General features: G+C 37.5%; 5 protein-coding genes and 1 long non-coding RNA gene across 9 annotated transcripts; 3 read left to right on the top strand and 3 right to left on the bottom strand.

Annotated features, from left to right (window-relative positions):
- Positions 1-1,835: 1,835 nt before the first annotated feature.
- On the bottom strand, positions 1,836-14,479 carry ppp2cab (protein phosphatase 2 catalytic subunit alpha b). Of its 4 annotated transcripts, none has more exons than XM_038307252.1 (8): positions 14,358-14,479; positions 14,159-14,267; positions 4,629-4,838; positions 4,362-4,535; positions 4,145-4,234; positions 3,903-4,064; positions 2,715-2,833; positions 1,836-2,597 (listed from the first exon to the last, which is right to left on the bottom strand). In XM_038307252.1, the coding sequence occupies exons 2-8, from the start codon at positions 14,258-14,260 to the stop codon at positions 2,525-2,527; spliced, it is 930 nt and encodes a 309-aa protein (XP_038163180.1). In that variant the 5' UTR covers positions 14,261-14,267; positions 14,358-14,479; the 3' UTR covers positions 1,836-2,524. The 4 variants fall into 4 exon arrangements, with proteins under 4 accessions (XP_038163180.1, XP_038163181.1, XP_038163182.1 ...); XM_038307253.1 differs by having other exon boundaries at positions 14,159-14,262; positions 14,358-14,465; XM_038307254.1 differs by having other exon boundaries at positions 14,378-14,425.
- Positions 11,205-22,663, top strand: LOC119797964. The gene is made up of 3 exons (XR_005282644.1): positions 11,205-11,362; positions 20,847-20,879; positions 22,527-22,663. It is a non-coding gene; the product is annotated as an uncharacterized LOC119797964 (long non-coding RNA).
- Positions 22,664-32,801: 10,138 nt separating this feature from the next.
- Positions 32,802-47,550, top strand: ube2b (ubiquitin-conjugating enzyme E2B (RAD6 homolog)). Its single transcript, XM_038307250.1, has 6 exons — positions 32,802-32,973; positions 42,407-42,487; positions 43,735-43,760; positions 45,379-45,468; positions 45,588-45,676; positions 46,071-47,550. The coding sequence occupies exons 1-6, from the start codon at positions 32,930-32,932 to the stop codon at positions 46,197-46,199; spliced, it is 459 nt and encodes a 152-aa protein (XP_038163178.1). The 5' UTR covers positions 32,802-32,929; the 3' UTR covers positions 46,200-47,550.
- A 3,452-nt stretch (positions 47,551-51,002) lies between these two features.
- Positions 51,003-52,379, bottom strand: cdkn2aipnl (CDKN2A interacting protein N-terminal like). The gene is made up of 3 exons (XM_038307233.1): positions 52,125-52,379; positions 51,367-51,472; positions 51,003-51,280 (listed from the first exon to the last, which is right to left on the bottom strand). The coding sequence occupies exons 1-3, from the start codon at positions 52,334-52,336 to the stop codon at positions 51,272-51,274; spliced, it is 327 nt and encodes a 108-aa protein (XP_038163161.1). The 5' UTR covers positions 52,337-52,379; the 3' UTR covers positions 51,003-51,271.
- Positions 52,380-66,390: 14,011 nt separating this feature from the next.
- Positions 66,391-216,339, top strand: LOC119797957 (E3 ubiquitin-protein ligase Jade-2-like). Its single transcript, XM_038307247.1, has 7 exons — positions 66,391-67,328; positions 99,695-99,758; positions 105,357-105,442; positions 141,113-141,270; positions 205,528-205,682; positions 214,447-214,658; positions 216,103-216,339. The coding sequence occupies exons 2-7, from the start codon at positions 99,695-99,697 to the stop codon at positions 216,322-216,324; spliced, it is 897 nt and encodes a 298-aa protein (XP_038163175.1). The 5' UTR covers positions 66,391-67,328; the 3' UTR covers positions 216,325-216,339.
- LOC119797956 lies at positions 178,329-185,233 on the bottom strand. The gene is made up of 3 exons (XM_038307246.1): positions 185,000-185,233; positions 178,535-184,823; positions 178,329-178,358 (listed from the first exon to the last, which is right to left on the bottom strand). Exon 2 carries the CDS (start codon positions 184,617-184,619, stop codon positions 178,866-178,868), a length of 5,754 nt encoding a protein of 1,917 aa, XP_038163174.1. The 5' UTR covers positions 184,620-184,823; positions 185,000-185,233; the 3' UTR covers positions 178,329-178,358; positions 178,535-178,865.
- Positions 216,340-219,211: the final 2,872 nt, after the last annotated feature.

Here is a 219,211-nt window from a genome sequence, read left to right as displayed (position 1 = left end):
TTTTTAACTTTTTAAGTTTTTAAGTTTCATTACTTTTGGCATATACGTAAACACCTCATTGGACGCTGTCGGCAGCAACCTGACGTGCCTAGCGTTCATCTTCTCTGTTCGGACCACATTTCAGACAGCTGATGTCAGAATGAATAGGTGCCTTTTAATCAAATGAAAGACGAGTCAGAGATAATATTACAATAATCTCTTACATATCAGAAACCCCTTAAAAGACCATAAAAAATTTTTAAATTACTTCTCAGTTAGATTACACATATTTATTCAGATTAAAAACTATTTAATCTTTAAAAATACTGAATGATAATATATCATATTAATATATATTTGAAAAACATAATCTTATATTAACATAAAACTTTCCGGTCACCAGAACCTTACAACACTGGGCTGAGTATGTCCCAACTAAAACTGAAGGGAAAAAACAGAAACACATCAAAGATGCTCTCCAAGCCTGTGGTTACCCAAACTGGGCCTGTGTCAGCAATCAGGAAATCCAAAAGACACAAAGCAGAACATAACAGCGAGAAGATTAAACGCAAAAAATCCCCATCCCATATGTTGCTGGAGTCTCTGAAAAACTTAACAGGATTTTCTCCAAACACAAAATCCCAGAACAAGACCCTTAGACAGAGGCTAGTGCATCCTAAAGACAAAACCCCCAAACTTAAGATGTGCAGTGTATGCAGTTCAATGCTGTAAGGAATGCTCTGATCTTTATATTGGAGAAAGCAAACAACCTCTCCACAGACACATAACTCCACACAGAAGAGCTACCTCCGGACAAAACTCTGCGGTATATCTACATCTTATGGACAAAGGATATTAATTTGAGGACCAGAATGTTCACATTTTGGACAAAGAAGACAGGTGGTTTGAAAGGGGTGTGAAGGAAGCAATTTATGTTAAGAGAGAAAAACCAACCTTAAACAGAGGGGGTGGACTCAGGTTCCAGTTCGCCAAAACCTACAACACAGCAGTAGAGTTGATTCATTCCCACTGTCATCTCAACCCAGGGGACCAAAACATCTCGCCCGGTCAGCCAGGCCGACAATGACCCGAACGACTCCCTTTTCAGAGGCATGGGCCAGTATCGGTTATTGCAGGCCAACAATGACCTCAACGGCTCCCCATTACTAAGGGGGGCACCTGTTCTTTTGGCTCAATTTGCATGTTTTCTAAGCCATAAAAAGTCTTTGTTGGGCTACTTTATAAAGCTTGGAACTCAACGCTAATCCAGACATTTTGAATTAAAAAAAGCTTCCTGGATGGGAAGCAAAACATCTTCAAACTTGTTTAATTTTTTTGGAATGACTATAACCTGGATGACTGAGAATCTTCACCAGCATGCCAGTTTTTCCTGCTGAGTGACACATTTGATAATGACACTCTTAAAACTCTCTGAAGACAACTGATTTTGATTAAAGAAGCAATTAGGAAAAAAGTCAGCAACTGCTGCTAAGCTCAAGGCATTAGATCCATTTGTGCAGGAGATATAAGGTCTACCTAGAGTTATATTAACCCTGTGGCTCCGGAATTGATTGCAAAAACATCTAACCTGATAAGGTCCAGTGAGTCTAATCAGAGTTCTCAGCTAAACAAAAATGACCACATCATTGTAGAGATGCCAGAATATGAATATAGAACTTGTTCTGCATGTCCACCATCTGAGGTGTCATACCTTAAGAAACCACTGGGTGTCACCAAGTACCTTCTGCAAATCCTTAATTCAAGTCTAAGAATTGCTCATTTTGAACTGAGCTACTGCATTTTTTCTATTTCACCCACACACAAAAAATAAATAAATAAAATAAAAAACACTGAAATCAAGAAGTCATCTTTATTATTGTAATTGCTTGGTTAAAATACAGTTTTAAAGTTGAAAGGGAGTAAGTGAGTGGATGTTCAACACTCCATAAACCAAACTGTGTTACTGTACAAGAAGGAATCTTATAACTTAAAGTAGACAATTAACTCCAAAGCTTTTCTAAGTTAGGCCTTTTCCAAAAAACAAAACAAAAGGTTAAAAAAAAGTCATAAAACATGTATAATGTGAAGCCTTTCATTTTTAACATATGATACAAATTTCTTAAATTTATCTAAATGTACAAAAGTGCAAACCTATTTTCAGATCTTATTAACTGAAGCCATGACCAGTGGGACTCATACAGCTGCATGTTTACCTCAGACTAGATCAGCCCAGCTACATGTTTATAGAATGAGGAATTTTAATTAGTATTTTTTTTACATAGTCTGGGAAGAGGGTTTTAAATATAAGTCCTCAGCGATGAACACTGCAGTGATTATGGCACACAACATTTGGTCCATCCTTAGACAAACTCCTTTTAGAAAAAGCTTTAATCGGTCATTGTGTGGAGATACAATGTTCACTGCTGCTCCCTCACATCCTAGTCTCCCAGTTGTGTGTTCCTCATTCGTGTTGATATTGGTTCAAAGTCATATAATGAAGATACTGGAACTTGATAATACACGAGTCGATAGAAGAGGTCAGGATTTACAGGAAGTAGTCCGGGGTGCGACGAGTTACATGTGGCTCTCCTCTGCGTGGCGCAGGATCGAACTGCAAGCTAAAGGAACAGGAAAGATGATTCTGTATAATTTACACAACACCTGAGCTCATTTGTCTTATTATTACAGCTTTAACTCAACAGTTATCAAATGATACAATCTTTATATTTACTTACAAGGAATATTTAAGAGTGTCGTCTAATTCCATAATGGCTGCCTGGTTACCACAGCGGTAGCAGTAGTTGGGAGCACTAAAAATCGTTACCACATTCCTCTCATGGCACCAGTTATATCCCTAAGGGAAAGCAGAGGCATTAGTTTTGCATCCTGACAGGTTAAAACTGCAAACAGTGAATTTATTGGGCTTTTATGTCAGCAGCAAACACAAAGCAGTGAGTAGCTGTCAAGTGGAAGGAAACCTCAACTTAAAAGGTGTGTGTGGGCCTTTTATATTAACCTAGGCCTGAATTGAATAAATAAAAATAAAAAAATAAAATAAAAAGATTCTATGAATTTATTTAAAGTTTTTGTTGTGGGCGATTTTAAATAAAAGAAATAGATTTTTTTATTTTTTTTTATAATGGTGCAGTTTCAGCAGTATTACTCTCATGTTGCAGTCTGGCAAGCAACAGCATCACACAAAACAGCAATAACAGTTGGGGATTTTTTTTTTCTTTCAGGAGGAGAAAATAAACTTGAGTAATAACGCGACTTTCATAGCAATACTAGCGATAACTCTGACTGCTATGATGACGTGTCTTTTAACACTTATCAGAAAAACATTACTACCCAAACAAAAGCTTAGTAGGAGGCGCTGTAAGCTAGCCGTTAACAGAAGCACAGCTGCCAATAGCGCAGCACCGTAGTAAAAACGCAGGTCTATACAGGATGAACAAACCCGCACTAACTAACAAACAGCTAAAAAACCACTAACTGTAGCTGAATCTTTTGCAAACAGCACTGCATATGATAGGAAAGGAGCAGGGTCGCTTTGCGCATAGCCAAAGAGATGGTGCCCCGTTTTTACCCTATTGCTTTCTTTAATTCGGGGGGGCTTGGAACGAAATTGTAAATTGTATTAAAACTACAAAAATCTGAGATTTTATTTTTAGCACTATATCAACTCTACATGAATATACTCTGATCCTAATGGTTCTATTGTAGCTTTAACTGTATGTTTCTAGAAAGTGAACTCATTCTCCAACACGTTTTCCTCTTGCATTGACCTGTGTCTGGGCAATGCAATAATATAATCCCTGCTTGTGGACATAATGTCAAATAAATAAAAGCAGGATGTAGTAGTACATCCTGTAGTAGGACACATAGATGAAGTAGAAAAAATATCGCGGCAAAACCCAACACACCTCCATGACCAGCTGGTGGGCTCGGGACACCAATGTGAGGCGGTTGGCGTGGTTGAAAGTCTCTGAGATGTCCTGACCGAACGTGTAGCCGGCTCCTCGAGGAGAGATGCCCCAGCCGCCGCGATCATCAGGATCCGACCACAGCAGGTCACACATGGGACCCTGCAAATGGAGATTTCAAATTCAATGATATACTCTCTGTGTGGCGTTCTTAAACACGAGGAAACAGACGTGATCTTTACCTCATGTGGTACTTCCTGTAAACGATCCAGAGCCCTAATATGATCCAGTGTATCTATAGATGGTGATAGTCCCCCATGAAGACAGAAAATCTAAGAGAAATACAACATTTTGTTACTGCAACTTCTGATCTATGGCTTGCCTTAGCTATGAGCTAATTCTGCCATCCAGTTGCTTCTTCTCACACATTTGAGGAATACCACAGCTTTTTTTTCTCACCTGAGAGTCTACCAAGGCGGTGAGGGGGAGGTAATCGAACAGGTCAGTGAAGTATTTCCAAACGTTGGCGTTTCCGTATTTCCTCAAGCACTCGTCATAGAAACCATAGACTTGTGTGATCTGTCTGCTCTCATGGTTTCCTCTGAGGATCGTTATGCGCTCCCGGAAACGTACCTGAAACACAGAGAGCAGAAAATAGTTGAAAATTATTCATTTTTTTAAAACAATTATAGAAGAAAAAAACTGATTCAGAGTTGATTGAAATACCTTTAGTGCTACAAGCAGAGTGACTGTTTCTACAGAGTAGTACCCTCTGTCTACATAGTCCCCCATGAACAAATAGTTTGTGTCTGGAGATTTCCCTCCGATCTTGAACAGCTCCATAAGATCGTGGAACTGACCGTGAACGTCGCCGCACACGGTCACCGGGCATCTCACCTCTTGGACGTTTGACTCCTTTGTCAGGATCTCCTTTGCCTGCAGAGAGCAAGCAGACGACAAACCAGAGGGGCAGTTAATGGTGTCACAAAACCAACAAACATCTAAAACAATAAAAAAAAAGAAGAGTGGAGAAAGTGTTTCTCAATGTCCGAAACAAATTCACGGCAACTTTTCCAACAGGTTTCCCACAATCGAAATGTCCTGTTAAACTGTGACTTAGTATGTGTGAAATGTTCAGAGGCGGAGATTTTACTGTCTCTAACCCTGCAGTATGTGATACGGAGCTAGGAAAGAAACGCAAGCGTGATCTTCCTAAATCCCAAACTAGACTTAAGATATCAAAACTGAAATCTAAGTAACTAAATATTTCTTAAAATAAGTTCATTTTTTCTTGAATTAAGAAGGTAAGTAAGTCACCTTGCCAATGGAATAAGACAATATACACTGAAAATAAGAAAAAGCAATTGCATTGTCTTATTTCAAATGCATAATATCGAATTTTCTTATTTTAAGAGTAAAAATAGTAATTTCTTTGGAGGATCATCTAATTTACCTACTCAAATTAATGGTAAACACACTTATTTTTAGATAGTTTTTGCACTGTACTTAATTCAGTGCATTGTTATTCATATCAGAAAGGACTTTGTAGTGCAATAATTTGTGCCCAACGATTTATATTCCCTGTTTTATCAGGTTGCATTTTACATGTTAATGTAACATTTAGTTTGATGGGCAGCGTCTCATTATAGCATATGCTCACACTGGACAATTAGACCCATAACAAAAGCCTACGTTGTTGTATTATCTGCATTTTATTCTTCCCACGTTTCAGCTTTAAGGTCTGCTGCTGCAATGCATGACTCAGCATGTGGCTTACAGCTAATGCTTTCAGAGTCCATTAGTTAGCGCTGCCTCACTGAGTGCAAGCAGAGAAAATTACACTGAAGAGACACTTTAAATACACAGAACACTGTATCATTTGGTTACATCCACACAGCTGCATGTTAGGGTTGCAAAAAACACTTTCAATTTCCCTACTTCTTGTTTTTCCTAATCTCTAAACAGTATAAACATTATTGCAAAACATATTTGAAATACAGAGATAGCATCCCTCCATTTCAAACGGCATATACTGGCACAGTGCTAGCAGCACCATCTGCGTGGAACCTTTCAAACAACAGGGTGTGAGACAGAGAGGCTGGATGCTGATGGAGAGCTTTCCCTGGGCTGCAGCCAGCCGATCGGATCGAGACAGGCTTGCCCGGAGAGGCCGGGAGTCAGGACAGCACCGCAGCGTCGCACAAACTTGACCTACATTTCACTGCTGCGGATGGGAGCATTTCAGTCTCTGGCTTTGAGAGCAGCAGACCTCCAGAGTCACTAAGCCTGGGAGAATATTCTAGATGTCTGGATCAAAGTGGGACAACGCCGGGCAAAGCTGTTCCTCTATATATAAGGACGATTAAAGGAAAGAAAGAAGTGGGCCATGTGGATCTGTTTTCATTGAACACTGTGTTTCACTTATTGTAAAATGAGAGCTTTGAGTTCAGAACCTTTCAAGTAAAGAAAGATCTAAAAAAATTAATACTGGTAAACCCACAGAGATATATAGTTCTAATTAAGTAACCGATCTTTGCGTGTTTTGATCATCAACAGTCGAAAACAACAGTTATATAGACAACGAGTTTATTTCAAATCATCCAAACGGCAGCACCTATCAACAGCCCCCAACTGGTAACAGAGCTAGGCGATTCGGCCATAAAGTCTTATGATATTTGTTAGGGCTGAAACAATTAATCTGATTTAACGTGATTAATCGATTATTGAAATGATCGACAACTAATTTAGTAATCAATTTATCGTTAACTGGAGTATAGAGACTGTAAAACAGGCCTTTAGCTGACAGAGCAACACACTTAGAGCAATAATTATACAAAGATTGTACAAAAAAAATACACATTTTGCATTTAAGATTGAAGAAAATGTTTTCATCAAAATGCTCTATCCAGAACAAGTGGAAAAGTTTTAGTTTCACCTGGTTTGATTCCGTAAAAAGTTTTTAAGGAACCTTTGGTTATCTGATTATTAATCGATTATTCAAAAAAAATAAAAAAATAAATCAACAGATTAATCGATTAGCAATATAATCTTTAGTTGGAGCCCTAAGATTTTTGTTGTACTATTGTCATGACAATAAAAAAAAAAACTGTTAATTAGTTAATTAGAGCCCCACAATCACATACAGTAATCTAAAAAAATACACAAATTTGAAATAATCTTCTTTAGGACACCAAATGACACAATTCACCCATTATTTCAGCTTTTTAATCATCACTAACTCTAATTTATTGTTAAGACAATAAATCAATTAGTTATCATTAATAGAAATTTATCATGACAGCCATAAACGATACAATAAATACCCATTCCTATTTTTATGTCTTGAAAATCTTTCATCAGATCTCCCATTAGAGCTGATTATTATCTACGGTTTAGGATCAAAATCCTCACGTTGGGCTCCCTGCCTACATGGTGGCAAAAACCAGGTGGCATCCATCTCCAGATTTAATTCAATGATGACATAACCTGTGAATCCAGTAATAGCAAATCATAACAATCAACCACCTAGAGGGGATTACCGCCCGATTACATAAACCTGAACACTGTGACCTGCTGCTTTTCAGAATCTCCCAGTCTGAGCCCAGAATCACTGTTGTAAGATCACAAAACATATGGTAGGTGTTATTCCACCACAGGTTAAAAAAAGACTCTACAAATCAGCCAGAACCTGAGAGACAAAAAAAAAAAAAAAAAGGAACTGCTTAGTCAAAATCTTGGAACCAAAGTCAGCATCTTCCCATCTGCCGCAATATAATCTTATAGGTGAGTTAAAGACAGCTCAGGGCAAATTAAGGGTGCTAACAAGGCAGAAATTACCCCCACAAAGGCTGATATGATGACCTATGGTCACTCCAACTGTAGATTCAGCAACGCAAGGGATGCTTGTGTCAGCAATTGGCGATGCTTTTATTTTTTAACAAAGTACAACATCCACTCCCCAGTTATAAAGCCAGTGTTAAACTAGACCAAAATAAAACTGGGGAGTGTGTGCTCCACTAATGGACTCATTCTTCTGAGGGAAACAATGAGCACAGGGGCAAACCGGGCTCAGCTGCCTCAGACCGGTTTAAAACATAAACAAGTGGTCATGCAGAAAGAAGCTCGCTGCTCCACAAGGTGGGGCGGCCATCATTACATTACATCACTCACACACGCTCTAGGTGAGCTCGGGCGTTTATAGTCCTAAAAGAAAGAGACTAGAATTTTCCTTTCCATAGGCTCCGCTTTGCAAAAGTATCTCCTGATGCTTTTACATTCTAAAATATAAAACAGAAAATGTTGATGTATTTTATAAAATTGCATTCAAGAAAGATGGTTATGAAAATAGGAAGAAAACTGTCTTAGTTTTAACTTTCTACCTTAGTATGTTAAATAACATGCTGCTCTCATTTTGAACATCTCTGATGTTGCTGCAATTTTCATTCCTGCAAAAATGTCCATAGATTTATATTGGTTACTTATTCTCCAGGTGCACTGTATTTGTATTGTTAACTTTCCAGTACAGTATTCTATTTGTTTATTTTTTAATTCTTCACTATTATGTTATTTTTGTACATTTTCCTAAGGTCCACATTTGTGTGACCTTTTTTTTTCTATAATCTTTTTGCTGCTCTAAACACCAGAATTTCTCTATTCTACGACAATAAGGGGATTTTCTCTTCTATTCTAAAATGATGCACAGTTTTATAACTATGTAACGACTAAAAATCTGAGTGTGGCAGCTTCAGATGTTTCCGGATCTTTCGATCAGCTTTACAAATTTACAGACCAAATATTTTTTTACATTCCTCAAAAAAACAAAAGACACCAAAGAGTCTCTGCTATATTCTAACCAGTTTGTTTTTTTTGTTAATGATGGAATCTCTATTAGTGCGAAAAAACTGTTGCTGTTCTTCCTGGGATCCGAATAAACACAAACAAAAACATGTGATAAAGCCTCATTTACATTCTTGCACAAGTCATATTTGACTCTAAGATTGTTTACTTACGCAAAGTTAATCAGACCAAACACACAGGATTTATAAACTGGCTTCACAACAAGTTCAATACAATTAACTTTATTAATCCCTAAAGGAAATTAAATGTTGCAGTAACACTTTTTTAAACAAAAACAAAAAAAGAATGATGAGATGTAAACAAAACAGCAAAAAAACAAACACAAATTGCTTAATTCAATTGGGTTAAATCGGACATGGAGGACTCTAAGAGGTCACAAGCAGGATGGAGTATATATTCTGCACTAAATTACATTTTCTATAACTGAGAAGAACACAAATCTAATTTACAGCCAGCAGAGATTTACATTATTAAAAAAAAGGGAAAAAAATGTATCTTTCTTGAGCTCCTTGTTCTGCAGATAAACTTTTTTTTTTTTTTTTTTTTAAACACACTTGCAAGGCATTTGGGAGAACTGGAATAACTGGAAAAATGGAGCCATTAGTTGCTGAGATTTTAAACATTCCTTCCGGCCGGCATCCTAAACAAACCGGGGAAGAAGACTCAGATGGAATGCAGAGGGAACATATTACGCAGCACATCCCATTTCTCCACACCCCCACACATCCCAAAACAGAGGCGGCCTGCTCACTGAGTCACAATGAGCTGCGCTGTCCTCAGTCACACCCTCCCATCCCCTTAGCAACAAAGGCTGCCACGGTGATGCTGATGCAACAGACAATCAATTATATCTTGGGTTATTTTTGAAACAGAGGAGGAAGCTCTGTGGGCGTGTTGAGCTGAAAATATTAACCGTGTGCACAAGAGAAAGGGTGCATTAAAAAAAATCTCAGCAGGGGTTCTTTTACAGCTATTGGAAGATATTCCAATAAGCTACTTATTTAGAAATAAGTAATCTCCATGTGCTTCTAACCATGCAGCAGCAGGAGGACAAACATGTTTCAAATCAAATGTGAGAAACAGTTGTTTTAAGATGCATGAAAACTTTGATCCTGAGCAGAAAATAAAATGTCAGGATTAATGAGCCCCTTGACATTATTGCACTTTTAACCTTCGGCGCACAGCAGTCCAAACATGGCAATGATCTGGTTCCTACATCCTTTAATGAACCAATGAAAAGCTGCGCAATGAAGGAAAACAGATCTGCTGAGAAAGAATCATCCCTAATTTAAACCTCAATGCAATGTGAATATTTATACAAAGAGGAGTCAGGGGAGGACGCCGTCCATCAGAAACTGGTAGATTTGGGTTGAAATTGTGACCTCACCTCCAGAAAAAAAGATTTTCACTTTACAATCATCAGACATACAGTAAGGGGGAGTATTGGCTTGGGTTTTCGATACGATACGCGTCATAATACTTGGGTCCTGACACGATATTGTCATGATATTGCAATAACACTATATATTGCGATCTTTTTCCCAGCTATCAAAATAAAATGTTAAAAGAGAAAGTGCTGTATATGTTCATCAGAAGGAATCGATAATTTAGTTAGTTTGGTTATGTTTGGGGTTTGAATCAGTCCACGTGTTCCACTGTGATTGCCTCAACCACAGATATGGCGCTGCGCCGCACAGCAAAATGGCTCCATAGCAATATCCGCCAGAGAGGTGCTGCAGAGGTAGCTCATTTTCTGCCATTGTTTTGGGTAATAATATTTTTTTTCAAATCCATACTAGAATTGAAAGATTGATATTATATCAGGCCAACGAAAATCCCAATCTATCGTCAAAAAACAATTTTTTCCCACCCCCTTTGTTAGACATCCACTTGGATTAACAAAAACTACATGACCTGGATGTTTTAGAAAGCCAGTTTGAGTTTCACTTAGAGACTGATCAGTACCAGATTCCCCTGGAAACCTAAACCTTTTTTCTGATTTTTTTCTGGATAAATGCAGAATTTTTTTTTCCTATTCACTAGAGCAATCAACAATCAGTTTTGAATTCAATACATTTTTTAGCTCTGTGACTGAGCTTCCTGTAAACAACCCACCTCTGCATATTTAAGCCTCAGTAGCATTGATTATATTAGGGCCCTTTAAAACCATCTCTACTTTACTTTATTTTAGCTGAAGATTATTTTAGCAGGGAATTATTTCATTTTCATAATTATAAATATAAATATCATATGGGCACAGTTTATTATACTTTTTATTTCACTGTCGAAGTGACAGGATTTTCTGCCCTCTGTAGCACTTTGGTTAACTATTGTTTTGTTTTTTCTATAGAAATTAAGTTAAAGCAACACTAATGTTTAGCCACTAGGGGCTCTAGACTTGCATCTTCCACATTGAGCTCCCCTTAGATAAGCTGGCAACTCTGCAACGTCACGTGAATTGTCTCCTAGTGTGTTTTGGAATGTGATAGCGACCACTTTGGACCAGCAGATCTTGAAGTGGTAGAGTTATTCCTAAAGACGAGGCCATGTTTAACCTTTCAGATTAAATCACCTATCAGAGAACCAAAACTTTGTCTGATCAGGTAGGTTTCATATCTTTTTACTGGCAACTTCACAACTTTTAGCTTAGTTAGCTGTTGCAATTAAGGGAAGCTCAGACAGATGTTGAATGGCGGTCTGTGATGGTCCCACATCACCCAATCAGCAACGGATCAAGTTCCATAGAAGCTTTTGAGAAGGTCAGCCTGCACACAACGTCAATACAGGACAAGTGATACTGACCTGAAAAATTATTTAATATCGCTCAAATTAAGCCAATAATTAGGTCCTAAGTTACACAGTGCTGCTTTAAGCTTGACTGAACTGCAATTTATCTATTTTATGGTGAAAACAACCACCTCTCTAAAGGAAGGGATAGCTTTGATGGGTTATAAAAACAGAAAAAAGAACCTTAAATTGGTTGGACAGGAATTAGCAGATGGGTCATTTAATTCAATAACGAAAAAAAATATTGAATTTGAACAATTCATTCAACAATTCAACCACGGGCTGAAGGGAGGGATGGATAAAGTTTGGCAGCAAAGGGAAGTTATTATCCATTTTTCATTACATACTGGAAACATACTAGGAAAAACCTGGAATCAAATTCATCTCTTCCAGCTCATATAGAAACTGTGGATTTGGGTTAAGCTGCAGCTCAGACCATTGAAGTGTGCAGAGTTGGCTGGATAACAGCAAAAAGCAGTAACATATGGACATGCTGCTAGTCCAGCTTACAGCTTAGAGAAGCAGCCGGAACAGCTAGTAAGTATGCCAAACGTCACACCTAACTCATGCCTTTTTATACATATATATATATATATATTTGGTCAGTTCTTGATCATAGAAAAGAAATGCAATTTCATGATAGAATAAAATTTGTCACAGAAAGTCTACTTCAATGAAAAAATTCTTCACCATGAGGCTTTTTGGGGTCGGTAACCATTTCCAGCTTTCTTCAGTCCATTTTTACCGCTTAAAAACCATACAAGATTTTCTTTCTTTTTTTTTCTATAACAGCTTCAAAGATTATTTGATATAAGGTATCAGTTTTTAATCAAACAGAAACTGTAGGAAGTTAAAGTTTGAAAGCATCTGCCCCTAAACTATAATTAAAGGCAATTTATCACTATAGGGGACCAATTTCCCCCATGAGCGGCTCTGATCAACAGATTAATTGCTACTTTTCATTTTTTCCCCCCATGTATTCATTTATCTTCTTTAAATATATCAAAATAGGCATTCTGATAATTTTGTAATAAATCTATTTTGATGCACCAGTGTTGCAGTTCATTTGCAGATTACGTTTTAGTACCTTGTAAAGAAAAATTTATTTAGGTCAAAATGATATCAGCAGCTAAGATGTAAAATAAATCTGAAAATCAGTATTGGGCAAGATGGGACTGATCAGTGCACCCAAAAAATAAATGATTTAATGTTGATTTAAAAAAAATACTAGAAAATAAGAGTTACCATTTTAACACCCTGAGAGAAACATCACATGAAGATAATTCTAAATTTCAATGACAACCATAAACAGCAAACCATTTTTGCTGGGCATGATTGTTGAATGATGGAGACATAATGCTGTGAAACACCCTCCCCAAATTAACCAAACATTTGTTCCTATAAACAAGTAGAAATAACAATTAAAGCTAAAGTTTTTTTTTTTTTTTTATATATTCCTAAAACACTGTTCCCAGTGAGATAAAACATTGAAAAGGAAAACAGTGGTTTTACAGCTGTAGCACATACAGAAGAGGATTAGGGCCACTGAAAAAGTTTTTTTTTAAAGTTTTTTAGAGATTTTTAAAAAAAATTCAGTATGAGAAAAAAAAGTCAGAATTCTGACTATTTTCTCAGAATTCTGAATGAATTTTGACAGCTAACAAACACTCTTCAATTAATGAAACAGCATTACCCCCTCACATATGTAAAAATTTGCCTATTCTATCATTTTCCACCAAACTGTTACTGACCCTCCAAAACAACTCACATCTTTGTCAGTGAAATTGAGTGCTCCCATATATCTTCCTTAATGGTGCCCATCTACATTAACATCCAAAATTCTGAGGAAAAAATTAAGAATTATTCTGAGATTAAAGTCAGAATTATTCTGAGGAAAAAAGTCAGAATTCTGAGATTAAAGTCAGAATAAAGTCGGAATTCTGGGATTAAAATCAGAATTCTCAGATTAAGGTCAGAATTCTGAGAAAAAAGTCAGACTTCTGAGATTAAAGTCAGACTTCTGAGATTAAAGTCAGACTTCTGAGATTAAAGTCAGACTTCTGAGATTAAAGTCAGACTTCTGAGATTAAAGTCAGAATTCTGAGATTAAGGTCGGAATTCTAAAATTAAAGTCAGAATTCTAAAATTAAAGTCAGAATTCTAAAATTAAAGTCAGAATTCTCAGATTAAAGTCAGAATTTTTAGATTAAAGTCAGAATTCTGGCTTTTTTCCATATTAAACTGAAATAATATTTAAAAGGTAATTTATCAGTTACCTTTTTTAATTTTCTGGCCGTAAACCTCTTCAGTAAGCATAGATGCTGAATGTTTTGAATGAACACTTATTTACCCCTCTGGTTTCCAGGTTAAGCTGCGTTAGCTCTGACATTAACTGATTCTTATTGTTTTAACTCATTGGTGCACAATTAGCTTAACGGTCTGAAGCCACAGTTACTAATGAGCAAATAAACAGACGCACCGCGCAAAGAAAACTACTCTATAGACGCCATTTTAAGAATGTCTGGAAGGCAACAGGGTAGAAATAACAGACAAGGCAGTGAAATTAAATTTCATATTAATAGGGAAAACAAAAATGAGGTTCAGCATCTTACCTTCTCGCATAGTGTCTTCACTTGTCCCTCGGACAGCTGCCTACATTCGTTGAGCTGCTCAATCCACTGATCAAGCTCTTTGGTAAATGCTTTTTCGTCCATTTCTGTGCTTTAAGAAAAAAAAAATAACAGCAACAGTTACTATTTTTTTCTACGGAAACGGTGATAATTTTAGTTGACGAATCGGTTTGTTGTTTACTTCTTCACTGCGGATCCTACCCGCTGTCCAGTAAACGCACCTCCAGCTGTCAGAGATCACTGTATGATTTGACGGAGGAGTGGAAACTGAAGAAGGGGAGGGAAAGGCGTCAACCGGGGAGTTTGTAAACACACACCGTGATACGCCCGCTACTTCCGGAAAATACCGTCAAAATAAAAGCTTTGCTGCTGAGCGAAGGAAACGTTTGTTGAGAAGAGAAGCAAATCAGTTCAGTTTACACCGTGTTTCGTGGGGGCACACAAAACCATAAAACAAAAAATAAAGATGATAATTTAAAATATATTAAGAGAGCCAAAGAGCTACAGGTGGCTCTGCACTGAATCAATTTAGTTTCATTAAAATTTGATTTTGTTCTAGTAATAAATTAGGGTTTTTGGCTTGAAAATTTAAATTTTACTTTACCTAAAATAGCAATACCTTAAAATTAGAAAAAGGTAACTGAAATAATTTGGCGCTATATAAATATCTACTAAAACATCAATTTAAAGTTATGCTTTGGATTATTAGATCAATCTACATTCAGAACCCAGAAATATGACATGTTTTTAGTAATATGTAAATAATACTCTTGATGTAATCACAGTAAATGTGAAAAACTAAGAAAACATGGATATAAATACTATAAAAGAATTGATTCAGAGTTCCTTAAAATGAATTATCAAATATCATAAGGTTGTTTGTCTTTCTGCTTCAATTTTGCATATGTACTTTCTTGAAATTTAGAGAAAATAATTATTGAATTATTTAAAAGAAAATTATAAAAGTAAAACCAATACATTTAACTGTAACAAATTGTGACGGTATCTCAATACAACTGAAGCTATATCCTTATTGACAATTAAGCCTTAAATCATAGTTCAAACAAAATTGACAAGAAGAAATATTTTATATATATATATATATATATATATATATATATTTGAGGTGGAGCGGTTCACAAAATCCACGGTTCGGTTCGATTCACGGTTTCTGGTCACGGTTTTCGGTTCGATACATGTTGATTGTATGAATGTGTTGATTTTATGAAATCCCATAAAAATGTACAGAATTAATGAAAGATATATATATATATATATATATATATATATATATATATATATATATATATATATATATATATATATATATATATATATATATATATATAGACAAGAAGAAATATATATATATATATAATATATATATATAATATATATTAAAAAAAATATATATATATAATATATATATATATTATATATATATAAAAAAAATATATATAAAAAAAAAAAAAAAATATATATATATATATATATTTTTTTTTTTTTTTTTTTTTTTTGACGTTAAATCATTGAAATAAAATCCCTGCTCTATGAAATGAACACTTCCGGTCTGTCACATACCTATTTTCTGTAGCTTGACTCATCAGCAGAAAGCGGTTGACACAAATAGAAGATGGGAGGGATAACAGCTGCTCTCTCATTGGCTCACTGCTCTGCTTCCTTCTGTCTGTGATTGGCTCCCAGTTTAACTGAGAGGTTATCAGCCTGCAGGCTGAATACATCACCGCTCCCTGGAACTTTACCTCTGATGCGAATTTTATATTGTAGCGATGATGTCACCAGATGTGAGCCAAGCAAAGTAAACAAAGCAGAAGGCATCGTCTGGGATCTGCATGTTATATAGACAGAGGCCAAGACTCGATTCTTCTTCATCACCCTCTCTGACTCCCATGGACTCTCCTGTTGGCAAAATATGTCTCACCTCATCGCTTCGTAAGAACAATAAGTCAGTCAGATCCCTCTTGCAGAGAGAGGTGGTGTCTGTTCCTGCTGTTCTATCATATTGGAACCGATTTGTGTCTGATGTCTCCTGGAAATACACTTGGCTGTTACCCAATCACTTTCTCCTCACTAACAAGGTGAAAGAAGTCTCATTCAAACTTATTCACAGGATTTATCCTGTAAAAGACTACCTACAAAAGTTTAAACCTGATATTCCTGTGAACTGCACTTTTTGTAATCTTCTCCCAGAAACTGTAACACATTTGTTTTGGTTGTGTCCATACTTTAAGACATTTTGGTTACACTTTTGCAACTATGTGAATTCAAATATTATGAAAAATTTTCAGCTTCATTGGAAAAACATTTTATTTGGCTTTCAACTGCAAAGTAAAATGTTTCCCAAACCTTTTCTTATCAATCTTTTAATTTTGTTGGCCAAATTTCACTTGCATAAATTTAAATTTCTAAAAAAAAAAACGGATTTTAAAGCGTATTTAATAGAAGTCAAACAATATTTTCATACAATTCATCTTTCTTCTCACCAGAAAGCTCAAAAAACCATAACAGTCTGTTCCCAAATAGAAATTCTAGACAATTTAATGTTGTAAAAGATATATTTATTTGTATAATACATACACATATATATATGACACTCCCCAGCGCATATGTTTGTATAATTGCTTGTTTATTTTCTCCTAACTGTACTTGTTTATTGTGACATACCCCCTTGCATATTTATTTGTTTGTTTGATTGTTTGTTTATATATTGTTCTGTGACTTTAAGTGAAAAAAAAAATAATAATAATAATAAAAAATAAAAAAAATAAAAAACAAAGCAGAAGGCATGACCTTGAACCCGTGACCAGAAGCCGTCCTGTTTGAATCACATGAAATCATGAAATCAGCTTCTCTGTTAGACGTGCACAGACGCACGTAAGCACAATCTTCAAGATGTATGAGATTTTGATTTCACTGAATAAGCAAAAAAAAAAAAAAGTACTAATTGTTTTTTATCAAGCACTTTTGCGTCAAAAGCAGGAAAAATTGGAAGCAGATATTACTCTCAGATGCAATTCATTTGAATTCAGGACAAAATTATGCCTAGATTTATCAGTAATCCTCAAGAACCTTGTGAACAATCTGATATAGAATTTGCTCACACACATGAACATATTGTGAAAGCTGGTCAGTCTTGATAAACACGTTCTAGGGGGCCTGGGAGGGCCAAGTGTTTTTATGGGCCACAGAACAAAAGAATAACAAATGCACAGAAAAAAAAAAAAAAACAGATGAAAACTGTGATCCTAAATACAACTATTCCTAAAAGTTGACTGTTATTGCTAAATAATTAAGTGAATAGCAATGGCAAAATATTTGCCCAGGAAATAGTGGTCTTACCCATAAGCCCATGCCATTAAAATACATTGATTTAGTGTTACAATAGAAAAATAATCTAAAAACTATTTCAATTTTATTGAAATAAGTGTAAATCCCTTCATTTAAACAGCCAAATAAGATGATCTACCAAAGGAATTAAGCCCCCCCCCCCCCCCCTTAGAAATAAGATTATTAGATATTATCATTTAAAATAACATCAGGGAGTTGTTTTCTTTTTTAAATGTTAATAATCTTATTCCATTGACATATGGTCTTATCTGCTTAAAACAATGGAAAATACATTTATTTCAAGAAAAAAAAATCCTGAACATAAATCTACATTTTTAGTGTATTTTTTCAGAGTATAGGGCCATGACAGATCCAGGACTAATTAACAGGGGCATCGGCCCCTGTTGGTCCTTACCTAGGATTGCACATGGTACTTGTCATCAATATATGTTCAATTTTAGAAACACAAGAAAGAAAGTTGCTAAAAGGAGACGTTCCTACACAATATTTGGTTGTATCCTGTTCAACAAGATAAAGCTTTTATTTTTCTGCCTTTTATGTTTCTTTGCTATTTCAGCTGCTATCCTTTAGCTTTAGACACAGAGCCTACCTTTAACAGGAGGATTCCCATGCCAGCTTTGCACATCTACAGACTGAAGTCCGCTAGAAATCAAGACCTCTGTGAAAACTAGCTAAGATTGGTAAAAAAATAAAACAAATTTTAAAAAAGCAGGTTTTGCCACATTTTCATAATTTCATTTTGCTCTTGGCTTTACCTGATTTGGTTTTAAAAAATGTAATCATTCGGCTGCATATTTATTTTTTTCCCCTGCTTAATGTTGAACCTTCACCACAGTCTCCAATCTTTTATAGCCTAGCAGGCTTAGGTTTTTCTTTAGTATTCTACTTTAGACCAACCATCCTATAAAATCATGGTGATTCTATGCAAAGGCTTATTATTTGTCTAATTTAAAGAATTTATCTTTATTACTGAAGGTTTTTTTTTACCTTTTATTTGCAGCTTTCAGTGAGTATTTAACAAGAAAGCACATAGCTGCTTTGTGTTTTACAGATAAAGGAAACCGGCTCAACCTTTAAATAATTTCATATATACCTTATGTAAAAAAATATGTAAAAAAAAAAAAAAAAAAAATGACATCAACACTACATGGAAATTTTTCTTCATACGTATCCATTTCAAGGACATTTTCCATGTCCTTTTGCAACATCAGGTTTCCAGTCTCTCACATATAACCTGTATCTATTCTCAGAGAGTGACAAGCATCTTTTAGGTCCTTGTGTTTCGCATTAACAATTCATTAGTTACTTTTTGAAAAGCCCTGTCAAGCAGATCGGCTATGTTTCCAACTTGACACAGTATCTCGGTCCCCAAACGTGAGAACCCTGTTTGTAGTTTATCACCTCTGGAGCGAAGTTACAGGCAGAGCAGAAGTAAAATGGGGCCTTGTTTCTCCTAGGTCCATATTAAACATTTTTAGTGTTTGAAGGTCTGTTTTGCGCAGAAGACAACAACACCAAAATGTTGGAGCGCCAACATAAGAGAGCCCAGAATTGGACAAACCCTCACCATGGCCCTCATTGGAGGCAGAAAACAGGACAGAATTGTTTCACTGCCAAAGAAAAGCCTGTAAAAAAATGTGACAAATGGGAAAGTAGTCTGTTTATCTCCTTAGCAAATTAGTTCACTTTGAGGATAATAAAATGGATCAAAATATTAAGTCCTTTGTTATTACTATTTCCAGTTGTGTTTCTAAATTGTCTATTAGCCATAGAAAGCACAGATATGTTAAGCTCTTTCCTAGATGAATCCATAAAAAGTGATTTAATTGTCATTACTAGTGTTGCACCGATACCGATACCAGTATCGGACGGGGCCCCGATACTGCCCTAAAATGGTGGTATCGGTATCGGTGAGTACCAACAAATAGGGCACCGATACCATTTTGAGAACCATAAGTTTATTCAACTATTGTCACCCACTCCAGGTAGGCAATAAAAAGTTCTACTGGATTCACTTTGTATTCGTCTTTTTTCTGCTTCACAAAGATAGGCAGCAGCTTGACAAACCATGATGGCAATTATTTTACATTATTATGGTATCGGTATCGGCCGATACTGCACAGCCAGGTATCGGGTATCGGTATCGGGGCCAAAAAATGGCATCGGCGCAACACTAGTCATTACTAATGTGAAATTACCTCTTTACCATAAAAAGTCCTGTGTACACCGCCTCACTCCCATAGACTGTCAGAGATAGGCACTGGCCCCACCGCAACTCTGACAAGGACTAAGCAGGAGAAGATGGATGGATGGAGCATTTGCCTATTTTGCCTTTTGGTAATTTCTTCTGATTATTCCATGATTTCAAACTGGCAGCCTTAGGCCCCGTCCACACGAAGTCAAAACGAACACGAAACGCTGATATTTTCCAAAACGTTTGCCGTAAAGACGGAGACGTAAAATAAATGTGAGCGTCCACACGAATGCATGAAAACGCTGCAAAATGTATGCCAGGCCTATAAGTGGCGCTGTGGTGCCAAAGCAAAAATAAGCGACGAAATGTTGGGCATGCGCACTAATATTTATACATGTTTGCCCTGCGGGCCCATTTTCGTGGTTAAGTCAAATTCAGGTGCTGAACTATGTCGTCGATATTGCTCTGTTCTTCCTGGAGATATTTCAGAAGAAGAAGATTCTGTTGTAAGCCCGACAGCAGGGTGAGTAGCATTAGCAGCAACGGCGCCATTGTTGTTGTGATGTGTCGCGCATGCGTGTTTAGAGGCGACGCTATGACGCATGCGTGTAAAAAAAAATATGCGGTTAGAGCGTAAAGATGGAAACGCGAAAACGGCGTTTCAGAATCTTCCCACTCTGAAGGCTGAATAAAAAAAATATCTTTTACAGACCCCCGAAACGCCGGCTTCGTGTGGATGAGAGGCTGGTTTGGTGAAAAATTTGTGCGTTTAGGCCAGGGTTCGTCTTCGTGTGGACGGGGCCTTAAAATACATCCAAATTTGTGCCTATCCTTTATTCTCTGTGCAAGACCTTGTGAAGGCAACAGTTATAAACAACAACTTTAAAGGATTTAATGACACAAGTGAATAAATGACTGATTCTTTTGTGATTAGAGGGGAAATCCAGAATGGCACTGTTCAGGAAAGGTGACGGAAGAAACTATTTGAGTGTTATATGATGAAGATCTTCCCAATGATGTGAGGCGATGAGAATACCCCGAGAAGCTGAGATCAGCAGATGATTTTAAGTGGTGCTTATCAGTAATGGTTTATGATCTTCTTTCCAGGAGAGGCTGGATGAAATGGTGTAGCATTCAATGGTGAGTACTGTACCGTCAGTCATTGGGATGTGTCTTTGGTCAAGACATGTCACCTGTATTGCCTACTGATGGTGGTCAAGGTGCCTTAGTATGGCAGGCTATAGCTTCTGTCCGTCAGTCTGTCCCAGGCTTTGTAGCCCTCCAAAAATCAATGTGGGCATGAGTGGGTGAATGACTGAATGTAGAGAGTTCACTGAGTTAAAAAGGTAGTAGCCAACAGAAACTATTTGTCATCAGAGTATGAGGGGATTCATAAAGGCAGTTTGGTTGTCCAGCAATTGCTGCAAGAAGGCAGAGAACTAGAATCTAGGAAGTAAGGGAGGACTATTAACAGGCATCTTGAAAAAGGGTAAAATAACTACTCAGAGAGCAAAACAATCTTCCATCTACATCTGGGGATTTTTTTTTTTTTTTTTAGCTCCTCCTGATTGGTTTACAGGCTGTGAGAATAGACCCACTGGTCACACCCTGCAGTCGGAGAAGGTAGAAACACAGACACCAACCTCCACACAGCCCTGTGGATATACTGCCTCCATTCAAGCCCAGTATTTTAAGCTACATTAACATTTGATATAAGAAATATTCTCACTCTCTATGTTTTGGAATTAAAAAAGTAAAATTAGCTCTGGCAATCCTAATTGACTTAAACAGGAAAAAAGATTACCTGATATAATTCTAGAAGGTGAGAATAAAGTATTATGTGTTACATGGGTTTCAGCTTATAGTGTATAAACTGTCCTTCAGGATACACAAAAGGAAACAGGGGGATTGCATATGAATGCCAAAGTTGTTACGATTTAGCGTCATGCTTAAATCCAGTGTTGACAAACCGTCCCAAACATTAGTTTTAGGATATAAAGGGAATGACCTGTTGGTCAGCATTACATAAGAGGACAGGAAACATCCCCATGTAATGTAATACAGAAGCTTAATCCAAAGTATTAGGAACTGCATGACATTTTCCAGGAGGATCAAGCTGCAGTTTGTACTGTCATTCAAACCTTTGAGCAGTAAGTTTGACTTTTTTTGCTGCTGCTGCAGCTGGTACAAGGCAAATAGTTAATTAAGTCCAGAAACAAAGGTACATGCTTCTTGCTTGATGCAAAAGCCCAGCTGTCAGAAGGATAAAACTGCTTGTAAACAACAAGCTCACTAACATGGGGCTGGGTGATGCAGCAAGGGACACCGGATGGTGACAATATGATTGCTATGGAAAGTTGGACATGAAACACAAAACAAAACCCAAGGGGATGAGACCTTATGTTTCTTCCAAAAATATCAGCCGGGGGTTGTAACAAATTAGCCTGTTGCGCAACATGAGTAAAAAATTACATCACATGGTGCATTGTGAAATCTTCTGATGACCTGTGCGTGATCAACTGAAAACACGAGGGGCTGCCATAAGTGAGAGATTAATGTCCTTTATCAGTGATTATCATAAGTAAACAGTTATTTGTTTTCAAACTTCCTGCTTAAAAAAAGGTTGATGCATGGGATAAAAAAAAAGGCTGATTAGATCTCTCAAGCCAATCGTCCAATCAGATTCACCCTATGGAGCACTTTTAAGGTCCCTTTTACAGGTTGGATTAAATATAGAAAAATAATGACATGCATCCAAATGTACCCGTTTCTCTTTCTACCAATCAGAATCCACTACTGTGCCCAGAATCCCTGAAACCATGACAACAACAGAATACCTTTTCTACTCTGGATCTCCAGCTCCATCTGGTGTTTGAAAAGAGGAAGTCCAAAGCTGCCTCATTTCAGCTGTTTATAAAAATGCTACAGATTTGAAGTGAATGTTTTGGGTCAACATCTTTCCCTAACTTCTCTACATCAACTGATAAATCAAACTCGCTTAGCATTAGTTGGATAACCCGAGTTAGGGCAAAAGAAAAAGAAATGGGAAGATAAACAGACTTTTAAAGCATCTAAAATGTAAGACATAGAGAGAGCTGGGAGGACAAAATTGCCCTTCCTGATGCAATGTGGGTTTTTCTTTTTAGCAACTCCTATTCTTTACGAGTGCAGAGCTTAGTGATTTCAGTAAATCATATAATGAGGATGTTTCAGGCCTTGTGCCTTTAAGAATCCAAGCACCGCACATTTTAGTGATGAGTCAGACAAACAATGAAATCCATTTCCCCTGAAAACAATAAAAAGCCAATATCTTGTTAGGGGAGATGAGGCCATTTAGACTTGGATGCATTTAGAGTGTGATACAGGTACAGCCTACACAGATTGCTGGAAGATGGCATTTAACATATATATATTATATTATATATTATATAATATAATATATTTTTCCAATGGCTGATTCTAAATACATCAAATTGTGGCTATTCTTGGCTTCTACCCCTTTACCATTAAGGTGTCAGCTAAAAAAGAAGACTAACAAGGGTGGGAAAGGAACTCCTGCTGTTCTGAATGTGGATAGCCTTTGCAGACATTATTACACTACAAACACACACAAGGGTAATGCTTGTTAAATTGAGACTGCAGCATTCCAAAAAAAGAACTATAAAAAACAAAAGTTAAACAAATGTTTCAAAAGGCTGAAACTCTCCACAATAAACATCCCAAAATATCAAGATTCATAATGAGTCACACAGTGCATGTCACAAAATGATGTGTTTTTTTAAATTTGGTGTGGTGGGCTGTACCGATATGCTCTCCCTATGTTAAATCAAATATTGAAGCATCCAGTTTTCTATACCTACTTCTTTTCTTAATGCTAGCACTATTCTGATAGCACTTGCCATGGCAACCACTGACATATTTCAGCTTTTTAAGTGTTCTTACCAATTTGAATTATTTGGAAGCAGGCAGTGTGTCCCAGGGCAGCTGTGGCTACAATGAATGTAGCTTGCCACTATCAGTGTCTGAATGGGTGAAAGACTGAGTGTAGCTTAGAATGGGCCTTTGGCATTTACTTGATCATACTTAGTTACTTTAACGCAATTGTTTTATGTCAAATGAAACAATTGTGTTAAAATATTGAAATATGATTAAGTAAATGCCAAAAACGATTGTATTATTTTTTCTCTTTGGCACTATGCATGTGAACAGTGGGATATTTAAGAAACCTTGCAGTTATTTGCAGCAAAACTGTTTGTTTGTTTGTTTGTCTTGAAAAATTAGGTGTAAATCCTTCTTTCCTTCTTTCACAAATTGATTACCGGTATGTGCTGCTTAAAGTTAGTTTAGCACTGGATTTTAAAATATATATGGTTGTTTTTTTTGTGGTAGAAAATGTATGTCAGATACCATACTTGATTTAAATGGTTTCTTTCAGGCTCAATAAAATTTTATTTTTTTACATTTATCACAATTATTTTCCGACACTTCATCTTAAGAGATAATAAATCTAGAAGTGTTCTACAAAGTAAAAGCAAGAAATAAACTTGAAATTTCAGCCTGCAACATTATAAAAACAGAAAAACACAAAGAGCCTCAATTACACAGTACCTCTGATATAAAATAAATACCTAAAAACAGATTATGCATGTAATAGAGGACCATAAAATATTACTTGACTAAAGCTTGCTTAAATCAAGTGGTATTTCTACATACAGTTAAATACTCACATGATACATAATATCTACTAAAAGAAATTCAGTTATTCCAATGTATTATTATAACAATAATTAACAGGTAATTTGTTTTGTTCATGTGGGAACATTGCATACTAATTCAAACAGCATAACAAAGATATGTATAACAAACCATGAGATCACTGTTGTTAGAGCAGCTCTTTTTAAAATAGTGTAATTTCTGCGCCATCAGTTCTGATATTGCTTATTTCTGGAAATTCAGTTTGTACACAAAAAATGCACTAGATTACAGACTTTATAAAAAGACAGATTTTAACCTGTTTGAATCCCTTCACAGCCTTTGTTGACACCAACTTCAGCGAACTGGGCTAAGAAGCCACAACAGTGACATTGGCTGACCCATCCAGCGCTGTATTTTAATTACTTTAGCCTGTTCAGGTCTAATGTGACAATGCAGCTTTCATGAGACGATCAGCTTTTTTTCACCTTGAAGGTCTGCTCTTCTCCAGTTGCTCCAGTTGCTGCACATGCTGCCTTCTTCATCAGGTCTCCCAGCATTAAGAAATGACCATCAGATCCAGCAATGGCTGGTTTCCATAAAGACATTTTACCCTTCGAGTTAGATTGGTCAGGGAAGAGTATTTAGTTTTTTGAACAGGGAAAATGTTTAATAGAAGAGAATTAATCACAATGGAAAACATAATTTCATTCAGACGTGTTGACTTTGACTTCATGACTTGAGCCAGACTTGAACTGCAGATTTAATGACTTGAATAAACTATTTATCTGTATCGTTTGTTTCCTCACGTTTCAGGGATAGCTCATTTTCACCCGCTAATGATCCAGCTAATGATCTACAATAGAACGGTCCATAAATAAACATATCCAGGTGTTAGAACAGCCAAGTCAAAGGCCAGACCTGAATCTAATCTGTGGAAAGAGCTTAAAACCGCTTTTCACAAATGTTCTCCGTTAAACCTCACTGAGCTTGAGCTGTTTTGCAGGAAAGATGGACCAAAATTTCAGTCTCTAGATGTGCAAAACTGATAGAGACATACCCCAAGCGACTTGTTTTTCAGTATATATATTTTTTTAAGTTTAAAGTTTCCAATAAGTTTCGCAAAATTTCATAATTGTGTCCCACTTGTAGTTGATTCTTCACAAAAAAATTACAATTTTATATCTGTGTTTCAACCCTGAAATGTGGCAAAAGGTTGGAAAGTTCAATGGGGCCGAATACTTTCGCAAAGCAATGCAATGCACAATATTAGCATATTGTGATATGATAAAGTTCATTATTTTCCATAATTTAATGATAAACTTGAACAGTCATATATTTTAGATTCATTGCACACTAACTGAAATATTCCAGGTATTTTATTGTCTTAATACGGAGGATTTTGGCATACAGTTCATGAAAACCCAAAATTCCTATCTCACAAAATTAGCATATTTCATCCGAACAATAAAGAAAAGTGTTCTTAATACAAAAAAAGTTTAAAATTAACAAATTATACAGCCAGATGCTGCTGTTCATAAGAATGAGAAAGGATGGCCAGCATTTCCTTGCTGTCTATTAACAGCATCACAGCTAAGCAGGGATTCTCTCTCCCTGCATAATTTGGCTGGATCAGAGGCTTTTGCCCAGCAGCTGGCAGAAACACACAGGGTCACCTTTTCCTCCACAAAACAACCAGTCACACAATTGGAAAACAAACCCCCTAAATCAGTTCATGATGTTTTAGTCTGTTTCGTGTGATTTATGGTTCTTTAAAGTTAATCAAATACATTCTTTTCTACAGCTTAAATGTAGAAAGAATCTACTAGAAGTAAACCATGGTCTATAAATACAAGATGGATTACTAGCATGCCTTTAGCTGCTGGTTAAAAGGTGAAGTTGTGGGCACTACACTGAAAAAAGTGAAAAGACTTTGTCATTCCTTCAAAGTGCATTCTTAAATTGGTTGAATGAAAAATCGTGGTTTCCGTTTCGAATTTGATATTTCCAGTTTGTTTCAAAGCAAATGACACTCCCCCTGGATAAAATTAAATAAAACAATTCAAAATAAATAATAGTTTCACTTAGGTTTACTTAGGTTTCACTTTAGGTTTTCTTGTCACGTGACAGCGTGACGTCACATCAAACCCCATTTTTCGACTTTGCAGTCAGCCATTAATGCTCCCTCGCATCGAAGTCTTCAACCGGCTGTGAGCTCAGACACACTTTTGATGCGCTGCAGAAAGTCTTCATGGAGATTGAACCAAAGAGAATGACATGCAGAGTGTGCAGTCTGAGTGTCAAGCTCTAAATATGGGGTTGGTCAAAGAAAGACGGTTGGATGCATGTGCAGTTTTATTGCTTGTATTCAAAGGCATTGCAGGTTAATCTAAGGGAAAAATTAGATTTAATTCAAAATATTTAATTTGTGATTTTTATTTTTTGTATTATTGGATTTATTTCTGTTGTAGAAATATTGTGGCATGTATATCACCTTTGAAATGTGAATACTAAATTCAGTAAGTCACATCAGCACTAGCTGTTTTTTTTTTTCTTTCTTTAACTGCGTTTATTGATATTTTAACGCACAGCCCCTTTTTTTCTTAATTTTTTGGGGTCTCCTAATTTTGTAATGGTTCAAAGTTCATTTTCATACTCTTAATGGGTATTTCAAATGTTAGCAATGACAGCAATGTTTATCCTGTTTTAATACTCTCACTTTGGATCTCTGAAGTTTTAAAGAGGTGAAGAAAGTATTTTTTCATGCTGATGTGTAGGTTTATGTTTTTGCAGTTTCATTAGGTCTGAAAATGGGAAAAACCCACATTTAGTTTAATTTTACATGTAATTTCTTTTCCCTAATCTTTGTGTAAAATATGCACTGGCCTTTTGAAAGATGGTATTTTCAGACTCATCAAAAATAAATGGCATTTAAAAGAGACTTTTCTGTTTTTAATTTGTATCTGCAGTGAATCATTTCAGTGAATTTTAGTTTTATATTGTTGGGAATTTGGCTTGTAATGTCGTGACATTTTCACTTATAAAAGGCAAAAAAAAATCTCATTGACCTAAATTAACACTTTAGCTTGGGACTATATAATGTTTTGAGTAAGGTACAAGAGAAAATTGACTTTGTGTTGATTCAGAAATTTAAGTTGAAAAAACTTAAAAAAAATTCATGTAACAAAATTACAGCATTTCAATTAGTTTATTCCAAAGTGAATCTATACTTATTTGTAATGTAAAAAATTAGTTTTTTCCAAATTGAAAAATTAAGTTTTAACGAAGTATAAAACTTGTTTATAGTCTTTGTCATAAATTAAAGTTTTACTTGGTATGAAAGCAATGTCTTTCTTTGGTTTAAGGTAAAAAATCTATTTCTAGTAAATCAAAATGTATAGTTTCAACCACATCAGAAAGTTAATTTGAGATAAAGTAATAAATTTAGGTGTAACAAATTACAGTAATTTTTTTAAGTTCATCCAAAGTATCTTTTTTTTCAGTGTATTTTCTGTAACAACATATATTGTTGCCACAGGGAAAATGACTAAAATGGCTTTATATCTATTGATCCCAGCGACTGGGATCCTAAAGGAAAATTGTGAGAAGATGGATTAGGTGTGATAAATAGCTGATTTTCGTGTGCTGGAGCTTGGCCCAGCATGCAGTGGTGACTCATAGAGTGTGTTTGGATTTGCCATATGATGAATGTCTATTTCTGTACATGGAATCAAATAAGTGTTTTTCTCTAAAAAATGGGATAAACAGTTAAAGCAAAAGTTCATACCATACCAAGTGAATTAAAGCTTAACACGTTAAAATGCGTTTTAGTTGTTTCTGAAGTAATAACTATAATAGGTGGAAGTGTTGGCCTAGTGGTTAGAGCAGCGTGCTTGTGCTCTGAGAAGGTTGCAAGTACCTGGTTCGATCCCCACAGCCTGCCATCTGGGTTCCTGAGCAAAACCCTGAACCCCACTCTGCTCCCAGGGCTCCACACAATGGCAGCCCACTGCTCCCAAAGGGGATGGGTTATAATGCAGAGAGTTAACTTCTGCATTGTGGGACAAAAAAGTTCATTTTTTATCCTTATTTCTACTATTATCTTCCTACATACTCTTAAGCATTAATAATCAAACCTGTATTTATTTATTTTTTGTTAGGGGTTTCTTCATTACACATTAATTAATATTTATTGAAAAGACAATCCATCTTATGTTAATTTTTTACTACTCACTGCTTCCCCAGCCGGAAAATGCACACAGAAGCCATTGGCTTTAGAGAGCCTATGGCGATAATACGTTCAAAAGTTTTTATTGATCCCAAAGAAAAATAAAACGTTGTGGTAATGTTTTTTTTTTTTATTTCAGTTAGTTGTTGCATTTATTAATAGCTGTAGGTGGGAAGGATTTTCTGTTGCATAAAAATGAAGCCACTTAAAAAAAAAAAAAAAAAAAGTGTAGCACTACTGATTGGATTGACTGATGTGCATAATATTATTTTATGCCATTTCTCAGTAGGTCTGAATGTTATAACAGGGAGATAAGAAACTACGTGCATGAATAACATTAATAGTTGACCCTGTTTAACATCACTATGGAAGGACAGGATGTGAACAAGTGAGAAGCCTGCTTCAACATCAGATGAGATGTACAGAAATGACACAAAGTGAATAGAATTGGGAAAAAGCAGAGCTTCTGCTAAAATTGTCCAATATTTCACCTTAAACTTATAATGTAAAATTTGTTTCATTAGGATTATGATCCTGATCAAATAATTGCATATGGTTTTAAATAGTGAAAGCGGTTTCTTATTGAACTTCAGGAATGGCCCAACATGAACATTCTTGGAGTATTTTTTAAACCAAGAGACCAGGAACGGAAATTCTGGTTTATAAAATAAAAAAATAAAAAATGTAGAAGGAAAGCAGTCATATATTTAGCTAGAATAATGCCAAAAGCTTCCTGGTTACCACAAACTTTGTCTAAGATAATTTTGCAGTAGTCTAAATTAGTGCAGTGGTTTACATTTAAATCTATATTTATAATTTTGAACTGTGTTGTTGAGAAAAATCTGAACATGAAAGAGGAATAAGAAACTACAATGCTGTCAACTCTCACCCACTGGGAGTGAGACTCACCCATCTCAGTGTCTTCACACACTCACATTCCATATTCCCAATTTCTCACACTAAAAAATTACAGACATTAAAACTCAACTCAGTCTAGTTTAATAATCTCCTGTTGGAATTTAAGAATAATTAAACCAACACAAATATTTTAATTCTTAAAGCTTTCAGGTTTGCCTCTCAAACCCATAGGAGCTCCACAAAAAAAAAAATAACTTTTGCATTTTATTTTTCAAAAGATCAGCCACCCAAGAAAAGACCAACCACATCCAGAGAGGATGTGCAGAACAACTCAGTGATCCAGGATTCATAGAGGAAAAACCACAGAGATGTTCTTCTTTTATTATTACTTATCATATTCATTTATCTTTATATTGGTCCATTGAATATGTTTAAAAGCTTAATTTCCATCACACCTTCCAAACTGAAACATCGAGAGAAGTGCCGCCTCCTGTCATGGTGAGTTTTTATAAAATCTACAGCCTCCTAGAAAAACCTGAATTGTTTAGCCGTTTTGTCAGTTGTAAGAAAAACATAATGAATAAAGCTTTTAAAACCTTAGCATATTACCAAATATTCATACAGAGTGTAGTTTGCATAGGTTTAGATTGCACTGGTTCCTGTATCACTGCCAGTAATCCACTAAAAGCTAAAATAGTTCCCCATTGTTTAATTTACTTGAACTGAAGAGAATAATTAATGAAAAAAGTTGTGAAATTCTTAGTTTAAAATTTATTTAAGATGCAAATATTTTAGTAGGGCCCATCCTGCTTAACTTCACTTCTCTAAAAAATCACCAGAATATAAAAAAATAATGTATATTGTGTGAAAAATTTTCCACATAACTGCAGACCACTTAATGTTAGTAACTTTTACTGTGCTATAAAAATTCCACATTTTGCCACTTTGTTTCAGTTAAATCCACTGAAAACCTCCAACCTACAGGTGCTGGTCATAAAATTAGAATATCATGAAAAAGTAGATTGATTTCAGTAATTCCATTTAAAAAGTGAAACTTGTATATTATATTCATACATTACATACAAACTCATATATTTCAGATGTTTATTGTGTTTAATTTTGATGATTACAAATGACAACAAATGAAAATCTCAAATTCATCATATCAGAAAATTAGAATATTGTGAAAAGGTTCAAAATTGATGGCCCCTGGTGCCACACTCTAATCAGCTAATTAACTCAAACCACCTGCAAAAGCCTTTAAATGGTCTTTCAGTCTAGTTCTATAGGCTACACAATCATGGGGAAGACTGCTGACTTGACAGTTGTCCAAAAGACGACCATCGACACCTTGCACAAGGAGGGCAAGACACAAAAGGTCATCGCTAAAGAGGCTGGCTGTTCACAGAGCTCAGTGTCCAAGCACATTAATAGAGAGGCGAAGGGAAGGAAAAGATATGGTCGAAAAAAGTGTACAAGCAAGAGAGATAACCGCACCCTGGAGAGGATTGTGAAACAAAACCCATTCAAAAATGTGGGGGAGATTCACAAAGAGTGGACTGCAGCTGGAGTGAGTGCTTCAAGAACCACCACACACAGACGTATGAAAGACATGGGTTTCTGCTGTCGCATTCCTTGTGTCAAGCCACTCTTGAACCACAGACAGCGTCAGAAGCGTCTTGCCTGGGCTAAAGAGAAACAGGACTGGACTGCTGGTGAGTGGTCCAAAGTCATGTTCTCTGATGAAAGTAAATTTTGCATTTCCTTTGGAAATCAAGGTCCCAGAGTCTGGAGGAAAAGAAGAGAGGCACTTCATCCACGTTGCTTGAAGTCCAGTGTAAAGTTTCCACAGTCAGTGATGGTTTGGGGTGCCATGTCATCTGCTGGTGTTGGTCCATTGTGTTTTCTGAGGTCCAGGGTCAACACAGCCACATACCAGGAAGTTTTAGAGCACTTCATGCTTCCTGCAGCTGACCAACTTTTTGGAGATGCAGATTTCATTTTCCAACAGGACTTGGCACCTGCACACAGTGCCAAAGCTACCAGTACCTGGTTGAAGGACCATGGTATCCCTGTTCTTAATTGGCCAGCAAACTCTCCTGACCTTAACCCCATAGAAAATCTATGGGGTATTGTGAAGAAGAAGATGCAATACACCAGACCCAACAATTCAGAAGAGCTAAAAGCCACTATTAGAGCAACCTGGGCTATCATAACACCTGAGCAGTGCCACAGACTGATCGACTCCATGCCACGCCGCATTGCTGCAGTAATACAGGCCAAAGGAGGCCCAACTAAATACTGAGTGCTGTACATGCTCATACTTTTCATGTTCATACTTTTCAGTTGGCCAACATTTCTATAAATCCTTTGTTTTTATTGGTCTTCAGTAATATTCTAATTTTCTGATATGATGAATTTGAGATTTTCATTTGTTGTCATTTGTAATCATCAAAATTAAACAAAATAAACATCTGAAATATATGAGTTTGTATGTAATGTATGAATATAATATACAAGTTTCACTTTTTAAATGGAATTACTGAAATCAATCTACTTTTTCATGATATTCTAATTTTATGACCAGCACCTGTATAGCTGCACCTTTCCTTATCTAACCCTGACAGGGTTTCCTGTCCAAACCATTTCAAAATCTCACCCCAAGGTTTGCTGAAATGTTTACAGAAGAGGATTAGGGCAACTGAAAAAAGAAAAAAAGTTAACTGATTTTTAAATTTTATTTCAGTTTAATATGGGGGAAAAAAGTCAGAGTTCTGACTTTAATCTCAGAATTCTGATTGAGAAAAAAGTTAGAATTCTGAGAAAAAAGTCAGAATTCTGAGATTAAAGTCAGAATTCTGAGAAAAAAGTCTGAATTCTGAGAAAAAGTCAGAATTCTGACTTTTTTCCAATATTAAACTGGAATAAAAATTTAAAATCAGTTAACTTTTTTTTTTCCAGTGGCCCTAATCCTCTTCCGTAAATGTTGGCAGCCCTAAAACTGCAATTGCAGCTGCATTAATTAAGAAAAAAAAAAACTCAGGGTGAATATTAAGCGTTTCTGACTTTAATATTTGGCTTAAAATAATTCGGATGACTTTTCAAATACATTCCAACAAATTGACAGCTGTTCTTCTTCTTCTTGTTTTACTGGCGACTTGCAACCAAATAAATTGACAGCTGTTTTTAAAGCAGACAGGCTTTACAATACCCTGATTTTAAGAAAAACGTTGAAGGGTTCCGCCCCTGTTGGCCTCAGCATCGCAACCAGCCGACCTCAACCATAAATAGCTAGCTAGCCAGTTGTTGTTTTGGGGGAACACGAAAAGAGCTGCAAGCGGAAGAAACACCGGATTTCAGCTTTTTTCTCCGCTAATATAGTTTTTAATTTTTTTTATACACGACTGAAATAATGTCTACACCTGCGAGGAGGCGATTAATGAGAGATTTTAAAAGGTAAAGAATGCGTTTTTTGGAGGCTACCGCCTTGTTTTATGTTTAAGCTAGCGGCGTTAGCTCAATGGCTAGTTAGCTAAGCGTTAGCACCGGTTGAAGACGAAACTGTTCACACCGAAGAGACTTTTGTCTTAAAATCTAGTCCTAAATCATTTCCAAGTCCTTCTTTGACAGCAGTTTCTTTTTACACTGAGCCAAAGTCTAATCTCTGAAATGTTGATAATGTCTGGATCTATTTGCTTGCAGTATTTAGATCTGATGCAGTGTTTTCAGTGTTTCCAATCAGTTTGTGGCGCATAGGGGTCACATTTATTTTGCCTATAATAACGCAGAGAAACGCAATCAGTATGGATGAAAAGGTGCTTCACAATGATTATTGATATATTGGATAAAGCTAGAAGAAATTGGGTGGTTTAGCCGTTGGGGTATTTAAAATGACCAATGTAAAAGGAAGGAAAATCCAGAAAATCTGTTTATTTATTCATATCAGGTCGATTTACTTTCGATTTTTCTTTTCGAGGAAGGATGTTTGGGACTTTTTCTACAGCGCCGTGTTTCCCATGGCTGTATAAATTCCTGCCTCCTCTTTTGAAGCCACTTTAATGTTCTGTATTTGTCTGTAATGGACAGTAAACTTAATTCTCCGTGAAGAAAACATTTAAAAATATAGCTTGTATCGCAATCCATATGTTTGTGTAGTAATATATTATTTTATTTCTGCGATGTGCACTTAAAAAAACGTATCACGATATTGGGCAAAATTATTTTGATAACGAAAAGGGTTACAAAAAAAGGACACTAGTTGCATGAAGTATGATTTATATAATTAACCATCTCTTAACAATTTCATTTAATCATATTCTTCCAAATCTTCAATGCCCCAATATAATAAAACTGAGTGAAAATAAAGCTTTTGAAAATTAACCCATTTTCAAGATTTTTTCATTATTGTTGATCCTTATCATTTAGACCAGGGGTAACTAATTAAAAATCAGTGGGGTCCGAATATAGGAAAATCAACAACCAGTAAAGTCTGGAGACATTTTTAATTATAATCCGTTTCTTTAAACAGAATTCAATACTGAAATAAATTTAGGTGCTTATGCATTGACTTTTTAAATAAAAAAATTGAAAATTTTTGCATTTTAAGATCTAAAGTGTTTTTTGAAGTGGAGAACAACAATTGTTCAGTTTGGTTTATAGACTATTTCATGATTCACATATTTTGTAAAACACCTGAACTGACCATTTGTTTTTTCTTTCTTTTTTATCGCTTAATGAGAGCAGTGGGCTTTAGGCTGACCTGCAAGGCTTTAAACCTGGGTTTGAATGGTGACAAAGCCATTCTCATTCACATATAAAGGTGCTAATTTTGAGCCTGGTTTCATATTTACTTTTTGATTATGTTCATGGTGGAGAATCCTGCTTCACAGCAGCAGGTTAAGCCAAACATACTCAGAATGTGCAGGGTCATCTTTGAGCACAGTTTCACTTTGCTGTCACAAGTTCACTACAGTTCTTTCAGCAGTCCGCACTTTCTTTCACGTTTTCTCATCAGCGTTACCCACTGCCCGGCTTGCCACAGTTTTGCCTGCTGTGTCTAAAAGTAGCTAGTGGCAACAGCCCTGATTGACAGCTCATTGGCTAATATGTATCACGTGTAGCCTGGTCCCGCAGAGCTTTACCATGCAAACAGGAGAAGCGGCGCAAGTGAAGTTAGACATTCGTCGGACAACATGTGGTAATTTGTAAATGTTTTAAATCTGGTTTGGTCTGGATCCTCACTGCGGTCCGCTAATCTGTGACCTCTGATATAGACGATGAATCAAAAGTCTTATCAGGACTTGAAATTTATCATAATAAACAATACAATAAATGACCACCCCTAGTTTTTGTTATTATTCTAAAATTAAACTTGTACTCCTGTGTTAATAACATAAGAATCAGAGTCCCTTTTCTACTAGCTCCAACATGGTTTTATTACCATTGATCTCATCTGTAACCCTTATTTGGTTTAGCATTTTTGTCAGCTCCTCTTAAGTCTGACCCCATAGTTTTTAAACCAGTAGGGGCAAATTATTTTTTTTTTTTTTGTCTTTAGTCCATTTAAAAACCTAAACCAGATATTTTTGGGGGGGCAGGGGGGTTCAGAGTCATTTCTGGATCTACTGTGGAAATAACTGTGTCAAAATGCTATGCTGCAGCTCCTTTTAAGTTCAGATCTTCACCTATAACCAAGACGAATAGCAACCAAACCGAAAGAATGAGGTCCTTGATGCAGGCAGCTGAAAGCAGCTTCCTCTGTATGACAGCTGGACGACATTTGCAGTTTTTTTTCTTGTTTTTTCACCAGAACCTACTTGAGGGACTGTATGTCTGGAATCATCTTGAAAGAGCCAGAGTGGAACACCAGGCAAGATGAATGGGGTTTTATCTTGGGCCTGTTTCCTCCACACAACAAGATTTTATAAAGTGGAAGTAGGATGGATAGATTTTGATACATAGACCCAAGTAAAATTATTTTAAAATTATGGTTAGATATTATAAATTATTAGATAAATCTAAGAGTGTTCTTTTAGTTGGCTGCCTTTCTTTATGTGCAATGCATTTGGAGGATAGTTTTAAAGAAGTTTAAACCATCTGAGGAGAATGAGATAAGATTTCATGGTAGTGAAATTTTAACTTCTTTTTAACAGGAAGCAGTTTGTAAATAATATAATCATAGTGTGAAAATAAAGCTGATGTTTCTGTATCCTGAGAAACTCACCTGTAAAGGTGCATTCAGACCATGCACAGTGTGCGTTGTGATTTTCACAAGCCCCACGAGGAGTTTACTACTCTGCATTTCAGATGTACAATGTTTACACCCTGGACCACATCATCAAATTGGAGAAGCTTCAGCTTTCAAAGAAAGTTGTTTGGGCTGCTCTGTAAAGTTTGGAACTCAATGCTAATTTTGACATTTTGAATTGGAATAAGCTTCCTGGATGGGAAGCGTAATGCCTTCAAACCTGGAAAACAAAGTTTTGTTTTTCTTTTTACTTTTTTTGGAACGACTATGACGTGGATGGCTGAGAATCTTCACCAGCAGTAAAGCAACATATTTTTACTTATTGCCTAACAACAGCTTTTGCCTCCACCTTTAATAACAATATGTTAGTTGGTTGGATTTCTTAATTGCATTATTTGATTATTCAGTTAACTGAATTAAAGCACACCAAGCAGTTTAAGCACTAAGATGGGTCAGGATAAGGGTTTTTTTTTTTTTTTTTTTTTTTTTTTTTTAGAAGGAAGATGTTGGCACATTATGACATTTCCTTACTGCAGCTGCATTGCTTCTGCAAGGTTTAAGTATTCTGAAATGGTTACTCTCTGTTCTGTAGGGTTGATATTGGCTATTTGTTAGTCAGGCTTTCTGCTCAGGAAGTCATCCTGCAGTCAGTTTGTGAAATGCACACTGGTTTCCAATGGTGAAACTCCTTTAGGTTTTGAATTTGGATTAAAATAACATTTTATGAATGACTAATGTATGCATAGCATGCATTGTGTTCTATGAAAGGGCAAATGAGGCTCTCACTAATAAGGATGTAATGCACAAGCTTGTATTGTTTTTATTTGATTTAATTATACCTGCTATAAATCAGACACAATGTGAAAACAATTTTAACCACCAACTACTTTTCTGCTACCCAAGTATGTAGTGTTCTCCACATCTAGGGATGCTGACTTTTCAATAATTTTCTAATGTGCAGTACAACAATGTAACTCGCACCTTCCTAATCGATAAACTGAGTGGTGCACCTTTCACATAGCTGTAAAGGAGCTCGGGTACAGTGGGTTTGTCTGCAGTGCAGCCATTGGAAAAATATCTGGGATTTTACAAGCTAAAAATCCTCTTACAACTTTCAATGACTTAAAGTCCTCATAAAAGCCATAATTTTTCTATAAATGGTGTTAATATATGGGCTTTATATGCTTTAGATTTATTTTTGAAATTTTCTTTTAGCAGACAAAAGCAAGAGTTTGAATGTGACAATAACAGAGGCTTATTTAAGCGAGCTACCTTCATGTATACTGTTGGTGTAATTCTGCTAAAACTATGATCTAAAAACAGGCTAGTGGTGGGAAAATAAATTTAAAACCAGCTCCTTTGATTTGCTCATTTCTTTGTTGCTAGGCAGCTGTTGCTGTGGCATTTTTGCACTGCATGTCACTGAGATCATTTGTCAAACCAATGAGCATAGTTTGAAATTGTGCAAAAACAACTCCCAGTTTGGCAGTGGTAAATTTGTATTGTATTTATTCTAAGCTTAAACACTTGGGTTCTAAACTTATGTGCAGCATAAAACAAAATCTAGAACATGGTAATTAAAATGTTTTTATTTTTTTCATTTGGATAAGTGTAGTAGAAGGCTACTACACAGTCATAGAGTTGTTTGCCAGTTTAGGTTGCCAAATGATATAAATTGATTATTCTTATCAGTGGAATTTAAGAGAAACTTGGATTATTTTCATATATTGTAATCTGTTTGGATGTTATTCGATCAAACCATATGACGTTTCTAAAATGTTTGGCTAACTATTTGCTGCTCTGTTCCCAGCCTAATAGGAAGTGGGTATAAAAAAATAACGGTTTTCTGTGTAGTAGATTAAATATGCAATACAGCAATTTACCTGTGCACAAAGGAATACAAAAAAGCTTATTTTTAAAACAATGAGTTTTAAAGTGTTTTGGGAATTTTTAGACACACAACTATATCATTATTTTCTGCGAATGAAAAAGGCATGTAGGGAAAAAATGGTTAATTGCAACATTTTATTATTCATTTAATTGTATTAAAGCACACCAAGCAGTTTAAGCACTAAAACTGGTCAGGGAGAAGTTTTTTTTTTTTTTTTTTTTTTTTTTTTTTTTTTTTTTTTTTTTTTTTTTTTAAATAGGAAAGATGTTGTTGACAATTCATTTCCTGACTGCAGCTGCGTTGCTTCTGCAAGTTTTAAATGTCGTGGCATGATTACTTTCTGTTCTGCAGAGAGAAACAGAGCCTCATGAAAAGCAGTGTCACCGTTTTAGTAATTTCTTCTAACTCCGAGCGGTCAGATCCTTTGATATTGCAAACATTCCATAACTGAAGTGCTTCATTGTCTTTAAGTTAAAGTAGAGATTATTTGCAAACAAATAATATCTGTTCAGAAGGCTTTTTTATGTGTGTTGTAGTGTTGCCACCATCCACTCGCTGGTATTTGCAAGCATGCCAGAGCAAAAACATAAAATGATCCAAATTCCTGTCTGGGATTGTTTACTCTGTGTTAATGGTGACGAAGATGCATAGAGATACAGTCATATGAAAACTTTTGGGCACCCCTATTAATCTTAATTATTTTTATTTCTAAATATTTGGGTGTTTGCAACAGCTATTTCAGTTTGATATATCTAATAAGTGATGGACACTGTAATATTTCAGTACTGAAACAAGGTTTATTGGACTAACAGTAAATGTGCAATATGCATAAAAAAAAATTTGACTGGTGCAAAAATATGGGCACTTCGGCAATGGAAAAAAAAAACATTAATATTTGGTAGATCTTCCTTTTGCAAAAACAACAGCCTCTAGTACTAGTTGTAATGAGTTCCTGGATTCTGGATGAAGGGATTTCTGACCATTCTTCTTTGCAAAACAATTCCAGTTCAGTTAAGTTTGATGGTCGCCCTGCTTCAAATCCTCCCACAGATCTTCACTGATATTCAGGATGGCCATTCCAGAATATTGTAATTGTTCCTCTGCATGAATGCCTGAGTAGATTTGGATCATTGTCTTGCTGAAATATCCATCCCGGCGTAACTTCAACTTCGTAACTTATTCTTGAACATTATTCTCAAGAATCTGCTGATATTGAGTGGAATCCATGTGACCCTCAACTTGAACAAGAGTCCCAGTGCCAGCATTGGCAACGCAGCCCCAAAGCATGATGGAACCTCCACCAAATTGTACAGTGGGTAGCAAAGTGTTTTTCTTGGAACGCAGTCCATTTTTACCGCCATGCATTACGCCTTTTTTTTATGACCAAACAACTAAATCTTTCATCAGTCCACAGGACGTTATTCCAAAATGAAGCTGGTTTGTCCAAATGTGCTGATTCTGTTGTGGAGTGCTTGCAGAAAAGGCTTCTGTCGCATCACTCTCGCTTACAGCTTCTCTTGGTGTAAAGTGCCCTGAATTGTTGAACGATGCACAGTGACACCATCTGTAGCAAGATGATGCTTCAGGTCTTTGGTGGTTTGTGGGTTGTCCTTTACCTTTCTCACCATTCTTTTTCTCTGCCTCTCTGATATTTTTCTCTGCCTGCCACTTCGGGGCTTAGCAAGAATTGTCCCTATGGTCTTCCATTTCCTTACTTGGTTCCTCACAGTGGAAACTGACAGTTTAAATCTCTGAGACAACTTTTTGTATCCTTCCCCTAAATGACTATGTTAAACAATCTTTGTTTTCCGGTCATTTTAGAGAAGTTTTTATGTGCCCATGATTAATCTTCAGAGGAGATTCAAATAGGAGAAAAACTTGCAACTAGCCTACTTAAATACATTTTCTTATGATTGGATACACCTGGCCATTAGGTTCAAATCTTAATTAAGTTACCAAACCAATTTTGTGTTTCAGTAAGTCAGTGAAAAGTAGTTAAGGGTATTCAAATCAATAAAATGATGAGGTTACCCAAATTTTTGCACCCGTCAAGTTTTGTTTTAATGCATATTGCACATTTACTGTTTGTCCAATAAACCTCAATTCAGTACTGAAATATTTCTGTGCCCATCAGTTATTAGATATATTAAACTGAAATAGCTGTTGCAAACACCCAAATGTTTTGACATAAAGAATAATTATGATTAATACGGGCGCTCAAACTTTTTCATATGACTGTATATTAGAAATACCATCCACTTCCCTGAAACACAGTAGCAAATAGTCTGACAGCATGTTAGAACCACATACCCTGTGCATCTAAACAGTTTACATATTTTATTTTTATGATTATGGTTTCCTAAACATTTACTTTAAGTGTATAGGCAGAAGTTGACTCTCTAAAACACACCCCTCCTCATTTGCATAATGAGGCAGAAATGCATACAGAAATGTAAAACAGCCAGAAATAAATAGCATGGTAGAAATATATAGGGTAAATAATACAAAGAAAAATAAAACAGACAAAAATATTATACCATGCACACAAATACTTTAAAAAATAAGTAATAAAGTTGAAGATTATAACAGACAATAAATAAATATGGTAATTATAACGAAGGCGAATAAGTAAAGAAGCTAATTAAGAGATTCATACATTTATGCATCACCGTATAATTTTATTGCTACCTTCATTTATTTGTTTATTGTATTTTTGTGGGCAATACAGGTGCTGGTCATAAAATTAGAATATCATGAAAAAGTAGATTGATTTCAGTAATTCCATTTAAAAAGTGAAACTTGTATATTATATTCATACATTACATACAAACTCATATATTTCAGATGTTTATTTTGTTTAATTTTGATGATTACAAATGACAACAAATGAAAATCTCAAATTCATCATATCAGAAAATTAGAATATTACTGAAGACCAATAAAAACAAAGGATTTATAGAAATGTTGGCCAACTGAAAAGTATGAACATGAAAAGTATGAGCATGTACAGCACTCAGTATTTAGTTGGGCCTCCTTTGGCCTGTATTACTGCAGCAATGCGGCGTGGCATGGAGTCGATCAGTCTGTGGCACTGCTCAGGTGTTATGATAGCCCAGGTTGCTCTAATAGTGGCTTTTAGCTCTTCTGAATTGTTGGGTCTGGTGTATTGCATCTTCTTCTTCACAATACCCCATAGATTTTCTATGGGGTTAAGGTCAGGAGAGTTTGCTGGCCAATTAAGAACAGGGATACCATGGTCCTTCAACCAGGTACTGGTAGCTTTGGCACTGTGTGCAGGTGCCAAGTCCTGTTGGAAAATGAAATCTGCATCTCCAAAAAGTTGGTCAGCTGCAGGAAGCATGAAGTGCTCTAAAACTTCCTGGTATGTGGCTGTGTTGACCCTGGACCTCAGAAAACACAATGGACCAACACCAGCAGATGACATGGCACCCCAAACCATCACTGACTGTGGAAACTTTACACTGGACTTCAAGCAACGTGGATGAAGTGCCTCTCTTCTTTTCCTCCAGACTCTGGGACCTTGATTTCCAAAGGAAATGCAAAATTTACTTTCATCAGAGAACATGACTTTGGTCCTGTTTCTCTTTAGCCCAGGCAAGACGCTTCTGACGCTGTCTGTGGTTCAAGAGTGGCTTGACACAAGGAATGCGACAGCAGAAACCCATGTCTTTCATACGTCTGTGTGTGGTGGTTCTTGAAGCACTCACTCCAGCTGCAGTCCACTCTTTGTGAATCTCCCCCACATTTTTGAATGGGTTTTGTTTCACAATCCTCTCCAGGGTGCGGTTATCTCTCTTGCTTGTACACTTTTTTCGACCACATCTTTTCCTTCCCTTCGCCTCTCTATTAATGTGCTTGGACACTGAGCTCTGTGAACAGCCAGCCTCTTTAGCGATGACCTTTTGTGTCTTGCCCTCCTTGTGCAAGGTGTCGATGGTCGTCTTTTGGACAACTGTCAAGTCAGCAGTCTTCCCCATGATTGTGTAGCCTATAGAACTAGACTGAAAGACCATTTAAAGGCTTTTGCAGGTGGTTTGAGTTAATTAGCTGATTAGAGTGTGGCACCAGGGGCCATCAATTTTGAACCTTTTCACAATATTCTAATTTTCTGATATGATGAATTTGAGATTTTCATTTGTTGTCATTTGTAATCATCAAAATTAAACAAAATAAACATCTGAAATATATGAGTTTGTATGTAATGTATGAATATAATATACAAGTTTCACTTTTTAAATGGAATTACTGAAATCAATCTACTTTTTCATGATATTCTAATTTTATGACCAGCACCTGTAAATTGTATGCTTATTTATTGAACATTTAATTATTTCTGTGTTTATTTTTAAATATGGCAGTTGGTCCTCCATAGCATCTCTGGTACCGAGGCGTTAACAGGCTTGAAGTTTAAAGCGGGTGGGCTGTACAGCCACAGAACAGCAGAGCCTCTGATGAGCCTTTGGAGTAGCATTATGTTTACTGACGACTTATTATTGGATAGGCGGCATGCTGTTGATCTTTGATCCTCGCACTGTATCATATTTCTGTTTGTTGTTTTGACTGATAATTAGCTGGTTGTCAAGGTGACTTATTAGTTTCCTTAATGCAGAATGCATTCATCAATCCCTCTGGATATGTTTGCTTTTGCCCGCCACCTCCTCCTTAAATGTCAGTTTCTTTTGTCTTTCTCTTTCCTCTCCTCCTTAATGTTCCTTTTCTTTGCTACTCAGACTTCAGGAAGATCCTCCCACTGGTGTGAGCGGAGCTCCGTCAGAGAACAACATCATGCTTTGGAACGCTGTTATTTTTGGGTGAGTCATGTTCTAAATCCTTCTCTCCTCCCGCTGCCTCTGTGATGCACATGTTCTGCAAACTGCTCCAGTCACTGCTCGCCCCTTCCCTCATCCACTTCTTTGCTATGTTAGAAAATCCTAGATGTCCTGCCTGATACATGCGTATCTTGAACCCTCAAATCCATTTTAGATGCATAGATGTACAACAGGATTCAATTCATCTCTTCATAATGCAGTTCAAATTACAGTGAACAAAAAGGCTTTTGTTCTGCAGATGTCAACACCCATTTAGTAACGCGGTTATAAACAGGAACATTTTAAATCTTATATATATAAAACACAAAAACATGACTTTAAGCTTTTAAGCTTTCCTCCTTAACTTCTTTATTTGAAAAAAAAAACTATACTTCTGAAACAAACACAGGTGTTATTCATTAACGTTAACTGTAATAATTTTCTCCTTAAGCTTCTCTGACTCATGGAGGATTTTTATAGAAAAAAAATAATGATGGTTTAACAAAAGAAATTCTGTTGAGGAATTAAAAGCCCTGTCCTTGGTTACGTCATAAGAAAACATAATCTTTAACATTCTTTAAATTAGCATAGGTGGTGGTTATCCTGGAGTTTTGGAAAAAAGTTAGCCCACTAGTTTTGGAAAAACTGAACTATAGGAAAGTAAGAGGCAAACATACATTCACAGCATGTCACTGACTCAATTATGCAATAAGGTAATGTGATGATAATCAGTTGGATTGTGTATGTTTGTTCATCGCCTTTTATCATTTTATACATAGGTACACTGTTTGACGTGTTTTGCAAGTGCAGCAAATATGATTCGTCTCAATTAAAATGCCATCGTTTCACTTTTGCTTTTACCCATTGAGGTGCATCTTTTACATGCATGCCTTTCATTCCATCAGTGTCAGTTCATCTTTACCCTCATGGTGAACTTTATTGAATATCTTGTGGAGCTGCAGCAGGTTAGAACAAAAGAGAGGAAGATGATTAGTTCACAATTACGTAGTAACCAGGTATATGAACCTGATATTAATACTCAATATTAAAGTCATTTGGAATGATTTATGGGGGGTGAAGGAATGATTTTCAAAGCTTAAACACTAAAAGCAATAACAAAGTGTAATGTGTGACTGCAACATTTACTCACTACGAAATGATGCTTTGCTTTTATATATATTTTAGAATCATATTTTTGGGCTCTGCTAATAAGCAATCTGTGTCTCTCTCCTTCCTCTCGCTCTGTACAGGCCTGTTGGAACACCATTTGAAGATGGTAAGGTTTTTTTGTTTTGTTTTTTAAGTATTTATTGTTTTGTTTACCAAAACAACTGAAATTTATTGAATTCAACTACTTAACAATGAATGCAGTGCTGTATTTCTGCTTCAGCATGTAAGCATACTGTGCAAACATTAGGCTATAAGGATTATACAACAAAATACTCAGAGTACACTTCAGTTGATCCACTCATTAGTAAGTTGGCCAAAGGGATATAAATGCATGATTTCACTGCAAATACAGAAAGGAAAAATGTCACTAACACTCAAACTGAAAACGCATGCAATGAAAAAATTCTGCAAAGAAAATAAGCAGATATCAGAGAAAGTGGAGAGCAACAAAGTGGAAGCACACTGCATACAGAAAAAAGCTGAAAATTGATAAGTAATGCTAAAACACAAAACGCATGCAAAGGGAAAAATGCTGAAAAACAAAAATTAGCAGTTAAATTTGCAAACTGGAGGAGTGAGTCCAGACCAGTGGGGGAGGGAGTCCAGACCAGTGGGGGAGAAGATAAGCAACTCACAACGGATCATCTATGGGACTGTTTAAAATATTAAGTATTCATTAATATTTTAACAAAATCCAAAGATTTAGGTAATATTTACATCCTGATTTCTAATCTACGGTGGAAGCTTTGCTCATACTACATAACTCATTTTAGCGAGGAAAAGCGTCGGTCTTCTCTGATAGGCAGTTTACTTAAAGATCAACCTGTCACTTCGTTTTAACAATCTGTGCTTTAATGTTGTTGCCAATTCTTTTTGTTTGAGGGGGTGGGTTTAGGATGTTCTGAAAAGTCGCTAAATGTTACCTTTGTCAACTTCTGCCATCTTTGTTTTGATGAGACTTGTCACATTTTCAATTGACAAAGCAAAACTTGCAGAAAAATGGCATTCCTCCCATTAATAAAAATGAATAAATAAATCAAAAACCACACAAGCTTTGTATTGAAGTAAATAATTTTTAAACACTACAGTTTTAGATGCATTCTGTACAGTAATATTGTCAAGGATAAACTGTTTGGCTTGTTTATGGGAATCCCTTTATTTTTTATTTTTTTTTATTTATGATCTCCAAAAGGTATAGCGCCAAAAATACAGTTTAGCAGAAGAACAAGTTTGCTGATGTAGCTGTGATCATCTGCATTTTTTCAGATTAAGTGAAACTTCTGGGGGGGGTGGGGGACAACATTCTTTGCTCAAAGCCTGCAGGACGGATCAGTTTATATTTCTGCTATTTCAGAATCTTATTCCACTTGCAAAGACTGTTGGTACATTGGATTTGGACTAAGGCTAGTGCCTGTGGGTAAACAGGACTGAGATCTGGAATCTTAGACTATGCATCAGTGCAGCTGTTTTTAGATGGTTTTCTTAATTTCACATTTTTATAAATCTTGGATTAAGGTAATGTTTTCAGTTTAGTATTGCAGAGTATTCAGTTTGCCATTCAATATTTGCTGTCAATCGTTTACTTTTACTCTTATTCTGTACATGCATTGTTATGGTAATTGATATCTAGTCACTCCGTGATGTCTTTTCACCATCTTTGTTTTTAGTTTGTTTTTTTTTGCAAGATAAACATTTGCAGCCAATCTTGATTTCTGTCTCTACAGGAACATTTAAACTGCTGATAGAGTTTTCAGAGGAGTATCCAAACAAGCCTCCCACAGTTCGATTTGTCTCCAAAATGTTTCATCCAAATGGTAGGTGGCGCTACTGCAGAAAGGACCCCAAACCCATGTGGAGCTTAAAACTTTTTTTCATGATATTATATATTTATCCTGATATTTTATCAACAATTTATTTTTTCCCTGTTTCCTAGTTTATGCTGACGGCAGTATATGTTTAGACATTCTTCAGAATCGCTGGAGCCCTACGTATGATGTTTCATCCATACTCACCTCCATCCAGGTTTGTCAGTAACTTCCTTTTGTGTGGCCCAATTGAAAAAATTCTCGCCCGACTGGAAAAACAGCCTTTAAAAGACAAAAAAAATCATACGGTGTATGCCCAGCCTAAAAAGAGGACTAGATAAAGGCAACAGTCTAACTCTTCTTTTTAGACCAGGTTTTTACATTGTTGATGTTTTATCTGCACATTTAATACTAGATGAATCTGAATGTGGTGATTCCTGAAGTAGGGCTTCCAGCTGTTATTCCCTCATTGCCAATGCAGCTCATTCTTCCATACTTCTTCCATCCACCTAACTTTCTTGTAATACTCTGGGATACAGCCCACTGTGACCTGTTTGTTTTTCATAGAAATTGATGTTTGTAAAATCATCTCGTTGTTTCTCTCTCTGCAGTCTTTGCTTGATGAGCCAAACCCCAACAGCCCAGCCAATAGTCAGGCGGCACAGCTCTACCAGGAAAATAAGAGGGAGTACGAAAAAAGGGTAACAGCCATTGTGGAGCAGAGCTGGGTAGACGTCTGAGCATTTTTCCCCCTATACCCTTTATCTTCACACACACCCCTCTTCATCATCCCTCTTATTCAGTCTCTCATCAATAAATAACAGTAACCATATCAAAACTCAAGTGCCACCCTGATTTAAAAAAAAAAGAAGAAAAACACCAAATCTGAACAGACATTAACTTGCTTACCAATACATTATAGGAAATGTGGGATGGTGGGGTTGATCTTATGTTATGTTTTTTGATTTTATTTTTTTATTGCATGGTGTGGAATAAGTTATTGCTAACAAATTTGTAATATATCTTTGGTTGGACTAAAGCGGTTAATGCCCAAGATTTGAAAAACATTTTTTTTTTGTTTTTCTGATGATGTGCTGGTTTGAAAAAGGACATGCTAAATGACCAAATCGGCATATTTTTAAAAAGCTGTGGAAACGAACAAAAAAAACACGGAAATGCCTTTTTAGAGTCCATAGCATCAGTTTTCCTCCGTCCATCTGCAAATGCGGCTGAGGAGGAACAGGTTGTCTGCTCCTGCAGATTTCTGCTTCTTTTTGTTTTTAAAGAATGATTAAGTTGGGATTCAACAAGGGTTACAGGACAACAAGAGCACAGATGAATCACGGCTGGCCATGATGGAGGTTTATTATTAGAGGGAATAATGTTTGTGTTTTGTTCTAAAATGGAGAGCCCCTTATTTTCCCTCCTATGTTCTTGTTGGCACGAAAGGTATGCAGGCATGTTTATTAAAAGCAAGAATGACAGGATTGGAGAAAATATGGTGTTAGGGAGGGAGTTTAAGGCTTCCATATCATGTCTGCTGATCCTCTGTTATTCACACGTTTTTCTTCATAGAAGAAAATCGGAGAAGGGAGTAAAGGAGCTTTTTCTTATTTCTTAATGTATAATTTCCCTCCACATAAAAAATACTTTCTGTTCATTTAAGGCCAGGGGCTTAAGTGTCCATAGCTTGGATGGTTCTATTAAAACCAAGCTGCATATATATTAAAAATAAGGTCAAGAGAAACAGAGATTTAATCATTTGATTTGGAATTTTTACAAAACAAGCTATTATATTGAAAATTTAAGCATTTTTACAGTAACTTTGTCTGCAATGTTTTTTTTTTTGTTTTTTTTTTTGTTTTTTGATGGCGTTTCCTCTAAACATCATTACTACATGACTTGCCCTACCTAGTAGCATCTGCTCAATAATCATTCAAGTCCCCCTTTCTTAAACGAAGATGGTCATATTGTGGCTTGTGACTTATTTCACCTAGTAAACAGAGTATGCTATAAAATTTTGAGAAACAAATGTATACTTAAAATAATATGCTGTATAAAACATAATAAAACACATTTTTCAGACTTTGACGAAAGCTTCTCTTTGTGTTTTTTCTCTTTTGCATATGATCCCCTAATTAAAATTGACTTAGAAAAAGTTATGCATTCCGGAGCTGCATAAAGTTCTCAAACACCTTAAAACTGAAAAGTTATTGGGTTAGAGTCAGAAAATTGTTCACTATAATTGGGGAAAGTAAAGTAGTATTTTTTTTTTTTTTGTATCAAAAGAGGCAAAACAAGCAATGTTTTGTTTTCAATCCCTTTACTTGGATAAAAATAATAATTCTTTAAATGACAAAATTATTCCTGAAACAAAATATATGATCTAAACCCAAAGTCAAGCATATTCAAAGCATTATTCCGTGATAAATGTTTACATTCTAGTAATAATAATTTACTTTCTCAAACACATTTTAAATAATTCCTCTTTTCGTTTTTTTTTTTGTTTTTTTTACTTTTCATTTTAACGTTTTAATCTGAATATTCAAACAATTTGTGGCTCCCCAGCTCCTTCTCTTTGGAACAAACTTTCCTGCAGTGTATTCACCCAGGCAACCTCATAGTGCTCATTGCTGCACAGTGAGTGAACATCTCCAAACTGATCCCTTAATTAGCTTCACCTGGAGTCTATCTCCAGGTTGGGAGACACTCCCCTATTCTCAGTTAGAGGAAGGCGGGGAATGAATTCAGCTCAACAGTGGGACAATAAAGGGATTGACATTACATATATAGTACATACCTATACATTATATACACAGTAGGCTGTATTATAAGGAGGAGGTCTGGAGATGATACGTTTGTGTAGCTCCTAGGTCCTGAATGAGTGAGGGAGAGAAGCAGTGTCATGAGGCATGATCTTTGGTCCTGATGGACTGCAGCCTCCTGCCAGAGCAAAGTGTCTGAAATGGTTTGGCTGGGGTGCAAAGGATCAGCCATGATCTTCCCTGTACGCCTCAAAGTCCTTGAGGCGTACAGATCCTCGAGAGATTGAAGGTTGCAGCCAATCACCTTCTCTGAAGAACGGATGACACGCCGCAGTCTGTCCTTGTCCTTGCCAGTGGCACCAGCTTACCAGATCAAGAGGTAAGAATGGAGGAGTAGAAGTGCACCAGAGTAATATGTAACCTTTCTAGAGAAATATAAAATGAATGTTTCTGTTTTTAAAGAAGTTCATTATTGCCACCAACCAGACCATTAAAAAGCAGTTTGTCTTTCGTTTATATGCCTATTCCAAATCAATGAATCCTTTAATGATAAATTGGTCCAATAATGAAACAAAGTAGTCTTGATTTAAAAGAAAAATGTCTATAAACATCCACAAAATTATTTAAATACTGTAATGATGTACTTAGTTACTAGGCACTGATGTATTGACATGTCTTATGGAGTTGAAATTTAGATCTAAAATTTGCTGTTCAATAGGTAAAGATCACATTCTTAGGAAGTAAAAATCGGCTCATAAATCTGGCATCAGGTGATTTTTCTGAGGCATATACATGGGTTTGACCCCATGAAAATGAGAAAGCGTTGTGTCTGTATAGATTCAGCTGTAAAATGGATCCAAAGCTCTGAAAGATTGGGGGGGGGGGGGCATTGGGTGCTTTAAGCAGCACATTAAAAGCAGCTCCACCACAATCTATAGTCATTTTACTTTAATTGACTCGTAGACCCTCAAGATGTTAAACTGGAGGAGATCTAACAGCAGGAATCTCTCTTCAATGAGTCCTCATCTTTACAGCAGGACAAAGCCTCCCTTTACGTCTTAAAGGGCTGCTTCCAGGAGAATAACAATAACAATGTTCTCTTTTCTAAAAGAGATTTGAAATATTTGGTAAGGGAGGTTAAAAACCTTGGATGAACTTCATTAATCCACCTCCAACAAGTGGAGCAATGCTCCTTCCAATCTCCCAAAAAACACCAAGCATGTGCTACTTAATATTATCCATGGCCCTTTTCAACATTTTCTTTTTCAGAACTGATTATCTTGTTTGAGTTTAAAAAAACTTTCAAGTCTTTGGGGGACTTTTCTTTTGTCTCATGTTAAAGTTCAACGCCAAACTGAGTATTGGTGATGTGATTTTTGTTTTTTGGTGAGGGAGCCATGTTGGGCAGAATTGACATTTAAAGGAGATTTCCAGTGTGTATGCAGCATTTATTTAATTACAAGGATTAGGCAGGTTTGACCTAAATTAAAGCCTGATTTTACTCCTTGGTGTGCATGTATAGTTCTTTTTGGTGAATACAGCAGAAAATCCACATATGAATTTTCATTACTTCTACCAATCTACCCCAATCCTCTGGAATGAGGTAGATTGATGGTAAATTGGGAACACAATAAAAAAAAAGTTTGCTCTATTTTAATGGGAAAACATTGCACTCTGCTATGCAAGCTGCCTTTTTAACTCAGATCTTCCTGCTTTAGTTCCTTCTGTGAACCATTTCCAACCCTGTAGTTTAAGTAATCCAGTTATCATAGATTTTAAAGAAAAAATAATCTAAGCTAATTTTAGTTAAGGATTCTAAACTAAGCATTTCCAAATTATAATTTTGTCCCAGGCTAAATAATGTTTGCTTTTTTTATTGCGATGTGCTTGACTAATTTTTTGAACATTCAGGACATTTTAATTTGCTTTATAAACTAGAATCTTTTTCATTTGTTCAATCTTTGTTTTTTTTTTCAACTTTAAAGTTGTCATTTAAAGTGAAAGAGTGTTTGGTCTGTTTCTGCTCTCTGCATTTCATTTGAGCTCAGTTCAGCTTTTTACAGACATAAGATGAAGCAGAAAGCAGCTGAAAAACCAGGGGTGTGTAGATTACCCCAAATTTTACTAAAGTAAGAGTAGCACTAAATTTTTTGTATTATTTTATTCAAAAGTAAAAAAATATTTGGTAAAAAGTAGTGTTGTGCCGATGCCCTTTTTTGGCCCCAATACCGATACCTGGCTGTGCAGTATTGGCTGATACCGATACCATCTGTTTGAAATTGATGTGTGTGTGTGATGAGTCCATTAACACCGATGTGTCGGTGCATGCATGGAGCCCATAGAGCAAAACTGTATCAGTGAGCGTGTCGTTTCAAGAAAGTCATGTGACCGATACAGAAGTAGTTTCTTACAGACTGACTCACTAAGCTGTGTTTAAAAACGTATCTGTCAATATGATTCATCTGCTTAAAAAAATGTATAATCTTTTGCGGTGAATCATTAAAATTATCAATACTTTTATAACAGCCTAAAAGAAATAGGAACATTTTAGGCTTTGCATTTTTATTTTCTCGTTGTGTTATTCTTTTTTGTGTTATACAATGTGACTAACGGACATAGTAAATTACTATTTTTTACTAGGTTTTAAAGCATACACATGGCATTTAGTTTGAATTAATAGACTGAGGTGAGTGTCACCTTTGCAATTTTCTTAATTCCTAAAATTGGATAGTTTACCAATATTTTATTATTTAAAAACCAGGGAACTCAGACAACAGCGTTTGAAAAAAAGTTATTTTAATCTTCTAGAAAACACATTAAAAAACAGGTTAAAACATGCCGGGATTGCTAAAAATGTACAAATGCATTCATAAAATGTGACTGCACTCAAACTGAAAAATCACAGGTAAAAATCAAGAATGCGATGAGATGCTCCCACAAAAAAAAAAAAAAAAAGGTTTGTTAATCAGTTCAATTAAAAGGATCAATTTCTCTAAAATCCTTAAAATGCTGGTCAATGTTGAGCACATCCTGGGCGTCTGCTCCAGTCATCGGCCCTGTGGCAGAGCAGGAGAATTCAGTTAGGACTTTCTCTTACATCTTATTGTTTTCTGATGGTGTTTTTTTTTTTTTTACAGAATACCTGCTGGTTTTTAATAATTTCATCCCTGGTCTTGAAAACTGGTGCGTCCTTTACAACGATGCCCTCGGCCATTTCCTTCACTTTATCCAGAAGCTCTGTGCTGTAGCTGAAAGTAAAAAGATGGATTCAGTCACTATAAACTTAAAGTTTGCTTTTATAACAGATTTACACAAGTTCAATACAGCATAAGAAATGGAAGAATACAAGAAAGAAAAGAAGAGAAAGGGGAATGATTAAAGGAAGGAATGGATGAAATAAAATATATATAGGAATAAAGGGAGGTAACAATTAAAGAAAATAATAAATTGTAGAATAAATGTGATAATTTATGTAAAAATAAATGGAAAGTTAGGGTAGAAAGAAATACAAGGAAGGAAAGAAGAAAAAGGTTAATGAAAGAATGATGAAAGGATGAAAGAATTGAAAAAAAAGAATAAAAAAGTTGTAACAATGAAAGAAAATAATAAATTGTACAATAAATTGGATAATTTATGTAAGGACAAAACTAATGGGAAAGTAAGGGTAGAAGGAAATAAGGCAAGGAAACAAAGGAGAATGGAAGACAGGAAGGAAGAAAATAATAAAGGATGCCAAAAATAAAGAAAGAAGGAAATAAGAGGGAAAGGACATAACATGGAACTTAACTCTTAAACATGAATTAATAAATGAAGCACTGGATCTAATATTTATCAAACTGGGTGAGAGAATCATTCAGTAAAAAGGCTCATGGGGTCTGAGATCGTGGTGTGTTTACGTACCGACATCCCATGAAGACGTTGTTGGCCCACACCATGGACAGAGACAGCAGATGGTCCAGCTGCTCCTCCTTAAAATCGTCCATGTTCCTCAGGATAAACTCCCTCCGGGCCTCCCAGTGTTTTTCGCTCTCCCAGTAACCCCGGTACGTCTCTACCTGCTTGGCCAGAACACGGTTCTGTTGAATAAAATCCTCCACGTCCGGAGCAGACATTTTTTTTTTTCTTGGACCTGAAGGGGAACGCAACTTCCTGTGCGAAAGGAGGGTTTCCCCCAGCAGCGCCACCCTCTGGTGGAGGTGTGACATAGCAGCTCAGGTAAACTACAATGAACTGAGACCTAAAAACACAGACATAGGCTACATAGTATAAGAGCAGTGACGTGCGGTCAGGGGAGGCAGGTGAGGCAGTGCCTCACCAGCCATCATGGAAAGAAAGAAAATATATAATCATAAAGTAATTTAAATTGTTATATTCATCCGGTGGTTTGTACTAAAAAATATTCATTTTTCATGTAGCTTCACCAATTTCGATTCTTATTTGTTCAAAATCGCTGAATTTTCTTATTTTCCCATTCAAATGCTTGGAAGCGATGCCGGTGAGGCAGCAGCGAGCTCTGCCTCACCTTGGATTGCGCAACCCCTGGCTCTGCGCTGGCTGCAAAGCGGAGAGAGCATGTTGCTGTACGGCGTCAATAAAATGGTTTAAACAAATGTAATATGTGAACTTATTTCTAATAATTTGGCTTATGTATATAATGTACAGAGCTTTTTGTCACCAACTGTGTTTGTGTAACGTGTTTCGTGTAATGAGCGATTATAAACGGCAGAGAACAAGTTCGAGGTGAGGCAGGCAGTTCTCTTGCCTCATGGCAGGGGGTGCTCAAGAGACTGAAAACATAAGGCAGGAACAGGACGGATCAAGGAAGGCTTTCTTCCCTGGCAGTGATCTCCATTGAGACAGAGAGACTTTTAAAACTGAAGGAAGATAAGGAGGACTTCTATTCATTTATAAGTAAAGGTAAGACAGTAATAACATTTATTTTGTTTTGTTTTTTAAGGAAATGTGTGTTTTGTGAGCTACAGTTTGTATGTGTAAGGATGCAGAAGTGAAACATAACCTGTAAACTGCTGTCAATCTATGCATCTATTTGCAAATCTGATTCTGATGACGTCAGTGCCTCACCAGCTATGAACCTCACCGCACGTCACTGTATAAGAGTATAATAAAATAAAAATAAAAAATCCCTTTATTGTCCCAAAATTGATAAATTGTGGTATTACAGCAGCAACAGATTACAGCAAAAGTGGGCACACAACTTTGGACCTTAAAAAAGTGCATAACAATAACAGAAAAGTATATATACACTATATTGCCAAAAGTATTTGCTCACCTGCCTTGACTCACATATGAGCTTAAGTGACATCCCGTTCCTAATCCATAGGGTTCAATATGACGTCGGTCCACCCTTTGCAGCTAGAACAGCTTCAACTCTTCTGGGAAGGCTGTCCACAAGGTTTAGGAGTGTGTTTATGGGAATTTTTGACCATTCTTCCAGAAGCGCATTTGTGAGGTCGCACACTGATGTTGGACGAGAAGGCCTGGCTCTCAGTCTCCGCTCTAATTCATCCCAAAGGTGTTCTATCGGGTTGAGGTCAGGACTCTGTGCAGGCCAGTCAAGTTCATCCACACCAGACTCTGTCATCCATGTCTTTATGGACCTTGCTTTGTGCACTGGTGCACAGTCATGTTGGAAGAGGAAGGGGCCAGCTCCAAACTGTTCCCACAAAGTTGGGAGCATGGAATTGTCCAAAATGTCTTGGTATGCTGAAGCATTCAGAGTTCCTTTCACTGGAACTAAGGGGCCAAGCCCAGCTCCTGAAAAACAACCCCACACCATAATCCCCCCTCCAACAAACTTTACACTTGGCACAATGCAGTCAGACAAGTACCGTTCTCCTGGCAACCGCCAAACCCAGACCCGTCCATCAGATTGCCAGATGGAGAAGCGCGATTCGTCACTCCAGAGAACGCGTCTCCACTGCTCTAGAGTCCAGTGGCGGCGTGCTTTACACCACCGCATCCGACGCTTTGCATTGCACTTGGTGATGTATGGCTTGGATGCAGCTGCTCGACCATGGAAACCCATTCCATGAAGCTCTCTGCGCACTGTTCTTGAGCTAATCTGAAGGCCACATGAAGTTTGGAGGTCTGTAGTGATTGACTCTGCAGAAAGTTGGCGACCTCTTCGCACTATGCGCGTCAGCATCCGCTGACCCCGCTCCGTCAGTTTACGTGGCCTACCACTTCGTGGCTGAGTTGCTGTCGTTCCCAAACACTTCCATTTTCTTATAATACAGCTGACAGTTGACTGTGGAATATTTAGGAGCGAGGAAATTTCACGACTGGATTTGTTGCACAGGTGGCATCCTATCACAGTTCCACGCTGGAATTCACTGAGCTCCTGAGAGCGACCCATTCTTTCACAAATGTTTGTAAAAACAGTCTGCATGCCTAGGTGCTTGAATTTATACACCTGTGGCCATGGAAGTGATTGGAACACCTGATTCCAATAATTTGGATGGGTGAGCAAATACTTTTGGCAATATAGTGTATATATATATATATATATATATATATATATCAGACATGGGCAATGTGGAGTCAACAAGTCATCTCCATGTCATGTATTTAATCTACCCAGCCAATTAACCAGATGAGTCCAATCTGCACAGGTTAATTCACGGTGAAGATTGGACTCACCTGCTTCAGTGGCTGGGTAGAACAAATACATGACATGGAGATGACTTGTTGACTTCACATTGCCCATGTCTAATACATATATATTTACATATAATGAATAATATTAATATTATTTAATATATAATACATATTATAATACAGCTATACCACTTACTGATCACTTGCTCTAATGAATGAACTGATATGCCTTCTCCCTTAGATATATTGGTTTAAGGATTAAGAATTGGAGGCAAGGATTGAAAGGAGGAGGAGTCAGCCTAAATGTATGAAATACTTTTAACTTATCTGGATGGTTACAGTCTGTCTTTAAGAACAACCTCTCAGGCTATGTTGCTTTTGAAAAGTAAAACATTTTCTGTAAATCATCTTTTATAGGTGTCATATTAGTATGTGGCTTCTAGAAACAATAAGGCACAGAGATGGAAGGCTAATGTCGATTTGCAATCAATTTAAGAAAAGGTTTCTTTTTTTTTTCTTACAAAAACTTTTTGCATGCTTGGGTGTGCAGGACCGGAAAGAACCAGATTCAGATGTTAAAAAATGTCAAACAAACTTATTGATACACATGAATTACCACAAATATTAACTGGTCAATTCCCTAATTCACAGGAGTTAATGCTAATAACAACTCCAGGAAGTCCCAAGTATTTTTTTTTTTTTTCCCGTTTTGATTGAGTCCAGAAAATACAAAATTATCATTAAGAACATTCACACCCATATTGTGTTCCTCTGAAATTATCTCTGAAAAAACTAACAGCAGGCACTTCTTCATGCAGCATGTTTTGGGCTTCATCCAAGTTATACAAGCCACTGCTTTATTGAGTGAACCAGCCCATTAGGTTTGCAGACCCCCATGTCTCACCCTGAAATATACACTGATGCTGAAATAATACACTGTTTTCCAGTCAGCACTGGCACACAGCACTTCTTGATGAGTCACCTATTGGACGCTTACTCAGGAGGTACCAGGGTAACAGGTCGAGTACAGTAGAAGTGTCAGCGGGAAGGGATGAATGTGGTCTTGATGTGTGTGGAAGAGGCTGAGGAAAACACTTGAAAATATAAAACAGGGCTGACCTTTTGAAAAATTAAGTTCTGTTGAGCAAATATTAAGAGGATGTATTAGGATGGTCCGCTTTTCTCCTGGGCATATTAGGTCTCTGAGTTTTATCTAGGGGTTTGTTACTAAATAAAATATCCTCTCTGTCAAATAGCGGTAAAGGGTAAAACTGAAAAAGGTTCAACAAAACGATAAGATTAAATAACATCAAATTCAATCTGGAAGAAGTGAACTAAAAAATATGATGGGCAGATGCTTTTGGGAAAACCCAGTAACATCCCTGAGCATCACAAAATTGAACCTCTGTGTGACTTTACTTGTTATGTAAACACCTTTGGGAACTCCAAACCTAACAATAATGTTTAATAACCCCAAATCATTTTGGCTGCAGTTTTATGATAATACTTATATGAGCAGATTATTGACTAGGCAAAGGAAAATCCTGCATGCAAGCTGTGAAACTGGAGAAGGCATTCGACCCTGCCTCTTTCGGAACCCTCTTGGGGGTGCTCAAGGAGTCAGTGGCCCTTTACTAGGTACCATCCAGTCACTGAACAAGCAGCCAGGAGTTTGGTTTGCATTGTTGGCTTGGAAGTTAAACCTGTTCCTGAAGCATCTTGGACTCTGAAATTTAAATGGTTTTATCTAATCTTCTAAACCACATGTTAGATGGACCCTCAACAGAAAACAGAACTGGAAGAAATGGTATTTATTGTACAGATGATAATATGAATATACAGGTGATCAGTGGTTTCAAAAGTACACATATATATGTTACTTAAGTAGAAGTATAGATACTGCAGTTTAAAAACACTCTGGTAAAAGTTGAAGTATCAACTTGACTTCTTAGCTCATGTAAAAGTGATAAAGTATGTGCTTCAAAAACTAATGAAAATATAAAAGATGCCACTATATGAATTGAAAGCTCCCTTTTTCGAAAAAATCCTTTGATAGATAGGGCCAAGGATGAGGGAGGTCTTGTTGGTCTCCATCTCCGTCTCCCGATACGCTCTCGCCTGTGTCCAACCTTTCAGACATTTCAACATCTTTCCCTGAATCTAACATTGTAGCATGGCATAGACAATTCACGTTTGCAGTTTGAAGAACACCTGCTTGCTTCTAATGATTTCCTTTAGCTAACCAATGAGTGTTTGCGTTATATGACTCATCCAATTACACTAGTTTTCACTAGATGTGGATAGCGCCAATGATCTGCATTGGATGGCGCACATGACGTGAAATAAATATTTATAAACATTAAACCGAAGCAAAGAGTAACGAGTAACATTTGTTTTAAAAATGTAAGGAATAGAAAGTACAGATACTGAAAATGTAATGAGTAGAAGTCAGAAGCAGGAAGAAAAATAAGTAATGGAGTAAAGTATAGATACCTAAAAAGTGTACTTAAGTACAGCAACGAAGTATTTGTACTTCGTTACTTGACACCTCTGTAGGTGATCCAACAGTCAAGTGGCAAAGGCAATGACCAGGATTCTCTGAAAGGAGAAACAGTGAAGAGTTTGTTGATATACTTGACAGATGCAGGTTGATCAGCGCTTACTGTTGAAGATTAGGGTTAAAGGAATAGTACACCCAAAACATGATTAGCCTTCATTTTCTACTCACCCCCATGCTGAACAACACTCTGGAGTACTTTTTTGATATCTCAAATGCATCTGGAGATCAGGGAGGCTCCTTGCTGTCTGCTGACATTTAAATAATGGAGGTCTATGGTGACCGAGACAGAAAGGTCCATAAAAGTCCACAAAAAACGTGTCAATATTCCTCCATACTGCTCGTCCAATGTATTCCAAGTGTCCTGAGTGGGTAGCATCCAGAATTTACTCGAAACGAAGTCATTTAGAATGTTTTTAGAGCATAAAGTAGTGTATAGGATTTCCGGAAAGCGCGCACATGCGCGATCCCGACGCTACGGAAGCCGGCAGACCAAACCAGCGCATTCAGCTCGGCAAAGAACTCATGCTCTTCCTCAACACTGAAGTCCTCAGACATTTTTCTTTCGTTGTTTCTTTCTTTGCACAGGTAAACAGCACATTTCTTCTTCTACGCTTGCATTATTGGCAGAGCAGACGCTGAATGCGCACTTTCATCTGGTTTGGTCTGCCGGCTTCCGTAGCGTCGTGAACTTGCAGGCGCGTGCTTTCAGGAAATCCTATACACTACTGTTTATGCTCTAAAAACATTCTAAATGACTTTGTTTCGAGTAAATTCTGGATGCTACCCACTCAGGACACTTGGAATACATTGGACGAGCAGTATGGAGGAATATTGACACGTTTTTTGTGGAATTTTATGGACCTTTCTGTCTCGGTCACCATAGACCTCCATTATTTAAATGTCAGCAGACAGCAAGGAGCCTCCCTGATCTCCAGATGCATTTGAGATATCAAAAAAGTACTCCATAGTGTTGTTCAGCATGGGGGTGAGTAGAAAATGAAGGCTAATCATGTTTTGGGTGTACTATTCCTTTAACCGTCAGGAAGATGTGAGTGAGACCAGGATTGTGGGTAATTGTGTGATGGAGACGAAGAATGCAGATCCAGGCAGGCGACAATAGGCTGAAGTCGATGAAGTAGTCTGGGTTACGATGTGGGATGACTGAGGCTCTTTGGATGTTAGAGCGGCTCATGCAGATTCACCAGGGAAGAGGAATATGGAGGAGCGGTTACCTGTTGTGGGGGAAGAGACTGAAATATACTAAAAGGGCTTGGGTTGTCCAGTTTCACGTATACAATCCTGAAGATGGTAAGTCAGTCATGGAGGAAGAACCAGAAAGTAGAAATAGCAGCTTGTGGCTTGGAAGCAGATCTATCTCAATGGTTCTTGAAAGTACCTTGGGTGAGCATACACACAAAATGTTAGGGAGAGGAGTCAGTATTATAAAGATGCGGTTAGGCAGGAACTAATGGCTCAAGGTGAGCTTGACATTACCGATAGGTTAGACTTATGGGACTGGTGAACCGCTTGTCTAAAGCTGCTGAAGTGATGAGATAGAGTGTGTGAAACCACACAGGTGGAAGCAGGCAGCCTATAAGCAATCTTAGGACACCCAGCCAAACAATTCCAAATCTTGATAGACAGGGACGCCCTCTCTCACGCGAATATTCATGATCTTTAACAGGATTTTACCAATTATGCTTGAGTGTTACTTCTGACCCGATGTCGTAATGTGTTGGCAGGTCAGTAGAGCCCAGCTTATACAGGTGCTGGTCATAAAATTAGAATATCATGAAAAAGTAGATTGATTTCAGTAATTCCATTTAAAAAGTGAAACTTGTATATTATATTCATACATTACATACAAACTCATATATTTCAGATGTTTATTTTGTTTAATTTTGATGATTACAAATGACAACAAATGAAAATCTCAAATTCATCATATCAGAAAATTAGAATATTGTGAAAAGGTTCAAAATTGATGGCCCCTGGTGCCACACTCTAATCAGCTAATTAACTCAAACCACATGCAAAAGCCTTTAAATGGTCTTTCAGTCTAGTTCTATAGGCTACACAATCATGGGGAAGACTGCTGACTTGACAGTTGTCCAAAAGACGACCATCGACACCTTGCACAAGGAGGGCAAGACACAAAAGGTCATCGCTAAAGAGGCTGGCTGTTCACAGAGCTCAGTGTCCAAGCACATTAATAGAGAGGCGAAGGGAAGGAAAAGATGTGGTCGAAAAAAGTGTACAAGCAAGAGAGATAACCGCACCCTGGAGAGGATTGTGAAACAAAACCCATTCAAAAATGTGGGGGAGATTCACAAAGAGTGGACTGCAGCTGGAGTGAGTGCTTCAAGAACCACCACACACAGACGTATGAAAGACATGGGTTTCTGCTGTCGCATTCCTTGTGTCAAGCCACTCTTGAACCACAGACAGCGTCAGAAGCGTCTTGCCTGGGCTAAAGAGAAACAGGACTGGACTGCTGGTGAGTGGTCCAAAGTCATGTTCTCTGATGAAAGTAAATTTTGCATTTCCTTTGGAAATCAAGGTCCCAGAGTCTGGAGGAAAAGAAGAGAGGCACTTCATCCACATTGCTTGAAGTCCAGTGTAAAGTTTCCACAGTCAGTGATGGTTTGGGGTGCCATGTCATCTGCTGGTGTTGGTCCATTGTGTTTTCTGAGGTCCAGGGTCAACGCAGCCACATACCAGGAAGTTTTAGAGCACTTCATGCTTCCTGCAGCTGACCAACTTTTTGGAGATGCAGATTTCATTTTCCAACAGGACTTGGCACCTGCACACAGTGCCAAAGCTACCAGTACCTGGTTGAAGGACCATGGTATCCCTGTTCTTAATTGGCCAGCAAACTCTCCTGACCTTAACCCCATAGAAAATCTATGGGGTATTGTGAAGAAGAAGATGCAATACACCAGACCCAACAATTCAGAAGAGCTAAAAGCCACTATTAGAGCAACCTGGGCTATCATAACACCTGAGCAGTGCCACAGACTGATCGACTCCATGCCACGCCGCATTGCTGCAGTAATACAGGCCAAAGGAGGCCCAACTAAATACTGAGTGCTGTACATGCTCATACTTTTCATGTTCATACTTTTCAGTTGGCCAACATTTCTATAAATCCTTTGTTTTTATTGGTCTTCAGTAATATTCTAATTTTCTGATATGATGAATTTGAGATTTTCATTTGTTGTCATTTGTAATCATCAAAATTAAACAAAATAAACATCTGAAATATATGAGTTTGTATGTAATGTATGAATATCATATACAAGTTTCACTTTTTAAATGGAATTACTGAAATCAATCTACTTTTTCATGATATTCTAATTTTATGACCAGCACCTGTAGGTGGTGAAATGAAAGACTGGGAGCAACTTCAGGCTGTAGCCGGCTGTCCAATGGACCGCGGTGGTGATCAACCCTGTGATGTCACTATTTGACGCATTCCAACCTTACCAAAACATTACAAAACAAAGCTTTGTTTTTTTCTTTTACATTTATATTTTTAACAATTACAATTTATTTTATACAATTACAATAGTAAGACAAAATCTTGTGAATTAAGTTAGTTTGGTTGAATGTTTCATTTCATTTTCATTTAAATAGGTTGTATTATACTGAAATTTATTTGGTGTTAAACAGAGCATCTTTGCGATCATATTCAAACTGTCCTTGAGGTGCAGGCAGTACTGTAGATTAAACAAACCACATTGAATATTTGACCTGCAACCTGCAGGGTTGTTCCTCCTCAATAAACAACATGTGCATTACATCAAGGAGGAAATTAAATTACTATACAATCAAGAAACCGTGGGGCCGGTCACAGGCTGTTTCTCTGAGGGACAATATTGTCACCTGCAGAAAGAGAAGGAGTTAAAAAAAATGTGGGGATGCTGCTGCTGTTTCATTTGTATGGCTGCCAGAGAAATCCCTCCTCCGTGTCCTTCACTGCCTCATTTCACTTTGAGTAAAACAGCAGCACATGCAGTTTTTACCCCTCATCTCTCCTCTGTTTGATACTTGATAAAACTGAAAGGAGCATGTATGCATTTGGTGCAGCCTTTGTAATTTTTCAGGCCTGGGTACTTGGTAAAAGTACAATATTTCAAATTTTCCATCCAAGGGACTTTACTTAAACCTGTGTTCCTCTGATTGGTCAGTTTAAATTCAAAAGCTTTGCGTAGATGAGTTACATTTATTGGCATTATCTGCAGGCAGCCTCTACAGAACCCAGAAAATGAGACATCTCTAAATAAGCAATTGTAAGAATTGTTGACTGTGCAGAATTTACCCTGAAGTTAAAATGTAGACCTGCCTAAAAGAAGGCTGTGATTTAGACTCTAGATGGTAGGAGATTAAACATGATCAAACACCTATTTTCTGCTTTAAATGCAGAGTTGGGGGCAGAATTGTGAAGGGTGGTAATTTACCGGGCAACCATCACTTTTGGAACCTTGCATTCAACCGGCCCGTGTTGGAAAGGTTTTATAAATTATAGTAAGAGCAAGAACCCTCATTTTCCCTTCAAGAGAAGCTCTGGCTCCTAATCGATGGTTAAGGTCAAATTGGCTGAATCAAAAAGGAGAGAGAAGAGCTTCAAGTCAACTAAAAAGACGTGAGAAAATTAATCTGCATAATCAGATCAAATGTGCTGATAAATAGAAGTCCATTTTGAGTCACTGATGATTTCACTAAATGATTCAGATAGTTAGCTTTTAATGAGCATACATTTATAATGCACTTTTAAAATGAAGATTAAAAAATAATTTTTTTTTTGCTAATTTAAAGATTATAAGGATTTATCCTAAAGCCGTGGCTTTAAATGCTCTGCAAAATAATAACCAACTACCGGTATATAACTTTTTTCCTCATACTGTGAAATTAAACCACAAATTTTGCCGTTTTACTTTGGAAACAGAGCTAAAAAAAAAAAAAAAAGATGCATTAATTGTTACATGCATAAAACATGAAGATCTGATGCGCAGGTGAAATTTACGTGGAATAAAACTCACCTAACTGGGGAAATGCAGTCCGTCCACCTCTGTGTGATTGGATCTCAATGTAAAATCTGGCTATTCTGTGAGGGCTTCAGGTTTGTTAAGAGAATAGTAAACACAACAGACAGATCAGCAAGAAAGTTATGGAAAAGTTCTGAGAAGGGTTAGGGTTCTAAAACAATTTCTCAAATTTTGAACATCTAAGAAAGTATACTCACCTTTCATCCAAAAAAGAAAGGGGTATGGTGCAGTGACACACTTTTCAAGACATGGTCATCCCCAACAAACAAACTAGAAAAGAAAGACATTAAAAAAAAGAAGCAGCCAAGGGTCACACACGCTGCAAAAAGTGAGCTCAAAGTAAGTAAAGATGTATTAAAATTTGTTTATTTGCCAGGTAGATAAGATGATTTGCCTATGGAGTGACCTAATTTGCCCTCAAAATAAGATAAAGGACTTGTTTTTCTTATTTTAAACACAATCATTCTATTTTATTGACCATGTGTCTTACTTTCCACATTAAATTAAAAAAAGACAAATTTACTTACGGTATATTTTATTTTTTGCAATGCAATGTGATGCTAGACATGCTGCAAATATTGAAGCTAGTGTGTGAAACAACATAAAAATTTGACCTTTTATTTGATCATGGAAGGAAGAAAGTTAAAACAAAGCCATACCAATCAGTGACCTACAATTACATTTTGGGTCCATATTAATTTTATTAAGTCAACTTTGATGGATTCAATAAGGCTATTAGAAAACCCATTATAAGCTAACTAATGAAAAGTGCAAAATGCTATCACAGATTCCTCACTGTAAACCATTGGGGAGACAACATCACTGGGCAACAGTGGCTTCGGGTGCAGGAGTTTGCCCTGCAATCGGAGGGTTGTCGGTTCGGGCCCCTGTCCTTGGGCAAGACACTTCACCTGCATTGTCTACTGATGGTGGTCAGAGGGACTGGTGGCGATAGTGTACAGCACCCTCGCTTCTGCCAGTGAGCCCAAGGGCAGCTGTGGCTACAATGTAATTTGCCACCATCAGTGTGTGATTGTGTGCGTTAATGTGTGAATGACTGAAGTGCTTTGGTGCTGTTTCCTGAATATAAAAAATGCTATATAAGTACAGGCCATTTACCATCATATTTTTGGGGGTGAGTTTCATATACTAAGGCAGGGGAACCGGTCAGTATTCATGGGAAGGCGATTGAAGAAACAGCTGAATCTTCTAGAAACATATTGACCTAAACAGTGATGGGTTGATGAGGCGTCGTGAAGCGTTTCAACACATTGCCAAACTGTACTGATACTATCTCGATACCGTGTCATTGAATACTGACACTGGCTGGACCTTTGAAATCACTACAGGCAGCCTCTTTGATAAACTAAACTGACTCTGATTTGATGCCCTATAATATGATATAAGGATGACACAACAAGAAAATTAAAACGAATATGAGATCAAAATGGTCCCACTCGGCTTAAACCTTTCTTTTGCCTTGAGGCTGCTCCATATCTCTTGAATAATATGATGGTAAACCACAAAAGATTATTTTTTAGGCAAATGCATTGCATTGACAGATGCGCTTTTAAACACAGTTTACTGTGCCCATCAGTTCGAAACAGCGCCTTTATTGGTCACAAGACTTTCTTGAAACAGACGCTCACCGACACTGGGTTTCCCCTGAGCGTGAAACATGCACCGATGCATTGGTTTGAACTGGATCCATCACTAACCATAACCACAAAGCCAGTGCTACAATCTGAAATTTGCTCCAATTAAAGCCTGCCTATGTAATGGAATGAAACTCAGTCTGACTGATTGGGAGGTGTTTTGTTTTGAAAAACAGTAAAAATCTCAGTCTCTATAGATAAAAAACTGGTAGAGGCTTTTAGACTTCGACTAACTTTGTTGTAATTTTGTATACACAGTGTATAAACGAAATTCCGATGCATACAACTTTTCAAAAGTGAACGAGCAGCTTAGCAGTGAAGTGAACATTTCCATTTGTAAGTGCAGCATTGATCAAAGTGTAAACAATGTAGGAGAAAAGAAAACTATTTTAAAGACGTGGTGCAAAAGGCACTGATATGGAAGGTTCAGAGCAGTGCAACATAAATAAATAAACATGGTGCAAAATGCAGTAGAACACTGAGTGAGCTTCTATTTAAAGGGATTTGAAAATTCACCATGTAGTGCAAATATGATGTTTACAAGTATGATGCTGAGTCTGGATTTGTGACTTGATTAAAGTTTCAGCAGTTCAACAGTCTTATGCCATGCTTAGTGTGAGGGATTGCATTCAAGTCAATGAGTCGATGCAATCAACTGGTTTTCCTTAGATAGAAAACCTTGAATCAATTTGACTGTAGGATCTGGTTTAATTGTAAAGTGCCTTGTGATGACATGTGTTGTGCATTGCTGCTACATAAATAAACTGAAGTGAATCATGGCATTGGGGAAAAAGCAGTTACAGAACCTGCTTGACCTGCATCGAATGCTGCGAAGCCTCTTCCCAGAGGGCAGCAGGGAGAACAGTTCATGCAGGGAATGTGAGGGGTTGCTAATGATATGACCGACTCCCATGCAGTGCTGGGATAAAATGTGTTTAATGGAGGGAAGAGGAGCTCTGATGATCCTCTCTGCTGTTCTCACCACTCTTCTCACCTCCTTCCAGTCTGAGGCGCTGCAGCCTCCACTCCAAAAAATGAGACAGCTGGTTAGCATGCTCTCTATGGGGCTTCTGTAGAAGGTGGTGAGGATGGGTCGGGGTAGGTGGGCCAACATCCAAAAAGACCTTGAGCTGTAAATGCAGTAACATTTCTACTAGCTAATTATTGATTGAGATGAACTGATCACATTTCTTTGTTACATTGTTAATCAGGTAGAAAAAAAAAATCTTAACCCTTCACATTTCAGCAACAGGACAATTCAAAGTGCTTCACATAAAATCAGTTAACAAAATAAAAAAACACAGAAGAAACAGTTAAAAATGAAAAACATAATAAAACACAAGAATAAAAATTACAGTTCAGTATAAGAGATTAAACAGTAAAGAAATGAACGTCATTTAGAGAAAGGCAACATCAAAAAGAAAGGTCTTCAGCATTGATTTAAAAGAACTGAGAGTAGCAGCGGACCTGCAGGTTTCTGGGAGTTTATTCTAGATGTGAGGACCATAGAAACTGAAAGCTGCTTCCCCCTGTTTAGTTCTGACCCTAGGAATAGAAAGTATACCTGTCCCAGATTACCTTAGATGTCTGGGGGGGTCATAGTGTACTAGTAGGTCAGAAATTTATTTTGGCTCTAAACCATTTAGTGATTTATAAACTAGCAAAAGTAATTTGAAATGAATTCTTTGAGACACAGGAAGCCAATGTAAGGACTTCAGAACTGGAGTGATGTGATCCAGTCTCTTAGTCTTAGTGAGGACTTGAGTAGCAGCGTTCTGAATCAGCTGCAGCTGTCTGATTGATATTTTAGGGAGATCTGTAAAGACCCTGTTACAGTAAGTCTACTGAAGATGAAAGCATGGACAAGTTTTTCCAAGTCCTGTTGACACATAAGCCCTATAATCCTTGAGCTTCATTTCGTATCTCTGCTTCTGTCTCCTTGAACCCCAGTCGGCCTCGGCAGATGGCCGCTCACTCTGAGCCTGGTTCTGCTGGACGTTTCTTCCTGTTTAAAGGGAGTTTTTCCTCTCCACTGTCGCTACAAGCATGCTTAGCGTGAGGGATTGCATTCGAGTTAATGAGTCGATGCAATCAACTGGTTTTCCTTAGATAGAAAACTCTGAATAAATTTGACTGTAAGATCCGGTGAACTGTAAAGTGCCTTTAGATGACATGTGTTGTGAATTGGTGCTATAGAAATAAACTCAATTAATCAAATACCTACATTCTCCTCACCGGGGCGCTGTAACCTTACATTTGCCAGAGTAGGAAGTACAGTTTTCTCTAACAGTGAATTGAAAGTACGCCATAAATATGGCGCCAAAATAGTTTTCAAGCAGATGATAAGATCGGATTTTTTTCCCCCCTTTGCCCTTTCTTCCATGTCGGTGGTGTGGTTTTTATGTTTTTCCTTCCAGCGGTGGGGATACGTTGCAAGACGAGACCCGCCTGTGCGTTAGTGCAGAGCGGTGTGTGTGCGCGCATTCACCGGCCAGAGCTGCGCGGCGCGGCGCAGGGGAGGCGAGCAAAGAGCAAAGCCTGGGGAGCAAGTGGAGACTATCACAGCCCTCTGGGTTTGACTTCTGAAGGAGCGATACAGCCTCTGACTCATCCGGTGGAAACATATAATCGCTTTTTATTTTCTATATCTGCGCCCCCTTTCCTCTGATTTCCCTGCATCCTTCTCCTCCTACTACTGTTGGCTCTGAGGAGGAAAACAGACGGATTTTTCACTCCACGTTTGGGTTGATTTTCTTTTTTTCATCTATTTTTTTTGCAAAATGCGACATGCGCTCCATGTTTGGCGTATCTCGGAGCCTGGCACACCCGGAATAGCCCTGCGTTTTTTTGCGTATTGACTTTACCAGTCTTTTGCTCCACTTTTCTTTTGCTGGTTTCTTTTTAAGAGTGGGATTTAACGCATTTTTTTCTCTTTTGGATTTGGACTCCTGTCGGTCTTTGCGGGGATCCGAGGCGCTGTCAACGCGCACTGCAAAGGGGAGGGGAGGACAGGGGAAGAGGGACAGTCCTGTCACCCAGAGTGCTTCAAGTGTCCGGGGTGTGTGTGTGTGGAGACCGGTGGGGGGGGGGGGGGGGGGGGGAGATGTTTAGCAGCACCAACCCTCAGCTGTTAAACTGCATGTTCCTGCTCCAAATGATCTCCTAAATCTAATCTAATCCAGGACCGAGGACATCCGCGTATCCAAAGCTGACTGTAATCAAGGTAAGCGCAACACTTACGCGCTTAATATGAATGGAAGCTGTGTGATATAACACAAGTGCTGCGTTCAGGACCTCTGAAGTAGCTGTATCAGCGGTAGGCCGGTGGCTATGTGCGCACTTTCGCAGGTCCTGGAGGCGGATGTGCGTCTTAGATGTTTATTTTCTTTTGCTTTGCAAGGATACAGTGAGATAAATAAACTAACGGACTAAACTTCTATTGGAGAGTGTCCAAGTTCATGTTATGCTCAAATGCAACAGAAAAACAAACAAAAAGAAAACAGTGCAGTTATTATTATTATTCTTTAAATTTTTTGGAGATATGCGCTTTAATAACTCGTACGCACATGTGGAAAAAACAAGCCACGCATGTCTAGACTCCTGCATGCATGCGTGATAAAGTTGCGCGAGGAGAAGGAGGTGGTGGCATCAACTATTTTTGCAGCAACGTCGTAGACATGCGTGGCTTATTTATTTATTTCATTCCTCAGTGGAGGAAATATAGAGGTGGTGGTGGGTTGTGGGGGGTGAGTGGGTGGCGTTGCGTTTAGGAAAGCCGAGCACGCAAGCTCACACATGCACACATCAAGAAATTAGAGCAACTCCTCTCCTCTTCCTCCATCACCCTCCTCCCCTCCTGCTTCGTGTTGTGCAGCTCCGGTTGGCTCAGGGATAGGGGGGAGTGGCTGTTGTTTACCTCCTCAGTCAGGCCTGTATCAGTGTGCTTGTAGGATGTCTTATAGGATGTGTGCACCTGAATCCAACAATAACAAACCCTTGCACTTAACATTTGGTTGCAGATGGTGATGCTGCAGATGCAAGTAGGACTAATGGAGTTTAAGTGGAGCATTTGCCTCCCCTCCCCTTACTCTGTTTTTATTTTTCCAACTCTGCATTATGAGAAAAATAACTAGCAGGAGGATCATTAACGGATCCATCTTTCTACTAGTGCTCATCGGTTCAAACCAGGCGTTTTCTATAGGTCAGCTGAAGGTGGGATGATGCCAGTTGTGGCAGCAGATCTCCTCATGCAGCTCACACACGTCATTGTCATGCAAAGACATCATGGGCACACACTGACTCCTCTCTCTGAAGTCATGCTCAGCATCCTTTGAGTTGTCCCTCTTCCTGATGCTCATATATCCCCTCCTCCCACTGGGTATGAAACTAGAGATGAGTCATGGTGTCTATCCCTTCCTCTGCCAGTCCTTCCTATCTCTCCTCATGAGGTGCTACCTTCTATTATTTTCTTGCTTGCACCCCCCCACCCTTACTATATATGTATATTCTTTCCTTTTCATCTTTAGCCATCCCTTTCCCCGTACAGCCATAGGATAACGCTTGGTGTCCGACTTTCTGTGGAAACATCATGTGAAACCAGAGCATGTAAAACCTCTTAAGCCAGACATGTGGAGGTGTAGGATCATGTGGTTCTCATGTCTGCTCCGTTAATCGCCGCGCTCTGATTGGTGGGAAAGGGGGGTAAGGACTCCCACGTGGTGCGTTGTATCACATTAACAGCTACGCTGTGACGACGAAGGGGAGGAGGAGGATGTTGTTCATGAATGGAGGTCTGACGTCATGCAAACTGTAGCCTCAATCCCCCCTCAGATACACACACACACACACACACACAGACAGATATGTACAGACTGATGGATTTAGATGTCTGCAAGGCAGATAGAGAAATATGTGTCATATGAGATGGATGGGATCCAGTGGAAGGAAGGGATTTTTTCTGAATGTATTTTATGTTCAACAGTCTGGTTTCAGTGTCTCTCAGGAGTAAGTAGGTTGTTTTCCACAACAGGCCTGCTTTTATTTATTTTTTATGGAGTTGGGTTGTTCTCTGGTTAACCTGGATGCTTTGTTTTTTTTTTTTTACTATATTCCAATACTAAACCTCTGATGCTTATACTGATAAATATAAATTTATGAGGACTAAGAGCTCATTTGTAATTTTCTTTGGGTTATCAGCCCCCTTAAAAAGCTTTCCATGACATTTTTCTTGTTTCTTCTCTGCGCCAACATGAAAGTACATTAAAGTACACCCTGAGATTGGCAGTGTCATTTTTAGAGAGTATATCAATTATGAGTTTTTATTAATTTAACACATCAGATTCTTCCAACAGAACTTTGCTGTTGCAACATGAATGTTCAGAATTTAAGGGATTACTGCAAATTTAGTGTTACGATGCAAACAACAGATTTTATTTATTTTTTATTTTGAAAGGTGATCCGTACAGAAGTATACATACATTTAACAGAGCGAACCGTATAGTTTACAAATTTGATAAATCAAATGTAAACCTATTTCCACTCTCCCAGAATACAGTTTGTGACGTGAACTTTACAAGTTAAAGTATGAAATTATAATAATGGCAATGATAAAAGAGATCAACGGAATAGAGCAATAGTAGCGACTTGACAAAACACCCCCACAGGGGTAAAAAAAGAAAGGAAGTGGGAAAATAAATAGATAAATTGATAGATAAACAAATGAATAAAATACAGTAAAGTAAAATAAGGAAAAAAATGGATGCATAATATTTTCCACGAATCTCATTAAGACAGAATTTTACCATAAAACATCCAACTGAATCTGACTCCATTGTTTTGTAATTAGTGTCATATTAGAATATATATAATTTAAAGTAGCTACATATTTTATCTATCTGTCTGTCTGTCTGTCTGTCTGTCTGTCTGTCTGTCTGTCTGTCTGTCTGTCTGTCTGTCTGTCTGTCTGTCTGTCTGTCTGTCTGTCTGTCTGTCTGTCTGTCTATCTATCTATCTATCTATCTATCTATCTATCTATCTATCTATCTATCTATCTGTATATATACTGTGATAAAAATTATATAAACAAACCATTAAAAAATGAAGAGATTATCTTATATTTTTGCTTGTATAATCCAATGAAATCATATTTATTTAGCTTTCATTTGAGGGCAAACTACAAAATATATATTTTTTTAATTTCTGTTTGTTAAAACAGATTAATAGATTTAAAAAAGTCATTTTTTAATATTTTCTTGTGTTTTACAAAGGATTTTCCCTGTATGCTCTTGTTCATCTATGTCAGGCTTCTTCACTGGAAGTCCTACAGTCCAGTTTCCTCCACCTTTCAGCTGTGTCCCTGCTTAAGCATACCTGAGTGAAATGGCTATACTATTTCCTCAGTTTGCAGTAAAGTTATGCTAATGTTCTGTTTATTTTATTCAAATGTGTTGCAGCAAAGACATGTATAAAAGGTGCAGGAATCTGGACACCTAGGAGTGGAGTAGAAGACTATCTATATTGTGGTTAAAAGAAAAAAAGAAAATAATCTAATCACCTTTCAGGGATCCAGAAGAAACAGCGCCTCCTATAGGCACACAAATGGATCCCATTCGAGGAATGTGAACATCAACTCTGAATTCTTCATCATTCCTGGGGCAGCTTTGTATATTTTCAATGTAAAAAGAATCCTAAAAACAATAACATTTGAAATTTTCTGTTTTTGATGACAAAACTGAAAAAAGGAGGTCATATCTAAATTTAAAGCCCTGAATTGAGAAAAATCAAAATTTGCACAGAACTGCATATCTGTTAAGTAATGCAACATGAAACTGCCATAACTGGGCAGACGATTATATGCTTTAGGCGACATGTTTGTGCTTTCACTCGGTTGATGACCCTGCTGTTCCCTGAAGGCTTATTAGTGTGTTCCTGTGTGTCAGTGTTCATGTGAACATGCGGTTCAGTGGGCGGGTGCCCACTGAACCGCCCTGACGGATGTCAGGGCTTCAAGAAGGGGCATCCTGATTCAGACCCTTGTGTTTTGTCCCTTTCTGTGTCAGTGTGTCTAGTCCTGACATATAAAATCTCCTTTTAAATGACTCAAGACATCACATAAATCTGTTTGGAATTTATAGAATGCACAAGATAGACATACCACAGCTCTAGCTCAGCTTTTCTGCCTTTAACTGCCCTGGTATGTTTTTCTGACCACTAAGGTGTGCACAATTGGATAAAAAGGTTAAGTGCAGAATGACACTAGAGATTGCCTCTTACAAACAGAAGCAGGGAGTTTTGCGAACTGATTTGCTTGCACTCTGCTTTCTCATGCAAATTATGTGTTTTTTTTCTTGTTTGGGGGGGGAATTATTTCTCAATGCTTTGGAGTCTATAGAACCCCTTTGGGAAAAAGACTTGAATCAACAAAAACCTTGGGGAATGATGATGCAGCAGCCTTTTTGGGTCATTTTCAGCAGTAAAACCCACAACAATGAATTTTAACCAGTTTTCCAGTTGCAATAAAGTCATTTTGAAAGTACAACTCTGTAGATGCGAGTTTCATTAGCAGACAGCCTGAAAATTCATCTGCTATTATTGGTTTATTACAGATGTGTTACTTTATAAAAAGCTGGGCACCACATGTCATAGATAAACATTACACTAATTAAACAATTTTGTTTTATCTTTCTGATTTTGGATCAGTTTGATCAATGAGTTTTCACCCACTTTGTTTTATTTACTTAAATTCATGTGACCAAGAGGTAGTGTTCTTTACTGCCTCTGCAGGTTAAAGCTCTTGTTTTTCTTCTACCTTTTTTATTACTATAATGCATTTAAAGCTTGTTATCAGTGGTAAACCAAATGCCGCTCCTCAGTCATCAGACCTCATTTTGTTTCCTCATCCATAAAGATAAAAATAAGAACTATACACTGGGACCATTAACATTTTATTACTCCTCTACTCCTTTCCCTTATATCCTTCCTGATGTACAGATCTTTCTACTTTATCTCCAACTGCTATCACAGACAGTTATAATTCCTGAGGGATGTAAGCACATTGACGGACGGGCTGGGAGATGCATCCTGAACACTAGATGGGATGAGCTGTAGGAATATGAATGTGCATCTTTGTGAGGAGGGAGAGGCTGGGTAAACAACAACGAGAAGCTTTATTTGCAGTCTCCCTTTGCTACTTTGAACTCACTGATCCAACAGCAATAAGCCCTTTTGTTCACATTTCCATCCTTTCTTATTGTCTTTTTTTTCTCAGTAAGACTTTGTTAAAAGGAAAAAAATAAGTGCACCTTAAAAAGCTGGACTATGATAAAATCTTTATTGTCTGTTATCAATTTAAATAGTAAAAGTCATATTTTGTTTGTAGGACCTAAAAACTAGTGACATGTCAGGTGTCCAGCAGACAGTTACTGACAATGTCTGTCTATCAGAGCTAAGAAGCGTTTGCTTTGAATCTAGTATTAAATCCTAGCATGGAAATGGAAAGTTTAGTGGAAGGAAAAAGTGAGCAAACCTTCTATTTAAATTAGGGCTGAAACAATTAATTGGATTAATCATGATTAATTGATCATCGAAATAATCCTCAACTAATTCATTAATCAGTTAATCGTTAACGAGTATAGAGACTGTAAACATGCCTTTAGTTGACAGAGCTAATTGTAGAAAAATATATGTTAACATTTTGCATTTAAGATATGCTCTATCCAGAACTCTGTGTAATTATTAATCAATCAATCGAATTAATAATCGACAGATTAATCGATTAGCAAAATAATCGTTAGTTGCAGCCCTAATTTAAATCGCTGTCCTTTTTAAATTTTATTTGAAACTTAAGATTCTTTATTTAAATGCAGGAATATATTGTACGAAATTATTTTTAATTATTTTATCAAAGTCATTAAATGTAGGAGTGATTTTTTTTTTTTTTTTGTACGTTCATTACACACAGTCATGCATTTTAGTAACTTTTATTTATCTTTGTTGATGATAGTTATGATTAACAGCTAAAGAAAGCCCAAAACTAGTCACTTAGGAAGTTACAACATTACTTAAGAACAATAGAAAAATAATGCAGTATACATGTGATGATCTCCGGTATCATTGCCACAATAATGGACAATATGCAAATATATCAATTGTTTAGTTTATATATGAATTGTCAAATTTAGTGGTAAGGAAAAATGCAGTTGAAAAAAAGGACCAAACCTGCAGAAGCTGCAGAAGAAGAAGCCAGCTGAGAACTGAGGGAGGTAAATGAGAATAAAAAAGAGAATTGTCAGCAGCAGACTTGGATGTAGCTGGAGGTGGTAATGGAGGTCATGAGTAGTGAAGGGCAACACGTTTATCCACCATCTCCTCATCCTGTCCGTCCTGCTGACGCTCCCCTCTACAGCTAATAAACTCCTGATGGCAGGCTTAGCTATGAATCAGTCCTCCATCACTGCTGCTGCTTTCACCTGTCCTCCTCCTTCTTGCTCCTTCTCCCCCTCTGTAGTTTTGGCTGCAGCCCAAGCCAGCTGTCTCAGACTCCCTGCCTTCATTATTTGTCAGCAGATTTCAGGAGATGAAGCAGCAGGCTTAGTGAGGGGAAATTATTCGGAGCAGAGTCTCTACTTATTTCTTTTTAAATCTTCCTATTTTCCATTCGCCGGCTCCTGATCCCATAACACAGCGGCAGCAGAAGCAGCCATATCAATAAATACCCAGTTAATGTTCCAGCTGCTGCAGCCAGTTAGAGGATAAAAGAAACCTTTTTCATTGCTGCAATGTCTTTTATTTGGCCTTCTGTATGTGGTTGGCTGTTCCAGCCTCTTCTGTATAGGTGTTAAGTTTTTTTACTGCGATAGAGGCTATTTCTTATCTTTAAATGATGCAATTACAGCAGCCTACACAGTTATTAAAACACCTAAAAAAATGCCTGAAAATCAATATATATATTTTTTGCAGAAATATAACCTAATATATAACAATTTAGAAACATCCAGCCTTTTGATTTCTTGGTGAGAAAATATTTGCCTGAACTGTAAAAAAATTGTGTAGACAACTTTACCGTAAAATGGAATCTGTAACCTTAAAATACCTTATTTCTACTCAGTCTAATTTGGGAGATTATCCTCTGATTACAGTTGAAGGATTTGGATTATGTCCTTTAAAGCTTAGATGGGTAGTTCTAGTCCTTAAGGGATAGTGTCCCCTAATATGTCTCAGCTTCACCGCAATTTGGTCAGACAGTTGAATTATGGACTCAAGAAAGTCACAAAGACTGCAGGAACTTGCTAATGACCCACCTAGGTATGTTCACCTGCTAGGACCCTGGCTATTGCTCCCCTCTACCTAACTGTCATTATTATGACAATTTGTATGGTAAAATAAAGTTTTGGGAAGTTGAATGAAGTAATTTTAAAGGGTAGAACTCACAGAATCCGATTTTGTGTCGGATCTGACAGAAAGTCAGAAAGTCATGTCTGAAGAGGTCGTGATGTTTAGCGCTCAGTGAAAGTCAATGGGGATGATCACACCTGACACAATTTTACACAAAGGGGGCTGCGTACCTCCGACTGAAATAGACCCCAGGTCCATTTTAGTCAGTGGCAATTTCATTGGTCTGACAGGAATAGAGACAAAGTAAAACCCATCCCTTTTGGGGGAAAATACAAGATAAAATCTGTTAATCGCAAGGCGAAATGGTCAGTTTTGGAGTCAGACATCGCATATAAAATAAGCGGGACAGACTAGTGCAAAAACAATGAATGAAACATTAAAAAAAGAATACTTTACCCATGATACGAATTCAGCAGGACAGAAACCGAATAAAGTAGTGATCCTCTATGAGGCTCACAAAAAAGAAAATAATGAGGTGTAGACAAAGCAGGTAAGTGCTGCGCATCTCTCATTATGTCTCATTATGTTTTTAATCGAGACAAATGAACATTCGCTATCTGTTCTGGTTTGAGGTTTGTTCACAGATTCGTTAGGGGGGGATTGCTTTATAGAATGTATCTGTGTTTTTCATTTTTTAAATGAATTTTCATAATCTTTCCAAATCAAATGTGGGAAATAGTTTTAATGTGTGTATAAAACAGAGACAGAAGTGAAAACATTCTGCACAGATCCTTCCACCCTGCCTAGTTGTAGCCTCTCTATATGCAATCAGTGTGACATGGGGAAAAAATCAGATCGTAGGTTAAAAACTTGTACACAACTGGTGTGTTCTGGCCAAATGATTCCTTCAAATATTAAACATTCTCTTGAACTCTTTGCAGTTAGTGTGGTTAGCATTAGTAACTTTAAACAGCAGCCACTTCCTAGACATGTTTATATCAAGCTTTTTTTGTGCATTTTGAAGAAACGCATTAGGAAGGTTGGATGGAAACAGCAAAAGTTAAATAAACGTACTAAATTTTGCACTCGCTTGAGTCTGTTTTTAACTATTTTGAAAAGCCGTAAATATAAATAATCTACATTTTTTCGAATAAGTTCTGATGTAGCAAATATTTACCTCATATAAATGATTAGCTGTTTCTGCTGCTGGTGTCCTGAATGCACCATAGAATCGCATATTTCTCTCTTGATGTATATAGACTAAGTAAATGTTGCCCTATTGCCCTATAGGGAAGTAATAAAAGTAAATTTAATTGGTTTGAAACAGCAAATATGCCATTAAATCTTGTTAAATAGATTTCTCTTTTCAATTATTTTCAAATTATTGTTTATTTAAAAAGAAAATTATATGGACCCTATAAGAAAAGCTTGCTGATATCACCATATATTAATTATTTTACATCCTGAGAGAAAATCACTGCATCTGTTAGGGGAAGTGGAGGAAAATATGAATTAGAAGTCCATCTGGTGTCCGTAAGGAAAGGCTGTAGCACAAGTTGTTTTACATAACAACAAAAGCAAAGAAAAAAACAAATCCTAGCTGTTAACTCTTCTAGTTGGAACACTGGATATTTTTGTTATTTTTGCCTTTAACCAGAGTAATTTTTGCTCCACTTAAAGGAGGAATCCATAAAAACCTGACTCATTTGGCGCTGACGACAGTCTTCTCTGTTTGACATTATGAGCGAGCTTCCTTCCTTCCATCTTGCGGATCCCTGTGTAGCGTTTCAGCGAGGGTCCACAGGGGAGAGGGTTGATGGGAATGGTGGCGGTGATATCAACATCAGAGAGTGACTCATGGCTCTTCTTCATAAGTGGCTCTGTGCCTTCCAGTTAGTCACGAGATGTTGGTGTGTTGCCTGTTACTGAGGAAAGTCATGAGCACATCTTTAAGGCCACTGCTTGGGATGTTGTGGTTTCATCTGTATATTTTGGGTTTATTTGTGGTTTTCTTTTTCAGTCGGTTATGATCATTAGAAGATGCACAATACTTTTTCTTGTACATTTAATAAGCGTTGTTTTTCCTTCCAGGAGGACTCCTAATATGATGTTTTCAAATATTTATACTGTAGATTTGTCTTTACCAAGATTTATTTCTTCCTTCATTAAGGGACAGGATTTGGAGGCATAGGTTTCTGGTTTGGGAAAACCTCTTTTTTCCATTTTCCAAAAGGTTTATTCTTCTCCAAAGGTGGGAAAGTTGGAATCCACCCCCTGCAGCCTCTTAGCATGGGTACAGAATTCAGTACTTGTACATGTACCGACCAATCTCTGTTTGTGCTACAGAACAGCTACATATAAAATCAAATGGTACTGTATCGTGTTTCGGTACTACAATGCATTACTGTGACACAGTGGTAATGGGTGATATTCCGTGCTAGACTTGAACACAGCATTAGAAGCATGAGAGCATACTGACATCATAAGATGCTGGTGTACAAACAAAAATAGCATGGCTAAAAGAAAGCACTCGAGAATAAGGATCCACTTTACAAAATGAGATGCAGATTACGCTAGCTGCAAAACTTGTGATGCAAAGTGCAGGACAAGGGGTGGGGATACTTTGTGTAAAGCAGAAGATTTTTCTTAAGACTGAGAAATGCAAACTTTGACAGCCTCAGATCTATGGGTATAATGTTTTCAAACGGTACAGTTGGCATGCCTGCAAGCATTAGCAAATCATTTTCTGCAGCCAGACACCTGAGTGAAGTAGCTGCATCATCATTGATGTCTGTTCCAGGTAAATAAGCGTAGTGTTTTGTTTATTGGTTTTTTTTACGGCACTGGTGGCTCGTTTTTTTTTGGACAGTAGGCTGACAGAAAAGGGGTTATGAGAGAGGGGGAGAGACATGCGGCAAAGGACCGCAGGCCGGATTTGAAGCCGGGTCGTCCTCGTCGAGGACTAAAGCGTCCCCTGTAAGATTACTTTAGCATGGTATCGAAAATCAGTACAATTGACCACTGATACTGATTCCCAGGTTGCAGGCATTGGTACTGTATTGGCTCAAATCTGATTTGTAGTGGACATCCTGCCTCACTGATTACCTTACTTTGTATTAAATGGTAATACTAACAGTTACGTCACGTTAACAATTCTCTTATATCGCACTTGTGCTAACACACCATCATCAAAAACAACGGCAGTATCTAACGTTGCCTTTGGTGAAACATCTACATGGTAAGGAAAATCGAAATAAAATCGCATTCACAATTTTTATGAAAAATAATGGCAATTTAGAATTATGGCAAATTTTTCATGCCCCATTTCTGAGGCAGTTACTGTGACACTTGCAGGCATGGCATTACTATCATAATGCCTGTTACAGTTCCTTTGGTATCGTGTGATTTAAACTTTAGAGTCAGACCTTTCTGCATTAGTTCGTCATCCTCGGCTTCATATGGTCTTCTATGATGGTGGATTTCTCCTCCAAGATTAAGATCTAGTGTCTGTCACCTTCAAATACCTTGGATTTGTTGTATGACGGAGTGAGAGATTGTTCAGTTCTGTTACTGTTTAAAAAATGGCCTAGTCAATCAGATAATCCCTTGATGTATTGGTTCTGCTTTTGGTCTCACTTGAAGGAAAACTCAGAGTTTGCTCCAGGGGGTAATCCCTTCTGGTCCAAGAACTCCCTAAGTTCCCCCAGATTGAGGTAGTGTTTCTGGGAGGAGGGTTGACTGTCCTTCCTTCCTGTGACCAATCTTTGAGTGAAAGATAATAAATGGATAAAACTCTTGAATTTATAAAAACTAATATGACTTGTCTGCTTTATCTGAGTAGCATTTTTCAAATTTTCAGTTTATATCAGATGGATAGAAAATTTGACACTATCTACTTGGGTTATGAGTAAAAAAAAAAGTTGAGATCTCTCCCTGTGTCCTTTTAGATGTTAAAAGTTAAAGCTCAGTCAGTTAAATTAACTACAGGTTATAAACAGAAGAAGAGGATCCAGAAATATGTCATCCTTCACCAAACAGACCCTCAGCCCTGACAGTTCTTCTCAAATCATAAAAAACCTGGAAAGGAGTGAGGCTATAAAAAGAGAACTGAAGTGAATTGTTCATACATTTCAAGAACACATAGACAGAAACACCTGTGCGTTTGTGTTATGGAGCAGGAGATAAGAGAAAATAGCTGAATACCCTGAAGGACGAGGATTTAACTCTCACATTGTGTCTGAAGGATAGATTTTTGTCTCATTTTATTGAGTTTAGGTCACCAAAGGGAGTGAGGTGTGAGCCATTACTCTGACTCGTGGAGAAGGCTTCATCGATTTAAAGTGGAAGCGCATCTGTTCTGTCAAACACGTGCGAGAAGGATAAAAGGAAAAAAAAACACATGTGAAATGCCTCATGTGCTGACAGGCTGTGACAATCTGCTGCGCAGCCAGGCGAGCTGTGCTGTGAGGCAGAGTGTGTACAAACAGCAGCGCCTTTAATGCTCAGCAGTTTGCAATTACAAAAACAACACTGACCAATTGGATTCTGACAATATCTCCTGATCATGGCTCTCTGCAGGTGACGCCATTAGATTTCTTGTGACATTAAGTTTGGGGATTTTTGCTTGGAAAATACAAAGCTTTAATTTTCTTTTGCTAAAGAGCTTTCCTGACTGATGGTATGTTTAACCCTATTGTTTCCTTGTAGCTCCTCGAAACTATGGCTTAATTTAAGGATGCAAATTAGATTTTATGGATTTTTCTAATGAAATGCTGGAGATCAATTTTTAATCAATAATATTCACCCTGCTTAGTAGGACTAAAACATTTAGCCAAAAATCAAAATTGCAATTTAAAAAAAAAAACAATATTGCAATTGTGATTTTGTTGTGATTTTCCTTTGCACTAAGTGTAAGCATTGTGATATTTCTGTCAAGGGTTTCAGTTTATTTATAAACTTGAAAGTTTGCTTTTCCAGAATCCATTCATGCAGGACTTTACTATAACTTTTCTCTGAAAACTTTCTTGCTTTTATCATGCATGGTTCTGCATACTCTCTCTTCCGTTCTGCATGGAACCAATCCCACCTTAATGCTACATAAAGAGTTCGACATTTAGTGTTTCAGTGTTGAATTAAATGTGACTGAAATTGAGAGCCTCTGCAATTTGAAAATTGCATTTTTCTAAATTGCGATTTAGAAAAATTATATCGCAAATGCAATTCATCGCCCGGTTTTGCTGCCTAGACACACCTATACAAGTTATTGCAGTTTTTCTTATTTTCTAATAGTCCTAATAATCCCTACTTGTCCAGTTTGTGTAACATTTGAATTCTAAAGAATGAGAGCCACATTAAAGGTGGAAAAACTCATATTATATTTAATTATGACAATCTGCTCTCATAGCAGAGAGTAGAAGCCTTGAAATTCCTCAGCTGAAAATCGTATACATGGTTTGAAATCTACATTTAATTTTTTATATATCAAAAAGCTCCTCCTTTCTCATATTGTTCCCATTATTAGCTCCTCAGTATCCATTCAATTACAGGGTGTTTCCTTTGAGTGTCAAAATGACATAATCAAATAAGAGTCTGTTAAAAAAAAACAACTAAACGATGTGAAGCTGTTTCCCAGATGCGTGTGTTGTTCCATCCGTGTTTCATTCATTTATTTATTCATTCACAGAAAATTGCATGCATGCATAATGAGCTTTCATTTTAAAAAATGAGGCGGTTGCAGGCTTTTTTCACTCACACCTGTAAGCAGGGCTCTGATGATGATGTTTATTTTTTCAAATGTGTTTTTTTTTTCTCCCTTTCCTGTTCCTGTTGTTAATGTGGGTGTGTGGACCTCCATTTGATGTTGAGGCAAACATCTAATTCGTGACATCATACAGTTCACACTCATCCACTCTCACATTTGGAGTCTTTTTGTCTCATTTGAAGAAGTAACCTCATTTTCATTTCGTCCATATTTTACGCTGCCTCTTTCTTCTTATCTTGTTTTTCTGGCTCCTTTCCTTGCTTGATAAATCATTTCTAATATGATTACCTTGTGTTCTACATTCAGTTGTCTGGTTTTCCTAAAACTGGAGGTAGGTTCGGCAAAGTGAAAACAGACTAAAGTTTGAGTAGCATTCGCTTGCTTTTTCCATAATCCTGATCCTTGGGACATATGCCCTGCAGATTTTACTGTTATTTATTGAGCCTTCAGCTATTAATGACTTACTTATTTAATCTGTAATTAATTGCTATATATTTATCACATAAGCACCCTGCCATTGACTAGGGGTGAATATTGGCATGGATGTTGCAAGATAAGACCTGTCATGATACTTGGGTAACAATACGATATTTTCACGATTTTCCAATATCACTATATATTGCGATATTTTTCCCAGCCATTAAAATTAACAGAAAAAATAAAAAAGCAAGTGCTGTATATGTTCATCAGAAGACATATCCATTGTGACTACCTTAACTACAGATATGGTGCTGCGGCGCACAGCATAATATAACACTATCCACAGCACAAGCCATCTTGCATCTTGTATTCAGAGGTAGCCCATTTTTCCTCATTGTTTAAGGTACATTTTTTAAAAATTGAAATTAGGAACTGAAAGATCGATAGTATGTCAGGCACCCAAACATCACAAGATATTGCCTAATACATTTTTTTGCACACCTCTACTATTATGTGAGGTGTGTTCTACGCTCTGATAACTGTTTTATTACCAGTCCTCTTGCTTTGATATTGACAAAAATGACATATTAAAATTAGTGTTGCGCCGATGCCATTTTTTGGCCCCGATACCGATACCCGATACCTGGCTGTGCAGTATCGGCCGATTCCGATACCATAATGTAAAATAATTGCCATCATGGCTTTGTCGAGCTGCTGCCTACCTTTGTGAAGCAGGAAAAAATCTAATACAAAGTGAATCCAGTAGAACTTTTTATTGCCTACCAGGAGTGGGTGACAATAGTTGAAGAAACTTATGGCTCTCAAAATGGTATCGGTGCCCTATTTGTTGGTACTCGCCGATACCGATACCACCATTTTAGGGCAGTATCGGGGCCCTGTCCGATACTGGTATCGGTATCGGCGCAACACTAATTAAAATAGAAATAGCTTATTTACAGATTTTATTAAAGATGAGCTCTGATGAACCAGAAGGCTAATTATAAAAAGAGAAATATAGGCCAAATCGCAAACTATTATTGGAGTAGTGTTCTATAATCTCTGATATCCAGAATCATCCAATCATCCAAAGGTATTTCTGCCAATATCTGGAATCTGAAAGTATTCACTTTCTGTGCATCATTGAGAATTAAAAGTTTCTCTCCTTTTTTGTACATTGCTTCAGGTCTTTGCAAACTTCTTGAAGCAACCTGCCACAGCATTTTGATTGCTATTTTATACGATTTATATCATCAACCCTCCACCTCCGTGCTTCATGCTTAAGGCACTCGGTTAATGAAAGTTGCTCTATAAGTCCTGTAGGTTGTTCTGAAGCATGTTTGAAAACTCTTTAGCTTCTTATATTTCCAGTAAGCATATTTAGCGCCAATAGCCCAGTTTATATTAATGTCAGCAGTATATGTTTGTGTTCCTTTCACTAGAGCCACATTCGCCCATTAACGCTCACAAACTTACTTAGATCCACGCTGATCCGTGAAAGGAGGAAACTGGAATCATACCTCCCGAAAGACGACTGTTCATCACACAGAGCAACAGTTGCCACATAGTTTTGACATCAACTCATAAAGGTTGCACATCATTTGCTGTAATAGTCAGACTCATGTTTATCACTGAAAATACGTTGCCGATAACATCGGTAGATGTTGCTATGGCCACATCAGTTTTATTTTTCCTCATCTGTACCTCCTACACTTTTGTGTCTTGTATGAACATCTGCTGCAACAAAACTCCATCCAACTGGCTTAATATTACATTAGTATGCAAACGCATATTCTTAACACCTGGAATATATTAGCCAACAGTTATTGCAATCCAATATATAAATATTCCAATTACAATATATTTATCATTTAAAATGCAACCCTGTTAAATACTCTGAAGAGTCAAGTATTTGTATTTTTTTTGCTGTGCTTCACATTCAGATTACAAGACAAACCCCCCCAAAAAACATTGATTTAAATTTGTTTTACATTTTCTGGTTTCTTTTGTCTACAAACTTTTTCTTGGCTTCCCATTCAGGCAGGTCTGTCTCTGTCCCCACGGACAACAAATCTCCTCCCAAACCTTGATGCAAACATTTATCTAGATACACACTGATACACACAGCACATCCTCAGAAGTGTTATGAAGCAATTTATATGCAAGGATACTTTATCAAACTGACTGACCTCTGGCATCAGAAGCAGAGCAATCAGAGTCTATGCACTGGAGATTTCCATGTTTGTTTTATTACACAGTGCTGGCTTTGGTGTATTAGCACCTTGATTATTGGCTGTTTTGGTTGTATGAATTAAAATAAGTGTATAATTTTGTATTAGTTCTAATATGTATTTGAGATGTCTAAACTGCAGGCTAAACTTAATGGAGACATTGCCTTTTCCTGACAGCTAGACTGCTTACATGTGTCAAGAGGAGTGTTTGCATGCAGTTTTCTCTGGGTTTCTGCAGATACCTTCTCTTAATAATAGATCGCCATCATGGGAGCTGTTGTTGTGCTGTCTTCAAGTGGTGCAAAGTGCTAAAATAGACACTGCTACTTTTTGGTTTCTGTGCACCATCATCTAAAGGGAGAGGACAGACAAGCAAATAGCCAAGCAGGGTAGAGACATACTTGCAGACAGACAAACAGATGGCAGGCAAATGGGCAGACAGGACAGTCAGGCAAAGAGTCAAGTAGTCTGACAGAGAGAGAGAGAGAAAGAGATAGAGAGAGGGAGACAGATGGTGAGCTTACAGTCAGACAGACGGATGGACGGAGCGACAAATGGGGGTGCAGCAAGTAAGACGGATCTGAAAGCGTTAAGATGTAGGAAAAAGTCAAGAGAGCTTCCTGACGTTTTATTTAGTCTGGATTATAACTGAAAATCTTACATGTTGGTTAAATATTTGTTTTAGTTGATTTTGGCCTTGATTGTATGTGGTGCTAAAATCATAGCACCAAATTATTGGGCTAGATTTTATACTGTTTTTTTGGAATGATTGGAAACACACTTTATGGCCATATATAACGAATAATCAAGTGAAATCATCCATCCATCCATCCATCCATCCATCCATCCATCCATCCATCCATCCATCCATCCATCCATCCATCCATCCATCCATCCATCCATCCATCCATCCATCCATACATACATCCATACATACATACATAACTTCATATTCTCGTACTCGTACTCGTACTCGTTGTCTCCCGCTTTATCCGGAACCGGGTCGCGGGGGCAGCAGACTAAGCAGAGACTCCCAGACTTCCCTCTCCGCAGACACCTCCTCCAGCTCTGCTGGGGGAAGCCCTAGGCGCTCCCAGGCCAGCCGAGAGATGTAGTCTCTCCAGCGTGTCCTGGGTCGTCCCCTGGGCCTCCTCCCAGTGGGACGTGCCTGGAACACCTCCCGAGGGAGGCGTCCAGGGGGCATCCGAAGAAGATGTCCGAGCCACCTCAACTGACTCCTCTCGATGTGGAGGAGAACCGGCTCTACACTGAGCCTCTCCCGAATGACTGGGCAGGGTGGCTGGGCTCTCCCTTAGAGATAGGGTGAGGAGCTCGGTCATTCAACTTCATATTCATATTACTAAATGCCGTTTTCGATACCACTGGGATAAAAAATTAAAAATAATTAGTGACATGAAAAACACATTTTAAACTTGGAAAAACTTTCCTTTTCAAATTGGCCATGTAACATGCTTTCTCAACAGAATTGCAGAGGCTAGTTAAATAAATTAGCAAAATAAATAACCAAGAAAATCTAAAATAAAAAATTGCAAAAATATACACAGTTTGTGTTTAGTAACAATACTAGGGCTGAAACAATTAATCGGATTAATCGTGATGAATTAATAATTCAAATAATTAATAATTAATTAACTGGAGTATAGAGACTCTAAAACATGCCTTTAGCTTACAGAGAAATCCACTTAGAATATATAAATAAATATATATAAAAAAAATATATAAACATTTTGCATTTAAGATAAAAAAAATTCTCCATCCAGAAATCCTCAAGTGGAAACGTTTTAATCTGCTTAGCCTGCTTCTTTTTCTATGTCTGCTTCTGTCTCCTTGAACCCCAGTCGGCCTCGGCAGATGGACGCTCACACCGAGTCTGGTTCTGCTGGAGGTTTCTTCCTGTTAAAAGGAAGTTTTTCCTCTCTACTGTCGCTACAAGTATGCATAGTGTGAGGGATTGCATTCAAGTCAATGATTAGATTCCTTAGGTAGAAAACTTCGAATCAATTTTACTGTATGATCTGGTTGAAGTGCTTTGAGATGACATGTGTTGCTAATCTTTTTTGAGTTATGTTTTGCTATAATATCTGATTATTAATCGATTTATTGAAAAAATAATTGACAATTGATAATAATTATTTTCAAAATAATTGTTAGTTGCAGCCCAAATTGATACCATTCAAAAAATTACTATTGTAATTGGATACAGCGTTTGAGTACATAAAATGTTCTGAATATAGATACTTTTAAAAAACCTTAGTATCTGGTCCGTCCCCAATTGATAGATATTTTTAAGGCTCCAGGTTCTAAAACTCACAAAGGTTTGTGGGAAAATTATGATGAAGTAATAGGATTAGAAATAGTCATTGTGTTACTTGAAACAATAAGGTCAGAGTCTGAAAAGTCACAGAGATTGAAATATGAGCTTTCTATACCCAACATTATCAATGGAAACGTCTATAGAGTTCGACCTGCGACTTTGGTACATTTTTAATCTAACAAATAAAGGTAATTAACTGCTAAGAGCTATTATGCTATAATAGCCATATGTTTAGTTTACAATAGAACACAATCTAATATGCTATTTTATGCAGATGATGAATTACACATTCATTCTTGTTTTTTGTAGAAATAAACGTTTCCTGTTGCTGATGTTTTTGGTTTTATTACAAGAACTACAATATACTGCCACCGCTGCTTTTCTTAAAATGTCAGCGTTGTGGATGCTTTTTCTTTTTTATCTTCCACTAGATAAAATTACCAAAACTAATAACAGGCATTGTTACCAAGTGTGAATGAGCTGCTATAAAGCGGCTGGCAGAAAACCCCCTGAAACAGTCATGTATCAAGTATAAGCTATTAGTCTTTGAGCAGTACCAGCTGCTCTCAACCTGACTTTCCCCTCCAACACAAATGCTTGGCGTACGTTATAAAGCTGATCCCACTTTATTAGCATGGGTCTGTGTTACAGAGTCTGTGAAAGGGCTTGCTCATGGTTTATCTTTCCCACCTGCGACGCCACATCCTCATACACCAGCTTGTCCACGCATTACCTGTTGCACATTTAAAAGAACAGTCCGCCTTTAACCCTTTGGGCAGACATTGCACTCTAAGTGGAGTCCTAGTCAGCCAATTAATTAGCTCCCCAGGGCGATTGGCTTTCCCAGCATGCATTCCCCAACATTCTCATTGTAAATGGCTCTAGTTGACACAAAGCTGTGCATAAATAAAAAAGCACGGATATGAATGTGGGGGAGACTTTAAGAGGAGTCATAATGTGATGTGCTTATTTAGTTAAGTTTCTGTTTAGCTTACCACAGAAACACAATCCACAGGCTCCAGTTTCATTTCACAGCATTAGTTGGGATGATGTTTCTTCTTTCAATGTTCCTTATCTTGCTTTTATCCAACCCAAGTTTAATCTCTGTAGATTAGCTGAGCAATTGAAAAATTAAGTCATCCCAATAGATTTAGGTATTCTAAATTAGATTACAGAAGGGAATTACATTAGATTAAGTTAGACAAAAGCATACCAGTCTGTTTGAAAAAAACACTAAACCGACCTTCTGGTGGGGCACTAAACACCTTAGCAGATCGGTTAGTGAAACCTAAAACGTTGCTGTTTCATAATCTCAACCTCCATCTCCATTTTAACATTTGTGTTCTTTTGGGCCATTCAGATGTGTTGCTCCTACCTGCAAAATTTGTTTAGATATATTATGTACTTATTTGAGGGCTTCTCCATTGTAAAGTCTTGAGGTTTAAAACATATGTGAAGATATGCTATCTCGTCCTGATGAGAGCTTGTCTTGTTGATTGTTCATACTCTTACCAAATCTGGTCAAGAGGAATGTGAAAACATCTTCCTATCAAAAAATGCAAAATAATGTCCTTTTGCTAATTTTACTAAAAAGAACTAGAGAGTATTCCAGCTAAAACCGCCGCAGCCATCTTTGTTTTGCTTCAGCTTTCCGCCTCTGGTTGATGCATCAACCTCATACATGTCACTGCAATTAATTGGTCTGAAACGTTTCTGATTTACAGATCAGGCAACAATTCATCTTGCTTGCAAGGTAATGATATATTGGCATTAATATCAGTATCTGCTAATGCTGCCCACTTTCTAAGTCCATTAAGCCCAGAGAGTCTTAGAAGCAAATTCTGCCTGAAATTAGATATGTGAATGAAAGCAAGTACAGCTACCAAACTATAAATTGGAAATACAATTGATTGTATTTGTATGACAGAAAGGCATTGAGGAATATCTTTCAGGTGGAACGACTATTTTAAATGTCTCCATGTCTGATATATAGGTGAATAAACAAGGAAAGAATAAACACTGCAAAACACCATGAAACCTCGTTTGAAACTTTGGATGAACCTGCAGACTTTATAGATCCACATCTTGACTATAACTCAAACAAATTTGGAATTAATAAGTTGAAGCATGTTTGTTCCACATAGGTTTTAGTGGGCAGTGTGCTAGGTGGAAATTGTAATTTGGCACAGTGGTGCCAAAAGTGACCAAACTGTGCCAAATGCATTTTTCCACTCCTAAAAGGGAATCTGATCAGACAAATACATTTTTGGAGACCGAGGCCTTTTCTAAGATTTCGACGTTGTTTCATTGAAATGTACCATTGCACATACAACAATACAGTATCACCAAACTGAATAGATAATAAGAAAAACAGAGCAAACTTGTGTAACACGATGCGGTTAAATCACCTGAAATAGTTGCACAATGACCTCTGACCCCTCCTTGGAAAGGTCTGATTTTTTAGAACCAATGATGCTGGCTCTTAGGGGGTGTAGCTAAAAATCAATACCTGCTGTTGCATTACTCCAGCAGAGTCAGACATGTCAGGTGGATCTGCATCTTTAGAAATTAAAATGATAAACATTTGAATTTTTACTTAAATGTGTTAAAGGAAAAACATTTAGCATCATTTAATAGTTTTCAATTAAAACAGATAACTTAAAATCATTCCAATGCTTCTAAAACAATGTGCTAAAATGGACCATTTTTTAATTTATTTTTTCTATAGAATATTCCAGCCTTTTACTCTTTTTATAGACCACCAGAATAACAAACAACAGTTACATCATTAACATGTTTTATGATGTCATCAGTTTTGCTCCTTTAGTTTAAAATTCGAAGCAATATTTTTCATCCATCCACATTTGTCCCCTTATCTAAAGTCATTTTATGGGAGAAACAGGTCAAGGAAGAAAATGTATTTATCATTTATCTATGGCCCTCTACACAGGTGGTTTGACAGATAATTCCTTTTAAAGATACCTGACCTTCTTCCATTTTAATTTTCATGTTTAATATTAAATTTGAAGTTTGCCTTGCTTTTAGGTATGAGTTAAGCTGTTTAGTCGTTTGACAAAATTAATTATCAACAAAACGGAGGAGTCCACATAATAAAAGTTGTACAAGCCAATTAAATTTATTATAAATAATGAAAACCTAAACTAAAAATTAGTTATGAAAAAGCGAAGTGCCATGTGTGGTTAAGTGACACTATTTGTGATATGTTGTCCAAAGATAAGAAAAGAATGCTTAAACAGGAGTGGTTACCATGCAGAGGTGAAAAATGGCTGCCCAGAGAGAGACAGACCTGCTACCTTTTATAAGCATGGCCACTCCTACCTCTACAGACGCAGCTCCAAAACTGCCTCTTTTCTCCTTACTACAGCTGGAGTCACACATTGAATGGGCTCAAAGCATAAGAAATATTATTTAGATGCTTCAGTGTCCTTTCAGCTTCTTCTTCCATCGTACCAAATGTTTTAAAAGTTTTATTGTTATGATATATCGCCGGTATATCCAATGTATCTAATTGCTAGCTGTTGCATTGACCAACTCTCTGATGTCACTGTCTGGAGTACTGCAAAATGGCAGCACCCTTAACTAGGGCTGGGTAAAAAAAAATCCATTTAATCAACTTTAGATCGATTCCTTTATATTTTTTCAAAATCGATGTGTAGGGACTGAGATCAATTAGTTTTTAAGTGATCCGCAGTACGTTCACATTCAAATGAGCAGGTGTTCAAATGTCGACCCAAGTAACACCGCTCAGCAAACTGTCCCAACTAAAGTCTGATGTCTGGAACCATTTTGGATTTAAAAGATAATGTGCTGGATATGTGACATTAAGGTGACTTCCCACTACATTGATAATGAGTGGCGCCTCGCATCTCGTGATACAGACCACCAAGATTACTTTGAGCCAGACAGCTGCAAATATAGCCAATAGGTTGACTGAAGACATTAACAAATGGGGGCTGACCAGCAAAAACCCTGTAGTTGTTACAGACATCGCTGTGTCACAACTGCTCGCTCGAGTGAGGATTCACTTTTCCACTTTTCACAAACAAGTTTGCTCTTTTGAGACAGTTTTGTTCACATCTCAAGTTTAAGCTGTCAAGTTTGCACTTTGTGTTTAATATGACAGGGAAAAAATAAAATACATGAGTATTTTGAAACACAGTTGAACCAGTTTCATTATTGTAAAAACAGATCGAATCAAAATTAATTGATTTAGAACTGTATGAATCGATTCAGGACTTTGGCGAAAATACCCAGCCCTACCCCCAACAAAAAATTATAAAACAAAGCTTTTTTTTTTTCTTTTCATTTATATTTTTTCGCAATTGTAATATAGTATTGATAATAAGATAGCGTCTAAGGAATTAAGTTATTTTGACTGACTGTTTAATTTCCCCTTTAAAGAGCTCTGTTTAATTTTTTCTTTACTAAAAATGATTAAACATTATTTAAACATTAACCTAAGGATCATTTCTCAAGGATTTTTTATTTAAAACACTAAGGTTATTTCTCCTTTTAATATTCTCTTTTACTGTTCTTCTTTTTCCCCCCACACAGTCTTTGGTCTATTTCCTTGTTTTAGTTAGGTGGAAATTTTGCGATAATCAAACTGTCACTTTATGGTCTTTGTCCACCGAATTAGACAGGATTTCAGAAGATAAAATTACTATTTAATGTCCCTTTTTTGAAAGTGAGCTATTGCATAAGATAGACTTTTATGTAAACTATTTACAGAAAACCTGTTTTGCCATCAAATGATCTTCTATGCATGCAGTCATAGCAGCTCTCTCCCTGTGTGGGAACAGCTATTCTCTGTGTCTAGACCCCAGTTATACTCTAGATATTTAAAAACACCCCCATGCACCCCATTGCATTGGCTTTTCTTTCCATCATTTTCTACTTTCTAAGTGCAAATAAAAGAAACTCTTTCTGTCTTTGTTGCCTGCAGATGTGGAGCTTTTAATCAGGTCATTAATGTATTGTTTAAACTTTACTAATGAGCTCATTAATTCACTCTATATAAAACAGCACAAAATAAAGGGAGCTTTAAACCCATGCTATTTTGTTTTATGTATGCAGCAATGTAAAATTTAAGTTTTAGCACCTCTGTCACAGCAGAACATGTCTTATCCCTTCTGCATGGTGGAACAGTGGGTAGTGCTGTTGCCTAAAGGTTCTGGGTTTAATTCTCAGCCCGGGGTCTTTCTGCTTGGAGTTTGGATGTTCTCCCTGAGCATGCATGGATTCTCTCCAGAGTACCCGGAGAGAATCCACACACGGTACTGTTAGGTTAATTGGCTTCTCTAAATTGCCCTTAAATGTGAGTGTGTGTGCATAGTTTACCCTGACAAGGACGAAGCTGGAGTAGATGGATGGATAGATGGAATTGTTCCCCTTTTGTTTTTCTGTTGTTCTTTTACTCTAAATTCTTATAGATATAAGAACATAAATACCATTTGTCTCTTGTTTTAACTACATTATTAGGAATTTTTAGTAAATAAGATTTTAATTTCACTGATAATTTTTTATGCCTTCCTTTAAGTAAGTGGAGCATGTCGAATGATTAGATTGCAGCAGAAAACAGATGTTACTTCATTATCCAGCTATAAGTCAGTGCCTTTAGGGTTTTTTCTGTCATCGTAAACAGTAGAAAAAGAAATAAGGTCAACAAGGGTAAATATCTTATTTTAGAAGGAAAACTTTGAAAAATTAGTTGAAAAGATTTTGTTTTTTCAAGAGTTTATCCGACAGCATACTAACACATGATTGCTTAATGCAATTAACTATAAGGAAAACAACCCTAATCATAGTAAAAGGGTAAGTATTCTGCTTAAAATAGTATTTATCTAATTGCTTACACATGTACAGGTGCTGGTCATAAACTTAGAATATCATGAAAAAGTAGATTGATTTCAGTAATTCCATTTAAAAAGTGAAACTTGTATATTATATTCATACATTACATACAAACTCATATATTTCAGATGTTTATTTTGTTTAGTTTTGATGATTACAAATGACAACAAATGAAAATCTCAAATTCATCATATCAGAAAATTAGAATATTACTGAAGACCAATAAAAACAAAGGATTTATAGAAATGTTGGCCAACTGAAAAGTATGAACATGAAAAGTATGAGCATGTACAGCACTCAGTATTTAGTTGGGCCTCCTTTGGCCTGTATTACTGCAGCAATGCGGCGTGGCATGGAGTCGATCAGTCTGTGGCACTGCTCAGGTGTTATGATAGCCCAGGTTGCTCTAATAGTGGCTTTTAGCTCTTCTGAATTGTTGGGTCTGGTGTATTGCATCTTCTTCTTCACAATACCCCATAGATTTTCTATGGGGTTAAGGTCAGGAGAGTTTGCTGGCCAATTAAGAACAGGGATACCATGGTCCTTCAACCAGGTACTGGTAGCTTTGGCACTGTGTGCAGGTGCCAAGTCCTGTTGGAAAATGAAATCTGCATCTCCAAAAAGTTGGTCAGCTGCAGGAAGCATGAAGTGCTCTAAAACTTCCTGGTATGTGCCACGTTGACCCTGGACCTCAGAAAACACAATGGACCAACACCAGCAGATGACATGGCACCCCAAACCATCACTGACTGTGGAAACTTTACACTGGACTTCAAGCAACGTGGATGAAGTGCCTCTCTTCTTTTCCTCCAGACTCTGGGACCTTGATTTCCAAAGGAAATGCAAAATTTACTTTCATCAGAGAACATGACTTTGGACCACTCACCAGCAGTCCAGTCCTGTTTCTTTTTAGACGCTTCTGACGCTGTCTGTGGTTCAAGAGTGGCTTGACACAAGGAATGCGACAGCAGAAACCCATGTCTTTCATACGTCTGTGTGTGGTGGTTCTTGAAGCACTCACTCCAGCTGCAGTCCACTCTTTGTGAATCTCCCCCACATTTTTGAATGGGTTTTGTTTCACAATCCTCTCCAGGGTGCGGTTATCTCTCTTGCTTGTACACTTTTTTCGACCACATCTTTTCCTTCCCTTCGCCTCTCTATTAATGTGCTTGGACACTGAGCTCTGTGAACAGCCAGCCTCTTTAGCGATGACCTTTTGTGTCTTGCCCTCCTTGTGCAAGGTGTCGATGGTCGTCTTTTGGACAACTGTCAAGTCAGCAGTCTTCCCCATGATTGTGTAGCCTATAGAACTAGACTGAAAGACCATTTAAAGGCTTTTGCAGGTGGTTTGAGTTAATTAGCTGATTAGAGTGTGGCACCAGGGGCCATCAATTTTGAACCTTTTCACAATATTCTAATTTTCTGATATGATGAATTTGAGATTTTCATTTGTTGTCATTTGTAATCATCAAAATTAAACAAAATAAACATCTGAAATATATGAGTTTGTATGTAATGTATGAATATAATATACAAGTTTCACTTTTTAAATGGAATTACTGAAATCAATCTACTTTTTCATGATATTCTAATTTTATGACCAGCACCTGTATCTGCCCAATACAAACTTCAGCTAATTCTGTTCCAATGTTAATAGGTTAAAGCTTAAGTTGAGTTAATTTGATTTACTACTACTAACATGTTCAGCATCCTTTTTTTGCTGATTCTATGCAGCTGCACTCTCATATTTTAACGCAAAGCACTTTAAAAATAAGAAAACAGTAGGAAGAAGTTATATTCATTTAGTATAAAAAAGGAAATAAAAAAGAAAAGAGATGACAACTCTTTACCCTGATTGTTTGTTTAAAACCCCAAATAATAGGGTTAACAACACCGAGACATTTTCTGATTCAGTGATTAAAAAGTATTTAATATTTTCCACATTTTATCACATTATAACCCCACACTTTGATGTATTAGTTAAATTATATAGACCAAAATAAAGCTGCTCATTTACTTTTGAGTATTATAAGAGTGTCCTTTGTGTTTTTATTTAGCTATGAAGCTCTTAGATAAAATCTAGAAAAACAAAATACCTTAAAACTTTATCATTATTTGTAGTTTAATTTTCAGTGTAAATTTAGTCGTTCTGTGGAGGCCACCAAGGTTTGTTAGACCACATCAGGGAACAAACACAAAAAGAGATCAAGAAACACAGCAGGGGTCTGATGCATAAAAGAGCAGCGAGATTTTAAACTAAAAGTGGATTTGTGTGGATTAAAGTGTTCCTTCAAAAAGACCAAACGTGGGTTTTATATTATTATTATTTAGACTACTCTTTTTCAAGTTACTGAAAAAAGTAAATAAATTTGAATAAAGACAATAACTTTATTTGCTAAATCTCTTAAAATGTCAATAAATAATGCATAAGTTTATAGCTGCAATGGGGCTATGAATTGTTCAGTAATGTTTCCAGTCCTTCATAGTTGTGGAGAAACAATTGAAGAACAGATTTGGTGTCATTAGCCACACGATTATTTAACTTTGGAGAATCATCTCCACCTGCACTCTTCAGCCTAATGGTGCGTTCTTACCAGACGGAGTGTGTGCAGCGAGTGTGGTGAATGCACATAGTAGTCCTATACAAACCGTGCGGGGAAGGGTGGTGATGCGGCCAGCGGTAATACCACGCGGTGAGAGCATTCACTGCTCCGCTGTCAAACAGCAGCACCGCATAAAGAGAGGGGAGAGATAAACTTTCCTGTGAAATCATGCTGTGGCAACCAATTTTCACTTAAAATGGAATACAGAGACAAATAATGTTAGCAAAGGTAGACATAATGAATGCTCTCTTGAGGTTTTTAGGTGGCTTTAAAAAAATGCTATACTTTAGTCCTAGAAACACTGCTCATCCTCACTGGCCTCCAACACAGACCCTGGTCTGTCACTGCCCATTGCCCAGCATTGGTGCTTTCTGTGTTGGTAGTTTTACACACAAGTAAAGTGGACAATTTTTTCAGTGTTTCAGGGGCTTTCCCAAAAATTGATGAAACTCCCAAAGTGATTCAGAAGTTGTGCATAGAGAATATTTTATAGCAGTAATCTGTGATGTTAAGTTTCCCCTGTGCTTTATTGTGAAATGCCGACAGACAGCAACACCTTTACAGGAGATACCATGGGGTTGCCAGGGGTAACGGCAGGTCCGAAGCGAAGGGTCTAGGAGGCTGGCGATTTACTAAATATTAAACAATCATTCCAACCACTAAATAAGGTCCAATAATAATTAATAATATAACTTCATCTCACATCGGAGAAACTTGCCTCCGCATTTAACCCATCCCCTTACGCGGGCAGTGGGCTTCCATCGTTGGGTGCCTGGCAAGCAGTGTGGGGTTAAGAGTCTTGCTCAGAGACCCAGAGCTGCAGTCTGTGGGAGTGGGGCTCGAAATCAGAACCTCAGATTTCAAGATCTGTACCCTAACCACTAGACCGGCACTCGCCACTGTTATATTCAGTACCAGCACAGGAATGACATGTGATGTTATGCAATGAGCGCAGCAATAACGTCTGCTAAGATGATGACTTCATGGGCCATAATTAAAAATAATTATATCTTAAAAACCAAATCAGCACAAATGACAGTTTTACCTGCACAAATAAAATAGCACTGAAAAAGTAGATCATTTTTATTCAGTTCAGAGCATAATGGGATAGTTGACCTCTCAATGGCCTAAAAAAATCATCCTAAATTTCTCTGAAACAGCGTTAGCACATATAATTTTTTTATTTTATTTTTTTCACAAATGACAATTTAAAATGCACAAACCTGCACTGAAAAAGCAATAACCAGTCTATTTTCTGAGTTTTTTCATATCGGTGGGGTGTCAGCTTCACGCAGCTGAAGCTACTCCACATAGATGATGTGGTCCAGAGTGTAAACACTGTGCATCTAAAATGCATAGTGGTGAACCCCTGCAGGGCTCTTGGAAATCACCACAGACACCGAGCTCAGTCTAAACGCACCAAAACAGTAAAGGTACTGAACGAGTAAAACCAACTGTTTAGAAATATACATTGTCTGGAAAAGGAAAATGCTTTAAGTCAATAAAGTTAGATTTTGAACTTGGCTCTGCAGCTCACATGCTGCATAATTCTGGTAAAGTTTTTTTTTCTTTTTAGCATCAATCTTGGCTCTGTAGTATTTTTAAATCACCTAAGCTGCTCTTCATCAATAATCAACAGGCAGTCCCAAAGTTTCCTTTGTTCTCTGGCAGATTCCTGTTTGTCTTCTGCTCTTTTGTAAGTCAATGTTGCTAAACACATCGTTTTAAACTTTGCTTATTTTTCCTCAGATATGCAGCAAATCCACATCAATTCGATTTGTCTTTCACATCTCCACTGAGTCAAGTTAACACTCCATTATGTTAATCGTTTGATGGATCCTTTTTAACATTCCTTATCTCCTCCTTGCACATCTTGACATTGAGAAATATGATAAAAAGAACAGAAAGTATAATTAAAACTGAATGTTCCTTTTTCCAAAAAAACATAACCGTTAAGTGTTAAATTTTTTTTTTTGGCAAAATGACTTCTATTTTCATTTTTCTCCAATGCACTTGTGTTGTATTTCTGTGTCAGTACATTTAAACGGGGTCAAAATTAACTATCAAGATCCTCACCGCTTCCTCTTTGCACTTCTTTTGGGGAGTCAGTAAAGAAATGGCTTAACCGCTCCCCAAAAAGAATTAAATGAACGTTTAAGCTTCCAAAATGTGGTTGAAGCGGGTCGGTTTAGAGTTTAATAGGCGGAGGAAAAATAAACGAAACCTGAGATAGATTTGACAGATGTAACTGGAAGAAGTCAGTGATGCCCCAAACTGCTCTTGTCAAAAGCAGAAAGAAGAGGTAGGGGTTGACGGATGGAGAGATGTTGAAAAAGGAAAACAAGAGTCTGAGGAAGTCAATAATGTACTTAACCTTCCTCTGCAGGCTCCCTGTACCCCCCTTGTTATTGTAAAGCTCTGGGATTGGTGAAAGGAGAGGAAGAGGGAAAGGAAATAAAAAAGCATGACCTGAAATAGGAAAAGCAGAGGCAGGAAAGGAGAGCCGTGTATATTTTTTTTGTCAGCATAAATGTCAGAGTGGTTAAGTGTGTGCAGGGCAGGCTGGGAGACTAAAGAACAGGAAGAGTCCCATATAAGTGGGAATGGCCATGTTTTACTGCCACATAAATCTGCTCTCTGCACACTAAACTTCATTTCTGACCTACTCTTTTTGGAGTTTTCTGCACGTCTGGAGGTATATTGATTTGGGAATTTCAGAACCTGTATTTCTTGCCATGTCATTTAATGATTTCTTTCTTGATGATGCAGCCCCAAAATTTCTTAAAATGTACAATCCCGTGGGAATATTTAAGTCCTTTTTGTCCATTTATTTGCAGTCTTGCTTTACTCCCCCCCCTTTACTTCCCTTGGCAACAATTTTTTTTCCCCTCCTGATTTGCATATTAATTTGGAGCTGCAGGCAACTTAAGTTGAAAGATTTGGCAGTAAGGTATTGGTCCGCTGTGAGCTGGAACTCCTAAAGTAATTTTTGACAGATCGCTGATGGATCGGACCCTGACAGGGAGGAGAAACGCTGGTCTTTCTGATGATAGGTGGCAGAGGGCAGTTAATAAATCTCTTAAATGATCCATCAAGTCATATGAGATTGAGGTTTAGCTCTGCATAAAAGCTTCAAGTATCACAATTTGAAAAACATTTTATCAACATTGCTTTAATTGTAAACCATTTGTTGTCCTGCTGCACAGTTAACATTTTAAGGAGTACATTCTATGAAGTCAAAATTCTGCAAAAATTGCCCATACCTAATAAATACTGACCAATTTTATTTAAAACTCCTGCACCTAAACTACTCTCCACGTGCAACATATCACAACCATGAGTCTATGCCCCATCTCTGCGCCCGTTGCTTGTTTTCTATGCGGCTGTAGATCCTCTCCTTGTCAGTTGTGGATCTGTTTCTCATGTCAACTCTGGTCGCTTTGAGGGTTGAACCAACCTGAGAAAGTAAAGCCTCTGACTGGTTACTTTTCAGGAAATCCCATCTCTTTAGACAGTGCTATTTTCTTCCTGATTGTGGCGAGTAACTCCCCTCTCCACATTAGTTTTAAATGGATGGAAAGCCAGCTTTTTGATACCAATAACCACCAGCTTATCTTTTCTTACAGTTTGTTATGTTAAATATTGTCAGAGTGGTCAGCAAGTAAAACATGTGGCCGAGAGCCTTTATTGATGCTGAATTTGACCGTGTTCTTTTGTTAGGACCACGTCGGTGCTGATCATGGCAGGTTTGGTGCGATTTTGGCTGCCTGTCTGTAGATCAGGACATAAAGTTAAAGTTTGAGGTCTGGTCACCCCCACTCCTCTGGATGAAAGTCATGCTTTTAAAAACTTCTCCAGTGCATAAGAAGGGGGAATTGAAACAAGATGGTTTCTTTGGCCCAATAAGAAAATAATGGTTAATTATTAAAATTCTCAGCTAGACGCTGATAACCAAGTTGTAAAACATCTAATTTGCAATAACAGAATTGAATAATTGATCAGACTAAAAATATATCAGGTTGACTCAGATGTTTTGCATTAAGATTATTTTAATTAGATGTTAGAGATAGGCTAAATACTTTAAAAAGTCTGCGAGGCATGAAGAGCTAAAACAGAGCCCTGCAGAGCTTTCCTCAAAATTACACAATATAGAGTATCAGCTATACTATGCAGAATGTGGTACAAACAAATGCTTAATACAACCATAGGCTGCAAAGGCTGATTGTGGTTTGGTCGATTCCCATGTTTTTCATAGATTAAAATTTTTTTAGGCTTTAGATTCTATCACATTTTTTCACTCATCTCAGATTCCAAGTAGAATGAGTTTATAAAGAGGAACAGCGTATTGTTCAGCTATTCAGAAATGAATTTTGGTTCAACTTATGCAAGGAGTTTTAAGAGACCAAACATGTAGTAAATCCAAATATGGACCTCCATAATATCTGAGTCGGAGTGTATGCATATCCAAAATATTGATTACCTATTAGACAATAATTTTGTTTAATAAAAGAGAATAGTACAATTGTTTAGAAAATATTTTATCTGTAGATCCTCTCTTACTTATTCAAAGTCAAAACCGGCCAAAGTTTGGCAAATTTTATTGCAATGTTCAACACTTTCCACCATGTATTGCTGATCATTTTTATGACTTCTTTTGTTTTCCTTCTTTCCTGACATTGTGACTTTAATATGTATTTGTTGCACCTAAACACCTTTTAGACTTAATTGCTCCCTCCAGTCATTGCCTTTTCACCTCCTCTACACCCTAAAAATTTAACTCCTGAATCACGGTAAATGGCAAAAAAAAAAAAAATATATATATATATATACCCTTATTTGTGCAAACTGAAGTCAAACTGCATTCCGTACAGCGATGCATGAATTGCTGAACCTCCAATTGGTTGAAAGGAAAAGGGAGATTTTGTTAATTTGACTGAGTTGATAATACTAAATGGATTCTTGCAATAAATCATCTTTATCATCCTCTTTGAATTCTTGGCTTTCAGTTTTGTTTTAACCAACATATGTAATGTTTTTTGAGTTTGAGAATTATTATTAATGATTAAAGCTTAAAAAAATGGTCTCTTAAATATGATGTGTTTTCAAATCGTGTAGCACTGGTATGGAAATATACGGGTGATTTACTTCAGATGTTGACCCCATAACTGAGGAGTAAATTACTAGAGGAAGGTGGATGCATTTCATGTTTCAGAAAAACCCAGATTGTTCTCATCGGTCCCAAAGCCTTGTAGCATCACTCAGTGCAGTAACTACTCCCAGCATAAATTTCTGACCACTTAAAAAATATTTTGAGAAAACTGCACAAGAAAAATGTAAACGGTAAAACTGCTGAAAAAAATTGACACTAGAACTACAAGAACCGAACGATATGAAGCTTTTCTTGAAGCCATTACAGATATTGTTATTAAATCTGTCTGTTTTTGTAGTAAATTTTCAGGCTCTCCATTTTGTCTCTTATTTTCTGTCCGAAACATAATATTGAAATTCTGACTGCATATACCAGACTGACAATATAACAGAGTTGTATCTTTGACGTAGTTTAGAATAGTTCCTTTCATTTGGTGGCATGCAGGATGAGGAGTTACACCCGCATCTTTTACGAAGGACGTGAAATCATGTATATTTTAAAGTGTTCTTGAGTGTCTGTTACCTTCAACCCATAACTGCTTTTAAAAATGGTTCTGTTGGCAGAAAAACAGCTGTTTTATGCTAGGATCCTTAGGTTGTTTTACGTTATTAAAAGCAAATAAGGAAGTATTTTAAATAAAATGCTCCGAGCATAAATTTTGGCTAGATGAATTTACACCGAATGTCTGTTAGGACCTGAATATCTATCCATATGAACTTCCCTGAAAGCCTGGAGAATTAATATCTAAAGGTGATCAGCTCACTTTGACAGATTGGTGCCTAATCATTCACACTTTGTTTTTTCATAGTGAACATCATCTAACTTCTCTCTCTCTCTCACTCTCTCGCCTGTGCCCTCCCACCCCCTGCCTCCCTCACCCATGACAGATGGAGAGTGAAAAGAAGAGGAGGAAATACTCCACAAGCAGCAATGACTCTGACACCACTGACAGTAAGTTGAAGAAAGAGCTGGGGCAAATTGAAATGTGGAGATGTTGCTATCTGGGGAAACCTAGAAGTGTGAAGAAAAGTGAGCTCCTGTGCTGACGGGGTAGAGTTATTAGAAACATGATTTCAGTGAAATGCTTCAGGGTTTATTCCTCCATTGCACAATTATATGAACCCCTGGCATTTATTTAGTTTTGTTAGCAGCAATAGCACATATGACTGTATTCAGCTGGCATTTAATATCTATATACCAACAAAAACAAAAGAAAGAAAGAGCGGATAAGAACTATTGGAAGAGATAATGAGAGCCCATGAAAGAAGAGAAACAAAACAGCAAAAATAACACAGAAGATAATAGGGTAGCACCTAGATGTCTGCTTCACACTTGTATGAGACAAGAGGGACAGAAAACGGAGAACATAACCGCAAAAAGAAGACAACAGACAACCAACGTAGACATCAAAAAGCTTCAAGAGCAGCGGGTATCCCTTAGATATCTATGTGTGTGGTGATTACACAATATTATTCAGGCTGGTATATATATCTGTAGCCTAGTATTTGGTATTGGTGTGTCCTCAAACACCTGGAACCAAACTCTCGTGGTTTATATATATGGGCAAAAGCCTCATCAGAAGGAAAATACGCTTAATAGCAGGTGTGGGTGGCCCTAGACTCGCCCTACAGGCCACAGGACCGCTAAAGAGGCAACAGCAATCCCAGATGTCCAAAGGCTCCCCAGATCACTGGGACACAAGGAGGGCATACATAGGGATGGCAGTACCCATCACAGAACAGTAGACAAGTGTACCCGACCCCTGAGGGGCCAAAACCCAAAGGAACCCAGATTCTTAGGGGCTCGACTAAGGTGGACCCAGATGAAAGCCGGGGATCTGAGGCCTGGGGAGCACACCACCACACCCTAGTGGGGGACCCCTGAGGGGCCAGGAGGCCTAGGTTGACTCAAGTGTTTTGGGGCATAGGCTAGACCACCAGCATGGGAGATGCCACCCTGGTGGGGATCTCTTCCGCAATATCCTATGTGTGTGGTATTGTGATAGAGCAGGTGAGGGGACTCATCAGAGATGGAAAACAAAGATCTGGAGAGAGCTTTATTTGGACTTTGCATTTGAAAAGCTAACTCTGTTCACCTTTGGAAAAGGAAGCAGTCAACAGCTGCCTCCCTCTTTCTGCTTTCTTCCATTTTCTCTCTTCTTCTTCTTTTAAAGCCCTGATTTATGCTTTTTGGGGAGCATGATGTCTAAAACCCCAGGTCATTAAAACTGGGCTCACTGACATTGCACTTGTCAACGATTGTCAGATGGACTCAACCACTTACGCTCCCAAGATGGGGCCTAGAGAATGGGTTCAGTGGACATAAAGTTCGCTCTCTGTTGATTTTGTCAAAATATATTTTAAATTAATTATGAAGGCAATTAATTGGAGGGCACAAATAATTCTAAATGAAAACATAAAAAAATAACAGGGATTTCATGGGCCCCCTTCCTACGTGTGCCCTGGGTAGTCAGGTCTATTTTTCAACCCACTACCACGTCCATGACCATTAGTGGGTATACATAGTGATCTGGTGCATTACTTGCAAATTGCAAGCAGAGATCAAACTGTGCAGAACCCATCTTAAACACTCATTGAAGGATTTTGCAATGAATTGGTTGCAAATTAGGATTTCTAGTCATGTTAAATGTTCTCATACATATTTTAGACTAAACTATTTGATCAAGCCTAACTGATAAATCAAGTTTCCCATTTTTCAGTGAGAAGTGATTTAGAGTAATCTATTTTGGATAAACTCCTATATATTTTAGACAGTCATTTTGGAGGAATATGGCTTAATAAATCCTCATTCATTTTGTTGCATTTGTAGACCTGCTTCATTATTCTGAAATCTTTAATATAGGCCTAATCTTTTGATATTCTAGAAAATTTTATTCTGAAATCCCATATTGTTAAAATTAAGCTCCAAAATTGGATAAAATTATTTCATTCGAATAAATCTCCCAAGATTTATTTTTTAATTTTATTCCTTTCCTGTTTCATTCGGATAGGCTTATAATAGATTTGTTGTTAAAGGTGGGTGTATGGTGGCATAGTATTAGTGAAGATCCTGTCATTTTAAGAAACTCCAACCAAGCTGCCAAATATGAGCTAAACACTTTCTTGAAAGGTTTGGGAACCACTGCCCGGTGTGATATATTTTCCAACACTGCATCCATATATAAACGAGGTAGAAAAGATTTTAGTAAATTGTTGCTCTTTGATTTTGTGACTTAAAGAACAGGGGCAGATATGAGCAAATTACAAAATGGTCCAACCAATAGTAGCGTCAGGATGAAAGGTTAAAAATCATCTAAATTTATGTCCATTAGGTGTTCACAAAGAAAGATATACAGCATTTAAAAAAGGAATATTGTTACTTCTATTTGCCAATATGAGCTAAGCCCTTTTCGTGCATATACATTGTTTCTGCTCTTTAAATGAAAATCTGAAGAATATTTTAGTCATCATATTTATGTTTACAATATACTGATGCAAGTTAAAATGGTACTTACAATAAAAAAAAAATATTCCTTTATTTATCAAACCATCATTCTAAACAATGACTTATTATGTTTTTGATTCTTATTTTACTTTACAGAGATTTTTTACTTTGGGGTCAAAGGAAAAAGTATGTCTTTGTTTGCAACGTCTGGCTGAAGGAAGGATCATAGGCTGTCTAAGCTGTTCTTTTAATTGATCATGTTCTTAAAATACAGTGATTATTCAAGCAACATCTATATCCAGGTGTTGTTTAAAGTTGTTCTCTAAATTGGGTCTGAAGCTCTTTCAACATGTCATTAATAAGCAAAGAAATCAATTAAATTTAGACAGTTTAAGCACGTTTTGCACTATGCTTTTTCTTTTTAAAGCTCAACCCAAAATGTTTTGCAGCCTCATGTAGAAATACACAAGTTAACTCTGTGGCCTTATGGCAGTTTTCTGTAGTATATGATAACCTTACTCTTTCTAATGTGGGAATTATGCTTTATCATCAGTGTTTGTTGGTTGAATTCTGGTTTTCAACCCAAAGTCAAATAAGCATTTGGAGAAATGGTGAAATTTACAAAATAAGATTATAGGTTTACTTTGCAGTAGTTAAGACTAAGAATTCTGTATTTTGACGAGTAAAATGTTGGGTTAGAATGTATAATCAAACTAATTATGGTAATGGAGTTACTGGAGCTGTTTACACCTTAGACTGACCTGACCTCACATCTGTGTGTAGCCTATTTTACAGCAAGTTTAATAGGCTGTGTTTGCAGGCCTAGCTACCTCAGCCTGTGTGTAAAACTATTTCTTCTTGCTTTTTAACTCTCAGCGTCTCCTGACCTCTGCAGCCCGGATTGCAGCTGTGACTGTTCAGCAGAGGTTATCAGGTTTATAATTGAAGGATACCCATGATAATTTTGGCTGCTGGGCCTCTAAATGTGGCTTTTAATTAACACACAGCCGCGATGGTCGACTTCGTCTGCATGTTTGGCTATCTGGTCACGATGACATAGACATGCAGCTGCCATATGTTAGCCCTGTAGATGTATCCTGCACCAGACCTGTAAAAGGCTGTTGTGTGAGTGTGATCCTAATGTCCAGGAGACTAATAAATGGACCTTTTAGGCAGCTTTTTTTACTTGCAAGGGCAAACAATAAGTATTGTGTCTGACAGCTATGAAAGAATTGATAAGAATTGATTTTCCTTCCTTCCTTCCTTCCTTCCTTCCTTCCTTCCTTCCTTCCTTCCTTCCTTCCTTCCTTCCTTCCTTCCTTCCTTCCTTCCTTCCTTCCTTCCTTCCTTCCTTCCTTCCTTCCTTCCTTCCTTTTCTTCTTCTTGTGTATTATTTTTTATTAATTTCTTTCCCCTTAAGTTTTATAATTAAAAATGACGACACACATTTCTTTTAAAAACAAACTCTTATTGAGTAACACCTGGAGCTATTTAATCAATTAATGGACCAGCTCTAGGGTGCGCTGATTGGACTTTTTCACATGGCTGAAATCCAAACATCTTTTAGGGAAAGAAATATAATGATACAAAAAAAAAATATATATATAAAAAAAATAAAAACAAAACAGGCTTTTCTTTTGGTTGCACAGCCTCAAAATAATGTTTTTTAAACATTTTGACTCAGTTGCAGCATTCTGCCTTCTTGGTAACATCCCTACCTTTAATCATAGTGAATCCTATTTATCTGAATAAAGTAAAACTGCCAGTAAGAGATTAAGATATACTTAGACCAGATCAACCAATGCTTATTTGAAGTATTTTTGCTATTTGTTGATGTGTTTTCAGGGGACATGTGGCTGTCATGCTAATGCGCAGAATGATTGTAGGGTGTTTATCTTATTAGGGATGCAGTGTCACCTATGTGTGTTTTTTCCCCCCTTTGTTTTATCCCACACAGTTGAGTGGGAAGGAAGAGGTATTAAATGAGTCAATCATGGATTGTGACCATAACCCGAATATTAATATCGGATGTTTGCTCAAATGTTCATATCAACTTTCCTTTATGACAATTGCAGAATAACACATTTAAGAGTTTGTAGTAATCTACATTCAAACTAAAAGTTCCCAGAGATGTTACTGTGTGGCGGTGATGAATTTGTGGTTGAATCTGCATCCACTTTAGGAAACATGTTAAATACGTGAAAAGTTCTTCCCTGATTATGCTGTATCTGTGTTGTCTCTGTGTAGAAGAAGAAATTAGTCAATTCTGAAGTCAAATATGCCAGCAGCTTTTCCCTGAGCTCTGCTAGATGCTGAGGAGTGAAGTCAGCATGGTGGCGACACTGCTGTGGTGATGGCGGGAAATATGTTGAGTGGGAGGCATGCACACTCAGAAGTGGATGTGAAACATTAAACTAAATTTATTCTCATGGATCTTAACTCCTCTTTTAAATTGAAATAAGGTTTCTTTTCATTAGGTACACTTAGAGAAAATATCAAAACTAAGCTTTAGTTTTTTTTCCTGAAACAAGTAATGCATAGAAATGCCTTTATGGGGCTGTTGGATGTAGATGAGGAGCCTATTGGTTCCAGTGTTTGCTTAATTACAATTAAGATGTTTATTAAGCTTGTAATGGACCATAGCAGACTGAACACTTTAACCAGATGTTATTTATAGTGTCGCCACCTAATTAACCTCCTAGAGGATAGTCATTAGTTTGCCTCACTTAAGCTTGATTCTTAGTGCAGGCAGTGGACACAAACTGAGGTTGTTGGATGGCAGCTGTCATGTTTATTTTTTTAATTAAATTTATTAAGAAAAAAAAGAGACCCTCCTGAACATTTCTTTCAAGGTAATTTGATAACGATTGTTGTTCAGATTCTCTGCTGCTTAAATGATCGCTGCTCCTGAACTTATTAAACTATTATTGTTTGAGAGATGCCCATCAGATGCCAGACTATTTATGCAAGTAAAGGCCCTTCAGGCAAGGACTTGACTGCAAAAAAACCCAAAATGTTTAAAATAAAACAAAAAATGCTGAGAATAAAAGAATAAAAGAGGCTTTTTTAAGAGCATCTGTAAGTCCATAGTGTTTTCTCTTCCAGGTCAAGTGACGTCATGGTCAAGGTCCTCCAAGAATACCGGCACCAGCAGCACATGGGTCCGTCTTCAGCACAAGAAACCGTCAGAGGTCAGTGACGCTCTTGGTTCACGTTTTGTTATACAATTACCGGGGCTCTAGCTTGAATGTTTTGTGCTAATTTATGAGTTGGAGTAGTAATGTGAAAAGGTCACATTTCGTAGAACCTTCATCGTATGCTTCCTCTGGATAAAAATCTATTTAATGAGATACCAGAGAATGCAGAGGGACCAAAGCTAAATCCAATTTAAGGGCCGTTCCCTTGCCAGTTGCTATGCACTGCTGGTCAGCAGGCTGAAAAAAGTGCCCTGCAAATTTCTCTTCAGTTCAATTCAGTTTATTTATATTGCATCAATTCACAACACATATAATCTCAAGGCACTTTATAGAGACATTTCAATTAGATCATACAGTGAACAGAAAGTTTTCTAAGGAAAACCAGCCGATTGCATCGACTCATTGACTCGAAGACAATCCCTCTTTACAAGAACAGACGATAAAGCCTTTGTGATTTAGCTAAGTACCTGAATATGGTAAATGTAATTTTACTTTGAACAAAGTACCTTTTAGAACCTCAATGTTGATAGTTTTCTTTTGTAAAATCTGCCAAAGTGCAGATTCTACTGATCTCTATGCCAGTGCACAGCTTGATTCTCAGTTGCTGTTGCTGCTGTTTTGGTATACAATGATGACACAGAACAAAACATGTTCCTCCATTGTTCAAATCTCATTAAGAAATGTTGTCATAAGCTGATTGCACCTTTTTAAAATAAAATAATTTTCTTCTAACTACATCCAAGTTGGAGGTTGCAACAACAGCAGCTAATGTTGCTATATATCCATGGCACAGACCATTCTGTCAAGAGTAAATACAGCCTTTGCTAAATCAACCCCACTCGTGGATGGTAAGAATGAGATGGCTTAAACACAGGGTTGGAGCATCCATATGGTCATGATGAACGATCCCAAGTGCTCCTAAATGACCACCCTGAGCACGAAACTGGCATAATCCAGTTGGGAACCGGTGTACAGTACCAGTTGTGGCCAAGCAGTGCTTGCCACAATCACACATTCCTCCCACTCAGTCAGAGAAACGAGTTCAAGTCAGTTTATGTTGTTTATCTTTCAGCTTCACCTTCAAGAATGACTTTCTTTCTCTCTGCGCTGTAACATATGTTAGTTTAAGTTTTTTACCCATTTGGAAATAAAAAAAGGTCTTCATAAAAAGAATGAGTACTAATTTGCAGTTCATCTTGAACGTCTCTCCATCCTGCCTCCAGAGTGTCAAAAACCTAAGGGAAGTAAGCTGTTTTTTTTATTGTCTTTGCAACTTTGAGGAAAAAAAAAAAAAACTGCCCTTAAACTGTCCTGAGTGGAGCATCTGTTAGGCTCGTACATCCTCCCCCCCCATTCGCTTCCATCCAGTTAACCACAGGCTGTTGGAAGGTCCTGTCAGCAATCAGTCCCTCAGTAATTACCACTGCAGCTTTCTGCTCTGACCCAGGCCTCCGCTGAGGAGCCAGGGGCCACGGGACGCATTCCCTCTCATAATCCTGCCTCTGCGCTCATCATGTTTTTTTGCTGCATTATTTTTGTGATGGGAAAAAGGTCACATTGAAGCAAGGATCTTGCTTCACCCTTTTGAGTCAAGAAAATGATCTAGAAAAATAGGCTGTAAAATCTTTTTATTGAAATTGTTTATTCAGCTGCAGAGACGTAAGATAATAGGTGAGAGATAAGGTTTATGGACATAATATGCACCTTTCAACCAAATACACATGGTGGCTCCCAGCATTAACAGCACACTCACTGAGTAATGACCTAACACACGGCTATATTCCTCTGCTCTAGAAGCTTACCTGCACATTCATGGACAATAGGTGTTAATTTCAGCACTAGTTTTAACTTTACTTTGAACTTTGTAGTTTTAATGAAACAGAATCCTGATAAGTTTTGCAGTAAGACTGCTAATTTAAAAGCTTTTGCACTTAATCTTTATACATTTATCAGCTGATGCCGTCTGTCAAACATTTACACCTTTGCTAATGATGCAAGATTGTCAGCATTTCCAAGAAAGAACGTCTAATATTATCATGCATCAATAACTCAGGTTGGTTAAAGCTGAAATTAAATGTCAAAATTATTTCTTTCTCGATTCATTTTTTTTCTCAACAGCCTTCTCTGTTTATTCTATGCAACATGAGAGAAAAACAGAAAAGAATTATAATATTTGGAGCTCATTAAGTATTTTTTTCTAAATGTGCCAGCAACTGTTTTCACTGGTTAATTGCTTTTTTTTTTAATACAGAGAAAAATAAAATTTTGAAATTATGTACTGATTAAATTCAACACTTAAACCAGTTGTTTCTTTGGCTGCTGTCAGAGTTTAAATCCAAGTGGGGAAATACTTGCAAGTTGTTCAATTTCACTGTTTTTTTTACTCTATGAGGCGTGACGGCGATGAAAAGGCTTTCCATGTTTAACAGTGAATCATCAGGCTCAGCGAGAACTTTCAAGGTTTTTTTTGTCTTTTTTGTTTTAAGATCCTGTACTGTTTCTCTTGTATGACCTGCCGTCGTGTGTTTTTTCTCTCTTTAGTGTTAGTATAAAGTTGATTTAGTCCAGGGCTGTCACTAACATCTCCTAATTTGATTCCGAAAAGAATATTAATCCTGTTTTTAAAAATAACACCCCAAAGCTCTAACCCCGTGGTCTGCAGCCTTATTTTTCCTTACAGCCATTTCAGCTGAATAGTATTAGTCTAGAGCAACTGACCCTTAGGAAAAAGCTTAACTAATAAATATATTTTTAAATATCTAATATGTTTTTATTTCTTGATGAACAAAATAATTTTTATTGGTTTAGGTTTAAAAAAAAATTAAAACCTGCAAAAATTGAACGGATAAATTTGTTGCTGTAGGATGTTTATATTTGTGGAAAATAATAAAGTTTGCAATCAAATGAAGAGAAATGTATCAAAAGTATGATGTTTTAAAGTGATTCTCTTGTGGAAAATCAATCCAATTATTCCATGAAGAATGGAAAAAGTGTAAAGATGATAAATTCTTATGCAAAAGATAGTAGCCATTGTAGAAGTCCAAAGAGCCACATGTGGTTCTGGAGAAGGTTGCAGAGCCCGGTCTATATAATTATAGTTTGATGGTATTTTACATGATTTAACCAGGGCAAAAATAAATTGTTAAATATATAGTTTAAAGCTGTTGCTTCCCTTTATCTTTTCATTTCCTGTATGGAAAGCTAATAACTTAAACTATCTAATTTTTTTCAATTTAGTTGAAACCTTTTTTTTTTTTTATAACCACAGTTGTGATTTTATTCTGATTTTTCCTCTGCACTAACCACAAGCATGTAGATGTTTCCCTACTAGGGTTCATTTTCATGACTTTGTAGGCTTGCTTGTCCGGAGTCTATTATCGCAGGACTTCACTGTAACTGTTGTGTATTACTACTCTAATGCATGGAGCTGTGTGCCCGCTAACCCTAACCCCTTTTTTTTTTTTTTATAGTTTTTACGGCACTAGTGGCCTGTTTTTCTGACAGTAGGCTGACAGGAAAGGGGGTATGAGAGAAGGGGAGAGACATGTGGCAAAGGACCACAGGTCGGATTCGAACCCGGGTCAGCCGCGTCCAGGACTAAGACCTCCGTACATGGGTCGTGCGCTCTAACCACTACGCCCTCAGATTTCACACTTGTTAAAGGTATTGTGGAGGATTTTCATGGACCCGCCCTCTCCACTTTAAAAAACAAAAATACGTGTGCGAGAGCATGGATGAGCCCACTTCTCCTTGAGCACAAAAGTCCATTTAAAGTGTAACACAGCCCAAAACCAACTTATTTTGGATATAAAAAATATTTACTAAGCTAATTAACTGTTGCTCTGCAACTCTTGACATTGTCATGTCAAGTTTTTTCATTTGCAACATTTGTCTTGAAATAGTCGTCTTTCTGCTCTCTAAGGGTTGAACAGTGGCTGCTGCAGTTGAATTTCCCCGTTGATTCAGACTCTGCATGATTGTTCATCCCTATGTTACCGAGGCCCTACGTGTGGGCGTAAAAGCTTCTTACTCACACATACATCCGTACAGTGAGTCTTCCCATCATCCGCTGAGTCAACGCCGTAAACCAACAACCTGAGTTGATAAGGATCTGGCTGACTGGGGTCCTGAATGCCTCTCTCAATGTCTGGTGACAAAAACAATCCTCCACCTATATAAGATCCATCGTACCAACCACTCTGGTCACTGTTCTGACCACACCCACTCCCCACTGCTCACTCCCACTTTCCCTTGCCTTTTAAGACTTTGACTACTTTGGTTTATTTTAGCAGTTTGCAGTTAGGATGATCTAGGAAGCACTGATCTATCAGGGAGATTCTTCTAACGGGATTGCATCTTACCGGCACCATGAGTAGTTTTCTAGACTAGAATAAAGCTGGTGAGGGAGACACAAAGAGAAATGAGCCGTTGTTAAAACCCTTTAAGTCGGTTCACATTAAGGATCCTTTACTCTTCCTTGCTTGGATATCTACAGATATACACAGATCGTATTTAGAGGAAGTTACTTTAGTTTCATCACACCGTGGTGTTCTGAGAGAAATGGACTGAGGCAAATTAAAGGAAAAACGTTAGGGTTGAGATTTATTCTTTTTGTATTTTTAGCTATTTTTGAGAAAAATAACAGAAATTTTTCTAAATCGTGATATAAGATCCATCGTACCAACCACTCTGGTCACTGTTCTGACCACACCCACACCCCACTGCTCACTCCTACTTCCCCTTGCCTTTTAAGACTTTGACTACTTTGGTTTATTTTAGCAGTTTGCAGTTAGGATGATCTAGGAAGCACTGATCTATCAGGGAGATTCTTGTAACGGGATTGCATCTTACCGGCACCATGAGTAGTTTTCTAGACTAGAATAAAGCTGGTGAGGGAGACACAAAGAGAAATGAGCCGTTGTTAAAACCCTTTAAGTCGGTTCACATTAAGGTTCCTTTACTCTTCCTTGCTTGGATATCCACAGATATACACAGATCGTATTTAGAGGAAGTTACTTTAGTTTCATCACACCGTGGTGCTCTGGGAGAAATGGCCTGAGGCAAATTAAAGGAAGAACGGTAGGAATGAGATTTATTCTTTTGGTTCTTTTAGCTATTTTTGAGAAAAATAACAGAAGTTTTTCTAAATCGTGGAGAAGATTCAAAATCTTGAGTTTGCTCTCCCACTTTTTAAAAATAGGGGAACCAGTTGCCCTACTTGCTCTAAGGTTAATATTCCAGTGACTTTTAATGTGTGCTACCTAGGTGCAACAATCAAATCAATTTGGACCATTTGTCCTTGATTGACTGTGATGCTTGGTAAGCAGGTAGAACTGATAAACTTGTTCAACAGCATGTGCTCTCTGTCAGATGAATACAACTAATGAACCTCATCGACATGCATTATGGCATTCCTCTAATTCCTCAATTTTGTGAAAATTACAAGCTACCACTACAAGTGTTATTATTCTATAATATATATAAATCTTTATAAAAAAAAAGAAAACCACAACTTTTGGAAACCAGAGTCTAGTAAAAACCAGAAACCATCAATGGGTTACACCTGATTGATCCGCCTCTAGTTCTTGAACTTTATTTTATTGTTTCATATTTAGGGTGTATAATATATCAAATCTGTAATTATCTGAAATAAAATTATTATAACTAATTATAAGTAAATTCAAATAGTGTCAATTATTTGCTTCATAGGCTTTGCTAAAATAGCTTGTTTTGAAATGTATAAAACTTGCAGATATCATACTTTCAGGTCCCTTTTTCCCCCCTTCGAAATAAACACAAAATTCTTTTATCTTTATGAAATGTAAACTTAACTGCTCCTTGCCTGGATTTAATCTGAATAGTGGCTCAAAGTGTGTAAAAGTTTATGGAAAGATTCTCACTCTTGGTTTAGAGAGGGTTTGGCGGTCAGCATGACGGAGAAGTAATGACAACGTTGGCGTTTTCTAAAAATGATTTGTCTTTTCTTCGTTTTTCTTTAAGAAGTGGTTTAGATGGTTTCACTGAAGGACGACACAGTTACAGTTTCTTCCTTTCTACAGCTGTTTTGATCTTATTGTAGATGAGGGTTTAGCTTGAAGATGGACGTTTTTTTTTGCAGACAACAGGAAGTGATTGCTACACGCAGACAACACATATTTGGTCTACTGATTCATGGTTAAGATCTGCTGGTTGGAGTTAAAAGAAAACAAAAACAAAAGATGTTTTAAGTAAAGAGAACCTTCCTAGGATTTATATGCTTTCTGCAAAGAAATCTAAAGGTTGAGGCTTTGGAGTGCACTCTATTGATGCTGCAGTGGTGCGAAGGGAGAACCCTTTATCTCCTGAGACCAAAACAGAACTCCATTTGTTCAGAGAAATCTCCCTCTTCTTCCCTCGGGAATTTTATGACAGTTTTCATAATACTTTATCATGGTACAAGGATACACACGTTTGCTAAGAGGCATGGGGTGGTGCCTGCCTCGTATAATGAGACGGCAAGATGAATATCCTCACTTTGTACTCGGGGGATTTCCTCCCAGCTTGTGATATCGAAACTTTGCACCACACACACAGAGATGAGAGTGCCTGTATTCAAATACCCTTTCCTTTGTAAGAAACAATTTTTTTTTGTTTTCAAGCCAGTCAAACGCATTTCAGTTTTGACAGAATTTTTTGTAATTTTTCACAGGCTGAATGTGACCTTAAAGAAATCCCAAATGACAGCTTTATTTTGGTGATTTTACATTTGAGAACCATACACTGTGAAGACCAGAGCACACAGGACATGATTTTAGCATCTGATCCAACTCAAAATCATATGTTATAAAGTCGAAGCAAATATATCATTAAATTGCATGATGCTGGTAGATCGCACACAATTGCCACCTAACTGTGGTTTTGTTGCTCAGTCTGAGACCCCTAGTCTTCTCTGGTCTGACCTATGCAGCACTTTGGCATGGTTATGAATCTGACAGGAAGAGAAACTATGACTAAGAAAAAAACGTATCCACCTCTGGTGAAAATACAAATAAGATTCTTTGAATCTCAACGTAAACCAGCCAGATTTGCCCCTACATAGGTTTGTCTGGAAACACTCAAACGGGTGTAATTTATCCATGGTACAACCTTAGGAGTACAGAAAACAGTGAAAATGGGGAACAAGGGTCCCTGTCTTAGATTAAATCTAAAACTAAGTTTGGAAAACTTTACCAAAGGATCTCTGAGAATCAACCTTTAAGTGGCCACACTAAGCTATAAACTGTTCCACGGTCTTTGGTGTGGCTGCATTTTTTTAACTGTAGTTTCCAATATATTTTATATGTATTATATTTTACCTTTTCTGTTTTATTTTGATAGAAATGTTTGCAGGTTGGTTATGATGTGGTACCTTGTGTTTAGTTTGACAGCTGACATTTATATATTCTTTATTTTTCTAATTCTGACCCAGTTAAATGCAGGACATTGTTTCAACTTATTGGACGCTGGGACATACGCAAAAAACTGTGGCACAGTCCGATACAAATCAGGAAAGTTGGTTACCCTCTATGAAGTGGGTGTCATGATTGGCTAATGGAGTTAACCCACATGCAGAACACCAGGCTGGAGACTGAGAAAAGTTAACAATGTTTATTTTAGGGGAAACACACAGAGTAATATGGACAGGTGCTGGTACAGGTCCGGGACAGGTTTCACAGATATCTGAGGGGATGAGAGTTTGGTTAGCCAGGCAGTTAGATGGAATGATGAGTGGGTAATTTCTAAATGTACCTTAAAGAGGTTCAGACAGATCCTAGAGGTGGGGAACCGGTTGAGTCCAGAGATTGTGGAAGTAACAGAGAGCTCAGCAGCAGCAGCAGCGTCTAGCTTCTGGCTGGTGAGCTTCAGACGTGGGTCTTTTTCCTAGCTTTACCCTGAGAGCTGAAGGAGGAATCCAGACTTGAGATCTTCAGGTTTAACTTCCTAGCTCTCCCCTGAGAGCTGAAGGAGGAATCCAGACTAAGACCTTCAGGTTTGGCTTCCTTGGGCAGGCAGGCAGGTAGGTTTCCAGGTAAAGCTCATCCAGAGCTTCAGACTTCAGTCAGGCTTTCTGTGAGCAAAGAAAACAGAGGCAGGTTAGAATTCAGTTTCTCTCTGACTGCTGCTTATGAAGGAAGGTCTCCTGATGGGCTGATGAGCTTCAGGTGTGCTGGAAGCTCCAGCCCAGGAGACCCACAGCGCTCTCTGCTGGAGACAGATGGTAGATCTCCAGATCCCAACAGTAACCCCAGTCCTAACAGAAAACAAAATAAAAACAGAAGAGGATCCTTGGCGCCCTCTGGTGGGCAAGCCTCAGGATCCCAACAGTGGGAGTCTTTATGGGGTCAGTGTGACTGGGAAAAAAATCCCATCAGATGCAAATGAAACTCAAGTGGTAACTGCTTTCTCCTTGGGTACAATTTCTAAATGACTCAAGGTTTGTCTGGTCAAGTGGATTTATACATTTGTCATGAAAACTTTAATTTCTTAAAGGCTTCTGAATGGAGTCTGTCATTTTGTTTTTAAACCAACCCCAAAACAAAAGAAACTGCACTTGTAAAATGTAAAGATTGTCCTCATCCTTAGTTACTTTAGTTCAAATCAAAAATGCGTTATTAATCTCAAAGTGAAACTAAATTTTTAAATTTAAATTTTTTTTCTGTAGCCCTACTATAAGGGTTTCTTTAAAGTGTTGTGGATATTTTTTTTTTCTTGTATCCAAGAAGGATCTCCTCCCATGCTCTGTTGTGAAGTGAATCTGTAGAAACTATTTGGTTGTTGCGTTATGATGAGGCTAAGGTCCATTTAGTTCATTTTCTACATTGTCTTGTAAATAAAGGCCACTCAGTAATGAAGAATCCACTACTGGAGAGACTGCATTTAAAATCGAATTACAATAAGGGACAAATATCACACTTTTTTTTTTCCTGACAGATGTTTCGTGGTTTGCTAAAATGACAGAAATTAGTGCTCTGTTAGGATGAGCATTGTTACATCGGAAGAAAAGCTTATTAGCATGAGAACACCATGCAACTTACATCACATTCTTATGTTTTTCATAACATTTTTATTTATGGCTTACCTTAAATTGGTACATACCTCACAAACACTTTAAAAAAAGCAGGCGATTCTTTCATGTTCAGGTTAACTCTTTAGTTGTGCCTTTCAAAATATAAACCTCAAACTTAGATGCAAACTGATGTCAAGTTGTAAAATAGTTGTATTTATATCAGACACTCATAATAACATTTTAGACTTTTCTCACTGGAACTGACTTCACTTTGACTGTCACACTTAATGTAACGGTACTTTAAAGCTACTGGCAAGCTTCATCTGTTAAGCAGGCAAATGCAGGCTGTCTATCCAACAAATGAACAAGCAGATATACTAAAAATGTTGGTTCTGTAACATATAGAATAGAAATAAATGTTTAATCTACATTATTGCTACAAAAAGGGCTGAAACGATTAATGGGATTAGTTGTAATTAATTGAATATTGCAATAATTGTCAACTAATTTGCTAATTGATTAGTCATTATTTGGAGTATAAAGGCTAAAATATGCCTTTAGCTGACAGAGGAACCAACTTTGAGCAGTAAATATGACAAGATTGTAAAAGAAAAAAAACTTTCGTCTGTCAATATGCTCTTTACCAGGGGTGTCAAACTGGTTCCAGAAAGGGCCGAGTGGCTGCAGGTTTTCTTTCCAACCAAGCAATAGCACACCAGACTCCAGTCATTTCATAATGTCATCATGTTCAGATTGGACTCACTTGATGAGATGAGGAGTCTGGTGTGCTATTGCTTGGTTGGAAAGAAAACCTGCAGCCACAGGGCCCTTTCTGGAACCAGTTTGACATCCCTGCTCTATACAGAACTTCTCTAGTGGAAAAGTTTTAATTTCACCTGGTTTAATATCATGAAAAGTCTTCTTTAAGGAACCTTTATCTATCCGATTATTAATCAATTAACTGAAAAAATAATCGACAGAATAATCGATTTGGAAAATAATCAATAGTTGCAGCCCCAGCTATATAGTTGTATAAACATATGACAATAGATATTGTAGATAATACTGATATAATTATAATCATTACATTTGGAAAATGTTTTGGTCTAGATTTTTATCTGCCTTGTCAAACACTTTTGGTTACATTTGTGTTTGAAAAGTTCTCTATAAATTACGTAAGGCTGAGCAGGTGTTAAATATTATTCCCCTTTTGTAAGATCTTGTGCAGTGAGAACGGTTTATAAGAGGAAAACATGTATCAGGTAAGTGCTAAATGTGTTTGTATGTGAATGGGAGAAACCAATGTTGAGGAATATGACTGGCAGTAAAAAACGTGTAGAAAAAGCTTTTGTTGAAATAATCAGATTCAAAAGTTGTTTTTAACTTGAATAAAATGACCTCATCTTTGCAGGAATGTGATTAACAGTTAGCACACATAAGCTGAGAGGAATGAATCTCCATGGCCAAATGCAGGTCTGATTATCTGCACTTATTTATGGCGTTAAACAGTTCATTATTTACAGCTTGGTAATTTACAGAAAGCTGTGACTTTTAATCATTGCAACAGTTCAAACGTATGAAATATCCAATTTTCACAGCTGGGAAGTGGAATCGGTTGGTGTTAAGTGCCTGATAAACTGCAGAGGAATGGAATTTATTATTGAGATACATTTTTCACCAAATGCCACATAAAATTGGTTTGTCATGATCTTTTATTTGTTTCTTGCCTTATGTCAAAGTATTTTAATGAAATATGGAAACAGGAGGCTTTTAGAGACTGATAAGATTTCTGCAACACATTTTAGAAACTTTTCAAAGCCTAGAAAAGTCGGAGGTGATGGTTGGAGCACCTGGCTCTATATCGTCGCAGGAAGGAAGTGGTATCAGAGAGGTTACCCAACAAAGACGGAGCAGGCGCGAAGCGATCTTAGTTGTGTTTCTGCCTTCCTGTTTTTATTTGTATCTCAGTGCTACATGTTTAAATGTATTTGTGTGAAGGTGCATGTACGGTGCAATTATTCCAGTGTTTTATTATCAGTACAGCTTGCTGGAGTTCTTATCCGGTTGACCTTTAGCTGGGGAAAAAAATACATTTTTATAAGGGGCGACATAAGTGCAGTGATATTTCAGGGTTCATTTACAAACCATGACATTATAGGTATTGTAAAAGAATGTTTTACATGAATTTTATAAAATGTCAGTCGGCTAATTCAGTTTATGAGCAAGAGAAATTTTGGGTGCCAGAGGACATTGTTAAAATTTCCCATAGCTTCTAAGTAGAGACGTACCTATCAGAGTGCACAGTTGGATCTGACCCTCTGATTTTTGGATGAAATTGGTTTTTCTTGCCTAAAAATATAAGTGCTTTATTTCAGCAGTAAAGTGGCATAAACGTTTATCTTTAAGGAAATAAATGCCTGTTAGGCACGTCTCCCGAAACTACAGGGAGTTTTTATGTCATGTAGTGTTAAAAACCCTATCTTTAGAGCGTAGACATTAGCAAGGTAACTTAAGACACTGTAATGGTCACCGTGACTTATGCAGATAGTGCTAATGCATTAAAGACATTGAATTTTTTATGACAAAATGTGAGGGAGAAAAAAATCAGGAAAGATACTTAAGATACTGTTTCCAGTCCAGGAGTATAGATATGTTGTTGACACTTGACTTATAGTGGTCAATTTTCTTCACTATATTCTCTAATATTTTCTAATGTTTTCTGACTATTGGATGCAAATCAGGCATAGCAAACTGTCACTCAGAACTGCAGTTTACAAAGATTGTCTGAATGTCTCATAAGCCGATTAGAAGCATTGTGTCCTGGATGAATAGAACCTGATTGCCTGCTCCGCTTTGTTTTCATCTTTTTAGTCAACAAAAGCAATATTTTGGACTTGAGAACAGTTGCTACAATATTTTTTTAAAAGTTGAATTATATCTGTATGGAGTTAGTTATACTAACCTTGTACTCACACCTAGCCGGAATATTCACACAGATTTAAATATATTAGTTTTGGTAATGAGAAAAAAGATTTACCATGCAGGTGACAGAACAATAAATGTTTGCTATATAGTCTATTTAGTCAAACAACCTGCTTTTTCAACTATTTAAAAGATTCTCTACCTTTTATAAAGCTCGTTTGTTTGAGGTTAACCTGTTGCTGATATTAATGTCAGGGAGATTCTATATAGAAATGAAACTTAAAATCTTCTTAACTGAACTATTGCATGTATTTTTGTAACTTTTTTACTATTTAAAATAGACAGGAAAATGTAAAATGGATGAACTTAATGGATCCACCATAAGTTTTAGCTTATGTATTTAAGTCACAATGAGTTACAATATAAATTCTAATTCATTTTTTTTGTGCAGTGAAGGAACTGCATCAAAATCTGGATAAAAAGAACAGAAATTTAATATAGTTCATGTTTTATCATAGTTGATATTTTGTAGCAAATAAGCATAAAATGTCACTGCAGGACTTGAGAGTTAAGGTGCCAACAAATGGCATCCAACACTGCAGTTTACTTTGGTTTATTCAAAATTGTCTTTTCATATTGACAATATTGAGTTGAAAATGATAAACCCTTGACCTGGTCAACAAAACATTAACTTAAAGCTCAGTCCTACAGTCCTACTTAGTCAGAAAGTGTTGTTGCTTAAAATTCTTTACTGAGGTGAAAATAACACTCAAAACATCTCAAGATAAATATAAAATAAAAGCAAAAGAAAAGTCTTTAAACCAATGAAGCGGAACATTTTATGGTTCATTATTTATGGATTATCCTCCATTGTTGTCCCATTTACCTCAGATGTCACGTCCTCTAATTTAGCCTCTCTGTCTTTGGTAAATCAACCCGCCATACTTTCTTTTTGGCATCAAAACCAACCCTGATTCTTATTTTACCTTCTATTGTGTCTGTATGAAGGAAGGATCTAATGTTTGATTTTATCTTTTTCTGTGCACAGAACCTTTTCTTATACAAAATTCAGTTGAGACAATTAAGAACCTTATGAATATATATTTAATAACTTGAACAGGGAGTTATAGTTTATTAATAAGCCATTAATTTCAAGGGTAAAAAAAAATACAGTTGTCTTTCACCAATTTAGTCATTTGGACTATGTCTATTAGCAGAGTTATTAATCACCAACCAAAGATGTTGTCTGTTAATTCAAATGTTAACCAAAAGAGGGTGGATCTGGCCCTGAGTGATAAATCATTCACTTCATAAGTAACCACATAAGACCACAGGTTAAAATACTGATACCTTTATTAGCTAATAATCCCTATTGCGGTGTTATTGTATTAACTAAATGTTAATACTACTGATGTAGAGATTTTAAATACAATCCAAGCAGTGAGGCTTCAATTATTTTTAGATTAAAAATTAACAGTGAGTCAGAAAAATTAAGATGTCGCAGTCCTGGGGCAAAATGGGTTAGCTCAGATGACACCAGGAGATCCGGTTCTGAGGTAAGGCCAGCTAGGAGAGTAGATTATAAACTCACAAAATGGCTGCTACAGTGTGGCCGAAGATGAGGTTGTTTGGAACTTACGATGCTAGCCAGTCCCACTGTAGTGGCCTAACTCTTCAGACAAATGAAAAAAAAAGAAAGGTAGACTGTAAGACACAGCATGGGTCGTTTAAAGGATCAGTGGATCACAGCATGGATCAGTTGAATATGAAAGCTTCTTTCAAATAAAACACAACACATGTAAAAGTATCTTTCTCGTCCAAGCAGAGTACTTACAGTGGGGGAAATATGTATTGAACACACCACCATTTTTCTCAGTAAATATATTTCTAGAGGTACTATTGATATATTTTCACCCAATGTCAGTAACAATCCATGAAATTAACAAATACAATGAAATCAAACCATAGATGTCCAGAAATTAAGTTATTTGTAATCAAGTAAAATTACAATTTGTCAATGACAGCTTCAAGACTCCTCCTTTATGGAGAAATTAGTCGCATGCATTGCTCAGGTGTGATTTCAGCCCGTTCTTCCACACAAAAAGTCTTTAGATCTTGAAGGCTTCGTGGCCCTCTTTTATGAACTCTGATCTTTAGTTCTTTCCATAGATTTTCTATTTGATTCAAGTCAGGCGATTGGCAGGGCCATTCTAGCAGCTTTATTTTCTTTCTCTAAAGCCAATTGAGAGTTTCCCTGGTTGTTTGTTTGGGGTCAATGTCTTGCTGGAATATCCACCCACATTTAATTTTCATAGTCCTGGTAGATGGCAGAAGATTGTTATCAATAATATCTCAGTACATAATTCCATTAATCATTTCATCAACTATTTCAAGTTTACCAGTACCATATGCTAATAAACCGGCCCCACCACATGATGTTCCCACCTCCAAACGTCAATGTTGGTATGGTGTTTTTTGAAAGATCTGCAGTGCCATTTGATGTCCAAACATGATATGTATTATGGCATCCAGAGATTCTGGTCTTATCTGACCAGACTATATTATCCCAGTATATCACAGGCTTGTTTAAATGTTGAGCAGCAAACTTTAAACAATCTTCAATATGCTTTTTCTTCAGCAATTGAGTCTTGCATGGTGAGCGTTCATACAGGCCATGGCGGTGGAGTGCATTACTTATTGTTTTCTTTGAAACAATGGTACCTGCTAACTCTACATGTAGGTCTTTCTGAAGTTCTCCACAAATGGTCTTTGGCTCTTGGGCAACTCTTTTGATAATTCTTTTCAGCTCTCTGTCAGAAATCTTGAGAGAAGCCCCTGGTCGTAAATGTTCCAGATGTACTCAATCGGGTTCAGGTCTGGGGAATAGGCAGGCCATTCCATAGCTTCAATGCCTTCACCTTGTACGATCTGCTGACACATTTCTGCCGCATGAGGTTTAGCATGGACCTTGGTTTATCTTAAGGAACCCAGGGCCAACAGCACCAGCAGGTGTCAGAAAGGGTCTGAGGATCTGATCTCGGTACCTGATGACAGTCATGCTACCTCTGGTGAGCACATGGAGAAATGCCATTCCACACCATTACTGATCCACTGCCAACCATTCATGCTGAAGGATGTTGCATTGCTCTCCATGGTTCTTTCAGTGATGAATTTGCTCATACTGGTGTTCTCTGGCAAATGCCAAACATCCTGCATGGCATTGGGCTGTGAGCCCAACCCCCATCTGTGGACGTCTGGCCCTCATACCATCCTCATGGAGTTGGTTTCTAACTGTTTATGTAGACACATGCACATTAAGCGCCTGCTATAGGTCATTTTACAAAGCTCTGGCAGTGCTCCTTCTGTTCCTCCTTGAACAAATGCAAAGGTAGTGGTCCTGCCACTCTCTTGTTTCCCTCCTCCAGCCTCCTCCACGTCTCCTGGTGTACTGCCTGTCTCCTGGTAGCGCCTCCAGTCTCTGGACCCTATGCAGACAGACACAGCAAACCTTCTTGCCACAGCTCGCATTGATGTGCCAACCTGGATGAGCTGCACTACCTAAGCCACTTGTGTGGGTTGTTACCACAAGTGTGAAAGCACCACCATTATTCAAAGGTGACCAAAACATCTGCCAGAAATCATAGGTACTAGGAAATTGGCTTCCCCATCTGCAGAACCATTCTTTTATTCTTGGTAATGGCCAATAATTTCTACCTGTTCTCTACTGCATTTGAACACCCGCATGTGAAATTATCAATAAGTGTTGCACCCTAAGCGGACAGTTTGATTTCACGGATGTTATATTTAATTGAAGTTATATTGTGTTGTTTACATGTACATGTTTTTTTTTCTGAACAGTGTATATTGAGTGACATAAGTGTTGGCATAATCTTGTTTCAAACTCAAATATTCTTACTCAGGATAATTTATACACACAATACAACAAACCCTTAAATCTAGGAAAATTGTCTCCAATTTATAAACATAAATAACAGACAACATACTTAACATACGATGACTGTTTTCTATTAAAATTTAGACTGAACTGGGCTAAATGTAATTAGATGTGTATCTGACTAAATGACTGGAGGGGACAATGTTTGACTCTAATTGAAAATGAACTGGATCTGCTGGTGTAAATGTGTTTTAATTTGAATTTGTTAAGTGGTGCTATATAGCTAAATGTAATAAAAATATTTTAAAGATATTTCTAAGATAAACCTGTGTATTGTTTATTAAGCTGTTGCCCACAGTTGCCATGTTTTGGTTGCACTGTTTAGATATAGATGGTTGACTAATCATGTGTGGAGATACAGTAATGCAGTTTTTGTGAATCTTTGCAAAGCTAACAGCTGCTGTGGCTCATTAGGGTCCGATAGAAACAGCTGTGATGCTCCATAGCAACCAGATGTAAACATGTCAGAGTTGATTTTTTTTCTCTTTTCACTCAAACAAATGCATAAACTCTCACGCTGTTTGCCAAAACCGGTGTCAGGACAGAGCAGCCGGGATGGATGGCAAAGAGCTTTGCATGTCGACACATACCAGTTGGGAAATGATTGCTAACAAACATGCAGATGGACACACTGTCACACACGCACATGCATTCACACACAGCGAGCCAACATAGCCTCCAGCTGTTGTATTTAACTGACAGTATTGCTTCACCTGCCAGTTTATGCAGTTATAAAGCCAAGTCAATAACATTGCATTCCCCTATAGCTAAGATAAGTATCCAAATTAGTATATATATGTTTACAGTATATATATATATATATATATATATATATATATATATATATATATATATATATATATATATATATATATATATATATATATATATATGTATATATATATATATATATATATCCATCCATCCATCCATTTTCTTTACACGCTTGTCCCAAGTGGGGTCGCGAGGGGTGCTGGTGCCTATCTCCAGCAGTCAATGGGCGAGAGGCGGGATATACCCTGGACAGGTCGCCAGTATATATATATATATATATATATATATATATATATATATATATATATATATATATATATATATATATATATATATATATATATATATATATACATGTGTGTATATGTATATATATATATATACATATATACATGTGTGTATATGTATATATATATATATATTTATACATATATACATGTGTGTATATGTATATATATATACATATATACATGTGTGTATATGTATATATATATATACATATATACATGTGTGTATATGTATATATATATATATACATGTGTGTATATATATATATATATATATAAAATGTATGTGTGTGTCTGAAAGCAGACTTAATAGCTGGAAGTATTGAATGGCTTAAATTACACATTTTTCAGACTTTGGAAGGGGATCGTATGTTGCATATGATCCAATTACTCCTTGAATAAAAATTGGGAAGCGAGAAATTGAGTTAATAGCTACTAAAAAAGTCAAAAACTACACTGAGATTACAAATGCAGGATTTGACTGAGAAAATGAAGCAAGAAAGCTAAATCTTTCCTTAAAAAGTTTCATGTGCACTGTTAATCCTATTCTCATTGCAGTTGAATTTTAAGACAAAAGGGTTTCTAAAGAGTCAGTCAATAATCCAGCTTAATGGTTGGACCATAGACAGAGTCCTTTCCAACTATCAAGCCATACATAGGTCTACACTCTCCTGTCTTTACATTTTTTTCCCGCCACCATGAGCTTCAACCAAATGAATTGTGTAACTGAAAATCAAATACGCTTTGAAAAATAAAGATGCATAGACAATCTGCAATAGAAGGAATGCAAATATGCGCAAAGGAACTGTTTGAATACTTTTTCCTTGTGATGTAATAACTTTATTGACAAACTGCATTTGTAATATTCTTTGGTAGAGGTCATGCTTATTCTTGCCTTAATATCCTTCTGTCTGCCTTGCAAATTATTAGTAAATATATTGGATTATGAGAACATCACTTCTTTTCACCTGTGTTTAGCTAAACACACAGATTTTCTGCCTGTTTTTATTCCAAAAATGTTAAACGTTAAAAAAAACCCACTGGACTTTGTGTTCCTAGTTGAAGACATTTCTCCTTCCAAACTGGAAGCTTTTTCAATTCAAAATGTCTGGTTTAGCGTTGCAAAGAAGTAAAAAAAAAAAAAAAGCTAGAAACAAAAAATTTTTTTCAAGTTTGAATACGTTTCGCTTCCCATCCAGGAAGCTTTTTCAGTTTCAAATGCCTGGATTAGCGTTGAGTTCCAAGCTTTTAGAGTAGCCTGATAAAGCCTTGTTATGGCTTAGAAAACATGCAAATTGTACCAAAAGAAGAGGTCCACCCCTTAGTATTGGAAGATGATTGAAGGTTTAAGATGAGGCTTTTATCCAGAAACAATTTTTAAAAATCTAAAAATATCAGAATACTTTAGACTGTCATGCTAAAACACTGTAGAGTTAAATTGATGTGAAATTTTTGAAAACATTTCCCTCAATATACTTCTGAATGCTTAGACCATGTTAATCATTTGTAATCATAAGGATGGCTTTTATTCAATTCACATTAGTCAGATTTATTACAACTGATATTAGTGTTGTCTCAAACCTTCCTGCTGCCTTGAAATGAATGGTATAAGATTTGAAACACTATCAGTTAAGATTCAGTGCAATTTTAATGACGAAAGCCACTTCTTACAGCGATTTTATGGAATAGCCTGAAAATGAGGAGCACATGATGTAAAGATGAAGTAATAATTAGAAAATCCCATTTCTGCTTATTTCCACATGCATATGTTGATGGTTATCCAGCAAAACCTTTTTTTTTTTTATAGATGCTCATCTCATGCATACACAATACTTATAGGACAGCCTCCTTTTTGTGGTTATTTTGGATGTGTACAATGACTTTTTATGATGCCAAAACCTCAGTAAGCTTCAGGTTACTTTGCTAAGCTGCACATCTTAACCAGTAGCCCTAACAGCTGAGAACAACAGGTCATGCTGCCCTGAGACAAGAGCAGGGTGAAGACTGATCAAGCCACTAAATCGAGTTGAAATGACTGAGACGACTTGTCCCATGCAGCTTATACCCAAATATAAACCAGCAATAGATCTTTAAAAGCCTGTTTAAGCTTCTGGTTCTGCTGTCTCAACTTTGTAAAAACACTGAATAGCTGCCATGCTTTAACTTTAACCACTTTTTTCTTTCTCTTGGTAAATTTAGCTCCTTTAAACGTGATAACTGAATCAAGTTCAGCCTGTGCAGACGTGAAATGACATTAATCATGTAGCTGTTTTGATTGTTTCAGTCACACGTCTATAAAACTAGGTCACATCTTTACCCCTTTCCTTGGCATTTTACCAAATCGTCTGCCTGAGCAGCCATAAGAAGAATGATATTTGCATCAAAGTCCATGGGGGGGTGGGATTGGCTTATGGCTTCTGCCTCTGAAGTCTCCTTCGATATTTCTTGTCAGTGACCCAGTTTTTAAGGTTTACTCATTGAGAAAAGTTATTTTTTCCACTTTCTCTGTATCTCTCTTTTTCTTGCTTTATATGCATGATTTTTACTACTGCTCACACTTTGGAGATTTGGAGGAAGCGTAAAACATCGCCCCATATTTGCGAGTGGTTTGAGGCTTCCTAAATCTCCCCCTCTATTGGTATCATAATACTTCAGATATTGTTTAAAATAATGGAACCACTTTTCTCAACCACTGAATTAATTTCATTTCTGAGGTAAAAATTAAGTTATTTACAGGTCTGTTAATATTTAATCTATAGGTAGCCTACAAATAAACTTTTGTTCTTTAATCTTTGGATCCCATTTATATTGAGTTGTGTAAACATTTGAATATTTACTTACAATACTGTGGTAATATAAATCTGTGGGAAAAAAAATATTTTTTGCTTATTTGAGCACTAACATTTAATACTATATTAAATATTAAGTGATGGCCACCCGCCACTTTGAGGTACAGCCTGCATATACCAGGTTTGATCCCTCATAGTAGTTCTTTTTTATGTATTTTTCTGTAACGGCATAACTGCCGTAGTTAATTTAAGGCAAAAGATTTGGACTGTGGAGGCTTTTGTTGTGCAGTGAAACCATTGTCATGGTTACTGTACAAGTTTGGATGTGGATTATCCTTCAAGATAGCCATCAGAAGATGGGTTTACAACAGGTACTATACAGTATGAAGTAAAAATAATAGCCCTTAGAGGCCTGTTTGCAACAATTATTTCTTTTACTGCTGCTCATCTCAACAGTAACCATCTGCTCCAACTCTTAATACACGGCAGGATGGATTCATGCTTTTATGTTGATTTGGACAAATTGTGACCCAAACAACTGAATATTAAAGCTAAAATCCGGACTTATCAGATCAATAATCACTCATTTTCCAATATGTAATTGCTCAGTTTTTGTATGCCTAGACAAATTACTCTTCTGTTCTTAGCTGTCAAGAACTTCTGCTGCTTCAAGGTTCAACATGTTGTGATGCTGTATTTTATTATAAAAGCTATATATAAAAGGGTTGTTTGAGGTGACATTGCTTTTCTATCATCTCAAACAAGTCTGCCCTCTTCTTTAGACCAGCTTTCCACACAACTGTTGCCTTGTAGATATTTTTTTTTTCTTTTTTTAAGAGCATTTCTAGCCTTTTGTGCAATCATTAGCATCCACAACTTGTAAAGGAAAGTCCTCAGAATCCCAAAATTTAGTTTCCATTTAGGATGATGAAGTGTTTTGAATTGAATTTGAATTTTCAATGGAAATCTTTGGCTGTATTTGGAGATCCCAGTAAATAAGTAGCTTAGTTGCTTGACCTAACCTCTCTAGCACAAGATATGTTTCCATCAGCTTATTCTTATGAACATTTTGAAGTATTGCATCAGAAAAGCTTGATGTTAAAGGCAAAATGAAAAAAAAGACCCTAAATTCTCAAAGATGTTTTTTTACATTTGTTTGAGTTGGTTTTTGGCTTTTGAGAAAAAGGGTTAATGTGCAACATGGGGATGGAAATATGTTTTTTTATCTGCTCTGATGTAACAAGTTTTTACCTCGCGTGGCTGTTCGGAGGTTTCTGTGTCGCCGTCTTCCTGGATGTTCCTGTTATGCCTGTTGACAGACTGAATTCAACGTTGCCATTAATGCTGACATGTTAACGTAAGAACAATTTGCCCGATAGCAACACATTCTTTCAAACTTTCCTCCATTAGTGATCTTGGGTCAGTGCTTGATTGCCGCCTCTACTTCCTGTCTATTATAGCCATACATGACGACGTAATGTGGACGACAACGCATACTTTGCCGTGCTTAGTTAATTTGCTTAAAACCAAATGGAAACACTGCAAATTTGCATTTCTTTTTTTTCACAAACTTTTAAAAGTTCCCTAATTAGAATTTCAGGTGGATGGAAACATGGCTACTAACAACTATTGGATTTTGAAACACTGTTAAATCCCCTTTCTGCCTGTAGGAAAACTGCCCAGGTTTTGTATCATTAAGCACTGAAGCTGTACAGCATTGATGGCAAGATGCTTTTTAGACATCACTTAAGAAATGATTTATTCTGTTTTCATAAAAGAAAAATATCAGGTCAACACATAGCACTTTGAGGATAATAATGAGGAATCAAAGGTCTTCCTTCTGACCTACTGGTCAAGTGTTGTTTCTCCATATGTAGCTTTTGAGCTCATCAGGTTAAGATGCTGTGTTCATGATCCCACAATCGCTTTTTTGCCTTTTATGATTAGTCAGTCTTGGCCATGTGTCTAAATCTAGATTGGAAATAAGATATAGAAGCTTGATTTAAACACCTAAACCTTTTTGACTTTTATCCCTAATTTATAACACATTGTGGCCTAGGCAACTATAGACTATTCAGACATTGAACACAACCACGACCAAATAGATTTACTTAGGTGGTGTTCTGTTTGCACCTACTGCATTAATGACTGTTATTGTAAAGCAGGCTCCTATATTACCATGTTTTTTCCAATAAGAAATACATGGCTTCTTTAGTTATTATTATACCGGTGCATGCAATATGGCAATTGCAAAGCAATGATTTAAAGTATTCTTGCATCCATGCATGATGATCTTTTTAGCAGGCATTAAAATATAAACTGTGTTTCATTTCCAGCTGAGATACTAAGACCCACAGAGAAAGGTGGGAAAATATTTGAAAATATTTATTTTATTATTTTCTAAATTTTGACCTGTGTTGTTAAAGGCAAATATTTTCTTGGTATCACCAAGCCCTTTTCTGAAGTTAAGTAGTTTCAAAGCATTTTATGACCAAAGCTCGGAGGGGAAACTTAGCTGCTGTTTTTTTTTTCTCATATAAACTTTTGAATTGATGTTTGTAGGCGTTAACTGAGGTTTTATTATTTTTTTTTAAAAGTCAATAGCCGCCAAAAATCACATCTGTTCAGACCGGGGAGCTCAGTCAGTCAGTCACAGTTTTATTGAAGCAGGAACAAAGCTTAATTGCATGACCTTTGAGTGAAACCTTGGCAATCAGCCTGCCCTTGGCGTGGAAGGGGAGCTCTGCAGGCCAGCAACTCATTCAGGCCCGCGCCTGGTGATGAGGAGCTGGGCGTTCAGACAAATCTCAAAAGGACTTGTTCGCTGTCTCGTCTCACGCTAATGAGGGCCACAAATTGTCGGCTCTGTGTCTTTTCAGAGCTCGGAACTATATGGAAAAAGGATAATAGCTACAGATGTGACATTTTGCAGATCTAAGAGGGGAGAAAAGACTTTTTAGATGGAGCACCGGGAAATCTTTTTCACATTTTTATCAAGGCCTTTATTTGTAAAAGTGTCAAGCTGGTAAGGGGTGTTGATATGACTCATTCATGTCAGCAAGAGATGTTGCTGCATAATAAGTTGTAGAATGCCTCCTCTGTTGCTTTCGCACATCTTCGCTTCTTCTCATCCATCATGAGATTGTGCATTTTGTTAGCGAGCAAAAGGTTCCTCCGGGCTTGTGTGCTCTGAGCTCTGCAGGGTGCCTAATCTGCAGCAATCACACAAAGAACAATCTGTACGATCTGCCATCTGAAATATGTCTGCCATTTTTAAGGAGGAGGGAGTGAAAAACATGTTCTGATTGACACATTGGTGCTCACTCATCAGGGATTGGTGTTTAAATAACTGGGGAATGGAATGTCATGGTTTTGATATTGTAATTTAAATCCTTTGTTTCTTCATGACCTTAATTTAGTAATCTGGTGTGTCAATCATTTCGGCTCTTAAGAGAAAAATACATTTTGTTTCATTTAGCATTATGAGTTCCAAATGTAAGAGACATATTATTGGCTTGAATGTTATGACATTATGATTACACAACACTTGAAACCTTTAATTGGTTATACAAGTTTGCATACAGCCTCAAAAACTGTATATGTGTAAATTACTATCCAAAGTTTAAATGTTTCTTGGTAAATTGAACCTCAAGTGGAGAACGTTTTTGTAGCCGTCAACAACTTTCTGACATTAATTTAAAATTGGAAACCCCATACGTATCAGAATCAGAAATACTTTAATAATCCCAGAGGGAAATTACTTAGCAATCACACAATGTATGTCCAGGCTTTAACCATTTCTCACCAAACATCCCATTCTAATAACAGGGATGGGCTTAGGATCTTCAGGAACATCCCAAGAACTGCTAAGGTTTTATTCAACTAAAAAGTCCAGATTGAAGCAATATTTACACCACCAAGAACTTTCCATCCTTAATGTGCAGACTTAAATGTAAGCTTTTCACATTGACAGGCCTATATTCTATAGCAGGGGTAACCAATTAAAAATCAGCGGGGTCCGAATGAAGAAAATAAACAACAAGTCAAGGTCCGGAGACATTACTTTAAACAGAATTTAACACTCAAATAAAATTAGGTTTTTATGCAGCCATGTTATACATTGAATTTTTAAATAAAGAAAATATAAAAATTTTTTCCATTTTAAAATCTAAATTATCCAGTTTGGTATAAAGACAATTTCCTGATTCACATATTTTCTAAAACACCTCAACTGACAACATGCTGTAATTTATAAATGTGTTAAATCAGGTTGGGTTCGGATCAGCCAGCAGGTGGGTCCGGATCCGGTCCGTTTATCCGTGACCTCTGTTCTAGAGTAACCCTGTGTGGAATATGAAAAATGCTCAACGTATTCAAACCTGTGCTCCATTTGTTATTTTCAAGTTCAAAGTAAATTGATTGATTGTGTATGGCATGTAGTTCATGCTGTCCTTAACAAAAAATGGATTTTCATTAACCATAAAAAGCCACATAGTCACTCTAACTCCATAATAAGGAATGCTTAAGTCTTACATAGAATATATTTGAAAAAGGAAACAAAGAAAAATGTTTAATTATTTTGCGATTATAGGTCTTTTCCCCTTAGATTTAAGTCTTTCTCTATCATGCAATCTGCTTTATTCCTGGAACTATTTCAACTGACCTAAAGTGGATGTGTACTGAAGAGCCAGAAGTCAATTTTTAAAGAGGAGAGATAAAAACAGACAAAACATAGCTCCATTTGTGCATGTAGTGATTCACCTATTAGTCATTTGGTGACTAGATTAAATCTTGTAATCACTGAACCCAGCTTTATAAACATAAAGCCACGTGATATGTGTAACCTATGCATAAGAGCATAGGATGTAAAAATTCAAACTGTGGGATATAAACTTTTTTTTTTAAGATTAAGATTTGATTTGCATTCTTAAAGAAAACTCAATTTTTTTCCCATTTTGGGTACTCCAATGTTTATTGTAGTCTAGGGTCATCATTTGAATGCCTTGCATCCAACCTGCTGGCTTTAACAGTAACCCCCTGAATGACAGCTCAAACATCAACCAAGTCCACCCCCCATAGCCAACCAAAACATTTCTGACCAATCATTTCACCACACAACTTTGGACAAATAGGTAACTATGCAACCAGCCTACTATCCAATGAAAGACAACCAGTCATTCTGCTAAATATGCTCTCTAAATCAACCAGTTGTGCAAACCGGCCAGTCTCCTGCCTCCATCCAGAGACGCCCAACCATTGAACTAGTCTCAATGACAATATTTGCTTAGAAACAACCATCTAGCTTAATGAGCTGTTCCCTCACCCCCTCATTGAGAGTCATTGGGTTAGAGGCAAGGCAAATTTATTTGTATAGCACAATTCAGTCCAAAGACAATGCAAAGTGCTTTACATGATTAAAATATAGGAAAATAAAACAGAATCAAAGCAAGTTGGGAAAAAAATGCAGAAACAAAAAAGAACATTAAAAACAGTTGGACCAAAGAAAATAAAAAAAGGTTTAACTAATGATGTTTCAGTTGAACTGTTTAACTACAACAGTCGAAGACAATCCTAAACAAGTGTGTTTTTAGTCTTGATTTAAAGGAGCTCAAGCTTTCCGCATTTTTACAGTTTTCTGGAAGTTTGTTCCAGATAAGTGGAGCATAGGAACTAAATGCTGCTTCTCTATGTTTAGCTCTGGTTCTAGGTATGCAGAGCAGGCTGGAGCCAGACGACCTGAGTGGTCTAGAGGGTTGATACACTGATAGCAAGTCTGTGATGTATTTAGGTGCTAAGCCATTCAGAGATTTATAGACTAACAGAAGGATTTTAAAGTCTATTCTCTGAGATACAGGGAGCCAGTGTAAGGACTTTAGAACCGGGTTGATGTGCTCTACTTTCTTAGTCTTAGTGAGGCCACGGGCAGCAGCGTTCTGGATCAGCTGCAGCTGTCTGATCCACTTTTTAGGCACCTGTGAAAACACCGTTGCAGGAATCAATTCGACTAAAAATAAACGCATGGATTAGTTTTTCCAGATCATGCTGAGACATTAGTCCTTTAATCCTGAAAATGTTCTTCAGGTGATAGAAAGCCGACCTTGTAATTGTCTTTAAATGCTTTTGGAGGTTCAAGTCTGAATCCAGCAATACACATAGACTTCGGACCTGATCAGTGGTTACTAGCTGAAGCGACTGAAGCTGTGTGCTAACTTTAGATCTCTCCTCTATTGGTCCAAAGATTATTACTTCAGTTTTGTTTTTATTCAGTTGAAGAAAATCATGGCACATCCAGGCATTGATTTCTTCTAAGCATTTCCTCAGTGCTTGAACTGGTTTGTAATCACCTGGTGACATGGTGATGTAAAGCTGTGTGTCGTCTGCATAGTTATGGTATCTGATGTTGTTGTTTTTTATTAACTGAGCAAGAGGGAGCATGTAGATATTGAGGCAACTAACCAGCCAAAAAATGTGACAAAGATGCCCCTTCAGGGGCGAAAAATGCAAAAATCTTCCTAATCTTCTTAAATATGTTCCCCACACTTAAACACCATTTGCCTCAGAATTTAGAATTGTAAATGACTGAATGGGTTCCCAGATTGAATTTTATTTTAAAGTACTTTATTGAATACAGAATGAAAAATAAAGCCAAAAATAAATAAAAAATACAGAAAAATGATGGATTCTCGTCTTTGTGCTCATTGAAATAAGTGAGTCACAGGACTAATGCACCTATCTTTCTCTGATTCAGACACAAAAGCATAGTCCTTTCCCTCTCTTTTTATCATGTTTTGTCAATCTCTTATTCTCCTCCGTCTTTTTCTCACTCCTGATCTCCCACTCAACACTCACACACATATATGCACACATTTCTTCCTGAATAATGTGGACTTTCCAAGCAGCCAATCATTGGAGTCCGTGCTGTGATGTGCCAGCTAAAATTATCCTCTGCTCTCTGTGAGCTGACATCTGCCATGACGCACTGTGGGCAGCCAGGTAGCCATGATGCCCAGAGGAATAAAAAAATATTCCCTTTTCTCTCTCCTACACATATTTCCTCTTTTTGCCAGTCTGTTTTGCTTTAATTGATCTTTCCCACATACCTTGTTAGCAAAAGTTATATTTGTACATTTTTGCTATTATTAACAGGTCATAAAATCTAAAGTTTGTGTTTTTCTTTAAAGCTTATCCGAGTTACGGGTGTATTGTCTCTTTCACTTTTTATTGCAGTTTGTTAAATCAAAAGTGTTTCTTAAACAAATCTAAAATAGCTTTTGAGCAAAGTGCTGTCTATCCGGTTGAGGAGAAGTCATTTGGCTCTGCGTGCTTAAAGTATGCAGTCTATCATATACCTTTATTTCCAGACTGCTCAGTGCTACATTACATAGTACATTTATAAAGACTGCTAGAATTTCACCAAGACCCAATGAAGCAAGCATTTGACCAAATAAAGTATCTGAGCGACAACTGACCCAAGTTTCCCACCCACCATTACACGGCCAACCTGCTAACCAAGTCCCCCATCCATTCAGAGACAATACAGCACGTCAGACAAACGGATCAGGACAGGAACAGGCAGGCTCAGAGGTCCGAATGCAGAACAGGTCAGGATCAGGCAATCCGAACACAAATAGGTACACTATAGAACTCTCACCGAAGGTTATCTGGCACTGATGACTGGGATCAAGCAGGTTAAATAGAGACCGGAGCAGGTGACACAGATGGACGGTGATGAAACTGGGCAGAGCTAGACAGGTGAATGGAATAAACCATTAAGCCATTCATCAGCGTCAAGATCATGACATAGATAGATAACCAGCTCACTAAAAAGATAGTTAACCAGTCCCCTACTCACCCATAGGTAATGAACCAAAAACTGCATTGTAGCACCACACTTTGAATCCAGTCTGAGAAATGGTTTTCGCAAAGATTTGAAATATTCTACTGTAAAAATGTGCCATTTGTTCAGGGTTTTGTTTGTGTTGAATTATCTCTAGAATTGGAGAATCTGCAGTGTAATAGTACCAGAGGGACAGGAAATGAAGAGATAAGTATCTCCTTGCTCTTTGTGTCAGTGTTCTCATCCCTTTTCAACTAAACATGAACTAGGCTGAACGTTGTTCAAGATAAACAGAGTGAAACAATTGTGTACTGTCTTTTTTTCCTTTAAAAGCATTCTAGGCACTGTCGCAGTGCTTTAAGTGGACTGACTCAGCAGCAATATAACAGGGTCTATTTAGTGGGCTAAGGCTTTGGTGTTAACCTATGTAAAACTCTGTTATGTGTGTGCATGTGTACACATATGCATGTGTTTCTTCCACTGAGTGGGAGCAAAACCAGTTCACTTCCTTATATTAGTTGTGTTTTTGTCCTTTTTTCTTTTTTAGAAATAGTTTATGTTGTGTGGTTGTGTATGTATGTCTGTATGCATGTGCTAGCCTTATTTGCCTTACTGGATGTGCTTTTCTGCGTTTGAAATGTCAGCTTTCAGCTGTCATCCTCTGGTTTCTGTTCTGTTCAACCCAGGAGGAAATAGAGAGCTCTAATCTATCAGTGCCTTGCAGATGCTGAGAGATACTAGTCTGTCCATAACGAGACAAGACAGGCAGTCTGCCTCATACCAAATGCAAACAAGCAAAGTCAGGGGTTGAACAGTAGTCATGGTAAGGTTTTTAAATGAACGATTTTAATTCCCAGCTCTCCTTCTACTTAAAAGCCAGATAATAAAATAGTATTAGATTATGGATCATTCCAATAGAAAGATGTTTAAAGATAGTTGTAAAGTAGCTGTCACATAATTAAACTGTAGATAATGTGTTTGAATAAGGAAAGCAGATTTAACACATGTTGAAGCGTTTGACAATCGATAATTGTTATAAAAAATTGTTTCATTTTTATATTAATCAGGGCTATAAACTTTAAAATAATGCAATTCCAAAGTGTCAGCTTATAAATTCCTTAATTTTCATTGAAAACATTATATAAAATTTGTTTCTTTGCCTCAGTTAAAGGTATAGCGGAGGATGTTTTTTTCCGAGTGCATCATCCAAATAAGTGGTCCTCCTACTTGTCAATCATTATGCTGATATGTTTATGTAAGGCCTTCCTACGTGCTTGACCCCACTTTTACTTACCGGTGGTGAGTCTGACTTAGTGGAAAAATTGAAATACTTCTTTTGGAAAGTAAACTTGTATAAGCGATGCAAACTGCAACTTTTAAACAGAGCATGCACAAGGAGAAATGGGCTTTTACATGCTCTCACACATGTTTAACAGGCGTTTAATCTCGGGAACAGGTACAGGGTTGTGCATGTGCATTTTTTTTTTTTGTCGAGTGTGCGGGTCTTTTCAAAACTTTGTCAAAATCCATTATACCTTTAAGATATAAAACGTTACTGCATTTCTTGACAATGACTCATAGGGCACCTAGCATTTCATCACAGTCCCAAAATATCTTTCACTAAAAACCTTTGAGGTAGCTTAAGATCAAACGCTAAATAGCTTGCATTTGACTAAATGCTAAGCAGATAGAAAAACTATTCAGCTTATATTCAGCTATTCAAAGAGCTGTGAACAGTGCTTCATATGTAGATGATGTTCACCTGTTCCCTTACAAACATCTGAAACTGGTCTGAATAATTTATTAATTAATGTTGGACAGATTATTAAGAAAAACCATGTAGAATTATGCTTTGATGAGTATAGACAAGTTTTCCAGCAAGAACTAGGGGAGCTGCCATTTTTATTTTCTGCTAACAACTTCCCAGAGCCTTCAAGAGTGCTCATGGTAGTAATTGCATCGCTGGATGTAAAAGGCCAGCCTTCAATCTCCACCTCTTCTCTCTCCGTAACCATCCGGCATTATGATAAGACTCATTCAGCCACTAACTTGATTGAACATCTGCCTTCATGTACAGCAAATTGCTTAGTGTATCAGCACACAGTCACTGTGTAAATATTATTATAAGATTGTGAGCCTTTCAGGTTGTTGCAGAGTCCTTGTCTACTGTCATGGACTCAAACTGAAAAATATGTTATGCTGGTTGCAATATTAGGCAATTTCTTACATTTTAACCTTACAATTTAATATGGTAGCAGGGTGAGGAATGGATATACCGTCAACTTTTAAGAGAAATAACTGAAAATATTCCAATTTAGAGTCATTGCTCTCCAATGCACATAAATCCTGACCTTATTCAACTAGAACAAAGCCTTGAATGCCTAAAATAAAACAGAAATATCAGACTTTGGCTCTCCTTAATTCAGCAACCACTTCAACTCCAAAGATGGCTGTGGTAGGCCTGACCGGGTAGATCAGAATTTCATTTCTGACTTGTCAAATTGTGGAGAATTTGCTCTACTCCAATGCTCTCCCAGATGATTGAGCTCCTTATCTTATATCCTATATATATATATATATATATATATATATGTCTATTAGGTGAGTGGTGGCCTAGTGGTTAGGGTATTGTGCTTGAAATCCATAGGTTCTCAGTTCAAGCACAACTCCCGCAGACTGACACTTTCGGTCCCTGAGCAAGACCCTTTACCCCACACTGCTCCTCAGGCGACTCACAATGGCAGCCCACTGCTCCCCAAGGAGATGGATTAAATGCAGAGTGTTAATTTCATTGCTCTGTATTTGTGACAGTGTAATGACAATAAAAAAGCTGAAAAAATACCAATTGGATTGCAAAAACACTATGCAGTGAAAGCTACTTTTAGCTGGATGTAGGCAGCTAAAATTGATCTTTCGGTCATAAAATGGAGGCACTAGACGTTGTATAGTACGGCTGAGCCAGGCATGCAGTTGGCGTTTATTAGCAAGTGCCTGGTCATCAGGTTCCTCCCTTTGGGGCCAGGTAGGGCTAAGCCCAAAGGAGTGGGGGGAGGTCATATCTCAGGGGGCCCACCACCTATTGGGGTAACTATGAGTGACTGTGCAGAGAACTGGGTAGCACTTGAAGGTGTAGGCCTCGGCAATCTGATCCACAGACACTTAACATGTTGAACAGAATTTAGCTTAGCTTGCCAATTTATCAACCTTTGTCTAGTTAGTGTTCTTTTTTTTAGTATTCATTAATTAAATCTGTATCTGTTCCTGTATTCTTGATACCAGGATGCGACAACAAGCCTGAAGAAAAGAAAAGCAGTTCTGTTAATATTACATTAAGATAATATGGGTTGTGTGATCAAATCTGACAGCCCAGCTTGAAGGCTAGACTTGTTTTTTGTAGGAATAAAGAACTACGACTAAAAATTTGATTTAAAAAGAAAACAAACAAGTGCGGTGACCTCAATTGGATGAATTGTTTGAACGTTGCCGTTTCATTCCATCTTTTGTTGGAGTTGGGAAGCCACTTGGCAATTCTATCCGCATATTATTTATAAAATTTGGAAGGCTGCAAGGAAATGGCAAAATTGAATTGCATGTCTGCTGCGTAGTTGTGTTTGATTGATGTGGAAAAATGTTTTAGGCTGCAAATAAATCAAGTGATAGATGGAGGGCTAAATGCCCTTTTTAAATAATTACTGACAGAGTTTCCATTGTTCCCTTAGTCCGATTACGCAACAGCTTTTGTCCACAATAAAAGCTGCCAAGGATGACATTTGTTCCCTCTCTCCCATGCATGACTCTCCTTCAGTTGCTCGGTGACATTAAATCGCCAAAAGCATTTCTGTTTTTGTCTTTGCATATAGCGCAGACGTTAACTCACTTTGCAGAAGATAAGCAAGTTACAAAAATCAAATGACCTCATGCACATTTTTCCTATTGATTTCTTTTATAAATGGAGGAAGGTTTATCTCATTAGTTTGTTAAATTGCCTATTTGTAATCTTCTGTCTTGTCACCCATCAGTAAGGGAGGATGACTTCTAAGTGGTAGTCTCCAAAAAATAGTTAGGAAAAGATGAATAGGGTTTGCGTTGCAGTTGCAGGCAGGGAGAGGAAGAAAGACGGCAGAACATAAAACTGCAGGAGCCTGTAATAGAGTTTCCTAGACATTAATTAGCTGCAGCCATTCCTGTACAAACACACAGTAATAAAACTGATATACTGAGGTCCTCTCTTGCATTCCTTTTTCTTCCTTCTACTCTACTAGTGGCTTATTATTCCTTCTTTTCGTTATGTTGTTTTTTTTCCCAGTTTCTCCATCTATTTCATAGCTACCTAATGTACTTTTAGATATTATGTTCCTATTGTTTTCTGGTCGCTTACTGTCTCATCAGACGGTCTCCTCTGTTTGTTATTTCTCTTCCATTTTCTTATTATCTTTTCTGTCTTACTCTTGTCTCTCCACTGGAGAGAAACATCTGAAAGTGGCAGCATAAAGATAAATGGAGAAGGAGAAAAGGAGAGTGAAGGAAAAAAAGGAGATTAGGGAGGAGCTGGTCGCCCCAAGTCTTTATCTGTTCTTCCCTGTTTTGCTGAAGGGGAAGAAAAGATCTATTACAGCCTTGGTTTTACCATCTAACATACACTCCTAATCAGAAAATCCTGCAGTGGAGCAACCGCACTTACTGTGACAGTAGTGTCGGCTTGAACGGGTTTTGCAGACAGTCGAGCCCGGTTAAACACACACTCTTGCTCTATTTTATTACTTGTTTGTGTTGGCTGGGAGTCAGCAGAGGTAGCCAAGCAGCACAGCCATGAATGCTGCTTTCTACATTATGGTCCTTTCATATACTGCACTGTGACTCATCTTTCATCCCTACTCCACATAAATGATCATCACTTCTGAATTTCTGACTAGTAAGCAGTTGGCTGGACACTGCAATTCTGTATTAATTTTATCAGTGAGCTCACTGTACATAAGCACTAATGAGTGAAACAATTCTTCAGTGAGAATGTTTTTACTAAGGGAAGAAGACCTGAAGTCAGCTGGTCTGTTTTTTTTTTTTTTATCCACACCCATACTTAAAAAGAGTAAGTGTTAAAGGCTGAGCATATTAAGGCAAAGTTTCTTTGTTTATTCGTCCAAAGCGTCAAAATCTGTTCTGGAACAAGCTGGATTCAGAAAAGTTGGCAGCCAAATCTCGTAGTTGAGGCTACACTCTACTTACTCTACTGGAAATGCGTTCTCAATCTCACAGAGTGAGGAAAAGGTGCTGTGTGTTAGAGATTTCTTACATCAGTAAAAGATGACCTAAGTAAATAACATAATTTCAAACATATGAAATACATGAAACTGATAAAGCAATTTATTTACAAATCACTGATAACATCATGTAAACATGTTACAAATGGGTGTTGTTTTCAGAGGCAAAAAACTCCTTACTTTAAAATGATAAAAGGATGTTAAAAGGAAAGTAAGGATTTTAATTCTTTTTGGATATCTTACTGCTAAGATTATTAATTATGGTTAGGATAATGTTTATTTTGCTAATTGGTTAATCTGTTGATTCTTTGTTCAATTAATAATCAGATGGCTAAAGGTTCCTCATCTCAAAGAAGATTTTTTTACAGAATTAAACCAGGTGAAACTAAAACTTTACATTTAAGGAATTCTGAATAGAGCATGTTGGCAGAAGAAAATGTTTTTTCTTTAATCTTAAATGCAATATATATATATATATATTAGAGATGTCCCGATCCAGGTTTTTGCATTTCCGATCTGATACCGATATTGTTTTTGGACTTCCGATCCGATACCGATACTGGCCGATACCAGCCTATCCGAGCATGTATTTAGGTTTAAGTTAAAGTATTTAGCCTTAGTTGTAAGACTCATGTTGAAAAGGGTTTTAGTACTCTTGATAACATCTAGCCAGCTGAATTAGGTGAGATTGAATAAAACACAATGATTGGTAAAAACAAACTTACCTGTTTATTAAGAGATAAACTGGACAAAATTATGAATAGCAACCTAATATTGTAAACAGTTAAAGGTGCTATATTACTGTAAGTTTTAATAAAAATGCAAAACAGACAAGAGTGGAAAATAGTCTATTAACTTAGAATCAGGACTCTACTCTTGAAAAAAGACACTACTTAAAAAAAATCAGTGCAAATAATAGTTACACAAAAATGCCTTATACTCCCCAATGTCCTCCACACCTAGTCTCCATCTACACATCGTGCAGGATAAAATAATCCCACACGGCTGACATTTTCCCCGCTATCTTCCAATTCACCTGTTTTAATGGTTAGGCTGGGAGACAGACCCAAAAAGACCTGTGGTCTGGAAAATACGGACCGGATTCGGGGAACACTGGTGCAAAATAGTGGAATGGATTGTTTCAATCGGCGAAACTGGAAAATACGGACAGAATTTTTTTTAGAAACTGGATCGACAGTCTGGATCGGCATTTTTACATGCTTTGCCGGTACGCATTTTTTTGCTAATATCGGCGTCCGATCCGATATGTGGATCGGATCGGGACAAGCCTAATATATATAATATAATATGTAGATGCTGTTGTACCTGTGGGGCACTTGGGGCACCCTCAAGCTCCCAGGCCTCTGGTAGAGGACCCCAGCTTGGAGGAAGGAATAGGATATATATATATATATATATATATATATATATATATATATATATATATATATATATATATATATATATATCAATGCAATTTACAGATACAATTCAACCGGATCATACAGTCAAACTGATTTAAAGTTTTCCATCTAAGCAAAAACCACTTAATTGCGTCGACTCATTGACTCAAAGGCAATCCCTCACACTAAGCATGCTTGTACCGACAGTGGAGAGGAAAAACTCCCTTTTAACAGGAAGAAATCTCCAGCAGAACCAGGCTCCGTGTGCTGAGGCTGTCTGGGTTTCAAGGAAACAGAAGCGGAGATACAGAAATAAGCAGAGATGCAAAGGGAACTTTACACACCCAGCTTCTGTTATTTGCTCTTTTTGAACCTGTTTCTCGTTGGTGGTCTTATATAAATATCATAAGTAGGGATGTAGTGAGATGACACTAGTTTTACAGATTCAGAAGATACTTTGAGCTGTGGAACAACAAAACAAAGCTTTTAAAAGAAGATGGGATGTAGAGCGCCATGTTACCGCTTGCTTTTTCTTTTATGTTTTGTTTATTCTTGATGCCCTTCACTTTATGACTTACAATATCACTGCTGCAGGTCCCAGAATAGACAGACAGAGGCTCTATGTGTGAGAATGATCATCTGCTTTGATACACCCACTCCCCCAGGTCTCATAAACACCACATCCGAGCGCACCTTGTTTATTTCTGGAATCCTCCTACATGCAGGGATTTGAATGTGTCTCTATTTACATCTACTTTGTTTGCGCTGACCTTTAAAGGTTTCAGGGTTAATGTCAACATTTTATTGCAATGATTACCTTTTTAATGCCTCCTCTTGCTTCCTTTTGCTCTAACTCATTATGGCTATTTCTGCCTTTCTTCTCCCATCAGTGGCTGCATATACAGCTATGCTCAATTTTGCTCTGCAACATCTTCATATATGGGGATAGACATTGTTCAAAAATCATGTTACTTTTTTCCAAGTGCTACTTTCTGTCGCTGCCTGCTTTTGGTTAAAGTGGGCATCCTTAGACAACTCTGTAATCTCCTAACTCAATTTGAAGATCACCAGAGCAGGGAAATACCAGTTATTGCAATACATAATTGTTTTGTTATTTAAAAATGAAGTCAATGGGTGTTGTGGGGGTGTTCACAGGTTCAAAATGTCAACAGTTGGGCTATTAATTGAAAAATCAGTGTGTGTTTTTTTTGTTGCATTTATTTCTACTCTGCTCATTACCGTGTATATCAAAAAACAAACAAAAGCAAAAGTCAAAATCTATTTGAGTGTACCTTAAGTCATCACCAAAGAAAAAAAAAAGGTTTGTAAAATCACTTCCACCCATGGATAAATGTCATTTTTAAGTCAGGAAGCAAAAATGTTCTTACTCACCCCCCTTTTTTCTTGCCTCCAGGTGTTTCGTACAGACCTCATCACGGCCATGAAGCTGCCAGACTCAGCCCAGCTCGGCCCAGACGACTTCTACGTGCTGTCAGACCCCTGGAGACAAGAGTGGGAGAAGGGAGTGCAGGTCCCAGCCAACCTGGAAGCCATACCAGAGCCTGTGGTCAGGTAGGATGGATTTATATCTAAAGATGGCTTTCTGGAGGGGCTGGTTTAACTGTGAGCATGCAGAAGGCTATTTATCATATTAAATTAAATGTTTTTTTTTTTCAGCTGAAGTGAAAGGTGAACTGTTAAGACCAGTATTTTTTGTTTTTTGAACAGCATATTTTGAGCTTTTTCCTTAACAAGACATAATCCATTTTTGCACAAAATGATAATTCTCAAATGTTTACTGTTTGAATCAAATGCTGATTTTACCTGCCTACTATTTAAAACTCTTCAAGAAATTAGTCATTGTATAGACCATGTTAATAAATCTGCATTCCATGCGGACATAATGATTATAATGAAATAAAAATGGCAGATGAAAATGGTTCAACATTGTAAACAAACTGGGGTTGAGGATTAGACAAACACGTGAGACAGAGATGTGCTGAAAAATCAGCTTCTAATGAACATAGGAGAAGTTCCTATCATTGTTGTGATGCCAATTATTTTTTTATTGGATTATTGAGATGTTTAAATATTAAAAATGTATCCCTCTTTGTACATCTTTTTATAGAACCATGTTCTAATTGGTAAAAAATGTTTTGTTTTAATTACAAGAAATTTAAACAATATATTTGAATGACTTTTGCCTAATCTACCACACTATAAGAGATACATATTATAAGCTGCTGGTGAGTGCTTTAGTTTTGAACTGCTGACATCGTTTACTAAATATATAATTGCAAATGAACTGGAATGTTTTACAGCAGTTCTTGAATACAAATGAAATCGCACACAAACTGCAGAAGGGGTTTTTACTTAAAGCCAAAATGGCTAAATCCCACTTCCTTATGTTCCCCAAATTATTTAGCTGGTCTGACCAAAACCAAGAAAAACTTTCATTCCATTGAGAATTGATGTTTTAAACTGGAGTCGATTTCCTCATCGGAATTAGCAAAACATTGCACAGTTTTTAAACCTACGGACATAATTCATACATTTAGGCCATTTGAACACAAAGGAATGAGAAGGGAAGCAGGTTTGAATTTTCACATGCCTTATATACAGACATAGATGTTAAGGTGGTTGGCAGATGTGTCTGAGTTTTACATTCATCCCCCTCCTTGTGCCAAAGATCATAGACCTTTCTGATTTCTAGTACTCCCAGCAGCTGCTCAACATACCCATGTGGTTTTTTTGGCATTCGAGGAACTAATGAAAATGCTCAGACTACCCAGTAATGCTTGTAGCCCCGAGAGGCCACACACTCGCACACAATCTCATTCAGAGCTTCTGGAAGACAGAATATTTAATGAATTTTCCAGAAAGATTTGGTCAAAAGTTTTATTATTTTTACCAGTCAGAAGAAATGCAAAAAAAAGCAGATCTGCAAAACATTTTCGTCAAAATTGATTTCATGACTCATATTCTTCGACTAAGAGGCATTTTCTGGTGTTTTTATAATGGGTCAAAATATTACAGGTACAAAGTTTCAATGATGATGTGTCTTTATAATGTTTTTTTTTTTCAAGGTTTTTTAAAATTAAAATTAAAAGCTTGAAATTTCTTGTTTTTTCCTATAGAAGAGAAATCAGTAGAACAGGAACTGAGAGACCGCCTGTAATGTAAAGTTTGAGAAAGCTTGAATTTAAATTTGTTGTTTACTTTTAAAAGATCCCTTTTAATCGCCAAAAATAATGAAGAGATGATACATATTTGGGTTGCATTCAATTGAATTAGGTTTTACCCATAGATTGTAGCCTGGGTGCCAGTCCGAACTTAGTCCCGCCCACAAGGTTTGAGTTCGGGGAAGTTCGGTCTGGCTCTGCTCCATAGTAGCGTGAGTATTATCGCCCACTGTCAGGCGATCCAATCAAATTGTCAGGGCGGGCTTTATACGATGATGGACAGATGATCAAGAGTAACGCTATCAACCACGTGACCAAAGCGCGCTTGGGTGACAACAATAATGGCTGCCGCTGGAGAGTTTGGGTGAGTAGATTCTGCTATTAGGTCTGTTATTAATTTTAAAAGAGGAACAGAGAAACGCGATCAAGTCTCATCTTCTTATTCTAGGCGTGAAACTGCACGCTTTGATTTTTGTGGACAACAACTATGCCTCGCTTAAGATACGTCACGCACTCCGTTGCTCTTATTGGTTGAAGGTCTATCCAATTGAGTGCAGAGGCATTTTTTTTCCTGGTTCGTTCAAAACACGCCCCATAATCACAGCTCTATGGAGCAGTATCAGACTCATATTCTGACTAGAATTGAGTCGGACTACGTCAGGCTACATAGATTGGAGAATCCTGACAAAAGATCTGATCTGATCTATTGTAGGTCTGGCTCTATATTCTGGCTTGTTGTCCTAGAAAGTAATGCTCTAGCTATATATATATATATATATATATATATATATATATATATATATATATATATATATTTTTTTTTTTTTTGTTGTTGCATCAACTTCAGGATTGTCTATTTTAAGATTATGTTTAACTCGATCCATCTTCCCATTTAATGTGCAAACTTGCATGTCATTGCTAAGAAAAGAAAAGCATTGCTCTAGCATGATGCTGCCACTACCTTGCTTTACCAGGTTCATGGTGTGCTCAGCATGTTGCACAGTGTTGCTTTCCCTCCAGGTGATTTGTAAAGCTTAAAAGGTTGAATTTTGGTCTCATTTGATCAGATGACCGTCTTTCTTGTGTTTTGCAGTGTCCCCCACTTTGGTTGCGGTCACCATGGGCCTTATACAGTAGCAGCATCTCTGACTAGTGTTCTCTTTTGCAAATCTGTCAGTTTGGGTGTAAAGCCATTTCTCTGAAAGTTATCTGTGCCCTTCTCTCTCCAGTTTTTAGGTGATCAAGCAACATCCTTGACGTTTCTAAAACCAAGGAAGCAATTTCATAACCTAACCCTTTTTTAAACTTGTCCATATTTTTCCTAACCTATCTGCTGTGTTCTTTGGTCTTCATAGTGCTGTTTGTTCAGGAATGTTTTCTAACAAACCTTGAATAAAGTTTGCACAACTCTGAAAGGAAAAGAGGATGGATAGATGATTGCACGGTCCTAGAGAACACAGATAGTACATTCTTTCAGCTACAGCACATGCCGTCAGACATGATAGCATGTTGCCAAAATGCATTCACAATTAAATTCATAAAGAACCTTGAAGGGCTGGTTATCTAACAAATCTCTAAAGCCTCAGCTGGATAAAGTCCACAGAGGTGATCTTTATAGAATATTGCTATTAAGGCTGGAGGTTGTGCTAGATTTCATTTTAAGCATTTGTTTACAGATCAACTATTACTGCTCAGCTTTCCTGCCAGAGGAATATATTCAGTGGGTAGGTGCTGTTAATTTATGCTGTATGCTACCAGCAGACCAAGCAGAGCCTGGGGGCAGAAAAAAGGGAAAGATGGATGGTTGAATTGGGGCTTATCTGTCAGCTGATGTGATAAAATGATGAAGTGAGGTACAGTGAAGTTGTAATGGAGTGATGACGGATAGATGGTGAGATAGTGAGAGTGTGACTGAGATCTGTCTTGGTTTTTTTTAAAGTATTATGGCATATAGACTACCCTTTTTTGTTCTTTCCTGCTTTGTTCATAGTGTTTCTCTTATTGATAATTTTAGGTGTCTAAAATTCATGTTAGCTGGTCATCAACTCTGTGGAGTAAAAGCTAATCATTTCAAACATCACTATCTTGCTGCTAAAAAAAACATATTTTTTGTATATTCTGTATTTTTCATAGATTTAAGCAACAATAAACTAAAAGACAACATTCTTTGTGACTGTTGGCATTCCAAAGGGAGGAAACCTTCACCGGTGCAGACTTAGCATCTGCATTGCATAACATGAGATTCAATTATGTTTCTTTTCATTGCTACGTTTGCGTAGCACCTATGTAATTTGGGCGGGAGTAGATGAAGGGAACTGTATTTTTAAAAATATTTTTAAATTATTTGACATGTCAAAAAACGTAGACAGCTATCTGTGTTTTTTTTTGTTTTTTTTACATACGACTGAGTATAAGGGCCAGGTTAGAGATATTCTTTCTTTTTTTAATACGAGAATAAAGTTACAATATTTTCAGAAAAAAAGTTGTAATATTACAAGAATAAAATCGTAACTAGTGAGAATAAAGTTGTACATTTACTAGAATAAAGTCATAAAATTACAAAAATTAAGTTCATACAACATCATCAAACCACAACCCATTTTAGAAAAGTTCGAGTTCCGACCAGCATGACTGCCGACCAGAACAACCAAACAGCAACCTGAGTCCACTTTGATAAACTGCCCAGTTTGATGCTACAGTTTGATGCTAGTGTGCTAAAAGATTTCCTTATTTGTCAGACTGATGCCAAAGTATAACTTTACATGATGCTAGATTCTCCATATTTTCTGGAAGCAAGTGGTTTTTGTAAGATTTGTCATAAAATCCAACTTTATTCTCTTATTTTACGACTTTATTCTCATGATTTTTTTACTTTATTCTCACAATATTACGATTTTATTCTTGAATGAAAAAAGAAATATCTAACCTGGCACTAATACTTCATCGTATGTAATGCACATTATTTATTTAACATTTTTGTTGTTCTTTGTCATAGAAATGCAAATAAAGCACCCAGTCATATATAGGGGAGAGGGTATAGTTTCTGCCCTTGTCCTCACTTTGACCCAATGCGTTAATTTGCACATCTTATTCTGTCCTTTCTTTTTCCTATTTAACCCTCTTCCTTTATTGAAGTTGTGCTGGAGGCGATGACACATATTTCTGTTTCTATTTTTCTTATTAATAATGATATAACCGCTAAAAATGGTGGAAGAGGAAAAGGACTCCAGGCAAAGTCTGTCTTTGACACATTCTTTCATGTTTCTCTCTTTCTATATTTGGTGTCATGGCTTGATTGTTTGTAAAAGACAGGCTTTGAAGATGAAACACTTTACTCTTATTTTTCTCATTTTCGATGATGCATGGAAAGAAAAACGTTTTTTAATTCCTGCTTGTTTCTTTCTTTTTGCCCTTCACTCTTCCTGTTTTTATGCTCTTGCTAACTTTTGCTTTTTCCCCCTCAAACTCTGCCCTTCAACTCCATTTATAATCTCCCTGACTTGTCCTTGCTCGTCCCTCTCTCTCCTGACATCTCTCGTCCTCCTCCTCCCTCGTCTATGTTATCACTTACTCCCCCACCTCCACTTTTTCTGCTCTCTATCTATCGTTCTGTTTTTTGTGGGGGTGAGTGGAAATAATTAGTTGTTGCATAACACCATCGATGTGCAGACACCGAACAGGACTTTGCCAGTGACTCGACAGCTTCTGTCTCCAGGGACAACTTTAAACCCAAGATGGAAATAATTACACACATGCATGAGAAGATAGGCCCTTCTTTTTTTAGATTAATGGAATCTATCTTGGGGTTTTGTTATAAATTTCTTCATTTTACTGCCTTTGCACAGCTATTGAATGTAACCCCTTGTTTGTGGTTTGGTAAGAGTTGACTTGGTTTTTGGACCAGCATGTACATGCAACGACTGAATATAGTAGCTCAAAGAGCGTAAATAAATATTCTTTTTAATATAATGCATTTCTTAAGGAGCATTAATGGTGAAGTTTGTGACGTTTATGGGGTATAAAGTTCCTAGTAGGATGATTGGATGCATTTTGTGGTCAACACCAGTAATATATCTTAAGTCAATGCAAAACCTGGTTATGAGAGGCATGTATGGTATGCAGAACATTTGGGTGAGCTATCTTGGAGTCCTCCTCACAGGAGGGGGTTGGACAACTACAGTCAGGATAAAGTTACTTTAGCTTTAACAAAGCAAAAATACTTTGGGTGACGAGATTACCTGCTCTTGAGAGAAAAACCAGTTTAGTAGTTTTGGAAAACATGCCAATCTAGTGTGATGTTTGGCCATGACTAAAACCTGATATGCTCTTGCCAAAGATGAAGGATTTGATCAGAAGAGATACTTTCTGTTTGTTTTTTATGACAATTTAAGAGATTCTTACAGTTTTTATAAACAGGCTTTAATTAGAAACACATTACTCCATAAATATTGGTCTAATTAGATTGCTATACAGTGTTTTGCACATGTTATTGACGTTTTATGTACAGGAATACTTAATGTTGTGATGTGAATATAGTCAAACTAAGGATGTATAAGAAGTTTCAGGAATAGTGGTAGCAGAACGTTCTTAACAAACTTAAACCAAACCTCTATTAGCATTAAGGATGCATTTTTGAATTTGTCAAGTTACATTTAAAAAGAGGACAAAAATCACCAGGTCAGAAGTAGTACTCTTCCTAAAGAGATTCCTAGTGACCAATGATTACGTATGTATCGGAGACTTTGTGGTTGAGGATGAATTTCATATGAATTTTATTTTCATTTTGTTATAATAATGCATTAGTCGAGTCATTTAGTTTTGGTAAATGTCTTTTTTTTATGGTCATGTTGCTTTTCTTCCCTTTGCATATTAAATTTACCAGAATGTTTAGTTATTAGAATGTAGAGCGAGGTTTGCATGTTTAAAGACTGTTTTTAAAGCCAAACTGTTGCTTTTTATGTACAATACCCCTGTTATAAGATAATAAATATATATTTTTCCCCCCTTATTTGCCTGGTTTATGAATGCCTGACTGATAAAAACCACTGAAAGCAGTTAATTCAGACGTTGTAGTATTAAATGGAGATACCTACGATTAATTAACTTGGAAGGTTAACAGTGAACAAAAAGCTTTTTACCCAGAGTCAAGATTATTTGGTAGGAAAGAGCTTGTGGAGACGAGACCTCATGTTAAGTTTTTATGTGAAGCTTTGTATTCAGGTGCAGGCTCAGTTAGAGCCACTAGCAAACAGTTGTATTAGGGGCATTCAAATGGAAAAGACAGTATGTAAAACCAGAATTTGTTACTGATTGAACTTTCATTTTGTTTATTTATGCTTGTGCGACTCCTCTCGTACCGTCGTACCTTCTCATGCTCTCTCTATTAAACCAGGTCATAAGGCTAATAGGCTACAAAAATTCAGTAACACACAGACTATATACAGTCTTAGTGTTATAGATAGAGCTAAAGAAATGGAAAAAAATTGCAGGGTAGTCAAGGTGGAGGAGTATCTAAATGTCATGTACTGCAAAGCTTGAGATATATTTAAAGCTGAACAAGAATACATTGACATTTCGAGTATCTCTGGCATTTTTTGCTCCTTCGGTGGTCTTGCTATTCAGCAAGTTAAATTGGGTTAAATGGTTTTTCTCTACAGTTCATTATCAACTTAAATAGGTTCTGGGCTTGTAAGAACATGCTTCAATTTCATTTAATATTGGTTTTATAAATGCACAGCAAAAATCTTCATTAAATATAAAGACATGACCCCAATAAACTATTGATTAATGCACCTGTTATGTGCCCCAGGCACATTATGATTTTTGTCCATTTCTTTTCTTTGTTTTCTTATAAACTTTAGTTGAAGGATCTTTTGTTAATATATTTTAGGATTCTTTTAGTAAGTTAATTATGTTAATTTGTGGTGCTGTCGTCCGCCTATAAATAGGCTGGCCTTCAGCACGTTAGCGCGTTCCTTTCGCGTTCCTTTCGCGTTCCTTTCGCGTTCCTTTCCAACCTCGTTTGGACGCCGCTTTCCACCTGCTTCCATTTGTTCCATCGTGCGCGGTGCACACTTGTCTTGTCGCTGCGGCCTGCAGCGGACGTTCCAGCCTGCCATGTGGTATTTTTGTTAACTTTTTCTTACTTTTTTCTCGAGGTTTTTGGCCTGGCGGGACCGGTAGTCCTGTTTTCGATTTTTCTTTTGCTTAGGTTATTTTTGGCCTAGAGTCCGGTACCAGTAGGGGCTTCGACGGCCCTGTATAGGGTTGGCCCCCTGCTGTACCGTTTTATTCTGTTTGGTCGGCCTGCTAGGTCCAACTTTCTGTTGTTACTTTGGGTTTCTTTTTTTAACTTTTTGGGGCACGGGATTTGAGGGCCGTTAACTATTTTTCTCTTCGCAGAACATCTGAAGAAGCCGAACCAAGAACAACTAAAACGGAGAGAATTTATTAATAAAATATCTTTTTTGAACCCTCATTTTCGTCTCGTGTCCTCAAATATGTTGTGTCCTTGGTGGGCGTAACATATTTTTGGGGGCTTGTCAAAACAGAGTTTGCCTTTAGTGCCCTCCGATATGTTGTGTCCTTGGTGGACGTGGCATATTTTTGGGGGCTTGTTTAAACAAAGTGTGCCTTTTAGAGACAGGTCGTGTCCTACGGTTGGTTCTTGTTTGTTGGCGTTGTGCTGGGTTTTTGTGTATTTTTGCGCAGCTGACGCGCGTTGCGCTGATTAGTTAGAGCATTCGGTTCTGGTGGTGCTGTAGCTTTGTTAGTGCAGAGGTGTTCCTGATTTGGTGAGGCCTGATTCCAGGGGTAGACATGGAGTTTGACCTGGATGAGTTTGTTCGAGGGCCCACATTGGACACTTTGCATAACTGCACAAAGGATCCGTTGCTGGTAATGAACGTGCGCCCGCTCTGCATAAATCTATCAGTTGTGTTTCCAGTGAACGAGATGACGCAGGTGTCGGGGCAGCTGCAGATGCACGGGAAGCCGAGCATTTTGAGGTTATTGTGGATTGGACGATTTGACTCTGGTGTTTTTGTGGCTTTGTGTGTGTGCTTGACAGTTTGTGTGGCTAGATTCCAGGGGTAGACATGGAGTCTGACCTGGATGAGTTTGCTCGAGAGCCTACATTGGATGGAGTGTTCCTGTTTAGTGTGGCTAGATTCCAGGGGTGGACATAGAGTTTTACCTGGATGAGTTTTTTCCGAGAAGCCACATTAGATGTCTTTAGTAAGTGCACGAAGGATATTTTTCCTGCTGCAGTTTTAGCACTGAGTCTTGATGAATCGCCGAATAAAACCTCACTTGCAGCTGACCCGTTTCGTTTATAGGAACTTCAGATCGAGTTAGGACAGCTGGCTTTGATGGAAAAGGAGCTGTTTGTGGAAGAACGCAGACTGGAGTTGGTGGATCGGCTGTGTTTGCGCGCTCGGTGGCGTTGAGAGCGCATTGGATTATGTCTTGATGTGAAAGCTTTTAACGCGTTTTTTCTTGTAGGAAGAGGGGACAACGTAGTGGCTGACGCACTCTCCTGACTCTAGTCCCGCTTTCCTTTTAGCGTGTTTTTATTGTGAGAGGAGAAGACAATGTCGTGGCCGACGCACTCTCATGACTCTAGTTCCGCTTTCCTTTTTTTTCTCTGAATGGGTTGAGCTTTGCTTCGTACCCCATTCAGAGTCTTTGGGTGGGGGTGTTATGTGCCCCAGGCACATTATGATTTTTGTCCATTTCTTTTCTTTGTTTTCTTATAAACTTTAGTTGAAGGATCTTTTGTTAATATATTTTAGGATTCTTTTAGTAAGTTAATTATGTTAATTTGTGGTGCTGTCGTCCGCCTATAAATAGGCTGGCCTTCAGCACGTTAGCGCGTTCCTTTCGCGTTCCTTTCGCGTTCCTTTCCAACCTCGTTTGGACGCCGCTTTCCACCTGCTTCCATTTGTTCCATCGTGCACGGTGCGCACTTGTCTTGTCGCTGCGGCCTGCAGCGGACGTTCCAGCCTGCCATGTGGTATTTTTGTTAACTTTTTCTTACTTTTTTCTCGAGGTTTTTGGCCTGGCGGGACCGGTAGTCCTGTTTTCGATTTTTCTTTTGCTTAGGTTATTTTTGGCCTAGAGTCCGGTACCAGTAGGGGCTTCGACGGCCCTGTATAGGGTTGGCCCCCTGCTGTACCGTTTTATTCTGTTTGGTCGGCCTGCCAGGTCCAACTTTCTGTTGTTACTTTGGGTTTCTTTTTTTAACTTTTTGGGGCACGGGATTTGAGGGCCGTTAACTATTTTTCTCTTCGCAGAACATCTGAAGAAGCCAAACAAAGAACAACTAAAACGGAGAGAATTTATTAATAAAATATCTTTTTTGAACCCTCATTTTCGTCTCGTGTCCTCAAATATGTTGTGTCCTTGGTGGGCGTAACACACCTTATAACATTTATTAGCCATAAAACAACAACCATTGTCAGATAATTTATTATTCTTCCTAGAATTCTATTGATATAATTGACATTGATTAGTTTCCTTGTGCTGACTTTGCTTTTAATCATAGTTCAGACATTTTCTACGGCGTTAAAGTTGAGGTCATTTCAGAAGCTTAATAATGGCCTGCTATATCTGTGCCAAAACAAGTTGTAATGTTTTGGAGGTAACTTGTTTAGCTTCTGTCACTATCTGCTAATTTCATGTGAAGCGTTGGAGTTTGGAAGTAGTCATGTTATGGTGGTGGAAAAACAACAGTAACAATGCAAACATCACCATTATGTTCAATTGGTACAGTTTTAGTATTTTTGAAAGCCGTTTCACAATTTGAGCAAAATCTATTAGAAACTTTTTTTTTTCTACCAGAGCAACTTGAAATGTGTTCCTAAGACATCCATATGAAGGCTTTGTTGTTAAAAGGTGGTTGGGCTGAGATAAAAAATGTTATCAAGAATGAACTTTTAACAACTTGGCTAAATGTAAATGTGGCTTATGGCTTAATAACGACAGATATCCAATATATTTTTTGAGCTAAATAAAGATCCTTGATCTCCCAGTGTTTGGAGATTAAGTTTTTTTATTTTTATCAGACCTTCTCATCATTCTGGCGTAACAGTGTAAACTTTGTTTCCTTAGCAACACACTACCACCTGTCAAGGATTGTTGTAGGAATATCATGCTGCCAGGCTACTTTGATTTGATTACAATACAATAAAGGTAATTCACACCAAGTGTCCAACCTGATTGCCCTTTTTCGAGCCTAAATAGAATTTCAGCGCTAGTTGTAATGAGAAACATAGAAGTTTTTTCTATTCAACTGAAATTCAAATTTTAAGTACGCTTTTAAAAGTTCGACAAAAAAAAAGGAAATGCAAAGTTGCGGTGTTTACATTTTTTTTTTTGAAGCAAATTAACCAAGTACCGTAAAGGTGTCCTATATCGTCATCCATATTATGTCGTCACAAATGGCTGTAATAAACAGGAAGTAGAGGCTGTAATCTAGCACTGACCACAGATCAGCAATGGAGGGTAGTTTTAATGAATGTTCTTACATCAACATTTCAGCCAGTAATGGTGATGTTGCCTCCAGCCATGTTTATGCGCATAATAGGAACATCCGGGAAGATGCCGACAGCAGAAATAGCTGATCGGTCATGTGAGCAAAAGTTTGCTACGTCGGAGCTGATCTATAAAAGAAATGTTTCCATCTCCTGTTTTGCGCATCAAGCCTTTTTCGCAAAAGCCAAAAGCTACCTCAAGCAGCCGTAAAAACCTTTATGTGAATTTGAGGGAGTTTTTATTTTGCAGTTTTCTTCAAGCTTATCTGATACAATACTTCAAAATGTGCAGTAGAAAAAGCTGATGGACACACACCTAATGGACGTGTTCGCCATCTGCTGGGCAGTACTGCGGACCTATCAGAAAGCTAGATAACAGAGCTCGGCTGAGCCCGACAGTTTTGCAATGCCACGTGGTAACGTGACAGCTTGGTGTGGTTTAAAGGCCAACCTATATTAGTTACATAAACTGATCTACAGCATCTCTAAGTTCTATTGATTTCTCCCAGAGCTTCCTATCACAACATCAAGAAAAAAAAAAGTTTGTTTCTACGATACACAAACAAGTGCAACGCATCAACATAAAAAATAGTTAAATTAAATAAAATGTTTCCATTGGAATTAACGAAGAAATTAAAAAGCTTTTTTTCCGCCAAGTGCATTGTTGGTTAGCCTTGAGCTGAATCTGAGCTTTAGTTTTCTTCTGGATTTAAGCAGCTGTGACAGAAAACTGCATGCCACACTCTATTTATTTCAACCAATGTAACTACCTATTTAAAAGGTAATTCTCATCTGTCTTGATTTGCATTTTTCCCTCTGGATCTTGGACTTTCCAGCAATACTTTCACAGTAACATTAATTCCTTGTTTACCCATTGTACAAATGCTCAATATCGTACCTCAGGTGTTGATAGTTTAAATAAACACAGAGCTTATCTATTTGCTAACAAGTTGAGCACAAACAAACAGTGAAAACCAAAATAAATAATACGCCAGCAGGACTTTTTTTTAGAAAAATAAGTGAGCTGCTGGTATATAAATTGGAAAAGTCATATAATGACAATGTCTCTTTAATCTTACTGGTGCTTTGCATTAGGTTAGTAGAGAAATGATGGAGAACACCTTATCCTCAAATCACCAGCTAGATGGTAGAAGCTGGGTGCTTCAACAGGAAATTCTGCCAAATACTACCAAAACTGGTTTTGCAATGAATAAAAGTTAACAGACACAAACTATTTTGAAAATGAAAAATCACAAAAATTTCAAAGAGATTTATGCTGAAACAGAAATCATGTAATGTCTCTGCAAGTTGTTAAAAAATAATTTTGCCATACTTCCAAACTTCACACAAGTCCTTTTAAAAATTCGCTAAATTTCTGAGAGGTGACCATTTACCTTACCATTAGGAAAATGTACCATTAGGACCCAAAAAATGACTTGACATTAATCTTGAATGTTTCTAAACTTCTGATTAATGCTGTAATTGTTTTTTTATGCTGGTTAATTATGGTTTTGGAGAACTTTTTGCATAAATTCAAATGAAATCCAAACTCTATTAACAAGACATTGTTAGTTATTGCAAAAATCAACCCCATTGTATTTCTTCCTCAGTACCTCTTCCTATCTGGGAAAAAGACCTGGAACATATACATTTCTTTTTCACTTTTTTAGTGTAACTGGTGAGAGAAAATGACCAGCTAAAGGTCAGGACAGAAGCACTGATTGGAATTCACTAATCACACACATAGAAAAGGAAAATAGGCAGTAAAAGATTTGTGGGGGAAAATGGTAGTTGGATGGCTGAGAATTCCTTTGGGAATTTGGCACAGCTGCAGTCTTCACTGTGAATCCTGACTTCCACAAGCACAAAAGCTCCTAAGCGCTGATTACATGTACTCTCGTTTCATCCAAGCGTGCATATGTATCAAAATAATGTCCTCAATAACATCTGGAAAAGTCCCAATGCTATCCTCTAATCTTTCCAAAACAGCTAATAAAGTGACTGAGTAGCATCATCAGCCTCATATTGCTCAGGGTCGATGAGTGCACATCATCTAATAGTTTCCAAGCGCACGCACCACTTGTGTTTTGTGTTATGATACTCTGGATTCACGTCTGACAGCAGTTAGATGGATGAACAAACATCCAACAGTCTGTTTTGTACATATGTGTGCTATGTGTTGCTCTGGGATTTGCCGCCTGGATGGATGACCTGCAGCCTGCATACTGTAAATATGTGGAGGAACAGATGGTTTGGATTAATGGTAGAGTGTCAGTACTAGTATTGATGGTTTAATGCCTAGAGACACCAAGCCACAGCAGCAGCTTGCATCAAACCACTTTACTCAAATGTTCTCTGAAGCCGGTGAAGGTCATGCTGTTTGTATTTCAGCTGTTAAATTAGCAGATGACTAACATAGACAATGAGATGTAGTCAACTGCTTCAAGAACATAAAACATGCACTAGACGTGAAGTAAAACCTAATGAAATGAAACACAGCAGCATAATCTTTTACTTGTACAGTACAAACTATACTGAGTTCAAAATGTCATTGCTTTCAGGGAATATTTTCTTATCTTTTTAAGTAGATAAGATTTTTGTGAGGATTTGTAGATGTTGACTTTAGATGCTTTTCCTCTCATACAGTGCACAACCTAGTGACTGTAAATAAACACAAACTTACTGTATAATAAATCCATGTAGGGCAGAAGCAATCAGATTAATTGTGATTAATCTAATATTGAAGTAATCGCCAGCTCGTTTAGTAATCGATTAATCATTAACTGGAGCCTCTTCTTCTCCTTCTCATACCTCTAACTTGTACTTCAGAGTTTTTTTTTATTTCACTTTTTTCAACTTACATGGAGTTGCCGTGTCTGAGTTGAGCTGGACGCCGGTCGCTTCTGAGTATGCACAAAACCCATTGTGAATATAACACTTCGATTGTTTGCTCGTTGTGACCAGTTCAACATGGACGCACTTGACGTGCAAAATTAGCTCAGGAGCTTCTGACCCCAAGTAAATTAAGAAAATATGGTACTCGGATGCATCGACACTGAACTATTAAGGGGTCAGTCTGCTCATCTGCTCATGTTTTATGTTTCAGTCTTAAAGGGTCAAATAAAAAGGCTTTTGAAAAAATATATTTCAGTAAAAACTTAAACTTAAAAGAGCTAGAGATTAAACATTTTTGTCAATAAATATGTTTTATCCACAACTCATGGCAAAGTTTTAGATTACAGCCCTTTTTTTTGCTATCCAGTTATTAATTGAATGAATGACAAAATGATCAATTGAATCAATTAAAATAGTCACTAGTTGCAGCCAGTGGTGGGTTGAAGTACTCAACTGTAATACTTGAGTAAAAGTACTGATACTCATGGTCAAATACTCAATTACAAGTAAAAGTTACTTGTTAAAAAACCTACTCAAGTTAAAGTACCGAAGTACTCAGTATTGAAAAGTACAAATCAAAGTTGCTAATATTAGTACATTTCTGTAAATTTTCAGAATAATTTTCCAGAACCTTGTAACTTTTAGAAACCACCTGATGCACTGACACGTAGAACCATTCTGCTACAAATTCTAAACCACCTGTAAAGAACTTCAACATAAAAATGCCTCAAAAATAATAAGGATAACTATTTTGTTTTTTTATGTTTGATTAACACACCAAAAAGAAAATGGTAGTGTCTAGATTCTCCTCATACTTTCACCGTGGAATATACATTTAATGTTGAATCTATTACCACAAAGAAACTACAGTTCTGCTTTGAGATAGAAATATGTAGACTACAAATAATAGTTGCCCTGATTTTTACAAATGTATGGAATGTCATGAAAATCTCTAAAACAGTGGTTTCCAAATTCAGTCCTCGAGGGCTAATATCTTGCATGTTTTAGCTCTTCTCACTGGAGGTAGTAACTACCTCCTCAGCACGTCAAAGTTCTGCTAATTAGCTACTTTTTAACCCAAGTGTGTTGAAATAGAGAGATTACTAAAATATCCAGGATACCTGTTCTTAAGGATGAACTTTGAACTTTGTGAGAAACAGTGTTGCCAATTGCATTTCAAGAAAGAAAAAACAGCATCAGTTCATTACTGAGCTAAACTAGGCCAATAGGAACAAGTAACAAGTAACAACGCTTCCTAGAAATGTAGTGGAGTAGAGAGTACAATGCTTGACTTTGACACACACACACACACACACACACACACACACACACACAAACACACACACACACACACACACACACACAAACACACAAAAAAATACTAAAGCAAAGTAAAGATACTAAAAAAAATGCACTTATGTACAGTAATGAAGTGATTAGCTAGAAGGTTTTTTATTCATGGTGTTAAAGGGATAGTTCGGGATTTTTGACATGAATCTGTATGGCATCCCCATCACCAGTGTCATGCAATCACACTGACTTACCCCTGGCAGCCGGCTGTGAGCAGAGTTCTCGTCCAGCTTTGGTCAAGCCGAAAGTAGTCCGGCAGGTTTGCTAGACCCAGCGAAATAAAACGTTTCTCTTCCCAAAACATTATGTGTTCAAAAGAGTGATATTTTTGCATCCCAAAAACATTGTAGTGGAAAAAGTCACACGTCGTTATCACTTGGTCCTATTTTCTCTCTGTTCGTATCAGTGCGCGCGACACCATGACCTGACAGCTAGGGCCTACCTGTTTGATTCGCGATTGTTTACTACTGGGGAAGATGTCTGACTACGAGAGCGACGAGGAAAACATCAACTTCCACTTAGAGCCAAAGGGATATCTTTATGAACCCGAGTACACTGACGATGAACTTCGACAAATGGAGTTAGATCGGGCAGAAAGAGAGAGGGTGGACAGAGAAGTGATGGAAGCTGAAGCCGGAGCCGCAGGAGCCACAGCTGGAGCTGCGATATCCAGGGTGGCCGACAAATCATGGTGCACCTGTTTCAAGTGCGAATTAATGCAGACAGAGGTGGAATGCTACTGTTGCCACGAGTGGGATTTAGTAATGCCCGAGATACAGAACCTTTCCGTTGATGAGGAGTTGCAGCAGCTGCTGTCTGCATCACAAACAACAGCGACTTCCCTGATACGCGCACTGATACGAACAGAGAGAAAATAGGACCAAGTGATAACGACGTGTGACTTTTTCCACTACAATGTTTTTGGGATGCAAAAATATCACTCTTTTGAACACATAATGTTTTGGGAAGAGAAACGTTTTATTTCGCTGGGTCTAGCAAACCTGCCGGACTACTTTCGGCTTGACCAAAGCTGGACGAGAACTCTGCTCACAGGATGCTGCCAGGGGTAAGTCAGTGTGATTGCATGACACTGGTGATGGGGATGCCATACAGATTCATGTCAAAAATCCCGAACTATCCCTTTAATACTAAAAGGTTTTGTTTCCTAAACTGTATTATCTTGTTTATTTTCAAAGATTTATAGTCAATAGGGAGATAGAGATAAAACTATTAATGATCACTTTGCAGTCAATGTTTTTTTTTGTGCATTTTATTGATTGTGTTGATGCTACACTAGTCTATTTCTTTAGTGTAGGAGCGTTTATGTATGGATCACTACTTCACTCACAGAAAAGGACCAGTATTGAGCTGCAAATCAATAAAATACCAGGGAAAGCACAAAGCAAGTCTTTGACAGACCTACAAAATGTCTGGAGGACTGGATGTAAAGAGGAATAAAAAAAAAAAAACCCTGGAAGAAAGTCTGTCTTCTTGAAAAAAAAAAAAGGTATAAAAAATGAGGAGTGACCTGAGCTGATGCTCTGAAATGTAAATACACACTGACATCGCATTGATTACCTTTACGTGCAAGGAGAGCGGGCCAGCTGGAGACCAGCTGGAGTTCAAGCAGTACAGTAACTGTGTTTGCAAGACCAGCATTTTTTTTTTCCCATTTTACCATTAAATGATCTGTCTAAGCTTTGCACTGAACCTTTGACTGATATAAGAGATAATCTACTAAGTTTGTGATGTAGACCAACCATGAATATTGGAAATAAATGACAACTGCTCTGCACTTTGCTTTCCTCTTTTTTTGCTGATGGAGACATGAAATAACAGATTGCTAACCAGACTTGGATGAAACACGGACTTTCTGATGGATAACCACTTTACAACAAAAGCCAAATTCCCCCATAATGACTCTTCACCACATTACTGTGAGGGGGTCAGCGGGTGTCTCTCTGACCACAAGCTGATTTGGTTACACTTGGCTGCATGGGATAGCGAATAGAAGATGTACTTCTTTAAGTATAGTCTGAGGAGCCAAATTGGGTCTTGTCAAGCTACATCTGTTTGGTTCCTGTTGGAAAAGTAATGACATGTTACAATGATAAATAGCTTTTGATATCTTTTAGAGGGAAAAAGGTTTAATAATCCTTCAGCTAGGCTAGGGAGGGAAAATGAAATGGCACATAGAGCTGTAATGATACAAGATAGTTTCTGGGTGAGTTCCTAGATTTACTGAGGACGTCTCAATGGAAACCTCAAATCTGACCGAAGCCTTCTTGGTTGATTGAGTCATTGACCATCTCAGAGGCTGACCGGGTCATTAACACAGTGATCGATAGGCTGGTTTGCCTTCTGCTTTCCAGTTGGCGGATAACTCTCTCAACCTCAACCTTTTTATTTTGTCGTCTTGGCATTGCTCAGGAAAGAAAATCTTGAAGCGAGGGTCATTAAGAAGTTATTCCTGTAGTTGGTGTATTACTTTTCATATCAGACTGGTTGTTACCACATTTGAGTCAATCTGGTTCCCTGACTGGTGAGCTGCCTGGGAGAAGTTTCTTTGTTAGTTGAATGAACGTTTGAGAAAATGCTCAAGTGTGGTTAGATATTTTAAATTCCTGTCGTTACCTCAGTATGTAACAGCCACTGAGTTCTTTCTTTTACATGACTGTGTACATTTTTGTAAGCAACCTTCCATTTCCTTCTTTTTTTCCCAAAATGAGTTGGTTTCTTTGAATTCCTGAAAGCTTCCAATCAGTAATTAATTAGGGTTCCTAATTTTTTTTCATTTAGTTTAGGTAGCTGCATGCATCGATTGAAAATATTGCACAGTGTATGCCCGGCTTTATGGTTTAAGCTTAATGTAACCAAGATAGGAAAAACTAAAAGACATAGAAAATGCTTCTACTATTGTATTTCAGTCAAAAATGATACCCAGTACGAATATAACCTCTAACACTTATCCTCGTCATCTCTGATATGCTAGAAATGCGGCAGGATCAGTACTGCAAAGTATCTTAGTGAGTATAGACAGTTTTCCAAGAGTCTGGCTACGCAAAATATGTACACATTAATATTGATTCTAACCTGTTGCACAGTATTATAGAGGCAAAAATCACAGTTTTAAGCAATGTTGGCAGTGTTTTAGCCTTATTTTCCATTTTAAGTTTCTATCTGCATCCATCCATATCCTTGTCTGAGGGCTTGAAGTTTGACTTTTTTGTTTAGCGGAATTGCCCGACTACTTTGGCTGACCTCTGTAGTGTGACTATGCCAGCTGAATGACTGGTTTTCCTTGTGGCTTACTGACTTTCTCACCACAGTGACTGGTTTTGGTGAATGAGTCAATCTGCAGCTAAACCCATTCTGCAGTGGCAGTTTGTGTGAAATAACTGGCTCCAGTATTACAACATTTGTACATTTCACTTGCTGAGAGATTGACATTAAGGTCTGGGTTTTAGAGCTGGTAAAGCAGTCTTTGAAAACCTAAATATGTTTGACATAGCTGATTTTGATGTAGAATTGTTTTTTTTTTTTACTTTACCCCAATATTGCATTCATGGGTTTCTAACAAAAAAAGTCTTGATCAAAGAGGCATAGACAAATTATGCTTGGGGAAAAAAGAGAAATACAGTAAACTGGTCTGGGTATTTAAAGGAGTAATTTCTTTCATAGCTTTTCTTGTGTGTTTGTGCCCATTAAATCTATTTCCCATTTCCCAAACCCTTCATGTGTGTGGCGTGTGTGGCCCTGTTTATAGAAGCAGAGAAGGCTGAGTGTGGGCTGATTACAAGTGCAACATGACATGAATGTAATGTTTAATATGATTAAATCCAAGGATGAGGTGTTAGTTGGAATTTTGTGTTTTTAGACACCTTTGTGGATGCAAAGATGTGTATGATATTTGTATCTGTCTTTCTGGGTAACCAGAGTTAAGTTTTCCCTCTCACGTGGGAATATCATCCATGTTTTTTCTTGCTGTGCCAGATCTACTCCACTTTTTTATATTGACTCTTTTTTTTCATACCACAACTTTAACAAGTGTGGAAGCAGTTCCTTTGCCCTGTGGCTGATCAAAGCTGTTTGCCTTGTGCACCTTGGGTTCATGAACATCTGGACTATGATGTCCTCTTCCAATTACCATCTGCTTGCTTCGCTTGACTGGTGTGTGAGTAAAAACAAGCCATATGGAAGAAAAAAAACCACACACACAAACAAGAACACTGGAAAATTAAGAATGTTCTTTCGTTTTTCATTCACCAGTCTGTTATGTACTACATGCAGCCCCACTTTCACAAACCCAGTCCCTATTAATAACCTTCCTCGGTTTTGTTGTTGTCACACTGTCTTCCTCAAAGGCTTTTTTTTCTCCAGTGCTGCTGTAAAAATGGTTTATTATTTTTTCTGTCACCCCTGTCAGTCTTTGTGACCATCCAGCTGATTCCTCAGGCTGGTTGTTAAGGTGAAGTTGTTGACTTTAACCGCCACATTAGGGAGCCCGATGCACCCTGGCTGGCCACTTAAACCCAACTGCCTCCAGGAGAGTAAACACTCCTAACGGCTTCTCTATCCCCCACAGGACCTTCAAGGTCTCAAAAAATATATTGATTTTGAAGGATTGTAGGGGTGAAAATAGAAGATAAGCAGATGGAGATTGAGATATACAGTTTGATTGTATGACCACTATTCGTGTCTCATAGTAAATATTTAAGTATTCAGATTCAAAGAAGGGGATGTGGTTGGATGTTTATGACATCAATTTATATCTAATAAAATAATAGGCATTGCAAGTAGAATTCAGTGATTTGGAGGACATACAGTGACGGCAATATTGTAATATATTTGGGCCATTTTACGCTTTAAAGGTCAGAAGTAAGTCTGCGTAGGAAGACAGGGAGGCGGAAAAGATTTTATCCTTTTCAGCAAGCGAACTAAATAAAGGTGCAGAGTTTGTAACCATCTTTATGCAGCAAAGAGAATTCTAAGTCCTGAGCACAATACATTTCACCTCTTGGTGTCAGAGCAGCTATTAGTGTTTTAAAACATTACAGACAAAACACAATAAAAGTCATATCAGCACAGAGTTTTATAAGAGCTATATTAGATAACTGGGTTTAATTCCTCTCATACTGACATCTCTCAATTTGCAAAGTAAAGATTAAAAAATACCATAAATAAATAGTAAAATACCGTAAATAAATGGTAAAAATACCATAAAAGAGAACAAAAATGTTCTTGTGTGGAGATGCATTGTTAAATAAAAAGGGTTAAAATGGATTGAATTTGCTTTAGTCAAATGAAAGAAAAGGATTTTAGGCTATTTTAAAAGAAACATATTTCTATGACTTCATGTGTGTGTTTTATTTAGGCTGCAAAAGAGCGAGAGAGAGCAAGACTTCAAATAAAATAAACTAGCTGCATTTCCATTAGCCATCAAATTTGCACAAATTGTAATTACGAAAATAAATTAGATGGAAATGCTGCAAAAAAGAGTTCTGTTTTTGGATTAGGTGGATTTTCGGTCTCATAAAAATTCCTACGTTTCTCAAAACTGCAACAGAAACACATTTTTGGCATCACTTGCGTAACGTGATCTGCAAGTGGAACCACATGACGCAAGTGATCCAACCACGTGACGCAAATAACCATCTCGTAAAAAGATTAAGAAAAAGAATAGATCTAGCTGAAAGATGATGGTGCCCTCTAGAGCTGTGGCTGAAATTGGGAAATCTTTTGTCCACCCGTGCCATTTTCAGACTTATATCGCATGAACAAATGTATTCACATGCAATTTTAATCTTATTTGTTATATGGAAATATAGGAAGTAGAAAACTTTGAATATTCCGAATTGGCAGAATAGCAAAATAGTTTTGGGCTCAAATACAATTACAGAGGTACTACTGAACATTATTGATCTATTCACTTTGTATTTTAAAATGCCCCCTGCTTTTTGAATATCTAAGTTAAAAAGGATCTACATCCTGTACATAATACGAATGGAATTTTTAGTGGTAACTATTATTTTCTTTGTTTTAAAAAAAATAAAGAATGCTCTTTCATGTGAAATTACTGCTCCTCCTAAGATAACTGACATTCATCATATTGAATGCTAGGGTAAAAAATGTTTAATCCCTTTAATATTAAGGAATCTGAATTAGACTAAATCTGTATTAATAGCTCAGAAACAATTGGATTGTTTTTTGAATGGGTTGCAAAATTAAAATTTCCTCCGTAAAACAACATTTGTTCTTATTGGCAATTGTATCTATGGTTCCTCACAAGTCCACGATAGATGCTAAATAAAACGCCAAACAACTGAATCAATATCACATAGATATAAATGTTTAAGTTTTGTGTTCATGGATTTTATTTTGGACATTTTGCTGTTTTTATCATTTGTCTCATATCTTGGTATGCTAACAATGACTGCAGAATATGCAAAAAAATTGCAACTTAAGCACAACAGCATATAATATAACTAATCTCATGTGAGGGCAGATCATTTAGAACCTGTTTCTATCAGCAGTGGCAAACTCTATAAACCTAAATATAATCTGTGACCTTCACTATGCCTTTAACTCATTCATTTTATTTTTACCAGAATTGGGTTTGAATAAATAAAAAGCATTATTCAAGCATTATTAGACATGGGAGTACATTTAAACGCTAAAAAGGTGAAAATGAAATCATATGGGAGTGAATTATTCAGAGAATAAGGGACAGAGACACTGCAGAATAGAAAAGATATTTATGGTGCAGGAACTTGGGGAATAAGTAAACAAACGGGCAGATGAAGCGGATGAGTGGAGCGGCACAACAATTTTAGATCTGCTGGGAATGACAAAGAGAGCAAAAATAGGAGATGGACAGAAAACAACTAACAGCAGCATGCTCCTTCATTTCCCCTCGCCTGTCTGCTGCCTATCTACTGTTTACTATGTATGTGGGTTTAAATGAGGCTTTCAGCCAAAGAAATAAAGCAAATGGGAATATATCTCAGAGGAGCAGACTTCATGGAGGATCGCCTGCAAAGGCAAAGAAGAGAAATTGAAACAAAGCTCATCATGACAGCTTGGCAACAGGCTGAGAGAACAAAGCTGCTTTCACATTATTAATAATAAAACCTACATGTTCCCAGAAAGTAGTGTAATAGTTACAGAAAATTAGCAATGTGGGCATTTGTTTACTTATTATAGAGGTAATGAAATAAGACCTATTATAACCCATTTGAAGGAAAGTAGAGCACAATCTAGCTCTATTTATCTTGAAGTCTTCATGGAAAGTGGCTTTAAGGCAAAAAAAAATCCAGCTGCTGATTTAGCTGCACCTGTGGCCTGTTTTTCCAGAGAAGGTTGTGTTTTTGTTTTTCTTGTCGTCTTTTTTTTTTTTTTTTTTTTAAGCATGTGCGACATGGCTGAGCATGTTTTTAGGCACTGACGTCTGGAGGGCTAATGGTGGTGGTGGGTTGTTTTTGAAGTACTGGTGGGCTTACTGGAAGTGTGTCAGACAGGAAAGGAATGTGGGGAGTGGGTGTGTGTGTTTGAGAGAGAGAGGTGCACAGACACACAGCCCAGTTAGCCTCTCTTTATGTTTACATACTGTTTTTGTGTGTGTGTGTGCATCCGTGCTTTCCCAAAGGGTCATTTCTTCAGCCCCATTAACCCCCTCCCCTCGACCCCCGCCTTGGATTTTATACCCCCCACCCCCATAGGGCTTTCCCACAGTGTCTATGATCATAAAATGTGTTAAAGGCTTCGGTTTTAGGGTCTAGATAGATTTATCTAGAGCACATAAAGTCAAGCACAGTTCTACCCATGCTGAAGCCCCTGAGTAAATCTGAAACAGATGCCTGGGTCCTAAAAGTGTCATTAAACCTTTTCTCTGTTGAAACGTGGGCGGTGAGATAACAGTTAGGATTCATACTGGCTTCACTGTTTCTAAATGTTAAAGGTGATGATGAAATAATCCCAATATTATTGAGTTGGATATTTTTTATAGCATTAAGATGTTTACATTGAGTGATTGTTACAAATACTATCCTGCTACTCCCAGCTACCTCATCAATTAATGGCCCCTTTTATTTGAAGATGATGTTTTTAGTCTGTACAGACTCAAAGAAAAGCCTTTTTCCCTGATTTCTGACAATAAAAACTGATTTAGGAATGAACACACACTGTTATTACTTTAAAACCCCAATAATTAGACCACTTCACAATTCGTTTGAGTTGTATTTAACGCAAATTAATCATTAATCAACGTATCCTGATAATATCTGATACTGATGCTGCTAAAGCTGTTTCATATGCTTTTAAACTGCAAAAAATTGAAAATTTTCTTTAAGTGCATATTTTCCTTGAATTGATGAGGTACATGAGACACTTTGCCAATGAAACCAGACAAATTGCATTTAAATATAAAAAACAATTGCATTGTCTGATTTCAAGTGCATATTATCTTATTATCTTATTTCAAGAGTAAAAATACTCATTTCATTGGCAAATCATCTTAACCTAATCAAAACAATGGCATATACACTTAATTTAAGAAATTTGTACTTTTTTCTTAATTGGTTTTGCAATGTTTGTGGATTTAGAAAAAATATGAAATGAGTTAATGTGAAGACTTCACATGCTTCGGGTGACACCCTTGTTGGAGGTGTTGAATAGTGAGCTGTGACCATTCCTCTTTATTTCTGTCCATCAGGACAAGATAAACTTAAAGTCCTCATCCAACCCTGTAAAAAGGAGCTCAGTTGTTTTACATGTATTAGACATCGCTCTGACTGTAGATCTGATTTATTTGAAGGGACCTTACAAATCTCAGCCATTGGTGCCAGGTGGTATGATAGGGGCTCCTTATCTCTATGAAACATATTTTTTTGGTTCAGTTCTGAAAAATTTGATCTGTTTTGTAATAAGATACTGAAAATAACAGTTGGAACCAATGTACATAGAAATGAGCTTTTGTTATTTAGCATCTGAACAATTGTGTAGAAGGAAGTTTAGCTATTGTTTGTGTAAAACCCTCAGGATGCACAAGCTGCATCTTTGTGTGCAACACCGAATTCCAAGAAGTTGAGATGCTTTTGTTCTCCTTAATTTACCAGATGTTCCAACACAGGTTCCAACAGAGCATGAGTGAGTGAGGAATCAGGTTGTTTGATATTTCAAATTTGGAAAACCACAGGAAGACCAAAAAAATTCCTTCCTTCCTTCCTTCCTTCCTTCCTTCCTTCCTTCCTTCCTTCCTTCCTTCCTTCCTTCCTTCCTTCCTTCCTTCCTTCCTTCCTTCCTTCCTTCCTTCCTTCCTTCCTTCCTTCCTTCAAATATATTCTCTTCTGTATTGTTTTTATTATTTTTTCCCCTTAAGTTTTATGATTAAAAATAACAAATGACACACATTTCTTTTAAAACCTAACTCTTATTGAGTAACACCTGGAGCTACAGTATTTAATCGATTAATGGACCAGCTCTAGGTGTGCTGATTGGACTTTTTCACATCCTGGCTGGAATCCAAACATCTTTTAGGGAAAGAAATATAATGATACAAAAAAAATTAATATAAAAAAAACAAAAAAAAAACAGGCTTTTCTTTTGGTTGCACAGCCTCAAAATAATACTTATTTTAACAACATTTTGACTCAGTTGCAGCATTCAGCCTTCTTGGTAACATCCCTACCTTTAACCATCGTGAATCCTATGTATCTGAATAAAGCAAAACTGCACCAGTACGAGATTAAGATATACTTAGACCAGATCAACCAATGCTTATTTGAAGTCTTTTTGCTATTTGTTGATGTTTTTTCAGGGGACATGTGGCTGTCATGCTAATGCGCAGAATGATTGTAGGGTGTTTATCTTATTAGGGATGCAGTGTCACCTATGTGTTGTTTTTTCCCACTTTGTTTTATCCCAGGAAGAAGGAGGTATTTGATGAGTCATGGATTGTGACCATAACCTGAATATTAATATCAGATGTTTGCCCAAATGTTCATATCAACTTTTCTTTATGACAACTGCAGAATAACAAATTTAAGAGTTTGTAGTGATCCATATTCAAACTAAAACTTCCCAGAGATGTTACTGTGTTCTCCCCTGATTATCCTTCCTTCCTTCCTTCCCTCTGTATGATCCATACAACTTGATTGTTCTCGTTTTGCCCTGTAAGAACTCACTGATATTTGTCACATTTACCTACGTGTCACATGATGTAGGGTTCAGTAAAGGCTAAAAGTAAATTAAACTAATCTTTCTGTAATGAAAAGTCAATGAATTACGTATGTTAAAAATGAAATTGGCTGAATGTACCAGATTAGGCATTTTTTAAGCATTTTCTTAAGAAATATTGAGTGAGAGGGCTGCATGATTTGTAGCACTGTTGCCTTGCAGCAAAAAAGTTCCAGGTTCAATTCCCAGTCCAGGATCCTGCTGCATGTAGTTTGCATGTTCTCTCTGTGCATGTGTGGGTTCTCTCCGGGTACCCTGACTTCCCCCCACAGTCCAAAAACATGACTGTTAATTTTGGCTTCTCTAAATGGTCCTTAGGTGTGAGTGTTTGCGTGAATGGTTCTGTGCAGCCCTGCGACAGACTGGCGACCTGTCCAGTGTGTACAACACATTTCACCCATAGATTGCCAGAGATCGGCACCGGCCCCACAGAGACCCTGTTGGAATAAGCGACAGAAGATGGATGGATTTCGATTGAGCAAAATAAGGGAGAGAAAAGAAGTAGAGGAAAAAATTCCTTACGTTGGCAAAAAAGATAAATTGCCAGCAGTGTTGCTGGAGGCTCAGCAGTAAAGCAGCTCTCAGCACCGAGCTGCTGAAGGTGCAGAGGCAGAAAGCTGCCTATTAACTCTTGCCTCAGGACGACACAGAGGAACCGACATGGGGAGAGGTAGGGGATAGGTGCTCTGCCTTTCTGTCTGTTTAAATTATTCCTTCCTCTTTCTCTATTTGGTTCACTTTCTCTCCAACTCTTCATTTCATTTTTTTTTATGTCCAAACCTCTCTACTCATTTATGCCCACCAGCTTCTTGTGGATTTTGTCCTCCCTGGTGTTATTTAGCCAAGAGCAGAAGCTGAATCAATTCAACTTCAATCGGAGATCAAGCTTGGGAGAAGGAACTGCAACAGACCTTGTCACATAAATACTCTGACAATGAAAGTGTCATGCTGCTACAACTAGGCCTTAACCTGACAAATTTGTTCTTCCACAAGTATGAGATGAGTAATTTTAGGGAACTGGTTCATTTTTTTGTTCCAGTTTTTTTTTTTTAACCTCTTAGTCCTGCACCTGGTTTCCATCTGGGGCTTATAGTCTGTTTTAGGTTGCCAGTAAATGAAAGAGTGGCAAAAGATAATGCCGTTAAAAACAGCCATATAGTCACTGGGGAAGCAGAGTGAACTCCAACTGTTTCACTGGCATTTCGGAGCAAATGAAGCAGCCAGATTCTGCAAATGATAAAGTGCATTTTTGATATTTTCTAATCTAACATCAACACAATGCTGGGGCGTAAATGCATCAACCATGACCTTAGAGAGGTAAATATTTGGCCAATTTGTCTTAGATAGATTCTTACTGTATGTCTAGATTATTCACGGGCATAATATTCTACCTTTTAAACAGTTGTTTTTCTTTTTAATTAAATTTTCTCTTTGGTTAGATCATGCAATGCTCAAAGAAACCTCAAAGTGTTGCAGAGCTCTAAATTGGTTGCTTAAGGCCTATATATTAAAGCTCATGTCGGGACATCCAGAGAAGCACAACTTGGTTGGAAAGATTGCCCAAAGAAAACCCTCTCATTGAACAATACATCTAGAGCTATGTTAGTTGGACAGAGGAGACCAAAGTGAACACTTTTGGTAAAAACTAAACCAGAAAAATCTGCACAAATTTTCACATTTTAGTCTAATGTGAGTTCTCAAATCACTGCAATCAGTTGTCACAATACTAACATTTCAATCTTAATATAGATATAAAATACTACAATTACTTTTTGATACCTTTTTTTATTTTGTTATTTGCCGTATTCCCTGCCTCAAGGGAATAAGACACCAAACCCATGTTGTTCACACAGACATTACATTAATTATGAGATAACTGGACCGTTTCATAACAAAATCAGAGAAATTTACATCACTGCAAAACAGATGTTTTACTCTTAAGAAAGCTTCCTGCATGGCTTTAGAAAACGGCTGCAAAGATTTGTCTCCATTCAGCCACACAAGTAAAAATAAGATTGCCCCACTGATATTTGGTGATAAGTGCCTGGCTCACAGTAAACGTTTCAATTCATGCTTCAAAGTTTCTGTGAAATTCAGGTCAGGGCTCTTTGCAGGCCAGAGAAAAGTCGGAAAAACCATTTATTCATGGCCTTTTCTTTTTTTCACAGAGGACATTGTCATGCAGAAACAGGAAAGGGCCTTCCCTGAACAGTGGTTACAGAGTTACAAACCAGCTATTGTCTGGAAAATCATTGTTGACTATTGAATAATGTTATGAGTCAAAAGAATATAATTTTATATCTGGGTGACACTGTATATTTACACACAGAGACTTTACCATTTTTGAGCACTTTCTGTTTTTAGGTCAAGAAGTTTTATTATGTTAATTCACATTATCTAACCTAGAGGGCTGTACAGCTATATATTTATTTGAGGGAAACACTGCAGACAGAATGTGTTCTTGTGCTATTGAGGTTAACTGAAAAGACATTATGCAAGATATGAGGGAGAGCAGGGCTGCATGGTAGTGCAGTGGGTAGCACTGCTGCCTTGCAGCATGAAGGTGCAGACTTTCAGTCCACCCGGGTTTTTTTCTGCATGGAGTTTGCATGTTCTCCCTGTGCATGCGCGAGTTCTCTCCGGGTACCTCGGCTTCCTCCCACAGTCCACAAATATGATTGTTAGGTTAATTGGCTTCTCTAAATTCTCCTTAGATGTGAGTGTGTGGGTGAGTGGTTGTTTGTCCTGTTTGTCTCTGGGTTGCCCTGCGACAGACTGGTGACCTGTCCAGGGTGGACCGGGCCTCTCGCCCATTGACAGCTGGAGATGGGCACTAGCACCCCTCGCAACCCCAGCAGGGATAAGCATGACGGAAAATGGATGGATGGATGGATGGATGGATGGATGGATGGATGGATCCCTGAAGGTAACGCGTTCATCACTGAATGCTGGACTAAAAAACTGCTCAGGGAAGAAGCAACTTCAACAACTTGTGGAGATGTTCTATAGTCTGAAACAAAAATGTATTTGCTTAGCCATTATGGAAAGTAACATTTTGGGGAAACTTGCATGTCGAACAAAACCATCCCAACATTGAAGCACAGGGGAGATGGCATCATGTAGCTGCAGTAAGATAAATATGTGAACTTTACATATTAGATGCCGTCAGGAGGAAAGAACATTATGTGGCAATATTGAAGCAGCATTCTAATATATCAGCAAAAAGGTAAAGCGTTGATCCCACTGGGTGGATAGATCTCTTATAAGTATGTGTGATGAAATAGGATACATATCCTAAATACATTCTCCTTCTCTCACCTCATTATTGCACACATTAACAAGTCTCTAAGTCTTTCACACTCATCCTTTGCCCATCTCTCCATTCCTGAGACAAGCTGATTGATTTCTTTTTCCAACAAGCAGCGTCTCTAGACCTTTGAGTACTTTGCTGCGTCTATTTGTGGGTGCATGGAGTAGTGTGTCAAGCTGAGAGGTTATTTATCTTCTGATTAGCAGCTCGGCTGCGAGTTAAAATTCAGAGTGCACAACTCTCTCTCTGCTCCACTTGTTAGGAGTGTTGACAATGATCCGGTTCATGACAGTTTACAGCAGCTAATTGGTTGTACTTCACTTCTTGGTCTGCAAACGCATACATAAACATTTTTTTTTCTTTTTCTTTTGTGTGACAAATGACAGCAAACCAACATAATCTCTCTTTTTCCTCCGTGTGGAAACTGGTTTGTTTTAATATTCATGACCTGTATATGTTCCATTGAGCTGAGACACTTGTCTGCTTTAACCTCCTTCACTTGCTGGTTATTGGAGAAGTGTTAAAGGCACCAGGGGAGTGACAGTTCATTATTGTGTATCTATACAAATCTTTTTGTCCTTTTTTTTCTCTGCACAATGAGCTTTGAATGACCAAAAAAAAAATGTTGAAAGCCTTTGAATGTGGCTCTGATCTAAGAGATTAAAGCTGTTTTTGATTTGATTAAGTGTGATTAAATCATCCTTTGAAAGGAATTCAGTCACTGCTTTTGTAGATGGCAGCCTGGAGCAGAATTCAGAAAAAAAAAATTGATGCAAATAAAAGGAGATGATTGTGAGCGTACTGTAAGACTGATGTGACCGTAAACCTCGTCATCTTAATGATCAAAAGGCTCTAAGAGAGAGTATTCAAATGTAATTTAATCTCTCAGGAACTCCTGTTGACATATATTTGAAAAGTTCTTGTTTTGCTATTTGAAGATTCTAGCAGATTAGGAGAAGATTTTAAAACTGAGGTGAAATGGTGGCCAGTGCTGACAGGTGCTGCTGCTTACAAAAATACAAGAGGAAAATCCTATAGCTGGTTAAAATCTTAAACTATAATATAATTGTCTCCAAATGAAAAAAAGAATTGTTTCTGATCAAATCTATTTATCCTGTGTCTAAATATTTATATACTTCTGTTTTACAGGTTTAAGCCCTCTGCACAATGTTTTTTTTTTAGCTATTATTGCATTGTTTTGAATGTACTTTTTTTCTTAAGCTATACTTAACAAATATAAATAAAAACAAAAACTTCCATGTCCACCCCTGCATGATGATGCTTGCATGTGACTGGTTTATCAGTTGTCTGACTAGATTCACTGTATTGACTAATAGTTTCCTGTCAGTTGTACCTATTTCCCTTGAAACTGTTGTGATATGTTCAGGTATCTTTTGGTGAACTTTTTTTTTTTCTTTCTTGATTTTGATATGTTTAAGAAGACTAGAATCTGTTGGTTAACTTGGTAAAGAAGTTTTCTTTAACCTAGAGGTTTGGAGCCTCAATGCAAACTCAAGAGACTTGCTTTAGACTTGCTTTAGGATCTGCTTATCTCCATAACTGCTTGTGATGCTCCACTAGGTCTGTATCAGCTATCTTTCTGTTGGTATAGAAATTTTGGCTAAATACCATATTTTTAGATTGAGCATGAAGGGACATGTCAGTGACAATGATGAGGCTTTAGTTTTAGTTTCACCTGGTTTGATTTCCCCAAAAACTTTTCCTATCCGATTATGTAGCAATTAAATGAAAAACTATAATTGATAGATCAATCGATTTGCAAAATAATCGTTGGCTGCTTTTTAAATCATACTGTACAAGCTGATCCTCTGAGATCTTACTCCCTGCATGCAGTTGTAGTGGCTTGCAACTTTTAGCATTCACCTGAGCAACATATAAAAGAGTGAAAGATTTCCTGAGGGCTCTGTGTTGCAGTCATCACACAGCTTTTTAAAATAAATCTAGAACTTCATATACAATCAAAGTTCTTTAGCAGGTTATCTTGTTATTACATTCTGCTGATCAATGACTTCTCAGATCATAGGGTTGAATCCAGATTTAGCTGCTGCTGTCTTTTGTTTCATTTCACCATTATTTCACAATCCTGCAGTACAGGTCATAGTAGTTGGTTACAAGTAAGAATCTACCCCAAGTTGTTTGACCATTTACATTGTTCATTATCATGCATAAAAGCGTTTTTTAGATTACAGAATGAACAAAACGATATTCTGAATGGGTTTTAATTTCATGGGATGGCATTGACTGTGGTTAGCTTTTTGAACAGTTAGGATTTTAGGAACATTCCAAAAAAAAAGAAAATGAAAAACAATCTACTGGACTTTGTTTCCGAGTTTGAAGACGTTTCGCTTCCCAACTTGGAAACAAAGTCTAGTGGATTGTTTTTAATTTTCTTTTTTGTTTGTTTTTTGAATGACTATGACCTGGATGACGGAGAACCTTCACCGGCAGATTTTAGGAACAATTTTATTTCATACATTTTTTTTCTTAACTTGAAGATGCATGTTCATCTTTACACACTTCCTTGTCCTTGTTCTATTATAATTCCACTCCCATTCTAAAACCATATATCTTTCTTACCGCACACCTCACCACATACTTACACTATTTTTTCTCCTGTTCTAAAAACTGTTCTAAAAATATAACACAGCTGTTTTGCTATGTGATTACTTTGAAAATATACATAAAGCAAGCTGAAAATCCTACAAACAATGGACGATGTGGGATCTATTTGTTAACCTTGGACATTTTTTAAATGTTATGAACTGGATTCATAATTGGATAAAATGCAGCCGAGCTTTGGAGGACGTCAAAGCTCAGTTATAATTAGTGTATCTTTATGTATTTCTGTTTGCTTAAACTTTAAAGGGTCAGAAACAAACCTGTGAAAGAAAGGTTTATTGTCTAAGTATACTGAACAAACACATTAAGTGCAAACAACACAACTCAATGTTTTAGGTTTTATAAAAAGAAATGAGTCACTTTTGTTGACAGTAGATGAAAAGAACAAAAGCAAAGGAGATCATAATGGGATTTTGTTCATCATGGTTCATGACCTCATTAATAGGTTAGCAGTGAAATTACAATCTTTGCTCTGAGTAGCCTTAGTTTCTTTCAGCTGCTGCTTTATCATCATCTTGTTATTTTTCATTTCTCCCACTGTGCGTCATCTAACTCTCTTTTTCCCACTTGTTGGTCTTTAATCCTTTTGAGGCAGCATTTTAGAATAACTCCCACACGGTAACTCATCTTTCTTGCAAAGGTACAGGAGTGAAACACATGCACTGAAGCACTGTTTGGCATTCGCATCATGCATGTAATGAGAACCTGAGCCTTCACAAACACAATAGATTTGTTCTGTTATACAGACACACAAACCCCACTCTGAAAATGCGTTTTGCTTTTTAGAGAAACTTGCATAAGCACTTACACCATCTCATATTCATGAAGAGTGCGGTGATAAACACACATTCAGGAGAATGGAGAGCCAGTGCTGTCAGACTGAGCTCATGTTTTTCCACCAGACCTTTTTATTTTCTCTGCAGTCTATTTTTCTGCAGTGATTTATCGGACATGAATAAGGCGACACATTTTTAAAACCCTCGGCTGCAGTTTCCAGGCGAACTAAAGGGCAACTGGAGCTGCCAGAGTGTTACTCTGTCCTTGCTTTGTTTTTTATCATCTCCACATTTATTTTAGGGCTGTACAATAACTTCTTATGGCAAGTTACTGGAAGGCATATTGTTTTTTAAAAGGCTTTCTTCAGCTATAAAAAGTCTACATTTCAAATATGTCTGCCACGCACCTTTGGTTATTCGAGGCCTACATTATCTAAAATATTTTTTTTTTATATAAGATTTGTATTTGATTGTTTGTAATACGCGCATACTCAAAATATTTGCATACACCTGAAACCTGCACCTAAAGCAGCCACTTTTTCAGGTTATCCATAAGGTCCTGGTATAATTGGATAGTTTCCTACCAATGGCCACATTTTTGGACATAAATTTACAAGAAGGTTGAGGGAGCGCTCAGGAAGCTTAATCTCTACTTTATCAATTATGAAATCACTGTGCTGCAAGCACACCCTATTTGATTTCAACAGCATGGATTTTGGAATAAGGGGAAATTAAGGGATTAGTAATACACAAGTATCATTAGCATTGCAGTCATTAAGTTGATTTGCAGTTGCAATATCAATGTGAACAATATTAGAATGGACCACTTGCATGTATTATGTAGTTTGATATAAGAAATTCTGAATGTAAGTAATATTTGCCATGCTGAATCCAAAAGCCTATGCTGTACATCTCATATAAAAAGATTTTATTTGTGCATTTCTGCATTTAAAACTCTTTAGTTTTCCATCACATTTGATATATTATTAAATTTATTTACACATGGAAGAAAAGTGAAACCTGAATTCCTTGTGTGTTTAGAAAAAAAACATGGCCAAAGCTGATTTTGGTTTGTACTTAAATGATGTTCAGTCCTAATGGTCAGACAAATATTTTTTTTCAGTGATCATCATGCTGGAGCTTAGATGTGAAGCTAGAATTTATTGCAAGAAAGCATGTCAAGAAAATTGTATGTAATATCTTCGTATCAATATTTGATAACCGTATCACAATGATATTTTTTCTTAATGTTGTGCTTCTTGACAGGAAACGTTTCTTGTCTGTAAAAGCCTCATCTTGTGTTATTAAAATACATTAATCATTGTGGCTACATAGCTCAGTCCCTAGTTGGCATTTGAATCATACATGTTTACAGTGTAGAGGTGTTGATTTTGGATCAAAAACTTTTTCTCTAAGTTAACATCCTCTGATTTTGTGTTAATCACTTTGCTGTGGGTATTGAAGTCATTCCAGCATTTTTTCCACTTCATAATTGGCTTGGGCATTTAATATATGCCTAAGTGGTAAAAACAGCGGTTAAATATCTAACCAGCATGCATGTGTGATATTATATAAATGTATACTTAAGTGTTGTTGTCTTTCTGCTTTAAATTTGTTGCAAACCGACTATACATGCAAGGTTTTAATAAAAAAATCTGCAAATAAAAATTTGCATTTGATATTTTAGCTGTAAAAATAGTGTGGATGTAGTTTCTAAATGATTTGAATAGCTATCCATCTACTGGTAAAAGCATGATTTAAATAAATTATAAATCACCTTAAAAAAAAACAACTGGAGTGCCACTGAGAAAGGCATTTACCTTAGCTGATTAGTTCCAGTGGTACACTGGGTCCAAAGTAGGGTAAAAGTCTTAAATTTTAGTTTTGAAATCAAATTAAGTATAACCTTTTTTTGTTTTGTTTAGTCAGATTATTGAATATGGACATTGCCACAGAGCTTTTTAATGGAGGTATTTATTTTGTATATGTTTCTTAGTAATTTCCTGTTTGTGTGGACAACAGGATATTGCTACTTTGGGTGATCAGATCATCCATCCATCCATCCATCCATCCATCCATCCATCCATCCATCCATCCATCCATCCATCCATCCATCCATCCATCCATCCATCCATCCATCCATCCATCCCTGCTGGGGTCGCGAGGGGTGCTGGTGCCTATCTTCAGCTGTCAATGGGAGTGAGGTGGTCCATCGCAGGGCAACACAGAGACAAACAAGTCAAACAACCATTAATGAATGTACTCATACCTCAGGAGAATTTAGAGAAGCCAATTAACCTAATTAAGCTCAATTTTTGGACTGTGGGAGGAAGCCGGAGAACCCGGAGAGAACCTATGCATGCAGAGGGAAAACATGCAAACTCCATGCAGAAAGACCCTGGGCCAGAAATCGAACCCAGAACCTACTTGCTTTAAGCCAGCAGTGCTACCCACTGCATCACTGCGCAGCCCCCCAGTCAGAACCAAAGTGTGAATATATTATTAAATACATCTATTATTATTATTTTCTTTGTGATAAAAAAATCAATTAATTCCTGTCCAAGAAATAATGCTGCTCTGGTTACAGAATATGTGGTGCACTACAGGTAGAGACAGGAAAATATGTAGCCTGTGAGACCTTTTCTCAGCTGTATGTCAGACAGTCGGTCCATCACTTTGATAAAGAACCGGTACAACAACTCTCATCTGAGGAACACGACTTAAGCTGCATATACAGCTTCAGTTTGCTTTCACTTATAGACGGCCCACTCTCTGTGCCTTTGCTCTGATGTGCTTATAAACTAAGAAGTCCTTTCAGAAACCTGTTGTGTATCTTTGCTAGATGGAGTTCTAATTACTGCAGGACAGGTGGAATAGGCATCCCTAAGAGGCTGCGCTGTGTTTATTTTATGTATTTGCTCTATACAACCTGACCACCACTGCACCTGCAGGAGGGTGGATGTGATCTACCGCAACGAAAATGTACATCCTGCTGTAGAACCTGTAATCTAAACATGTCACACAAATAGAAGCCTATACATAGCATTTCAACCACGGAATTATTCAATCAGAAATGGTTAAGATATCAGATTGGCAAAATAATAACTTTTCATTGTGACTTGAGATGCATGTATCAAATAAAAAGCTTTGTTCTTGTGTCTGACTTGATTAGAGCCCAAATGAAGTTGGATTGTTAAGGTGGATATCAATATTCAGAGCTTTTTAAAAAAATGACATCCGATATATTAGCTGATATCCGATTTATATCGGCCAGAATATAAAAAAAAATTTACATGGACATGCACAGGATATGCACTGTCCAAATACAATCTGACTCAAATTCTCATAATAAACAAAAATATAACTCAAGACGAAAAAACTAAAAACTAAAACTAAAGTTCAAAATGAAATTATAGAATTAAAATAAGCTACTTTAATTTGAGAAGTGTCAGCATAAAACTATGACTAAAATTAATGTTTGTGCTGATTTAGATGTTGCCTCAAATTTGTGGTGTTTTTTGCCTTGCTGGTGCTGAAGTCCTGACTAACTCTGCAGATGCTGCATCCAAGAACTGTTACATCCTTTATGAAGTAGCTCCACTCCTGACTCTTACCCTCTGCCTGTGAAATCTATATATCTATATTTGGTATATTTTGCTAATTAGATTTCACTTCTACAGATAAGCATTTAAAAATAAAAACAAGTGGCTGCATTCAGCTAAAAGTGATAACACACAGGCTAATGGGAGATGTTAATATCTCATTCATTGTTAAGACTCATTCATCTTTCAGTCGTATTTACAAGCAACTGAAAAGTTCCCTCCACCGCTGCACACAAGGGACTAAACAAGGTTTAAGTAGAAACGCTGCAGCTTTAAAAACATCCAAACAGGATTACAAATAAATACAGAAGTTGGAGCCTTTTAAAAATGTGTTTAATGACATTAACTTGTGAATTTATGAGCCCCAATACAGCCTGCCTATCAGCAAGAAGTGTAGTGGGACACAATATAATAATCTTATTTCCCTTCTAAAATTATGTTTATTTAACAAACAGCTAAAATTCTAATATGTTTGCCAAAACTAGCTCATATAAAACTCGTCTGCCCTCGTTAACTCATCCTAACAAGCACAGGCACTAAAGTCTAGTATTAGAAAATCACAGCTTCCCCGACCCGCCCACAATACAAGAGTGGACAAGTATCGTAACATTTACCTTATGGAAAGGATCACCTTCTCCCTCCGCCTTCAGAAAAATGTATTCACTAATTGGTGGGCCAAGTGGGTTAAACACACTGGTCCTAAACAAAGAGAAGTATGGAATGGATGACCATGCAATGCCTGTTATTTCATCTATGCTCTGTAGCATCTAAGGATTAATAAATTAATGTATCTCTCATACTTTATTTCAAAACTGCCTGGTATATAATTTACTCCTGCTTTTTCAGGTAGACCTGTCTTTCCCTGTTAGTTCAAAGTTGTTAGATGTAATTGCAGATGTAACTTGTATATTTTGTTTATAATTTTATACATAAAAAAAATAATTGTGAGTGCTGGTAGTAACATTATGCGTTCCCTGAAAGTAACTACATGTGCTGTCCTCACAACACGTGACCATATGAAGTTAGACAGCCAGCGAACAACATGAAAAAAAGTTCTCCTCACAAGGCTTGCTTTTCTTGCATTCTGGAAGAATCTTTATTCAATAATCTGGTTTTGATATCCTTTTTTATTGTTGTAACTGAAATACACAGAAGAAAAAACTAATCACTGACTAATATTTAGATCTGAACATCCTCAGCACATTCTACACTTAGCTTAAATTAAACACAAATTTATCTGAGACATTTCTCAAACTTTACAAAAAAAATTATTTCAACACATATTCAAGTGTTTTCTGAGCAAAACAATACTCACAAAGACGAATATTTGCCGAGGCAGAAGCGTGTAGAACATTTCACTTCAACATGAACCGTTTCTGAAGCTAACTTGCTGAAACGGGATTTTCCAGAGAAAAAAATAAAAAAATACGTCAAAGATATGTTCGACGTGAGAGCACTCACTACCTAACGTATTTACCTTAAAGCTCTAACAAAAACGGGATGTCTCACTCTGATTAATTATAAACTCAAACTCTTTTTAACAAAAGGCATGACACTCCCCGCTTGACGTAATCACATTATGTCACAACAGACATCATAAGAAATAAAAAAAAAACTCATCTCTTTGGCAACAGATGATGCAGTAGTCACTCAGTCTCAGAAAACAAAACAATGACTTCAGATATTGGTCTTAGAAATATCTTCACAGTCCCATTTTGTACAACCCTCAGTTCCACTTTGCGGACCTTTGTGTCCCTGCTGGGAAAGGTTTTTGTTATTATTCCCATGGGCCATTCATTCCTGCTTGCCTGAGGATCTTTCAGTAGGACCACATCTCCTTCTCTAACATTGGGTCTGTTTTCAGTCCACTTTGGACGACTTTGCAAGGTGGGCAAATATTCTCCTCTCCACCTTTTCCAAAAAGTATCAGCAAGGTGCTGGACATGCTTCCACTGTTTCCCAAACAACTGACATGTGGAAAAGTTCCCAGATGGAGCAGAAACAGCACTCACCTTTTGTGTTATCAACATTGCTGGGGTGAGTACTACAGGACAATCAGGGTCTGTGGATATAGGAACCAGGGGTCTTCCATTAATAATTGCCATCACTTCAGCCATAAAGGTGTTTAAGACTTCGTGAGTGAGACGAGTTGATTCAGTTTGTGACAGCATTGCATCCAGAATGCGCCTTGCAATTCCTATAAGGCGCTCCCATGACCCTCCCATATGCGACGCATGAGGCGGGTTGAAAATCCAACTGCAACCTCTTTCTTGCAAGTACTTTCCTACTGCTGAGCTTTCTTTCTCAATGTTAAGCTCCTTACAAGCTCCTGTAAAATTCGTACCTCTGTCTGAGCGTAGAACCTTGGCTGGGCCACGAATGGCGAAGAACCTTCTCAGTGCATTTATAAAACTGTCAGTAGACATAGTCTCTATCAGTTCAATGTGCACGGCTCTGGTTGACATGCACGTGAACAAAACGGCCCAGCGTTTACTTTGAGAGCAGCCACCTCTTGTCCTACGAGTTACGATTGTCCATGGTCCAAACACATCCAAACCGACAGATGTAAAAGGTGGTTCAGGAGTGAGTCGGTCAGCGGGCAAATCTGCCATTTTCTGAACCCGCATTTTGCCTCGCAATTTTCGACAAGTAACACACTTATGAATGACAGACGACACAAGGCGTTTTGCTCCGATTATCCAAAACCCGGCACCTCGGATAGCTCCCTCAGTTATGTGTCTCCCTTGATGAGACACTTGTTCGTGAAAGTGTCTTGCTAGCTGTGTAGCAATATGACTGGAGGATGGGATAATGAGAGGGTGCTTTTCATTCTCAGTGAGATCGGCTGAGGAGAGACGTCCCCCAACTCTTAAGAGGTTGTCTTTGTCAACTAAAGGGTTGAGCTTTCTGAGTGTGTCAAGTTTCACATTTTTCTGTTTAACTTCTTTCAGCGTTTTAATTGTCTCTTCATAAGCATCTTGCTGGACAGCCCGTATGATAACTACTTTGGCTTTTGTGAGTTCTTGGATGCTTGGAGTCTCCCTGAAACTGTTCCATCCAATTTTCCTCTGTTTAAAGGATGAGATGACATGAATGAGCCTAGCTAAAACTCTGCACAGCGTGGTCCAGCTAGAGAACCTCTGAAAGCGCTGAGAACCTAGATGTGACTCCAACACTGTAGTTTTTAGCACTTTCACTTCTGGACGTATCTCTTTGTCTTTCTCAGGATCAATGAGGGTGAAAGGACCGGTTTTGGGTGGTTCTGTGTCATGATACAAAAATGGTGGACCTGAGAACCAGGAAGTGTTCTGCAGGTCAGCTGCCGGGATAAACCTAGTAGCTTGGTCAGCTGGGTTCAGCTCTGTTGGTATATAATGCCACTGGTTTGGTTGTGTGGATGCTCTAATACGTGTAACCCTGTTGGCAACATACATGTAGAAGCGTTTGGAAGTGTTGTGTATATATCCCAACACAATCTTGCTATCTGTGTAAAACTTCACACAGTCCACTTTGATGTCTAGCTCATCCCTAATAAGCTCGAACATCTCCACTGCAAGCACAGCAGCACAAAGTTCTAGGCGCGGTACTGTATGTGCTGGACGAGGTGAAAGCTTGGACTTTCCCATTACAAAGCCGACATGGCTGCGTCCTTCATCACTAGCTGTTCGCAAATAAGCTACTGCTCCTATAGCCACGGTAGAGGCATCAGAGAAAATACAGAGCTCTTTTACCTTACTTATGCTTAATGTACCTGAGCAGTAGCATCTTGGTATTTGGAGGTTTTCAAGGGCTTGCAATGACTTTTTCCACGTGTCCCACATTTCCTGTTTGTTGGGGGGTAACGGTTCGTCCCAATCCCTAACTTCAGATGAGAGATCCCTTAGTAATGCTTTGCCCTGCATTATGACTGGGGAAACCAGCCCCAATGGGTCATAGAGGCTATTTATCACTGACAGTAGTCCCCTGCGTGTGAATGGTTTGGTCTCAGCTGACACACGATAAGTAAAGCTATCAGCTTGTAGGTTCCAGCAGAGTCCTAGGGTTCTCTGAACTGGAAGAGGATCTACTCCTAGATCTAAATGTTTTAAGTCTTTTGCATGATCCTCTGAAGGGAAGGCTTCCATAACTTGACTGCAGTTTGATGCTATCTTATGAAGGCGTAGGTTTGACTCCGCCAACATGTTTTGAGTTCTCTTAAGTAGGTCAATAGCATCTTGTGGCGTGGCAACAGATGTGAGACCATCATCAACATAAAATTGACGCTCAACAAACTGACGCGCATCAGAGCCATGTTCTAGTTCACCCTGTCGTGCCGCTCGTCTCATACAGTAAATGGCAACAGCAGGAGACGGGCTATTTCCAAATACGTGAACTTTCATTCTAAACTCTAGTATCTTTTTTGTAATGTCATTGTCCTCGAACCACAAATAACGCAAATAATCTCTATGGTCCTCTCGAACAACAAAGCAGTAAAACATTTGCTGTATATCGGCTGTCAGGGCTATTGGCTCTTTACGAAACCGTAGCAGCACTCCTAACAGAGAGTTGTTCAAATCGGGTCCACTAAGAAGCACTTGGTTAAGGGAAACCCTGTCACACTCTGCACTCGAGTCAAACACAACCCGGATTTGTTCTGGTTTCTGAGGGTGGTATACCCCGAATGTAGGCAGATACCACAGTTCTTTATCTACTGTGACGGGCGGAGCTAATTCCGCTTGGCCATTGTCCAACATTTTTTGCATGAACTGGACATAGTGAGCTTTCATCTCTGGTCTCTTTGCCAATGTCTTTTTCAGTGTAGAGAGACGCTTTAGAGCTTGTTCTCTGTTATTCGGGAGTTTTCTCCTCTCTGAACGAAAGGGTAAAGGTGCAACCCAACTGTTCTCTTCATTTTGGTAGACTTCTCTGTCCATAATTTTTAGGAAAGCTTTGTCTTCGATCGATAAAGCTCGTTTATCATCACATTGAGACCTAGCAAACACAGCGTGCCCTAAGTCATCTGTGTCACAGACGTTGTCTAACACAACCCCATAATTCTCTTTAACATGAATTATGTTTAGGCAAGGCTGAAAGTAGGACACACGACCATTATCTAAGGTGTGTGTTTTGTAAACGTTGACCTCTGGTGGACCATGCGTTTTTCCTGAACACACCTCTCCCACAATAACCCAACCCAAGTCTAGTCTTTGGGCGTAAGGAGCATTGTTTGGCCCGTTGATTTGCTCACGTACCTTATGGACCCTGAGAATGTCCCTACCCAGGAGTAAAAGGATGGGAGCCTGGTGATCAACAGGTGGAATTTTATCTGCAACTGGGAAGAGATGTGGGTGATGCTGCGCGATCTCAGGGGAGGGTATCTCTGTTCTGTCGTCTGGAACAGAGTCACATTCTATTAGTGGTGGTAACTGAATGTTGACTTTTCCATCTACAGACTCAATGAAGAAATTTACAGCTCTCCTTCCTGATACTTGTACATTTCCAGCACATGTCTTTAATGTGTAAGGCACAGGTGTGGTTCTGATATCGAAAAGGTTAAAAAACTCTGACTTAGCCAACGACCTGTTGGACTGTTCGTCTATCACTGCATACATTTTAATGGCCTTCTCTCTCTGCCTGGCAGGGTATACTTTGATTAAGCTTATCTTAGAACATGAACGTGGGTAGTCGCTTTGGCTACATATTTCTGTACACTTTGAAACAACTGAAAGAGAGCCTGAAGGTAAACTCTCATGTTGCTCATCATGTACATTATGTTCACGTGCAGTGCTCTCTGGTGCGGGGGGATAACTAGGGTGCATCGCAGATAAGTGTTTTGGGCTGTCGCACTCTGTGCATCTAACTGTTGCTTTGCAGTCTTTTGCCATGTGTCTCACTGACCCACAGCACCTGTAACAGATGTGATGCTCTTTCAGGTATGCCTGTCTTTCCTCAATAGGTTTGCATCTAAAAAGTTTACACTTTTTGAGTGGGTGTGGTTTTTTGTGGATCGGACACTGTCGGTCTGGTTCCTCCAATTGTTTTGGACTACTTTGATTAGGCTCAACTGTGATATCAGTTTTATGAACTGACACAGTAGGTTTGCGACTATATGGTCTCAGTTTTTCTGCATGAGATGGAACCTGGCTATTTGGACTGAACATGAAACTGGGGTCATTTTTCATTTTCGCCTGATGCTGAACAAACTGTGTAAAAACTGAAAAAGGGGGAAACGACACTCCATGGGTCTCCTTGTATTGTGTTCCTACAGTTGTCCATCTTTCTTGCAAATTAAAGGGTAGTTTCTCAACTATTTGTTTGACTCCTCGGGCTGTGTCTAGGTATGCTAGCCCTGGCAGGGCACCATCTTGCTTAGCACACTGAAGTTCCATTAAGACGTCACTAAGCTCTTGCAGTCTAACACTGTCTTTATTTGTTAGCTTTGGGAAGACCTCTACCTTTTTTAAGAGTGCATCCTCAATTACCTCAGGTGAACCATAGCACTCTTCAAGGCGTTGCCAGACCATCACAGAACCTGCAGCCGGATTAAGGATGTGTACAGCACGAATCCGTTTTGCCTGTTCAGACGATTTTGGTCCCAAATACTTTGCTAACAGATCTAATTCCTCTCTGGGAGACAGATTTAATTCTCTGGTGGCATCAATAAACGAGGTTTTCCATGCCCAATAGTTTTCGGGTTTATCGTCAAAATGCATGAGGCTCGTGCTTACTAGCTCTTTACGGATGAGGTACTTTGCAAAATCCTTTGCATCGTTTGTGCCACATGTATTAAGTACTGGCTCCTGCTTCATCATCCTGTTTCCTGATGGTGGATTTGTTTGAGTGTTCATAGGATTGTTTACCTGTGGAATGTCTTGTGTATCTATTGCAGTGACATTTCTGTCAGGAAGGGGTACTGGATACTGCTGGTTGTCTGAAAATAACAGTTGAGATTGTTGTTTAACATACTCCCTGGTACGCTGCACAGGGGTAAAGGGCTCAGCTTCCACACAAAGTCCTTTGTGGAGCTCCCCGCTCTGATTCTCTGTTTCTTCATAAGCTGTGGCCTCTGCTTCAGCTGCTGCAATGGCTTTTTCGCACTGAAGGATATGGAGATGTGCGTCCAATTCGGCTCTTTGTTTCATCATGCTGGCTTCCTGTTTGGCATAGGCTAGTTGAGCTCGCGCTGCTTGAGCTTTGGCGTAGGCCCGTGCGGCTGAGGAACCTGTTGACGATGAGGATGTCCGTTGAGACCTTCTTGTGGGTGCTCTGGAGACCTGCGACATGGCGTCCAATGGTTGAGACGGCTGCTGCGTTGTAGCTTGTTGAGTGGCATCTTCCGTTTGTCGATCATCACCAGCTGCGTCAAGTAGCTGATCAGCAGCGTAGTCTTTCAAATAATTTTTTCCTGAGCGAAGACTCATGTTGTTAAATGTTGCTCTGTATGCTTAAGCCCGCAGTGTATGTCGTCTTTTTACTGTGCTGTCCTCACAACACGTGACCATATGAAGTTAGACAGCCAGCGAACAACATGAAAAAAAGTTCTCCTCACAAGGCTTGCTTTTCTTGCATTCTGGAAGAATCTTTATTCAATAATCTGGTTTTGATATCCTTTTTTATTGTTGTAACTGAAATACACAGAAGAAAAAACTAATCACTGACTAATATTTAGATCTGAACATCCTCAGCACATTCTACACTTAGCTTAAATTAAACACAAATTTATCTGAGACATTTCTCAAACTTTACAAAAAAAATTATTTCAACACATATTCAAGTGTTTTCTGAGCAAAACAATACTCACAAAGACGAATATTTGCCGAGGCAGAAGCGTGTAGAACATTTCACTTCAACATGAACCGTTTCTGAAGCTAACTTGCTGAAACGGGATTTTCCAGAGAAAAAAATAAAAAAATACGTCAAAGATATGTTCGACGTGAGAGCACTCACTACCTAACGTATTTACCTTAAAGCTCTAACAAAAACGGGATGTCTCACTCTGATTAATTATAAACTCAAACTCTTTTTAACAAAAGGCATGACACTACCTTTGTATTGTAATGTTCTCACAAGGAAAATATTAAAAATTTCAAAACAAGAAAATCACAGCTTACCATAGAGTAAACTGCTCACTATCTCCCTCTTCATCCACCTCTAAGCTTCTCTAGTTTAAGTCCATGATCATCTAGGTTCAGTAAACCAGAAGGAATAACAGCTTTACAAGTGAAATACTTTTAAAATAGCTTATTTTAACCTACATTACTTTTTACATTGAAAGAGTGTATTTTCCCCTTCCTTTTCAAAACGTTTATTAGCTAAAAAATCTTATAATTGCAAACTTAAAAAATAAGATTTGTCTCTAATTAGGGTCTGTACTGGATCCAGTCATCTTTATTCTTAATAATATGAAGAGTAGACCAGCTTAAAGTTATATTAAATCTTATAAAGGATGTTACTATCTTAAAGCAGGAATTAACATAAAGTCTGCCATTTTTTATTCAATAAGAAAGACTAAAACATTTTTTTTGTAGTGTATAAAAAAAAACTTTATTGCATATTGATCTGGAACAGAACTGTATTTAGGTTTGTGTTTTAAACTAGATCTCTAAATAAATAAGGCTGTGACAATGAGTACTTTTCCCATAAGTATATCTGTTCCATTCATTATATCTCTGTGCCTGCAGACTATTGCTGTCAGCATGTGTTTACTTGTCTGTATTTTTTCTGTGCGAGTTTGTTTGTGTGTGCATGTTCATCTGTCAGTGTGTGTGCGTATATCAGCAAACTGTTCCCAGCACACACAATCACACACAGCCAGAACGTCTTGTGGATTCTGAGTGTTTTGTAACCATTTATATAAAGAGGTATTAGTGTTTCCTCCTAAACAGAACATGGGCAACACTGCGGTGCACTTGGGTGGCATTCTTTTTCCATGCCTGGAGGACAAGATGACTGCAGGAGTCTTGTTAAGTGTTTAGTTCCCAAAATACGCTCACCTCAAAGATGTCCAGATTACTCTTTACACAACAATTTGGAATTTGTTTGGTATTTTTCCCACAGGGATTATTGTTTTTGCCATGTGTGGTGAAGGTAACAGTAGAGGGTCAACTCTTTGACTAATTTTAAAAATGAATGCAGCAGTGAAGGTAGTTAAATGTCTTACGCAAACCTTTTAAAGTAACGTTCTGCCCGAGTGTGACAAAAATGAAACATTCCACTGTGTAAATGATCCTGTGTTTGCTTTTTTTCTTGGAAGCAAAAAAAGATATTGCTTTAGCAGCTTGTGCAAAGCTCCTGGCTGAAAATAGTACCACTGTTGAATAGTTAGTTTTATTTTCAAGTTCAAAGTTCCAATTAAATGAAAATTGGATGTTTGATATAACTAAGCCTCCTGCTAGCTGTAGTATTTAAAGTGTAGTATCTGATCAGCTATACCTAATGGCATGTCTGAGAAGAGTTTGCTATTTCGCTCATATCTGTTTGTAGCTGGATGCTCACATCATAAAAAGCTGAGGTGAAGCACTGACCTGCTGAAGGTTAAAGGCTGTTCTTTTGGTCAGAGGTTTAGGTTTAGAGCTAACAACTGTGGCACAGCACAGGTTTTATTAAAGCTGTGGTATTTTATTAGATGATACAGTTTGCACCTGCAATATTGAAGTCTTTCAGGTTTGAGGTACAAGCCTAAATATCATCTTCATGTTGTATTTTGCAGATAAGTAGCCTTCTGGGTCGCACACTTCACAATTAAGTATTTTACTCTTGTGAATCTGGAATGAAGGGTTAGATTGAACATGAGGAAATTGCAAAAATTCATAATTTCCAAGTTTAAGATGTCGAGATATGCAGCTGTGAGCGAATGTTTTGGAGAAAAGCAGAGTTGTGAGTCTCTGATTAAGACCTTATGGTCCTCATTTTTCCCCCCTATTTGTTCATTTGATTATAAAACATATGGAAGCGAGCACAAACCAACCTCAAGACAGTCTGCCTATAATGATCATATTAATAATAATCATCATTAAAATCAGAATAAGGAAAAGCTCTATTGCTATGTAGTAGTTTAGACATAGGAGGAATTTCCTTTTTGCCTTAGTTTGTTTTAATCAAAGAAATTCAACCCATCCCTTGTGGAACCGATCACCTTTTATAAAACTATAGCTATTATTTTTAAGTAAAATTCTTCATGGCCTAATTTGTTAAACCAGTATCCATCTGTCCTGTACAGCTAGGTCTTAAAGACCTTAGAGAGGTCTTAGAGAGATTAATATTATGTACAAAAAAATAAAGGGGAATGGAAAGGCACTAATTGATATTGCATTTCTAATTCTACGATATAGCCAATAACGCATCCCTTCCTACTGTTGGAATGTTTGACGTCTCAGGCTCTGTGGTCTAATCTGTCATCTATCAGAGTCTCCCTCGTCTTCTTCTTCTTATGAGATCATGTCGTATCAGTTCTCTGTTTAACCCAAAAACAAAAACTTCTTTTTTTTAGTACTTAACAATAATTGAAGCTTGAAGTTAGTCCAGTCAGCAGCTATTATCACTCAACAAAATGAAATGTGCAAAGCATTTTTTTTTATTAATCAGCTTCTTTTTTTTTACGTAGGAGTTATTATCTTTTGAGTCAAGTGCACTTACTTTAATGAATCTAGCTACGATCTAATATTAACTCCTTCTTGCTGTTGTCATCTTTCCAGCTGCACAAATTAATAACGCCAGCAGTCTAATTAGTCTTTGGAGCCACCTATCATACCATAGTGCCTCTCCTTCTCTAATCTAAGTAATGAAAATAAATGCTACCAAACTTTAAAATTTGTTTTCTTATTCAACGTTTGCCTGATTTGGAAAACCACATGTCATACAGGTGCAAAGGGAATGGAGGAGTCAAAGATTGAAACTAATTCTAAGTTTTTCTCTCTGGTTTCTCCTATCTGCACTTTCTCTTCCTTTTTCCTTTCTCTCGGGACTTTGGCCTCCTTCTGCTCATTGTGCCTCTGCCTCCCAACTAACTTTAGGAAAATATGAATGAAAACATTCTCCCTGACTTGTTTGCCCAAACTCTGCTCCAAGCACAAACACACAGCTAATCCCACAGCCAACTCCCTTTTTTCCCTCTTGCATCTTTTTGCCTCTTGTTGTGAGCTTTGCCTCTTTTGTGTTGCACCACAATCACCTTTGAGGACAGCAAGGTGGAGGCTGGGCTGTTTTTTCTTTTTTCTTCTTCTCTGTTTGTGTTGGAGCTCTGTGAGTTTAGCTAGAGGGGAAGAAAGAGAAACAGGGTGAAGCACCAAGTTGCATGGGTGCCTTTCTGTTCCAGTGTGTACTTGTGCTTGTATCTATTTAGGATTGCTTCCATCACATTTTCCTGGGCACGCTATACATCTTTGGGTTTCTGTTCAGGCGTTTCCTGTTGCCGCTTGTCCCGAAGTGCAGAAGCCTGCAGTGATTTGGAGCAGAGGTGTTCATGAATCTAAATCATATCCATGGCAACACGTAGACAGATCCTCAGAGCAAAATGCCATCTCACTGTAGAATGCATTAATGTTTGCTAACAACTAGTCCCCATTGGCACATATGAGTTGGCAGGTAAATTAAAAAGTCAACCCTGTAGTGATTCACAAGGTAATGAATTTGTAATCTAGAACAAATCGATCAGCTTGAGGGGGAAAAAGAAAGAAAACAATTCTGGGATAAAATATTAAAAAAAAAAAACTGAATAAAATTCCGGTACCTTTTAATGTAAAACCAGTTTGAAAAATTTGTTAAAATACAAATTTTCTTTGGATTTTAAATGTATTTAGAGGTGATTTTTTTTTCCTGTATTGATTATCTTCTTGAATGCAACACTTTGAAATTACCAGAGGGTTTTCTATAAATATCTTAAAATATCATCCACAGTAAATCAGTTTGGATACTTGATTGTCATGTTGATTGATTGACTGACTTTATTGATCTCACAGTGGAGAAATTAGCTCCTTACATCAGCTCAAATAGTCAAAAAGAAGAATATGCCAAATATAGAAAAAGGTGCATGGGATATATACAGTATATACAATGTGCCCACATATGACAGCTTTTTTTGTATTCTTTTATAGAAGGATCATTATACAGGGTTATTGCACAGGGTTTTTACATGGGTATTTATATATAAATAGTTATTGCACTGGGTGTCAAATAGTAATTGCACATTATACATTGCACAAGTTATAGCCGTTGTAGTGTTGCATTGTACAGTCTGGTTGCAGCAGGAATGAATGATCATCAGTAGCTCTGCTTTTCACAAACTGCGTGTAAAATTATTTCTGTAAAGGAGCTGCTCCAATCTACCGGTATGTTGCTATGCCGGTTAATTTGTAGAGAATTTTAAGAATTTATTTGTGGTCTTCATTCAACATTATTTTGTCCCCATGGACCAGTTTAGCTGCGACCAGTACCACCTGGACCAGTACCCCTGCCTAGGAAAATGATCATCAGAATGGTTCTACCGTGCTTGACCATTGTTATGGCATACTGAGGTTTAAAACTTCACCTCTCTAGCTGTCCTTCTTGTCATTCTAAAGAAATGGCTCATTGTGTATTTATTTATTTTCATTCATATCAAGCCATAAAACTTTTTTTCCAGAAAAAGTTGAAATTTCACACTTGCCTTTGCATCAGGCGCTTCTTGTGCCTTTTTTTTTAGCACATCTTTATATGTGTGGAAGGTGATAGTTGTATTCAAAATGCCAGTTTATAATGATATGTTTATGCCTTGCTTTGTTATGTTGTGTCTTTGTTATTTTAAACCCAATATTTTAACACATGGATAAAATCTGTTAAAAGGTTGGTTGGTTGCTACAGCGGGACAGCGATCTGAAGGTCAAATCAAACCGGTTTCAGATTAGATTATTTAAGCTAATTTTACAGCTTCTAGTGTAGTTCTGACTTAACCCAACTGAAAGTCAGAAGACTATGCTAAAAAAACCTGTGTCAACTGCCAAAAAAACTACATATTTTTTAACCCTGCCTACCCTTTCAAGTTCCCAAATGCAGGGCAGAAGTATGTTAAATATTTATTGATGACTAACAGTATGTAATCTCTATAAAACTAAATAAAACTGTGATGGTGAATTGAGGTATTTGACTCTGTATGATATATAGTTAAAAAAAAAATAAACTCTGAATCATGCACCTAATTCCTGTTTAAAAAGTAGTCAGAGTTGTAAGTTGTATACTTTCCCCCGGAAAATGTTTAAACTAATTCATGTACTTGCACGCATTCATGGTGATAATTGTATGGAAACATTTGACCTAGCTCCATGCAGCATCTGTAATTAGACTTGTAAATCAAATGCTGCATCCAGTGATTATTAATGTTAACGGGCAAATCTGTAGGGAGGTACCGGTTTATCGCCTCAGCTTCATGGGGAATTATTACCCATTGTTAGTTTGTCAAGTCACCAACACTGCTGCCTTGATTTAATGTCAGCTGTGGTAATTGATACACCTTCTACACTATACCTGTAAAGCAGAGTACAGCATTCAGGCTGATTAGGGATGGTTAAATGCAAGCAGCAGCCATAGCCGATGTAAATCTGAGCTCCATTCAGACCTTAATCAGGAATATGACTTGTTCATTAAAGAAGCCAAGAGGTGCAGGCATCAAAGCTCCTTAAACACCTTTAAACGCCATACCCGAGCAATTAGCAGCCCTGGGCTCCTTTTGAAATCAAAATATTTCTCCATTAGAGATGGCAAATCACTCTCCGCTACCTGTGCCTTTTAGATTTGTGTAGAAGTCGTTGATAATAAAAGATGATAAAGGACGAGATGAGGGAAATAACTGAACCATATCTGTATCCTGCATCGTTTAAAAGGCGGATGTTATATCCTAAAACTATACTTCAGGGTACATTTAGGTCTATTTACCACTTTAAATAACAAACTTTCATATTGCCATCATTAGGAAGAAAATCTGGCGGTGGTTTTAAAACAGACAATGAAACTAATAAATGATTAATGACTTTCATAATATTTGGTGTGGTATGCTTAAACTCTTAGGCCTAATGGGCCATCTTAAAGAAATGAAATGTCATCAAATACTTTTTTCCAAAAAAGTTGAAAAACAATCCACTGGACTTTGTTTCCAAGTTTGATTACTTTTCACCTCCCATCCAGGAAGTCTTTTCAATTCAGTTTTAAATTGAACATCTTCAAACTTGGATAACTAAAGGTTGTCATTCCTGAATATGCAACTCAGACATGCGCTCTGTCCATCCATTCATCCATCCATCTGACTTTGTCCTGCCATCTATCTATTCTATTCATTCTACGTTTATCATAGGTTCCATATTTAAAGCCTAACGTCTGTATAAATACATCCATGAGTTTTGGGATTTCTACTTTGTTGATTAAAAAGCACAGAACAGCAACTATTAATATTTAGAAAGGATGGAGATATGACTTAAAATATGGGTGGGAACCCTTTCCTAATCCTTCCCTCTTTTAGATTGTTACTCTGGTTTTAATGCACTAGAGCGTGGAGGTAGTTTCTGGTAGTAAGTAGAGTAATGAGCAGACATAAACAGACATATGCGCCATCTGATGGCAGTAGAATTAAACTATATGATAGAGCTTGACTGTGCTTCAATGCTTCATGGTAAAGTGTTTTATATATATATTTATATATATATATATTTATTTTTTTACTCACGAATATTGATTAAATAGACCGATTTACAGCAAGTCTAAGTTCTACAGGATCCTCCCCAGAGCCTCTATTTAAAGTAAGAAATATTTCATTGCTGCTCAGAGGCACAGTGGATAGCACTGCTGCCTTGCAGCAAGAAGGTTCTGGGTTCGATTCCTAGTCCGGGGTCTTTCTGCATGGAGTTTGCATGTTCTCCCTGAGCATGCGTGTGTTCTCTCCGGGTACTCCAGCCTCCTCCCACAGTCCAAAAACATGATTGTTAGGTTAATTGGCTTCTCTAAAGTCCCCTTAGGTGTGAGTGTGTGTGTGAATGGTTGTGTGGTTCCCTGTGTACCCTGTCTCTTGCCCATTGATAGCTGGAGATAGGCACCAGCACCCCTCGTGACCCCATTTGGGATAAGCGTGTTTGAAAATGGATGGATGGATAATTGAAAATTATTAGACTAAAAACTTTTCCTTGGAACTGATGCAAAGGAAACCCATTCAAAAATGCTTCTTACCCCCCAGTAGCTACATTGCTCTTTCCGTCTTCTAGATTTGGATGTTATTATAAATATACACAAAGGACTTATTACCGAATAGCACACAAACAAAGGATAACACACACCTAAGCAGGTAGGACCCAGTTTTTCAGAAAAACTTTGTACGCAACCAAACCAGTAGTATATAATACCAACCATTAGTATATAAATTTATTAAATTATCACATGACATGACTATGCTCCTTTTAAAGACTTTTAGTTATGTAAGAAGTCCTGATTGGGATTGTAGTTATATAACAGTAAAGACCAGTTTGCCTGATTTCTGTTTACATGTCTGTGTGAGGCATACACTCTGATTGCTATTAAAGAAACCCAGAGGTGAGTCATCTTTTAAATGTCACTGTTTAGATGATGTTTGTGCACTCGGGAGCACTGATTGATTTCACTGACATGAAGGTGACTCACTTCTTCCAAGGATAACCAGATTGTATGTGTATTGTGGGTGTAAATGCATCGCCTTGTGTTTGGCAATGTTGGTCTCCTTTCTATGTGAATATGCTGTGGCTCACCAGGAGAAGGTGTTTGTGTCTCCAGCCTTTCAGTCTTATTTCTCTTATTGTGTTATCACTGTGTTTTATGTGACTGTGACAGCACTGAGGACACACAAATGATATGTGGTTGAAGGAAAAAGCAAACAAGCGACCGGCTTCGAAGTTAAGAATTTGGATGGAAACTGTATTTTCTTTTTTCTTTTTTTCTTTTTTTTACCCGGTCCGTCAGGAAGAAGTTTCCATGTCATGTTTAGAGCCTTATGATTATTTCCACATTTACTCAGGCGTCTCGTCTTTAACAGCCAAACTGCTTTTGACATCAGTGAACCCAAAAAAAAATCCATGTTTGTTATCAACTCATTTGACCGTTAATTTAATAAAAAAGAAAAATAAAGAAAGGAGCTGCTTGTAATGAGCCTATGAAGATAATCCCCTAGATGTAAATCTATTAGCTTAACTGAGATTTTTGTCGTTGATTTGGATTTTTCTTTCCCCATGATTCAACCTTAACTGTGTTCGCAGTCACAGATAGCAAATGTCTCAAAAACAAAATGACAAGTCAGACCCCAGTGTGTCCCCACTTCTTATTAATACTAAATTGTTTTTACCCAGTGCCTTAGGTTTGATCAAATAATTATGGAATTTTCAAGCCAACACTAAAATTGGCTTGAAAATTTTAGTTTTGGCTCGAAGGGAAAGTAAGGCAAGTTTGCATTTCAGGAATCGTATAATATTATATTTCAAAGTTTCATATTGCCGTCATATATATATATATATATATATGAAAGTGACAATCTCTGTAAAGTTCGCCATCAATTAGTTATACCAACCTGTCCATTGCTTATAAATGAAAATCAAACCAAATCTCCAGTCAAGTCTGTAGTTGGTTGTATTTTTTTCTGTTTATTTAGAATTTTCTTCTTTTCCCTGTTTTTATGGTAAGCTTAACATATTCAGGTGAAATCATTTAAGGTTGGTCTTTGGGACCAAAGGACATGGCTCTTTGTTTGAGAACGGTGGTCCGTTTGTTCTTGCAGGCTAATTCTCCAAGCAAAGGGATGCTTTGATGGTGTGTTGTGTTTTGTTGAAACAGAGTAGTTTTTATTATGGTTACTGAAACATTGGAAAAATGTGGATTTTTCTTTCATCATTAAAATCATTAAAGAAAAACCTTGTTTTTGCATCTCATGTCTTGGCACAACTTATCCACAGGAGAGCAGGACGTCTCTCCTGCTGATCCACTCTTGTGTGGATTACTGCAAAGGGCAATCCATCACTCCTGGGTTGATTGGTGTTTTCTGCTCTTGCAAGTGAGAATTACTTTATTTTCTTTTTTTTTCTTTTTTTTGCACACTCAATGCACATTCTTAAAGTGCTTGTGGATGCTGACCCAATTGTCTGCATGCAGATACTATATGGGACTGCTTTAGAGTAAGGGGGATTTGTGGAGGTTGGCCAAGGACAAGTGGCTGTTGGCAAAACACACCAGCTCCCTCGCCATCTCCGCCACGTACTTTCACACACATCTATACTCACACATAGTCTGGTGTGAAAGCTGGGCAAAGAAAAAGAGGGATTACAGGGAAGAAAAGGGAATAGTCGGTTTTCTCAGCCGTACTGTGACAGTGAGGTATTTCAAGAATGAGAGATTATTTCAGAGCCATTTTGGACACAGAGAACTGATTGTTGGCATTTTAAAAAAGAGGCGAACATCAGGACAAGAGGCTTGATTGTGTATTCAGAAAGACATCCTTATCTTGTTGTTTTTCTGCTTTTAGATAGGGAAATCCAATTTGTTACAGATTTTTATTTCAGATAAAAAAATGATTTTTTTTCTTGCTGATCGGCATTATTTGACCAATAGTTTAAACTTTTTTTTTTGTTTCCTTTTACAACAGGTTTGAAATTCAGCGTAAACATCTCTAAAATATCAGTTTTTGAATAAAATAATGACCTCCTGACTTTGAGCATATACCTCATCATTATTCTTCTTGTTCTATCTTTTTCTCATTTATTTTTACTTAAACTACAGTGTGGAACTGGGTTTAACAGATTATTCAACACCAGTCTATAATCTAAAACAAAAATGCATTTAATGTTATTAGATGTCAAAATGAGGCAGCTCATATTACCGAGCTCAGTAGATAAAAGTGTTGCCTGTTTGCAGAGCTTTCCCAGTATTTTTTCCGTGGTATTGCTAATCTGATATTTAGCTAAGTAAGGATGTCACAGATTTTTTTTTATGTGCTTTGCTTTATAAATGAATATTGGGAGGATTTATACCTAATTTGATGCACTTAAAGAAAGCAAAAACTAAAAAATCCATAGAAAAAAACAAATTTGAAACAGGAAACCATTAATCCCCCTAAAATGGCTAATATCACACCAGGTGGGCATATGAACATTCAAATCTTAAAGAAGATTTGCCTAAATTTAACCCCAGCCAATAACTTTGATGTGAGACTTGTTAAAGTGAAAAAACAAAATAGCTCTGTAAAGAAGTGAGAAGTATCAAAATCCTAACTAATTTGAAGTATATGGAAGTTGCCTAAAATGACTGCTGACATGCCTGTATTAGGCTGGTTAAGTAAGTTTACCTTTAAAAAGGACAGCAGGATATTAAGCGAAGTCTCTAAAATTAAGATTTAAAGCTAAATTGTCATAACTGGAACTAGACTAAGTTCGTTTACTAGTTTTCACCTCATAAAGCATGCCTTTACAATAAAAAGACTGCTCAAATTTGATTTCCATTGGAAGTCTTTGCTTTCTAAGAAAACCATGAGGAAAAAATAAAGTTTTACAGAAAGAAGCATAGAGAAAATACTTCTGAAAGGATTCTACTACACTTTTACTATATTATTATTCTCCTCTACTGAGGTAAGATTTGGAAAAATCTAATTGAGCATTCCAGGAAGAGATCCAACTGCCAGCTGTCAAGCATAGAGGTGGTGGCGTCATGGTTTGGTTGTAAAGAACCTTTCCAGCTAACTTGCAAATGTTCCAAGATTATTTCTACCTTATATTAAGAGGTTGCTTGAGTAAATCTGAGATTCTAAAAAATAAAAAATGAATAAATAAATAAGTCTGAAACAGAATTGGACCCTGAAACATGACAGTGACTGAGCTTTTAAGAACTAATAGGCCCTTGTAAGCCCTATTTTGATCAAACTGAGATTTTGTGTGGTAACTCAAAATGGGGTGAACATAAAAAAAGGAAGTCGAGGATTCTTTCCTCAGACTTACAGTGAATCTAGAGACTGGATAAAGGCATTAATCTTTCTCTGAAAATATTACATTCCATTGATAACACTAGTTTTGCTTCATCTTGAATCTTTGGTTAAATAAATAAAATAGACATATTTGGTATTTTCCTTCAAACAAAATATTTTAGTCTAAGACAAATTAACTAAATAGAACAAATAATTAGAAAGAACCAAACATTTACAGGGGCATATGCATGTAACAAAAAAGACCAAAAACCATTTGATCAGGTTTTAAACATCAAATGTTGACCTAATAGTGTTGGGATAGTCTTTTTTGTGCCTAAATAGAATTTCAGCACCGGTCCCGGTGAAAGGACTAAAATTGATGGGTGCCCCATCTTCTGGCAGTACTTCGGAAAGCCAGATGATAATGGAGGCAGCTACCTCACAGAGCCTGACCCTCCTGCAACGCCTCACAGAAATGCCACAGACAGATGCACTGAAAGACCAATGACATTAAGTAAACTGAACTATAGAAACTCTCAAATCTAGTGATTCCTTCACAGAAAGAAGGAACATTTTCTCTCCTATCACAAGTAAATTGGGACAAATCAAGCAATTACAACTAATAACAAACACCAAAAATAATGAATAATTATTTACCAAACACACTTCCAAACATGTATGAAAGCTTGGAACAAAAACACAGAAGGTTGTGTCTCACGTTGTGTTTACGCATGTCATAGGTGAACACGTCACTGAAGTGTACTGGTAATACATTACCGCCATCTACTCTGCTAGGGTGTAATTTTGCAACTAGTGGTGTCCCATTTCTTAGGGAGAAAATCTTCATTTGCACTTACCTCAATGAGGGCACTTCACTATGGAGGGAACTCACCAGAGTGTTCTCAGAGCCAAGTGAGGGGAATGGGACTGAGCCATAGACTTTATATTGAGCCATTTACTTTCACCCTAATATGTGTTGATGATCTTTATGTTTGGTTGAGAAAAATGTTATGGTGAGGTTTGCAGAAACTATTTATTTTTTGATGTTGACCCAGAAAATTTGTAAATACAGGAGGGGAACATTATAATCAAATGAAAATGTAATTAAATGCTTCACAGAAATGTGTCTGTCCAACCAGTAGATCTAACTGATATCTTAAAGCAGCATGGTTGGATAATTATTAAATTTTTTAATCCCTGTTAAAAATGTTTTGGGAATTTGTGCTGAACATTTAAATGAAAACTGACCTGGATTTCTTTAACTGGTTAGTGTAGCATAATGTAGTAGAATTAAGCACTGTTGCCTCACAGCAAAAATGTTGGTTAAAATGCAAATAGTGGTCTGGGAGTTTTTTTGTGTCGAGTGTGCATGCTCTCTTAGTGCGTTTGTGGGTTTTTACTGGGTGCTCTGGTTTTCTCCCACAGTCCACAAACATGCATGATTCAAAATCTGCTCTGTTTGCGAGTATATGAATAGTTTTCATGTGTTTAGCAGATAGGACTCTATCCATGGTGCCCCCATGTAACATTTAAAGATTAAAAATGCTGTAAAATTTTTATTGTAAAATCAGAAGCTGTGAACCAGATTATTACAAACATCAAATAAATTGCTGTGCAGCTGCAGCTCTAAAATGTTATCCGATTGTGGCTGATTGAGACTTTTGAGACTGTTAAATTTTTGCAACCTACTTACTTTTAAAACTGTCTCATTCTAATTGAAGTATATCATACTATCATCAGCATAACAGAGTAATCCCTGCTAGTTCAGAGCCTGTAATTATGTCTGAGCTGAAATTCAACAATTAATTTGACTATTGAATTGTAAAATAGATAGATAGATTAAATAGATTGTCTCTTCCACCAATATTTTTTTGTGTATCATATTTGTCTTGGTTGTTTGAGTCTTTATATTCCCCTACTCTCTATGGCAGTGCTCCTCTTTCCTTATTTTTTTTTTGTTGGCCTCATATATGTTTCCAGCATGGTTTCGAAGGACTTCCTGCTCTGGTGAGCGATCTGTCAGGAGTTGATGTCTTTTTAAACTAGACGATACCTGTGTGGGCACACTTTCAGACAGAGAGCTCAGCTCTGCTGCTGTCAGTCCGGCCACACTGGAAATGTCTTATGTAAACACTATATTTCACTGCGCCTTGTGAAAAGATTATTATTGGTGTTTTTATGAAAAAGGGGGGAGTGAGATTAACAGATTTGCGAGAAGCATATGGCAGCGTGAAAAGAGAGGAAAACTTTCTCGTAGACCTATTTTATATGAGGTGTGAGAGCTTTCATGCTTTTGTTGCATTGTTATTATTTTATCTAATCAACTTTAGTTAATTTAGCATTTCTCCGTTTCCATTTTTTGTTACTCTATTTCTTCTATTCTTATTAAACCAATGTCCTAATTCTGTTCTTCACAAAGGATATTATTCAATAATTGTCTGGACTTTCAGAAACTGTGAATGCTTCCATTGCCCTTCTGATGGCTGCTTTTTTCAAACATTTAAAACAATTTGTTTTATTACTGAGAACAAGCATTGACTATAAAAAAAAATATGTAATGCAATAATTTGTGCCTTAAATTTGTCTTCATAGATTTATCAAATACCTGAAGTAGGATCTGAGGCATGATGAATCAGGGTTAAGTTGATTTAATCCAAGGATAGCCATAACTAGTCCTGTGTTCCATCTTTTTTAATAGAATTAGAACATATTTCTCCTTGAAAAGAAAATATTAAAGAATAAGTACTTATCTAAAGTTTTGCCAACTTTTTTCATGTCCTCTCATTATTTTAGAACATCTCAACATTATTCCACACTCATGCAATTGTTATAATGCATTGCTGGATTTATAATAAAACATAATATAGACATTTTTAGTACCCAGAAAATGTTTATAATAAAACATAAACAATGGTATTTCACATTACCTTATTAAATACAAATTCATATTGTAAAAATAACTTAATGGGAGACTATTTTTGGATCTAAAATTATTTGAACGGGACATATTTTTAAAAGAAAGCAATAGAGTTTTTTTTTTTTAAGTGGTTCCTTTAAACCTGGAACCTGATTTAACATCCTGTTCAGAGGTGTTTCTTAAAGCACACACCAATTAGCCTGTTCTCTGTGAACTCTCCACTTGTCTGTGGTCATAACTTTGCGGCTGATAGATGTACCAGCTCCCGCTCCTTTGCTCCATTGAGGCAAAGCAGCAATCCTTTCGCTTGAGGGGCTGTTAGGCTATAGAGGAGCCTTGTTTAGGTTCCATTGTTTAAGGAATTGGAGCCCCGCAGTGTGCAGTTCCTCCTGAATATTTTATGACACAAACTATAAAGATCAAAGCTAAATTAGCTGTCCTATTGTTATGACTCCAGGGGGAGAGTTTGAACATTTCCATGTTTTCTGCTTTCTTACGTTTAACTAGTTTTGCTTCACGTAAAAGCAAAAATGAATTATTTTATCATCATCTTTACCAAATGAATGGAAGTCTTTGAACCAAAGTTTAAAAACTTACAAACCATGCAGACATTTAAAAAAGTAAGTTGGTTTTAAGATATTGGACTTTATTGGAGGGGTTCCTGAAAAAGAAAAAAGGAACTATCATCCAGATGTCAACCCTGAATAAGCAAATCATCCATTGCTCCTAATCTGAAGTCCCTATCAAATACAATCCTTCGCTTGGCAGAAAGACTACAATAAGTCAGAGAATCTATTTGCAGCATAACAGAGAGGCTGTAAATGTCTCTGGTATTGACGGATGACTACTCATTATATCCCTGCCTTTGTGCTTATGTTAAAGCTAGACAATGGGAGACTTAATGCACTTCATGCTTTTGTTTACCTCCATTATGTAACATGACCAAGTTTCTGTGGATACTGTACTTTGCATGTGACTGCAGGATACTTGATCCCAATCAGAGGAGGAACCATTATACACTTACTGCATTCACTCACCTCTTACCGAATGGGATGAGCTGACATTAATATTAGACATTAATATAACTGTTTTTAAGGTGAATATGAAAAACCTAGTTTTTCATAATAATCATCCAATTAATGCAGATAAGATAAAACATTACTGGTCAGTTCTGTCATCAAAGAGGGAGCATTCAAACTACTTCCAGGTCCAGGGATCCAGTCAAGGATCAGTAACATTAAGAAATGTCATATCTTAACCAAACAGTGTTATGCAGAAACCAATGATTCTTTTCAAAGGCAGTATTGGTCTTGTATTATGCTTGTCAGGATTTGAGGTGTTGGTGTGAGGACCCAAATGCAGAGGCAAGTTGGCAGAGGTGAATTTAACTGGGTTTAATTATGTTTACAGGAACTGAGGCAGGAATCAAAAAATCCAACAAAACAAGAACGAACCAGAACCAAGGAGACATCAGGGGAAAACCAAAACTCTAGGGAGAGACGAGAAAGGCAGACAGACGTTAGACGAGGATCCAGCCAACAGGAACTGAAGAGGGAGGGCTTTTAAAGGGGACAGAGACAAAGAGAGAGCTAATGAGGGGATTGAAAACAGGTGAGGGCAGAACAGAAAACAGAGCAAGGGAAAGAGGACACAAGAGGGCAGCAGAGGAAAACAAATGGAAAACAAAGAAAAACAGGAACTAACAAACCAAGACTCTGACAATGCTGATACCAAAAGTAGATTTCTATTCTCTTTTGCCATCCTGTTCACAACAAACATTATGGAGCAACACAGCCTTATGGCAATGCTGGGTTTCTGTTGCTTCTTTGGTGTTTACTACTCCATGTTGCCTGCAAGACATTTTCAATGGTCTTCACACTCTTGTTTTGTTTTCCCTGATCCTTACAATAAATGTGCTGCACTAAGATCCCATCCTATTATCCTGTTTTTGGTACACTGGTACTCTGCACGTAGTTATACAGCCAGCAAATAGTAACTTAATTTGGATACTGTTTTTCTGTCCTTCAGTATCCAGGTTGGGTTCACTGGCATGACCCACTCTAGAAAAAGAATGTCATATTTGTTTTGCTACTGCCTTATTTTTAATGAACTACTGTTTTAGGTCTGTTTTAACTAGACCATGTGGGTTACAAATGATATGCAACAAAACAGTCTAAAAACTCTGCAAGTCATTTTTAGTAATACTGATTGACAATAAATTTCACATCCTGTTGTCCAAAAGGACAACAATAGACAACAGGTGGAAATGATTGACAATTAGCAAGACACACTCAATAAAGGAGTAACTGCAGGTGGAGACAACAGCCCATTTCTTAGTACCTTCGCTTTCTTGCTCATTTTTAAATGTTGGTGGTGCTTTCACATTCGCAGTAGCCTGAGAGGGACTATAAAACCCACACAAGGGGCTCAGGTAGTGCAGCTAGTCCAGGTGGGCACAGCAATGTAAACTGTTGCAAGAAGGCAAGTACACCAGGAGACATGAAGGAGGGAAACAACCCAGCAGCAGTGCCGCTACCCCCACCTTTGTGTGAGGAGGAACTGGAGGAGAACTGCCAGAGCCTTGCAAAATGACCTACAGCAGGCCATGGATTCTAATCGGCTCCATGAGGATGGTATGTGAGCCCGATGTCCACAGATGAGGAAGGGTTGTGCTCACAGCCCAACACCATGCAGGACACTTGGCATTTGCCAGAGAACACCAGGACTGGCAAAGTCACCCACTGGCGCTGATGCTCTTCATAGATGAAAGCAGGTTCACACTGAGCCCATGTGACAGACATGGCAGAGTCCGGAAACACCGTGGAGAGCAGTCTGCTTCCTACAACAGCCTTCAGCTGACCTGTTCTGCAGTGGGTCAGTAATTATGTGGGGCTGCATTTCTCCATGTGCTCGCCAGAGGAAGCATGACTGCCATTGGGTACCAAGATGAGATCCACAGACCGCTTGTGAGTGGCTGGTGTGGATGGCCCTGGGTTCGTCCTAATGCAGGACAATGCCAGACCTCATCCTGCAAGATGAGGGAATTGAAGCTATGGACTGGCTAACCCGTTTTTCCAGACCTGAATCTGATTGAGCACATCTGGGACATCATGTCTCGACTCAACCACCAATGTCACCTTGCACCACAGACTGTCCACAAATGGGCAGCTGCCTTAGTCCAGGTCTGTTCAGGGATCCCTCAGGAGACCATCCACCACCTCATCAGGAGCCGTCCAGGCTTTGTAGGAATGTGCATGAGGCCATATACAACACTCATTTTGACCCGTTTTAAGGACATTACATCAAAGTAGGATCAGCCTGTTGTCTGTTTTTACACTTTAATTTTGTGTTCGACTCCAAATCCAGGCCTCCATTTGACTTCCATTTATGTTTTTGTTGTCATCACATTCAACTTTGTACAGAACAAAGTATTCAATGACAATATTTCATTCATTCAGATCTAGACTTTGTTATTTGAGTATTCCTTTTATTTTGAGCAGACATCAAACAACAAACAGAACTTTGTATACTAAATCATGAATCTTAAGAACAAATGAAACCTACATTTGCTTTGCTTTACATCATTGACAGACAGGGGGGACAATGGACAGGGTGTGCTTTTCACTGCATTTATCTTGCAGCACAAAGTGTTTAATCTGGCAGCAGTATTGTCTGTTAAAAAGGCAGCTGAACAACACTCTAATGTATTTCTTGTTCCTTTCAAGGTTGCATAACAGAAACACTGTCCCCAGTAGGAAATCCATTCAGCCTTATTATGTAAACGTCTGGGTCTATTTTCTCTCATTTTCTTCCTGACCACTTGACCCAGGCCTGTTTGTCAGATATCGCATTCCAGTCCCGATGCAGCGTCAGAATAGGCTTCTATTTTCAATCCACGTGGTCCCCACATACATGTATAACAGGGCTAGATTCATTAATCATTACACATTATCTCATTGATTTAAGTGTTATGGTCAAAATCGTCCATTTGCAGACAAAAGATTGATCAGATCTGTGCTTTTTTATTCAAGTAATGGATGCATTGCCTGCAGTGGAAATGCTGCACATCACTGATGGGCAATTACAAGGGGATGGTGGCATCGATTTGAACATGAAATTCAAGGATCCCTGGTAGACTATCTAGATGTAAACATATAGAAATATGAAGGAAAGATGAGGGTTTGTCTTCAACATTCAGAGGTGCAACTCCATCAGAGGATCAAGCTACAATAAAGCAGAATAAAGTTCATAAAAGTGAAATATCTGTGGATCATTTTCTCTTATTTTTGTTAAGAAACAAATTTGACAACTGTATATAAACTGAAGTAATTTTTCTTATTTTAACCAATGCTTTCTTTTGGATTTTGTGCCAGACTGTTTTGAATTCTTATTTAAAATTAGATTTTATTCCGCCTGCAAAATGTGACCCGAGTGAGGACTAAGATTGTTTCTCTTTAGTGATAGCAGCAGTGCTGATTATTATGATTGAGGTGAAAATGCTTAACATGCTGCTTGAGGTGAAGGATGCTGAGAGGGATGATGGTAAGGGCGATGATAATGAGATGATGAAGGCAGGAGCTAAATGGGAGATCAAGGTTGTTTGTGGTTATGATCGCTGATGTGCTTTTTTGTCAAACAAAGGCTCCAGTTTTGCTAGATGATGAGGGGAATTAAAGGGGTGTGGTTTATGTTTGAGTATGGGTTATTGTTGGCGTGTTATTCTCCTACACGCAGTCGCCTGATTTTAAGCTTTTCTGTTCCTCTGTCTAAATGAGTAACCCAAGCCTTCGAATGTGCACATATGAGTGTGTTTCAGTTTTTATTGGTTCCAAGTTAGTTGAACAGAGATCTTGACCTCATTTTTAAAAAGACAATCACACCATAAGCTTAGGAGACTAGACACCGCTTAGAGGGGCTTCCAGTCACTGCCTCTCTATCACGGCTTGATTCCTCATTGTTTTTTAAAATATGTTATTTTTTTATGAATCTGTTTAACTGTGTTTAAGATTTTCTGGACAGTAATGAGACTTCCTTATAATTCATGTTGACATAAAAGTAGTGCAAAAAGCTATAAGGCTTTTTAAGATTAAAACCCATATGTCAAGTTTATGCACAGGTAGCTCCAGAAGATCAAACTTCAGAAAAACCTGAATTATTAAACATCTGAACCACGTGAGGATGGAGTAGACAACAGGACAGAAGAAAAAATGAAGGACATAGAAAGAGGAAATGGTCTCATTGTGGTCCGGAGGAGAGAATAAAAGAAAGTGAAAGGTAGAGAAAAAAGGATAAGCCAAAGGAGTAGGCTATGTTAGCAGAAAAAAAAGTATGGGATGAAGAGAGAGAATAAGAAGGATTCAAGCACATTAAAAGGATTAAAATGAACAATTAAAGAAATGCAAGACATAGATAAATTCAACAGGAGAGAGCTGTGGAATAAATAGAGGAAAAACTTGAAGCCAATAATGAAACAGTTAAAGGAAACACACCAAGGGAGGAAACCTTGGAAAGGAACAAGGGAACAAACTGAAAAGCTAGAGATGCATGAAGATATTTCCTGGATGGAAAAGGAACATTAAGAAAACAACAATTAGAATGATACTGAAAAGTTAAAAGGTCAGAAGGAGAAAAGATAGAATGGAAAGGAGAGTATATGTGAGGAATGGAAACGGGAAGAAAGGGAGGAACTAGAGCATTGAGGAGAATTGCAAATGGGAAGGGAGGCATGAAAAGAACAACTGGGATTGGGGGAAAAGAAACATGGAAATTTGTGTAAACTGATGATCAGGTTTAATCTTTTAACCCCAAACCTCATCTTGACATATTAACCAAAAAGGTTTTAGTCTGCCGCATGTTGCAGCCAACTTATTTGAAACATCCTAACTTAACAGAACTCAGTATTTATTCTCCAAATATAATGATCAAATTAAGAAGCCTAAAAAGATACATCTTTACTCTATAGTACAGAAGAACTTGGGGAAGCCAGAAAAATCGAAAATTTGAAGAAATAAACTTGAATCCAGATATTTTTTTAGTAATCCAGAGCATGATAATTTATACTGATTTAATGTGTAGCATCACATAATTCTGTAACATTTATTTGATACCGTGCCTCTTGCCTGGTTTACAACTCTCACAGATAATTTGGATTTATTTATTAAAAACAGCTCTATTCTTAATTTGGCTAAATTAAGACCCAATACTGTGGTTTTATAATGTAGATTTATTGTCCTTTCAAAACCAGATTTTTAGTTCAGTAAAGGAGAAAAAGCATCACAATGCCTCTAAAATGGCGCATTGTGACCTATAATTTCTTGTGTAACAACTGAGGATAAACAAAGCTAATTATAAAAGCAACAAACCAAAATTTATAAATTCAAGTTGATTCTGAAATACTTCTCTCTGGTAATACCTAATGGCTTAATTCACCTTGTGCTGTTGTACAAACTGCCCTCATGTAAAGCGTCTCTTGTTCTTGTTTCAGGTCGCCGGCAGAGTCGACAGGTGGTGTGACCATCGACGGTCAGCTGAAGGAGGGAGATGCACAGCCTCCTCGCTCCCAGCTCCACAGCTGCTATGACCTGGATGACCTGGATGTTGCCTGGCTGCAGCTGGTTAACCAGGAGTTCAGGCAGATGGGTGAGCGCTCACTTTAAACCAAATGATCAGCTGAGGATAATAATAAAGTACTATTACATCACATATTTAGCTTTGGTTTAATCCAGCAAACAAAGGCATCTGGAAATATATCCGTTTTGCTTTTCCAGGTCTGGAAAACTACAGAAAAAAAAAAACCTTTTCAAACCTCTTTTCCTAACAAAGTCTTTAAGAAGAAAATCCTTTAACAAACATGGGGTATTCAAAATAATTTCAATTCAACATGCTTTACCTATGATTTGCGACATCCCACCTATTCTTTAACATGTTACCCATCAGAGTTCTTGTTTTTTAGTATCAACTAAATTCATGCTACAATATAAAGAAAAGTTATATAGAGAATTTTGGTCACTAGAAACCTTTAAATACAGGTTGACCTGAATATGTTTTTCCTAAAAAAAAAACAAAAACAAAACAAAAAAACCTGCTAAAATGTCTATTTCTTGAATATTTTACAAAATTTAAATATAAATTCTAAAAAAAAATGTACTTCAAATAATTTACTTTCAGTTTAGGATACGTACCATGACAGGACTAATATTTATAGATTTAGAAAATAAGCGGATCTAAGTTAGTCCAGATGTAACAAAAGCAGTAAAGTTTCCCTATCCTCCCTTTTTAGTCTGCTGGATTTGTATAGATGTGCAGAATTCTCTAAAAATATCCTGATAAAAAATAGCTTCTGAAGTTCTAGATTTTGTAGGAACTCCGTTAAGGTTTTCACTGTAATTATAATCAATCGCTGTTTATATTTTGCCTGACAGGCAAAAGCTCCAATCCTAAAATTTATGACTTAATCCAACATTTTACAACTGATATAAAGTCCTAGACGAACCCAAGATTTTGTTGTCTGACATATCAAAGTGAGAAAGCTGTAAACTTGTTTACAGAGAGCTTATAGCTGTAGCTCTATAACAGAATGCAAGAATGCAGTAGTTCTCAATCCTGTTTTTCAATTATCAATGCTTTGCATATTGTAGGAGCCCCCTTGGTGCCACACCTGACTTATATTAATGAATGATTAACCATTCATTTGAATGTAAATGTAAAATATGCAGGGTAATAGGACAGTATGTGAGGTGCAGGACTGAGAACACTGACATAGTGCATTAAAAATATAAGCTTTTTACAATAAATTACTTCAAAAGGGAAACTTGTACATTATCTGGACTAATTACACATAATGATGTAATTTCAGTGTTTCATATATTTTTGTAATGATTACAGATAACATAAGCCTTAAATTCAGTTTCTCTGGGAAACTGAGGATTTTTAAGCTTTACTGTCTGCCTTTACAGTAAATACAGTCACATCTTGTGGCTCCTTTTACATGATTGCATTATTCCAGGACAGCATTAAGCTAATCAGCCTGTGGTTCTACTGTGGTCTGCTCAGGTGAAATTGAAATCCAGCATGCTTTGATAGGTTATCTCCATTGTTGGGTCTTCTGTCTCATCTTTCTTGACAGCACCCATAGATTACCTATAGGGTTCAGCTCAGGCAAGTCTACTTGCCAGTGAAAATGAGAGGCCTCTGGTTTTTGTCTTGGTTTAAGTACAAGTAAAGCTTCAAAGCTAAATTTTTGGTGGCTCTTGAACTACTGATACCAGCTGTGGTCTGTTCTTAGTCAATCTCCTGAAACCCTTAAATCAGCTTTGCTCCATAACCCTGTTAATGCTGCAGTTATCCCTGCTGCTTGTGCAATCTGCAATTCATGTTTTTCCTCCCCTTAACTTTCTATTAATATGCTGATTTACAGTACTATCCTTATCCTCTTGTGTAATAAATCTGCATAATATGAGTTTCCCTTTTGAGTAAAATAACCTAAAAAATGTTTTTTTGATGGTATTCTTATTGGATGCAAAAATTTTATATTTAACTGAATGAATTATAGTTGAACATCATCCTTTCTCCTTTTACTTGATTTTCACCTCCTTTCCTATATTATCTGCTGTTTTCTGTCGTCCCCCTCGTCTCACATATTTTGCTGCACTTTTTATTTGACCTCTTGATGACACACAACGCTAAGCATCTCTACCATTTTATATTCCATATCAGATCAGCCCCTTGCAGATAAGGAAGTGTAATTGTATTTATGAATCCCCCGCTGGGCATCCAAGCCTTATTTCTGGTCCACATCCTCCTTTTCTTCCTGAATGCTGATGTTGAAATAGAAATAAATGTGTTTTTTTTTTCTAGGTTAACACTGAAAACATAAGACGAAGCTGAATGTAAATCTGCAATTGCAAGCCCTGTCATTTTACAAAGAATCACAGTGAGAATGTAAAGACAGAAAATGTGCTTGAAGTGCACACAAAGTCCACAACACAGACACTACACACACACACACACCTAACCACAAGACACTGCTTAGGTTTTCTGTTACTTCCTGCCGTACAGTGTGCTCAGTTCATGATGTAAATGTCACAGCAGGTTAATATCTAACTCTACTTCCTCTTACTCAGCTGCTTCAGAGACAGCTATGCAATTCACAGCAGTCACAGAGTTTTGACAATTCCAGTAAACAGCTGAAAAATCTAACTCCTCATAGACAGAGACTAAGAGACAATGGGCCTCATGCAAGAACCATTCGTACGAACAAATCCTTTTTGAAATTATTCGTACGAGTGATTTAGGAGAAAATGAAGCACTCACCATTTTCCCCCTATTTCTAATCTGACTCATGCTCAATGAGTCAACTGTTATCCAAACCTAGTCTTTCACTAAATTACCTCTTTTGTTTTACTTAGAAGCAATTGTTCATTTGATCAGGCTATATCATTATATATTATGCAACTCTGCAATTATAAATTGCACTTTTATTTACTGATGACAGAACAATAGGCCACTGCAGCTGGCATGTCGGTATCCAGGGGACAATCACTGGTTTGATTTGTTGTCAGTTTGTCAAAAGAAAGAACAGTCAGAGATCAACCTACTATTGAACGGGAACAGAAAATAGAAAGTTGAGAATCACTGTGACACTTCATTTCACTCCATCGTGGCACCTTCGCTTTGTTATTGCATAAAATGTAGATTTTTTTGTTTGAGTCTGTCTGCATTCGTCAAATTATAGTTTAGCTGTAATGCATTTAATGAGAGAGTTGGAGAGAGCGATGAAGGGATGACAGATTCGATCCAGAGATGTACCTTACAGGTGTGCGTGTTTTAAAAGGAGATTTTGAAGAATGTTTAGTCACATTGCTTGATGCCCTCTCCAATTAAAAAAATAAACCGGCTCCCGAGAGGGACCGCCTATTAAACGCGTGTGAGATCATGCACAAGCCCATTTCTCCTCATGCACGCTCTGTTTAAAAATTGCTGTTTGCTCATACAAGCTTACTTTCCAAAAGAAGATTGGCAATTTTTTTCACTATGTCAGGCTCACTACCGGTAAGTGAAAATGAGGACGAGCACGTAGGACGGCCTTACGTAAATAAAAATCACCAGAATGATAGAAATTTAGGAGGACCAATTATTTTGGTGATCCACCCGGAAATAGAACTTCCTCCACTATACCTTTAAGTATTTACATCAGTATGTTGGACCTCTAACCACTATCACTAGTTTTCAGTGACTATTTTCAGATCAAATTAATTTCTCTCTTTATATTTATATACTCTTAATTTTAGTTTTAATTCCGTAAAAAGGCAGCCACCTTATTTTCAGCACTTGTGATTTAACTCCCACCCCTTAGCTTTTTGTTCTGTTGCTCGGCTTTTAGTCATCAGATCCTTGATCTTCGAACTCGTAAAGTTTTCCTTCTGCGTCTTCAATGCCATTTCTATGAATGAGCCCCTTCTGACAAGCTTGGGAAGTCGTAGCCCTTCCACTTATATGTAGCTTTATATTGCATTATCAGGGCGATAATTATGCAGATTAGCAGTTCTCATCAATGTGTGCTCACTCACGCACAGGTGAACTGCATCACCTTTATGAGAATTATTTACAGTCATTTATTGAAGTTAAGAATGTCAGTTGAGTCTGATGTGTCATTTTGGTATACGGCAGGAGAGAAGTAGAAGAAATGTATGACAATAAGAAGATGTTGTTGCATGAGGCCCATTCTTTCTTTATACAGTTGTGTTCTATAGGTACTGTGGCACTTTATTGAGAGTCAGAAGTTAAGTGTTGGTGTGGTTCACTTCATTAACTAAGATGGATTTTAAATAATGTGAAAAAAAAATTGACATATGAATGTCTAAACTATTTTTATTAATCTCTGGAACATTAAGTGCCATAATTAAAAGTAAACATCCATAATACCCTAAGATGAATCAGGATAAACTTATATCGACAAAAATGTCTTCTCTAAATAAGGAAAAAAAAGGTAGGACTCTGTAAAAGACAGTGTTTGCTCTTAGAATTCGCTTTCTTTAAGTACTGTAGCGAGATGAAAGGACAGATCTGTGAACATAATGCATTTAACTCAATAAAAATGTCTCCAGTACCATATCCAAAGAGGCATGGAAAGGGAAAGAAGGTGCTGCTGTTTCACCAAGCTTACTATATCTACAATCATCAGACTCAGATTTGGAGAAATCGTTCCCAGGTTAGAAAAATCAACTGTCCTGGCACTGACATATAAAAACCTCACATTTGATAGCCTTTAGATAGCCTCTTAATATATGTTTATTCTATACACTGCTCCAAAAATTAAAGAAACACTTTGAAAATCAATCAGATCTCAATTATAAAAACAATCTTACTGGACATCCAGACTGATTTGGAATGGACGATGTGTTAGGAACAAACGGCTGCTGAAAATGTCAATTTTAGCTACTCAAAATGGTACTCTGTCATTTGTGTGGTCCCCATGCTGGTTTGCATGCCTGGATAGTCTGAGATGCAACCTCGTGGCATTAGATGGAACCGAAGAAGACGTCTTAAAGATATTCTGTTGGATTTAGGGCAAAGGAGCATGGAGTCAGTGAAGTAAATTCTTGTAGGTACTGCCTGCATACTCTAGCTACAAAGAGCTTGGCATTGTCATGGATAAGGAGGAACACATACTCATTGCACCAATGAAGGGTCTGACCATGGGGCTAATGGTCACCCTGATGGGTCTAATGGTGCCATTGCTTATCCTGTACAGATCTTAATGCCCCTTAATGGATCTGCCGCCCCAGACCAACAATGACCCAGGATGATCCAGTCAGCTTCTCCAGACCCTTTCACCTCTGCCACATGAGCTCAAAATAAACCTGCTCGCAACTGTGAAAAGAATGTGGTGCCAGTGTTAAGATGCCAATTTCTTAATTCTTCTCCAAATTCCAGTTGAGCTCCATGTTGCCAGACAGTAAGAAGAGAGCTTTTTCAGTCCAATTGATGAAGTCTGTTTCTAATTTAGTCAGAGACTTGGCAATCCAGAGGCTCACTGAATGTCACTTTGTAGGCCTCTGGTAGAACTCATCATGTCCCTCACCGCACAAAGGTGTGGATACTGGTCCAGCCAGTGGGTTAAAGACCTTGTTCATCTGTCTGAGACTGACTTTGCTAAACTCTCTTCCATCCTCTTGACTGTACTGAATTATGAAGTAAACCTTGTGGAGATGTTACCTAATGGATTGACTGCCCGTGCAGCCTCTGAAGGGTCCAAGTATTGCCTCATGCTAATGATAGTGATCCCAGCTCTTGTGAATTTTATTAACACCAACACAGCTGACATGGATTACCAATGCTGCTAAACTATTTGGATCAATATTGCAGTTTAATTGACTTCACATTACTCTGATTTAAAAATGTTTCTTTAATTCTTTTGCACAGTGTATCATTTCCATACACTAAAGTGTTATAAAAACAGAAATTATAATTACATTAACCTAAAAACTCTCCCACCTTAGGTAAACTTGAGCATGTCTGTGATCCATCGAAAGCAGCAAAACCTTACCCATGATTATGAGATGACACTGGACTCGAGAAGTGTTGCTGTTCCTATTTACTGCTTAGTCCTCTGTGAAGTGAGCCTTATATCTCTGAGTAAAGTCATGAATGAACATTTCCAGCACGGGATATGAGAAACTGCAGCTCAGGCTGCATACGAACCCTGCTGATAACAAGATGCTCAAGAAAGAGTACATTTTATTTATTTATTTTTAGGGTAGGAAGAGATTGACGGATGTAAATAATAGATGGAGACACCGGATGCTCTGCTCCACTTAAAAAAACCTCCCAACTGAGTGTTGAATCCTTCAGATAAATCAATAAATAATCCACAGCCATACACCTTTTCCTTCAATGCTGCTTGTGGAAGATCTACCCTCTAAATGCAACACTGATCTGCATGCATTCCATACATAGGAGGGTCCTACTGAAATATACAAATTCTAAAGTGAATTATTTCTTTTTCCATACATGTCCTGACGCTGCATACCATGTAAAGAAGCTGGTTGCCTTGAAAAAAAGTAGATCTCAAGACGGTATCTTAATTGCATTATTGCCTTTATTAAACCCAGACTTGGTCCATGAAGGCAAATTGCTATAATAGTAACCTTTGTCCATATGAACTTACATCATGGATTGCATGGCTGTCTTAAGGTGTAGAAATAAGTGTGTTTGTGTTGCATGGGTGTACATGAGCGAGTTTGTCATTGGGAGGTGCGCAGTTGTAAGAGTGGTGAGAACAGTAGAGGACCTGCAACACACAGCACCTAAAAGCAGCAAAGGACAAGTGGACCCTGGCTCTGGAAGGCCGTAGCCGCCCCAGGCAGAAATACTCAAGGCATCACCACAGGGCGGCCGTGCGCCTGGCGCAGAGGTAGGTCATCAGCGATACACATGAGCCGCAGCCCCCAAGCATCAATGGCACAGAGTGAAAAGTAGGGTACCGAGCCCTGAGACCCTGAGAACCTGAACCCTTAGACCACTTGTCCAGTTAAAACCTGGAATCCTTTCTTCCTGGTGGTCTGCATCAACCTGTTCTCTGGCACCCCAGCCCCCAAAGCCCCTAACATGCCGGGCAGGCCTCAGCCTTCTGCAGCAGCTGGAACTCTGAGGACCAAGGTAGGGGGGGTCAAATAACCATCCCACCTGCTGAGCAAATTAATAGCTTTTTCAAATGACGGTGGAACGACTGATTTACCCAGACTCTAAATACTGGGAGCAAACAAACCAGATTCCATCATAGATTCCATTTGTTTCTATTCTATTGGTAATTGAGGCACTGTTTTTTAATCTTGCTGCAGTTAATATGAGCTTCTCCATAGATCACTCAAACATCCTTTAATGCAATTCTTGGTTCCTCAGTCTGTTTAATCCGCATACTTCCGCTGTAGTTAGAGGTAATAATATTATTCAGTGTCTCTTCTGTCCTGGAAATCAGACTGTTTACTTTGCTCATATCTCAGATCCTTTTTATTTATTATTAGGTCAAGAGCTCATACTGCTTAGATCCAATTTCATCATCTGTTAAACAGCCTTGGAGCAAGGGACTACTTTGAGATGCAAATTTAGCAGCTATACAAATGTTGTCGACACGAACTCGCATGGTAAACAGAGCTGTGGGCAACAAAGGATTTATTTTTTTGTCTGCAGATTTTGTGATATCTTGTCTTAAAGCATGTATTTGCATAAGTCATGCATAATTTCTCCACTCTGTCAAAGAGTTACCTCCAACAGGAACATGACTTACTTTCCCACTCATTTCTCCTGAAGTCCAAAGACAACACAATGACCTGATGAGATAAACAAGCAGAGGAAATTTGTGTGCATTTCCAATTGAAGTGTGAGACAGAGTGATGAAGTCAAAAATAACTTTGTAAAATCTGTAAATTGTCTTACCACTTTGGGGTTTCATATGGTTAGTTTGTTGTTATTGTGCTCTTGTAATGAAAAAAAAAAAAAAAACTGTAAGAAAAACTTGACAGTAGTAGTTTAACTGCCAGAAAAGTTGTCCACCTCTACCTGAGAAATAATTTTTTTGCGTAGAAAACAGTATTTTGATCCCAATCTTATTTTAAACCCAGTTGCTGGATGTTTGGGGAAAAAAAAAAAAAAAAAAGAGTGTTTAATAGGAAATATCAGTTGTTGTATACAATGTTTACGATTTTCTGTTTTAAAATTGATTGTAAAATTACCTCAGTAATGATTTTAGTTTCCATCTGCCTTAACTGATTAACCTGGTAAGCAACATTTGTGGATATCTTCAATTACTATTGGGGGCTGTACACAGTTTATCCAAATGGCTTGAAAGCAGCCCTTTAGAAACTCCTGTTAACTATTAGAGGCCACCTGCAGCTGAGTAAGAAGCTGGCCTATTGTTGAGAGTTCAATTACTTTGTCATCACTATAAAAATGAAACTGCTCCTCCGTACAGAGGAATTAGGTTTTTCATATGTACATGACAATAGAGACATGACAAACTTGCTCTCCGTTGTGGTGTAGACCAGTAGAAAAAGCAAAAAAAATTCTGTTTTTTAATTAAAAAAAATCATTTCTGTATAATCAAGGTCTTTTGTTTAAGGGTATTTGATAAGTCAGTGAAAAGTGCAGCAAAATATTTCTGCTTCACTGAATAGCGTCATTCCTGCTTAGGAAATCCAAGCTGCAAGGAACAAGATTATCTTATCTGAAAGAGCAAAATTTTTTCTGTTCATAGAAGAATGAGAAATCCTACTTGTCATTCCAAACAACAACAGAAAACTCTTAAAGTTGTCTGGTTTTAATAGCTTCCTGTTTCACTCTGCTCTTTTCTCTTTGTTGGTTTCCGTCTTCCAACATTTTCAATGTTACATTGTCTCACCGATAGCCCTACCGGAGTTGGACGAGCTGACGATGGAGTGTGTTCTGGTCGAGCTGGAGAGCGTGTGCCAGGAAAAGATGCAGCAGGCCATAGAGACGGAGGAGGGTCTCGGCATTGAGTACGATGAAGATGTGGTGTGCGATGTGTGCCGCTCGCCAGAGGGAGAGGACGGCAACGAGATGGTCTTTTGTGACAAGTGCAATGTCTGCGTTCATCAGGTTAGTTTGAAAAACTGTCTTTCTGAAGTAATTAGATTTTTTTTAGATATTTCATTACATCTCTTTATGTCAGCACTAATGAAGACACATTGTTACATCTTCAAATGGTCCATTTACAGCTTATGTAACTGTAAATCTGCTCTGCCCTCAAAATAGGTCAACACACAGCCATCACACAATGGAAACCAACTACAGTACACCCTTGAGTGAAAATGTCAAAATCTTGCTCAATTTAGCAATTCTGGTTTGATGTGACTTGTTAGAATTAAAATCTTGGGCCACAGATGGGTAAAATTTTGTATTATCGTTTTAATGCCCCCCTCATAAAGGCCACTGAAGTTCAAGACCTCTCTAAAAATGTTAAAAGGTTGTTACTCTATTTAAAAATAACCTAGCCTGTTGAAAGATTGCCCTAAAATGTACGATTTACAAACTCTACACTGACTGCTTTGTAAAAGGTTTTGTCTTCAGTGATTTCACATGACGAGATGGCAAAATATTTACAAAGTTTTTAGATATGCTTACTTTCCTGAGGTACCATGAAGGAAAATCAACTTTTATTACACATTACCTTAAAATTCTCACACAGAGTACTTGACATATTGTTTTTTTTTTTGTTGTTGTTGGTTTTTTTACATGACAGTGTTTTCTTTGATTTCTGAGCCAAGGGGGGCACCAAAGCTCACCTTCAGCATTATCATTTTCTGCTTTTTTTTTTCTGGTCTTTTTTTTTGTTTTGTTTTTTGTTGAGAATAGTACAAACTAAGATCTACGTGGCAATATTGCTGCCAAAAGAACAGCAAGGTTTGCTTTTTAACCAATGTTTTAGCACGACTTGGCATCTACATGAACTTTCAATAATTGACGTCTGAACAGTAATGATCCTGGAGTTTCATCTCTTCCCGGTCAACATTTCAAGTTCTATCAAAGAAATAGGTCAATTTGTGTCACTTGTGACTTTTTACACCTTTAATCTCATTATAATGTGAAAAACTGTTCAACTTATTCAATATTATTGTTTTTCCTTTACTTTTTGCATATGTAGGTTTCCTTCCTTCCTTCCTTCCTTCCTTCCTTCCTTCCTTCCTTCCTTCCTTCCTTCCTTCCTTCCTTCCTTCCGTACAAATATATGCCATATCTCTATTTTTAAAATGGTACTAAAAGGGTCTACCATCTTTGAAAGTTAGAATGAGAATGCGAAAGGGTGCCTTCAACTTTGTATAGGACCCCTGTATTGTATTTTGTGACTGTAAAACAAATCCTTTTACACTTTGCAGCAACAATAAGCAGCTGTATAAGGTGTTGCTTTCTACCTCCAAATTGATTGAACTGTAATTACAACTAAGGGTTATAATTACACACATTAAGTCATCACAGAAGTTATAAATTGATTCTGTTTGCACATTTGTTTTCCAAACTTAGCTGTGGTCTCTCTGTGTTGCAGGCTTGCTACGGCATCTTGAAGGTACCACAGGGAAACTGGCTGTGTCGGACCTGCGCTTTGGGGGTTCAGCCAAAGTGTCTGCTATGTCCCAAGAGAGGGGGGGCTCTGAAACCCACTCGCAGTGGAACCAAGTGGGTCCATGTCAGCTGTGCCTTATGGATCCCTGAGGTGAGACAAAGTAGAAATAACTCCCCAGTTTACCAGAGTAATAGGGATCCATAGTCCTTCATTGGCGTGCTTTTCCATTAGCCAGGGCATTCAGCCTTAGAGAAACTGCACTACATCTTCATTCCAGTGGATGGCAGTAATGAGAAAACACATCTGGTTCTCCAGTACGTACCATTTCTAACTAAATGCCTAAGATATGAAAAGATGACTTTTATTTTAATTTTTTATCAGCCTTCATCTGGCCAGACTCCCCGTTTACATGTATGATCAATTTAATATAACTAATAAAACCGATTAACTGTTTTTACTTTTTCTATAACAACCAGCTAAATTTCAGATATCTCCAGCAAGAGCAAAAGACATTTTAGTCAAACTTACCATAGTTAGTCCACATGTACAAGAAATTGATATCTTCACTTTATATTCAGAAGCATTATTTATATCAAGTGGAAGTTGAAGACACTGGAGTTTGGGATGGAAGTATCCACAAGCCAACAGCAATCCAACGTATATAACCCGTTACACTGTACTAAATTAGGTTTAGTACATTGTAAGGTTGCCTTAAACTGACAAAGCAATTTATAAATCAGATATTAATCTAAAATGTCAAACACCTTTGTGGTGAAACATGTAACATTTTATACTCTGGCACTTGCAGTTTTCACAAACTACCTCATGAACAGTTTTAAAATTAAGTTTCAGCTGGAAACCCCTGAGCCCCTAGCTTGGATTTGACAGCTCTCTTGGGATTCCCGCTGTTACTGCTGCCTGGTTAGTTTAACTAGCCTAGCAACTAGATTGGCCTGTCAGTGGTACTCTCCCACCTTATGCAATCTGATTTTAAGATATGATCATAACCTTGATAAACCGAACACACAGATGTAGTTTTTAGGAACACCCTTTCCTAAAAGAAATCAACTTTTTGAGTTAAGATAATTGATGACTAATGACCAACTGAGTGATTTTGGCTGTGTAGCTGGAAATCCCACTTCACACCCCGGCTTAGAGAGCAGAGGACACTGGTCTTTACATCTTCGACATTGATATAAAAGTAGGCTATGTCTTGATAAATTAACTGCACAGATATAGTAATAAGGTGTACTTTCTTGCTTAAAAACATCTTTAAAACTATTTTGCGATAACTTAAGACAAGAAAACATCTGTCAACTCACCTACATCAGTTACTGCTGGTGGAAGAAAGCACTGCATCAGTACAGAACTTGTAGTGGGACCAAAGCCTCAGGAAAGAAAACCCCCAAAGAAGTGCATTTACCAGGGTAGATGCATATGGGAATGCTACCCAGACTTTTAAGGGGCTCTTATAAGTCTGGTTGCTGAAAGGTGAATCTCTACCCAGAACTTAAAGATACAAAACACTTGCCTTCACGATTGGAGTTCAGCACCTGTTCTTTATATCAAGCTTTGTAACCATAATGAAGAAAAGCAGCTATGGTCAGGAAAATAGAACATTGCACCTGTGACTCGTTTCCACCAGTTGGGTAATGAATGGTGTAGAGTAACGTGAAGCCCTCACTTTGCCTTGTTGTGTTGATGAGATCTTTTGGAAATGTGAAAATCCCCAAATTGTGTTGCATTCAGAAACTCATGGATGTCGTTTCATGCCTCATACACCTTTAAAAACAAGCACAATCAGCCGATTGAATTCAGCCTATTCAGCAGCATACTCCACTGGCACATTTCCCAATAACCGAGCAGCTTTTGGCTTCTCAGACCCTTTCCTTCTAATTACCTACTGTTGCCTTTGATTGGGCTAACTGTTTTCAACGCTCCATTTTCTTTTGTTTTCTCTTCCAACTGTGGAGCAGGAAGAAAAAGGTTATTTGCATGTATGTGCATGTCTGTGTTGATGCACGAATCCCTGCATGAGCTAAAGAGGTGTTAATACTTTAGCAGAGCTGAAGAAGACTGCTGGCTAATGCTGTCTTCTAAGATTGGTATGTAGATGATTATTTAAATCCAGCAGGTAAATAACATTTAGCCTGTTCAAATTACAAGACTGAAGGAAAATAAATTGAGCTATCATTCTCCAGATTTTTAGAAAGTTAAATTTAGTTCAGAAGCCACGTAGAATCAAGAAATGACTTAATAGAATCTGTCTGATAAGAAAGTACGCAGGAGTTTCTGATCTAAAGAAATACAAGAACAGATGAGAGAGCAATCAACATCTATCAGACTGGAAAGTGCTAATGGAGCCTATTTTCAGGATTTGGGATTCCCTGCAAACCAGTCAGAGATGTTTTCATGCCCGCTAAAATTACTCCAAGAATGCATTAACAACTCATCCAGGATGTTTAAGGAGAACCTAAAAGTACCCTACTAAAAACCCTGCAGAACTTGCTGCTGCATTAAAATCAGCATTTATAGCCCTATTTACACTACCTTTTTGAAACCGTGCAGGGATCGATCCGAGCACATTAACTGGGATGACTATTGAGTGTAAATGGTGCACACAACTGAACCGGACCATGCCTAAACACAACCGAACTGCGCTTAACTGGTACTAGTTCAACAGTAGGGCTCAGCGTGGTTCAGTTCTGGCTCAGTTTTCAGTTAAAGTTAAAGAGCGCATGAGCAGACCACATCATCTCCTTACAGTCTCCGTAATCAAGAAATGTAAGACGTTCATATAAATACAAGCTTCCGTACCGTGCCAGACTATTTCCAGTGATAATTCTGCTTAGCAGTGTGATGAACCTCAACGATTGTCATTGTTTCCTGCGTCTTCAAGCCCTGATTAGACTTGTTTGTCGAGTCCTCTTCCCAAAAGCCGAGTCTGTCAAGTAAATTCACAGAAGGTTGCCTTCTTCGCCTGACTCCCCGCAAACAACGAAATATCACAATGATAATAAAACATAACTTCCTGAAATTTAAGGCACCGCCATTTTGATTTGCTTAGTTACCTCTAGAGAGCAGTAGTAAA

This window comes from Cyprinodon tularosa, unplaced genomic scaffold (assembly GCF_016077235.1).
Source record: "Cyprinodon tularosa strain WSP-4 unplaced genomic scaffold, ASM1607723v1 ctg605, whole genome shotgun sequence".
Lineage (NCBI taxonomy): Eukaryota > Metazoa > Chordata > Actinopteri > Cyprinodontiformes > Cyprinodontidae > Cyprinodon > Cyprinodon tularosa.
Note: the sequence above shows the minus strand (reverse complement) of the source record. Positions and strands in the feature narration are given on the sequence as shown.

What these genes read in the sequence shown, in the direction of transcription:
- cdkn2aipnl (XM_038307233.1), bottom strand. Translation starts at nt 52,336, where the DNA reads ATGTCTGCTCCGGACGTGGAGGATTTTATTCAACAGAACCGTGTTCTG. An exon ending in AACGTCTTCATGGGATGTCG is followed by an intron (nt 51,473 to 52,124) that starts GTACGTAAACAC and finishes TTTTACTTTCAG; the next exon opens with CTACAGCACAGAGCTTCTGG.
- LOC119797956 (XM_038307246.1), bottom strand. Translation starts at nt 184,619, where the DNA reads ATGAGTCTTCGCTCAGGAAAAAATTATTTGAAAGACTACGCTGCTGAT.
- ube2b (XM_038307250.1), top strand. Translation starts at nt 32,930, where the DNA reads ATGTCTACACCTGCGAGGAGGCGATTAATGAGAGATTTTAAAAG. An exon ending in TTAATGAGAGATTTTAAAAG is followed by an intron (nt 32,974 to 42,406) that starts GTAAAGAATGCG and finishes TTTGCTACTCAG; the next exon opens with ACTTCAGGAAGATCCTCCCA. An exon ending in TGGAACGCTGTTATTTTTGG is followed by an intron (nt 42,488 to 43,734) that starts GTGAGTCATGTT and finishes CGCTCTGTACAG; the next exon opens with GCCTGTTGGAACACCATTTG.
- LOC119797957 (XM_038307247.1), top strand. Translation starts at nt 99,695, where the DNA reads ATGGAGAGTGAAAAGAAGAGGAGGAAATACTCCACAAGCAGCAATGAC. An exon ending in TGACTCTGACACCACTGACA is followed by an intron (nt 99,759 to 105,356) that starts GTAAGTTGAAGA and finishes TTTCTCTTCCAG; the next exon opens with GTCAAGTGACGTCATGGTCA. An exon ending in ATACCAGAGCCTGTGGTCAG is followed by an intron (nt 141,271 to 205,527) that starts GTAGGATGGATT and finishes TTCTTGTTTCAG; the next exon opens with GTCGCCGGCAGAGTCGACAG.
- ppp2cab (XM_038307252.1), bottom strand. Translation starts at nt 14,260, where the DNA reads ATGGACGAAAAAGCATTTACCAAAGAGCTTGATCAGTGGATTGAGCAG. An exon ending in CTCTGCTTGTAGCACTAAAG is followed by an intron (nt 4,536 to 4,628) that starts GTATTTCAATCA and finishes TCTGTGTTTCAG; the next exon opens with GTACGTTTCCGGGAGCGCAT. An exon ending in CCCACCAGCTGGTCATGGAG is followed by an intron (nt 2,834 to 3,902) that starts GTGTGTTGGGTT and finishes GCTTTCCCTTAG; the next exon opens with GGATATAACTGGTGCCATGA.